Below are 288,358 nucleotides of genomic sequence, written 5' to 3'. Positions count from 1 at the left end.
GAATGCTCTCAATCCGTGAGGCCGGGCTGCGAGCGAGCAGAATAATGACTTCCCCTGACATTTTGTCATCAAATACAAACACATTTATTGGAAATGGATCCTTGCCCCTAAACCATTGTCCCACCAGCTGCTTGGTTTTTGCTGCAGCTGTTGATTTAAATCTATTGTTTACTATGATATGCAATAATAAATTACCCGGTATTATATTATATTACACACAATATCTAGATCATATTTTTTTAAAGATAGTTCTGAATATGTAAATGAACATTGGTATTTCTGCATGTGTATATTGCATGTGTGTATGCTCAATTGCATTTACAGACTTTGGGGTTACACATGCTGTAGACAACAAAGTACAATGTTTGTACTTTTTAAGATACAAGAAAATAAAGTTATCTTTTTGACAGCAGTGAAATAAAATGTCATGACTTCCACCTCTGCCTCCGTGGCTAAAACGGCATTACAGTGTTGTCTGGGAGACCATCTCTCTGCACCTGTGTGGCCAGTCATCCCTCAGCTCCCAATAAACAGAGCCATCTGCTATTCATAGAAATTGCAGCTAATATTCTAATCATCATTGGCTAAACATAACCTACAGAGCTGCAGTGTTCAAATGTCATTACTGTAATTATTTATTCATATTTTATTTGTTTATTGCCCTGCTATAGGTCGCTGAGTTAGTGGTGAAATGTTCGTTAAGGGTGTGTGGTATTAAGTAAATGTCACAAACCATGTAATGTTTCATAGCAGAAAAGTTCATAATGCCATATAATGTAAAAATGATTACACTTACTGAGCCTTCAATATTTATATGGCTGCCATTTTGGGCTACAATGTAGCCCACAAGAGACAAAGTAAACATAATTTCAGGTTTTGATGCTAACGAAAGCATCAAACACACTCCAACACACTTGCAACATGCTACCCCTCCAAGAAATGTTGCATACACAGTTGCACACACTCTACCTTCAACCGCTCACTCTCCCGTAAAACATTCCACAGAGAAAATCAACATTTTCAGCCGAATGTGGACAAAGATGCTGCTGCTTTACTGCTCACAATTAATGTAAATCCAAATAAAGTATTTCAAAGCCACAAAATAACACATTTGAACTGACTGATGGAGGCAAATTGCTCTATGGACTTTAACACAGAAAGTGGGAAACTGAGTAGCATCACAAACTACAGTTTCCACTTGGAAAAGCCTGTCTAACAGAGAAGGGATACATGACAAAAACTTTCTCATCATTCTCTTTATCAAAGCGTTTTGTTGAACAGCCAAAACCTGTTTTTGGAACCTGCGTCCATGGCATTATTTTCTTCTTGCAACTGGCTAACACAGTATTCATCTGACACGAATACTATATAGGATATACAGTGCAATGTTGAGGCTTTAGGCTTCAATTCTTCAACCGGGGGCAGTGACAGAGTTGACAACTGCCTGGGGCCCTGACATGAGGGGGGCCCCTGAGAACAGCCGATGAAATTGGTCCACAGCAATGACAATTTTGTGAAACCCTATGGACAAGAGAGAACAATAACATTACAGTTGGAAAGGCCCTAAAGAGACTTAGTGGCAGCTACACATAAGTCCCACATAACCTTTTTTGCTTTTGGCCCCCAAAGACTTATGATATGTCCCCAGCTGGGAGAACGTCTGAGGTACTGTTGAGAACAATTCATTCCCACGCCAATGTTTAATTAGAGAAGTGTGGCTATCAGTCTGGACAGAACTCCCTATCAGAACTAGTCCAGAGACAATCTGTCACATGTGTTACCCAATGATTGGATAACCTTGCTATTTTTTTTTTTGCAGTGCAGAAAAATGTTAGAAAATAAAATGAAAGGTAGCAGCCAGTGGCTGCAGTGGACAAAACAGACAAATAGAGACAGACGAGCGCAGGCAGGGTCTCACACTGTGTCACCTCATTACTCTGATGGCTCTGATGCCGGAAAATCCCGCGCTACATCGTTCACCTTGGACACAGTGATCATCTCCATTTATTAACACACTGGCGAAAACACAGGATGAGAAAACAATGTGGAAAAACAACTGATTTTCTGTCGATATGGATCAAAACACTTTAGTTTCTTCCCAAACTCTTGGCAAGTAACCAAATAGTATGGCCCCTGTCCTTGGATTCTATACAGTTCATACTTTAATGCAATTTACTATACCTATTTACTTCAACCAAGGATTTGTGTCGTGTGCGTGTTTGTGTGTGTGTGTGTACGCGAGCTACTGAGGTAGTATATCTTGAAAAAATGATGACAACAGATTGAACTAATCATTTTCCAGTGTTACGTTATGTTAGTTTGTTGGCCCGTGAGATCAAGCACTGCATCTGTGAATGTCTGTAAATGACCAACTGAGCGACAATGTTGTTGACAATCGTTTGGCTGACCAATGGTTGGACTTCTTCCACTGGCGTTTCAAATGATTTGTTGCAAACTGTGTGACTTGTTTTTTTCACTGTCTGCTGCATTCCTCAGCGCTCATGTATGTGATGTTTTGCCAAGTTTGGCTTGCCTGACAATTGCGAGCACACTGTGGAAATATTCACAGCTCAACTGAAAATACCAGTGTTATTCTGAGTGGGAGAGACTCTGTACAACTGCTGTAGGTGTTATGACCACAATTTGAACGTCATTATGTGAACATAAATGGACGCATCTGTCAAATTGTCAACTTTTTCCTCACCTACTTGCTCATGGAAAAAAACTGATTGTATCTCCAAAAGTTGGAACGAATGACTTCCTCTCACCAAGTTATCTTAAAGTTGAGTTGCACTTAAAAACTTAAGCCCAATGCATTCTGTAATATTGGGAATTTCTGGAAAATGATGACTGATTATGATGATTAAACATTTATTGTTCTGTTTCTCTCTTGTTGGGATCTTGGCTTTGTTGATCTGGCCAAAAAGGGGTTGGAGGATAGTGATGCACTGCCAAAACTTCATTGATCAAATTCAGTGTTTCTCGGCACATGGTAGCAAAGTCGGTGAACGGAAGTCATAGTGGAAACCTCTACTGAAGTGTGAACATGGAGCCCTCGGGCACTTTTATATGAGAAACCATCATGGGCTTCGGATTACTAAAGAATATCATTGTCACTGAACACAGTCTGCGTCAAGAAATGCAAGCTCAAACCATATTACACACAAAGAGGAAGCCATATATCAAATTTGTTCAGAAGCTTCACTGGGTTCTCTGGGTGCCAACTTATCTGAGATGAGATGAAAGACATGGAAATGAGTTCTGTCGTCAGGTTTAACATCAGATTCTATGAGCCAAAGATGAAAATAACCATCCAGACTTTAATCAATGTGAAGGTATGGGGGTGCGTTAGCGCCCACAGCATGGCTGATCTGCATATATTATGTGACGGTACCATTGCTGCAGATGCTGTAGTTCCTCCAAAACATTTATTTCTTTCATCACAACTGTTAATTTAAGCAGGACAAGGCCAGGCTTCGTTCTGCACAAGTTATAAAACTGTGGCTTTGTAGTCATGACATGCATTTGCTTGACAGATCTGCCTGCAGGGGAACCAGACGACAACAATCACAGCCTTTTGAGCAGCTCAGGTCTCAGGTACACAATAAGAACCTACAAAGCTACAACAAGTTTAATCCCCAAATGACTAAACAGTAATTAAAATTAAAAGATAATGTGACCCAGTGGTACAATTGCCTCTGCTTGAGTGTGTTGCAGGCATCAGTTTCTAAAATTCTGCATCTTTAGAACGTGTCCCAACTTTTCTGGAAATGGGTTTTTTTTTTTGTAAGCAAGTCAGTAAAATTTTCCTTTTTGTGTGTCCTGAGGTGAGCCAGAGGTGAGGCAGATAATGGGAGTTTCTCGGGGGCAGGAAGTGGAGTCAGGGGGTGAGCAAGGAGGCAGTGATTGCTATGAGTAAATCTAGGTGGTAAACAGGAGGACTGACAGCGAGAGCACAGGATGTCAAAGCCAGCTTGGCTCGGGAGAGCATCAACACAGCTGGGGTAGCACAGACTGATCATTACTGTCATTACTCTGCTGTCAGACCTGGTGTGTGCTGTTGTAAACACAGCCCTCACTATGTGTTTCCCTTATGAATATATATGTATTCACAAAGTATATAAAACTTTACATGGAAGAATAAAACTTTACTTCACCTTTATGGCCTTCAGGGTTCTCCATAGTCTGTGCATTTCCTTTTTGCAGAGAGAGAGAGATGTTTGTGTTCTGGACAAGTGATGGAGCATCTGGATCAGTTACCCATTCCACACCTGATCCAATATATTGTCGAAAATGGGGCGTGTGCAATGGATGCCTATGGTCCATGCGGTCGCAGCATGAGCCATTGCAGACACGGGTGAATGATGACGAAATCATTCTGGACACAGAGGCGTGAACTATTGGTCTGCCTCTGTGGGTTTGATAAAGGGTTCAAAAGAAATCTTACAGTGATCGTTCAGGCTTTTTGATACCAACACAAAGTCAGCACTACAAAAAACATGGGGCCAATTCCAATTCCTATCTTAACCCTCAAGCTCAACCCTTAATCTTAACTGGCCCTCAAAACCAAGTGGTGAGGGTTATTTTGTCACTTAGAAATGGGACACGCCTTAAATGCAGATACGTCTTCAGACTGTAGGGGGCAGAATAACGCGAAAGCTGCCACTAATACCACAACCACGGACATATTCAGCTGACAGTTACCACACACCACGACTTATTGAAAAGTAAACCACACCGGCCGGCTATTGACAAACGATCGTAAAATAAAAATAAATGTTACACAACAATGACGTCAGTAATCCATAATATGGGCCTAAACTAAGATAATACAATGGTTTTCATCATTTTTATATCTCTATTAACAAGGAAAATATTTCATTTGTATCGCACTCGCTTCGCTGCTTTCGACACCATCTTTCTTATGTGAAAACACGCAATGCATTCTGGGTAGCCCTTGCTCCGAAGGGTGGATAATCTCAATATTTAGGGCGATACAGCCCTTAAACTTGGCCCTCAACTTAATTTTTCTGAGAATCGGGACAGCACTTGGACTAGAGGGAGAGCACATTTTTGAGATTGAGGGTTAAGATTGAGGATTAAGCAAGGAATTGGAATTCACCAATGGAAGCTTATTTGGAATGAAAACATGGCTGCCAGCAGGGACATAAGGACAAACAGATGTTTGTTACTTAACATAAGGCTTTAATATAAATGCACCTGAAAGTCTATAATATTTTAATAATGGTTGCAACTTTATCTCACAACCTATTCCAGCCAGAAATTGAATTTTGTGAAGCACACCCTCTCTTGCACCAATGTCCATTGAGAAAATCTGAATGTTTTTTGCCCTGAGGGACATGGTAAGATTGCCAGAGAAGAATCACTCCTGACCGACATAACACTATCGTTCATCCCACTCTTGCTGCCATCGTTCAATAGTGTCAGTATGCATCCACATAATTCCTTGCTATTTTGAGGGCGGTGGAGGTGAAGATAACCTTGACACCTGCATGTCTTTGTAACACTGTTCACAGGGTGCACAGAGCATGATTAGAGCATCGATAAGAAGCTGCAGGCGTACAGACAGACAGAGCTTGCTGTGCGTTACATCACATATAGAATGGGTGTGATCAATGGTGAAGGAGAAGGCAGGCAAACAGAACGATGGCAGAGAGATGGCCTTTGTTGCCTGAGCTCATCTCATGCTGGTGACTGCATGAAAACCAGTGCATGCTGGGTATCCCAAGTTTTATTCTGGTAACTGTTCACATGTATACTACCAGAAATTCATGGAAGTCAGTTTTATAATATTATTTTATTTACTAAGGAACTACTCAGTTCTATTCTTGGCTCCACAGTGCAGCACAGAGTTCTACACAATCTTCCGGCCTACACAATCCAGCGGATACATGTTATATTTGACGGCAATGTGCCTGCTGGAGCCTGCAAATGATCACTTTTCCAAATGCTAACTGCTGTTAGCTCCCAGTAGCCTCTGTGGCTGATGTCATGTCCTGCCCCTTAAGTTTGACTTTTTTTTAAGGTGGACCTAAAGAGATACTACTAAACCGAGCTTTCTCAAAAGGGTTGTTTTGGCCACTGATGTGGTGGTTCATCCTTATGGTATTTTGACAAAAGTATGTCACAGATATGTTTATTAGGAAACCAGGGATCTTGGTTAACTTGGAGAAATAGGGTATAATATTCCCCTTTAACAGATTAACTGCATTTCTGCACTCGACTTGTAGTTTTACCAGTGAACATTGTAACCAGACTATTGACAGTTAATTTGATAACTGTTGTAATTTGGAACCATACAAATAAAATTGTGTAATGTGTCCTTGAGGAATGCCCATCATGGTCGACCTTTGACATGGCTCGACTCTTGGTTTCTCTTTGTTTGGACTTATGTTTCTGTATTGGAAATCAAATGCCTCTTTTTTTGTGTGTGTGTGTGCTTTGTGTGGTTTCCAATTTATTTTGCAATGTATTTTGCTTGACTTTCTTGTGCAGGTTTTACTTTGTACTTTTCTTCCCTTGTGTATCATATTGTGTTTTTCGCAGATGACCCAACATTTGTCTGGTAGCTTTGTTGGTTTTCACTGAACATTCCAGTTTTGCATCAGAGTGTTTTTAATTTTCCTCGTGTATGACCCCAAACCTAATTTGCGTTTTAGGCTTTTGTCGGTTGCTATGTGCAGCCTATGCCTGGTTACTGACTCCTGAGGGCTGAGTTTCTGCTTCTGGATCTTTTTTGTGGAGTTACAATAACACTGATTTTCTTTCATTGATTTCAGTAGCTGTAAACTTTCTTGATGAAAACTTGCCTCCATTCTTAGCTTACACTATTGATAAATAGCACTTATCCAGTTATTTAGTGCTGCAGTTAGCAGGTGATGAAAGTCATTAGTAATATTAAAGCAGGTCTCCAACAGCGTATCATCTTACAGTTTCCCAATGAATATTCCCAATAAAATGAACATATACACAGTGTGACAAAAAATAGTATACAAAGTATTAGTTTCAGCAATTGTCAAAATTCAGGAAGTTATTGACTTCTGATTCCATTGGAGTTATTAAAAAGAAAAGAAAAAAAAACCCGGAGGCTTCTGGAAGCATTTCCTTACTAATCCTCTGTTTTTAGAGCAGGCCAAGCAGAACCGTTATTATTGGATTTGGGAGGAAAACAAGGAAATCAATAGCACTCAGGCTGCATTTTACCCTGCTAACACAGAAAACAAAATCCAGAGAACTGAAAGTAGAGTTTTTTGCAGGAAAAAGTAGAAACATTGTTTAAATGCATAATGAATTGTCTTGTAAATTGTCTTCTTTTCCTTTTTAGCTTTGCTTAGTGAACTTGCAAGCACTGATACAGATCAAGGATTACATTCTTTTACTCTGTACTTTTCTTGTTATTGTTAATAATAAAAGTGCTCTTGTCAGCTACACAATGTATGTGCATGTGACTCCTTTTGTCCGTGTGCAACCAGTGGTGTCACACACTCTGGGTTACATCAAATACTATCAAGAAGCAAGGGCCAGGCTTTGGAATAGATCTCCATTTAATATCTGATACGATAACACAGATCAAAACCTCCCATCAAACACAGGTGAACAGATGCTATGATAGATGTAACCAAAAAAGTGTCAAAGAAAATATGAAGAGATAAGGATGCTAATAGCACAAAACATCTTCCCTGGCATATTACAAAAGGAAGAGATAAGGATGTTGTGGACAAGGCACCCACAAAAAATGGACAAATGAGAAGCATTCGGTCCCTCATGCTTGTCAGTTAAATGCTAAACAAAGGTTGGGTTATAATAATGATACTTTAAATAAATTACACACATAATTATGAAATTGCTATATAATATATACAATGTCTCAGCGCTACTGAGAAATGTATTTAAACTTCCAATGTGATTATTTATAATGATGCGATATTATTATTTGCTAAATACTTAAACGTGCATTATGTAATAAATCATAAAATCCTCCTAATATGTCACAGAGACTCAGGAATAATGTTCATATAACAAACTGAACTCACCAACAACAACAGTACAGACAAAATATTTGCATTAAAAAATATATTTTGCAGACTGCAAATCATGTTTATGTTTTGAAATCATGTTTTGGCGTCATGTGGCGCCACCTACCGCCGTCTACCAATCATTGCAGTCAGTAGAGTCTCAACTGCCGAGCAACCACGGCTTGCCAGTTACGTCAGAAAACGAAACCGAAAAGACCTCGGTATTTTGAATTTGAATGTAGTAACCGTTTTTGGCCGCAGAAACATGGTGGCACAAGTTGGCAGCCATGCAAGGGTCTTGCATTTTAAAGGCTGACAGGCTGAAGTACATGTAAAAGGGTTATTCTATAGCTATAAACAAAACTGTACCTAAGAGATGTCAACCTCACACTGTATTAACCGTTTTCAATGAGAGATGCTGAGGACATGCAAGGACAACTACAGGAGGAAGCTGGAGCCCAAACTCCATCAGAACAATGTGAGGGATGTGAGGACAGGAATGAAGCACATCACGGGGATGAAGGGGTACGTCAAGCAGACATTGGGGAGCCTGGATGGAGCAAACCAGTCTAACCACACACCGACACCCCCAATTGCAGCAAGATCTACCGTCTACTTATATTTTGAAAAGAACAACCACAAACAGCTGTGAATTGATCACCTGTACGTGCACCTGAGATACATGACTGTACCTATGCCCTGCAGAGAAAAAAAAAACCAGTACAGTCTAAACTAAACTTCATTTGAAGGGATTGCCGACCCACAGCACCGATCACATCAGAGAGAGCAGGGCCTCTGTCCAAAAGCAACACGCTCTAATGCCCCTTGGCTCCGGTTCAAGAGCAGCGCAGCTCCCAGTAATGACTACTGGCTGCGAATGGAGTGAACTAGCTACAGCTTCATGTCCACTGGCTTTGTTACAGCTGCTCCAAAGCCAATCACACAGGTGCTGATGCGCAACCTAGGTGCGACTCGTGCTGGGCACATATGTGCTTCTCTTCCTCCAGTATCCACAGCTCATATATATATATATATATATATATATGGAAACATTTGTAGAGGCAGTTGTTGTGTTGTTGAGTTTGGGCGACTTAGATGACTTCCACTGTGAGCTATATGTAACTATAATTGGTGCAGTCAACAGGGAAGGCGACCAAAAACTTTTAGCTCATTAGTACAACTCTCAACCACTCACTGCTCTGGCTCAGCTTACTGACAATGATAAAGTCAGAATGTTAATGAAGTCCGAGCCCTCTAATTGTCTCACTGCCGACCCTGAGGTCCATTCAGATGTGTGAGACAAATGCTAAATCGTCTTGCGCCTTGTTTTAAAGACGTGTAAGAACACATACTGATGGAAGACTGTATTTATGTTCTTCTTTTTTTCCCCTGAATGTGCTGGTACATTTCTCCCCAAAAAGTAGAAATGACTTTACTTTATTTAATATATTGTATAATGGTTACCATTTACTACATGAGTGGTCATAACAAAGTATGCCATTTTTGCATCACCATGTTTATTCAGCAGGACAGACTAACAAAGCACGTCTTTCATGTTTTGAAGCTCAAACAAACCGTTTACGTTTGGCTCCTCTCACATAAACCTAATGAACAACTCAACAAAGAAGGTGGAATCTAGTGATGTAAAAAAAAAACTGTTCTTTTCGGTGTACTGAATCATAAGAAAAGATTTTTTTCCCCCGAATCGTTCAGTACTTCCTGCATGACCGGAGCGCAGACTCCATCTGACACAGTTACTGGATTGAAACACAGCTGAACGTGTCGGCAGCGACGTCACTAAATACACCAGACTCACTCTGACTTATTCTCTGCCGCTTTATCCTCCACATGAGGGTCGGCGCGCTGGCACCAATCTCAGCTTCACTCTCACATCTATGGTCAGTTTAGAGTGTCCAATTGACCTAATCCCTATATTGCATGTTTTTGGACTTCGGAGAACCTGAAGAAAACCCACACACACACGCGGGGAGAACATGCAATCTCCATGCAGAAAGGCCCTTGTTATGACCGAGTCGTGAATCGAGTCTAGTTGCTGTTAAGGTAAGAGTGCTAACCACTACACCTGTGTGGTGGCCCTACATCAGAATCCTCAGTTAAATATTGAGATTTTATAAATGTCCTTGCTAAATGTTGGAGATTAACGCATGTTTTGAAGAAGTCTTTTTAACCGATCTAACCGACGAAGGAGCAGCCGCTCACAGTGGCAAACGTTCGTGCTGTGTTTCCCAGAGGAACAGACTCACTCGGCTCGTTGGAGGCTTTAGGTGGAGACAGCGTCTCGTTTGGAGAAGATGAGACGGACGGAGAAGTGAAGCGGCAGCCTCCGCTGGAGAAGAAAAGACACCAGACGAGATGGCGGAAGGCGAAAGTGATCCTTGGAGACGGTGGAATCCACTGGAGCCCCGTGTCTCTCGAATGGCAGGAGACGCGGTGACCGGCGGAGGTGAAACAACGGACTGACGCTGGTGAGAGGGGCGATTCCCGCCTTAAGAGTCCTCCTGATCACTGATCACGAGCAGGTGAGGGTGGAGCCGTGCAGGTGGAGTCAATCACAAGCGTCCTCTGGAGGTAGGTCAACCACGCCTCCTGCCGAGAATGGGAAAACAACAGAATAGCTTGTGGAATGTGAAGTGAGAGTGTGGATCGTGACATGATCTACAGTTCGACATTGTTCTTGGATTTGCTTCGGCTGATTTCGACACTGTTTAAGCAGCTGAACATCACTCAGGACGTACACGTTCAGTGTACTCTCAAGCAGCTCTAGCTGATTCATGAACAGTGACAGTGAACACATCACTTAATGTACCAGCATACGTATCAGTCCCTCGCAGTGAGAGGACCTGAGAGGTCAGAGTGCAGCACTTTTAAACAATTCAATCTTGCAATGATAAATAATCACTTAAACGTTTGCCTTTACTACATTTATGTCTTACTTTCCTGCCCTAGTGTTGTTTTAAAGTGCCCGTTCTCCTCCTCCTCTAATCACAGTGGCATTGGTGAGTCTCTACACTCTCATTATAGCCAGCCTCGCGTTTTGTTTGTGCTTAGCCGGGAAAAGTTTGTTAAAACAACAGGGAACTTGACTGTGTGCGTTTATATATGTTCCCGCTTTGTGTAAGTGTAAACATCGTGCACTAACGACCGACTACATTAGCCGTTAGCTCAGGGGACACACAGAGATTCCCTCACTGAGTGACTGACTTGTTTGCATTGAATAAACCACGTTTTGCTCCACCCCCCACTGTCTCACCCGAGTCCCAACAGAGCTCAGCTGAGCTGTGAGATGAACGAATCATTCCAGTAAGTGAAAGAAAGTGTTTGTTTTTTTTTTATTTACTGACTGACACAACACTCGTGGAATAAAGCAGAGAGAGTAGAAGAGTGGAGACACGAGAGCCGTCTCATTTCAGGGTCTAGATCCTGTGACGTGTGGATTTGTTCATCTGGATGTTGTAAAAATGCATCACATCGTCGACTTCTTATCAAGCCACATTTTGAAGGATACATCGTGTATTCTTCACAGCGGAAGACTTAGCTGGAGCGTTAATCATGATTTAATTAGATATCATTTTGTAGTTGTTTTTTTTTAGCAATTTCTGCTGATTTTTTTATATTATTTAATTATTATTATTTTGTGGATTAAAGAAAAGAGTTAACAGGCTTATCCAGGTTCATTTGACCTGGTCAAACCTGTGTTTGTTCGAATGTTTAATGTCCAAAATTATCTGCTGTGAATAACCAATAATTATAGAGTCAAATCATAAACCGTGAATCATATTTCAGGTTAACAACATTGAAGGAAAACAATTTGTCTTGTCCGTGTTTGGCTCCAAGTATGAGACACATCACATTTACTCTAGTAAAAGTAATATTAACTTAATCACAAAACTGTAAGTACAACACAAAAAAAAAATCAATAAAATGCTACTACTATTACATCAGATATGTGTAAATACACCAGAATTTTAGGATGTTTTAGATGGTTAGAACTTAGACCAACAGACTTGGAGGGGCAGGAGAACTGTAATTAAGGACTTTTAAGTGTAACGGGCAGTGTTTAACCTCTTGGTGTACAACCTGACGGATTAGAAAGAAAAAGGAGAAGTAAAGAAAGGAAACCTGTGCTTTATGTGGGTTAGACCGTCTCATTTCATAGATTATCACTTCCATCTCCTCCTGAGTGAGCAGCCGACAAAGTCATCTCCTCCCTCGGCTGCACACTTCACAGGATCCAGACCCTGAAATGATACGCGGCTTCTTAGCGTTCCAACGTCTTTTATGGTATGCAAAGGCCACCATACTTCTTTCCTCACCGTTTCCTGAGGAAACACGTTAGTTGCCATCTGCTAGCGCACCAATAGATATAAGGGCAGTGTAGGCTATAATTCCTTTTTTTTACCTCTCACATATACACAATTTAACCTCTCACATTAAAGGTTTTTACCTCACACATTAAATGTTTTTACACATTACATGTGAGAGGTAAAACAATTGTATGTGAGAGGTAAAATTGTGAATGTGTGAGGTAAAATATTTTGAACTCATACATTTTTCGTTGGCGTCAGATAATTTATAACATAATGGTGATGAACACTGGTTGGAAGGAAGGGCCCCCTGGGAATTTTTGCTTAGGGCCCCTCCAGACTCTAGAATCGCCTCTGCCCGGCTGGTTCTCACTGGATGATGGCGCTCACACTTACATGTGTAAAGAAAATAAGCCATCTCCACGGTAACCAATTTGAGCGTACAGTATTCACTATGTGTCAGTACCTCATACAAAGAGGCTTGTAAAAATGCAACTCGATAAAACATGTCATTGCATTTACATATACAAGCCTTATTTTGATTCATCTAATTGAAATAAATCATGGATTACATTTAAATCGCTGAGTTTCCAGACTGTTTGGACAATGAGAAAGACATTTGGAATTAGGATCTTATTAATCTCCATAAAAAACAGGCAACAGACTCACACTGGTGCTTAGATTAGCCGACCATCGATATTAATTCTAAAGCTCGAAATATACTGAACTAATCTGTGAAAGTCACAGCCATGATGACATCACGCCAGCAGACAGACTGTGTCTGGGGAAAATGTTGACAGGAATGAAAACATACAGACGCTGAAATCCAGTGATTGACAGGACCACATAAAATCCTTCATTTGTTGTGTTGGCAGTTTGATGTTTTTTTTTGCTGCATGATGACGTTTGGAGGCATTTCTCTGAAAGAAAAAATGGTTTCTGTTTCGGCGGTTTTTCTTCTTCACATCAGCTGCTGCTGTCATCCTTGAGTGATCTGTCTCCGTGTATGCGTTTGAAACGTTTGGAACATTTGAACAAGTTTTGGCTCTATTTTTCAAAAGAGCAGGGGGAAGAACAATAGCAGTCAAACATGGCTCCTGTCCTTGCTCGGGCAAGGATGAGCTTTAACACATGAGAGAGACTTAAAGGAAAGTTTGGAAGCAAATAAATAAAATACTGAAAATCGAAGCTGTAGTTTGTATACTTCAAATATAAACATGCTTTATCCTCCATATGGGAGTCATGGGGAGCTGGCACATGTATCACTTTCATACTGAAGCATATTGCATTCACTTAAAAAAAAAAAAGAAAAAGCTCCTGTTTTTTTTCAGTAATGAATTTTCGGTTTGATTTTTTAAATATTTTTTTTTTCTGTTTTTCTGACAATTTTTTTTTCCTGATTTTCTGAGTAATTATTTTCCTGTTTTTCCTGTTTTTTTTGTACACCAAGAGGTTTTCAAACTCTCGCGAGAACCTTCAACCTGCAAGTGACTCCCATACATCTATGGTGACTCCTTGCCGCACATACATGCCTCATACATTATCCACCGTAGCGGGTCAATTAAGGTGAGGCGTGTAATTAGTTACACACATGGCTATGATACTCTAGTTAGTTATGTTTTGGACTTACTAATGATAATACCATCTATCTGACTTAAAGACAGGACTATCTCCCAGTGTCTTAAACCCAGATCAAAGTAAAACTTGATTAAACTAAACAAGCCATTCCATGTTGTTATAAATATAAACTCTCAATAAAGGAGTAAATGTGTTTATTATTTCAAATGCTCTCTAAGTTCAGAAAAAAATGACTCTGAAAAACTTGAAAAATTTGCATGAATAACAGAAAAAAAAATTATTCAAAAAATCAAACCGAAATTTAATTACTGAGAAGAACAGGAGTTTTTTTGTTTTTTTTTCAAGTAAATGCAATATGCTTCCGTACATTCACAAGGCTATAAAAATGGAGAAAACAACAGTTCTGCACTTCACCAACAGCTCACACTATGTCAAAGGCCAAGTAGAAGAAGTGCGTCTTAAGACGAGCTTTGAAAACAGGAGGTGAAGCGGTCTGGTTTTTTCAGCCTGGTTTTTTTTGGTACATTCACAAGCAGCTGATCAGCAAATCTGAGAGACCGTGATTGGAGCGCAGCACTAAAGCAAGTCAGAGAGGCCGTGTAGACCGTGTAAAAGCAAACAAAAATATTTTGAAATTGATCCTGTAATACACTGAGAGCCGGGAGACCAGTGAAGTGGGCAAGAATGAGTGTAATGTGCTCGTGTCTGTGAGCTTCAGTCGACAGGCAAAGCAGCAGCGTTCAGAGGAGAGTGAAGCCTGGCCAACCCTCAGCAACATAAAACATTGCTGTAATCAAGGCGAGTTGTGATCAGCGCATGAATCACTCTCTCAAAATCAATTGGAAGAAACTCGTCTTCACAACAGAGCTGATCTGTTTGTACATTTTAACGTCAAAATCTATTTTCACACCAAGCTTTGTTATGATGCTTTTGTTAAGCGGTGTCAAAGAACCCAGGTAAAGCTCTGTCTTTTTCGTCATTGAAGTTCAGAAAACGTAATGCCATACATGCTTTGTTGTTGCTAAGATATTCTAAAAGTGGCTTCACGGAGAATGCACATTTTTATTTATTTATTTATTTATTGCATAGCAATGGAAACACATGCCATTCCATATCCATCCTGAGAACGGAACCAAGTGGAAGCATATACAAAGAAAAGAGGGCCCAGAACTGAACCCTGTGACACTCCACGAGAGAGGTGCTGAAAAGGACACAAAACCATCATGGCCCACACAAAAGGGAAAAAAATATATCACTCTGCAATTGTGTGTATATCTATGTGTGAGTGGAGAGGGAGAGGGGAGAAAATCAGAATCTCGTGACAGCGGTCGGCGAGGTGGGCGCCAGATGACAGACAGGAAGCTCGGCTAATTGTTTTATTCGGTCCGAATTTTTTAATTGCTCATACGTTTATCATAATTATATGATAATTAAATGAGTTTCAAAACCTGGTGGGTTTATCTCACGTTATAGTGTGCCATACACTAGCAATGAATATTACAAAAGAAAAGTGTAAAAATGCAAGAAAGGTAAGTATAGCTTTAAAGCTCACATAGAGTAACTTGTTTTTATGGTCAAAAACCTCCTAGTTGCTGTAAACGAGCCGATAGAAATCTGTCTTTTCTGACGCTGTTTCCCAGCCGCGATATTTCAGACTCAACTCTCACCCCCAGAAGACAGACTGTCTTGCGATTGGCCAATACCCGGATGTGACATATTCAGCACACCAGCTCTCAGAAGCACAGCTCCCCCCTCTGGAACGGTGGATGCACTGCTACCCATTATCAAAACATTGTTTTAACAATGTTTAAAAATAGCTTCTTCACGACTCCCAGCCGCATTCCCTTTGACGACCTTTGACCCGGAGTCAGACCCAGAGTCAGAAGACACTGTCGCTCGTGAAACACCTCCACAACGGACCTTATTCTTCTTCTGCGGTTCAATGTACGCAACCGGATGTGCCCAGAGTAGTGCCCGAAGCAGGAGAATCTGCTGTTCAGGAGAACCAGTGTTTACGTAACCGGACCAGGTTTTTTCAGAGATCTCACTGAGCCCGAGATTACAATAAAACACAGCGTTCTAAGCAGTGGCTGAACTGTTTGTTTTGAACCTTCAGGGCTTCATAAACAAGGTAATGACGCAGATGCACACTAAAAAGCAGCGTTAATTTGAACTTCCGGTCTAGGTCCGCTTTAAAAGGCATGTTCTAAGGCTACGGAAAACAAGGTTTTTACTCTAAAACAATTATGCACCAATAAATCTGTAAACCTTAAAATCTGGATTATGTCAGTATTCTCAAAGCAAAGCAAATTAGAGAGAAGCCAAAAGTTTGAAATAGCAACTGCAAAAAAATAAAAAATATAATCTAAAGCTGTAGGAGCTCAGCTGAAAGTAAAGCCAGTCGATATGTGACAACATACTGTATGACGCCTGCAGCTTCTGCCTCATGAGGTGACACGAGGTGGTCCATCACTCCCTCTGGAGCAATAATCGTAATAGAATCTTTTAGTGTGCGAAGTGTCATTATGTTCAAATCTCGGAGAGTGTTTGTGTTTGAGAGTGATGCAACCCGAATTTAAAATCCGCGAAGACTTTAAAGCTCCTGTAGTTTGGAGATAGTTTTACTGAAAAGTGTGTTTTAAAGGTTACGTTTGTACGACTTAGCGACATTTAATTGTGACACAGCAGATTGTAAAGAAAAAGTGTGCCCTTACGCTCACCCCCTTTTCCAAATGTGTCGAGAAACTACCACAGAGGATTCTGTCAACAGCATACGTATTGAGGTCACATCTGATTAGGATTTCCATAGAAACGAAATTATTTTGGAATAAAATGTATTATCAATAATAAAGTCATAGTCGTGTAGTATTGGCTTACACTTACAAAAAAAAACTCTGACTGGTTTGTTCATTTGAGCACCTACATTAAACCTTTCACACCTAACCCAATGTCCAAAATGCTTTTCGTCACATGACCGGAAGGCCTTCCGCTCACACATTCACTGTTTTGGACCGCTCACATTCCTTTTCTTTGTACCGCACACATTCACATAAAACGCTTCACACACGCGTGTATGCAAGAGGTGTTTTTTTGCGTATGTGCAAAGTAAAATAGAGTATGTGAGAGGTAAAAAAAAAATGTATGTGAGAGGTAAAATTGTGTATGTGCAAAGTAAAAGAGATTATGTGAGAAGTAAAAAAAAAAATGTTATGTCAGAGGTAAAATTGTGTATGTGAGAGGTAAAATTGTGTATGTAAGAGGTAAAAGAGATTATGTGAGAGGTAAAAAAAAATGTTATGTGAGAGGTAAAATTGTGTATGTGAGAGGTAAAATTGTGTATGTGCAAAGTAAAAGAGATTATGAGAGGTAAAAAAAATGTTATGTGAGAGGTAAATTGTGTATGTGAGAGGTAAAATTGTGTATGTGAGATGTAAAATTGTGTATGTGAGAGGCAAAATTGTGTATGTGAGAGGCAAAATTGTGTATGTGAGAGGTAAAAAAAGGAATTATGGCCTACACGTACCCCCATAGAAAACCACAGCATTTTCATTGTTAAGCATTTATACTTGTATACAAACAAACCTTTGTGAATTGCATACTGTTTTTGCCCATAACACCCGTAAGGCAGAGTGGAGAAGAAACAGGAGCAAGGAACGTACATGAGATCAAGGACCCATGCATCATAATCTGTGTTTGTTTATGGTCCTCATTTGAACCCTGGAAATAAAGACGCTCAATTTATTTAAATAAATAGTAATAATAATAATAAAAAAAAAACATACACCACAGTCCCAGTCCCTATCATTTTCTCTGTCTCTCAGCATGACTTCCAGCAGAGAGGGAATTAAAATGTTTGCAAATGGATTCCTTTTCCCCTCACAGCTGTTACACATGACAGCACCATTCAATGGCAATGCTCCCGGTTGCTAACCCAACAGTCCTCCTGCTTAGATTAGGGTAGGTGGTATTTTTCTTTATTCCATTTCATATTTCACATGATATCCTCATTGCATTATCAGGCTCCCAGCACCCAGCTGTGGAAATATTACCATAATCCTGCGTCATTATAACTTTTTTTTAAGGTACTGTTTTGCCTTGGGTTTCACTTTAGGCTTTAGTGTGTAAAGCTAATTAAACCATCTCCACGGTAACCAATTTGAAGTTGAGCTTCCAGCATCTGCGTCTTTGAGGTATCAAACGCAGGTTATTTAACTGAAGAATACAATCATCAGAATTCATGGAGGCAAATTATATTTGTAGGACATGGATTTGCACAGAACCGGCTCTCAGCTCATGGTGGAATAAATCTCAATAACGGAGTGGAGTATTGTGTTAACCCAGCGTGCAGGACAGTCAGGCCTCCATGAAGGTGATGACTTTCTTTACTTCTGATCTTCTGACGTCCTTTAACATCTGTTTGTATGAAATTAACCTAATTAATCAGCTTAATTGCACGTGGGCTATCGCCAATCCACTGGTGATTCAAGGGCATTCAATGTGTTTGGGGCAGTGGTTACAAGCCTGTGGCCAAGGACAAGTCAAGCTGCGGAACATCATCACCAAAGGAAAACGTCGTGGAAACATTTGTTTTTTTTCTCTGAACATAATCAAAAACACTTGTAATCATGACTCTAATCAAAAACACATTTCTGTCTAATCATAATCTGTGTTGAAACTGCTTAACAAGGCCCTCTTTAGTTCACCGCTGAGGCATTAAGATGTAAGTAATCATTGAAAAGCAGTAATTTAAAGTACAATAAGCTCTGAAACCCTTTAGTTATCTTCCGAAGATGAATATGCCCCTGGGATTTGTGAATATGCAATGCTCTGGACAGGGGATATTTAATTTAATAACAAAAAAGAAAGTAGTGCATATCAAAAGCAAAGACGAAAGTAAGATATTCTTATTTGTTCTCGCACTTGAATGAAGACAACTCAAGTCTTTTCCAACACCGTGACTGTGAACAGCCATAGTTATGCTGCATATGCAATGCCAGTTTTTTTAAACAGCCTAGCATTCATTGTCAAAAAAATACATGCATAATACAACAGCAGCTGCTGGTTTTGCATAATATCCCAGAACGAAAGTCGAAAATCACAGTAACAAGCATGTTACTAATATTTGATGAACTTTTTCTGAAACAACCTAATCAGGCAAAGGCAGATGGAAATATGCTCTCTCTCTCTCTCTCTCTCTCTCTCTCTCTCATTGTAAGTGTTTAGTTTCATCCACAGCAGAGGACGTGGCATTCTTACATTTCTTGTATCCTCTCATGGACAAAATCAGTCATTCCCCAACACTTCCTCACAGGAAATATCTTTTGGTTCCCCCATATCTCAAAGGTTGAGATATGACCCATCTCACTCACTCATTTCTGGCCACTCTCCATTGGCTGCCTGTTTGAAACCAGAGCCGACTTCATGGTGCTGTTACTTACCTATAAAATAGTAAATGGGATGGCACCTTCTTATTTGTGTGATCTGGTGAAGACACAAAGTTTGACAGTGAGTGAATTGAATTGTTGTTCCTGGATTTCTCAGTTTTTCTTGCGTCTTATTGGTTTCCAATTTTATTCTGTAGTTCTTCCGAGTGTTAATCTTGTCCCAGTTGTAGTTTTTGGTTCTGTTCTCCCTCTGTACGATAGTCTTCCCCGCTCAGATGTTTCTAATTAGTGTGTCATTTATCCCTTCCTCCCTGGTCCATTTCGTCTGTGTGTGTGTGCACCAGTCTCATTGTTGCATTTTTGTGTCTACTGTCATGCTAATCTGGCAACCCACTGGCAATAGTCCCAATGACCAGTCTTACCATAAACTAGGGGAAGAACCGTCCAAAAACAGCTGTCACTGATAAGTACCTCATTAAGACATATTTGAAAAAGGAACAATAGTAAAAGAAGAATCAATTCACCACATTTCCTCATTCATCTAAATGGTGGCCACTGGGGAAGTGTAATAATAGACTAATCAAGCTTTCCCAATCACTGGTCTGGTGATTGTGGGACAGTGAGAAACATGAATCGAATGTTTCAACAACAGCCGTCACAACAATGTGAACAATTACTTCAGGACAAAGCATTCACTTCAATGAGTCATATTGAATTTGCTTTTCTCCCCGCTTACGTTGTATTGTTCCGTGAAAACATCGTAATTACGTTTTGATTATTAAATAATAAAGAAAATTGTGATGATAATTAACATTTTCCACATCCTGCACAAAAGACCCAAACACCCAGGATAAAAAAAGTGAACATTCAATTTTGGCAAACGAATACAACTGCAAACATTTTAGTGAATGCCTGGGAGTCTTCTTTTCTCTCTGGTGGCCTCAGCCAAGAAGATACACATTCCTTATATAAAGCTGTAACTTTAGAAGAAGTTCAGCTGATGAACTTCAGACTGAGGAGCAACAACAAGCCCTCAGGTCCTCATGGTGCAACCCACAATATTGGTATCTGTCCCGTAATTTAGAGAGTGAAGTTTAAGAATTGACTCTGTGATGCAAACTCTGCTGCAATGCGATTAAAGATTAAACAACCTCACAGTGACTCATGAGCAACTGAAACAAGGTATTTACCTCATGTCTGTTGACATGAGGTAAATACCTTGTTGGCTTCCTCCCACAGTCCGAAAAAACATGCAATGTGGGTATTAGGTGAATTGGTCACTCTAAATTGACCGTAGGTGTGAGAGTGTGAGTGAATGGTTGTTTGTCTCTATATGTGGCCCTGTGATGGACTGGGGAACTGTCCAGGGTGTACCCCGCCTATCGCCCTATGTCAGCTGAGATAGGCACAGCACCCCCTGCGACCCTCCAGTGGAGGGTACAGCGGTAGATAATGGATGGATGGATGGATGAACCAAAAGTCCATAGAGAAAATCAGCATTATTAGCTCACAGAGGCATAGACGGTGTTATTCTATTGCTCCATTCTTTGGTAGGTTTGTTTCACTAAGGTTATTTTGATCAAATTATTTTACATATGGGCACAAAATAACACATTTGAATTCATTGATGGAGCCAAGAGTGGACGAACAACTCCTAAATGTTCTCTGGTGGGTGAGAACAGTTCAAGGAAGTGCTCTGTCTGTTGCCAGTGTGTAACATTCCAAAACTGTAGAAATAGTTTTTAGACTCTTCAACTCGTTTACATCTTTGCCATAATTTTATGCTAATGAAAGTGTGGGTGTTTGTGTGCATACTGTATATCCAGTATGATACTTGTGGGATTTGATCCTAACTTTTTGTAAGGTACAAACACAGCTCACAAAACAACACCATGAGCCTCAGTTTCACTCTTGTTTCCGTCTCATAACCACAGCAGCAGCAGCAACATTTCAACTCACGAAAATTCAAGAATACAGTCCATGTTTTAACAGAAGGTAGAACCTGCACACTGACTCCTTGACACGACAAACTTTATTTAAGGACATTCATCCCTGCTTACACATGAATACCGAACATAAAACCAAGAGAACACATTTTGTGTCAAAGTTGACAACAACGAAATGTCACTATAAACATTTAATCTCGTTTTCCTCACAGTCGTTTTCCTCCCACTTCACATAAAGTCTGTATTTTTTTGCATAATCCTGCTGAAATGAGCAAACTGAAACCTCCCAAAAACCTTGACATTTCATTTGTCGCATTGGAAAAATGAGGACACAAAAAGACTCTTTTTGATAAAACTAAAAAATAAAAACTGTTTATTCAACAGTTAAACATTAAAGAACAATACAAAATGTGAACTGAGGCCAGAGGGAACCAAACAGGACTCTGGGGAGACTCAATACACGAGGGAGGTGGGAATAATTGAACACAGGTGAAAGTCATTTGACACAAGGTGAAATCCCATCAGGGCAGAGCAGACAATCAGAGGAGGGAAAACAGGGCAGGGAGTAAAAGGAAACATGGTGCACACACTAGGATGAACTATACAGGAAACTAACAAGACACAAGGAAAACAGAAATCCAGAAGCAAAGACCTAAAAACCTTAGGTTTAAGGAAAAAAAAATATGAGAGGACAACACACAGCAAAACAACAAGACATCCAAACCAATTAATGTCCAGCAAAAACATCCTTGGAGTAGCCAGGGGTCATGACAAGACTGTGCCAAACAAAGTTTGTGTTAGATCTACTACTGAGACAGATCTGAAAGAAAAAAAAAAAAAAAAAGAGTTTACAATCTATCTTAAAATCAGCTCAAACATGCTGCCAAATAGGAAATAGACTTGACAGAAGATGATGAAGGTCACTGTTGGTAGCATCATTGCAAGGTCGGCATATTCCATTATTTTATTCAAATGTTATTTCAGTGTTGAAAATGTGGACAGTAGTGAAAGTGTCTTGTAGCTACAGGCGGATTTCCATCTGCAGTCCCTTGGCAGGTGGATGTAACACATTAAAACATAAATATACACAGTAATACACGCATAGTAATACACAGTGACACTTGTATGAATGATTATCAGGTTATATATTGTTGAAAAATTTGCACACAAAAACATCTTGGACTAGACGGCTGAAGAAAACAACAACCGAAAACGACAACACTTTCTGTATTAAATGTGAAATGAATCAGGCATAATCCAGAATTTATGCTGCTTTTCACAACGTGCAAAACGCACACGGACACCCCCTCACATCACCAGTGATCACCAGTGGGAGATCATTTTGATATGTGAGCTGCCGAGTGGAGATAACCTAACCTCTGACGTTTCAAGGTGGTGGAGAGGATCATCGATGCTAATCCAGGTTTTCACCATTTTCACCAGTGTTGCCAACTCCTCAGTAAGGAAAGTAGCAATTGGCCGTCCTAAAAGTTGCCAGAATGCCGCTAAATGATGCTATGCTCTGTATCCTCCTCCTCCTTTTTTTTTTTTTTTTTTTCTATTTTGCTTTAACAACAAAAGGCACTTGAACGTAACGCACCTGTAGTTCCAATTTCACAAATAGCTCGTGAAGGCAGCACAGGTGTCTCTGTTAATCAGGAGTAAATGGGTGCAACTGTGATTCTCCCACAGCTGAGGACAATCAGCCTGAGTGGGAGGTTTTATATATATATATATATACATATAAATATATATATATACATATATATATATGTATATATATGCAGGCGTGTGGTTTGTGTCTCCAGAGGGTTGACACCTTCACTTGACTTTTCTTGTTTGGTTTTAAATGAAAATCCAAGTCAGTTGTGTTTTTCTCTTTCTGGTCATTCATTTCATTTAAACACCTATAGTTTTGTGTCCAATTTGCTTTGGTCATCTATCATTTTTGATAGATTTAGTGGGTGGCTGGGGCACATTTCATTCCCACTGGCATATTTTAGAAAAACCCAACAGCCCATTGTTTGCAGTGTTGTGATATATTGTTTCACACCCATCACTTTCTTTTGTTTTTTTTTAGGATAAAGTCAATTTAAACACTGTCTGAGTTATTTTATACCACAGCTATCTTCATGGATGTGGCGCTCTTCAAGGCACCTAACATGGGACTTAAAAATGTACTAAATTCAATTCATTCTTTTCATTCTTCATAGCAAAACTCCCTCAACTTGAGGACTCGATCTGCAAATGATTCACACGTTGAACACAAAGAACAGTGGATAAAGAGTGGCAGGAACAGTTGGATGAACAAAAAGTGCTTTGTCAAATGAAACTATGAAATAAGCCTCATTTGCATGTAAATGCACAAACACTTTGCTGACTCCATTATTTTGTCTCTTCAATACCACGGGACCTTTCAGTTGAGCCACTTATCACATAATAGCTTTCAAGTCGAGATCTTAAGTTATGGATAACTTAATTATTTCTGTCAACAGACACACACTGTGTTTTTATTATTTTAATAACTTTTTCAAGGACTCCTCAATCCCCTGAAGCTTGTCACAGAAATGTTCTCTGACACAGACAGGTCACGTTCCGGTGAAGAATTGAAAACCTTCTCTTTGTGCTTCTGGGATTGTATATTCATTAGAAGGATGTGTAGTCGCTGTGGACACCTCACCTGAATGAAGTCAGTACCTTAAGCATGCAACGTGCTCCTGAGGCTCAAATATTATTACAGAAATAAAAGTCCTGCAGAGGCTTAGCATGAAACCCCCAAGGCCTTGACAGTCAAACAGATACATTTTAATTTCCATGGTGTCCCTGAAGTTTCAGCTGCATGACTTGTCATCTGGCTTGACTCTCATTGGGTTCTAATGTTGCACCGAAACCAACAATCAAACCATTGACTGGTCAGATAAAGCTTATCGTTCATGCAACAGGACTTTTAACCAGATAATCCGGTCGGAAAATACCACGGAAATATGCACGGAGCAACATTTATAAATTCTGCTAAAATATAAGCTCCTTCACTTTCGGTCAGTTGTCTTTAAGGAGAAACTTGGACTCGTTTAAGGTAACATTGGGGATTCAAATCCCTGATATTGACCATTTACATTGTATTTTAGTGTTTTCTTTTAGTATAGGCCTGATGGATTCAAACTGGCCTGTATTGTGAGGGGACAAAAGTGGGGGTACTGTCAGGATGTTTTTTTGTTCCTGTTTTATTTTGGTGACACTTCCCCGCTTCCTTTTCCTGGTCTTAAGTATAGTTTAGTTTAGATTTAAGATCTAACCCTGACCACACCCACGCCCCATCCCTGCTCTTTTCACCAGGCCAACCTGCAGACATATATATATATATATATATATATATATATATTATACATCAGTACTGACCCAGGACCTATTGCATGAAAGTAGGCCCTATCCCTCCCCTAACCCTACATTTTGTGCGTTCTTGTGTAGGGTGGAGCAAAAGGAAATGTGATTTTCTCCTTATAATCAACCCTCAAAATGTAGTGAGCTCTGATGCGGGCTTAAAAAGAAGTGGAAGATGAAATTACCCATGATGCTTTGCGAATTCAGCGAGCCGGCTGATATTTTTCAAAAAAGATGGCAGCCACATCTGCCGAGGAACATTTTCGTTGTAATATATTTTCGCTGTGTGTTGGAATATGTTGGTTTGATATAAATCCAAAGGACCGTTGAGCTTTGAACACTAATGTCAGAAAATAACTGACGATTCATGACGGACAAACGCTCTCGAAGCAACCGGCAAACAGCCGCCAGCTAGCTCTGCTACATCTGGGTAGTTTTGTCAGTGTGTGGATGTGTGTAGCGGCGTTCACTTGTACACAAATACCATGGACTTGTCAGATTTCAATCACATTTGCGATATAGCGTTTACGAGGACGGAGAAAAAACGGCGTTGACGGAGAAAAACTTGATCTGATGTGTGTGAGGATTGAAAAACTGATTGGAAAAAAAAATCTGATCCGCCGGCATTTTTCCTGAATGAAAATAGTAGCACGCTCCACCGGTAGAATTGTCAACATGTGACGCAGGTTAGCACATTACGTTCACTACGCTAATTTGCATGTAGTGATGTCCCAATACCACTTCCCTCAACAAGGGGATGGACGAACCAATCGATGAGCAGGCGCCATAAGCCAGGATAAGTAACTTAACTTGCTTTAATCCCTTATCCTAGTTTCATGCAACAGGCCCCATATGTCTTTGTCAGATTGTCATTGTTTCGATTGTGTGCATTTGGCAAGACTTTGCTGTGTCTTAACCTGCCCATTTGAAGTTAAAGTGTTTGGACGTTGGATTGGACTTTTGTTGTTTGTTCTGTCTCCCGTTGTATGTGACCCTATCTATCTATCGTGGAAAAATCCATAATGCTCAGTGAAGTAATGAAAGAGTGACAGATTATACAGAGGCTAACTGGCCAGCTAATTAAAAAAGTAATTGCCTTGCTAATGTAGGTCTGTCAACACCACTGTCCACCACTTTTCTCAATCATCAGTCCCCAGCAATCAGTGAATATGTTCATACCAGCTTTTAGTCTGGAATCCTCAGCAGAGCAGGGGATTGTGGTCAGATGAGCATCACGAGCAGTAGCAGGTTTGCACTTTCATGTCTGTCTTTTCAGTTTGTCTTTTTTTTTTTTCTTCAAGTGCTTTGACTTTCATCGATTAGTGGCTGTTTCTCAAAGTCGAGGGAGGATGAACGGCTAACATTTCAAGCAAATTACATCATCGGACTGCACAAAAGTGCTGTTCCAATGGGCAGGATGTTTCGTTTTCTGCCAAGGACTGAGTCATTCCCACAGAGGTTTCACAAGGATGCGCTTGTGGTGTATCCACAGCTCACAAGTCGTCATGTCTAGAAACGCATTACATAAGCAAGGCACATCAGAGGCAATTCTGTTTTGGAGCAGAATGTAAATGTCAAGGTAAACAAAGCCTTAATGCATGAATTTATTAATTTGATATGATAAATCAAAGATATGCTGATGGTGCTTAAATGTTACAACCTTAATAAATATTCAATGTAGCTGACTGATGGGGAGCGGAATTAAATAAACCAAGAAGATCTATGAGGTGTCACAGTGCAGATTCACACAGACTCACTATTTAGCGAGCAACAAAACAGGCGTTGACCTTTTTTATCACACGGTGTATCATGTTTTCAAAGTGTTGAAAATATTATATTCAACCAGTTATCAATCCTATATATGAGAAGTCATATATAGCAATAGCAATAATGCTGTTTGAATATTCAATGGTATTATTCGTCAAATATTCTAAACTTCAGTGCATGAGAGCTAGTGAGAGTAACGCAGGATTCACTGCATGTTGAGCTAGCAGGATCAGCTCTAAAGACCCTGGTGAATTTCATCACCTCTGTAGGGATGAGTATAGCGTGTCAAACTAAGGGGAGTCAAGAAATCTCTTCCATGTCCATGTCCATGACCATTCTTACTGGCATATATTTATAACCATTAATAAATGCTCTCTAGTAGTGTAGTGATATTCTCAGTTGTAATGACACGTAATGACTATTATGTGATAAAATGTGGTGATAAATCACTGTGAGTGTACCTTGGGTGCCTTAAGCAAAGCAATTGAATCCCTGTTATAGACAGAAACACTACATTACATGCTGGTTATAAGTAATTCTATGCATTCATTGTTTGCTTGAAGTAATCAACAACTCCTGTGTGCCTCAATATAAATTCGCTGATTTTCTCTGTGGACTTTGCTGTGGGGGGAGTGAGCGGTCCGTCAAGCGAGACAAACTTCCTTGTCAAATGTTTCCTGTCGCGAGAGGCAGACTCATGGTGAGATAAAGCTGCAAACACATTCTTAAAGCTTAGATGTTGTTATGTGAGCCTTTCATTAAAGTGCCTCGGTTGTATTTTTCTTTTCTTGTGTCCTCACCGGCAGCTGCATTTTTACTGAGAAGTGATCCTTGGTGTCAAAAGGCTGGTTCCCAGCGCCGGTGGCACACATTTGTGACACGCATAAGCTATTCCTTTATGTAAAAGACTGGAAAAATCCAGCAAATGTATTTTGCCACACCACCTAAATTCTGTTTATCACTGCTGTCTTTTATATGTTGAAGCAGCATATTAGCATTATCCCTCTCACACACATTTGCAACGATAATGCTCGTGTGTTGGATTTTTATATGCAGATAGCTGCACTGTTGTCCTTTGAAAAATGACACCGCATCATATCTGAAGTCTTTATGACACGTTAGATTCAGACCAGCAGGCGAATCGGGCGCATTACTCTAAGACCAAGGCTCAGGCTGTTCTATGTAAATGGAAATGAGTTGCCATTGTAAGTTTCTATCAACATTATAAAAACACAATATGCTTTTTCAAACAAAAGCAAGAGACAAATCTAACTGTAAAAAAAAAATTATTGCTTTGCCAGCAGTTACAGCATAGTAACTGCAGAATACTTTGAGTTCTTCAAGTCTCGTTCATCCTCACACATATTTGCAGCAGGAGGAGCTGCAGCATGTGCTCGGCAGCAACATAAACTTGTTTTTTTTAGGTTTGAAATAATGAACTAATAGATGTTAAACAGTCTGCAACATTTTCTGTAACTAAACCTGAAGCACACATGGAAATACTTCAGTACTGTAGAGCTTCCCAAAGGTTAGAGGTGCAATTCTTCCCATACCCATGCCCATATTTATACATTATAATACTATTAATTAATCCTCTTAATATGTTAACCCTATTACCTACAAATAATCCTAAATCATTACATAACTAATGGAAATATCAATCCAAAAGATGATGATTACCATTTTGGCCATAACCGACAAGCAAACAAACAAATATATCATTACTATGTGAGTAAAAGAAAATGAGAAATCAGACTTTTTTTTAATATTCTTTAATTTCCCCCAACTGTTTGAGGTCAACCTTAAATCCATATGTTAGTTATGGAGGTCTACTTACATACATTAACTGGTTTTTATGGTCAAAAACCTCCTAGTTGCTGTAAAAGAGCCGATAGAAATCCTCTTTTCTGACGGTGTTTTTGATTTGAGAGTCAACTCTCTCACCCAGAAGACAGAGTCTTGTATATAGTGGTCACTATATTCAGCACACCCGCTCTCAGAAGCGCAGCTCCCCCCTCTGGAACGGCGGATGCACTGCTCCTCATTATCAAAACATTGTTTTAACAGTGTTTAAAAAATAGCTTCTTCACGACTCCCCGCCGCAGTCCCTTTGACGAGTCAGACCCAGAGTCAGAAGACACTGTCGCTCGTGAAACACCTCCACAACGGACGTCATTCATCTTCTGCGTTTCAATGTACGCAACCGGATGTGCCCAGAGCAGGAGGATCTGCTGTTCCGCAGAACCGTGTTTACGTAACCGGTTCTCAGCAGTGGCTGAACTGTTTGTTTTGAACCTTCAGGGCTTCGTAAACAAGGTAATGACGCAGATACAGACTAAAAAACAGCCTTAATTGGAACTTCAGGTCTAGGTCCGCTTTAAAGAAGGAAGGTCCGGTAAACTAGCTCACCTCACATGAGATAGTTCGGCTAACTGAAGCTCCAAATTGTTCTTAATGTCCATCCTCAAACTAGTTTACCTCACAGGTGCTAACTTCAACCTTTTTAATGAGCCAAGCATCCATTTCTTGTGATGAGCTGCTGAATTGTGGATTATTATGCCATAAACTGTGGCTGTGGTCCCCTTTACCTGCCAATAAAATGCATGTTCCTTGATCGGATTGCAATCAGATATCGATCAGACGTTGATGTGGACAGTGGAGATTCATTTTAATACCATTTGTAACATGTATTTAATACGATTCTGAGATGTTTTTCATCCCTATATTTAAGTTCCCGCACTTTGCTCAGTTACATAGATTTATTTTAAGGGTTTACTTGAATAAGTTTACTCACTGTACTGTCAAAATACACATGTACTTATTGTGTAGCACACTTTTTTATCCTCTATTTGAAATGCTTGTCTGGCTCTCCATGGTCAGTGTGTCTTGTAAATGTCACGCACCTTTCCCCAGGGGCTACCTGACCAGCTGTAAACACCAACGTAGCCATGGCAACAAAGGCCTAACATCCACTGTATCGATTTGTGCTTAACCTGCCGCTACATGTAACATGTTGTTTGGTGATACAGATGCATCACAAGGCCTTTCAGACTCAAGATGAGCATTGTGCTCTGTTGCAGAGGACTCGGTTTACTGCATGAATGTGAAACACGGCAGAACAAAAAGCATCCATCAAAAAGCTACATGACTCACAAGGAACAGGTAAAATACTCAGGTTCTAATATTTAGAGCATAGTTCACAGATTTCATATGATATTCAAGTCTATCAACCATACACACACAATGTAACACACTAGGATTGTATTATTTCATAACATATCTGCTCTAAATATACAAATTCAGTACTCCTGCATTGAAATGATGGGGAATGTGGAGGTGTACCAACACAAAATTGATTATTTGCTGTTACTAATTAAAGCTGGCATAGGTAACACATGTTTGATGATCAGTAATTCCATAATAGCCTTTCAGCATTGGTGAGCTGAGTAGGAAATTGAGAAACTTTCTGCAGCTTGAAATCTCGAGTTTCCAAAAATTATGAAAAAAAGAAAAATTCAATTTTATTTTTATTCATAATTTTTTTTTTAAATCTCAAGTTTCAAAGTCGAGATCTCAAGTGTCCCAAAAAAATTGAAATAAAATTGAGATTTTTTTAAAAAATTGTTTGGGAAACTCGAGATTTCAATTTTTTTTATTTTGTCGTTTTTTTCCTTTTTTTGTCTCGTCACTTCGGGGGGCTTCGTAGTCAAACAATCCGGCCGAAGATGAAATTGTGTGCAAACAAGTGTTTGATCCAAGATGATCCACTACAATTATGTAGTTACACATACAGTAATTCCTAATTTGTCCCCTGGGGTCACATCTTTATTAGCTCCCACTCTAGTTTCAGGAATACTGCATAGATGTGTAGAAAAATAATGCCTCATGATTTCACATGTTCTAATGTGAAATAAACAAATGTTTTATTCCAGATGCCTGTGACTAAATGCTTTGTAGATCCACTGTGATCTGTAAGTTGCAATGCACATGTGTAATGGTAAACTCACGCCTAACATTTACTATTACTATATATATATATATACATACTATTGAATAACCTGGGAATTAACAACTTTTTTCCAGTACCTACTGCAGCGTTCAGATATGACAGAAAAGTCTAACAAACAATATAATGTAAATCACGTCTACTGTAGATAATCTGCACTTTAGTCATATATTAATGTCTTGCTCTCACCCATGTAATAAGAATAATCTTGAGCTATTATTTATACTGCGATACAAATGTTACGGGAACAAGACATCCGTGGAGAAAAAGGTAACGGCACAGAAGATGCATTAGTCTTTTCACAAGAGACCTTTATGTTGTTTGTGAAATAAGAAAAATTGCCGTTTTTCAGTTAAGCGTGAGAGAGCTGAAAGTAAAGTACACTTTGTTTCCTTTGCACCTTGACAGTGGGCCATTTTTCATTTAAATATTGAAGAGGAATATGTTTATTTTTAAAGTAAATAAACCGGTGTATTCAGTATGCCTTGATCGTGTACATATATGCAAATATAAAAACACACATGCACTTTTATGAATGCATATTTTGGCTGGACACCTCAGAAATGTGAGATTAAAAAGTGCACTGTGGTGCCACTGCTGGGTTTGTGATGAATCTTGTGAAGAGTTCATCCTCTAAACCAATTCAAGACATTGGCAGCTGGTCAAGGTTTAGGAAATCCATGTCCCAGAGTGACAATGAGTTGAGCTTTTTCCGCAAAGGTGGTTTTTAATATTTCAGAATATTAGAACATAGAATAGAGATGTGTTAGTTCAAAGAGTCTAATTTTAAAGCTCGACAACACTGACGTTAAGCTTTAAAGCTGCAGGTTGCAGCAAACAAAGGACTCCTTCTCGTCTTTACATACAAGAAAGTATGTCCACAGTCCTATGCCACTGTCTTCCCTCTTCCACTCTTTCTACCATTTCCTCTTTCATCTTTGTTGGTTTATGCAACATGTTTATGTGTGCAGGGCCATTCATCTTCATCTGCATAGTAAGGCATTGCTTCAAAATGTAAAACACACGCTCCGGCTGGTTTGTCTATCTATCTATAAATACAAAGGTTACAACACAATCTCTACTTGTAATGAGTTAAAACTTGACTGAATTAAGCCCAATTAATACTCCGTATACTGCGTAAAGGGCTGTCGGATAGTCTCTGCGTAGTGTTACGACCGGCAAAAACATGGTAGCACCACCCTCAGGCAGGGAGGAACAACAGCAGAACAGAAATAACAACAGAACAGAAATAACAACAGAACAGGCAAACTCAAATACATTATGACCCAGGGTCATAACAGTAGTCTCAGACTGCACAAAATAATTTTAAGTGTCCGTCACTCCGTCAAGGGACAACGGAGACGGCAAGAGCTGCGATTGGTCCTCAGGACAGGCCGAGCGAAGCTGCTCTGTGCCGGCTCACAGTGTGCAGCGAGCGTCCACAGACGCGGAGCTGATCACCGCCGACAACGTCGCTGCCAAACTATAAATACGTCATATCTTAACACACACAGCACATGTTTAGACTCTAAATGGCCAATTTCTCACCTCGAATTATCTTAAAACTGCGTTCCGTCACACAGAAAAGTGAGAAACGGCCACTGTTTCAACAACAACAGTCTTTCTCTCCCGGACGCCATTGCTCACTGTAGCCAAAAGCACAACAACCTTGCGCGGCGACCCCCTACTGAACGAGTGGGAAATTGCAGCGCGTATCCGTCCACGACGCAGAAGTATGAAGGCTCGAGGGGTCTCCGTGGTTACGCAGTCGGATAACGCATTATGCAGCCGGAGAAGTATAATGTGGCCTTTAGGGTGGGGCACATCATCAGAACCAAAAACTCAAGTCAAGCTTATAATGAGAACTCTGATGCTCAAAGTCAAAGATAACTCACAGAGAAGACCATTACATATTAAAGGGAACATCATTAAATACATTCAGTAATAAAATGTATTATCTTCACGGCCCTCGTTCCCTTCGTGTGCATCTTATTTGTACACGACAAGCTCCTTTCACACTCTTCTTGCTTACTCACGCGTCCATGTTGGGCTGTCAATCACCCGCCGCTGACAAAGCCTCTGCGAGGGGCTGCCAAATGTCACCGTCGGTACCACACAGCGAGTCTAAACACTGCCCTTTTCATTTCAATCACCGTAGCTCACCACAATGATGTGGATGACAAAACACAGGGGGCTTGTTGGAGTGACAAAGAGCTCCATAATAGATTCCGCCGCAGCGAGGCTGTGAGCGCACCGGGATAAATACAGCCCGGCCTAACGGAATCAGCGGGGTATAGTTCACCCCCGCTCAGTGGAAATTGCGCACCTAGAAATGACACACGTCGCACACCTGGAACCGTGGAACGTCTAATGAAATGAGGACAGACAATACGTGCAATCAGTGGCGAGGCGAGGATGATGTATGTTTGTGAATTGTATGGGAAACATGTGCGTACAGGCCTCTCATAGGGTAATGTGATGCTGCAGTGCCATACAAAGACATCATTGCGTTTCTTCTCTCCCTCGAACTGAGCAGGTCGTAATGGAGAGCGACGATGCACATGTGTGTTTCCATCATAGCTGCCTGATTCTTTTCAGATGTTCACTTTTTTTCTCCCGTCACATGATATGAACCTCAAAAATGAACATAATATCTATTTAAACTGACTTCTGGCCACTCAGTGTTAGATTTTGGCAATTATTTCATTGTTTGGATCCGTTTTCTGTATTTCTATGTTTATGTGCGCATTAGAGTGAGTTAAGCTCATTTTCAGATTTTCCATTTTTTTCTCCTGCCACATGAAATAAACCTTAAACATTAACATAACATCTATACAATGTTACTTCTGGACACTCACAAGAAAAATGGCTACGCTAACTAATCAAAGTATTATAATCCCAGGGCTGAAAAGAGAGCGTATATAAAGCTCCAGTGTGTAACATATTATGCGAGTTTATAAACCAGAAATTAAATATATTCTGTCTTCAAATAATGTTCCACCATCAGCCTTGACAGATGAGACGACGAAAACTCGAGGCGTCAATAAGTTTTGACTTCTTTAATCAGTTGTCTTACATTCCAGCTTCCTTGTCTCATTACGTACTTGTCTTTTGTCATCCAGAGACAAGATATGAAAATAAATTGTAGTTGTGTGGTTATTTTCTCACAGCTACAAAGACGAACAATAACTTCAGCGTGTCTCTTAACTCAACAGCAAGCAAGACACCAGCTCTTTCAAACACAGTTAAAGCGGACCTAGACCGGAAGTTCCAATTAACGATGTTTTTTTTTGTGTGCATCTGCGTCATTACCTTGTTTAAGAAGCCCTGAAAAAGAGATCTCTGAAAAAACCCGGTCCAGTTACGTAAACACCGGTTCTCCTGAACAGCAGATCGTCCTGCTCCGGGCACTAGTCCGGGCACATCCGGTTGCGTACATTGAACCGCAGAAGAAGAATAACGTCCGTTGTGGAGGTGTTTCACGAGCGACAGTGTCTTCTGACTCTGGGTCTGACTCCGGGTCAAAGGTCGTCAAAGGGACTGCGGCGCGGAGTCGTGAAGAAGCTATTTTTAAACACTGTTAAAACAATGTTTTGATAATGAGTAGCAGTGCACCCACCGTTCCAGAGGGGGGCGCTGCGCTTCTGGGAACGGATGTGCTGGATAGTACTGGCCAATCACAGGACTATGTCTTCTGTGGGTGAGAGTTCACTCTGAAATCTCGCAGCAGAAAAACAGCGTCAGAAAAGAGGATTTCTATCGGCTCGTTTACAGCAACTGGGAGGTTTTTGAGCATAAAAACAAGTTAATGTATGTAAGTAGACCTCCATAACTCACAGGACCACTCTAGGTCCGCCGTTAAAGCTTTGCAGAGACAACTAAAAAGTATATACTTCATCCAACTGTGAGTAGTACAAAAAGTTACTGGCATATTATGTTCCAAATCTGAAGAAAAGTGTTGGTGAATTGCTCACCAGATTAACCACATGGCAATCAATGAGAGTGGTTGTTTCATAGATTGTGTGGTCTCCTGAGGTGGGTGTTTATTTTCACACCTAATAGTCCACTAGACTCAGTACAACTTGGGACTCGGTTCAGTTGAGGGTTGCAACATTTAGCCGGTCTGAGGTTGCTTTAGTGAAACCAACTGAACCTTTTGAATAACATAGTCCCCTCATCGTCTGAGGCAGCGCTGCATCAAGAATTACTCATGTACTTTCGACCATATTTCAATCAGAGCTTTTACCTCGTTCTCAGTCCATATCTGACCACGAACTATTTCTCCCGGTTATCGTTATACTCCTGTGTATGTTTTAGTTGCGTTAACCCACAATGCCCTGCACCTCCTGCATTTGGTTCACTTGAAGCGAACCAAGACCTAGATTTTTAGGCATCAGCACATTCACACCTCTCAAAACAAACTCAAGTTTCCCAGCAAACGAACCAGGGTTTCGATTAAGAAGGACTGCTTATTTGAAGTTTTTTATTTTGTATTTTTCCCCTTTAAAGGTTTCAGTTTGTTTTTTCGATTGCATTGTACTGGTTATAGGTCACATTAAAGGTGGAAAAAGTTGTGAAATGATTTGTATTGCTGTCATTTTTTACATCACGAAAAACCTGGCATTTGAACAGGGGGTGTGTCGACTATAGGATATACTCTATGGGAGCTTTAAGAAGCCACAGGGAGAAGCTCTCACTACTGCTGAAGGTGAGACAGTGAGTCAGCACAGAGCACTGGAGACTCAGGCTATATGAACACTCCTCACACCTGAGCTTAATCAATGTCAATCAGTGCCACACACACACCTTGAGTGCCCTCGCATAATATTATTATATTATATATTATTAAATCCTGATCCACCACCGATTGTAATAGTTGCGCATGCTAAAATGAACAGCAACTTTCTGCCACATTTAGCAAAAAAAAACATACATGACATGTTTTTTTGCTAAATGTGGCAAAAAGTTGTTTTTTTAAACTTTAACTTTACAATCAGCGCCCCATACGACATACGTCTGGGTGATCTTGCACCACCCGCAACCCCTTCACTTGCTAGAAGAATTTATCCAGTCAGACAAACGTCCAGGTTTTTCAGCAGGAGAATTTACTTCTGAAACCTTTTGGAAGCTTGGCATTTTCAACCATACTCTCACCTGTTGCGGCCATCTTGCTTTACTAGCACTATGTCACTATTGTTAAGCCCAATTTATACTCCTGCGTAAAGTGCTCTGCGTAGCTACGCAGAGTCCTCTGCGTCGACGCAGAACCTGTCGAAGAGCCTCTGCGTCGTCTCCGGGTGCACGGAATATTTTTTAAGTGTCCGTCACTCCGTCAAGGGACAACGGAGACGGCAAGAGCTGCGATTGGTCCTCAGGACAGGCCGAGCGAAGCTGCTCTGTGCCGGCTCACAGTGAGCACCGAGCGCTACAGAGGGCGGAGCTGATCCCCGCCGACTTCGTCGCTGCCGAACTATAAATACGTCATATCTTAACACACACAGCACATGTTTAGACTCTAAATGGCCAATTTCTCGCCTCAAATTATCTTAAAACTGCGTTCCGGGACACAGAAAAGTGAGAAACGTCCGCTGTTTCAACAACAACAGTCTTTCTCCCACGGACGCCATTGCTCACTGTAGCCAAAAGCACAACAACCTTGCGCAGCGACCCCTACTGATCGGGCGGGAAATTGCAGCGCCTATCCGTCACCACGACGCAGAAGTATAAAGGCTCGAGTGGTCTACGTGGTGACGCAGACGGATAACGCATTACGCAGTCGGAGAAGTATAATGTGGCCTTTAATGTAAAACAAATCAGTTCCTGTGCACAGCATGGAATCACTGCCAGGTGACACGAGAACAAAACATTGCTAAAGTGAGAAATACAGAAAGCTGTGAGAAGCTGAGACGCTAAACCAATGCTGAACGTATTCATGAATGGCTGCAACGCAACAGGCATTCCTTTATATTTTAAAGTTACTCACTATACTGCTTTAATAAAGCTCTGACATGAATCTACGAAAGCAGTAATAGCATCATTTAAAGTGGTATTAATGCCATTTCATCCAGTATTTCACAGCACAGTCAAAGCAGAGTGTGCACCATTGTGGGAATAATTAACAGATATAACAGCACAGCCTGTGTCAAAGTGGAAAGGGAAGTTGACTTGGGGGGTTGCCAGGTTCGAGTCAAATGGGCTGAGGTACCTCTGAGCAAGCTACCCAATCCCCGTTGCTCCCCAGGTGCTGCTCAGTGGCTGCCCGCTGCTGCTCAAGTTTCTGGTCGAGGATGGGTTAAAGGGACTGATAATGGACGTGTTTTTTTTATTTAATTAATTAATAATGATTCTTTTTTTGTGTGTGTTAACATTGAACCAAAGCAGCAGGAGCCTTTGTGACCCACTCTGTGTCCCATGGTAACGCTCAAGACTGAAAAGCTCTCTTCCCATGCTCCCCTGCTCCTGACGACCAGGAAGCATCCAATCCATACTCATCCTTCTCATCAGCCTCGCTGCTGTGCTGACAGCAAAGTCTGGCATCAGTGTGGCTGGATTACTGGATTGGGCAAACATTGTAATGGCAGAACTGGGGATACCAGAAGTTAAACAGCTTCATCTTAGACAGGCATATTCCCATCAGCATTGGCCCAAAAATATTACATCACCATGATTTTACCAGTGAGTTCTTAAATCTGAGGTGATGATTGACACTTAAAGGTGCCATATGTAAGAATGTGGCCAAAAACAGTTACTACATTCAAATTCAAAATACTGAGGTCTTTTAGGTTTCGTTTTTTGACGTAACTGGCAACCTGTGGTTGCTCGACAGCTGAGACTCTACTGACCGCAATGCTTGGTAGACGGCGGTAGGTGGCGCCACATGACGCCAAAACATGATTTCAAAACATAAACATGATTTGCAGTCTGCAAAATATATTTTTTTTAATGCAAATAGTTTGTCTGTACTGTTGTTGTTGGTGAGTTCAGTTTGTTATATGAACATTATACCTGAGTCTCTGTGACAGATTAGGAGGATTTTATGATTTATTACATAATGCACCTTTAACATGTGACTGTGGGAGGAAACCAGAATACCAGTAAAAACAAGATAGGCCACTACACCCTTAAAAAAACTCTAAAACTACAGAAAATAGTAAACTCTTGGAAATGGGGCCATTGAAAAACCAAAAGCCACGGAATGGTATTGTGTTTAAAACTATGGCAAATAGTTGAGGCATCACCTTCAATATACTTTGGTTTAATTTATAAATGTTCATGACTGCATGCTACTTTCTCTTCAATGCAGTGTTATTCACCTGTTGCAGCATTTTCTGGCAAACACCAGCGACAAAACCACGTCCAGATTTATGTCTCTCGTCCTTCAGCTGCCCAGTCGCTCCCATCAGTCACAGCATTTTCTCAAGACAGTCTTGATTAAGTTTAGCACCAAAAAGCTACACTCACATCAACTGTCAAAAAACATTGCAGTCAAGCCAGCTGCTGTATATGTTCCTTTCTGGAGGCAAAAAATGTATTTTTTGGTCAAAAACATTTGACGATAAACATTATGGAATTTGAATAAAACCCTTTAACATCCAAGCCTCAACACGTCTGTCTGGACTTTTGGACTTATTTTAGAGTCTTTGTCTCAATGTCCAAAAAACAGACCAAACATTTAAACTATGTACTATTTTTCCAACTCTGTAACAATTGCTGTTACAACCACACGTGTGGTCTGCGTTTTGCTCGGTGTTAAAAGGTTAAAATGGATTCCAGAGAGCTTAACAGTGATAGTATGTGATCTACTTTAATCGGTAGGTCGTAGACTGGGCTACAGAACTGATAACTTTGTCCACGAGCTGATTCAAACTTTTGCAAAAAATATAATTGAAAGTTTGTCACAGCTGGAATTTAAAGGCAGCCTCCCAATTACATAAAAACAACTGAATTCAGCTCACTCGGGTACCTGATGGGAGAAGTTGTGGCGTTGGTTTCAAATCCTGCTGTTGGTGAACAGAGGAGTGCAGCTCGCTCTGCAGTGCTGCATTGTTGCTCCTCACATATTGACAGGAAAGCAGATAACTGAGCAACCAAAGCTCCATCCATCAAACCGATCGCCTCATTAATCTGCGGCTGACACTGCTCCACTTCAGTGGGGATGAGGCGATTCCCTGCACTGCGATACCTGTAGAGCCGACCCTCACCGTGATTAAAGGTCCAGTGTGTGAGAGTCAGTGACGTCGAATGGTGAGACTGCAGTTTTGTGTGGTCTGAAATTATGTGCCACCAGAAACTGAATTTGCATCGTTTATTTATTTGAATTTGAATTGCTAAACTTGAATAGTTGCATTAAAAAACTGAATTTGAATCACATCATTTGTATTGTTTAATTTGAATTATTGCATTGAAAAACTGAACCTGAATAGTATAATTTGAAATTGACTTTTTTCAAATTCAACACTCCATATCTTTCACATTCCTTCATCCTTGAACTACCCGGATGTCTGTCACAGTAATTTGAATCTGAATTTTGAGAACTGAATGTGAAAGATATGGAGTGTTGAATTTAAAAAATTCAATTTCAAATTATACTATTCCGATTCAGTTTTTCAATGCAATAATTCAAATTAAACAATACAAATTCAAATTATGTGATTTAAATTCAGTTTTTTAATGCAACTATTCAAGTTTAGCAATTCAAATTCAAATATAAACGATGCAAATTCAGTTTCTGGTGACACATATTTCAGCCCATAGTATTATCGGCACAATATTGGCTTTAAAATGAATTATCAGATATCAACAAAAACTCCAAGATCCCCTGATATGACTACAACTTTGATTTTTTTACACTTGTCGGCGTGCTCTTTGCAACTATTTTTGTTTAAGTTTATTTGCTTTGCATGATGATTTATATATACACACACTACCACACAAAACAATGGTAATAAAACTGCATGCAATATAAACGGGCACCTACAATTTGTTGCATAAATCAATGTAATGGCGACAATTTGCAAGGGAAAACACACCAGAGATACACTAAAAATAATATTTATAAAAAATAAATAAATAAAGGAATCCATAAAATAAATCACCAGCCCTGCACTGGGAGTTTGAAGGCCGGAGATTTAGAACACCTTATTGCAAGTGCAATAGAAGAGAGACTCTTTTTTTATTCCCTGCAATAATAAACTAAGCTATATTTGCACATTTTATTGTAGCATATTATGTTTTATAATTTTGGTAAACCAAGATGGTGTTGCTCTGTGCTTAGTGTGTGTGTGTTTGTGCATCTGACTGTTTCCCACTGGAATAACAGTAATAATAAATGTCAGTGTTGCCGTGGTTGCTCTTTGTGTTCTGTGATTGAATGTTGACCCTATCTACACAGTGTCTCTCCTTAATGACCTGCACAACCAGCTTACTGCGTATTTGTTCTGTTGTTGGCTATCAAGCACTAATGACTAAGACCATAAAATGAAGTTTGTTTTCAAGTTGTCCAGACTGTTTGGTTAAAGCCTGAGAGGATGTTTTCCTCAGTTAGTGGGGAAATGTAAGTTGGTCAGTGGTGGCACAGGGCCATGGAAACGTCCAGCAAAAAAAAGATGATCAAGCCTGATACAGCTCTTGGTCCAACATGGAAACCTTGTCTTTTGCCGAACAACTGAGGCAGACCAATCACTTTGCAGATTCGTCATAAACCCTTTCTCAATCCAGCCCTTTTTCCATCACCTGTTCTCTTAAATGTAGATGTAGGTATAGGTTGGGCCTATCCACCTGACAGATGTTGCTCTGGGAAGTGGTGTAGTACTCAAGTCCAGGACTTGAACTTGAGCTTTACTCAAGTCCTGTGAGTTATCCTGTGAGCTGTCAACTCCACTTAGACCTTTCAATGGAGACTTGAGTCAGACTTCAGCACACGACTTGCCTACAGTACTGACTCAAGGATGGAAGGATCCAAATATGCATCAAATTCTATCCAAATATGCTATAGAAATTAGGTATGGCATATTTTGATACAGCTTTAAATAGGACAACTAAGGCACAGTGCTGTGACACAGTGATGGGATCGGCAGTTCATTTGAGTGTACTGAATCACTTGAATCAGTTCATTAAAATGATTCGTTCAAAAGATTTGTTCACCGAATTGTTCAGTGCTTAGCAGGAGCCCAGTGCCCTGCTACGTGAGTCATTGAGTGAGTGACAGCACGGACGAGATTCATGTCCTCAGCCACAGTTCTCCAGTTCTCATGTGTGTCAGCTCGTTCGCGAATCATGAGTGAGTCAGTGACTGACAGTGCGAACGAATCACAGCAGCACGGCAGACAACCCTCTTCTTACTAGTCATTCCCTTCCGAAAGATTCACGAGTGAGTGACGGCTTCGGCGAACGACTTCACGAGTGATTCGCAGAACGCGGCAGTTCCACTTCCGGCCGCCACGATCGCCGCTGAGCTCAACTGAACTGAGAAAGGAACGAATCAGTTCATGAAGTGATCCCAGTCAGTTCGTTCACTCATGACCGACACAACACTACTGTGACACAATGAGGCTGCTCCTGAATTGAAACTCGGCTATTAGATAAGCTATTAGAGTTAGATCAGTCAGAATTTGTGCATGAGGGCTGTGTCCTTTCTAAGACTGTAGTGCTACATTTGACATTTTCAATCTCAAATGCAGCACCACCATCTGGCCAGTCAGGCTGAAATTTCATGTTCCTTAATTCTGCTAATGGCTGTTTGAGTTGCAGCGGTCGGCAACAAATGCAAAAATGGCAACAGGGTTCTTTTTGACAACTAGTGCCATGCTCCAGGATTTAACACTTGAACAAACTGTTACATACGGCCCCTTTAAGACACTAAGCTTAGGTTTTTTCTCCAAACTTATTCTCTCAAAGGTTAATTGTGTATAATGTAGGGCTATCATACACAGACTTACAGTATGGGGAGTATATTAAATTTCTGCCAATAAATCCTGCTCTTAAAAAAAAAATCACTTTTTATTTTATCGCAGAGAATCAGCCTTGCAGGCTGAGGTCAAGAAAGACGTGATGGCCAGTGGGAGAGCTAGAAGGAAAACACTTCTCACGTCTAACCTGAGGCTAACTCCCGCCAAATTAACCCAGCACTACCTGTCACATCCCATAATATCTGATCAATTTTCCCTGCACTGGATGCTGGTTGAAACCCAGTGGAGGTATATTTGTGTTTAGTTAAAAGAAGCACAGAGCACATCTGGTTGTCTGGGTTCCCCTGAGTGCTGTCCTGTTCTCGCACACAAGGCCAGTGACCAGAATAGATTCCTCCCTGCCTTGTTTATTCTGCATTGAGTGTCAGGGCAGCTGCTCCCCATACCCAATCATAAAGTGTGTTATTGAAGCAGAGCAGTCGCTGCAGGAGAAATTACACAGACAGTCCTGTTTAATTTCATACAGTCAGTGCTGCATCTGCTCAGTGGAACCCAGCTGCCAACGGGGCCTCCTGCTGAGAACAGTACACACTTGCCAGGACCGTGGAATAGAGGAAAATAAGAAAATGATCAGTGTTGCAGAAACGTAGACTTATTTGTGTTTATTTACAGATATGAGTCCACATTTGCTCTTGTTTCTTGTCTTCACAGCTCAGTGCAACTGTCTGGTTTTTTTGGATTCAAAGTAGGACACATAGTGAATAGTGATGCAAGGGTCGAAACGACAACCTAAGGGGCCTGGCAGATTTGGATGGATTCAAAGGGAAATTAACACTTAGTGGCCACGAAGCAATAATTGAGCAGAAGTCTCAAAATAGACAATTTTTCCTTTTCTTTTTTGTCCTTAAAAACAAGCCTGTGACGTACTTCCAAATTTTACAAATTCAATCTGATTTGAAACATTTTGAATACCTTTTGCTCAGAAAATTAGAAAATTACATTTTCTTTCATCAGATTGTCGAGGTTATGCTGAAAAAAATGGTATAAGACATTCTATGGTGCAGATTTGTATACCCCCTGTGTATACTGTATGTTTAAACATTATGGAAAAAAGCAGCCAAAACACTGTGTGTTCTAAGCAGGATATCCGCGGGGTCTTAAAAAGTCTTAAAAAGTCTTGAATCCAATCATTTGAGTTTAAGGCCTTAAAGGTGAAGTAAGTAGTTTATAGTGCCATCTAGAGGAGAGGCTGAAATTTACAACAAAGAACTGCTCCTCTGCTCACCCCCTCCCTTCCCAGAGCGCTACGGTATCCTCAGCCGGTCAAATGTCGTCCTCGTCGTCTTTCTCCGTGTCAGCAGATGAGGTTCGTGAGGAGAGGGAGAGGGCGGAGCTACCGCGGCCGTAGCAGACGAATCGGAGAGAGTGGAGGCGGGACTTCCGCTACAAGTAAAGAGACGCTTGATTTGTTCTCTCGCGTTTGTCCTTACAGGCTCCCGTAGAAACATGGCGTCGTGGCAATGCAGTAGCGGCCCGCGACCATGTTATTTTACATGACTTTTTGAAACATTACGAAAATGAAACAAATAATATTATACAGCGACTAGACAATGCAGGAGCACATAATATGTATAAAAAAGGGGATTTTGGGTCATATAAACCCATAAATACTACGCAGTGTCCCTTTAAAATGTCTTAAATTCTCCTAAAATCTCATAAAAGGTCTTAAATAGAATTTTGAAAGGTCTTAAAAATCTATTAACGTGACTTTTATTTAAAACATGCATAAACTTCAGTCTCGCTTTGAATTTTTTTCTATATTTGAGGATGCGATAACATAACTACAACATGGAACTAAAGAAGGCCACCTGTGCTGCCCAGTGAGAATTGATCGTGCACCACTAGCTAGTGTGCTGTGCACGCGCTGCAGTGTGTTACAGCTTAGCATAGCAGCGGAGAAAACTTCATGAAAGCCCACAGCTAAGCTTTTGTACTTTTTTGCCAGTATGGATTTGAAATGGGTCTTAAATTATATTCATTGTGGTCTTAAAAAAGTCTTAAAAAGTCTTAAATTTGACTTGTTGAAACCTGCAGAGACCCTGTCTAAGGGTTAAATGGGTTTAGGCTCGTTGGTCAAAGAAAGATGTTGAACACGCCAATGATTAACAGCTCAGTCTGTAAGACTTTGCTTTCACCACCTTTTCTGACAAATCTCTCACTCACTCACACATGTACAGCTTTCTTAGTGAGTCCACTCATAGAAATAATGTGTTCCCTCGACATTTACCATAACCTATAACCAGGTTTTTTTCTAAACTGGTAACAGGCGCACTGCTCGTCTTACTTTTCTCGTGGGCCTGCTTACCAAAATGCAGATGCTATTCATTATCTTACTTCCCACTACATAGATCCACACTGAATTAGGAAGGCATTTCAATATGTTTTTCCTTTTTTTGTGTGTGTGTGTCTAAGGTTCCAGTAAACAATCTTCCGGTGTGCCAGAAAAAAAGCACAATGACTAAAAATAGGACAGATAGACGGCTTAAACAACTTTGAATTCACTCCGCCATCCCAGTGTTGTGCTACACGTAAAACATGACCTGCAGTCATTCATTACAGAACAACTTTATCGAAGAAGGTCATCAACTTTTAAGACCTTTAAAACGTGACAATGGGTAATACACACTCGCTCCACATCACTGCTGTCCCCATACTCTATTTTCTTTTTTAGAAAAAACTCCTGCTTAGTCAACACAACATACCAAACAATGTTATAATAGTTAATGAAAACTAAAATTTGAAAATTGTTTAAAAAAATAAATAAAAAAATAACGCTAAATAAATGAAATTGTAGTGAAAATGTACCTCATTGTAAATTAATGTCATATAATGCTATAATCCTTTTGGGTTCATATGAAGAATTTATATTTTCTCTGCTGGCAATATTTTCAAAGGTTGTATTTTCATATATAATAAAATGTTTTTGATATGTTTTTGTTTAACATTGTGGGAGATAAGGCTATGCATGTTAAATAAAATATTGGGTTGAGTTAGTTCATCTAAGTGAAATAAACCTCTAGTCTTTAAATGGATTAATTCCTTGTTAAAAAGAACTAAATAAAAACTGAAACTAATGAAAAATCCAAAACTATTATAACCTTCATGCCTAACCCTTTCCGTAAATCCAAGTCAAATAGGTAGAGACACAAATACACACACACAGTGAATTAGGTTTCATGCCGCGAGGAGAAGACACCGCAAGTTCCCCAAACTTATTAACGATGAATAAATTACATATCAGATCAACACATTATACGTGCACATGGATTCAATCGATTCTGACTTGGTGAAGATGATGGAAACCGCTCAATTTTTAATGCGAGAGCGTTCATTGAAAAGACGGAGAATGTTCAAGGAATAAATCCATGCTTAGCCCAGCCTGAGCCTGATGAAGTGCAGCAATACCTCATGACTAACTTTGCTGTTCATGACTCCTGATGCCTGGAGGAAATACTCTGTGATGTTAGCCTCAAGCGAGTGTCCCTGTATCTAGCCCACGACCGGATTAAATCCTGGAACTGTAGACTATATATTCAGATTTTGTGCAGTGAAGAGAAACCCAAGGCATTGACCAAAGGAGATTGTGAAGAGTGTTATTGTTCACAAAACACATAGTTTGGAAAAACTTTATGAACCTCTTCTCACACCTGTGTGTAAGCAAGAAAGCGCACACCGACACCGTTTAAACCCGTGTCAGATTCAGCACCATGGAGAGCGCTCAGGCAGAATCAATGTGGTACTATATGTTTTCATTAGTGCTGTCAAACGATTAAAACATTTTTATCTATTCTAAATGTCCCTTGATTTCTTTTTGTACCATTATTTTTCCTCATTTTAATACTCTTATCAACATAGAAAAGTGGATTGGCTTGCTTTTTGTAAATGTTATTTGCATATTTTGGCATATACTGTAGTGTAGGGCTGAACAACTAATCAAAATTGATCTAAATTGCAATACAGCTTACTGCAATTTCAAGACACAATATTTATAATATAATATTTGTTCAAGCCAAAATCTAATTTTAGATGAATTATTACACATCTTATTCTACAGACTGAACCGTTAACATCGTGTTAACGTGTTAATTAACACGTTTAACTGACAGCACTAGTTTTCATTAAAGTTGAAATAAAAAAATAAAATGAGGTGCAATCCTTATGAATTACTGATTTAAGAATAAAGTGTATTATTATTACTTAAACAGTAGGACCATTTGAATAACAGAAGATACTGTTTCCTTGTCTACTGAATTTCCACCTGCTACTTTTAGTATTAACATTATTCGCATGTAAATGACAAAATGACAAAATGTAAATGATTTTATTTGTAATTTTGTATTTTAATGTTTTAATGAATTGCTTTCCAAATGGCGCTGTGGAAAAGGCCCATACATGCCCACATCTGACAGGGAGGATAGCCAATACTGCAGGGTGGCACCTGGGATGATGAAACAGTATTGCACAACAAATGTGAGATGGGACCCCCGATTATTAATGGATATTTCAGACACTGCATTAGACCAAACAGTCTTGTAGGATGTTAGTAAAAATCTGTTTTCTCTTCCGCTTTATTCACCTCAGATTTCACAGAGATGGAAATGCAAAATGGGGTCAGAGGAGGACACAGCAGTCACAGAGGGTTGAGTGTGATAAAAGAGACTCAGGGTGTCCGGTTCTTTCTGTTGCTTTATGAGATGGGGTTAATAGGGGAAGTGACACGGAATAACAACAGGCTTTCTTCTTAGTATACGCTGGTTAAATTGATCTTCTCATACAACATTACACTGTAATAGAAAGGAGGTTACGCAAAGCCGTCTCATGCAAGTCCAGCTCCCCCACTGCTTGAATGTTAATGAAATGTGAGAGGTCCATTCGTTGATAGATGTAATTGAAATTTACTTTAAAGAAATATGTCCACTTAACAAACTAAGTGTCAAATACACACCCAGTATACCATCAACTTTAAGTTTATTAACATCATGTTCAGTTGAAGTTACAGTAAGAGAGGAGTATTTGGACTTTTTAAAATGTTAAGGCCGCATGTGGTTAGTATGCAAATCTTGGATTGTATTAGCTGTCAATCACATTGTCTTTATGCCCCAATGTGAGCAGAGTCTAGCTACGGCTGTAATTGTGATTTTAAAATCAAAATTGTAATTAAAACCCAATTAGCAATTGTTTGCTTTTTTTGGTAGTTCATTTCTGATGGTTATAACGAAGTAACATCATGACATTTTTTTAATATGATGGAAATGGGAACAGTGTTGTTTTTTTTGTTCTACTTTGTCGTTTTTCTTCTTTGTGTGCTTTCTGCCAATTTAACTGCCTAAACCTTTGTGTCTTTCTAATTACCCACACCTGTTTACATTATTGTTTTCACCAGAGCCACATTCTCTCCCCTCCCTTCGGTGTGGAGTCACTGTTTCCTTTTATTTTCCAGGTAATTCATCTTGTCAGTTCCCTGTATGCAGTCTCGCTGTGTCCTTTGTATAATTTTATTTTTATAATTGTTCATTTTTGTATTAAACTCTCAGTGTATAGCATTTCTTAGATACTGTCGCACCTGAGTCGAGCCCTGCATTTGGTGCATAGTTTATAAGTTATTATATAGAGAGAGGTAAGGCTAAGTTGCATATTGGTTGTACGTGTGGATAAAAAAAAATGCTGATAAGATACAAAACTTTTGCAGATTGTTTTCTAAACGTTGTTCCTCAGTGATTGAGGATCTTGTACTTTTTAAAATTGCACATATTATTTGTGTTCTGATTTCTAGTAAATGTGGTCATATTTAGGTAAAAACTAACACAGGGCCGTTTATACTTACAAAGTAAAATGTTCTGACAAAGTGGTGGACCAAGATGAGCCACATAGCTGCAGTTTTGAAAATCAAAAAACACTTTGCAATGGGAAGGATTTCATGTTTAACGATCACAATCATCCCTTTTATTGCTGAGTTTAATGATGCTGATGCCTCTTATCCATATTGCCAAAAATGGTAATGAAACTACCCACATTTATTTTGACTATGAAATGTCCCGAAAATGCTTTATTATAAGTAAAATACTTTACAGTTAATTATTCACTCACAAACAAATACATCTACAAATGATGTTTAATAAAAAATTCTACTGGAACTGTTGGGAGACTCATGGGAGAAGTCATCAGCAGTGAACGTCAGCGGCTCTTGAAGTGAGATCTAAGAGCTTCTTGAGTCAGAATGGAGGATAAAACAACACCTGTCAAAGTGAGAGGTGAACGCCCTCAATGAGATTCAACGACCTTCATTTATATTTATATCTGACATTTTGGAAATTCATTTGCCTGGACATGTTCTTCTCCAGCTGATGAAATGTTTTATGTGACTCAGGAGCTTCTTATTCTGCTGAATGCTACAACAAATAAATCCACCAAATTCACCCAACAGAGAACTCTGCCGTGCATTCATTCTGGCGGCTTTGGAGCAGTCCTGGTGATGAGATGCTGGCACTAGCATGAATTTATCATATTTAAGTTTATTTAAAGCTCACAGAGTGTTCCTGTTGCACATATATGTTAGTTATGGAGGTCTACTTACATACACATTAAGTTGTTTTTATGGTCAAAAACCTCCTAATTGCTGTAAACGAGCCGATAGAAATCCTCTTTTCTGACGGTGTTTCCCAGCTGCGAGACTTGAGACTCAAATCTCTCAACCCGGAAGTGACATATTCAGCACACCCGCTCTCAGAAGCACAGCTCCCCCCTCTGGAACGGTGGATGCACTGCTACTCATTATCAAAACATTGATTTAACAATGTTTAAAAATAGCTTCTTCACGACTCCCCGCCGCAGTCCCTTTGACGACCTTTGACCCGGAGTCACCTCCACAACGGACATTATTCTTCTTCTGCGGTTCAATGTACGCAACCGGATGTGCCCGGGCTAGTGCCCGGAGCAGGAGGATCTGCTGTTCAGGAGAACCGCTGTTTACGTAACCGGACCAGGTTTTTTCAGAGATCTCGCTGAGCCCGAGATTACAATAAAACACAGCGTTCTCAGCAGTGGCTGAACTGTTTGTTTTGAACCTTCAGGGCTTCATAAACAAGGTAATGACGCAGATACACACTAAAAAACAGCGTTAATTGGAACTTCCGGTCTAGGTCCGCTTTAATCAGCCAATATATTGGGAAGCACTACAGGTTGCGGCCCCAGATACAGTAAAATTGTCCAACCAATCACGTAAATTAAAATGTTGAGATGAAGACACTACGAAGGAGTCAGAATGGACTGACTGAATGAATAAAAGCCCATTTGTGCATGCTTTTAACTGTGCTTGACAGTTTAATTATTTCGTTGAATTCCCAAAGAGGCAAATTTAAAAAAAATGAAAAAGCAAAGAAAGGAAACAGAAACCTTAACGTGCCAACTCCTTACTCAAACGAACCCATGCTTTTCTGGCCGAGCTTTATGTATCTTTGGCCACACTCAACCAACCAATTAGTTTGTTGTTGTTACTGCATCAAATGAAACTCTTGAATCAACTATTCTTTTTCCTCCTCCAACCATTGCTCCTGAAAGAATAATTGGACTTTGTGGAATTTAGGCAGCAAATGTGTGGCAAATCACAGAATTCAGAGGCATCCTCAGTTTTTCTCGGGGCCCGTTCCAACTCAGGCCCTAAGCAAATGCAGATGCCTTGACAACCCTGTTGCTACTAATTCCCTTGGAATGGAATGGAAATGGAATGGTGGAATTGCTGTGGACAGTGCTGGTGAAAATACTGAAAGCATTTCAAAATGGGACTTCACAGACCAGTCAGTCGTCGAGTCATGGTGGGTTGAATGATAGTTTGGAGTAACTTGTAATTCTGCTGCATCCTCAGTATGTGCAACTCTTTCATCTCCATTCATCTCTGTTTTATCAGGGTCAGAGGCTTTCACAGCAGAAAGAGAATGTCCAGAGCATTCAGGTGGGAGTCATCAAGACGGCAGTTTATTGAATGTTATCCAAAGGTTTCATTGGGGAGTTTTCAGGAGAACTTTTGAAGTCTAGAGAGTTTTTCTTGAGAGCAAAACTCAGTGGTAGAGTAGGGTCCAATCCCATGATCCACTACCCTACATGCTCGCCATGTCCCTGGACAGGTGACTTAACCCCAAATTGCTTCCGATTGTGTGTGAATCAGTTTGACATAATAGATAGAAAAGGGTGAACAGCAAAAGCACTGTGAATGAAAAGAGCTACATAAATACAGACCAATACAATGCAGCCCAAATCTTGAATTGCAAGTCTCACAACAGGAGAACAGGTTTACATGGCTTTGATTTGAAGAGCACAGTGTCCATAATCATAATCATGATTGCTGATTTATACAGACACACCGTTCTGTGGATCAATAATTGACATGACAAGTCAGATTATGATCATAAACCTGCCCCATCTGTGGCGTAGGTAGTTTATGTCACACAGATTTATACTCCACAGTGAGACCGGCAGAGTGCTGTGCTTGATTAGTCCCACTCTGCTGTGCTGATTCTCCAATGGTTGGATGACGGTTTTATGTTTTTTAAAGGTAGAGCAGCTGGCAAAGCTTCCCCCTTCATTTGGCAAAAACCCAAACGCATCGCACTACAAACTATTAGAAATGGGGGCCTCCAGAAGTGGGCCAGTTGCTCAAGCAGTGTCGTCACATGAGTGCGTATCATGTATATAGTCAAAATGTTTTACCTTTAACTGCATTGCTTTGAGAAGCTTATTTATTCACTCAATCCACAGTTGCATTGATTTTTCACCAAGAGTGGGGTGACTATCCAAATGTGAAAATGACGACTCGTGGTCCGCGAAAACATCCTAGCATCATGCAAGTTCAACAAACTGACCAACTGAAGCAAACCCAGATCATGTAATCTGTAAAGTAGGGACAAATTCAACAAGTGCTGATAGAAGCAAAAATCTAAAGTACTACTGCCCAATCAGAGGAGAGATAGACAAAATGTCACTGCTATTTCCAGAAGCCAAACAACAATGGCACAATGGAGAATTGAGCTATTCCTGAATATAGTAGGATACAATTTGCTGGAAAAGTTGTTCATAGTTGTTTAGTTATAGTTACTAGATATATTGATACTAGGCAAGGCAAGGCAATTTTATTTATATAGCACATTTCATACCAATGGCAACCCAAAGTGCTTTACACAAATACAATGAAGTGTTTAACACAATAAAAAGACAGAATATAAAAATATAAAATCAGATAAAATACATAAATAAAATGAGTAAAATTAAAAGATTACGAAGAAACACATTACTGTAGATTGTATCATTGCAAGGCTTATTATAGAAGCAGAACAGTAAAACACAGATGTTTTAGATCCTTTGATATACATATATTGTACATTCTTGCCTTTTATCTCAATGAGGGAAAAGTAATTGAGTCTGAAAAAGCTAACTTAGAATTTGCTGTGCTCGCCATCACCACATTTGTCTCTTGGTTGTTTCTGTGTGCGACTGTGCATGCGTGTTTGTGTGTGAACGCCCATGTCCAACGATGCCCTTGATTGGTTTTACTAGGAAATTTTACTCGACCTTAGCCAATCATAATTTTTTATGTGGTTGTCCCGCCACCCTCAAAGAAAAGTAAAGAGGTAAAAACCTCAAAAATCAACTGCAAAGGTCAGCAGCTCTTGTTAAAAAGTCTAATTGCAGCAGGAACAATGACCTCCTAAATCTCTCTGTGGAGCAAGTGGGTAATAAGACCCATTGACTCCTACTACTTCTTACAAATACGCTGTACAAGGGGTGGTCTTTGCATGACAGGACACAGCTCAGCTTCCTCAAGGTTCTCTGCTCCATAACAGCCTCAAGAGATCGAGGACTGAGACCAATAATTGAACCTTCCATTTTACGAGTTTGTTGGTCCTGTTCCTGTCCTCCACAGTCAAGCTACCAGCCCAGCAAACAACAGCATAAAAATGGGTACAGTACGTCCTAAAATACCACGATAATGTGTGCAAAACTGACTTGCTGATATCAAATGACCCAAGTTTCCACTTACACTGGAATGCAAAGTTAACTAAACACAAAGGTTGAGTGGGAGTCCTGCCAGTCCAAAGAACACTAACATCCTCAGACTTTTTCATGTTGCATCAGTGGTGGTTGGAAGGGGGTCATGTGACACGAATCATGAATCAGTGAAGGCAGCGAATAACAACCAATCAGGAAATGAATGGGTTTAACTGTGTCATCATTTTCCAAAGGTCTCAGGTTCTGCCCATTCATAGTAAAACGGGGCCAGCAGCATCTTTATAAATTGCCAGTGTAGTGTGATAAGTTGTGTATAGGCATATTATGCCTGGGTAAGCAACTCACTGTATTTTTAGTTTGTAAAAGTCACAGTGATGATGATAAAAATGTAGCAGTTAAAAATAAAGGCATCTGAGGCACTCTGTTGTAGAAAAATACTAAATAAAAAGAGTATTGATTCCATACTCACATATAAAAAGAAATGCATAGTAGTGCAGGATTAGAGCCCCAAACGCAGACACACAAACACTCAAAAGGTTCAAATAAAAGAGTCTTTAATAATCCAAAATAGTAACACAAGAAGGCCGGTCAACAAAAACCAATAGCAAGGCTGGGTAAAAAAAAACAACAAGTACTCAAAAAGAAGGAGTGCGACAGAATGGATGGAGACAACGGCAACATCAGACAATGCTGGCAGGACAAAAAAAAACAACAAGGTCGAGAAAATTAGCCGAGTGTTACATTTATGATGACAAACAATCTGACAAAGACGGGTGGGATGATCCGGGAAGGAATAGGTTAAACTGTGGCAGGTGAATTGGTGGTGGCAGGGAAACAGACAATGGAATCTCTCCGCCCAGTCTGCAGGGGAAAAGACAACAGACACTCCCTCACAAACACCCACTCACACTGACAGGGAAACCAGACAGACAGCCAGAGAACTAGAGGAGTATAGAAAACAGGAGAGAAGACAGGTCTGTAGCAGATCCTTACATAAATAGACTAAACACGTGATTAAAAAGGGGCATATTATGCAAAATCAACTTTATAATCATTTTAATATGTTTGGATTTTTGGAATTTGGGACTCTGGAGGCCCTATGAGTCGGCAAAGTGTCAAAAGATGACTCACTCATGTTTTTGTGGTCCTCCTCAGTCTAAGTACAGGAGATAAAAACCGATTTGTCCCTAAACGCGAGAGTTCAGGCGCCGGCAATAGTATACGGAAGAGTAGAAGTCTGTGAAGTGTTCTATTCTTAGCTGCACAGCGCAGCACAGAGTTCTACACAAACTTCCAGCCTCAGAGGATTTACATTTTCTATACGGCGGCAATGTGCCGGCTAGAATCGGCACAATGATAGGGTATAATAGTCTCCTTTAAATCACATGCTGGATCAAAACAAAACAAAATAATATAAAATATTTTATTCATAAATCATAATCACGTAATACACACAAAGAAATGTGCAACATTCCAAAATGGTTTTGTTGTTGTATGGCTCACTCCTTTGTTCTGAAACATTAGACCGTGATGTGCTTGTATTTGAAAGCAGCTCGTTTATGCCGTGTTGTTTTTATACGGCTCAGTAAGTGGCAATTCATTGTGTTTATGGAGGCAGTGTGATAGGATCGCTGATATATCAGTTGTGGGTTTGAAATGTACTTATCAGAGAGCCCCTCATGACTCCCCAGTCGTGGTCTGTGCCACGATGAGACTCGAAAATCAACCATTTCTGGCGACCCTGCCTTCTGCAGCTTTAAGAAAATGATTTGTGAAGAAAGTGAACGGTGTAAAGAACCTTGAATCTGTTCCTCTCCCGTTTCACTCTGTACTCAAAAAAATTATTTCCCAAACTCTTTGTAAGTCCCCCGGCTGAACTTAGCAAAATAAAGGCAGCGATTGTGTTAGAAGTGGTGATGGAGTCAGACAGTCTGTGGAGTGTATACCTCTAAGTGCCTCTCTGGGTTTTTCTGAGAGCTCATTCATCATTTGGTGTTTTTCAGTGAATTCTCAGACAGAGAAGAAGTTTTAATTCGGGGCAAGAGATATTTGGTAGAACTTAAACTCAGTGTCACAAAAATAAGTATTTAGAGGAAGTTAAACTTATTTCACTGTTCATTTCTTTTCTTTTTTAAATGAACACACCTTCCTTCTACACTGGTATGAAATCATCCATGGCTGCCGACTGCCACACAGAGAAAATATGACATGATCGACACCACTTGCCTTTTCCCGTGCCAACGTATCATCCGTCGGCTTCCTCCTCCTCCTTTTATCTGATGTTACCAAGCTCTAAATGATAAAAACCTAAATTAACTGTACTTTGTTCTGCAAAAAAAATAATGCCGATAACAAACGAGAGGGAGAAAGAATGGTTTCTATGACGATGCTGGAGACGATTCCATCATCAGACATGAATAATAGCACTTCTCTGAGTCTGTTTCAGGCTTTAAGAGATGTTAACTGGTCACTAAGCTCGTGATGTAAAGTGACAAAGTAATTAGCCTGCGTGAACCCAGGCGAGTCTGCCAGTGATATGATTTCACTCTGCAGACTGTGTCTGGCAAGGATGTAGTTTTGGCCAAAAAGGGGACCAATCCTAAACTCTTGGCAAGCTAGAGGCAGAGTTTAACTCATCTAGCAGCGTTTGTGTATATCCAACATGGTGGCAACTGAGGAGCAGCTGTCTTTGGATTTGGCTGTTGCTTCCATTTCAAGTGACTTGCTCCACGGAAGTCATTAAACGGCATCGCTAGAGAGCCGTCGCTCCTAGAAAACTATCTGACCAACGTGTCAACAAACTCATCTATTTGCGTACATTTTCATCTACATCCATTAAGCCACATGAAAGTGGGACGTGACTAGACACCCTTTCCAGAGAGACAAGCATTAGCCAGACTACAGAGTAATAACACTTGTTTACTCATTTTTCAGAAGGGTTTGTACTTGCTGGTTGAAATTTTGAAGAACGTCCTTCAAATTTCACTTTTAGGGCCAATTCCAATTCCCTCAAGCTCAACCCTTAATCTTAACTGGCCTCAAAACCAAGTGTTGAGGGTTATTTTGTCACTTAGAAATAGGACACCCCTTAAATGCAGATATGTCTTCAGACTGTAGGGGGCAGAATAACGCCAAAGCTGCGTCCAGTCTGTCAACTCCAAAAAAGAAGAAGAAGAAGAACACATTTACGTCAGGATTATTTATTACGATCCGTTTGTCAGTCAAGTTATTAGGTTGTCAGTTAGTTATAAGATGATACTCATACAAATATTCAGCTGACAGTTACCACACACCACGACTTATTGAAAAGTAAACCGCACCGGCCGACTATTGACAAAATTTCGTAAAATAAAAATAAATGTTAGGCAACAATGACGTCAGTAATCCATAATATGGGCCTAAACTAAGATCATTTTTATATCTCTATTAACAAAGAAAATACTTCATTTGTATCGCACTCGCTTCGCTGCTTTCGACGCCATCTTTGTTATGTGAAAACACGCAATGCATTCTGGGTATCCCTTGCTCCCAAGGGTGGTATCGGAAAATCTCAATATTGAGGGTGATACAGCCCTTAAACTTGGCCTCAACTTAATTTTTCTGAGAATCCGGACAGCACTTGGACTTGCACTAATCAATAACTAAATTAATCTGCAAATATTTTGATAATCGATAATCGGTTTGAAGCTTTTTTCATGATTAAACCAGATTTCTGATTGTTTTAGCTTCTTAAATGTGATTATTTTCTTGGTTTCTTTGCTGCACATAAAGAAAAATCATTCAAACTGAATCATTTGGTTTGTGGACAAAAACAAAAACATTCGAGAACATCATCATTTCCAGGTTTAACATACACTGATCGAAGTTTTTTAACATTTTATGGACCAAACGATTCATCGATTAATCGAGAAAATAATCGACAGATGAATCGATTACGAAAATAATCGTTAGTTGCAGCTCTACTTGCACTAGAGGGAGAGCATTTTTGAGATTGAGGGTTAAGCAAGGAATTGGAATTCACCCTTACTCCTTCACTATTCCCTAACTCTACTAGCATACCCCAATACATTACCGTTATGTATATTTCTAATGATGTTAGCAGTGTTTTAATGGAAAATGGCTTTGTCTCACACAGGTGCAGATGACAGGTCTTGGTCTTTGTTGCTGTCCAACCGTTTGGGGTCGTTGTGACCCGACCTTAGACAAAATGATCATCTCCATTTATCAGCAGCAGTGTAGGGTCTTTTCATTTGTATTGCATCACAGCAACAGCCTCATGTATTATGGCACCACATGTGGCCTGATTGCGCACACAAAAACCAAATGAAATAATGATAACTGCACATTAAATACTCAATACCCCTGATAATCACTGCCATATTAATAATAATCAGTGTAAAAGTGAATGATGTGGCTGTGGTGTTGTAATGGGTTTTGTGGATTGATTTCAAAGACAGCGGGGAAAAACGATGTGATAATTCCTCCTCAGCATTCAATTTCTGCTCTGAATTCCATTCAACACTGCTGTCAACACTGCAGTAATTAATACAAGTGAGTGCCGGACATGTTTTTCCCGCCAGTCCATGTGCACTGATGGCAGCTCCGCCTCATTCTGCGTCTGTCTGTTCACCGACTCCTCCACGGTAAGCGATGCATTCATCAATGACCACCTCCCACGCAGCTGGCACAAATCAAATTATGACCTGCCAGCTCTCCGCTGCTTTGGTCTTAAATGAATCGTCCTTTTGCGATGAAAAATCACATGCAGAGAAGACGATCGGCCCGTCTGTCGCTGTGAATTTGTTTACGGGCGTCGTCTGAGAGGTCTTCACTGTGGTGGGGTGAAGAGTTTAAAGGCTCACGTGCACATTTAAATGTGTTTTCTCCGCTGTGAACATGTTAACGCTGGTTTTAAAACCCCCGTTCATTACTAAATTATAGAAATCTGCTTAAAGCGTGAATGTCTACATGAAATAACCCATTTATGAACTCCTCTTCCATTAAAAGCGATGCATGTCTGCACCTTGATGATGACAGAATTGCAGAAGCACTTTTACTTTGCACTTTAGCAGATACTTTGTCTGTTTGTTTTGACTTTTAAAGCTGCACTCTCTGAACTGCCTCATATTTGGTCAAAGGTTCCACCGTGGGGTCAATTATTAAAATAAAAATTCTCCCCAATGTACCTTTATCAGATTGTTACTTTGCAGATTGTTGCAGAAGTTGTTTCATTTGTTGTGTGTTGAGAGGTTTTGGGGGAGGGGTCAGATGTTTGGGTGATCAACTATCAACCATGCACCTGACACAATGCACCTTAAATGGTATAGTGCGTAGGAAGTGCAAGTGTCTTTTTTTTGTATACGTCACTGGTTAGGACCAAGCACTGTATGACAAATACTTCAAACTGTAAGAATTAGCGCCATTTAATGGTGAGACTGCAGATTGAAACAAACCGAGTTCTCCCCCTGCCTCCTGCCGATGTATCAGAGAACTACGGTGGCCTTCGCATATCAGAAAACGTTTCTGTCGGCTGATGAGATGTCCCACAAATACAGACGTTGCAAAGCATTATTCGTTTAGTTTGTAAAAGTTAAGGTCAAAATAATGTCAGGTACATTTTGTGGGTGGAGCTGTTCAATGTGTTCTGGCTGGTTTTTCATGAAAGCACCACCCTTGCCTAAAGTAAATATGTAATACATAAAATGAAACTTGATATGTATCTATATGTGCATAATAATACAAATATTCTGCAGATTCTTGCCCACTTTTCCTGTCCGATCTTCCAACCTTACACTGTTTGAATTTATATTGCAGCTGTTTTGCTCTGATATAGCAAGAACATTTACCCCCCTTTTTTTTTCCCTGTACACACCTTCTTTTTTGGTAATTTGCATAATTTACCGACCTTCATTTCTGCATAAAAGTCTGATTTTAAAGCATTTAGAAACAATTGTGCTTGAATGTGCGTTTTGGTTGATTTGGTGTCTTAATAAAACAGAGAAAAAAAATTTAATTAAAGAAATGTGCATACTTATGGGTTGTGTATTTGATTTCTGCAAATAAACCCTTGTAAATGTTACACTGTGTACCTTACGTGTCATTGCGACATCTTACTGCGGTTACTTTTATGTATAGTTTTAGTATAATATCAAGTTAAACAAACACGATGCCCGACTCAACAAACTACTTTGTTGTTTTCATGAAGTCTCATGAGGAAGATCAATGTCAGTTTCCCTTTAGCTATGTGTACAATCTTTATTGATGTGAATCAGGCTGCTGTTGCCCGAACATGGCCATGCCGGTGGCCGGTCAGGACACACTGACATGAATCACTTTGAAAAAAACTGACAAACGCATTTCGGAGGACACTGACAAACGATGTCCAGTCGGGGCATCAGAGCATGTACACCCACACAGGTTGTTTTTGTAAGAAAAGGACAAATGACTTCGTAATAAGACAGGTGAGGACAACACATAATATTGTTTGGCAAAGCTTGAAGGTACAGACAAAAACACACACTAAACAAATGAATACGGGATTAAAGCTGTAGTGCATTTTAGCAATTAACAAATGTCAACGTCAGTTAACAAAAAGGCAAAGTTAAGAAATTGGCACAGTGTTTGTCTTTATTGTTCAGCTGCCAAGGCTTTTTTTTTTCAAACGTTTCAAACTCTAAATCTGCCAAGCAGCAACTTGAAAACTTATGAATAATAGTAATATTGACTCTTGAAAGAATCCCTCAGCAAAAGACGAAATAACACACATGTTCCAAAAATATTGTGAATGTTGTAACATTTTGCTGGAGGTGTAATTGGAAGTTTGGAAGACTGACATTGTACAAGCCACATGTTTTTATAGGATTTTGGCAAAGCTATTTACAATTGACTAAATTATCGAGTTTAACACAGTGCAATCCTGAAGGCAATTTGGATAAAACTGTAGTACGGAACTGTTAATTATATAAAAACATTTCCATTACATTTAGTTTTCTGATTAACTCTATCAGCTCCTGCTCCACACAGGATAAAACCCTTGAACAAAAAAAATCCCATTAGATTTAATTTAACCTAAAAATCCAAAATACGGACAAAGTCTGGCTGATAGAAAACAACCTTGTGAGAGTAAAGTGAATAACTTGTAGGGCAATGTCTTTTTCAGTTTATTGGGAAATACACCAGTTTGTGCATTTTAGCACCCAGACAGCACAGACCTCTGCCGAGGCTGAAACACCAGTGGTACCCAAGCTTCCTCTGGTGGTACTGGGAGAACAATCAGAAATAATGTTCTCCTCTTCATACCAGGGCACACTCTTGGAAATAAAAGTGCAAAGTAGAACCATATAAGGTTCTTCTGCTTGTCCTCATAGGAGAACCCTTTTTGGCTCCAGGTAGAACCTTTTTAACAAGGTTGCAGCTGGAACCCTTTTGGAGGGTTCCACCAAGAACCCTTTTAAAACCCTTTATTCTGGAAAGGGCTTTTAAAGGGTTCTCTGGATTAAAATGGTTCTTACTGGAACCATTAGTGTTACCAAGAACCCTTGAAAAACATAGATAAAAGATAATCTTTTGAGGATAATAGTGTTGCTTAGTTAAACGTTTGATAACCACTGGTATAAAACTTAACCTGCTTATAGCTATTACAGTTTTCCCCATTATTTTTTTTCCCCCTCACATAAGAAATAACAATTGTGACAATAAGTAAATAAATAAAAAATGTAGGCAGGATGTTGCTAACAGTGGGAGGACTGTAATACAATTGCATTTAAAAGCATTAAACTCAAACACTTACTCTGTGTCTTTGTAGTGGCACGTATATGTCAGGGATGGGAACGTGTGCTTGTGGTTAGAAATCAATACTCATCACCAACCCTAATACCTGACTATTATTTACTGTTACTGTTTCTCCTTTATTAAGTGTTGGATTGACGTTATTCTGTGTGGCTTCGGCTTGATGCACATCCACATGAAAAGTAAAGGACACAGATGATTAGAAATGAGATTAGGAAAAAGGAAAGACTCCGAGTGCTTTCTATCCCACCAACATGATTTAGTATGTGTTGTGACTGAATCAGGAGCTGTGCCCTCTTAATGGTGGCTTGAACACAACATGGCCATCAGAATCTATGCCCCAGTGCATTGTGGTGTATCATTTATAGACCTGTGGCTGAATCTGTGCCCTGGTGTTGCATGCACGCACACACACAATATCAATCTACAAAGACAAAGAAAAATTGACTATGATTCAATGACTTATTGATTATGCTTCCTGCGTTTGATTGAATGAGTGAGTGTCCTTTGCTCTCTGTGGCAAAACACATTGAGCAGCATCTAAATCACAAGGTCTTGTAAAGTATATCTGATTTCCAGCGAAAATTAAGTGGCAGCTCTGACTGTGTATATGTGTGAAGGTGAGATGCCAAGTGTTTCCTCTGGATGAGTGCTATGTATTGTTATTATTTAAAGGTGCCCATATGTAGGAATGTGGCCAAAAACGGTTACTACATTTAAATTCAAAATACCGAGGTCTTTTAGGTTTCGTTTTCTGACGTAACTGGCAACCCGTAGTTGCTCGGCAGCTGAGACTCTACTGACTGCAATGATTGGTAGACGTCGGTAGGTGGCGCCACATGACGCCAGAACATGATTTGCAGTCTGCAAAATATATTTTTTTTAATGCAAATATTTTGTCTGTACTGTTGTTGTTGGGGAGTTAAGTTTGTTATATGAACATTATTCCTGAGTCTCTGTGACATATTAGGAGGACTTTATGACCAGATGCTTGTGGGGTGTCTCAAAGTTATTCCAATAGTGATGAATTGGAAAGGGGAAAAAAAAACTATGAAACTGTATAGAGCCACTACAGGCTTCCTTGATGAAATAAAGCACTCAAATGATCAACTAAACCACCGCTGCCAAGCAACTGACTCAAAACCAGAATTGTCCAGGAGACCCAGAAAACACGAAATATTAAGCAAAGGCTGCCAAAAGGCTGAAATCTCTAAAAACTCTGCAGCACCACAAGTTATACACAGGCAATTGACATCACACACACACTAACTCTAAGTTGGTGTTTATCCATACACTGGAAACTTAAGACACCACAGGGAGAAGCTCTCACTACCTCTGAAGGTGAGACAGTGAGTCAGCACAGAGCACTGGAGACTCAGGGTATATGAACACTCCTCACACCTGGGCTTCATCAACGCCAAATCAGTGCCACACACACCTGATTGCAGTGAGATGATTCTCCTGGCTCTCTCACTGAGCCAGAAGATTGAGTGAACCTCACAAACAAAGTGAGTTATATCAGTGTTTGTTAAATAAGTGAGAGCATGTGCTGCAAAAACAGCCCTTATAGAAACCAAATATTCCTAAATTGATATTTTCTTGTTTTGAGAAAGAGAATCTGACAACGGGATAAGCAAATGTTGCTTGGATGGAATATTGTAAACTAGCTTGTGAATCTAGTCACAAAACTGGTCAAAAAGAAGGTTGTACTTATCATAAGCTGCGAAATTCTGTCGTGTAAGAAATGCTTTCTTAAAATAAGTCTTTAAACTGACTTTCAGTATTCACAGCAAACAATTTATTATATTTACATCTGTATTTAACACATCCTTACTATATACTATTAATTAAAGCTTCAAGTAATCTGTCGTATCTTATTAAGACAATGTTATGATATTTTTTCTTAGAAATAGTGCAAAAGAACAGTTAAATGATTCTGTACAACTGCCTTGTTTTTTTTTACCGTTGTCCGAAGCTCATTCACAAAGAAACGTTTTAATATTTTATTTTTTAATACAAAGGGACTTATTTATTATGGTCAGGTGATAAACTGTGAACTCATTGCACAGAAAGACCAAGAGGATCAGTCACTTAATCAGGAAGTGGGCTGAAGCTCACAATCCTACACTTGTTGTTTTTTTTGGTTGAGAGGACCTGAGTGGAAGACATTTAAAAACAATAACACGGCTGCTCTTTGTTTACCTCCTTCATGACAAATAATGACACAAGAAGCCAGTTTGAGCCTCTACAACCACACTTATTAAAGATTGGTTTGAAGAATACTGGAGATTTGGGCAGAATATTCCACTTTTAAGTTGTCAGATGGATCCAGGTTATGATAAAGGACAATATTAGTTGTTGGAAAATAACAAAAACAAACAACAAGTGAGAAGCTGCCTTGTACTTGAATCATTTCACATCTAACAATTTATAGTAAAAGTCCACTTATGCCAGAGAGCAATTCAAGACAAAGTAAAAAATAAAAGAAAGTATAGTAAATGTACTGTATAGAAAATATGCTTATGACAGATTATGACAAATGGTTCTACCATTTTGCAGGTAAATTGTGTTTATGCCCAATTTGAAAAATGGGGAAGAGTAAAAGGGACTTTGGAAAACTATTATATGGTCAAATGTGTTCTTCCAGTGATGTTCAGATATATTTTATACATACTGTATGTGTAGTTTGTGCCATGGTGAAACTCTGCCATCTAGCTGATAATGGATAAATGCCTCAGTTAATAAACTCATTCATCATGTGGTACATCACTGCAGAACACATTGTATTGTCTTTAGCATTATTGAACCATCCATGTATCCATATGATCAAGTTCAGACACTCACTGCTTAAAGGGAAAAATATTACTACTACTAGTAGGACTAAAACAAATCAAATAAGACAAGGTGCAGAATCTGAAATAAACAGAACAGAAACACAAATACTATACAGGATGTGTTGTCAAATCTATGGAATATATGTGCCAACATACAGTATATATTTTTGTAACTTGAAAAATTCCTTACAGATCTTACATTTCCCATAATAATGGACTGGAGAATAGGTCTGAAGCGTCTCCTAGCCCGGCGTCATCGACATCGGGTAGCTCCTCCGGCAGCACAGCTGTATAGCGGAGCGATAACAGCTGATCCGTACTGTAAACAATAGAGCCGTGGCTCCACACAGGGTCCCCAGACATGGCCGAAAAGTGTAAAAAACAGCAACAGGGCCACAACAAGCACGATGTACTTGGTGCCCATGATGCCCGTCATTAAATATTTTAGCACCCAAAAAAGAAAGTTGGAAAAACTTAAAAAATACAAGTTTTAAGAGTAAAAGAGCTAAAAAGTACACTCTGATAGATATGAAAATGATATTTGATTCATTCATTCACACACACCTGGATCACAAACACAATGAAGTGTTGGGAGCTCATTGTTATTCACTGTCCTCATGGATGTCAAGAGGATCTGCTCTTCTCATGATTGCTTTGTAATTTAGTGTTTGGTTCAGCAAAGTCTGAAGTAATAAATCATGCACGTGTGTGTGTGTGTGTGTGTGTGTGTGCAATGAGTTCATAAACACAGAGGTTCACAGTTTATCACCTGACCATTTGTCTATAAATAAGCCTTTGCAGAGGCGGGCAACAAAACAATACTAATGATGTTTTTCAAAGTTTATATGAGTGGAGATGCTCTGCTGTGAATACTGAACACCCTGCTCAGCTTGGCTTAGCGCTAATGTTCTGCTGTGCTGTGGGTGTGCATTGCATTGCACATTCATTTCCCGGCTATTATGTACAATGAGACTGGCAGATGGTGTTTTCACCATTTTTTTTTTTTTTTTGAGGTGCGTTTGTGGCCCAGAGCTGCAGAGGAAGCAGATGTATTTCCTGTTTTCAGTCAATACATCATCTTCTCTCCCCTGACCCATGTCTGCATTCACCTTATCCATGGAGGCAGCTGCAGCCCCACCCTTCCAACTACACACACGAACACACACTACCTGCCTGTTTCACCTGCTTCCTATTTGTTTGATGTATTTTCATGCAATTACAGGGAACAGCCTCCCACTAATTTGTACTAATCCTTTCAATCAGAATGCCATCTGGTCTTAGCCGCTCTTGCACAGCCTGCATTACTGGCTGTGTCACATGTCACAACTGGCTGAGCCCAGATAACCAGGTTATATTTAGTATGAACATGAGTAGACTGTCATCAGTGTCCCATTCCAAACTGTTGCCAAAATCTGATTGTATTTATTTTTTTGCATGGTCTTTCAAAAGTGACTCATATCTGAAATATGCACTGGTTAATACTTGGAGAGGTATAATGAATAGTGGGCTTAGCTACTGAACTGGAAATTACGGTGGCCCAGAGGTGTCAGGTCAAATACAAACGCCACAACACAAATACAAAAGCCACAACACAAATACAACACAAACACAAAAGCCACAACACAAATACAAAAGCCACAACACAAACACAAAAGCCACAACACAAATACAAAAGCCACAACACACTCACAAAAGCCACAACACAAATACAAAAGCCACAACACAAATACAAAAGCCACAACACAAACACAAAATCCACAACACAAATACAATAGCCACAACACAAATACAAAAGCCACAACACAAACACAAAATCCAAAACACAAATACAAAAGCCACAACACACTCATAAAAGCCACAACACAAATACAAAAGCCACAACACAAATACGAAAGCCACAACACAAACACAAAATCCACAACACAAATACAAAAGCCACAACACACTCATAAAAGCCACAACACAAATACAAAAGCCACAACACAAATACAAAATCCACAACACAAATACAAAAGCCACAACACACTCATAAAAGCCACAACACAAATACAAAAGCCACAACACAAACACAAAAGCCACAACACAAATACAAATGCCACAACACAAATACAAAAGCCACAACACAAACACAAACGCCACAACACAAATACAAAAGCCACAACACAAACACAAAAATGATGAGATAATGAGAGATGGGTGACATGAATTGGAGCATCTCTCAACATGCTCCATCCATCCATCCATTTTACCGTGCAGTGTGCTTTTATTTGTGGTGATGCAAAAAAACTGTGGTTAACATCATATCCAGGTTGCCCCACATTTACACAGATATGGGAGGGTGATTTATAAATTACATAAGGTGCCAAGGTAATACTAATCCTGTGGATTTTAAGGGAATACCTGATTTATCCGCTTACATGGCAGAAGAAAATGCATATTATAGTGAATTCACATAATGATATCTGAATCCATGTGCTGAATCCTAATTACACCTTTGGCCATTTGTGATTTGAGCAACAAAAAACATAAACATATGATATAGGTGCAACTAAAGCAAACAAAATTGACCTAATTTTCTCTTGAAAAACACCTGAAATTAGTGATTGAGACCATTAACAACTCAACATTCAAACACATTTGAATGTTGAACAGATTCTCACTTCCTGATTGACTTCACCAAGGAAACATTTTCTATACGGTCTATGGTGTCCCTGCTGGCAGCAGGGTTGCCTGTGTGGCCTAAACCACAGATGGGGACTGTGTGACTCATTTATTTATTCATTCAACATACTCCAAATAGATCCTTTACCTCCAGAGCATGAATGGGAAAACAGTTTATTACTATGCAAATGTAATTTCCTGGAGAAAGCGTTGAATAATGACTGCTGTAAAGTGACCGCCGTGCTTGATGAGAAGCTGAAATCCATACATACAGTGCACACTTTACTGTGACTGGCCAAAGTGGCACACTATATAAATATGTAAAATACATATAGAGACATTTATCTAGCTACAGGAAAGATTCTGGCTGCCTCTACTGTGAGATTTTAGCAACATTCATTCAAGGCAAATATGAGAGGGAAAAAAGGGCAAAACCAATTTAGCTCCTAATTAAACCTAAAACATCAACCATCATGTTGACGTTTGCTACATTGATCACAGCGATACTGAACAAATTAGGTCATTAGACTGTGATTAATGGGATTACACAACAGCAAGCAGAGGCCAAAACATGCTTTGGCATGCAAATTAGAATACTAACACACAGGAATGAAATCCAGAATATTCTCTGCAGTGCCGCACATATTCATCAGGGAGAGTAAGTATGCACTGAGAAATGGGCAAGTGGTGGAGCAGAACTTCTGTAGGAAATTATTTGGCAGCAAGTTCTGGTTGTAAACACAATTTTTTTTTTCTCCACAGTCATTTATTCAGTTCCAAACTTTATGTGAACTCTATCCGCCGAATCCATTTTATTTTTCAAAATGAAAAAATAATAATTATCCATGTTAAGGTTGATGTAGGTCTTGTCGAGTTCTTTTTTGCGTTGGTCCTTATTTGCTTTAATACGATTGAGCAAGTATTTGTCCAAAACTTGGCCCAACTCATTAAGTCCCATTTTGTTGGATGGCCACACTCTGGTCAGGACGAACTTTAAGATGTCTGCCGGATAGTTTGAGGATTTTAAATTGGAAAAAAACTCTGGTGTAAAGCATCCACAAAAAGGGGCACAAAAACAAAAACAGTGGCGGAGACGATGTACAGTATATGTTGTGAAAGGGAATCAGGACAGAGATCCTCGGTTCAAATTATTTTAGTGACCTGTGGATGACACCCAACAATCAACAACTTTTTTGCGACCCTGTCTAGTGCACCTTTATGAGTGGAACAGTGAATGTTCTTGTTATCTATTGTGACACAAGTCCAGCAAAAAAGGACATGGGGGGAGGCAGATTTTCAGGGGATCCACTCAGAGAAGACTAATATCTCTAATATCTCAAATTAAAGCATCTTTTGTTGTCAGGATGAAGAGGAAGAGGAAAGCTTTGGGGAACTGTCTGTGTCTAAACACTCATTCTCATTCCACTTTTCAAACTGCATTACCTAATTGATTGCATTACACGGACAATTTCACTTTTCGTGCATGAATGCTTGTAAGGAGATTGCCAGCGAAGTAGAAACCAAACAAACCGCAAAAAGTAAAATGCTGTGGGTACAAATCGGTGATTTATTGCTATAAAGGCTGACCATTAAAGTGCAGGAATAACCATTAATTTCTCTCCACAACAGCACCTTTTGGATGTTGCTGGTGTAAACAAAGTATGTGGATTAAAAACCCCATGTGTGAAGAACGTCATGGTTTCTCCATGCAGCAATTAGAATAAAGTGTGGTGTTTGAGAGGCAGCAGGATGATGTGCCCTGTGTGCTCTGAATCTCAACTCATGGACGACGACAAAGTGTGCGTAATGGAGTATCCGATTGCGAGTGAGACGAGACGAGGAGAATTTGTGGCAGTGATTCTCTGCAGAAGTCGTGTAGAGTTTGCCCTCATTTTTCAAGCAGTGATGAAGGAGTGCGAGCAGAACATGCAAGCATCAATTCAATTTGCACAAAGACAGACGAAGGTGTTCACTGGTCCACCTGAGCCATTAAACACCAGAGACATGACCTGTGACCACTCCGTTTTTTTTTTTTTTGGACCAGTGGAAATGTCTTTGATTGGTACTCACTCCTTGTTCAGTTGTTATTGGCTTTGGCTCCAATTGGCATTAGTGGGAATGCAATATTAGAGTGAACATGTCAATGTCTTCATCTGCTTCCATCTGTTTCCCATATGAATCTGAACTCCCATCTTGCAATCTGAAGTTCAGAGGCATCATCCACAATGAACAACCATATGTGCCATATTTTGTCATCTATAGTCTTAAAAAAGTTAAAAAGTTTTCATCAATAGGATCAAATAAAAGATCGACTAAAATAGTGACTGCACTAAAAGATATAAAAACTGTAACACTGTCACTCAGCTCCATGGTGTTGCTGTTTTCTTCTTCCTGCAACTTTTTTAGAAGGTTTATCGGGGTTCAGAAGTCCCAGCGATACCGACTAATTTTAATGTGGAAGAGGTTTTAGTGACATCTAATGGTGAGATTGCAGATAGCAGCAGAGGACTCCTTTGCTCGCTCCTCCATTTCCCAAGTACAACAGGGAACTACGCTTGCTTTTGCGTCCTCGATTTCTCAACCCTCACCACTTACCCGATGTCCCCACATGAGATGTAGCACATAAATCCACATGTAGCTCATCTCTAACTGATTTTTAATCTCTTACAGTTCTGCTGACACCAGTGAACGACATGAGGTCAGGACAGGAAAGAGGACTCCGTTATCCCCAAGTCTGACCACAACAGCCTTCACTACAGGCTGTGACAGATGGATCCTGTCATTTAAAGACTTTTTACTTGATATTCTTTGTCATTGTGTATTGTATGTTTTGGGTAACATCTACTGCACGTCTGTCCGTCCAGGGAGTGGATCCCTCACCTGTGGTTCTGCCTAAGGTTTCTACCTTTTTTCCCTGTTACAAGGGCTTTTTCCCTGGTAGTTTTTCCTTACCCTGGTCGAAGGTCTAAGGACAGAGGATGTTACTAACCCTGTGAAGTCTGTGAGACAAACTATGTTTTGTAAACTGTGGGCTATACAAATAAAGATTTATTGATTGATTGTTTGATTTGCATACTAGAAATCATGTCATTGTTCGTTGGCTTGGTAAGCTTTCATTTAAAAAAAAAAACAAAATGCATGCTCTGGGTGCATTTTGAGTAGAGTGGACTGAGTGGACTTGAAACGTTCCAACCCCAGCTGTGGCAGACAGCACGGAGTAGAGGTCAAACTCATCTGGAGAGTGTATGTGACATTAGCAGCAGGGCAGCAAACAAGTTTGTGAAAGGGCAAGAAGTCCAAACGTGCTTCATTACCCTGTAACACATTTACAGAACTTGTCTCATGAAAAGCTTTACTGTTTCCCATAATGTTACAAACTCGGCTCAGATAATGTCTCTGGTTGTGTTTATGATTCTACACAGAGGCAATTACTATGTGTTCCACATCTGATAAGATTCAATGAATAAGCCTATCAGCTCCACGCAGCTCTCTCTGTATAGCAGTATATAAGACTTCTCTCACCCAATGACATTCACACGCTCAACTGCTATGTTGCGCTAGTAAAGTGAGACAGGAGCAAATATTTATAGTTTGACAGAATACACAAACAAGCGTCCATGAAAAGTTTCAAAAGTGAAATGTGCATCTCAACAAACCTGATTGCTCAGCTCTTTCATGGAATAAATGCAAAATTGTTTCTGTTCATGAAGGTCAGAGGCAGAATAACAACATCAAAAAGTTACACACTTCAACGTTAAGTTTTGACACAGTTTGTAGTATTTAAAGGGATTTTACTGTCACTTTGAAATGTATTGCTGAACACCACTTGTTACAGACTTGTAAACAAGTCATATTAAAATAGACAGCTTGTAAGACCACATTTCTGCATTTCCATGATGCAAACGCTTCATCCTACCCCAAATGTATTCTTCTGCCATCACCCAAAGCTGTCAGGCCCGTCTATCTTTCTTATTGTTAGAGGTAATGAGCAGTGCAGCCAGCTAGGGCTTTAGATTTTAGTCTTGTTCACTCTTCGACTGTCATTTTCAACAAGCTGACTCATTATCTCATGACCTGCATTTGCATCAGGAAAAACGAACAACCATATCAAATCCTGTCAAAACCATCTTTGACTGGCTCCCTGTTTTTTCACATGCAAGTCTTCTCCAATGTGTGGACTGCGTATTCCCTCCCCTCACGTTTATTTTTAGAAGGCAAAACCAGCATCGGTATTGATATTCTGAGTCTGAAGCTTCACTGCAGTGACATGTTTTAAATTGCTCGGAGACGAGTGACAAAACGACCGAAAATAAGACGTGAGACGGAAAACAGACAAAAGAAAAATGGCATGTTTGACACGCCTGGGTGGAGAGGGGTTTTAAATTGACACAGTGTTAGCCTGTCTGCATCCACAATCTGCCAAGAAGAACAATGTGTGGACTTCACTTGAAACCATGAATTAGGAAAAAGATCCTAATTAAAGGATCATACCAATTCAAAGACGAAGTAGGCAAAATAGTGTTGTAATTATTGGTCAATAATTCCATCAGAAACTTTTATAATAATCTCAAGCAAGTGACTTGAGAGAAAACTATAGAGAAGTAGAATTATAGCCTTATAATTCTGCCATTAGATGGCAGATCAGAGAGAAACTGGGTGCTCCTATTGGTTGCTCCACTATGTACATCAACAAACTGCCTACTTTGCAAAGAAACCTCAAAATATAAAACAATACTCCATGGCTGTAATGCCAAAAAATGTGTGTTTTTTTCAATAATATACTGTACCTACAGTATAAGTAACACAGCACATTAAGGTAAACAATTATGAGGATCAGCTTCAGTTATCACAGCAATCACCTTTTTTTCCAGGATATAATTCTGCGACCCTCATGTGGATGATAAAGCAGGATAAAACAGTAGATGGTGGAAGTTGACAACAGCAGATATCGGTGACATATAAACAGAGGGTTTAAGCCTGGTTTATGCGCGCCGTGGTGTGGTTTATACTCGCCGTAATGTGCCGGGCGCGTGCCAAAAAATATGTCACATCCTTTTCGCGCCGGGAGCGTAAGCTCCAAAAAGTGTTTTGCTATGCTTGGGTGCGCACCTCTGAATTTCTCTAACTTTTTTAGGCTGCGGTGCGCGCCAACTCTTATTATCAATGGAAGGCTGGCCGAGCAGGTCAGCTTGTATATACTCAACAAAAACATAAACGCACAAACTTGAAATGGTGAACAAAAATAGAATGTCATGACATTTGCTCAGATTCTTGATGCATTTGTTTATGGAATGATTTGTTTTGCTCAAAACCCAGTAGTCCAGCGTCACTTGGCCACTCCTGTTGATGACAATCTCAGATTGAGTATTTCAACTCACGAGAGTCATGGAGCATGGCAGAGTGGTGGTCAATATGTGTGGCCAGTACACAGAACCTCCTTATGGTCTGGTCAATAAAAGGGCACACCAAAATGTGGACTTTTGTCAATATGCCACAGATATCACAAATCATGATGGAGCGTGCCATTGGCTCATGCTGAGTGCTGGGCTGAGCGTTACAGCTGTGGCAACACAACTGAATGCGCATAATTCCACTGTCTGCCGCCTGTGGACTCGTTTCAGAGAGACTGGAACGAACATGCCCCCCCGCTCAGGACCGGTACATGTGGCTCCAGCACCTCCGTGATCGGTTCCGCCCAGCGACCAGAACTGCCAGTGAGACTGTTGGTCTGCACAACAGGCAGATTTCAGCGCAGACAGTCAGGAACCGCCTGCGGAACTTGGATCATTGACTGCCATTGGGTTCTTTCTGACATTACTGCAGGACTTTTGTTTTGAAATTGATCCTAATGCTCGCAAATTAAAGCCACTTTATTGATAAAGTTGTACTGTTATTTTTGGATTGTTACTCTGTTTTGTCACATAACAATAATTACACGTTTTTCTTCATGCATTTAGATTTTTGTTGAGTGTACAAGCATTTGCATTTGACTCTTCTGTCCGAGAGAACCGAGACAGTCACATGACCTCAAATTCATGGAAGGAGATTGTTATAACGTTACAAAAAGACGATGGTTTTTGCCATAGTACGTGAACAAAAAAAGAGAGGGATCGCTTTGTGAAGGGCGAAAGATAAGATTCCCGGTGATTCTGGGGGAGCTGGGATGTTTGTCCCAATATGTGAAACACCGAGAGACGGACAGTTATTTAAAACCAATGTAAGCGATATGCGGAAAGTTGTTCTTTACTACTGTTGCTAGGCAGCAGACGAATACTGCAATGAACAATGCAGAGTATAAACGCCTGCATATATACAAGTATAAACAAGGCTTTAGCCTTGCTTGATTATGCAGGAGGCAGAATGCTCACCCACTTTTTTGCTGTAAAATACTCAGAGCTTCTGCTACTGTATTAACACATGGGCTCAGTTGGACAATATCTGGAGATCTGACTAGACAGCTGAAATGAGCAACTTTTGCAGAAATGTACATTCTCCCATACAGTTACCTTTAATGGACTTTGCGAGGGGGAACCAAACTGACAACCAAATGAAATCTGAGCTTTTGGGAGCAAGCTGGTAACGTGGGCCTCTTTTGTAGGTTTCAGACTGTGGTGTTGTATTAAATCTAAAGTCACCTTTATTGTAATTTGAACTAGAGAAATTGTTTTATTCTGTGAATCCAGCAACATAAGACACGCGAGGAGAGGAATAATAGAACAGTGAAGGATTCAAATCACTGGAACTGGAAGGGAATTGGAACAGGAGGATTGGTGGTTAGAATCCCCAACAGGTCAAGGGATGCCTGTGAGCAAGGTATGCGATCCCAATTGCTCATTGTCAATTGGGCCCACTAAATTGACCCGAGCCATTTACTCCAAGTGCTGGTCCTAAGCCCTGATTAATGGGAGGATTGTGTCAGGAAGGTCATCTGGCATAAATCAAGCAGTTCAACTTCTGTGGCATTCCCCAAGAGAGGGAGAAGCCAAAAACAATGTTGTTTCCCACTTTGACTGACTGGGGTTTACTGTTCAAAACCCAGCTGCAGAGAGTAGGTAGCACATCTTTAGAGGAAAACCCAGTTAGAGAATGTGCTAACCCTACCTCAGCAGTTACCCAGTAGCAACACATACTCATTTGCTCACCTTGACAGCTTGAATAAAATGTTGACAATTGTCAGTTCAGTTGTATACTGCTGTATAGTTGTTTCTTCGTCTATGCCAGGTCAAATATGTTAAATCCATCAGTATCTGCTGCCAAAGCCATGTGCTGACTCTTCCTTGTTACTCTGAAAGTGTTTTGTTCAGAGTGTTGTGTGCAGAATGAGTAAATGTGGCGAGTAAATCCAGGCATGGCTCTGTGACTGCTGACCTCGGAGCTCATTATTCACTGTGTATCAGCACAGTGCGATCTGCAGAGCCGGTCGGCAGCTGATAGAGACTTTCCCACTGACTTTCAACATCTAATTAGATTAAGATTCACTGTGCCTCCCCTTTTCACCTCTCCTCACCAACTGTCTGTGGGAGACAGCAGATAAATGGCCAGTGGCTGAACAGTCCGGCTCCAAAAAGGAAGCATAAAGCCCCCCCGTCTGTCTGCTTGATCTATGGAGCTCTCTGCTTCAGCTTTGCCCGGACCCATTGGAGATCTCTGCTGAATACTAGCCTTTCTGAAGATCAATACATCCTTGAACAGTGAACAGGGAAAGTTCATTAAGCATGCAAAGACATGTCATGATGAAGACATCTGAGAACAAATGCCTCTATTGATTTCTAGGGGGGGAGTGACAGTACTTTGAGGGCTGCCTCGGGGGAATTTGCTTGTACACAACATTTGGGTTATGGCTATCTTTAGCAGGCAAAACTCAAAGTGCTGAACAAGCCAGTGTCCTTTAATGAACTCGTCCACCACAAGACAAAGTGAAGCAAAATAAGAGTTTTGTTGTCCTTGGAAAGAGCACATACAAGATCTCAGTTCATGATCGACATAGTGGAACTTTGAAGCTGCCTTCTCACATGCACTGGAGTTCACACATAATATGTCTGTTCTGTGTGAATGCCAGAGTCAAATCTAGAGATAATGTGAGTCCATGTGTATGGAGCCCCCGAAGTGACATGAGAAAAATGTTGTTGTTTTTTTGGAAACTCCCCCCAGAATATTTCTGAACCAATTCAGAATTCAAATCCAGACATTTGTGAGGGCTGAAAAGGGCTCTTAAATTTTTTTTTGATCATTTTTTTTTAATCCAGGAGGGAAAGGTATTTAAGTAAACCTGCTGTCACCTTCAGCTTGTTAATTTGCATTATGTGTTATCTTTTAGTTTTTTACTTGTTTGAGGAAGTCTTCTGGTTGCAAAATTAACTCCAGTTTTAAGGCCAAGAAGTTTGGCACCATGTCAATTTCGGAAACTGGAAGTAGAAAATCCCAGGGAAAGACAGCACATTAAAGAGCCCATATTATACCCTATTACCCCAAGTTAAACTAGTTCCTGATGCCCTAATGAACTACTCTGTGTCATGCAGTAACCTGCCAAAACAGCCCTTTTCAGAATTCTCGGTTTTGTGCCTGGTCATTTACATGTGAATGAGACCCAGGTAAACACACACCCATAGCTTCCAGGAGAGTGTCGATGCCGGCACTCTCCTGCAGCAGCACGTAACTGGTGGGTTCAAGGTGTTTTTCTAGCATAGGAATTTACATACACGATCAACAACAAAGGGCTTGTGAAGCTAACCACATTTAGCCTTAGCTGCCGTTACACGAACAATGACAAAGTAAACATACCTTTTTAGAAGTTATTACTGTTTTTTAGGCTGGAGGCCACATCTCTGCTTGTGCTAGCAGCGGAGCATACAAACATGATACTTGATAAGTATACGAACCTAAAGCCAATTTCCCCAAGCACAAAAACACACCACAGTACATGCTGCTGTGCAGCCACTCTTCCTCCCTCGCCTGCACTCTCATATTTCACAGGGACAAGGAGGAGCTACGGTGGAGCTCTGAAGTACTCTGCCTGGCAGGGTGACAAAACCTCTTAAAGCTCACATAGAGTGGTCCTGTTGCACATATGTTAGTTATGGATAACTTGTTTTTATGGACAAAAACCTCCTAGTTGCTGTTAACGAGCCGATAGAAATCCTCTTTTCTGACACTGTTCCCCAGCCGCGATATTTCAGACTCAACTCTCAGTTCCAGAAGACAGAGTGTATTGTTATTGGCCAGCCAGCGTAGAGCCTTCCCAACTGTCTTGTGATTGGCCAGTACCCGGAAGTGACATATTCAGCACATCCACTCTCAGAAGCGCAGCTCCCCCGTCTGGAACGGTGGATTCATCACGACTCCCCGCCGCAGTCCCTTTGACGACCTTTGACCCAGAGTCAGACCCAGAGTCAGAAGACACTGTCGCTCGTGAAACACCTCCACAACGGACGTTATTCTTCTTCTGCGGTTCAAAGTACGAAACCGGATGTGCCCGGACTAGTGCCCGGAGCAGGAGGATCTGCTGTTCAGGAGAACCGCTGTTTACGTAACTATTACGGGATTTTCAGAGATCTCGCTGAGCCCCGAGATTACAATAAAACCCAGCGTTCTCAGCAGTGGCTGAACTGTTTGTTTAGAACCTTCAGGGCTTCTTAAACAAGGTAATGATGCAGATACACACTAAAAATCAGCGTTAATTGGAACTTCCGGTCTAGGTCTGCTTTAATGATTTACTATATGCACCAAAGTCATATGGTCAACACTGAGTTTGATATGCTCACAATGTCTGTCACTACTATAAGCACATGGCTCTGATGGGTTTGAGGAATAAATTGGCTGTGATCATAAGATAATCATATCCTCAAAGGCAGGGTCCAATCACTCCCATCAGTTCTTATACAATAGCTATGCCTGCTGTTTGGTGTAGGATGTTCAGCATAAGAAACACAAGGTAGTTACGGCTGACCTGGAGAGAAGCATATGAGACTGTGTTTTTCTTGCTGTGAGACTCCTCTCCGACCAGTCTGTACCTGTTTTCTGTTTGACAGCTTGGAAAAAGCAATTAATGACTGACTCCCAGGGCGAGGGAGTGGGCATATTGATTATGTTCTTAATGCAAAGTAATGTAGCTGAAATGAGGACAGTCTGGAGACTGAGAAAAGAGTGGAAACCTTTCTCCGGGAGGCCAACAGAAGCAATTATCACTTAAAAAAACATGTAAATGTGTTAGTCCAACTGAAAGCAAAGTTCTCAAAGTTGGACTAAGGCTCCGTCCCAATACCTCCCCCTTAATATTTCCCCAAACATCCAAACACTGACAAAACCATCCAGATGTAGCAGAGCTGGCTGGTGGCTGTTTGCCGGGTGCTTCGAGAGTGTTTGCCCGTCATGCAGCTCTGCGTGGCGGGGCACTCGGCGGGTAGCCGCTTGCTAGCTAGTTAGCTAGCTGCTTTCATAAATTATCACTTATTTTCTGACATTAGTGTTCAAAGCTCAACGGTAATTTGGATGTGTTTCAAACCAACATATTCCAAAAAAATATATATATATATTACAACAAAAATGTTCCTAAGGTAGATGTGCCCGCCATCTTTGTTGAAAAATATCAGCCAGATCGCTGAATCCGCAAAGCATCATGGGTAATTTAATATTCCACTTCTTTTTAAGCCCGCACCAGAGCTCACTACATTTTGAGGGTTGATTATAAGGAGAAAATCACATTTCCCCTTGCTCCACCCTACACGTGAACACGCAAAATGTAGGGATAGGGGAAACATTTAGGGTTAGGGGAGGTATTGGGACAGGGCCTAACACCCCAAAAATAATGCAGTTGAGCGTTTAGGTTAAAGAGGACTCCAAACTACAATCAACGCTCTGAGCATAGTCTGTGAAGATGAAGTTATCCAGGTCATGGTAGTCTTTAAGTGCCAACAAGGGATTAAAAACATCAGAACTGAAGAAGCCTTTTGGATGAGAGGCGAAACAGAAGTCCAGTTGCCTTCGGTTCTAGCGCTTACAGACACTCAGAGCATGTTTTCCACAGGACGTTGGCACACAGAAGAAGAAATCATAGTGAAATCTAGATCAGTGCTTTTTTGGATTGACTATGAGACTGAAGTTCTGCATTTTACATAATTAAAGATTTTGAAGTTAATGGACGGCAGAAAGACACAGAAATGCTCAGTCTGTGGCTGTTTGTCTCAACAAGACATTAAGCTTTGTCATTGGGTCATTGATTCACCATCAATGCTTGTATCGTGACTGTTTTTGGAAGCATACTGAATGACATGTTTGTTTCCACAACCTTTTGTTTGCCACATCTAACCACACACAAACTGATTCCCATACAGTATGTATGTCCTGCGGAAGTTCTAGTCGATTGTGATTGTTGGTCCCTCTACGACTCATAACTTTGTGGTGGTCAGTTTTTGAATGTGTAAAAGGAACGACTCCCCAGGTTCCAACAAGACTCACACCTCCATCACAACAATCGAATCAAAACACTTACATATAGGCAACCTTTATGTTTCTATACTCCAGGTTTGGTCACTGTCAGAAAGAAATTGCAGTAGATGCCATTAAAGATACAGGTACTTTTCTGCAGAACCAATGCTGTGCCATAACAATACTCTTAGCACCCCTAAACTACCTAAAGCACCCCAATATCACCTTCATTGAAGGCTGCAGTGCACCGCTGTTGGTGACTTTTTTGTTGTTTGTTGTGATCATTGCGCCTGTGTTTCTAGGCTTTGTCAACCAATACTACCAGATCTGACTGAGGAAGTGTTTGTGTGTATACAGCAGCATTGACAGGATAAGAAGCATTATCCTGTCAAACTGCTTAAGGACTGAGTTTTTCTTGAGGGGTATAATTTACACAAGCTTGCGTTTTCAGTTATGTTGCAACCTGTTGCCTCTGTCTGTCTTGACATAAAACAAAATTGCGTCCTTTTTGCAGAGCGTGAATGTCGCCTGGAGACACAAAATGTAAACCCAGCTAAATTGAGAAACACAGATTTGTGTAGAGATAAAAGGGTAAAACATATTTTATGGTCCTTTTATAAATAACCATTACAAACTACTTATAAGAGTTTATTAAGTGTTATCATTGTTAACATGTTAATGTGTATATTATTATGTATACAATCTGTTATAATTGCAGTATAAGGCAAAGCTTATACAAGACACTTATAATCAATTGTATCCTTGACTGGGTTAATCAATTATGTGCAAACTCACAGTGGTTTCAAGCCTCACTGTCACAGTCACCGATCTGCTGCTGACACAACTGAATTTGCCCTCAAACACAGCGGCTTTGCCCTGTATTCTTCTTAGCGCAATCACTCACTGAATTATTAAGTCTTTAATTAAAAGACATGGAACAATTGCATCTTTCTTCTCAAAAGTATTACATGCAGCAGCCTCCCAGGGGTCTAAAAGCCACTAATGGCGAAAAAAACTAAATGCACAACGAAACCAACACAAACTTCACTCCAATTTAATGGTTACTATGGAAACAAAGCAAAGTTCTAGATATTCAGCTGTTCATGCAAGGTCACATTATTTAAGAACTAAGTAAGGGGTACGTGTTTTACACATTTGGCTTAATGATTCTAATCTGCGTTTATACCACATTGCGTGCCAGCAGCAGCAGCTGCTTTGTTTTTCTGGTTCTTTCTCACGGGGAAGTAGCTCTCAAAGGGAATATCAGTTTGGTGAAGTGACCATTTCCACTATTGTTCCATCCTTTTACAATCCTCAAAAAATAAAGCCTGATCCACTGACTTTACCTAAGGTGAAATTATTGTTTTTCACAAATAAAACTGTGTGGCCTACCACGGCTGAAGGGTGCACAATTCAGCCCAGCGCAAACCGTTGAATATAAATGGATAAGGAAAAACCGCAGAAGAGGTAAATTGTGGCTGTACTTCTTAAACAAGACAGACACAGATCTCACTTCTGCTTTGTGAGTGGACTCGTTAGCATTTTAAGCTAGCGATCTTTATGCTAACATATTAGCATAAACGTTAGCAGACTTCATCGTTGCAAAAACAACAAACAGATGGATTTTAAAGAGAGCAGGACAGACACAGTATTTTTCTGAGATGATGATGTGACGCCAGCACCCCAAACCTCTGATTAACCTTCTATCTTCTCATGGGGTGAGTTTTCATTAACGTGGTTAATCTAGTGTTCATTCGAAATCATATACAGGGATTAAAACACATTTTGTCTTTTAATAATCCACTGTGCGTTTCAGAACGTTATGTGGCTGCATTGTTATTCACTAGCTCCACATGTGCTGATGTGCTTGAATCATGTGTGATTGACACAGCTTTGTGTATGAAGTATTGACTGTGATGCTAATGACTTAGCAACTAGCTGAGAGTAAGCACATCGTCACCTCATTCAGGAACATACTGATCCATCCACACTACATCACAGAGACTGGCTGGTCACAATATACTGACATTTCCACCTGGCTCAGGTGTATTTAGCAGATATTAGTATTACATGCTAAACTAAGATGGTAAACATGGTAAGCAGAGTACTGCCGTTAATAGTGGGGCCTGTTAAAAGGGATAGTAAAGGTATTTTAAAGTGTGATTGGGGTATTGACAAATGTTCAGCACTGACTTTGTAGCCAGTGGAGATACAATTAAAACCTTAGTTTTAGCCACTGCGCAAAATGCTCTTATAATGAAACAGTTTATGGCTTTAAAATCTAAAGAAATGGCTGCCACTTAATCTCACACTTTCACTAATCTCACTAGACAGCCTTGGAAACTGGTTTTAAGTTTGTAAAGCTGTGTTTTCATCCAGTGGAACAGTTTGGTTTGGAACAGTATACGTACCAAAATAACCATACATTTCCAGTTTTGGGAAATCCTTGCCTTGGGGTAAAATGGTATGGTAAGGTCAGTGTGGACTCCCCTTGCAACTAAATATCCCATGTAAGACTAGCACTAAGAAGAACAAAGAGAAGACGGAAAAAAGAAGAAGAAAAAGTCACAACATACGCTACATATCTCGTATCTAAGTAAAGGCTGATCGAAGGCTTTACCGTTCCAAATGGTACCATACGGTACCAAACTGAACCATGATGCAAACACTGCATTTACCACTCACTCTCCTATATCAAATACTGTAAAGAAAATCCACATTTAGCTCACAGGGACAATGGAACTGCTGGTGTACAGCTACCTCATTTGGTAGGATAGTGTTAATGGACAACTCCTGTGCGCCCTGATCGCAGATTTTCACCATTGGGTTTTAGTGCAGTAGTGAACAGTTTACAAAGTCAGCGCTGATGGTCTGTGATGGTGGACACTGAGAAAACACACCGTGTCCATCTAGAATGTAGATGTTTCTTGGCTGCACCTGTGTTCTCCCACAGCTGAGGACACTCAACCTGGCGAGGATGTTGTGTAAGTCTGTTGGAGATTCTCTGCTCTGTACTTTCTGTTTGCTTCTAGAGAGTCAACAACTCTCTTGTGTTCTCTGTTTTGAGTGGAAATATGTGTTGTGTGTGTTTACTCTTTTGGTATTTTAGTCTGTGTATTATTATTATTATGATTCTGATGGAATCAGTGGGTGGTGGTGTGGACTTTTATTCCCACCGCCGCCTTTGAGAAACCCAGGGGCCCCTTTTTGTTTGTTTGTTTTATGACCTTTTTGTGTCAGGGTAGTGATGTGTTCGTTCCCCAAAATGAATTCTGCAATAGAAGAATAGGAATATATGGCGTGGTGGAAGAGCTCTGGTTTTATATGTGGTCCAGCTATTTAAAGTTATAGTTTTTTCATCTAAAATGAAAGAACGTTTGGTCATTTTCTTTTACTAACCTTTCACCATAAATGGAATATTTATATAAAATGATTTTGTCCTGTTCCAAAAGCTGGGACAAATGGTACCTCAGTAAAAATCAGGCTTCCATTGGTATAAAGAAAGAGAAGCAAAAAATAAAAGGATCCCTGTTCAGTGGAAAGGTGGTTCAGGCATTTGTATTATCTCAAAAATCACTAAAATATACATTTATGGTAGCGTAACGCATTAATGTAAGTGTTTATCATACTCTAAAAGAGTACAGTAACAATGAAAAACCTCACTCTAATATGACTTGAAATAGACATATTAATGAGTGAATGAGTGAACAATGCCTTTATCCCATGGATTCCTCAGGTTCACTCAGCCCAATTAGAAAAGAGCTATATAGCAGATCACATGACCAATCAAAACTATCAAAATTAAAAATCATCCATCCAAAAACATATATATTTACATATGTACCAAACATGGACCGAGTGCATTAATAGTTATTTAGTTATAGTTATTTAGTTATAGTTATACTTATTTGTATTTAAATAAAAAGGAACATTCCAAGAAATTGTTCTACTCGATATATGTATTAAATATATGGTATTTATTTAAGTTATACATGTTTTGTGTGGTGTTTTGTCTAAATGTGTCATATTGTGAAGTGTATTATATGGGACACCCTCTAAAACAGGAAAGCACATCTCCAGTGATTATTCCCTAATAAATAATAAAGTACTTTATCTAAAAAGTATATAAAATAATCAAGTACGAGATGTGAAGTAAAAGGCAGGGAGGGGGGGGGGGGCAGAGTCCATGGTGGTACTCGGGTCAGTACCAAGCAAGCTGGAATGACTGGAGTCCAGACATGGGGAAAGGGATGGGACAGCTATAAAAGGCTGTGACTCGATATCAGGAACTGAGCGGTAGACAATTTGGCAGTGAATGAGTGAAACCAGGAAACGCTGAATGAGAAAATGAATGAGAATGTGGGGAAATGATGAAAAGGTGAGCGTGGGAAATCATTAAAGAGCATCGGGGAAGATCCATAGTGACTGCACACAGCAGGTTTAGACTGGAACAGAACAGGAGAATCTTTGGATGTGACAAAAAAAAAAGTGAATGAAAGAGCAGAAATAAAGGAGTAAAAACTCATTATATTTGACCTGTATGACTCACATATGTTCCCGTATGGAAATGTATGAGTTGAATATGGAACATCTGACCACGCGCTCATCATTCAGCAGCACTGCTGTTGCAGCAGATGTCCACATTATGTCTTGTACTAAGTTTCCACTGACCGTATTAATTACACGGCTAATATCAGACCCAACATTAAAGAGGCAGCGACAGAATGTTTACTGGCTCTAAGTGTGGATAATTCAAATGGATAATTCACATCTTTTTTTTTTAAAAGAGTGGTAATATGAGGTTATTGTCATTCACACCCCACTGCCACTGGTCACAACTAGTTTAAACCCGGGTTTGAATGGGAACACAAGACCCTAATAGTCACATCCTTCATGTTTCCTTCAAATTTGCACACGCTGTGGCCCTTCCCTTTAAACTTTACACTTATTATAATATTTTATGTACTTACCTTCTTATATAGCTGACTATATATTATCTAATGATATATTTTTATTTGTCTATCATGCATATTTTGCTTTTATCTCATATTTTTCTATTACTTATATTTAAGAGTTGTAAAGTGCCCAAACACGATAATTTCCCTGTTTTTTTGGGATCAATGAAGTACATCTATCTATTTCCATCCATCCATTATCTACCGCTTTATCCTCCACCAGAGGGTCACGGGGGGTGCTGTGCCTATCTCAGCAGACATTGGGCGATAGGCGGGGTACACCCTGGACAGTTCGCCAGTCCATCACAGGGCCACATATAGACAAACAACCATTCACTCACACTCTCACACCTACGGTCAATTTAGAGTGATCAATTCACCTAATCCCCATATCGCATGTTTTTGGACTGTGGGAGGAAGCCGGAGAACCCGGAGAAAACCCACGCACACACGGGGAGAACATGCAAACTCCTTGCAGAAAGGCCCTTGTTCCGGAGTTGTTCCAAACGGGGCTCGAACCCAGGAACCCGGGTCTTCTTGCTGCAAAGGCAAGAGTGCTAACCACTACACCAACCGTGGGCCCATCTATCTATTTGTCAATCAAATATTTTTTTGCACAATGGAAAATCTGTGCAACCCCCAATGCACATAGATTTTCCAGCCCTTGTGTTTTGTCGTCCTCGTGTCACAGTTCACGGGCTAAAAACCCCCAACCATAGAACTACTTGCACTATCCCTTTAATGGTGTTGAGTTGTATCTTTAAAATGACAATACAATTTTAAGAAATAATCCCTGACCCAAGACAAGATGAATAGCACATTAACCAAGTCTTTGCTCGCTACTTCAATTTATTTGCTTCATTGAAGTGATAATTTAAAAAAAAAATCTCTTTAAACGTTCATAGACCACATCATGGAAAATAATTTATATATAGAAGGTCAGTGTTCGAATAATTCTTCTTTAAAACTGTGAAGGATCTTCTTCACAATGTTGGCTTTTTGCCTTATGATGATAACTGGGCCGAGGCTGTGCATTAACTTTGTCATTTTTTATCACAGCTCACTGCCTCGAGGCAAAAGGAACTGATATAAAATGCAAGAAATAGATGTGAATCAAACTGTGAATTGTATATCATTGCCTGTGAGGCAGCCACGGTTCAAATGCATGCTGTAACTTTCACTGCATCGTCATCGCGTTTTAAACAACATTTAACCGCCAACCCTTTTCCCTCAATCACCTCTTTTATTCTGCTTTTATGTTCAGTGGTGTCACACTTTTTCTTTTGTAGAAAGTAGAAATAGAAATAGAAAAAAAGAGGCTAATCGTCATCGCATAAAGACACATTATATAAAGTCTTTAACATTGGCAGCACCTGGAGCAGCTAAAAGAATGAAATGCCGACTGATGCATCAATGTTAAAATGCCAAAATTATACTCAAAAACTATATAAAAACTACCATTTTCAAACTGTAGCAGGTCATCTTGTTCATGTCTACAAACCTAAATACGCTGGGTCACTGTCATGTGATTGGCTGATTAGATATAAGCTTTAAAGCTCACATAGAGTGGTCCTGTTGCACATATATGTTAGTTATGGAGGTCTACTTACATATATTAACTTGTTTTTATGCTCAAAAACCTCCCAGTTGCTTTAAACGAGCCGATTGAAATCTGTCTTTTCTGACGCTGTTCCTGTTCTCACCCCCAGAAGACAGAGTCTTGTGATTGGCCATTATCCGGAAGTGACATATTCAGCACACCAGCTCTCAGAAGCACAGCTCCCCCCTCTGGAAAGGTGGATGCACTGCTACTCATTATCAAAACATTGTTGCCGCAGTCCCTTTGACGACCTTTGACCCGGAGTCAGAAGATACTGTCGCTTGTGAAACACCTCCACAACGGACGTTATTCTTCTTCTGCGGTTCAATGTACGCAACCGGATGTGCCCGGACTAGTGCCCGGAGCAGGAGGATCTGCTGTTCAAGAGAACCGCTGTTTGCGTAAACCGACCGGGTTTTTTCAGAGATCTCGCTGAGCCCGAGATTACAATAAAACACAGCGTTCTCAGCAGTGGCTGAACTGTTTGTTTAGAACCTTCAGAGCTTCATAAACAAGGTAATGACGCAGATACACACTAAAAAACAGCATTAATTAGAACTTCTGGTCTAGATCCGCTTTAATTTTCATGTGACGGGCCACATGAAATTGATTTGGATGGATACCTGTGAGTTTGAAACCTCAGCGTTACCGGTTGTAACTGCCTTGTGTCTTGTGTCTCAAGTCCTGCCTACAATGCAATGTTCTTTTCATATACAGTATTTTAGTTCAGGTGCAAAATTACATATTTTTTCCATTCTATTCTATGTTCTATATTCAGTGAATTATATGTACTTTGCAGGCTGTTTGTTGTCTCTGTCATGCTGTTTATTGTTCTCCAGCTGTTCTAGCATTTTTACTCGAGAGAAAATTTCCCTGTGGAGACGGTAAAGTATATTTTATTTGATGTGATTTGATTTGAGAACTGCGGCGCACTCGGTGCTTTATTCCTTTATGTGGATCATTCTCTGTAAACTCTAGAGGTGTTTGTGTGGGAAAATCATCCGAGTATATCAGCAGTTTGTTAAATCCTCAGACCAACAACCACGATGCGTTCAAAGTCACTTAAATCACCTTTCTTTTCTCATTCTTACGCTCAGTTTGAATTTCAGCAGGTCATCTAGTTCATTTCTACAAACCCAAATATGCTGGGTCGCTGCCACGTGATTGGCTGATAAGATATAACTTCAAAAATCACATGAACAGGTGTACCTAATATAATGGCTCAGTAGTGTAGGTTCAAAAAATATTAGTGAGTGAATAAATCAGGGGTGTCGAACTCAAATGACATGTGGGCCAATGAGAATCTGTTCTGATCAAATAATATAAAAAATGTATTTTTTTCAAAGTAAAAGCTTGTTTTGATGCATCCTTCCCAATAAAAGCTTTATAAAAACATTTATAATGCAAAATAAATCAAATCTCAAAAAATGTTGAACCGAACACCTTTAATAACATTATAATTATAGCTGAATATAATATAAAACTATGGCTAACAAATATTTAGTAGGGTATTTTTATCAAGGGCCGCATAAACTCGATTGGGGGGGGGGGGGGCACATTTGGAATGCAAAGTCTTTTAGTCTGAAAATAATTTTAAAAAGCAGCAGGAAAGAAAAGCCCAACATAGTTCTTTGACCAACCCCATCCATTTTAATGCAATATGGTCAAAAAGGCAAAAGGACAGACAAATGTGAGCAAATGAAGGACGGCGTATAACAAAGTACAGAAAATGTCATTTACACCCGAGACTCAAAGATGAAACGCCGTTTCTCATCTTCAAATATTACAAATTAGAATTGTGTGAAGTGACAGAATCAGCTCAGCGGCTGCGACAGTGAGAGTAAACACTGAGCTGGATAAATGGGAGGTGTGTGTGTGTGTGGGGGGGGGGGGGGGGGGTATGTAAACGTGAGTGCACAGGAGCAGCAGGAACACCTCCTTCCTTCCTTCCTTCCTTCCTTCCTTGAAGAGATTTCCACACGTTCACACTCGAGCAGTTTAATTCATATCTCCACAGAGACGGAAAGAACAAAATTAAACGTCTGTCACTCTGTTCAGACACTGCAGCGTTAGCTGAGGTGAGGTGCAGATGCATGTCGGGGGGTTTAACTGTACCAGTGAGGACCGAATGATGAGACTCTCAGTTTTTTATTACAGAGTTAAAGCTGGGCTCTGGAAATCATATATGCTTTTTATCATGTTTTTAGTAGACATCAACCCTTCTCCAGAGCAGGATTTCACTCTTTGTGGTCTAATGTGATTTTAACTGCATACACAGAAACCACAAATCATTACTACATTCACAATGTCTGGCTGCCTTTTTGCCTTTTTTTACTGACACCAACGGGAACATCCATCCATCTATTGTGCGTTGTTTTCAGGTCAACACAATGTCCAATCCAGTTTTTCCTGCTTCTTGCCATCTGAAACATCGGTCTGATGTGTACTCGTGTGGACCTGGACCACCCATTTACTCGTTTCCTACGACGACATTTTTCTCTGATGCATTTTCTGCCATGATAAACTTCTGAAATAATGCTATCACTGCCTTGATCATAGCTGGTACATGGCCAGTGTTATGAAGTGCTGTGAAGCACTTTGTGTTTCTAACGAGACCCAAGACTTTGCAGGATTTGGACGAATCTGGGTCGCCAGCCCTGATCTTGCAAGGCCGAGTTTTCTGCTAACAGACAATGGGGAGAGAAAAACACATGTAACCATCACATTGACTCCGAAGCTTTTAAATTAAGGCACAAATCTTGCAAAGTAATGCTTGAATACATGTCTGAATTAATGCATGGAGTCTAGTAGGCTAAGTTTCATCATCAGAGCCACATACTGTATGATGTCCTGCCCTCTCCAACCAACCTACATCTTTGGTATGGAGAGGACCCAGCCTGTCTCCAGTGCGCAGCCCCAGCAAACCTCAAACACATCTTGGTGGGTTGTAAGACCAGTCTTACTCAAGGAAGATACACCTGGTGCCACAACCAGGTGCTAAAGTGCTTGGCTGCCGTAATTGAGAACAAGAGGGCATGCCTCTGGATGCCCGGGGTGCCTTCTCACGGGGGACGGCCTTCGTCATGGAAGGGGAGAAACGGACGACCAAGTCATCAACTCCAGACTCAGGCCCACTGAGAGTAGCCCGGGATTGGGAAATGGTCTGCAGAGGCTTGGTAGCCAGCTCCACCATAAGGCTTCTGAAGGAAGTAGGGATCACGGGTCAGGCCCAACGGAAGGCAGTCAAAGAACTTTCCAATGCGGCAGAACAGAACTGTGTAAAAATGTAGGGATCTTTAATAACCAGTCCTAATAAGAGTCCCTTTAAAAACGATACAAAATACTAATTTGTTCCTAGCAGCAGAAAATGGCACCTTCCCAAAAACTGCTGTAAAAATATTACATATGAATATTTTGTACTGTACTGTATATGAGTGGACACCAGTGCAACTGACAACTGGTATTATCCAGCTGGTGACTTTTTTTGAATTTCTGATGACAAACACCTCAGCATGGTCAACAAAAGTACTTGCCTGAATAAACCACAGTAAAGTTGCTGATCTGCAATTGTATTTGTTCAGATACTTAGTGTGGGGGATATGATGAGGTCTTGGGGCAATAAGATGATGAATTATATCTATGCCTGTTGTAAAAGGGGTCATATTTCCACCACACACCGGGGGATAGTTAATAAATCTGTCTGGACGATATAAAAACGCATTATGTTTGTTGTGTTTATTCATAAAAGCTGCTTTATGCTGCAGTTTTGCCCATTCACCCACTCATAGAACACATCATCCTTGCACTGCCAGCACCTGTGTCAGTCAGGAGCAATGTGGGGTTAAGTGTCTTGCTCAAGGAGACATCCTTTTTGGTATGTGAAGGCCACCGTAGTTCCAAACATGCTAGGGAAAGGGAGGGCTGAGTGTAGGAGTCAATTCTTACAGACTTGAATTGAATTCATATGGTGGTCATTTTGATCCATTTGAGCTGAGCAGACGCACAAATATGTTTGTTTGTTGTTCACAGTTTACAACGTTCAGGTTTCAGTCATCTATTACACGGCTCCTGGCTTTTAAAGCAGCTGGAGAAATTGGAAATGCATTGCTGTTGTTGTTTTTCTTGCGTTCAAAAGGAATCCCAAAAAATGGGAGGGTCATTTGAGGAGAATTTGTCTGGGAGCTATGTATTGGGGGAGTTTAATCAGAAATAGTAGATGTATTTTTAAAGAATGAGAAATGATTTGTATGTGGCTGTATGTGATGAAGAGCAGAGATAACACCGTGACAGTAAATACTGCAGCGTAAGATCATCCACTGTTGACCGATTCATTTACAGTATTGAAAATACTAAATTGTGTCCACCATGCCACATATTTTTATCAAAATCTGAATTACTCATCATACTTTCTAATAAAATATTTGCTGTGAAGGTCAGTGAATATTTTACATTCTCAAAATGTGAAATACACATTAAATGTGTCACCTTTCAAAGTCCCATGACCTTATTTTCCCATTTATTCTGAGTACAGTAATCCTGTTTGCCAAACAGAGCAAAGTAGGTCAATATAGAGTTGAATGAATACAATTTACAACCCAGGACTCAGAAATAAATGCATAATAACATAGAATGTATGTTTTTTTTTACGTATTTATTGCAGTTTTAATTGGTTTCACAGGGACATTTTACAGCCGTAATGTGCTGAGTGGGAGACTTTAATGCACAGTGTTTTATAGACATAACATAGGAGGTTGTATTTCTGAATTTCAGAAAATTACCATTCACATTAAAGGGATAGTTCAGGGTTTGTTGAAATATGGTTGTATTGGAGAATCACAAACAAAAGAAAAATATTTTAAATATTTAACAGAAGGTTAAAATCTACACCAGCAAGTGTTTGCCACTTTATTTTGCCATTCAACTGTGCCTTTGCAGCTGGAAAATGAAGTTTGTAGAGAAAATAGAGCATGAAAATCAGCATTTTTAGCTCTCATTTGATAACTTTATGTAATTAAGGTAAATCCAAACGAAGGATTTAAAACACTGAAGTTGCAGTGGATTCATAACTCCAGTGTGCCTTGGTTTTAAATAGCTGATTTTCTCTATAGACTTTTGTGCAGTAGAATGAATGGTTTACAAAAAGGGACACAAACTTAATTTTCCCATCAGAACAGGCTGTCTAACAATGAGATAAAGCAGCCAACACAGGCGCAGGCTGCATGTTCTGCTCGTCTACCTTATCATACTGCTCTAAAACCTTGGTTGCTAAGGCAACTGCCATTGGGTATTGAGGAAGTTAAATTCTATTAAACATCCAAAGACACATAATGCATCATTCTTTTAGTAAGTGATCTGTGAGCGATCTTCTTCAAAGCTACAGAGGAAAAACAGGTGGTTCAAATGAATAAACTCAAATGTCTTGAGAATTACCGTGTCAGAGAAACAGAGAACGGAGATTCAATTGTCCGTGAAAGGAACGAAAACCAGCTTATTTTTAATAGTGCCAGTAAATCATGGTTTGAAACGTAATATTTAGTGACACAGTTTAGTCAAAAACCTTTTTACTGGTTTTGCTGAAGGACACAACATGTATTCATTCCTGACACAGTTCATAAAATACAATAAAATAGATGAATGAAGTGACACATATTATGTGTATTGCAGTTCATAATTAATTTGTCAAATTTAACAGTATTTACTTATTTCAAAGGAATTCCTCTCCGTGTTGATGCTTCAGTGCAGCTCAGAACAACACGGTAAAAAAAAAAAAAAAAAAAAAAGAGTCACACCTTGATCAATATTCCTCATTATTAGAAATGATTCTCTCTGCAGCACAAACTGCCTGACGGCCAGTCAACCGTTTCCATTATAGCTTGTTCTCAGTTTGTTTTCTTTTCCGAGTTTAACTTTAGAATAACTTAAATTATGAAAACTTATGAGTTTGACACAACACAAGGTTGAATGAACCAGCAGTTAACAAGCTTCATACGCACCAAAAAGAAATGCCGGTTGATTTTAAACGACACAAACGTCGGTCATTAGTTTACAGAGCCCATAAAGGGACATGTTTCACATGCTCACCAGATACTTCCGCGTGCTCACCAGATACTGTTAGAGGCTAAGCTAAGCTAACCAACTATGGGCCTGATTAACTAAAGCTTTGCGCGCGCAAAAATGTGCGCAAACTGGATTGCACACGCAAATTTGCGTTGATGCCGATCTACTGACAGGGCGCAACGAGGAGCGCGTCCCTCAGACTGTCATGGTGTCGCAGGAAACGGGACCCAAAAAATGTAACTCAGACAGCCAGGTACAGTCGGAACAAAAGGGATTTATTTCCCACACCAGAGGTGTTAAACAAAAATGAGATAAACAGGCTTTAAAAAGACTAGAGAATAATTCCTATAGGGAGCAAACAAAGTGACGCATTCTCTCTCTCTGCACAAACAACAATCTGACACAGTCTGCGGTAACAGGTGCACTTAAATAGTGGTGGCTTCATTAACAAAATAAGGTGCAGCTGTGCAGGTGGATCAGAGCTGCTGCAGCTGCCACTCCCACGCCCTCAGTCACAACACAGACGGCCAAAATAGCACTCGCAACCCATTTAGCGCTCTTGCCTTAATGCACATGCGATGTGGGGCGTTTACACGCAATTTTGCGTGTGCTGGGAGGAGAACATTTAGTACGCGCAAAGTGATTTATCAAACCTGAATCAGATTGCCGGTGCTTATTTGTGCGTCTATAAATAGCACGTTTGAAAGGCAGGTCTTTCACAGCCGTGCGCACACATGGCTGCGGTCGTTGTTGCAGGGAGGCGGCGCAGACAAAACGAAAGGCGACGGAGAGAACGCATCTTTTCGGTTCGTGTCAGCTTTTTTGGGATGACAGAAGAAAAAAATAATTGAGACTTATGGGTTATCCAGCAATGCAATTGTGGAGCTTCTCTGCGAACTAAGAGCTGATTTGGAACCAGTCACAAGGAGGAGTCATGCAGTACCTGGCATCTGGCATCTCCCAGACCTGTTTTTCCAGTGTGCTGTCTCAGGTGTTAAATGCCATGTCACGAAGGACAAATAAAATGAGAGAAAAAAAATCATCGTAAAAAATCATTCCTCACGTTATGACAAATGTGATAGTGGTTCATATTCTATTTTAAGGTGATAGTGCGTACCCCCTGCATCCCTTCCTCTTGACACACGTAATCAACCCGACCACTCCAGGCGAACACCGCTACAATCAGGCCCACATCAGAAACACGAAACATCGTGGAGCGCACATTCGGCGGGGGGATAAAAAGCTGGTTCCGCTGTTTGGATCGGACCGGAAGAGCACTTCTCTACAGCCCACAAAAGGTGGCCCATATCACAGTTGTCTGCTGCATGTTGCATAACATTGAAAAACACCACAGGATGGAGCATGATGCCATGGATGTGGTGGAGGAGTGTTACCATCGGCCAAATGCGGGACAACCTAATGCTGCGGGACTGCAGGTAAATAAGTAAAATAATAAATAACCCCCAACTTAATTAATATCCACCGAATTTGAACGAAAATATTGAAATATTGAAAACAAATATTGAAAAATGTCAATGTCTCATTTTCTTTTCTTTTTTGACAAATGGGTTTCTTTTTGGGGGGGGGTTTCCTTTTTCGCAGGCTGCTGTACCCCAATGCAACCCGCTTGTCCTCCGGTGCTCTCGCCTCCCTCTTCATTTCCCAGCAGAGAGAGACCACTGGGGTTGGACGGCCTCTCGAGTGTCTGAACTCCTTCTTCAACCCCCCCCCCCATTGCCAGAGCATTGATGGCCATACTCAGGCCTGAAACTGCACTGACCAGCTGCCTGGTGTGCGCAGCAATGGCACGGGTGTCTCGTCACTGTCGCGCCACTGAGGACACAGCTCTCACCTCCTGTGAAATTGACTGCAGGCCATCTTGAAGAGCAGCAGACTGCTTTTTCTGCTCCTGCAGTAACTCCTGGTCTATATAATCATGTGCCGAACGACTTCGGGGCTCTAGAAAGCAGGCTGTTGCTCTGGGTCAACTCGAGGTTTTCCAAAAATGTTTTAAATAACAATAAAAACATGTATATAAATGTTGCTTCATCATGTCAATGGTTTCTTTTCCAGAGCATTTTCAACTACGCGTTCACAGATGACGCACATTAATTTCTTATTGGGTATATCTGAATAAATTAAATATAGATATCCATACGAGAAAAGCGTGTTGGTGCTGGTATGGACTTACCTTCGTCTGCAGTTTGTGGTTCAAGGAGGGGTCGTATCCCTCGATCCCAGCAATCTAAGTAGATCACCCGCAAACCGCAAACCAGCAGCAGGCACAACCTGTTGTTAACAGTACTTTCTCGTGCTCATCAGAAAGTAATTGATGCACTTTATTTCATTACTGCAGGGTGATGCACAGCCTCTCTGGGTACAATGAGATTCTCTCGTAACCAAGCGACAGTATGAAGCGTGACAGTCTCTCGCTGCGACTCTCCAACATTAACAACAACACGGCGCGCACACACACTTCCTGTTTCACTCATTGACGCCACACGCACGCACACACATAGTTGGTTAGCTTAGCTTAGCCTCTGACAGTATCTGGCGAGCACGCGAAACGTTTCTTTTTTTTTATCTCCATGTCCCTTTAGGGCCTCCGTATTAGTTGGACCCAACATTGGGTTGAACATAGCGGATGAAATGGGTCAGAGATATGACTCATCATACTTTGCTGTCGGCCATTTTCATGCAAACATTGACCAGGTCTGACCTTCAACCCTTGCCTCAGCATGTTATAGAAAATAGAATATAACTGTAAAAGTACAATGAAACTGTAGCTTAATATAGTTAGCTTAGTTAATTCAACCTTCACACATTAGCTTTAGCTAATTAGCACACGTTAAAGTTTTAGTATAAGTGTGTGTGGTGCAACATTATGCAAAATAAATACATCAATTGGCCATGTACAGCCTTGGTTATAGAGCTAGCAAGCTAGCAGTAATGAACTCTTTGACTAAAAGCATAATTGTGAAATTCCATTCTTATGTGCAAAATGTTTCCTATAGCTCATATTACCCTCACAGAATGTGGTACTGAAAATGTTCCTAAAATTCCTAAAATGGAGAAATATGTGAGGGAGGAGGAGGAGGTGGGTATTCGATTGCCCACGCAATAGATGTTACTCTGCGGGATTTGTACCCAAATGTAACAGCTTCAGAGTCATCGTGATGGTTAAATTGTTGTTGTAGGGAGATCGGGGGCCTTTTCCACTCCCCCCACTGTCTGTTAGTGGAAAACCAGCCTTGCAAAATCAGGGCCACCAACCCACAGTCTTCAGAATCAGGTGGTCTCGGGTCTCAAGTAAACGTCAGACACAGAGGTAAGCCTGCTGAGCCTGTCCACAGAACATGGGGCAGTTTATATACTGTATAAAACACCTTGACTTGAACAAAATGAAGTAGAAACAGTCACTGCTGCTGGGCCTCCATATCTAAAAAAAACTATTTGTGGTTAGAGGATCGTCTAACCATTGTCTACTGACAATACAGGACACACGCTGTCCATTTATATCTGTCAGGAAGTACAGAGGACCCCAGCGCAGGCAGCATTTCAGAGTTAAAAAAGGCAGGATTTATTCAACAGGATGGTCAAACAAAACCAAAAGTCAGGACACAGGCAGGCAGACAGGTCGCTGAGCAAAAAAGGCAGTCAGGGAAAAACAGACAGATGAGCACACAGGAAGTGAGACACAGACTCCATTGACATTCTGACAAGGACACATTGGGAAGGGCAGGCTTAAGTAGGACGCAAGGTGAGTGGAGAACAGAAATCAGGTGTGGCAAATCAGTCTCAGGTGAACAGGATGAGGCTCATCAAGAGACTAAGACTTTTCTGTTGTCAATAAAACGTGCATAAAATGGAAACTTGCCTTTGCCAGTGGCATAAAGACACACAAGAAACACACATCAGACAACACTATGCACAATAAATAGATAAACATAATATATCAGTAAAAAAAAAAAAAAAAATTCAGTCCAGTTGACCAAGAGATGAGTTAAAAGATGTAAATAAATAAATAAATAATGGGTGAACATACATAAAGTGCCTAACTGCATGCATTTATCTGACATTGGTCAGTTTTTTGTTTAGAATGGTCACGGCTGATGGAATAAATGATTGCTTGTAACCAAGAGGGAAGGGAGGGGCAGAGACAGCAGTGGCCTGTTGCACAAAACTCGCATAAGGGATTAAGCCAGGATATCTTTGTTATCCTGGCTTAATTTATCCGTGATCCAGTCGAGTATGACATAAGTTACCATGGAGATTTATCATGTGGAGTTAGCCTGCTCCAGACCAGGCTAAGTTCCAGGATTTATTAAATCTCACCCCTCATCTCAGCCAGCAGTCACCACGAATGGAAACCAATAGTTATTCACAATGTTTTCACATTCAACTATACCCACTGTCATTATCTAAACATTTGTGATCATCGATTACAATACTTTCACAGAAAATGTATATTTATACACACCATATACATATAAAAACACACAAGTACACACAATAGTAACACGATGTTGCTTTATTGAATAAGGATAAATCAAAGCAAGTAAATCAGCTGCTTTGAAACTGATCTCTGTCTCTACAAAGACAGGAAGCACAAATTCAAAGATCATATTATAGAACATAAGAATAAATGCACATTCAAATGTCTGTATATAATACATACCCACATGCAAACTTGTATGCTTACAGTATACAACACAAACATCATAAGAGGCCAAATATTAATGCATATTGAATATTAACTGAAATTATTTAACACATAATATGTGACCAATATTATTGGTTCCTGAGCAGCTGACTGTGGTCATCAGGGAACATGTCAGGATTGTCCCAGTCCATGTGTGATGGCACCCTCGGCACAGGACACACTGTGAAGGACAGGACAGATAATGTGTTTGTAGGCATCATGTAGGTCAAATAATGTGTGATTGTGCATTGTTAAAGTTGCCATATGTAAGAGTGTGGCCAAAAAACGGTTACTACGTTCAAATTCAAAACACCGAGGTCTTTTAGGTTTCGTTTGCTGCCGTAACTGGCAACCCGTGGTTTGCTCGGCAGCTGAGACTCTACTAACTGCAATGAATGGTAGACGGTGGTAGGTGGCGCCACATGACACCACCTACCACCAAAATGTTTTTTTTAAAGGGGAAATAAGTAGTTTATAGTGCCATCTAGAGGAGAGGCTGAAATTTACAACAAATTTCTGCTCTGCTCACCCCCTCCCTTCCCTGAGCGCTACGGTATCCGCAGCTGGTCAAATGTCGTTCTCGTTGTCTTTCTCCGTGTCAGCAGATGAGGTTCGTGAGGCGAGGGAGAGGGCGAGCTACCGCGGCCGTAGCAGACGAAGCGGAGAGAGAGGAGGCGGGACTTCCGCTACATGTAAAGAGACGCTTGATTTGTTCTCTCGCGTTTGTCCTTACAGGCTCCGGTAGAAACATGGCGTCTCGCTACTAACAGTGGCTATGCAACCGCGGTCCGTGGTCATGTTATTTAACATGACTTTTTGAAACACTACGAAAATGAAACAAAAACTATTATACAGCGACTAGACAATGCAGGAGCACATAATATGTATAAAAAAGTGGATTTTGGGTCATATAAACCCATAAATACTACATATTGTACCTTTAATGCAAATATTTTGTCTGTACTCTTGTTGTTGGTGAGTTCAGTTTGTTATATGAACATTATTCCTGAGTCTGTGACATATTAGGAGGATTTTATGATTTATTACATAATGCACCTTTAAGTATAAGTCAGGGCACTTGTGAACAAGTGCTACAACACTCAAACGATGCATCCGTTTTGTCCAATGTAGTTGTGATGTCCACATCAAGTACAATTAAAAAAAAGCAGGATGTTTAAGTGTATTTTGACTTGGTGCCATGTCCGCTTTGGCCCAATCATGTTTAATATACACACACACACACACAATAAGTGTATTTTACAATCTGATGAAGTGACATTTACACATTTTCACTCACAATTTCAACCCATTATCAGAGTACAACTATGTTTTCGTAGATGTCACTTTTTGGATTGTAAATGTGATGGTTTCGGTGGAGGAATTAATGTGTATTTCCGCACTACTTACGCATTCAGGCGGTCGGCAATGCTTTGCCATGCTTTTTTGTGGTTGGTTTATTATTGTGGCCGTGTTAATTTCTTTCTGATTTGGTCTTTCACTTCCTCGTACGCCTCCATGAGGATTTCAAAAAAAGAACGCCGCTCTAGTTGTCACGGTGAATCTGAGAATCTGCGATCAACAGTGAGGTCTATTTGAGGAAGCCGCGTGCACGCACTGATCAGGATAGATAGATAGACAGACAGACAGACAGACAGACAGACAGACAGACAGACAGACAGACAGATAGACAGATAGATAGATAGATAGATAGATAGATAGATAGATAGATAGATAGATAGATAGATAGATAGACAGATATTGTTCTTCGTTTTTTTTAGCTGTATGCACTTTCAAGGTGAAGTCAAGTAAATCTCGTTGTACAACTTGTACAATGACAATAAAGGCATTCTATTCTATTCTATTATAGATAGATAGATAGATAGATAGATAGATAGATAGATAGATAGATAGATAGATAGATAGATAGATAGATAGATAGATAGATAGATAGATAGATAGATAGATAGATAGATAGATCCTTGTTGACATTGTATCTCAACTTTTTCAACAAAAATTGTTGAAATTTATATAAAATTCCCACAGGCATAACCTCTGTTGAAAATGGTTTCACAATAAGATCAATGACTAATGAGCAGTAACAGGATTTTCCAAATAGTGAGATAGCACCGCTGTGTGAAAAGTGTTAAAACTTGACTATAATTGTTTATTCATAACTGTGAACCAAATGTATAACCTGACTATAAATCCTTAATAAGAGTAGTCTTATTGTAGTGTGTGTGTGTGTGTGTGTGTGTGTGTGTGTGTGTGTGTGTGTGTGAGATGCCGTGAGCCTTCAAAGACGCCTGAAAACACGATAAATCACGCAGGGGCAGCAAACGCCTGAGGGCCTTTCCAGCAAGTTATGCTCTGTGGAAGGAATAGCTGATAGAGGATGGAGAGATGCTGGTGTATTAATAAAAATGTGGAGAAACCAAAGAGGTGGAGAGGTGACCAGAGGACATGTTGGGATTTACTGCAGGACTAACAAAAGGACTGAGGGAATGTGTTTACTCCTCTGGAGAGTAGAGCGAACGTGATGTGATGAATACACGACTTGCTATGCAGCTGCAGTACCTGTTTTCTACAGTGAACAAACCAGCCAGAACCTTACAATGTCCTTATGGTATGAGATGGCAACTGTTGTTATGTGATGCTTTTTTAGGTATAGAGCGCATGAGTCCTCCATTTGTTGCAATCTCTACACTACTTTTTTACACTTTGAACCTTGATGAAAGTTGATAAAAAAGATTTTCAATCCATATAAGGAAGAGTGGGGGCGGAACTTGACCTTGCATGTCCACTTTCAAAAATCACAAACACAAATCAAAAAACACAAACACAAATCAAAAAACACAAACGCAAATCAGACATCACAAATGCAAATCAAAAAACACAAACGCAAATCAAAATCACAAAGGCAAATCAGACATCACAAATGCAAATCAAAAATCACAAACGCAAATCAAAAATCACAAACGCAAATCAAAAAACACAAACGCAAATCAAAAAAAACAAACGCAAATCAAAAACACAAAAACATTAACTCACAACGCAAACACAAATCACACAACGCAAACACAGAAGCAGAAAACAAAAATATTAACTCACAACGCAAACACAAATCACACAACGCAAACACAGAAGCAGAAAACACAAAAACATTAACTCACTTGGTAGAGCTGCCGTTTCATGTAGAAGTACACACGCCAGATGTTGTGTTGTGTGCTTTTTTTGTTTGCGTTTTGCGTTTCCGTTGTGAGATAATGTTGTTGTGTTAAATGCTTTTGTGTTTGTGTTTTCTGCTTGGGTATGTTTGACTCTAAATGGGACCATCATTTACAAAACGCACATCATGCTGTATTGGGGGGGTGATGGTGGATCAGTGGTAGAGACATGAAGTCATACTTCAACTTGAAGGTGGGTGATTTCTGGCTCCACTAGTCAACATGACAATGTGTCCTCGGGAAAGACGCCCCAATTTAGAATTAAACACCAAATAATGATAGTAAATTTGACCTCCCATCCTTTTTACACACTAGTAATGAACACACAGAGCAGTGAGCAGCACTTGACCTGTGCCCAGGCAGCAATAGTGGTTGGGTGCCTTGCTCAGGGGCACCCCAGCCCTTGACCTATCTCTGGATTTGAACTGGCAACCCTCCAGTTAGTCCATTGCCCTTTCACTTAGCCATGGACTGCCCAATAAATGAATTAATTCATCGCTTACGGCCTTTTCCTCTTCATGAGGGTCGCGTCTCCAGCGTCCATGTTTCAACAGTATTAATAACGCTGTACATCGAGGGCTATAAACTACAGAGTTATCATCTAATTATTACAAATCATGAGAAGGAATAAGAATGTATAGAAGCAGTAGTGTAAAATGTGTGTGTGGGTGGTTGTTAAAGTTTAAAAGGAAATACCCCCAACATTGCTTTGTCCTCAGGGGAAAGACACAGGGTCTTTAAGTTTACTACTATCTCATTTCCTCAGCTCTCACTGCAGAATCATCAAATGACTAAGTGGCTTCCCAATTCTGCATCAGCACTTTATGAATGTAGCACACTGAGGTATACTCAATGGTGTTGTATTTTACTGTATTATGGCCATATTCTAGTGTGTATTGCCCCATATATTAGAAATATATATATAATGTTATTACATAACAACGGGTCACTGCTGCTGTTGAGTTCAGTGTATCTGTCCCCACATGGTGAGAGCACAGATTGGAAATGTTCCACAAAATTCATTTAACTCAGCATCCATCGGTTAATTTTGCCACTTCGACAGTTTGCCAGATCAAAGAGGGTTGAGTCTCCAGATTCCTTCTCTGACAGAAACCTACACAAAGTTGCTGATGAGGCTGAGGTTTAGTGAGACAATAGGTGGTATCCACTGTGAGCGAAATACAGGGGGGTCTGGGGGGGTTAGACCCCCCTGATTAACATTCAAGACCCCCTGAAAGCCTCAAAAGCAAAATTTGAGGGGGCTCTAAACCTGTTACAGTGTAATTGGAAAACATACACTTTGCATTCTTTCTTATCCTTTTTAACCAGAGAAAATGTACATTATTTTATTTCTAATTGTGTATTTTTAATGTTTTAATAATTGCTTTCCAAATGGCACTGTGGAAAAAGCCCACACAAGCCCACATCTGAAAGGGAAGATAGCCGATACTGCAGCGTGGCACCTGGGGTGGTGAAACAGTATTGCGCAACAAATGGGTTTAATGGGTATTTCGCACACTGGTGGTATCACACATCAAGTTTTCAGTATGTGTGTTAAAGCAGAGTTTGACCACATCTTTGGCTCTTTCCTAGTACGAAGATGAGTTCAGTCTTCTTTAATTCAGACAGCGAATTGTCAGGATTTGTTTAAGGAGTTGGACCCGGAAGTAGACGGAGATGGTAAGTATATTTCAAAATAAAACAATATTTATTTAAGGAACGATAAACACAAAACGACTTCCAAAACAAGTGGAAGTGATAGTATGTGAATGTGGATAGATAGAGAGAAGAGAGATTGCAGCTGCTACAGGGACGGCTCGGCAGAATGGCGGCGTTCCAGCACGGAACAAACTCACTGGTTTGGAGTTAACAGATGAGATTCCCAGGAGCGTAGGGAAACAGGAAACGACCAGTAAGTTCACGGAAGTGCAGGAGACGTGGCGACCTGGAGCGAGGAAAGGCGAGTGAGTATCCACAGCAGGTAAGTTCAAGAAGCAAACGATTGACATGTCTTTACCCACGGAGCGTGAAAAACGATCTGACGCCGGTGAAGAGAAGCGGCTCCGCTTATAAGTCCTGCTGATTGCTCATCAGGAGCAGGTGAGGCGGAGCCACGCAGGTGTTAGAGAATCACCGGCGTCTGAGAGAATGTAGGTCAGCCACGCCCCCTGCAGAGTCAGAGGAAAGAAGGAGCAGCAGCAGCAATACACACAATAATAATAATAAAAGAATGTGAGGAAGGTGCAGGTGGAATCGTGACACGAATAAAGCTAATGCAGTCCTGCCACCCAACAGCTCCAGGTCTGCAAGCTGGGAATGTCCTACTATCTCATGATATAATACATATCACAATACAGATACAATACATATTACCATACAGTTATTTTGAATGCTCACACGTGAATACTTAAACTCAGGCCCTTAGAGTTAATGAGCCAGTTTGAGGTGCTTCATGAATCTGATCAGGTTGCCGCCCAGATGGCTCCTGCTGGAGGTTTTTCAGGCATGACCAGCTGGGAGAAGACCTCAGGGCAGACCCAGAACCTGCTGAAGAGATTACATATCCCACCTGGACAGGGAACACGTCAGAGTCTCTCAATGGAAGCTTGGAAAGCCTTGGAGGGAGAAAAGGATGTCTGGAACACCCTGGTCAGCCTTTTACCACTGTGACCGACCTCAGACAAGTGGAAGAAAATGGATTTTTGGACAGACAGACAGAAAAATGGATGCGAAGTCACTTAATCCAGCAGGTTTTCACCACTGTCATGTCCCTCAGTGTGGGTTTACTGACCATAGGGTACCCTTCCGTGTCTGAAAGAGAGGCACCGGGAGGCACATTTAGACGCTCAGAGCAGATGTGAGTGTCCATCCACAGTTTAATGTTGCTGTGAGCATCAAACTGGTACTACTTACCTATACACTATTATTCATATATATATATATATATTCATGATTTATTATTAGCTATGGAAATGCTGATGATAAAAGTGTGAGAGTGTGAGCCAACAGTGAATATCCACAAAGCCTAACCTGGATATTGATCCTAACACTAAACTCAGTCCTTTTCTTGGCTCTAACCTGAACATCATACTCTTATTTCACCGCTGCTCTAGCATCTAAATAGGTGGGTTTACACTGGAGTCAATGGAAAGCCCAATGTGTCTCTTTCAGACTCAGAAGGTTACAATGTGCAGGTGATGCCAAGCAGCAGTATATGACACTCTCCAGATGGGAACGGGTTGCATAATCACTGGCTATTGATTGCAAATGTATCAATAAAAATAAAACCTTAAAGGGGACATATTATGCAAAATCAACTTTTTAATCATTTAAATCCTTATATCTGGGACTCTGGAGGCCCTATCAGTTGGCAAAGTGTGAAAAAGATGACTCACTCATGGGACGTCACAATGCGCTAAATTCCTGGAATTGTTGTCTCATGGAGCTCCGCTTTGTCCGTAAAACACGCGAGAGTGCTGCCGAGGGCAACGGTATCCGAAAACCGGAAGTCCGCAAAGTTGTTGTATTCTTGACTCCACAGTGCATCACAGAGTTCTACACAAACGTCCAGCCTCAGAGGAGTTACCTGTCCAGTGGATGCATTTTATATATGATGGCAATTGATCACTTTTCCAAATGCTAACTGCTGTTAGCTCCCAGTAGCCTCTGTGGCTGATGTAGTTTCCTGGGGGTCGTACCTATGTTCCCCGGGTCCTATGTTCCCCGATCGGGGAGCATCAGACCTTTTTTCAAAAAAAGGGTCCTATGTTTGTGGAAGCCTGGGTGTGGAGCTCCAGGGTAAAGGGTTAGGGTTAGGGTCCTATGTTCCCCGGGTCCTTTTGGGTGAACAGCGGGGAACATAGAACCCTTTTTTAGAGAAAGGGTCCTATGTTCCCCGGTCTCATACAAAGCGGGGAACATAGGACCCGGGGAACAGAGATACGGTCCCCCCGTTTCCTGTCCCTTAAGTTTCAGACACGTATCATGGCTGCTATATGTATCCTGCCATCCTTCACACAAGTTAGATGTTTACTCCTCCACAAAGTTGAACATGTGACATGAACTGTGATTGGATATCACTCCAGCACATTTATGTGTGAGTATTTTAAAATGCTTTTGTGCCTTTGTGCAGACACTAAAATTCTACTGTCAAATACCTGGAGTCATGGTCTCTACAAACCAAAGACTAAGTCCATAACCTTGGTGTGCTGATTGAATCACATCTGACCTTCAGCAGTCAAATCAATAACCAAAACAAATAAAGCTGCCTCGCCTTGCCTTAAAAAAATATTTTCAAGACTTTCACACAATATTACAGAATTTTCAAGGTCTGAAAAACAGCATTTCAAAATTCCATACATACAAGACCTGTGCAAACACCCAGTAAAAGAAGGTGTCTCAACACTCTCTAAAAAAACAGTAAACTGTATGAGGAAGGATGGAAGTCAGCCATATTTGTTTGTATATGTAGTGGTGCACAGCATCACACTCTGCCCTGACTTCTATCTACATTATCTAGCAGCATTCAGGCTGTCTACGCCTCTGAAATATGATATTGCACGACATTAAACATATTTACAACCCGTCATAAAAACCCAGAGACTGCTTGTCTCTCATATCATATTCCCCATTCATCACTGCTGCGGTTACATTGTGGATACCTTTATTTATATGGCAGTGTGTAATAGCTATAAGATCCTAATCCTCCCACACAGTGCAGCAATATGAAACATCTGTCAGGCAAGAATATATGGAAAGGGGGAGGGCGAATGAATCACCCTCTGCCCCCCCAATCCTCATCTCCACTGGAGGTGCCCTTGTATGATGTGGTGACTCCCCAGCTGCAACTCATACTCCAGCAGTGAATGGTTCCTGGTGCGACTGCGTGGGGGTTGAACGAATGTGCGGCACGGCGATGCAGGAAGAGAACTCATTTAGCTTCCTTTGGAAAATGTATGGTTCTGAGGATCATTGCCACACACCAACAGACATTTGCCTCTTTATATTACTGTTGGACAGCCTTTTCTTTGCTTTTTGATTTACTGAGAACTCCCTCCGCCGTCCCCAAATTCCACAGAGAAAATTAGTATTACTGAATTTACTACTCTGTGACTTCTGCATCTGAAATCCTATGTTACCGAACAGGGCAACGGTACACTAGCAACGATCATGTCTCTGCGAGCAAAAAATGGGTTTCATGTTTCTCTGTGGACTTTGGTGCAGGAGAGTGATTGGTTTACAAATTAAGAAAATTAAGCTTCCAGGGAGGAAAAAAAAGATCTGATTGTGAGATTTAGCAGCAGAAATGCTCACTTATTTGTTATGTGTCAGTGCTTTATACAACCTGAACTATCCATTTAAAGCGGAACTAGACCGGAAGTTCCTATTAACGCTGTTTTTTTTGGTGTGTATCTGCGTCATTACCTTGTTTATGAAGCCCTGACGGTTCGAAACAAACAGTTCAGCCCTTGCTGAGAACGTTGTGTTTTATTGTAATCTCGGGGCTCAACGAGATCACTGAAAATCCCGTAATAGTTACGTAAGCAGCGGTTCTCCTGAACAACCGATCGTCCTGCTCCGGGCACTAGTCCGGGCACATCCGGTTGCGTACATTGAACCGCAGAAGAAGAATAACGTCCGTTGTGGAGGTATTTCACGAGCGACAGTGTCTTCTGACTCTGTGTCTGACTCCGGGTCAAAGGTCGTCAAAGGGACTGCGGCGGGGAGTCGTGAAGAAGCTATTTTTAAACACTGTTAAAACAATGTTTTGATAGCAGTGCACCCACCGTTCCAGAGGGGGGCGCTGCGCTTCTAAGAACGGATGTGCTGGATAGTACTGGCAAATCACAAGACTCCGTCTTCTGTGGGTGAGAGTTCACTCTGAAATCTCGCAGCAGAAAAACACCGTCAGAAAAGAGCATTTCTATCGGCTCGTTTACAGCAACTAGGAGGTTTTTGAGCATAAAAACAAGTTAATATATGTAAGTAGACCTCCATAGCTAACATATATGTGCAACAGGACCACTCTATGTCACCTTTAAGTGGTATGTTGAAGGTGGGTTGGAAATCTTCGAAAAAACTGTTGGAGCAGGCTACATTTTTGAATTCAAAAGTCCAAATCCGAACTCACCTCTGAAAGCTACGCCTCCAGAGCACAGGGAACGAACACGGAGCGCCGCACATCATCGGTAAATTCTGGTACTTTTCGTTTTTTTGGATACTTTCAATTGACATTGTGATGATGACAAACAACAAAGTAAAGCTCGCAGTCAAGTAGAAACAGAGCCACCATGGCATCATTTTGCAGCCCTTTCTGGGCTTTCAGATGTCAACACTGTTCAAATTTATTAATCAGCGCCGATCCAATGTATTACGGACCGTTTGGCCTGTCTGTTATGTTATGTTATGTCAAATGCAGACAGGACACGAGAGTGAAGCTGGTGGGAAAATGTGCGAGTGAAAAGCGAACTGCACCTGGGCGACGAAGGAGCAGCCGCTCCACAGTGGCAAGAGTTCGTGCAGCGGTTCACAGAGGAACGGACTCACTCGGCTTGGTGGAGACTTTAGGAGGAGACATCGTCTCGGCAGGAGAAGACGAGACGGAAGGAGAAGTGAGACGAGGAGGACACCAGACGAGAAGGCGGAAGTGATCCCAGGAGACGGCGGAATCCACTGGAGCCCCGTGTCTCTCGAATGGCAGGAGACGTGGTGGACCTGGAGAAGCGTAAGGTAAGTATCTTGCAGGAGTCAAAGAGTTTCTAGTAGCGAGGTGAGTTACGTCTTTACCGGCTGAGGTGAAACAACGGACTGACGCTGGTGAGAGGGGCGAGTCCTCCTTAAGAGGACCCACCAGGAGCAGGTGAGGGTGGAGCCGCGCAGGTGGAGTCGATCACCAGCGTCCTCTGGAAGTAGGTCAACCCACGCCTCCTGCAGAGAAGGAGATAACATGGAGCAGCAGGGAGAACACACAGAAGCAATACAGTAAAAAAAGAGAGTAGCTCACGTCTCAGCACCTCACACCTGATTGTAAGCTATTGATTGTTTGCGGCCTCGTTAAATTGATGCTGGTGTGACACTGCCAATTATACAGCAGTAACATGAATAATCACGTTAGCGCTAATCATTTACCTAATTGACCTTATGCACATCACATCCACAGTGTAAATATATCAGCAGATAAACAGACACTCTCATTGTAAGCACTCTGCATAATACACATATTTTATATAAAAAGTATTTATTATACAGTGCACTATCACGTCATTTATTCATGTATTCATTTGCATGCCACAGTGTTTGCAACCAGCATTTTAATATAATATGAAATTATTTACATCCTCCACAGGTTTGTGGAAGCCCGGGAGACGCAGTGCATTACAGATGAAGAGGAAGACGATGGCAAACCTGGAAATCATTTCATGGTAAATTATTGTGTGAGGATAGGCATTTTCATACTCTCCCAAGGAAACATATGGAGATGTAAAAGTGCATTAAAAAACCAAGGGATGACTCTGCTGGTTGCAAAAAGAAGTCAGTTTGAATGAATCAGTCTAATTCTTGATTTACACCAATAAACATTTTACTGAGGAGTTAATGGTCTTCTTCAATAGCACCTGATGTTAATTTAGTAAATTATGTTCCCATTTAGGGATAAATGCATGATTGACAGTTGCTCAGGTCCAAGTCTGTTTGCAGGTGACACCTCTGACCTTCCGTTTGCAAAATGTCAACATGGCATCAGCCACATTCTGGAGGATTCTGCAAAATCTGATACTAAACGGTGATATTACAATTTTTGCCACTTGTGTGCTGCTTAGGACCTTTGCAATGTGTCCATTGATTCAGATGATACTGAATTGATACGGCAGCCAATGCTGTGATGGTAGTCTTGAGACATAAACATCAAGGTGCATTGGTGAATAAAGTCATTGGTCAACAAATGTCCGTCCATGTCCCACTCCATTCACGTTACTTGAACTCCTCCATGTGTGGGGTGGTACAATTACATTTTTTTTTTGTATTTAAAAAAAAATAAAATAAAAAAAAAAAGATTTGTGGTGTACGGGCTATGTACACACATAGCAGGGTATCTGGCATAAAAATCGCTTTTGCATTACATTCCCATGAAAATTCAGTTTAAAGGCACTGAAAACTTGTCATTTGTTGAATTTTTTTTAACGATTCTGATTAGCTAGCATGGCTATAGGTTCCGTTACACTGCCACCTATAGGCTTGTCATGGTCATGATTTGTGCTCCATGGCATTTTTAAGCAAACCTTGTCAAGTCTGTTTGCTTTTTTCTCTACACAGCTCCCCCTATAGTTTACACCACTGTAAACATTTATCCTCACTGTTGTAAAAACTCACTGCTGATGTGTATTTGTTTTCAACCCAGCCAGCGAATACAAGCCGTGGAGAATATGTCAGTCGGCATCCGTGTTTTTCGATTCTCGCCATTTGAAAAAAAAAAAAAAGCCAGTCTGATGTTTACCTATGTGACCGCTCACTCGGTCAGACAGTCATTTCCTCTTCCTCGCATCCTCTGCTTCTTTTTTGCCGGCTCTGTCATGATGAATGTCTAAAATAACACTGCTGCTACCTGGATAGGTGTGTGTGTGTGTGTGTGTGTGTGTGTGTGTGTGTGTGTGTGTGTGTGTGTGTGTGTGTGTTCTTGTACTTGTGGCATACTGAGGACCAGTGAGGGTTTTTAACCAACAAAGTGAGGTCATTTTTACGGAGTGAGGACATTTGCGCCGGTCTTCACTTTGTTTTCATTGAAATCACTTCCTCAGGTTGCTATAACATGCTATACTCAATTTTTTGCTTCAAATTTTTTTTTCCAAATTTTTTTTCAACTTTTGGATGACATAGTATAGCATGACGTTTTTGTCAAATTTTGGACCAAAAATTTTGGGTTATTTTTTTTTTTACAAATTTTGGACGACATGGTATATAGTATGACGTTTTTGTCAAATTTTGGACCAAAAATGTTGGGTAAAATATATATTTTTTTAATTTTGAACGACATAGTATAGTATGACGTTTTTGTCAAATTTTGGACCAAAAATTAAAAAAATAAATAAATAAACTAAAAAGTTTTCCAGCCCTTTTTGCTCTGGGGCTCCACCTGCAGACATTTTGCGGTACTGCAACCAGGAGTTCTTTGTAGATGTCATTCATGAAGTAGATATTTGTAATTGTGTTGATTTATGAAGTGGAAATGCTGGTCCTCACTTTGTCAGCAACCCAGTCCTCAGTATGCAGCAAGTACAAGAGTGTGTGTGTGTGTGTGTGTGTGTGTGTGTGTGTGTAGAACCGTGAAGCAATTAGTTTTCCTCCGGTGAGGCTTTGCAAGACCTCCTGATTCTGAGATTCCAGGTCGACGGCCCTGATCTGGTCCCTTATCTACCTGTAACAAGCCACACAATGACAATGACAATGTTCAATTAGGGTACAAATCCTGTGTAGTTCTGCTTTAAAACCTCAGTCGATACATTTTTAAATAAAAAAAACAATATTTTTGTAAATGACTGTTTTTATATGCGTTTAAATAAATGGGTGATAAATACGACAGTGAATGTGAACCAGTCTCCATTGATATTTTACACTCGTCATCCCTCCATAACCACTACCTTTATTCCTGTTAACACACTTCAGTGATTCGTTTGAAAAACACAACAAAACGACGCCTCTGAACATAAGCGAGTCGTAACGTTCACACTTTTGTTTCGTTCTCCCGTGGGAAAACATATTTGCTGCAGCAGTTTAGCGAAATCTAAACTTAATTTCTAGGAGGACAGGGTTGAGCGTGTTTATCTGCTAAGCTGCTTATCTGCTACGCCGCATGACTGACTGTGTGTGTGTGTGTGTGTGTGTGTGTGTGTGTGTGTGTGTGTGTGTGTGTGTGTGTGTGTGTGTGTGTGTGTGTGTGTGTGTGTGTGTGTGTGTGTGTGTGTGTGAGAGAGAGATCCCGACACAGCCACTGATGAACTCACCTAAGTAATAACTTCTGTTTGACAGGTATTTAATGCAGGTGAATGAATTTGAGATGATGTGGAATTCATTTTTTTTCCTGGATCACAGTTTCACTCACAAGCCAAGTTTTCCGAGTTATAGGATAAGTGTTTGTGTCTGTGTGTGTGTTCTTGTACTTGCGGCATACTGAGGACCAGTGAGGGTTTTTAACCAACAAAGTGAGGTCATTTTCACGAAGTGAGGACATTTTGGCCTGTCCTTCCTTGGGTTGTAAACATGCTTTACTCTGTTTTTAACAGAGGTCCTCAGAGGTACAAAAACCCATTTTCCAGCCCTGGTGTTTCATACACTATTTTGCTCTGGGGCTCCACCTGCAGAGATTTTATGGTACTGCAGCCAGTAGTTCTTTATAGATGTCATTCATGAAGTAGATATTTGTAATTGTGTTGATTTATAAAGTGGAAATGCTGGTCCTCACTTTGTCAGGACTTTTACCCGGTCCTCAGGATGCAGCAAGTACAAGAATGTGTGTGTGTGTGTGTGTGTGTTCACAGTCACTCAAACTTGGACTGCAGCTCCTTGGTGACTCCTGCAGCATCAGTGAAGAACTGCTTTCACATTATGCTCTGGATAATTAAAAAATGTTTTTTTTCCTGTGTCTTATTGCTCAAACTTTCTGGGTAAGATAATAATTCTTAAAATAAATCTTAAAATCTTATCTTATCCCAATAATAAAATAAGTTAAGATAAGCATTTGAAAGCACTTGACATTAGAAAAAAAAATAAAAATAAGCAGATGCAGTGTTTACTTGTGCATGGCCCCTCGCAATAAAACATTATTTCTACACACTAACGATAGCTTACCTACAATATGTTACTCGACTATTGACAGCAGATAATTTTTGGACATGAAATATGAGAACAAACACAAGTTTGACCAGGTCAAATAAACTGGTTAAGCTTCTTAACGGACCACAAATCCACACTTCACAGGAGGATCTAGACCATTAGTTCTCAAAGTGCGGCCCGGGGGCCAATGGCGGCCCGCAGAAACATTTCTGGCAGCCCGCAATGAATTAAAGTTGATAGTTTTAATCCAGGAGCGACTAAGCTTGTTCAATGTTTATTGGACATTACTGGATACAGACCAATAAGTGCAAACAAAAATACTGGGTATTTACCTGGTTTCTATATGGTTAATTTGAGTGTATTATTGGGTTATAAGCTGGTAATAAGCAGGTAGCTACAGCCCCCAATTAGCTATTTACCCAGTAAATATATGGTAACAGAAATGTGTTACTTAACAATTATTAATTAATAATTAATGCTTAAATTACATTATATTAACGCTTACATTATTTAACGCTAAACTGCAGAACTGCAATCTGGTCATTAAAATGATTACAAATGGGATTTCTTTCTGTTTTTTTTTTCTTTTGTTTTCCTTTGGGTTCCTAAATTGGCCCTCAGGTATCAAAACTTTGAGAACCCCTGATCTAGACCATGAAATGAGACACAGCTGATGACTCTGAAGCTGTTAAATTAAAGGGTAAAAATCCAACAAAGTTTCACTTTAAACAGGTTTGTGTATGAAATGTGGTGTTCGATGTTATTATTCAAAAAGTTGAGCAGAAAGTGTTTGTTTCTACACGTGTCCATGGCCTCAGAAAGAACGATCTCTGCAATTGCAATGTACATAGTGCCTGATAAAGTTCTTTAATCCTGGTGAAAGTTCTTGCAGTAGAAACATAGTTATTGATATTTAATTGCTCCAGGCAATATTCTGCTTAGCTTGTCCTGTTGGGTCTCTGAGCAAAGCTAGCTGCTGCTAAAACAGCCGTGGATCTGATCCCAACATGTCTACCTACCTGATTCTTTGGGCCTCTGCAATAACTCATAATAATAATAATAAGTTCATAGGCGTAACACATTCCACCATTAACTGTGGTACCTGTGTTAACCTTCCAACATAATAAGCTGAACCAGTGCTTCTCCTGATATAATCGGAAAAAAAAAATAAAAATAAAAGAGTCAATTAATCAGATTCATTCGGGAGCCATTAATATAAGGTTTCTGAATTTCACATTTGCGTGTTCAGCTGGGTTACATCAGCAATTAATTTCAACTAATTAACAGAGAGTGTACAGATTAAAGTCCACTTTTTCACCCCCCCGTCTTAAATTCAATACACAAGTGTACGTATCTTTCCAGGAAATAATAAGACCATTAAATAAAGTGTTAGTGTTATGCAGCGATGGAGTGCATCATTAAAAACAAAGCTTTTATGGAGCCCTGAGAAGAGTTTGATTTGATCCTCCTTTGCACCACCAACACTTCACAAACTAGTCAAATTAGTTTTTCAAGCTATTGACCTAATATTGCATGTTTATGATTACCAATGACACCGCAATTGCTGTCAAGTGCTCTTGGGAGCAAAAGCATCCGCTTTGTTGGTTTAATGCAGTCGACCGAGTCTGTGTGCACACAAACTGCTGATCAAACATCATCAACAGACACTAATGTTCCATTATGAATGACACAAAGGAAATAGATTTGATTAAATATAATGATAAATAGTCCCATAAAGATGTCAGGAATTAATCAATACGACAAAATAAGAGGTTATATTTATGGTGTTTTGATTGCTCTGTCTTAATCCCTTGCCTATTCCCCTGTTAGTTTTGTCTGTATTACCCACCCCATGTAATGTGTGCGCTGCTCACCTCCACTTAATAGGATAAATTGAAAAAAACAATATGAAAAATATGGTCACAATAATGCAAAATATAAGGGAGGAATAATATTAAAGGTGCATTATGTAATAAATCATAAAATCCTCCTAATATGTCACAGAGACTCTGGAATAATGTTCATATAACAAACTGAACTCACCAACGACAACAGTACAGACAAAATATTTGCATTAAAAAAAAATAATAATAATAATATATACAAATCATGTTTATGTTTTGAAATCATGTTTTGGCGTCATGTGGCACCACCTACCACCGTCTACCAATCATTGCAGTCAGTAGAGTCTCAACTGCCCGGCAACCACGGGTTGCCAGTTACGTCTGAGCTACAATGGCGGTGAAAACGAAACCGAAAAGACCTCGGTATTTTGAATTTGAGTGTAGTAACCGTTTTTTTGGCCACATTCTTACATATGGCGCCTTTAAGCGTTAACAGTCTAATGATAAACTGTAGATTAAAAATGAACACAATAAATATAGAAGGCAAACATATAGAAACACACACAGTGTGTACCAGTAAGCTGCAGTATCAAAACCATTGAGGAGTTTATTGTCTCTATATATACTATCTATTTTTCTGTACCCTTCACTTGGGCTACCAGAGTAATGTTCGTATGGGTGTAGCTACACCGGCTACAACAACGATACCCTGTGACCGGTGTTTCTTCCACCGCCAAAGATACACAGTGAGTATGAAAAAGAGCTACTGGATGTTTGCACACCTCGCCTACCAAGTAAAGGTACTGTTCTCAGTCAAAAACACAAGCCTGACCCAGGGCTTTTCCGTTTCAAAGTGTAACTGTACCAAACCGAATCGTACCATAACGGAAACACAGCTAATCACTAATTCCAGGTCTTTGTAAATGATTCTACTATTTGTAGTCAAAGGCCCAGTCACAATGCTCCCCCAAACCCTTAGATCTCAGTGTGAAAGTCTGCAAGGGATCAAAAATAATAAATGGGAATGATATCATTAACTTTGATGGTGCCAAAAATGTTCCTTAATTTAGCGAGCTTGGGACATTTTTAATGTTGACTTAGGAATTATTTAAAAGACCAAATGAAAGTACAAATGAATTATTCTTTTGGGTTAAAAAAAAAAAGGCTGCTAAATTAATAGCATTTTCTTATCTTCATCTAATTTCATTAAGTGTTTCACTTTTTTCTCGGTCTGCAAAGATGCCAACTTGCAAAGTGTCCAGAAAGTGCTCAAAATGGCCACTAGAGGGCCCTCAAACATTTAAGAACATCATAATGGGACCTTGTCCAATTGGTGCATGGTTGCAGGTGTAGGTGGATGTGGAGTGGACAAACTGTTCAGCTCCGCCCCTACTTTTACAAATATGGTTACTTCTGGTTTCAAACACTGTGGCACAGCACTAGGGCTTTATTTTATATCAAAATGTATCTAATGTACCTATTTAGATAAAATATGAAGATTCCCTTACATTCATGTAGCGTGCATCAAATTTAACCAAGTGTTTCTGCAGTTTTTGCTCATTAAATTCCAACTCCAATTCCAACACAAACCTCTTGTTTACATTGAACTATGTATCAACTGCATATGCAATAGGTTTCTGCTGAACTCCTAGCAGCAGACGATACATTACTGCAGCAGGTGCTGCCACTGTGTGGAGCAAGGCACAACTGCATGACTCCACAATACAAACGACACATAAACCTGGCTTCGGTTTTCATGCACTTCTTTAATATATCAGTTTTTCCATATTCACAACAAATACATTAAGCTTTTTTTTTTTTCTTCTTATGATACAGCCTTAAATAGTTTTTACACCCAACCCTTTGTCTCAGAAGTCTGCCTATCAAAAAATGTCTTAATCTTTGGGTCTTTATTTTAAACAGTTTTATCATTTTTGTTACATTTGTAGTCTCCATGCCTCCTAGCAAACTTGACAGTATTTCCTTTATACAACTATTTACACGTGAAACGAAAGAAAACGGAACAAAAACATCTCCTTAAAGTCTGTGTGTTGTTTTTTCATGATAGTTCTCAGTTATTGGGGTTTAAGGTGCAGGCAAGGTGGAGAAGAAGAAGCGGAGGAGGAGGAGTGTGGAATGTTTGAGGAGAAAAGAAGGGGAATGAAATCGAGTAGAAGGTGAAGAGAACGCTGTGCATTAAGGGGAGCAGAGGGCGTGTGTGTGTGTGTGGGTGGGTTCGGGGCTTCAGCGTTTACTACTGCAGACCCTCTGAAAGCTCAGCGGCGATACGGATGTCTATAGAAAGTTGTTGCGGCAAGCATTGATGTCTACATGTCCAGGTCCCATCACATTAACAACGAGCAATCGGAAAAAATGGTGAAAAAGCTAATAGCAGTGCAGCAAACGACCTCTCAAATCTGATAACACAGGTCTTTGAAGGACTCTACCGACCCCCGTGGAACAGGACCGAGACCGTTCTTAATCTGGGACGAGACGATTAGAACGTATAAAATATAAAGTTTAGTTCCTGAAGAATTTAGATTCTTCCGAGGACGTCATTTGGCGAGTCGTAGCTTGCAATCGTCACACATCAACCGCACATTCTTGCCATAGTCCACAGACTCTGAACTGCCCATGTATTGAAAGAAACTGCTCTTATCATTATCAGGAAGGAGGTTACTGAAAATGTGGACACTTTGATGCGTGTCTATGAACGAGTCTACACTTGAACAAATGGCGCTATATAAAGTAGTATTGTTTGCAAAAAAAAACGTATGCATTCATTTACAGCGAGGGGGGAAGAAGTGATCACAAATGGTCCAGGCACGTTTTAATGCCAGGTGTGAAAAAGTCAACACTGGATCTCTCAGGACAGCCGTTAACACCAGGTCTGAACAGAACCATAAACTAGCCTCGTTTACAACTGTGAATATCCGGCTACACACATATATGGTTTTGGTGAGTCATCTTTTCTTCGTCTTTTGTCGTCTATCTTAAAACTGGGTTCATGTGATAGTGACTTGTGCGAAAAACTTGCACAGGTATGCACGATCATCAATATGCTTCATTTTTTTAACATCTCATCAGCTGCTCAGTGACTAAAAAATATCCAAATCCGAGAAAGGTTTAGATCCAGGATGGTAACGATCATCCATCCACCTCCGTCTTTGTGCTAAGGTAAGCTAAACTCGTCTCAGTCCTATCTCCATGAAACATGTGATGGATCTGTAGGACACCTCCGTGAAAAGGTAGCACGGGTGGGAGGTTGTCAGGATTTTTGTTTGTTTGTTTGTTTATGATGGAAAGACGATGTGGTCCATGATAAATATGAGGAACCAGATCGTCCAAACTTGATGGACGATTCAAAAACGTACAACCATCAAAGCCAGCAGTCTCATCTTCTCAACTCTCCTCACACTAGGTCCTCAGCTCCGGAAGTCTTTATCAAAACACAGTCGACTCCAGCAGAGGATTCACACGACAGCCCCTGCATGTGACTCAGGTGGATTTTGGAGTTATCAGCGCTGCGTGTCACTATTTATTTCTTCAATAATAATAATAATAATAATAATAATGATAATTATTATATTAAAAAAGTCAAGGCAAGTCGCTCGTTTGCTTCGATCGATCTCTACAAAGTGCAAGTACACAAGTCACAAAGACTAAAACAAGACTGAGAGCATCAAAAAAAAAAAAGCAGTTCTGAAAAATGAATCCGTAAAACTAAAAAAAGATTCACATAAATAATAAGAAGTAAATATCTGCAGGCCTGCCTGTACAGAAAAAAAAAGGACAATGACGAGAACCATAACGCCTACGACGCGCTGGAATGGAAAGAGTACATGTGCACATGTGGAGAGAAGGTTCGAACGAAATGGGACGGAACAAACGGAAACGCTCCAGAAGATCATGTGTCCTGTCAGCAGCAGGTCACGCTGCAGCAACATATATATAAGTATTGTATTGTAAGCAAGAGTGCAATATTTTAGCCAAAAAAAAAGAAAAGGACATGCAAATGTTGACACAAAAGAAATTTGAGGTGCGAAAGCGTCAGAAATTAAAAATGAAAAATAAATGAAAAGTTTAGTTGGGGAGATGCTGTACAAAAACTTCCTGTACACAATCCTTAGGGGCCGATCACACGGTGCGTGGCATTGTTAATCAAAACCAATTTTCCTGTGTAGGGTTGCAACTAATGATTATTTTCAGAATCGATTAATATAAAAGTTGAAATTAACCTTGCAATAACGACCTTCTTAAATGTCTTGTTTTGTCCACAAACCAAAATTATTTACTTTTAATGATGTATTTGGTATGTGGAGGAAAATCAAATATCAGAGAGACTGGTCTTGCTTTTTATGGACTTTTCCCCTTCTTAAAAAAAACCAAACAAAACAACTTAAGTATCAGCTAGTTGTCAACTTAAATCCATTTCCACCGCCATCTTTTACACAGCCAAAGGAGCACTTTTTTTTCGGCGTTTTTCCGTGGTTTGTATCCGTGTGATCGGCCGATGAGCTCAGCATAAGCCCTGAGCAGCAGCTCGACTTAGGCTACATCCACACTACTCAATGTTCAATTTAAAAAAAAAGCATCAGCTCTGCTACAGATACGTCAGTCATCCACACTCACCAGATTTTTTTTTTGTTTTGTTTTGAGCACTGAAAGTTTAAAAACACCTGATGCTGCATTTCAGTCTGGACGGGCAGAAACAGAAACCTTTGAATATAACGAAGCACTCGGCTTCGTGCAACAAATGGAGGACTCCTTCAATCACCCTTCCCCTTTCCAAGAATATTGGGGGAACTATGATGGTCTCTGTATACCAGAAAGAACTTAACATAACGAGTGCCAGCTGATGAGATCATGCATCAGTTTTTGTTTGATTTTGCTTGAAAACATGAGCACTAATACTGCAGAAACATGACGATGCAGGACAGTGACCCGCATATATTAGCGCATATAAAAAGGTGTTTTCTAAGGCTACAAAACTAACTATTTTGACTTTAAAGCAATTACACAGTTATAAAAACACAGTTGCGGTTAGTAAATTCAGTTTAAGCTAATACACCCTTCAAAACTTGAGCTCATTTTCTGAAAGAAAACTGTTGCTCTGACTTTGTTGTTATACAACTGTTAACACCTGAACGGTCATGTGATATATGATTTAAAATTAATTAATATAGAGGCAGATTACTTCTGATACGGAGCTGAAACTCATGTCTGTTTGAAAACTTTGTTCTCAAATGAAGGTGCACTAGTATGGATGTAGCCTTTGACTACGCTGGACAAAACTTAATGTTTACCTTCCATCGTCACACCTCCCTCAACATCACACTCCAAAACTTAAATTAAAAAAATGGAAATCTACAGAAAGATCTGCTTCTCTTGCTTTCACATAAATACAAAGTCCCTTGAAAACGTAGGAATATCCATCACTTCTAAAGCTTCCATGAAATGACACCAGACCAGGTTCTTTAAAGGGAGTAAGAAATCCCTCTCACGACGCCATCGATCATCTCATCTCCGCACACTTGGAGAGCAGCAGAGGTGAAACAGTGCAGGCTCCATAAACTTTTTCCACTGCAAACCTATTTCTCCTGCTTTTGCGTACAAAGATCTTTGCAGAGATAAAGAGCTGCAACCTTTTCATTACTGGTGTTGTAGGCAAACAAGAAGGTAAAGCACAGTATTTTGCAGAATTTGGTCAGCATTTAGCCCACACAAAAAGAAAAGAAGGACTGTGCTGCATGACCTGGAGGAAAGTTAACTTTTAATTTAAAAAAACAAAAACAAAAAAAAACTAATTCCTAGCTACCGCTAGTTAACGTGAGAAACTAAAGAAAAAATTAAAAATAGATTTATCTTTCAAGTCATCGCTGTTCAGGTGGGTGGTTAAACCCTCGCTGAGTGACCTCCAGCTCCTGCTGGGAACAGGCCTGAACTTCCGTTTCAACGCGTCAGACGGAGGGACCAGCGTCTCCTTCCACAGGCCGCATTCTGCTGCCATCCATTTAAAATGCAGCCGAGCGGCCCGTCTGAAGAACCAAACTCCCTGGTCGACGTGGCATGAACAACACACGAAGCCTCAACTTCTCCTGACGTCGCCATCTCCCCTTCCTTTTCCCTCAAAGCAGGCAGGAAAATGGTTTAGGTATGGATTTTTTTTTTCATTTTCTTCATTCCAGTTGCTTTTAGGGTAGAGTTTTTTTTGCTGTCTGTTGCTGTGGCTGTGTGCCTGCTGGACAGCTTGTGGTTTTTCCTTCTTCACGTTGATATAGGAAGGAAACAGCCCGTTCTCTGAGACTAATTTTTCTTTTCTTTTTTTTTTGGGTGATGAATGAATCCACCGCATGGACACAAGACTTTGAAAAGTGACAAGGAATGGAGTGGTGGGATCTGCAGCACTTACTTAAAGGCCGTAAACTCCCCTGAAAAAGAAGAAAGACAGGGAAACGATGAGTAAGTGTGTAAACACTGACGGTCAATTATCAGGTCAAGCTCTTTTTCTCACCTTTAAACATGTCCTGTAAATCATGGCCAAAAAGAGATATGACATTTATCCAGACTTGACATTTTTTATTGTCACACTTTGCGAGATAAAGGAGTTTACTAACACTGAGCAACCTTGGGAGGTTTACATGGTCATGGTCTGACTGCTTTCTCTAGTTTTTTTTCTTTTTTAAATGGTTTGAAACAAGTATGACTTGGAATAAGCGGATAGAACAACCAATAAAATAATTACCCAGCTACACATTAGTATTGAAACAACTTATATTATGACAGGATGATGATTATTAATAATAAAGTGAATATACTTGTTCCTACACATGACTACAGACCGTATGGTGCCGATGTGATCATTTGAGGATTTCTTTAAAGGTCCAATTTGTAGCATTTTATCAGAGTATACTGGCAGAGTTTGATTGATTAATTATGAATAATGTCATCATGATTTTTGGAACAACAAACAAAGTAACAGCTCTAATACTTGAATTGAATACCTTTTACGGCCTGATTTTAGCTGCTAAGACATAAGTACTTGTGTATGAGCTTACCATAGCCCCCGGCCTGGATGGGGGTCTTGGGTGAAGCGCAGGCGTACAAGCTGAAGTCCTCCGTCTGGAAGCCGGCTCGGTTTAACGAAGGCTCCGAGGCGCTGCGGTGGATTTTGGGTAACGAGCGAGCCAGCAGCTCAATGGACGCCAAGATCTGACCAAATACAGAAATGCAGTCGCAGAAACCATCATTCACTAATACAAGCAACCACACAAAGGCAGGACACATGTTGTGAGCTGGATTTGAGTCACATGCTCCAGACGGTGGAATCAGTTGTGAAGTGCATTCAGATCAACATTTGAAATTGAAAAGAAAAGAAAGAAGCCTTCTGTGCACGGTGTTAATAAGAGGGTTTAAATATGAAACTGTTCACCAACAATAGCTTCATCCATCGAAATTTAGCGCACACACATTTCTCACATAGAAAAGCCTGAGTAGATAATTAAGAATGGAAATCACACACAAAGGGAGCAGAGGAAACATTATTTCAGTTTGCAAATGAGGAGAAACCAGTTGTAGAGTAATAAATGTGTAAATAAATAAAAAAAAGTACAAGTACTAATTAAATCGAAGTAATAATAATTATGAATTGTACAGAAGTGTATGCTATTACGGCAAGCTCTCGGGAAGGAAATAGTGTCCAAATTACATGCATCTGTTGCCTTGTGTTTATTTCTGACCTGTGGGAAAAGAGGTCGTTCCTCCCTCTTCTTCTTCAAGCAGTCGGCCATCAGCCTCTTCATAGCCTTTGGACAGTTGCTGCGTACTTTACTGAGGTCGGGAAATAAGTAACCTCGACCCACCATGAATATGATCTGTGTCAGGAGGAGACACACAACACCAACAGTGCTTACATCCATCATCGTGAAGTGAATTGATGTTATATTACATTCTAACATATTGCATATGAAATGTATCAACTTGCACAAACATCATTTTCACTTCTTGTAAAATGAAAAAAGAACATTTTAAAATTAAAAGGGAGGCAAACGTAGAAGTCAATGAACAGTAATATTGTTTAATAAGCAAAAAGAGACCTGTTGTAGATTATATGGTACTTATAATTCTTTGGAGGTAAATCTGTTCTCACCTGGTCTCTGTTGTTGATGTTGGAGTAGGGCAGCGCTCCGGACATCAGCTCGTACAGCACGACGCCGAAGGCGTAGACGTCTGACTGGAAGCTGTAGGGATTCTTGTCCTGCAGCCGGATCACCTCTGGAGCCTGAGCAAGACCAAAAACAAGCTTTTGTCCTGTGACCCACAAGAAACGACCAATAGAAACATCTAGCTGCCAACTCAGGTGCACCGAGCCTGCCTGTCTTATGCAAGTTTCAGGTGCACAGTGCAATCTATGTATATGTCTATTTACCTGTTACAATCTGAACTTTCCCTTTAAGGTGTTCCGAGATGCTATATTCACTAGATGGGACACATAATGTGGCAAAAGATATCTGCAAAAGATTTTTTTAACGAGATAACGATTTCCTCATGTCATTAATGTTTCTAGAAGCTCAGAGTCATTACATTTTTGCAGATATTATTTAAAAAATGGCAGAGAATGTATGTATTTTTTAAGGAAAAACGGAAGAGGCGTTTTAACCGAGGACCTTGTGGGGTCATGCTTCTCTCATGTCCGTTTGTTGCTAAGCAACAACACCTGGGAGCTGCTGAGAGATGAAGTTGCTGCAGCCTCACTGGACGGATACGCGCTGGCTGATCAGTATGGGGTTGCTGTGCAAGTTTGTTGTCCTTTTGGCTACAGTGAGCAATGGCGTCGGAGAGAGAAAGACTGTTGTTGTTGAAACAGTGGCCGTTTCTCACATTTCTGTGAGAGGCGATAATTTGAGGCGAGAAATTGGCCATTTAGAGTCTAAACATGTGCTGTGTGTATTAAGATGTGACGTATTTATAGTTTGGCAGCGACGTTGCTGGCGGTGATCAGCTCCGCCTCTGTGGACGCTCGGTGCGCACTTTGAGCCGGCACAGAGCAGCTTAGCTCGGCCTGTCCTGAGGACCAATCACAGCTCTTGCCGTCTTCGTTGTCCCTTGACGGAGTGACGGACACTTAAAAAATATTTTGTGCAGTCGGAGACGACGCAGAGGCTCTCTGACAGGCTCTGTGTAACCTACGCAGAGCACTTAACGCAGGAGTATACATTGGGCTTGAGTATCAAAAGCAGGGTTTCTCATTCCTGGTCCTGGGGAGCCATTGTCCTGAACTAAAGACAGCCTAAAAAGTGCTCGCCGCGTTCCAACAACAATCTGTGTGATGTGAACGCGCGTGAGGACGATGGATGAGTTTCTCAATGTTGTCGTCCTACTTTTTCCCTCTATATTCTTTCAATTCTCACATGTTGGCTGGCATTAACAGTCTTAAGACTTTAAAACCTAAATTTAGAAACTGCCCTTGACATGAAAATTATTCCCATTTGAAAACCCCAAAACATAATATGTCAATCTACGGCCGTTGGTGGAATGAGGGTATATCAATTGTTTACATTATGATATGAAAAAGTAAAACGCAAACCACAGTACAACTGACAAACAGGAGAAATGTAAACTGACCATCCACAGTATAGAGCCAGACAGTTGTTCAAACTGGTGAGAGCCGCTCCAACGTGACTTCACTGTAGCCAGGCCAAAGTCACCGATCTTCACCGTTAGATCCTCATGGAGGAAAATATCTGGGAGGAGAGGTCGTCATGGAAACACAAGCCTTTGCACTGAAAGAACATCTCTAAACTTTTATGAACATGGGATGGGACAGCAGAGAAGAGGCCTAAAGATTACGTTGACTTGGTGAAATATTTCCAAAAGGATACTGTTACTCTTCAGATCTCTGTGGATGATTGATTTTGCGTGTAGGTAGCTGAGGAGGGAGAGAAAAGAGATTAGAACAGACCAACACATTGTGGTTTTGATGCCGCTGCTTCATTTTTTTTGTAGGCCTCATTCTCAAACGTTACACACACACAAATCTGTGTTCAATTGTTCATGCTTGTTGAAAGGACAAATTGGGGGTTAAGATTTATAGTATGTTCACACCTATACACGATATGGATACTTATGGAATGAGATTGCAAACAAAATCATGCAGAGACACAACTTAAATTACTTTAATTGAGAAAAATGCAAAGCAGGTATCAAAAAAGCACAAGGTACCAGGTACTATCCCTAATGGAAAAAAGTAAATCAGCTTTAGAAAATGTTGGAAAAAGGAACCACTACCCTCTACTGTTTTCTGAGAGAGTAAGTATTTTCATCCACTTATGTCTGTAAGGCTCAGCATGGACGTCCACGCACAGCCCTAAATGTACCCAGGGATTCCCCCAGAAAACCGGCTAAGCCCGGTGGTATCTCTCGGGACCACCGGCGGCCCACGGCGTTATTGTAAAAAAAAAAATTATAATTAAAAGTTCACTGGAAATTATTAATTTTGTGTTTTTTTTGACTATTATGTGTTATGGCACATATATAAACATAAAAGAGGTAGTGCCCCCTCATCTGCCTCATCTGGTGCAGACAAACGGCCCTTTTATTTCTGCGCACCGCCCCTGTTCTCTCCTCCCTCTCCTGCGCCGTTCGTCGCTCTGCGCTTCTGCGTCTCGGAGCGGTCTCTTCCAAAGCAGACTGGATCATTTCTCCACGTGTTTTATCCCCACATAAAAATAATGATCTATATGACGAGGATGGAGTACAGTCGCGATAAAGTACAGGTAATCCGAGTAGATCTGAGTAAAACGCCGGTGAGACACTTTTCATCGTTTTCACTCCGTGGTCTTAATCTTTGTGAAAGAAGACGCTTTAGCGCTGTAATTAAGGGAATAACAGATGCATCAGATGAGCTGATCTTTTTAGTCAACTGCTCAAAGACAGAGAATGTTCTCTTGTGCCAATTGAATATCGCGGGGAGTTCAAAATCTGTGCCGCACGCAGCCAAGTTTCGCTTTTGCGCAGAGACTTTCCAGCGTTTAACAAGTGCTGTTCCACCATGTTGTAGCTGTGTTTCGACCGCCGAATTATTGGCGCATCCCTAAATATAACATCTTTATTGACAAGAACGATGTAACTGTAATAATGACGCACTTGATAGTGTGACTTGGGTTTCAATTGGCACCTGGACAAGCGTGCGCTGCGCTGATTACTTGGGGGCGCATGCGCTCTTGTTCCCCGGTATAGAAAAATCTGTGGTGTATAAAAAAATCTATTTAAATAAATAAACAAGCAACGCTAAGCCTGTCGGGGGGGCAAGTATAATATACTGGGGGAAACCCTGTGTACCACAATGTGAACTTTCCCACCTTGACTGCACAAGGTCCAGTCAAGAAAAAATATCAGAATGGAATTCAATTAGACGAGGGGACCCTCAGTTTTACTATGAATGAACCATGGGCATGGGTAAGAGTTTTGTGTCTATAAAACAACACGAGGCTGTGCTGTGTATGTGTATTTGGACTCACTCCATGCCCTGAGCAGTCTGCCGGGCAATGTCGATCAGCTTGATCATCTCAAACTTGGTCTCGATGATGTGTAGGTGGTGGTACAGACTGGAGCCTTCACACCACTGGGTCACTATGGCCAGCTGAGGCTTGGTTGTGTAGCCCATAAACAGCAAGATGTTCACGTGACGCGTTTTCCTTGGGTGAGAAAAACACACAGTTTAATAAAACTATACATTGGTATACATATGTTATTTGTGTGTGTTTTGGATTTTGTCCTGATTTTAGCGCAGGCAGGCAGAAGTTACCTGAGGACTCCGACTTCATTCTTGAAGGCCTGAAGCTGCTGTGGTGTTGGTGCAGTGACGTTCAACATCTTCACAGCCACGTCACCTGACGGGAGTAGAGGAAATGTTTTCTAGTATCAATAGTCTGTATCAAGTGTGTATAATCGTGCACTGGTGTAAGATGGGACTGTGGGTTCCATTATGCATGTACTGTATTGCCTGTTTTACGGTCAGAAAGAGAAAAAAACAGCTTAATTGCTTGATTTATATAGTGAATCGTCAAGATCTGCAATTTGACCACCTGGATAACAGTTTTTAAAAAAGGAAACTCACAAACATCGCCTGCAACCAGTCACATTGGACAATACCAGCTGTCAATCTAATAGTGTCCACAGGAAATTGTTTAGCGACATGATAAATTGAGTCAGAATTAGCTAATTTCTCATCAGACTTTTCAAAACACGCTACGCCCAGTTTTAAATGCAGTCTGAGATCCTGACTGCTCTGATTTCTTTTCTATCCTCTTTTAAGTCGAGCAGAATAAGCAGGTGAGTTGCTGCCTCCTTTTGGTTAAATACAATACTTAATTTGATCACTGAGGACGTTCACACTGATGATATGATGCCCGCAGAGTGTAAACATTAGAATCCTTACAGCGATAAGTGGCTGGAAATCTGACATTAGGTGGCGCTGTTGCTCTTACCGTGCCATTTCCCTTTGTAGACGGTTCCAAACGATCCAGAGCCTATCCTCTGACCCAGAGTGATCTGACCTTCTGGGATTTCCCAGTCGTCACTTGAGTCCCTTCTGCCCAAGGTTTTCTGTTTCACAGTGAACACAGTAAGCACATATACACACACATTTAACTGCACAGTTAAACACTGCATCAATCCCTTACCATCTTATTGCGGTCCTCAGATGAGGACGACGACTTGCGCTCCCTCTGTTGGCATGGCGACTTCTGTGGAACCTTGACGTTGGTCAGGGAGCCGGGCAAGGAGGCGGGTGGCGTGGCCGACAGCCCCGTGGTGGAGCCTGGAGTGGGATCACGGGGGTGACAGAGAGAAGAGAGCAAGAGAGAGATAGGAGAGAGTGAGAAAAAACGCACAAGGTGGAAGTGAAGAGGAGGTAAAGCAGAGGAGGAGAGGACAGGGACTGAGGCATCTGTATCAGTTGTGCGCGTGTTTGTGTGAGTCTGGTCACATGCACAGTGAGTGGGGGGGTGCTTTGCTGGATGGTGGTTAATGGACTCGTACTCCTGACGTCACGGACAAATCACCGTTACTAACAACACCTTTCAGAGGAAGTCATGTGACTTAATTTAAAACTAGAATAGACAACTTGTTGGCTTTAACTCATTATTATAAAACTAAAACTGATTGCACAGCATGACCCTGGATTTCCACTGGACGTGGAACGGCCGCGGAACGGCAGCAGCGCGGTCGCCGTTGCAAAATCGCTTCCATTCTAATCAATGAGAGCATTTCCACAAGACGCGATGTGGAGCGTCTCAGCAGCGGCTCGCCGCGCCGCAGCGCTATCGATAGGAATCAGTTCTATTTTTTCCGTTGCCGCTGCTGAACCTCGTAAATTTCAACGAAGCTGTTCGCACCAGACAGGAAAAGCGACACAGGATCAAAGTAAAACATTTCCGCCCCACTTTCAAAATAAAACACAATACGCAGGTCATACAGCCTGTCACAACTTCACATCAACGTTACGTTGTGACAGGTGCTGCCAGGTAAACAGTCAATTAATCAGAGCGTCTCGGAGAGTCATAATGTACGACGAATGACAAGTTCTTCCACATCAGAGAATGAAAGAAGCTGTGTTGTTGTTGTTTCCTTTAAACAAACAGTCTATCACTGGATCTCGCAAACTCGCGTCCGTTCGAGATTATTGCGCGATCTTCCGTGAATACCGCTGGCTCCCAAGGCTCCGCGCCGCTGCCGTAACACGCCCGGAGGGGATTTACGCCGGGCAGAGGACAAAGCAGAACCGCGCCGCCGCCGTTCTGCGGCCGTTCCGCATCCAGTGGAAATCCAGGGTGATAGTGATAGAAGACACTAATACAGTTTCCCAAACTTCCTATGTGGGGACCCACTTTATAAAAATGGCCAAGTTTGGTGGCCCAAATCATGATATAAATGGCCACAAGAGCAAATTTGAGCAAAAAGACGTTTGGCAAATAAATTACAACTTAATTTTATGGATAGTATTCAAAGCATAATACACACAAATATTGAATAAAAGCTTGGGGAAATGCTGTAGTTTGAGGACCCAAACGAAGTCTCCCGCGACCCACCTGAGGTTCTCGACCCAGTCTTTGATAATCACTGCTCCAATAAATAATTGAAAAACTATATTAGTCAATGCTTTAAAATGTGAAGAACTGTATCACTTAAAGATTCTTTGAAATCCTACTTATCTCTTTACTTTATTCTTCAATTTACTTTGCCAAACAACAAGATTTACGGCAAAGGAAGGGAAGTAGTGTTTACACAAATGGACACAATGAAAACTCCTCCAACTCCTCCACATTAACTTTTAGGGGCATTTGTATTCTTCACTTAGACACATATAATATATAGGTATATGATTGTCTTGAAATATATATGTGTGGTAATTATTGTGGGCCATGTAACATGTATATTTGCATTAAAATAATTGTTAGTTGCAGCCTGCACAAACGTGAAGTCGGTCTTTAATGTACTGATAAAGACTTCACTGAAGCTGAAGAAAAACCTTTTTAGCAAATAAACCACCATCCATAGTATCATATATTTTGTTTCCGCTACACAGTTCTAGCTCTACTTAATTCTACTTGTTTTTTTTTGCTTTTCCATTAGGGATAGAACCTGCACTGGCAAAGGTTCCAAGCAAACCGGGTCGATACTAAAATGTGATGTCAGCAGACTGCCAGCCACTTATTGTCACTAAAAGAGTCGAGTGCATAGCGCCGAACTGTAGATCAGTTAAAAAGACTTAAAAATCCCGAAACTTGCTTCCAACATTAAGCAAGGAAATTTCTAAAATCTCAATATTTAACTGAGCAGTCTGGTGTATTTAGCATATTTCAGTCCAGACGAGTCTGCGCTCCGGTCATGCAGGAAGTAATGAACGATTTGATGAACAAATTAGTAGTTTAGTGCAGCCGTACTATGACGACCCATTCACGTCGACTATGAAGTAACGGAAAACAACATGCCTGATACCAAACCGAGTAGAGTCTAGTAGAGTAGAGCTGAGTTGTGCTAGAACTGTATAATGGAAAATCACCAAAAATGTCTCATCGGGTGAGAGTGCAAGTTTCTGTGTACACCTTGTGGTGTCTGGTGTGTGGTAGAGAGAGCAAGTGTGGACATAAAGAGGTGGAAAAGAAAAGAAAGAGGAGGGGGGCAGGGCACACACAGAGGATGTTGTGGATGTGACACAGGGCTGGGTGTTGGTGTGTGGGGGAAGTATGGGAGGGGAAGGTTGGGAGTTGGATGGGTGAAGGACACAAGTAACACGCAGAGGCCTAACTACCTCGGTAAACAGGCTCAGGCTCAAAATCAAACACTATGTCATTGGGGTAGGAGTATAGGAGGGGGCTTGAGGTCCGTGTTCGGTGCTTCCTCAAGCAGCGGGCGGGGTGGGTCAGGGGGGCTGCAGGGCAAAGAGAGACAGACAGACCATCACTGCTACTCACCCGGCCCCTCTCGCCTCTGACTAACTGTCCATGGACACAGCAGAGCTCCTGGCTGGGGGAGCCTCCCTTCTAAACGCACTACACTGTTAGCACGCTAGCTTAACTCACGTTTGTCAGGGTATCTGCAGGTGTTAGCATGCTGGCTTAGCTCCGTTTGTCAGGGCTTACACACAGGTGTTAACATGCTAGCTTAGCTCTGTTTGTCAGGGTATATATAGGTGTTAACATGCTAGCTTAGCTCCGTTTGTCAGGGTATATACACAGGTATTAACATGCTAGCTTAGCCCTGTTTGTCAGGGTATCTGCAGGTGTTAACATGATAGCTTAGCTCTGTCAGGGTATCTGCAGGCGTTAACATGCTAGCTTAGCCCTGTCTGTTAGGGTGTCTGCAGGTGTTAACATGCTAGCTTAGCTCTGTTTGACAGGGTATCTGCAACATACATGCAGCCCAAGGTGTTATTATTATTATGTTTAATAGTTTTTAACATTACGGGTACAACTTTGAAATGGATGTTAGTCCATGTCTGTTATAGTGATAGGAATAGAGGAAGGAAATGGTTACTGACAATGTCCCCCACATTTCCATTAAAACTTTTGTAATTATTATGGATTAGCTATATGCTTTCCACCTGACCTGGCAGAGCAACTCTTACGCTGGTCTGCACAAGTGAAGTTTTTTGGTGCCTTCAATTGGGATCATGTTTACTGTGATAAACGAGGAGCCCATTCAAATGTTTGGCCCTTCTACGGTGTATTCACAAAATCAGTTTTAACTCAAAGGCAAATGTATGATAGCTCAGGCATTTTAACTAAAATAGTGTGGACCAAATGAAACACTGAACATATAATATATTGTTATTGTAGTAATAATAATAACAAATACATTGGACAAATTAAAATACTAGTCAGAGGTGGAAAGTAATGAAATACATTTACTCAAGTTACTGTATTGAATACTTTTTTTGTGTATTTTGTATTTTTTAAGTACAATTTAAAATCAGGATTTTGTATTTTACTTGAGTACGTATTGAGTCAAGTATTGTACTTAGTTACTTTATAAATCCTATCCGTTACAGAGTAAAAATAAAAGTTCAGCACAATGAAGAGCTACAGGGGGAAAATATACAGCAGAACCAGACGGATGATGATGTGATTAGCACCAGCACTGGCGCGTGAACATAGAGGGCGAGCGCCAAAAGTGACGTCATATCCTGTGTCGTGAGCTCCAAAATAGTTTTGGATTTCTGACCCCTTGTCATATTTCTACTACCCTCACACCACACGCAAAGTAACTTTTACTTTAAGTACATTTCAAATGAACTACTTTTTACTTCTACTTGAGTACATTTTCAGATGACTACTTTTACTTCTACTTGAGTAACATTTCATCAAAGTATTGGTACAATATTATAGTACTTTTTCCACCTCTGATAACAGTATATCTATTCTGCTTGAGCACAATGTAACTACATACAGTATCTGCAACTTCATTATCACTACACTTCCAGTTTTAGAATGCTTTAGATATTTTCAATAAAAATTCTTACAATTCAAAATGAAAGTAAAACTACCCAGGGAGGGTTTCAGCACTTGAGCTGCTGAGCGCAACCTAATTTTCGTTTTAAAAGGTTTAGAATTATGTACTCTCTCTTTATTATTTTTATCACGAAGCATGTCATTTTCAAAACTTCCCATGTCCCACTTGAAGGCACCATATGTCCTTTCCAAATGCCCTGATCCACAGATCTGCAAATTTTTCAAAAATATTTTTACTCTTAATGACAGGCTGCAGGACCAAACAGAAATCTACTCCTAAGCTCTAAACTTACACACAAGCATGCATTTACAAACACACACACAGGCACACACACTCACACACACGCACACACACACACAAAAGACTAAGACGCAGGATGGTGGGAACAGAAGCCACAGAAGTCTGCTTCTTTTAACCGTACCTCCATCTGACCTTGGTAAACTCTGATCTCGAATCAGGTCCTGAAATGAAGGCAGAAACAATGCATCATAAGTAAATGTATCAATGGCTGTTTTTGTTATACTTGGATTAATGTTAAATCTTGATAGGAAGTAATGTATTGGAAGTAAAAGTGTTGTAATGACATTTTTAAGTTCTTCTTGTATCACTTGTATCATTACTCAACAAGTGCTAAAATGTAGGTCCATGTACTTGGCCTGAAAAAAAAGTGACACTGGTGCATTCATAGTATTTCAATAACTACATTTTAATGCAGCTGTAAACAGAACAAACATTTATCCGCATCATTCTAGCAGTAGGTTAAGTAGACTTACATCAATGTTGACAGGCTCAATGGTGTTGATATGGACATTGGGGGCAGAGGATGAACGGTCCCGCTGGCCAAACTGGTTGCGGTGGTCCTCCTCATTGGGCCGGAAACTGGGTGGGATGGGTATGGACTTGGACGGCGATACAGTGGTGTGGCACATAGACCTTGAGAGAACATGACAAATTATCAGGGCGGCAATACTGTACATCGTATGCTGCTAAATAGATTTCCCACTTATTTGACTCACCCACATCACATCCTACACTTTACCATTTTAGGATCATTATGGAGCATTATGTATTTTTCTGTTGTACAGATATCATGATGTATCATTATGTGAGTTTAGTCTTATGTATCTTGTACCAATTGCGCCAGAATTGCTCCATCATGATATTATCTCATGCCATGGACCACTAAGCGCACCAAGTTACCCTGTGATTCCCACCCCTAGTTTAGAGTCCTCATAAAAACAATAGTGATTAAGGCTTACCCCTGTCCCACAACGGAGGACTTTCATATCCGACTTGATTTTTAAAACATGGGAGACCTCAGACAACAAAACTTTGTAACCGATTTAGAACAGACATGAGAGTGGACTGTCGGTGTCATCAGTTAATAGCTGTTGTGTGTGACTTCATCCAACAAACTGGCGCTGCACCCCCATGTAACCGGCGAGCGTCCCCTTGTCCAGGTGCCTATTGAAACCCAAGTCAAAATTTCCAAGTCTTCTACACAAAGATTGAGGCTACGGAGTGAAAACAATCAAAGGTGTGCTCTGCTCCTAAGAATCTGGCACAACTTTTTACTAAGATCGACTTGGATCCTCTGCACTTCATTGCGACTTTACTCGATCCTCGTCATAAATATCATCATTTGTATATATATGCACATAGAGAAATAATCCAGTCTGCATTGGATATGGAGATCCCGCTTGGAGACGGAGAAGCGCATGGCGCAGGAGCGTCTCACAATGCAGGAGAGGGAGAAACGAACAGCGCAGGGACGGTGTAAAGCTTATTTTACTTTAAAATGTGACCAGAATTGCATGGCTTGTTTTAATATTCATTGGCCGATTACTTAATTAGGATTTAACTTATGTGAAAACAATTAATATTATTTATTTTAATTTCAAGAGTGTGGCATTTTTCACAAAAACACAACGCCTGTGGGCTGCCCGAGTGGCCCTACCACAAGGCTTAGCAGGTTTTCTGGGGGAAACCCTGCCCCTCACACTAACAATCAGTCTAAAATCTGAAGGTACACACGATAGTCGGAAGGGCCAAATCAGGACCGAAATCTATCCAATTATCATCTCGTGTGGGGCAGGCATGAGTGGAATGAAAAGCAGTGCAAGTGTGGACAACTCACCCCATGGAGTCAGATGGAGGGAGTGATAGACAGACCTCGGACACTGGGGTGGTTCCCTCTGAAGAAACCTCTTCCTGGGTGAATGGGTGGTGCTCAAAGAACTTGGATACTAACAATAAGCTGTGGGACACACAGGTTCAGATTTCTTTAATGCAGTCTGGTTTCACACACCTTCCCCAACGTGTGAACCCTTTGGTTCATTTATAGGAATATAAACATACTCAACTTGATTATTTCACTGTTTATCACAAGAGATAGTGCTATGCTATAAACTACCAAAATTATATTTTTTTTCCTCACACGTCCAGGTCCAGGAAGAGTGGCTTTCATTAAGAGACGACCCGACATGTACATTTAGCTCTTATCACACCAGAAATGATGTTATTCCAAGCAACTGAACACATTTCCCCCAAAATTCAAGTACTTTAAATCCTTAAAAAACAAGACTAAATGCAAGTATTTTGGAATTAAGCCCTGTGCAAACCCCATGGAATAGCCAACTTAAGAAACAGGCTAGCTGTGATAGAGCAGATTAAGCAGTAAGGCTTGTTCTTGGTCACTTTATTTACAATATGGAAAAAGGTTAGATGCAGAGATGCACATTGTGGCTTATGAAAGCAGGACAGAGTTCTATTTTAGTTTCAAGATCACAAAAGACATTCTCCTGTTGCCATTTTCCAGAAGGACCAACCCAAACTGGTTGCAGCCTCAAACCTGGCTCATACTTTCCACATTCACATGTCCAGTGAGGTCTGTTAGGGTCCATGTGACTAAAATTTCACAATTTCTGCAGTGGTCTGTGCGGACCAAATGCAGACAAATGCAAGCATATCTGCATTTTGAGCCTGCAAGGAAACTGCAAACTTGGCGCCCAAAGAAGACACAAAACATTCAAAAGAAGGCAAACTCCTGGTGAACGGCCGTCATGGTTGACTTACTCTAACTGGTCGTAGTTAACACACATGAGAGGAACCTCAGTGCTGCAGCGCTGGTGGAACTTGTAGCCGCAGGTCTGACAGCGGAAACCCTGGAAGAGCAGCTTTCTGCAGAAGTCACAGAAGGCCAGAGTAAAGAATGTCTTCCTCACCTGTCAATCAAACACACACTCAGAGTCAGAACCAGACAAGGCTTGGCATTGGAGTCAGTCAGCATGCCAAGTCCTGATAAGAGAGACACACTCACAAAGTTGTGTGTGGTGAGTGGAACATTCTCCAACACTTCTACATGTAACTCCTCTCCCGTCAGCCACGAGATGTCCGTGTCCCAGCCAATGGGCTTCTTCTCCCTGAAATATGAAGTTCATGTTACTGTGATTATTTACATTTAGTTATTTTGCAGCATTCTGATGAAGCAAAGCAAAGCAAATAAAACCAAAAAGTCCAGAACCTTAAATTACAACCTGAAAATTGATCAAATTCACTCTGCAATAGATCTCAACTAAACATCATAACAATATGTGACCCGCCACGGACCAAGCGGGAACAAGTCGGCAAAGCGCAAAACGAGAAAAAACAGGAAAAAGTTTTTTTTTTCAAAATGAGGGATTTCTGTTTTTTCAAAATTACACAAGTTGAAGTTTTGAAGAAGCCACTACATGCTTCAAATCACAGTATTGTGGGTCTTAAAACCATAAACTTTGTGTTTGAATTAAGGTTCTTTTATCGCTGTGAATCACTCCTAGTTTGGGCGTGGCGATCTCACATTCCAGAGCCTTTGTTGCTTTCTCAGCCAATCAGCTGACGATCATGGAGAAAACACATGGCTAATTAATATGCACGCACACACAGAGAGAGAGAGGGAGGGGAGGGGGAGAGATGGAGTGTCTGGGCTTTACGTATGTGTGCAGTGTGTGTGTGTGTGCTGGACACATATGCTAGTTCTGTGGAAAATTATAAGATATTTACAAGTATTAGGATAAGAGTGTGTGTCTTCTTAATTCAAGTTACATTGTCTGTACATTTATACATTGTGATGGATGGGATTTGGGGACAAAAAATGTAATACAAAACACCGTTGGAAAAAATACTAATCATCACTTAGTCAGGAATTGAAATACACAAATAAGCAGTCAGTAAGGAACAGTAAATAAAGACATGGAGGTACACTATTATATTTTCAGTGATAAACTGATTTGAATCACTCAAAAATAGGAATAAATAAAAAAAACTATACCAACCGTATATCATCATTGATAAAATACCGCCGTATTTTGCTGTGAGAAACCATTTTCAAGTGAGAACTGAAGTTTGTAAACCAATAACTCCTCTGCACCAAAGTCCATAGAGAAAATCTGTATTTTTAGCTCTTTGGGACACAGTAGCTGCTGCCCTAATGCTGTCTTGTTTGATAAGTTTGAGTCACATAGTCAAATCAGAACAAAGGCTTTCAAACACCAGTCACAAAATAACACATTTTAACTTAGTGATGGAGGCAGCAGCGGATCAACAACTCCTGTGTGCTGTGATGTAAAATCACTGATTTCCTCTATTGGACTTTGGTGTGGGAGAGTGGGAGGTTTCAAAGATACTAGGGGTGGGTCAAAATCATATATCATCATCCTTCAATACAATACAATAATTGATGATGAATTTGTCTTTTTTTATACATTTATTTATTTTTATTTTTTAAATCGTAATTGTCTTGCAATATATTGATTATCACGGAATCGTGTTTTACATTATTGGCATCATAGACCATGTATCACGTATTGTATAATGAGATACCCTGTAATTTCCACCCCTACAGTGTACACTACGTGTTATTATCACACACACTTACCCATCCTGTATCCTGTACACTGCACAGCACTCTGGGATAAGGCCCCTCATCATCAGAGCTTTCTTCAGCGAGTCTCTCACAGTCATCCCACAGCGGGCTGGAACCTGAATGCAGCACCACACACACACAAAGTCCTCACTGAAGTGACATCATACAGCAGAGTGGCCCTAATGCAGACTGTCAACTAATCTCCCAACTCACATTATGGATGTAAAGATATAGACAAATTAATTATAAATTAATTATACTGCGATACCAAAAGTCGTTACCTAATGAGATCAGTGGTTTCAGAGCTTGGTTCTTACTGGAAGCTAAAAAGCCAGGATGTTGCAACCTCTTCAGCATCTATAGCATTTCTCAACCTGTCTGTTGTGTCACTGATCACCATGAACCATTCATGGCCTACTGGAAGCTCATAATTAGGGCTGATGCTAACAATTTTGATCATTGCTGAATTCTACAATCATAATTTTGACCTAATGGTTGGTTATTTGGTCTAAAGAAATGGTGAAACTATTTGATTAAATGTTCTCCAAACCTCCAAACTTTAAATTATAGTTTCACAATGTTATTGGCACAATATGCAGTGATTAACAAATATATTAGAACACCACCAAAAGTCACAGCTGCCCTAAATTAAACAGCAACTGAAGTCCCATGTGTACCCAGCATGCTTTGTGTTCCACTCTTGGATTTGTGGATTCTTGCTGTATTTGCATCAATGTGCTCAAACCCTATATAGTAAGCAAGGCTGTGTGTCACTTGATTGAAGACATCGATCACATTCTTGTTAACAGGTGGTTGGCTGTAGGTTATAGGCTTGTCACTTTTTGGTTGAAATTTATATTCAAACATGGGATGAAAATACCGTTTTCAAACTGATATCGCGTGTTAGAATGCCATAATATAAAGGACACACTTATGGTTTCCTACCATATAAAGTGACAGTGTCAGCTGCTGGACACGAGGAAGACCAAGCTCTTTCCTCTCTCCACAGACATATACAGTCATGTTTATCGTCACCGTCATTGTGAATTTTCTAAATCCCAGATAAAACATGGTTGTATCTTCATGCAAGTCACATTAATGAACAAACACAGTGTCCTAGAATGAAAGATAGATTTTCAGAGAATTTTTGACCATATTGTATAAATAATTCAAACTGTGAAACTGAAGGTTGGAAAAAGTAAGAGAACCAATCATGACTCAATCAGTGTTGCCAACTCCTCAGTAAGGAAAGTCGCTATTGGCTGTGCTAAAAGTTGCTATGTGACGTCTAAATGACGTCATCGTCTAATTTGCATAATTGGGAATTTCTCTGATGTTGTGTCTGATATGTGTCAAATGCAGTCATTTATTTTTGTGTGAGACTGAGTGAGGAAACATTTTCATTTACACCCGCTTTGTAAGCCAGGGCTGGAATGGCGGCAGCCTAGACGCTCTCCTCTCTGCTCTGACTGCAGGCTGGGACTGCTGCGGAGGCGACTGCGAGAGTGACCGTCTTTGACTGCTTTGGGAGGGGGAGGCGATCCCACCCTGTGAAACTGATGCAGCACCCGGTGCTTGTTGAGCACAGTAACTGAGTGATACATGCTTTCACGCGAGTCTCCAAATACCACAAAAGTCGATAACACCATAAAAAGTCGCTAGATTTGTCGCTAGGAGGGGTTGGAAAGTTGCATGATTTTTTTTTAATGAAAATTAGAATAATGATTAAAAATGTCCATTCCCTCTGATTTCATGAATCATAATGCAATCTCAATTCCTAAAAAAACAAGATTTTGACAAGAAGCAAATCCATATGAGAATCAACTGTCTGAAGATCTATAATCAAGAATTGTTCATTCACATGACGCTGTAAAGGGTTACAAAGATACTGTCAACGAGTGTAGATGTTCATCAATCTATTAGACAAGTTGTCTATAAATAGAGACAATTTGATATTGTGGCTACTCTGCCTAGAAGTCAGCTCAGCTCGCTTGGAACCTAACCAGAGCGATTAGAGAAAAGTTCCAGGTACCAGGTACTATCACTAATGGCAAAGCAAAAAATAAAGTAGAGAAAGAAGTGTGATAAAAAAATGGTACCATTGGAATCTGTGGATTCACTGTCCAGCCAACACATTTTTTTGTTTACATAATCACGCTGACGCTCAGTGCCTCTTTTCAATGTGTGTGCTCTAAGGTTTATTTCCGCTCCTGCTGGTTTGATCAATTGGTGTTTTAACTGTGTTCCGTGAACATAAGAATGGTTTATATGCGCTTTTGACCTTTCTGTGGGTATGCAGCATGTCTGTGTTTATAAAAGTTATTGTTCAAAATAAACATTGCAAATTAATATAACGTGTTTTGGTTATTTTGTTAACCAAGAGAGGGGATGTCAAACGTACCACTGTTCTCTGTTTGTTGGGCAGGAAGACCCTGACGATTGGTTTCTGTGGCGAGCGAGGGTTAGCTCGGCTGGAGTCTGTGGGGGTCTGCAGGACGGCCAGGGTGTTGGGGGCTGAAGGAAAGGCCTGGGCTCCACCACCGGCGCAGCAACCTCCCATCTTGACCTCCAGAAGGGCTGGCGTGGTGTTGGGCGAGCAGGAGAAGTCTGTGCCATTCCCCATTGCCTCCAGCAGCTGCTGCTCCCTCTGTTGCAGGGCATCTAGCTTACTGGTGTACTCCTCATAGGCCTGATAGGGTGACACCAGAGGGACGTGACTTAGCAGCTTCAAAAGATCTTGTCAGCAAAGCTACAATATATTCACAAAAGCCACAGCACTCTTACCTCTAGATATATGGAAGGAGGATTGTGTTCTCCTCCAAACTTGTCTAGTAGAGCCTCTAGGTGTTCTTGTGTCAACTTTATCATCTGTTTTATGTTCCAGATCTGTGGGGAGAACACAATACAACAATGGCAAGACGTCAGTATCATCCAGTGAGTAAACGCCTAGAGTCGGACCATACATCCACAACACTACATCCATCCATATTCTACTGCTTTAGTGGGGGGACTGGAGCCAATCCTATCTGAAATGCGTGAAATGCAGCGTACACCCTTGACAGGTCACCAGTGCATCACAGCGCAAACATATAGAGACGAGACATTCAATATTACACTTTTTGAACTGTGAGAGGACGATATTCTTGATTAAAAAACAAAAAAACAATTCCAAACAATTGCAAGTTCTAGCTCCCTAACAGAAGTAAGCTGTGTCCATAGTAAAGCAGCTCGAATCACATGTCACATGAAGTCACAGGCTGGAGGTAGATTTTCGAACTCGACAGTTGTTCGCTTAGTTTCAAATGGTATTTCTAAGAAGAAACAACAATGGGAAACAGAGAACAGATTGGTAATAAACATTAGCTAGGTTTATTGTCATTCACTACAGTGCAGTCCATGGCTTAAATATATACGAGTCTGGCCTCTGGTGGTGAAGTAAGGACACTTCATCTTCTCAAACAGCTCACCATCACCATCACCATCACCTACATCTGTGTTCAGATTAGATAAGAGGTGGACCTAATTTTTCAGTATTTGTATAAATCGGCCTATTATTACTCATTTATTCTCATTTGGTGTACTAAAACCGTAATATTTTGAGTTGTTAAGGTGTGCATGTGTAAACCCAAGTGTAAAACCATTACTGGCTTAAAGGGATAGTTCGGAATTTTGGACATAAAGGCCACATTATACTTCTCCGACTGCGTATGCGTTATCCGTCTGCGTCACCACGGAGACGCCTCGAGCATTTATACTTCTGCGTCGTGGTGACGGACACTCGCTGCAATTTCCCGCCCGATCAGTAGGGGTCGCTGCGCAAGGTTGTTGTGCTTCTGGCTACAGTGAGCAATGGCGTCCGAGAAAGAAAGAGAGAGAAAGACTGTTGTTGTTGAAACAGTGGCCGTTTCTCACTTTTCTGTGTCACGGAACGCAGTTTTAAGATAATTTCAGGCGAGAAATTGGCCATTTAGAGTCTAAACATGTGCTGTGTGTGTTAAGATATGACGTATTTATAGTTCGGCAGCGGCGTTATCGGCGGGGATCAGCTCCGCCTCTGTCAGGACGCCCGGAGCGCACTGAGAGCCGGCACAGAGCAGCTTAGCTCGGCCTGTCCTGAGGACCAATCGCAGCTCTTGCCGTCTCCGTAGTCCCTTGACGGAGTGACGGACACTTAAAAAATATTTCGTGCAGACGTTGACTACGCAGAGGCTCTTCGACAGTCTCTGCGTCGACGCAGAGTCTCTACGTAGCCTACGCAGAGCACTTTACGCAGAAGTATAAATTGGGCTTAAGACCTATTTTCCAACTCAACCGGTGTGATGGAGACGTCTGGAGACGTTTTCAAGAAATTTCATTCAGTTCTTCTAGTTGCCGAGTTCGCTGGTGCTATGGCTAGCGCATTGGAAACATTCATACCGACTCCACAGTGCACCCGAGGCAAATCAATTGTAACGGCAGACTATCGATGAACTATCACTTTAATGCAAACTGCTTTTACATCACTGACAGGTCTAACTCTCCCACTGTCACCTTGTCCTCATGTCAGCAGCCCAGCAAACAACCTTTGTTATGTTGCCAAATAAAGAGTGTCACAGGGCGGTGACTGCTCTTCATGGACTCGTGACAAAACATTACTGGAGTTTGTAAGGCAAAGGGGGGTATCAATATCTTGTGTATGATGTTTTTATTGCTAAAGATAAACATTTGAAATTGAGAAAATATTGACTTATTTTTCCAAATTCAAGGTGAACAGTAGCATTCCTCATCTTTTCCTAACTTTTGCTGGTACCTGCTGTGCGCCTATAATAATAAGTTTGAATTGTACATTGCAAAACGTACTGCAACAACCCAAAACACATGCAGAAGGAGAAACCAGAACCATCAGCATGTGATTTTCATTTTGTAATTCACATTCATTACATTGCAGCCAGTTACCAGATGATATTTTATCCAGAAATACTTACAATAAGTGCATTTAGATGAATAAGAAAACGGCAAGTTGGAAATCATACATAGGGCCTATGTTTACCGAATAAACAAGCATCCAAAGAGCATATCCAGTGCTGAAATCCTAGAATAAATACTTAAAATACAGTGCAATATATTGTAAGAGGGGGAATCAGTGTAGTATACATATTCTGGGTGTCAATGAATATTGTACATTTGAATTTATTCAAATAAAAAAAAAATTATAATAAATAAATAAATATATAAATAATAATAATAATAATAATAATATATAAAAAAAAAATCCGTTACGATATACATTTTTAATATACCGCCATACCGGTGTACTTGATTACACAACATCCGCGCAGCCGCAGCGCTGCTGTCTGCTTTGCGAGTGGGCGCTCTGCATGTAAACATTTCATTAATGTTTATATATTTGTTTCAATCACTGAACGAAGCCTGTCATATTTGGGACAAGAGTCGGGACCTTAAATCACTAGCGCAAAACTTTCGACCAGCACTCGGCATTTGTTTGTTTGTCATTTACACCAGTATGAGCAGAGAGCGCGAGGCATTGTTGGCACGGGGCGGGAGAGAGCGAGTGCGAGAGAGTGAGGTCTGCGCTCTTGGTCATCAGTTCATTTACTTATTTTTGTGTGGGTATGTTGTGAAATATGTTTAAAATTAAATAAACTACATCTACAGGTAGTTATGTCTCGTTGTATTAGTGTGTCCTGTTATTGATGTCATGCTGTCATCGCCTGACAGTCTGGCTGATTGAAAGCCCCCAGATGCAGCGGATGCAAATACTATGAGAATATATTAGAATATCTGTGTTTTTTTAAGAGGGAATATTCGAATATCATTTTTTGAGCAATTTTGACTGCCCTAGTAAGCATATAAGAATATCAAGAATGCATGAAGTTAAGGTCAGCAGCCTCCACATCAGCAGGTAACGCGGGGAATTTTTATAAAAGATGTTGATTTGCACAGTCAAAGTTCTGTATTTTGACTGTAATTGTCTTTGCATTCCGATTCCTCACTTCTTGAGAATCATGAGTAGCTCTTCTTTGTAAATAGCATCATTTTCTGGGGCCATGTGAACCTGTACTAGTGTGGAGTTATTCTACAGTATTCATGTCAGTAAAATAGACCATCCTAAGTTAATCTACTGCAGTAATTCTGTTCTCTACCAGTAGAAAATACTGTGAACACCTGATTATGCATGAAAAAAAAAAAAACGTTATATACCGTGAAACCGTTTGAATTTTGAAAAATACCGTGATATATATTTTTGGTCATACCGCCCAGCCCTAACGCTGATCATAAAAACTGCGGGGCTGCAGGAGGGGAGTCCACAGGGTCGTAAGGGCTGGTCGTCGAGCAGCACGACAGCACCCCCACAGTCCCGGAGCACTTCCGTTATTGAATATACAGGTGTTTTCTCTCATGCAGTTGTTTTGGGATTTATGTGCTTTTGGTTTTGCATCAACGTTTCTTACTTCGCATTTGTTTTTGCTTGTTCTTTTGAATCTGCATCGTTAATTTCCTTCTGCAGGTGTTTTGGGTCGTGTTGGGATGTTGCAAACTGGGGATCACAAAAAAACGGTGACATTTGTCGTTACCTAATGAGATCAGTGGTTTCAGAGCTTGGTTCTTACTGGAAGCTAAAAAGCCAGGATGTTGCAACCTCTTCAGCATCTGTAGCATTTCTCAACCTGTCTGTTGTGTCACTGATCACCATGAACCATTCATGGCCTACTGGAAGCTCATAATTAGGGCTGATGCTAACAATTTTGATCATTGCTGAATTCTACAATCATAATTTTGACCTAATGGTTGGTTATTTGGTCTAAAGAAATGGTGAAACTATTTGATTAAATGTTCTCCAAACCTCCAAACTTTAAATTATAGTTTCACAATGTTATTGGCACAATATGCAGTGATTAACAAATATATTAGAACACCACCAAAAGTCACAGCTGCCCTAAATTAAACAGCAAAGGTAATTATTAAAATATTTTTGTATGTTTCAGTCATGGTTAATAGACCAGTATGGAGAAGCTCTTTAACCGAAATCATGTTTTTAATTCTAAAATAGAATCATTATTGCTATCATGAACCCTTTTCTGCGCAAAAAGATTGGGCTTTTAACATTCAACTACTTAAAACTAGTCTGCTGGCTCAAATTTGGGTACAAAAAGGTGAATTCAATTTATTTGCCAAATGAATAACATTTTTCAAAAATGTTTGAAATTATATTTTTATGACGTGGTCTAATACATTTGTTAAGCACTGTATATCGGTATCATATCCGTTATCGCACCCTATCTATCTATCCCTATTTATTGCCATATTGGAGATCGCCAAAAAGTCCAATATTGTGCATCCTCACTTTAAATGTCTTATTTTGTTCACCAAGATTTTCAGTTTACTGCCGTAGAGTAACGGATAAACCTAAACATTCCCAATCAATACGCTGAAATAGTTTTTTTTTGTATTTTTAAACACAGTAATTCAGTGGTAGAGCGAGTCGTCTTTCTACTCGAAGGTGGTGGGTTCGATTCCCAGCTAGTTTACATGGCGATGTGTCCTTAGGCGTGTGAGTGGTATGGAAGATGAGTGATAGGAAATGTGCTGTATGGAATTGTGAGAGAATGGGTGTGAATGATTGAATGGCAAAACTGTAGCGTAAAGCAGCTTTGAGTAGTCATCAAGACTAGAAAAGTGCTATATAAATACAAACCTTTTAAATTAATAACTTTTGGTTCAGGATACGCATAAAATGTAATTGAGAATTAAATATGTCCGTGTGGGAACTAATTCTAGAGGTTAGGTACTGTCTATACAGTACATGCCTGTTGATATGGACTTCTTTATATATTTGATTACATTTTAAACATGTGAAGCAAAAATGACTGTGTGTATGAATCGATGCGTGTAGCATGTCTTGTCTTGGTCTAGCCACACACATAGAGGAGTGACAGAGATCTCCATTCGGGGTAAGCAAACCCTCTGTGGTGACAAATTGCTTGTTTCGTGATCTTGACTTTGCCTGAAAAAATGAGCCCATGTTTACAGTTCCAAGACCGCAAGATCGCTTCCATTGTCTTGAACGAGTGATGACAGTGAGAGTCCCGAGATGTTAATAATGACAGACGAGGAGGCTAAAAGTAGTTTGGGGTTTTAAAACTGGGCCTGTAGGCCACAGGAGTCACAGAGGGATACGTAACATTTTGATTTCAGTGCACAATATTAGATTACATGTCAGTCTGCTTGGATGTGATTTCAGTACTGACATTGTAAATTTTACAAAGCAGGCGAGTGTGAGTGGAAGCGTCCTGCAGCAGTGGCCTCTGTTCTGTAGCCCGAAAACTGGGCTGCATGTCCACTGTGTTTCAAAAGGGCCAATGTGCAATACTTGTACTTGAGCGCCACCACTAGTTCTGACAGTTGAGCAAGTATGACAGAAAAAACAAAAGCCAGTGGATGGATGGATGAAAACTGTGAAAACAGATATGTTAAAATCCATGCAAGCCTCTTAGGAGTAGGGCTGGGCAATTTACACTACTCCCAAAAAGTTAGGGATGTTTGGCTTTTGGATTCAATTTTAGAATGCACCTAAAATGCACTATAACTTTTACAGGTGAACTTAATTTCACCTTCTCTAAACTTTTGAATGCACTTGTCCAATTGTTCAACGTTCAGTACTTATTGAATAACATGCTGTTCTCCAACAAGGTGATTAACCGCAAAAATCACAACTGATGTAGTGGCTCAATAACAATTGAACCACCACATCAGTTGTGGTTCAACAACAACTACTAATTGTTATTGAACCACTAAAAGTTCTGGTTCAATGACAATTTGGCCTCTTCATCATGATGTTCAAATTTTGACATCATGAGACCAAGAGAACACTTTAAAACTGATCAAGTTATTGAGATTTTTTTTTTATCTTTCGTTGGAGATAAAGAAATTACCATTACATCCTTCTACTTAAATGCCCTGCTTTCTAGGGCTGTAAAGTCCAAGTCGACTGGTCGATTAATTAGTCGACACGTTCTGGCTCGACCAAGATTGTGATTGGTAGAATCATTTTTTTATTATTATTCTTTTATGGTGAATTTCATTAGGAGGAACGTAACAAGTGCTAATGGGGGTGTTTTAGAGCACACGTAACAGTGCGACAATGAACTTGTCATATATCCCTAACTTTTTGTGAGTAGTGTATAATTTACAGTATATTGTGACATGAGACAAGATATGGATATAAGATATGGTGCTTTTAAATGCTGATGCATTGATAATCATATTTCTGAATTTAATATTATACATATGAATTAAAATACATGGATTTTACAAAACGTATGCATTTATTTTATTCATTTATTTATTTTTAATAGATTTTTAAAAGTCACTTAACGCTTTAATGTTAAGCCTCATTATTTGTGTTATAGGACCATATTTAGTCATTTCATTGTTCTAACACACGGAAATATCCTTCATTTAACTAGTATAAGTATTGTCTGAAATTATCTCTTAAAACAAAAACAAAAAAAAACCCTTTAGCCTTACTTTTTAGCACAATTAATTGTTTTGTGCAGCTTACCTGGCCCCAGGGTTTATACTTTAAGGTCGTTTTCAGCTGAAAGCTATGAAATATTTTATGCCACTACCAAGCAGCTTGTGAAAATCATGACATACGAATCTTTTACATAAACTGACATAGTCTTAGGGTTGCCAAACGAAATCCTGCGATTTAACCGGTGCTGCAATGTCACTTTTTTGACTTTTTTTGCAACAGGGCAAAAAAAACAAAAAAACCGATGATACACGCAGTCACACAGTGTTAACTAATATATGATGTGTTTTATTGTCTATTATGTGTCTATTTTCCTCTAAGTGCAAACATGACATCATCATCTGCTATTGAAAAAGACCTGAAACTCGTGTTTGAGATGATCGAATCCTAAGGAAAAACGTTGACTCACATTCAAATGAAGTGAGAGTATTTTCCCACAGACTTCCACTCAAATTGAGTTCTTTTTGCAACCATCAGAGTCGCCCACTAATAGCCAACTTCTACTTCAGGCATTTCTTCCTGGGCTTCGCTATTCAGACCAAAGATTACATCCATTATTTGTATACCGTCTGTGTACACACTTGAAGCTTTCAGTTCATGTGACAAATGACAAGGGAACGTGTTCAAATGGACTCGTTAGCATGATAAACAAACCTTTTTGGAATGGATGCAGCATATTTTCATACGGGGTGTAACATTTCCTGCGGTACTCAAATGCAACTGTCGGACCAGCTACCAGGACAAACGCCCCAATAAAACACAAACAGAAGGCATGTGACATCCCTGTCTGCTCAAGATATTTGTTTCCTGTCATCTTATGAGGCAAAATGCTGCACAATGCGACTTTAAAAAGGACCAGTTTGTAAAAAAGAAATGTGACATCTAATGGTGCATTTGCAACTATCAATTATAGTCTCCATTAAACGATTAAAAAACATATAAACAAATGAATAAAATGAACAAAAATGATCTGAATAGTTTTAGCTTAGTATTTAGTATAATTTCATCTTTAAAATGTTGTGGCCTTACAAAAAAAGAGAAGTGACATTGCTCTAATCACTTCACCCCACGGAGTGAGAGTGAAATATTGTTTTTACTGGCTCCGTGTCTGTTTGTGCTTCCACACTTTCAACACTTGCCAACATCACCAACAGAGGGCACCAGAGGCTTGTTGCATTAATGGGGTGAAGTCTGCCATCTTCGATTGCCTTTAGAGCTGAAACGATTAATCGATTACTAAATGAATCGCCAACTATTTTGATAATCGATAATCGGCTTGAAGCTTTTTTTCATGATTAAAACAAGATTTCTGATTGCTTTAGCTTCTTAAATGTGAATTTTTTTTAGTCTTTGCTCCACATAACAAAGAAATCATTAAAACTGAATCATTTTGGTTTGTGGACAAAACAGGACATTCGAGAACATCGTCATTTCCAGGTTTGACAAAAACTGATCAATGTTTCTTTTTAACATTTTCTGACATTTTATGGACTAAGCGATTCATCGATTAATCGAGAAAATAATCGACAGATTAATCGATTACGAAAATAATAGTTAGTTGCAGCTCTAATTGCCTTGTCCGTCTATTATTTTCTCGATTGTTTGGTCCGTAAAATGTTGATCTGTTTCGCAAACTTGAAAAATAAAGATTTTGTCCACAAACCAAAATGCTTACATTTGAATGGAGCAAAGAAAATATTATGGAAATATTCACATTTAAGAAACTGAAAAATTTAGAAAATCAAAGTCTTTATCACCATCATCAAAATAGCTGACGATTCATTTAGTTATCGATTAATGATCGACTGACCGAATAATCATTGCAGCCCTATGCGGCCACATTGGATTGCAAAAATAATTGCATTAGTACAGCAGAGTAATTGTGTGTCTTTGTTGTGTCAACAACAGTGTGTGTGTCTGTGCGTGCGTGTGTGTGTATGCGCGCTGTGTTGGCGCACCAGGCTGCAGCTGCAGCGGAGCCTGGGAAACGAAGCCAGGAGCGAATGGAATAAAGCAGGCCCGAAATAAACAAGAGGCTCGGTCGAACGAAGCCTTCCCCTCCTGCTCCCTCGGCTCTGTCGCAGTACCGTGTCCGCTATGAGCCCACGGGCAGCGGAGACCACCAGCACCCGGGTGGCTAGCTCACATTTAGCCCACCGTATTCCCCCACCCCCCACCCCCCCTGCACTGCAGCCCCCGCGGTCCATGTTAACAGCCGGTGTTTCCTGAACATTTACATCCAATTACCAGCGCTCAGAGCCCGTGTCCCCTGCCTAGCCTCCACCCGCTAACGCACCGCCGTAGCAGCTTACCTCCTCGTCCTGCGGACCTCCGGGCATCCCTGGCGAGCAGGACGCGTCCAGCCCGGGGCCCAGCTCCTCCAGGCCCCGCTCCCTGCCCGGCTCCCTGTCCACGGTGTCTCCGTTAAAGACGGGCGGTGGGGACTCGGCGCTGCTCAACGCCGCCATTTTGAACTGCGAGAAAGTGAGTGGAAAATAATCGAGGGAAACGCAGGCTGGTGCTGAGGCCAGCAGGGGGCGACAGAGACGCAGGAGCACACGACTGCTCTGGCAGCGGCAACAACACTGCTGTTGGTGAGCTGCCATAAAAATATGTAATCACTGTTATTATTATTATTATGATATCATTTTTATGGCCCGGGTAATTATAGGCTTCTGAAATGCACTCCCTCTGTGTAATCTCCATTGCATAGCGGAAACGTGAACATCATTAGCTGAGGTTAAAAATACTCACTTAAAATAAACCATGTGATGCTATTTTAAAAAAATAAATAAATAAATAAGGAGATTGAATATGAACAGACTTTTCTTTTTCTTTAGAGTTCTGGTTGTCAATTTATTTCTCAGCCAGAAATGACCATTACCATGGTTCTCAAACTGGTACATGAGTTTCCTCTGGTGGTACTTTAAAGGGCACTGCGTAGTATTTATGGGTTTATATGACCCAAAATCCACTTTTTTTATACATATTATGTGCTCCTGCATTGTCTAGTCGCTGTATAATAGTTTTTGTCATTTTCGTAGTGTTTCAAAAAGTCATGTAAAATCATGACTAGCCACTAGTCATGATTAAACCACTGCTCTACAAGACTTTGCTACAATAACTATGTTTGTTAAAAGCACTATTTAACAAAGTCACAAAATCACATGCGCTAATTACCACAAATGGAAACTTTTTGGATTTTTAAAACTTGATGCAACAGTTTACTAGTGCAGACATTTTGATGATGTTTTAATTATATTAAAAAAAAACGATTAATGGAATAATCGTTGCAGCCCAAGAAGAAACACCAAAAGTGTAACAAGTGAATTCTTATTTTAAAAAATAAAAAAATAAAATAAAACGGTCCCTCAAATAAGGGATAAATGCTGCAGATGTTTACACCTAAACGACCCCTCAGTCATGTCTGATAGTCTGGTCACTGATCCATTTTGTAGAAACAACAGCTTATATAACCTGACTTCTAATTAATACACTGGTTTCAGAAATGGCTCATATGAAAGCTAAAACCCTCCCAAATTATGTTTAATAGACTAAAGTTTTGTCACCTACAGAGAGTAATGTCAAAATTAAACAAATAATTTACTTCAGTGAATGAAGGAGTGGTGCTGTGAGATCCATATTTAATATCTTGTATGACTTCCATGAGCTTTAAGGACTGCATCCATGCGGTTCGACAATGATTCATACAATTTATTGATGGTCATCAGTCATCGTCTTCCATGCCTCCCAGAGTTCGTCAAGATTCTTTGGTTTGGTCTTCCGTGCCTCCTCTTTCATTCTACCCCAGACATGCTCAGTGATGTTCGTGTCTGGTGACTGGGCTGGCCAGTCCTGGAGCACCGTCATCTTCTTCACCTTGAGGAATTCTGATGTAGAGATGGAAGTATGTGATGGAGCACCATCCTGCTGCAAACTTTGACCCCTTTTATAGTTGGGAATGTAAGAGGTAGCTAATACTTCTTGATATTTTAGGCTATTGATATTGCCTTTTTCACCATGCAAATCTCTTGCACACCACCATACTGGATGTAACCGCAGACCGTTATTTTTCCACCACCAAACTTGAATGGTACATTGTTTTTTGTTCATGAAGACAAAACGGGGGCATGACGTACTAAGGGCACCAGCGTTGTCTGGATTACAAATGCAAGATATATTGGTGGAAATGCAATGGGTGTATTGCTAAAAGAGCCCCTTCTGCCCCTTTTCACATTAAAATACTAAAGAAAGAGGCATTTATTGAACATGTACCGTGGTAGTTTGAATAAAAGATTTTTGTAACACCATATTTTATTGTTTTGTTTTGTTTACAAAATTGAGATCATATTATTTTGAAAAAGACCCGAAACCTGCTATTGTGTCCATTAATTCCTCAGGAAGCTTATTGCCCCTTAGACTCCCAATCAAACCGACTTCTCTTTGCAACCAGCAGAGTCATCACCTGGTGGCATTTCAGTGCATGTTCACCGCCTGAATGACTTAAATGAAGAAACTGGAAGACTCCATTCATTTATCATGTCGTCTATGCTTCCCTATTAAAAAATAATTTTCACACTATTATCATGTTGTTACTCCATGGTTAACTGTTATTAATTGTTCTTTCGAGCACAGAGGCTCAAATTACTAATTACTATTATTATGTGAAATGCAATACAAAACCTGTCCAAGGTTATTTTATTTATTTTTGTGTGTTTTGTTTTATGGCATTACTTTCACCAATGTTTCATGTGTTTTAACTTTAGATGTTATTTATTGTCGTGTGTGAGCTTTTATGTATTTGACATATTTTACTTATTATTCTGTACAGCACTTGGGTCCACTGTTACTGTTTTAAGGTGCTTTACAAATACAGTTGGATTGGATTAGTTGGATAACTTAAGATCAGTTGCACTCTTAGTAGCTTATAATTAAGATAATGCACCAGGCTTCATGCAAATAAAAGGTGACAGTATCCTCAAAATCTATGCCTATTCCTAGAATCACTATAAATGATGCATGCACAACCCATGCTTTTGGTCTCGGGCTGCACAGTTGTTGCAATTTGTAAACTTGACAGACACCGCAGTTATTTGATAAAGACAATGTGTGTGGGTTCGTGTGTACTGCATACACTGCATTGCTCTTTGAATTAGAATATGTATATATTGTTCGTTGACAATATTCTATTAATGATTTTGATATATTTTTCACAAAAATGGCAGGTGCAAAGATATAAATATTTAAAAAAAAGTCATCGAGTTGCATACAAGATATTTGACCAAAAAACAAGTGATATCATATAAAATATACAACAATGTGAATTTATTGAACAGGAGTCTGAATGAGCTTCGTAACAATATTTGTCACCGTGGTTTTATTCTGAAAACCTCTTTACATTGTTTTCCATCCTTTCCTTTGACAGTCAAACTAATAACTTAGTTAAGTATGATACCTGCCTGCATTAAAATAACATGTCCTCCACAAGTCAACTGGTGATCAGCATGTTTTCACTGCATCCACCTTCATCACTAACAATATAAGAAAATGCAATATTCGGTTGATATAATGGTTATACACTGTGCAAACCCACTGAGATGTAACACACACAAGCGTTTGACTTTTTCTGTCAGAAAAAAACACATCAGTTTTTTTTTCTTTTACTTGGGAGCAAACATCGCTTTACTGGCCACATCGCCCAGCTCTGATGCATGTTTAAGAATAAAAGGATATTATTCAGGTTGGTACAGTCGATAAAGGTGAGAATGTTTTGTGTGCTTAAAGTACTCATGGAAAATAAAGGACAGGATGGTGTATGCAGTCTGCTGGTGTCCTGGCATCTCCAGACAAAAAAACTAAAAGTCCTGCACAAAGATGCTCATTTCTTCTTGCCTGCTCTCTTTCCCTCCCCTTTCTTCGGTGTCCCTTTCCCTCTTAGTTTCCTCAGACGATGCATTTCGTCTTTAAAGTCTGCATGCTCATCTCTGAGGAGACAAGAGATGACAAGTTACTAAAAACATCTTTATTTTTACTCAAGATAACATCCACATTCTCATTTCTAATGTGCCTTATTTTTAAAGCTGCTATCTGATAGCTGATATTGTGTGTTGCTTTTGCCCAACTATTTAACTGTTGCTATTGTTAGCCTTCCCGTCCCTTATGCTGCATTCACACCAGAGTTTGCAAACAAAATCAATGCACAGACGCGAAATTCATATTGGCTGAGCCACGTGCGACACATTATTCTCGATTTTGGCAAAGCTTTGAGATTCTCTGGAGCTCTGACACAAGTTGTAGCAGGACAAAAACAAAACGGTGAGCTTGGCAAATAGTCAGCAAAGAAGTTGATGACGCCGGCGGTTTGGGCTCGGGCCGACCTGCTGTTGAAGCCGATAACGCCAGCAGCTCGGGACAATCGGCTGATGATGTTGCACAAAAATTAGCATTTGGTGTGAACACAGCATTATTCCTACATATTCGGCAGCTTTACGGACTTAAATAAATTCACAATTTAATTCTTCAAAGGAAAAATATTGTCAAAGTTCAAGCCACAAGTCATCACTCGTGTCGGGAGTTTCCACCTTACCTGAACAGCCCCATATAGCGGAGTTTCTGGGTCATGGCGTAGTAGATGTTGTGTTTTGGGTACCAGTCATACACCTCCTTTCTCTTGGCCAAGGGAGGTTCCTGGAACAGCTTGACCACCTTCATCGACTTGGAGTCTGTTGGCCGGACAACTTCACTGAAGATCTGTGCGCTCAGTCTGGCCATGCGGACGGCGTAATTGGAAAGACCGGCCATGGCTGCAGAAAAGGACAGGGAAGCCGTTTCATCAGGAAATTACTGAATTGATTCAACAAGATGAAACACTTGGGTCCAAACAATGACAAGTAAAAAAAATCTAAAAAGTCAAATACATTTCTGCACATTGCAGGTAGACACACATTACAGTGAGTCATGAAGATCGACTAGGACTGGGTTGATGTGACAGTGTCTGTTAAAAGTAATAATGGAGACACTTTCAAAATGGCCATTATTTTTCACCATATATGTAGTCTGCCAACATAAGCTGTTTTAATATGTCTGTCTACTTCGAGAGGCTCTGGATAATTTGCAGCCAGTGAGGGTGCTTATGTCCTGGCTCTTCCATGCTCACACCAGCTATGCCCCACTGCTGCTTCAACTGATACTACCCAGACAATCCCCATTGACTCTCGTTTTGTCTTTTTGGTGCAAAACAATGACAGCAACCATGATGGTTTCTGGAAGGGAAGCATAGCCATACATACATACATACATGTGCAATAATGACAAAAAAAAAATACTGACATAACGTTGAATGACATTACATTACTAATAGTTCAACCGCGTTGTTTCGCTAATGTATCTATCTTGTAAACGAATAAAACACGTGGTATGGTAAAATAAACACATATGTAGGAGCCATGCCACAAATAAATGAGGGGTGTCCGTGTTTTAGTTGTCACATTTTAGCTAGATGTTGACAGCGTGTCTCCTAAACAGTAACAACATGACGCCTTACCTGAGTCTGTAGTCACCGAGGGATGACGTAAACCGTGTGTGCCCGCTACTAAACTGTACTCAACCCTTCTAAACCGACAAATGTACCTCCATTAAGTTTAATGTATAAACTACAATCTGTTTAGTAACCTTCACACCGTACGAGATCGGGCTCCAATGCGCATGCCTCTTTTTCCGTGGTGCTGATTGGTTAGGTCCTTCCACTTCCTGTGTATTTATATTTTATTTTTGTCTATACAAGTTGAATAAAATTCACTTAGGCGTGAAAATGCTCTCCCCAAACTTAAAAACTACATTTAATACGGACATACGGCTATTTAAGGTGTCGTGTAATGTTATTTTATGCAAAAACAGACCGGAAGTAGAAGTCCGTGGCTCAGAGAGCCGTGCGAACACAGAGAAGCATCGCAAACGTTCCGCTAGAAATTACAACTTGTTTTTCTTTGCACTATTTCGCCCTTCAGTTCATTTGTTGTCAAATATACATAATTTATTCAGTTCAATCAAACCCAAACGCTCTTAAAGGAAAGTGAGTAAAAAATGTTTTCAGAAGTTCAGCTTTTTAAATGAAAAAAGTAAAAGCACGCATTTTATTATAGCATTAAATGATTGTTCATTTCATATTTATTGTTCATGCTAAAAATATTGTCGAGTTTTATTTTCATTTTATTTCATTTTGTTAATCTCAAAATGTATTTAATGATTTGGTGTCATCTGTATCTTTTTTTTACCCTAGTGCAGACTGGAGATGATGTGTGCTTGATGCACCTTGGCCTACATATAGATGTCATGGCAACGGCAACATTAAAGTGCTTTACATAATTGGTATCTGTGATAAAATACTGTTCAAAACCTATATTGTAGTTTAATGTGTATTGTTTGTTATACCCTATTTGTATTACTATTAGTATTATTATTATTATTATTATTGTTATTATTATTATTATTTCCTTTGTATCATTCTTTAAGAAAACCAGCTTTTGTTTAACACATTTTCCACGTTGTAATGAATTGCTGAAAGTTACAGGTGTGTGTACTTCTATTGTGTCTTTACAATTTATAAACATAAGAGGGCGCCAGATATAACAAAACAGCAGCCGCTGACTCTCAATGGATGTTGGCATAGCTGAGTGACCCAGTCTGAGACAGCATCTGGTGGGAATAAGCGGGCCATGAACACAGACTCCAGTGGGGACATGCAAACATGGAATAAAGGACACTTCTGCCATGAGCAGGTTTGGAATTCAGAGTTCATTCCTGCAGTTAAAGGCTCAGTCTGTAACATGTGGGATGGTTCATATGGCAGAAGTGACATTTGGAAGGGCAGATGAAATTTAAAGGGCACCTACTGCAGAAAATTAAAAGGGCACCCGCTGTGCACCAGTGGGGAAGGCACCACTAGTATGCTTAAGACAGGCTTTTCCAAGTGCAACATGCAGGCGAAGGCAGCCTGGCCCTGGGGACTGAACTTCATGTGGACCTCTACATGGACCTCCACACATTTTAGTTCAATTAAGCAAGTTCAAGTTGCGTTTTGTAGCAACTTTTTAAAGTGCTGTGTCTTGAAGATATGCCAGAAAGTTTTGGTATGTTATTGGTTATTGATATCCAAAATGAATGAATGAATTCTTAAGGTCTAAAATGTCACTGAAAATAAAAGTGTAACTCTATTGTAGGTCAATGTTATTTTGTTATATTTGTTTACCTGAACACTAATTTTCCCATTGTGGGACGAATAAGGGAATATCTTATCTTATCTAAAACTATTGGATCCCATATTGGAAAAAGACAAAAAAAAAAGAGTTTTGGATCTTGTGCTACATTGTGCAAGTTATGAGTGATTCAGGGATGGGCAGTATTTCACAACTAAATATTATTTTCTAATGTGTTCTTTTGAGATGATGGGAATGCCTTCATGTTGTGCTATGAACAGAAGTGTGTCTTGCACATTAAAAATGAGAGCTTAACATAATTATTGGCTTCCAAGTAGCTTAAATGGTTAGAAAAAATATTGCATTGGACAGCAATATTTAAATAATTTAAGTATTATTTAATGTGTAAGAACTGCTGTATGATTTGTGTGTTGCATTTATTTTAAGTTACAATTTTGCACACGCCAACTACATTTTCAAATGTAGTCTAAATTATGCAGATGTACTGTGACATTTCTGTACTACATATTTGGAAAGTAAATAAAGATACTTTAGGAAGATTATTATTATTATTATTTTTAAAGAGATCTAGATACCTTTTGATATCTAATGGCGCTTTTCCACTACAGAGTTCCAGCACCACTCAGCACGGCTTGACTCTACTCGTTTTTTATGTTTTTCCTTTAGCGATAGTACCTGGTACGTGAGTGTCGTCACTGGAGGAGTCATGAAGGCGACGTCCGAACAATGCCAAACTGTAGATCAGTTAAAAAGACTTACAAATCCTGAAGACATGCCTTAAAGGTGCATTATGTAATAAATCTAAAGCAACTGGCCATAAAATCCTCCTCATATGTCACAGAGACTCAGGAATAATGTTCATATAACAAACTGAACTCACCACCAACAACAGTACAGACAAAATATTTGCATTAAAAAAATATTTTGCAGACTGCAAATCATGTTGATGTTTTGAAATCATGTTTTGGCGCCATGCCGCCCCAGCCTCGTCTCGGCGCTCGATTTGTTCTCTCGGATTTGTCTATACAGGCTCCCGAAGAAACATGGCGTCGTGGCAATGCAACAGCGGCCCGCGACCATGTTATTTTACATTACTTTTTGAAACACTACGATAATGAAACAAAAACTATTATACAGCGACTTGATGCAATGCAGGAGCACATAATATGTATACAAAAGTGGATTTTGGGTCATATAAACCCATAAATAATACGCAGTGTCCCTTTAAAATACAAAAACACAGTATTTTTTTGATAAATAGTGTGGCTGCTCTGTTTTGCATCAGTTAGGTATTTAGTATTTTATATTAGAATTATATTCTTTTTGGTAATGTATGCTTGGTGTGAGTGATTCTCATATTATAGAGAAGCGGCACACCCATTAATAATCATGTTCATTGTAAGCAGTGGTGGTCAATAAGTGCTGACCGCAGCTGAATGAATGTGGAGGAGACACCGTTGGAATGTCATATATGATATTTCCGCTCCTGCACACGCGCAGGCTGCAGCTGATTGGTCCATGGACAGGCCCGTAGCAGCTGCCGTCATCCGGCCAGACGCGGTGTGTGTGTATGCTGCTCTCTCTCCCCCTCTCTCTCTCTCTCTGCTGGACCGCAGTCTGCATCTGTTTCCAGGTACAACATTTATTTAAACTATCCATCAATCATTTGCTCGGAGGGGGGGCGTCACTGCGGTGCTTCATGTTTAGCGTGACGCAATTTTGCCTTCAGTTTCAATAATCTATACAGTGTTTTGGGTATAATGTTTTTCTTCTTTTTTTTTTTGCTCAGACAGATGGATTTGGATCCGGTGCTGAGATGATGAGATAAGCCTCCTTCGTCTCTCTCATCCCCGCCGAGCTGCTGCAGCGTCGCACACGCACACACGCACGGGGGAACGACGTGGTCACGCTGTGGTGGGAAACCACTGGAATATACTGGGCTCCGTTTTTCAATCAGCCGCCTCGCCAGTGACGATGATGTCGATGGTCCCGACGCTTCTCTTCTCCAGAGGTGATGCGAGCTGAAGCCGCTCGCTGAGCTCCGGGAGGAGTGGAGGAGGAGGCGGAGTGGTGGAGGAGGAGGAGGAGGAGGGGGGGAGCCGCAGAGGAGCTGTCCGTCTTCTGAGGTGCTGATGCGGCTGTGACAAGCGAGCATGGCTGCCGGGAAGTTGCTGCTCTACGCCGGGCTCTCGCTTTCTCTCTGCGCCCTGGCCATGCTGGCCGTGGCGATGTGCTCCGACCACTGGTACGAGACCGATGCCCGGAGGTACAAGGAGCGGTGCCGAAGCTTTTCCAGCCGCCGCAAAGACCCGGGCTTCATCTACATCCCCAACAACAGCCTGCCGCTGCGGGCCAGCCGGAGCAGCGCGCCCCGCTGGGAAGAGAAGCTGCTCCTAGCCCGGAACCGGCGGCAGCTGTTTGCCATGAGCGCCGCGGATGAGTGCAGCAGACAGTACAACTCCACCAACATGGGGCTGTGGAGGAAGTGCCACCGACTTGGCTTCGACCAGGAAATCGAAGATCGCATCCGGAAAGGTAAGACTCAGAGACCCAGAGAGAGGGTCTGCTGGTGTGCATTGAAGACGCATGACATTATATGTCATTTATCATGAGAATAGGGGAAAACAAATCAATTCAAGGCTACTCTGCATGATTGTCCATTTGACCAAAGGGCGAACAAGGGCATCCAGCTGTGTTGCTGTCATGTCAGAAGACACACATTCATCCATATGTGCATGTATTGACGGCCTGTGGCTGCTTGTTATCACGCAGTTTTGCAAAATATAGGACACTGAACAGCAGTATAGGCTTGGTGTTTTTCTCTGAGACTGTCAGACAGAGGAAGCATCCGCTCAGTTTTCAAATCTGTATGTGTGCAGACTGGATATGTGTGGCTAGATTCACCTATAGAGTGACAGTGACCTCACGCAGGAGGCAAATATACAAACATTTCAGCTTTTACAACACTCAGTCACACACACCCCAGGAGGGTGAAGAAAACAAGGGGGGCCCCTCAACAAAAAATGGATGCAAGCAATATTGTTTCAAGGGGCAAGTTGGTCTACTGAACAGTACAACATTTGTCTTTTACAGACATGGTTGGCATTCCATTAGCATCACTTTAGCAATATTAGCAACTTTTAATGCTTAGTTAGCCATGACAGACACTGTTCTGCTAAGCTCCTTTAGGTACCCCCGAGCATTAAGCACCAGATAAATGGGCAGCAAGACAAGACAAGATACAAACAAGTCAACACGACTATCATAAAAAACGAAAACAAAATATAACATTTTAAACCAGATAATAATTTACAATAACAAAAAAATAGGTAACTGGTTGCAGAAGAACCACAACATGTCACAGAGGTAAAGGAACATAAAATTAACTTTAAACAATGTCTGATTGAAATGAATAGTGAATAATTAGACACACAATCACAAATTCAGGTAATTCAAACGAAAGTTGTGTGATATTGTCTTCCAATAACTTTGTTACTTTTGGTAGCTTCATTCATTTGAGTGATTATGTGATTATGAAAGTGCGAGTCATGGCTCATATACCTTCATACGCTGAAATTGTGAAGTTTTGGTATAGGAAGCAAGTGGCATTCAGTGTCTGCAGAGAGACACTTCAGAGTTCCCCATTCACGTACATGCTTGTGGTTCTGTTCATAAATAAACAACGGTATGCATCAGTCAAGCATTTCACGCGTGCAAACTCGCGTTCTATTTTAGTCACGGTAATTTCTCACCAGGAAATTGTCCTCATTTTGGTTTCCATGTGTTCTTTACACACTGAGTAGTACGTGTGTGCACACCAGTGGACTTCCTCATACACAGTAACCTCACAAGCAGATCAAATTGAATAGTACAGCGCCAAATCATAACATAGAAACCATTTCACACAATAAGCAAGCACTTGGCGTTAGTTGGAAGCAAAAAAAACAACTACATTTAACAGGAATAAGTTTCTTGCAGAAACAGACAGAGGGAAAATAAGGAAGTTATTTGTTGTCTCTGCCTGCCCCTGCTCTACTGGTGTATACACACAAACACTCCCTTCGTCAGGACTGATAGTATTACTTGACAGAGCCTGTTCTGAGATGAAGGACACCAAGTCATGTCTGTACACAAAGACCAAACGGAGGCAGAATAACATATAATAAACATCAGAAATCCACAAAAGTTACACACTGCAGCTCTAAATCGGCTTCAGATAAAAGTCAAATAGAAGTTTCCACTGATGCACTCGCAGTTATTTATACAGCACAGGCTGGCTGTGTGTTCAAAGGCTGATGGAAGTCACTGCTCTGAGTCTAAGCTGGAAGACAAGGCAGTGTGTGTGTGCCCTGTGCATGTGTGTGTGTCTGTGTGCGCTGCAGCTGTGCCTCCCTTTGAGAGTGCCTCAATGGCCTCTTTCTGAAACGATGGGCAAGCCCTCAGTGAGTGTGTTCAGTGATAAGATGAATGCCTCCATAGAACCCATCTGATTTGCTTTCCATGCCTTGTCATCCCAGCTCGTCGAACAATAACATCACATACATTGGTCAATAAGGATTAGCACCTGTTATCTCTCTCTGTCCTCACATGTGCAGTCATGTGATCTGCTATCAGGAATTAGAGCTAATGCTCAGCTGCTCATACATGACAGTTACCCACCCAACAGCTACCGACCTAACTACCTACCTGCTCCTGCTGCCTCTGCAGAAAAAGTGAGCTGCATGGATTTGAGGAGGTAATAGGTCAGAGAAGTGGCAAACACATACTGTTGATTGTAATTGTAATTGTAATATCCTAAATGTAATCACAGACACACAAGTGGGAAGATTGTGGCCTATTATCCTGACATGAAGTTGCCACTTGTACAATTATGACAGGGTTCATCCAGTTATGAGCAACTCGCTGGAATTAAAGTCATGTATCGGCTATTTGAACAACAGTTTACAATATATTTTATTTGTTTATTTCGGGCATGTCAGTTAGATGATTCATCATCTTAGTTTAATTCATACACATGGCCGAAAGGGAAAGCGGGAGAAGCAAAAGCTTATCTAGTCGCGCCCCCGTTACCCACAGAATACATTATTATCATCATACTGATTTTTCCTATGACAGTTTGACATAACATGTTTCAGCAGCAGAGAGCAATCAGAGCTGCAGTCTCGCTCTAGCCAGTCAAACAGACTACGTGTATGTCCGTACATGTGTCCATATTAGTCGACTTGTTGCCTGGCATGTCACAACGTCACAAAGTCGTCCAATCGACAGAGATCATTTCAGTAGTGTGATTATTAACTTGGATGGTGTGAGAGCTCGTTTCCGCCGGTTCTTTATTCATCCATCTCTTCTGCAGCTTTCGCCGCGCTTCGCTTCGCCATGTCCTCGATTAGCTACGTCCGCTCGCATTCTTGCCACGTACTCGGGGCGATCTTTCTCAGTCTCCGATGTTGCGTGAACATTCCACATCCCAAGGAGAGCATTCCAATTGTCATGAACGTGAATATGTACACATCCTCAACATCCTCAACATCCTCTATATCCAGTGCGGCAAGGGACACGGCTCTCCATTTTTCCCATCCATCCATGATGTAGCCAGCCAGGAAGGTCCCATCCGGGCATGTGGGTTCACTCGAACCCGCACGCCTTGTTGAGAACAGTCTGTCAATCGCATTCAGTGGCCAGCTTAGCAATTCCATCATGGAACAATTGGTTCTCCGTAGTGTCTCGATTTACAGGAGTCAGCTATAGGGCTGGGCGATATATTGAAATTTGATCGTTATCGAAATTTACGATGATAATCGACGTCATTTTGCCGTTATCGATATATTCGAAAAAAAAAAAAACACAAAACAAAACAAAAGTCATTTTTGGCTGTGTGCGTAGGTAGGCAGGCTACTGGTATGTTCATGTTCCCTTTAAGACACTCGGACGTGTACAGCATGTGTAGTCATTAGGGCTGTAACGATACACAAACTCACGATTCGATTTGTATCACGATTTTTGACCCACGGTTCGATCATTTTTTTAATTTTTGCATTTTTTTTACTTATATAACAACTTAATGTAACATTTAATAACAAATATTTTGGAACACTGTGAACAGATTACAGAACTCTTTTCTATAACACAAATAATACTGTTGAAAAATAAATGATCGATCAGACTGGGATTTGTCCCCAAAGCATGCTGGGAAGTGTAGTTCTTCATGAGAAGCAGTTTTGTTCCGGTGGAAATAACTTGTTTTGATAAACAGCAAAGGTAAGACAACATTTCCACTTGTATTTCTCGAAAGTCAGTTGTTGTTTTGCTCTTATTTTGGGGCTGGATCCGTGAGTCTTGTTCGCAGAGTGATAAAAATGGTACCGTTAGATCGTTAATCTGTGAATTCTCCACTGTTCGTAGACTGGTTTGTGGCTCTAAATATCTGTAACGATTAAAAGTCATATCTACATACTTCTTTTTGAATAAATCTCCTCATCTAGATTATTCCACTGTCTGACACCCGTGACCGGGTGTTGTTGTGTCAGAAATCAACCATAAACCCAAAGCACATCCCATGTGTCTGTATATACAGTAGATCCGTTTCAATTCACCTTCCCATATATATTCAAAGTGAAGGATCCTGGAGAGTAATTTCTCCGAGCTCGCCCATTTTTCTGACGTGCGCTCAGTATTTGGCCGGATCAGCATAACCCATTCATCTCCTCATCTCAGAGGCTTCTCACATAATCACACACTGCATCCTCATGCAGATTATAGGAGGAGTTAGGGAGAGAAGCAGCGGAAACAGGTCAACACACCCCCCCCCCCACCACCACCACCAAATCCTCCATTTTATTGATTTAAATGTTGAAGTTTCATGTACCATATGATTTTAATCCTGTGAAGATCAATCTAAAAGAGCTTCATTATGGATGTCCATTTGCCAAACAAAAACCCTCACAACCCACACAACTCTCTGTGTTTCAGAGTGTTTTTGTTTTCCTGTCTGTGGTGACTTTCCCCCACTGTGTATGTGTGTGTCATATTACTGAGAATATTCTTTCAAGGTTTAATTTCTCTTTTTTTTAACAGTTTTAATTTAAATTAAAAAAAAGAAAGAAAAAGGTTTTAATCCCAATCGAAACCCTTTCCTGCTGTGTTGTCTCTGCTCTGCTCTTTGACATCACTTCACTGCATGAAATGTGCCGTAAAAATACAAGTGCCTTGTCGACCCTTGCCTAGGGACATTGCACATTAATGAACATCAACACGACGTGTAAATATGCCAGATTACTGCCATCTGTAGTCCCTCGGCGGGGTGGTGGAATAAGACAACATGACAGCATGTCTTATGTTCCATTTAATAAAGATTACTAAGAAAAGAAAATATGTGTTGTAGCAAGTATGTAGGGACCATTATGGCATGTTTCCACCGGCTCTAGTTGCCTCGCCTCGGCACAGCATGGTTAAGTTGCGTTTCCACTAGCATAGTACCTGGTACCAGGTACTTTTTTAGTATCTGCTCTGGTTAGTTTCCTGAGTAAATACTATGTGTGGCGTCACCAGACTGCTGGCCACTGTTGGCCAGAGTGGTGTCACGGAAAGAGACGTCTGACACAAAAATCAAGCTGAACTGTAGATCAGTTAAAAAGACTTAACAATCCTAAAGACGTCAGTTAATCTCCAACAACTACCAGGGAAATGTCTGTGATCGGTCATGGAGGAAGTGATTTTATTCAGTTACACTGAAAACAACTGCTTTACAATTCACTAGCCACTCGTTTGTGTGTGTCGCGTGTAAAACGAAGTCACCGCAGTTTCATGCAGCGATGACTCCGTCAACGTTGAGTAGGTACTTTTTTTTTTGTAGTGGAGATGCAACCTAAACCATAGACCATAGTGGAAAAGGGCCATTAGTTTCAAGGTGGTTGAGGGACCAACACGTGACTGGTGCTGAAGTGCTTATTTCACATACATTCTAAAGCATTTGGAATAAATTGCTTTTATTTTATTTTACACATATACTGTACTTGCATAAATGCACATTACCCTTTTGTATGAAGTTCCAGAATTCACAATTCACAATATTCATTTACCATACAACCAGAGGCTGATATTTCAAACAGGTGGTCTATGTAAGCTTGGTGTCAGATATCACAAGTGGGCCTTCTACGTATATTCGACCTCCTGCTGTCGGGACAGCGTCCTCTTTCATTCTATGAAAAAAAAATAAAAGTCCACAGGCCTCACCAGGTGCAAAACAAAGTATATATGGAGGATGAGAAGTCAAAGAGCCAAGGATGTCAGGAAAGGATTACAGAGAGGAGACAGGAGCTCCTCATCTTGCACCATCCGTTGTAGCTCTATGGGTAGAAAAATAACCTTTGGGCTCTGATCAAGACATCACGGTTCCATCTCGGCAGAGAGGACAGGGATAGGCCCTGGATTGGATTACCTTGCCCCTCAGGGGTCCTTTGTTGTGAGGAGGGCTAAATTAGACACCACAGGAGGTTAAAGGTGCCTCGCAGATTCTTTGCAAATGAACCTGCTGGCAAAGCTGCTCATCTAACGAGCACATGGAAGAAGGTTCTATATTTACCTGCTGCTGGATGACTGTTAAGGCCACATTATACTTCTCCGAACTGCGTAACCACGGAGACCACTCGAGCCTTCATAGTTCTCCGTCGTGGTGACGGATACGCACTGCAATTTCCCGCCCGATCAGTAGAGGTCGCCACGCAAGGCTGTTGTGCTTCTGGCTACAGAGAGCAATTGAGTCCGAGAGAGAAATACTGTTGTTGTTGTTGCAGGGGAATAACATTTAAACAGTGGCTATTTTTCACTTTTCTGTGTCACGGAACGTAGTTTTAAGATAATTTGAGGTGAGAAATTAGCCATTTAGAGTCTAAACATGTGCTGTGAGTATTAAGATACAACATATTTATAGTTTGGCAGCGACGTTGTCGGCGGTGATCAGCTCCGCCTCTGTGGACGCTCGGTGCGCACTGTGGTCGGCATAGAGCAACTTCGCTCGGCCTGTCCTGAGGACCAATCGCAGCTCTTGCCATCTCCGTTGTCCCTTGACGGAGTGACGGACACTTAAAATGTATTATGTGCAGCCGGAGACGACGCAGAGAGGAGTATAAATTGGGCTTTAGGCCTGTTTCCCGGTGGATGCGTCTGTGGTGCATCTCTCTTTTCATTTAGGCACATGTTTCATCTTCAACTTTCGACGTTCGATCCCCAGCTCCACTAGTCTAACATGTTGATGTGTCCTTGGGCAAGACACTTAACCCCACGTTGCTCCTAACAGCTGTGGCAGCAGCATATCATCTTTCAATGGTATGGAAGATGTGCAATAGAAAATGCACTGCACATAGATGCTGTGCATTTCCGTGAATGTTAAGAGTCCTAGCGTTACACCACAGACTCAGCTAAGGTCAGTTTAACAGAGTTAATCCTTTATTGAGAATTGGAGAGGGCATGACATTTGAACAATTTGATAAACAAACTACATGCATGGACACATTAAAATGAGGATAGTATTATGCAAGCTTCCAATAATATAATTGTACCACATATAATGCTCTCTGAGGACCAACTTTTAATGCTGGGCCAATGGAATTGGAATTGTAAGCCAAAGTGAGGTCATATGTACATGTTTTTTTTTTTCTTCCTGTGGCCACAGCAACAGACATTGAGGTTCTCACCTCTTCCTGGAAACATTGTAAATTATTCAGACACATATGGCAGCACTCCTTGTTCATTAGTGCCACTGCAGCCTGCAGCCCAGGCGAGGAGACTGACTGACTGCCTGTTTGCTACGTATTATGCTAATGAAACAAAAATGCAATGCAACTCTGACTGTATTGACACTCAGGGTTGATATGATAGGAAATATTCCAAGGTTTCTCAAAATGCAGTTCTTAGGTTGTCATATAATGACGTTGGGGAAATGCAATTTGAAGGCAATTCTCACATACTTTGTGTCACCTGGAATGAAACAACCAACATTTAATGCAAACTACACTGCCTGCATATATTGGGGCTTGGTGATTGGGGATAGTTTCTCTGTTCTACAACATTGTTTACAAAAAAAAGAGGCTAGCTGACTAGCTAAATTTACTGAATGACTAGGCACATCCAACGTGACAATGCAAGGATTCATCAGGCACAAATTGTGAAGTAGTTCAGGAAGCATGAGTCATTTTTTTTTTTACTCGTAGATTGGCCAGTGTCTAGACCTTAACCACACTGAGTATGCATGGGGAGTCCAAGACTTCCAAAAATACATCTAGGCAAATATTAATCCAAGTGACGATCCTCTCTGCACATTTGGGATTACTTGGTTTACTTGGATATTCATGCTGCGGAGTATGATATGGTCGTTTGATAATAAAATAAAGAGAGTCAAGTCATTGTGCACTTTGTAAATGTGGGTAAACTATACGTCTGTTACACATTTATTTATGTGCGTATCTGGAAAAAGGACCAGAGTCAGAGTAGCTCTTCTTTGGAGAATGGATGGAGTCACGGAAACGAGGACGAGGAAGCACGATGTTAGTCCCTACAGCCAACATCAATTTTTGATGAATCTCTTCCAACAGACCAACCATAGCAATAGGCACACACACTCACACACACACGCCCACACTGAATAATATGCAGCCGCGGGGTGACCACCTTTTATTGTTTTTGCATGTACACAAAAAAGCATAATACCTACTCGAGCGTGGTTTATCTAACATAAATAATGAATGATGCACTCAAGGCTCCTCTTCCAACGTTGTCTCCTGAATGCGACCGCATATGTTACATACACAGAAATGAGGAAAAAGCTGCTGTTCACTTTTTGAGTAGGGTAAGAAAACCAAAACCCTTCAGGATTCTGCACACTTGTGACAGCACACTGATTATGTGTCAGTATGTGTGACAACCACCCTTGAACTGCACATTTAACATCAAAGATATTACATGACAACATCATTTTAAATAGTTGTGCTTAAGCAAATTAGAAAGTGCAGACATCTATGTAAAATACTAAGGTACTCTTATCTTGTCAGCCTTAAAATACTGGAATTTTTTTTTCCTCCAGCCCTACCTTCAGTATGTGTTTATTGTCCTGCAACTTGTGTATGGGAAAGGCTGCTTTAGGCTATGTCCTTATACAGTATATACACATATAAATAAATCAACTTAAATTAACACTCACGGCTGTAACGCTTGGTGGTGGTTGGGAGTTTTGATACCTGAGGGCCAATTTAGGAACCCAACACTGGACTGAGGGCCGCCAAAGAAAAAAAAAACAAAAAAAAACTTAGCGTTAAGTAATATAAGCATTAACATAATTTAATCTAAGTGTTAATATAATAACGCCTTATAATTTAATGGGTAATTACCCAGTATTTTGGCCATTGTTCTTACCTTCTAATTACAGGTTAATACCAAGTAACACATTTCTGTTACCATATATTTACTGGGCAAATGGCTAGTAATTGGGGGCTGCAGCTACCTGCTTATTACCAGCTTATAACCCAATAATACAGTAAAATTCACCATATAGAAACCAGGTAAATACCCAGAATTGTTGTTTACACTTATTGGTCTGTATCCAGTAATGTCCAATAAACATTTAACAAGCTTAGTGGCTCCTGGATTAAAACTATCAACTGTAATTCACTGCGGGCCGCCAGAAATGTTTCTGCGGGCCGCCATTGGCCCCTGGGCCGCACTTTGAGAACCAATGGCCTAATGCTTGTTGTTAGAAGTAGCAATGGTGCTCTTTGTCATGGTGAACTATGTAGCAGGAATTGCTAATGTTGCCTAAGTAATGTTGGGTGCACCTTGGCCAACAAAAAAACATAAACAATGAGAATAACAACCTTTTCTAAGAGCTCTGTTTGGGATGTGTGTTGTTTGAGTTTGATACTTGCACTGCTGCTTGGAAAGTTGAACATTTCCTAAATTCGGACCCACGCAACGTGAGCGAGTCAGACTGAATGAAGTTGTGATTCTTCTCACTCAGCCAAAAACTGTTCTTTGACTGTTGTTTGCAGCGTGTCAAACAGGTTGTCCTCCACCAGTAGACGGCTCTTTTTTAACAGTCGACACTCGCCGAGCTCCACTGGTAGACTACTCAGCAAGTTCTCTCTCAGCTCCAACTCAGTCAACATGGTGAGCTCTTTGATGCTTGATGGAAGCGTCTGCAAACGGTTGTTTCCCACATTCAGAGTATGCAGCTTTTTACACTCGAAGAGCTCTGGAGGCAAAGTCTCAATCTGAAATGGAGAGGACAAGAATCATGACAGTGAGTGGTAGTGAGTTACTAGTTAAATGCTAATTCTATGTCTTAGCCATATGCCATGATCAGATAAGGCAGGGATCAGAGGTGTAAAGAACATTCACAAAAAGAGGTAGCTGTTTACATTGTGTTGACTTGAGTACGTTTAGTAGTTACCTGATGGAACAAAGCACAATCCAGACATTAGCAAATCACATACAACTAAAGGTCACATTATACTTCTCCGACTGCGTATGCGTTATCCGTCTGCGTCACCACGTAGACCACTCGAGCCTTTATACTTCTGCGTCGTGGTGACGGATAGGCGCTGCAATTTCCCGCCCGATCAGTAGGGGTCGCTGCGCAAGGTTGTTGTGCTTTTGGCTACAGTGAGCAATGGCGTCCGAGGGAGAAAGACTGTTGTTGTTGAAACAGCGGCCGTTTGTCACTTTTCTGTGTCCCGGAACTCAGTTTTAAGATAATTTGAGGCGAGAAATTGGCCATTTAGAGTCTAAACATGTGCTGTGTGTGTTAAGATATGACGTATTTATAGTTTGGCACCGACGAAGTCGGCGGGGATCAGCTCCGCCCTCTGTATCGCTCGGTGTTCACTGTGAGCCGGCAAAGAGCAGCTTAGCTCGGCCTGTCCTGAGGACCAATCGCAGCTCTTGCCGTCTCCGTTAAAAAATATTCCGTGCACCCGGAGACGACGCAGAGGCTCTTCGACAGGTTCTGCGTCGACGCAGAGGACTCTGCGTAGCTACGCAGAGCACTTTACGCAGGAGTATAAATTGGGCTTAAGACTGGGCTTATTCACACATGATAAAGAGCTACTGTGGAACAGGAAATTAGATAAACTCGCTAAAACAACAGTGAACAAAGGCAGTGTTTTTAATGCTTACCCAGTTTGCTGTCACAGCAAAGTACTGCAGTTTGTGGAGCTGACCCACATTAGCACTGATGCTGGTCAGCTTGTTGTGGCTCAGGTCTAAATAGCGCAGGTTTTGGCAGTCAAAAAGTTCCTTGGGGACATTTTCAATGTTATTGTTGTTAAGATACAGCCTCTGCAGTCTGGCAAGTTTTCGCATCTGAAGTGGGATGTGGGTGATGTTGTTGTACCACACTTTCAGGCACACGAGCCATTTTGGGTACTTGTTGATGAGGATTGCCTCGATTGAGGTCAGATTGTTGTCCTTCAGGTCAAGCTCTTGCAGATAGCGCAAAGTGAAGATGATGGAAGGAATGTGTTTAAGGTTGCATGCAACAAGCTCAAGCTCCCTCAGATTTGTAAAAATTGGTTTCCCGAAGCTTAAGTCCAGCTTGGTACCACTGTTATTGATGGAGAGCTTCTGGAGGTGGGGGGTCACATCTAACACTGTATATGGCAGCTTGGTTAGACTGTTCCTTAGATATAGTGCTTTGAGCATTTTGAGGTCTTTAAGCATTTCAGTGGCTGAAATGAAAGTAGCGCCAATGGTACAAGTTAGGTGCAGCTCAATCAGGGTCTTCAGGCTGCAGATCCACCTGGGACACTCTGTGATGTCAGTGAAGCTAACATGTAGGGTTTTCAGGTTTTCACTCAGGAAAGCCAGAGCTGGAGGATCAATTTTAGCAGATGTGTGGAAAAGCCACATCTCTGTCAGGTTGGAAAGCTGAGTGATATTTGGTGGAATATGTAAGTTGAGCATATGTTCCAGCTTGAGCACTTCAAGCTCTTTCAGCTCAAATATTGCATTAGGGATCCCACTGAGACTGAACAGATGCAGCTCCAACTTCTCTTGGGTGTCTTTGGTGATGTGCTGACTTAGCTTCTCCAGTGTCCACTCATTGTCCAGGTTTACCTGTTTCAGTTTTTTCTCGCTAACCTCTGACAGAAAAACAGCGAAGCGCTCGGTGTATAGAGGGTTATACTGTTCTGTCAGGTGTAGCATCAGCGCAAAGTCTTTCACCATGTCAGGGATGTCACTATATCTGCTCTCCTCTCGCATTGATTCAAAGGAGTATGTTTTCAGGGACCGGGTGCACATCCAACACACAGTATAAAAGCAAATCAAAGTACAAAATACTCCCAAGATGATGAATACCCAGACATACATCCTGTAAGGTTTTGCTGAAGTGTAAATGCAAGAGAATGTGCTGTGCCCGCCTATAAACACCTCACACACTATATTGAAGTCTATAAAGTTTATATAGTAGAATGGGTAGGTCATTATTAGTAAAACATTGATTATTTTTATGATTGTCTGACCTATGTAGACACGGTAGATTATATCACCTTTTTCTACTTTGATTCGAAACTTCTTCACCTTCTCAAAAAGAGCCTTCGCCTGCTCCCCATCTTTTTTACTTAGAGCGGTGTCAATTCTGGACTTGGTTATTTTAGACGTGGGATCAGTCTCCCCCACTACAGTCTCAGACAGCGCCCTTGTTGTCCACGGGGAGTCATCACACTTGAGCAGGATGGAGACAAAGTTCTCCAGTTTTGAGCTTGTGGAGAGAATGGTGAACAAGAATTTGCTGCAGGCCATGAAGATGATGGTGTGGACACACATCAGATAGGGGAAATACTTGGCAAACCAATGCACGTTGTTCTCGTAGCAGAAGTTGCTGATGTATCTGCTTCTTGAAATGCCACGCACGGGCTGCAAATCTGTGGTCTCGTTTAAGAGGTTAACATTTTTGCATTGCTTGTTGTTGTCCACCCAGTTGCATGGTAGGCAGGTCACGGTTTCCCGTGTGATTTGCAGATAAATGCTGAACACTGCAATTATCATCATGAAGACTGAGATATAGTCCGTGAAAATATCCCACCATGGCTTCAGGATATGTTTCTCTGGCTTTGTGTCAATTGCCGGAAGCATGGTTTATCTAAAAAAAACAAAAAAACAAGCACAAACCAAAACTAATAGTTAGCTAATTAGTGGTGTTAAACGGAAGTTGCTATTCATAATAAACATAATCATGGAAATTAGTTGAAGAGGGCAGTTGAAAGGCAGCTCGAGCACACATCAAAGACAATAGCATTGGCGCTCACCACTGAATGTAATACTTGGGGGTGTGGGTCAAGGGAGCTGGGAGGTTAAACTGAGTGGTGCTGAAGAACTTTGAATTGTGCTGAAATTAGATTGTAAAATATGTTATAAAGACATTCAAACTCCTCATTAATACATTTGAATTTGATTAAGAACTGTGAACTGCAACATTACACCTCTCATTTTACACAACCTGCAATAAATTATTCCCAGAAGAGGTACCAAATGCATGCATCTTATCAGGTGTTTTGGAGCAGGGAAACATCTAAAACATGCAGGGCAGTGGGTCCCTAGGATCAAGATTAATAAAAACTGCCCTCAATGAGAAAGCTATAAACGATCTGCGTACTTGGCTTAGCTCCACCCAAATGAAGCAGCATAAGAGGCATCAAATATGAGAAGGCTCAGCCACACTGATCTGTGCAATTATAAATGGTGTTGTCACATGTATGTGTGCCAATGGGGAGTGGGTAATATCTCCTATAAGTATAGTAATACTCGTTTGAACGTTTCTTTTTTTTGATAACGTGACAGCCCTTAAATGCTGTTATTCACCCACTGCCTTTTCTGCCAACCCAAAAAAACATTAATAATACATCAAAGCATGCTGTTTGCACAGGAACAGCAGACAGGGCCGTTTTTCTATCCCTCTCTCCAAACATTATGAGTAACCATGGCAGAAGAAATAGTGAAATGGTTTAAAAAGGCACCTTTGTTTTTGTTCCCATTCTCCATGCATTGAATCAAAATTTGTAAGATTTTCCATATGCAAAGAAATGTGTTACAATTTGTTTTAGTGAGCACTACACCTTTACTGAAGTGATCAGGTGGCATGTGAGCCCACTATACAGCTCCAGCACGACTCGGCTCAGAGTCATCATAGCACGGTTATGAAACTGTCGTCACATTGTTTTATACACACAAACTAGTAACTAGTGAGATTTTAGAAATGGCCTTGCTAATTGTTGGAGATTAACGCAACCACAAAAACTCTCAGGCTAGCTTTACACGGAAAAACGATCTGAACACAAAGCGCAAAAGTGGCGTTGCGTTCACACTTTTTCGTTTTTTACCCTTTAGACGGGAACGCGGCGGTGGAGCGTTTTTAAGATTTCCACTCTGGAGGGTGGGTTTGTTTTTTCACGTTTTTAAGCCCCAAAAGTGCCGTCGCTGTCTAAACGAAAGGCACATTTGATAAAATATTTTGTTGGTTTTACCTGGGAGCGTTGTCGTGTAAAGCCAGCCTCAGTACTTAAAAGAAAAACAATGCACTGGATGTGTTTTTATCTTAATGCATTTGAATTAAAATGTTGTTCTTCTATGGAGTTTAACGATGTCATCAAATCAGTCTTTCATCTGTAATTCACATGAGTTAATAATGTAAGATAATTTGAACTTCTAATACCTCTCATGTCCGCAGATGTTGAACAGCTGCTACTTCTGCAGTTTAGACTCATTCCATCTTGGATTTTGAATCTGCAATGTTGGTTTGTTGTTGTTTTACAGTAGTTAGCATCAGAAATGTTGCATTATTGCTTCATCTCTTTGCTTTCTCTTCCCCTGCCTTTCTTCTTCCCCTTTCATGGTGTCTGCGATGTCAAAGTCATCATCAAAGTCAGCATTCATGCTAATTGCAACAACAAATTAGCAGCGATGCAACATAATGGATGCAAGCTGATGTTAAATCCCAAAGAAGAAGAGGGGAAATGCATCTACTCTAGTTGTCTGATTGCTTGATGTTTAGTTAAACCATGCTTCCTTCTATCGACACTAAGCCAGAGAAACATATCCTGAAGCCATGGTGGGACGTTTTGACAGACTACATCTCACTCTTCTTGATGATAATTCCAATGTTTGGTATTTATCTGCAAATTACACGGGACAATATGACCTGCCTGCCTTGCAAGTGGGTGGACAACAATCAATGCAAAACCATTCCCCTCAAAAACACGACCACACGACCTCAGAATGAGGGCGTTTTGTCTTGGGAAAGCTATGCCAGTCCCTTCTGCTACGAGGAAACGTTGCATTGGTTTGCCAAATATGCCCCTTATGTACTGTTTTTCCACACCCTCATCTTCATGGCTTGCAGCAAATTCTTGTTCACGATTCCTTGCACAAGCTCAAACCTGGACAAGTTTGTTTCCATCCTCCTTGAGTGTGTTGACTCCCCATGGACAACAAAGGCTTTGTCCGAGACTGTGGTGGCAGAAAGTGGCCCCACATCTTCAGAAAATATGACCGTTTTGATGAATGACGAAGTAGGCGTGAACTGGCATCACCGAACAACATCTAAAATTGCAACTAAGATTTTAGGTAAAAAAGATGGGGAAAAAGCAAAGGCTCTTTTTGAGAAAGTGAAGAAGTTCAGAGTCAAAGTAGAGAAAGGTAAAGTTATCTACTTTGTCTATATAAGCCAGACAATCATCAAAATAATCAATGTTGTACTCGTAATTATTTACCCAGTCATCAATTTAAGGTTCATTGAGTTTGATGTAGTGTGCACTTTGAGTGTCGTAGGATACAACTCATTGTCTTGCATCAACACGTTAGCAAAACCTTATGGGATTTTGGTTGTGGCCTACATCATCTTGGGAGTGATGTATGGTTTGAGCTGCATATATACTTTAATTTGGATGTGCACCCGATCCCTCAAAACATACTCTTTTGAATCAATCCGGGAGGAGAGCTGCTATAGTGACATCCCTGACATGGTGAATGACTTTGCTTTCATGCTACACCTAACTGATCAGTATGACTCTCTGTACACAGAGCGTTTCGCTGTTTTTCTGTCAGAGGCGAGTGAGAAAAGGCTGAGGCAGGTGAACCTGGACAATGAGTGGAAGTTGGAGAGGCTTAGTCAACACATTACCAAAAACTCCAAAGGGAGGCTCGGGCTGCAACTGTTCAAGCTTGGTGGGATCCCAAACACAGTTTTTGAACTGAAAGAGCTTGAAGTGCTCAAGCTGGTGCTTAGCCCTGACTTAATTATACCACCAAAGATCTCCCAGCTTTCCAACCTGACAGAGATGTGGCTTTGCCACACACCAGCTGAAATAGATGTCCAAGCCCTTGATTTCCTGAGTGAGAACTTGAGAACTCTCCATGTTACATTCATTGACAATAAGGAGATCCCGAGATGGATCTGCAGCCTGAAAAACTTAAGTGAGCTGCATCTAACTGGTAACTTGGGTTCCACTGAGTTCAGAGATCTCAACATGCTCAAAGTGCTGTATCTAAAAAACAATCTGACGACACTGCCACAGGCAGTCATCAACATGGGGGAGCATCTCTATCGGCTTTGCATCCAAAACAATGGTACCAAGCTGGAAAATGTGAGCGGCCTGAAGAAAATGGTCAACCTGATGTGGCTTGAGCTTGTTGCCTGTAACCTTGATCCCATCCCTTCCTCCATTTCCAGTTTGCACAAGCTGCAGGAGCTTGATCTTAAGGACAACAATTTGACCTCGATAGAGGCAATCATCAGCTTCCAGAACCTAAAGTACTTAGTGTGTTTAAAACTGTGGCACAACAATATTGCCCACATCCCTGTTCAGGTTGGATCACTTGTCAGACTGCAGAGGCTGTATCTTAACAACAACAAAATTGAGGAAATGTCCCAAAGTCTTTTCTGCTGTCAAAACCTGCGCTTGTTAGACCTTAGTCACAACAAACTGACGAGCATTGATGCTAACATAGGTGACCTCAAGCATCTGCGGCACTTTGCCGTGACAGCTAACATGGTGAGAATCAAACATATTTCCTTTGTTTTCTCATTAAAGGTAACTACGTGAGTGTGACTGTCAAAATATTTTACTGTGAAAACATTTGAGAAACTTTTGTCCCTAGCCATTCGCTCTTATTTTGTTGTATTTTACTAGGGTCATTTTTTTTGTTAATCAAGAATTGTATTCTTCCATATAAAATCACATTTTTATGAAAGTCCTCTTCACCTATTTCAGATTCCTGCCTTATCTGATCATGGCATATTGATTATATATGTAAAATTAGCATTTTACTTGTAACATCACTATTTTTCCACTTCAGATTGAGACTTTGCCTCCAGAGCTATTCAAGTGTAAAAAGCTGCATACTCTGAATCTTGGAAACAACCTCCTGGAGACGCTGCCATCAAGCATCAAAGAGCTTACCGCGTTGTGCAAGCTGGAGCTGAGAGAGAACTTGCTGAGTAGTCTACCAGTGGAGCTCGGCGAGTGTCATCAGTTGAAAAGGAGTGGCCTAGTGGTGGAGAACAACCTGTTTGACACACTGGAAACATCTGTTAAAGAGCAGTTTTTGAATCGCTGTACAGCTCATTAAGGACCTTGTGCAAATGCAAAGACTCGTGGCTTAAAGAGGTGTATTTATTCAAATGAACAGGTTCATTTGTGTGAATTTAATGTCATCAAGTGCCCATTTTATCTTGGCCCTGGATGTCAAACATCGCTTTAACAGAGAAAAGGTGTGACCTGAAGTGGACACTCCAGCTACACTTCTGTTAATGTGTTTGTAATAAACATATTTTGAATGCTTTAAAAGGGTTTGAGATTTAATACCAAATTTGACTTGTGACTTGAGACTGTGGAGACGCTCTAGCCTTTAAGAGGCAGAGCTTTCTTTCCAGCCTCATCTTCCTCTGGCCCATTTAATCAATGGCTTATCAAGCCAAGATAATACCAAGAGGGAGGGAGAGCAGATGAAGGGAGCTCTGTGGCCACAGCTGCCTGCCTCACAAGGAAATGCCTTTTCACTGCTCAGCACTACTGAACAATACAGGAATTATGTCCAGTAAAAGGACAGTTGTTGTGCATGTGGAGCATCCAGGATGCATGTTAAGAAAAAGGCATATAACCTATATATCATCATCTCACCATATTTCCACTGGAAGTTCCAAAACCTGTGCACAAATGGGCTTTTGACAGTGATGCAAATTCCTGCATTTCTAACACCGACAGCTCAAACTAGCAGGAGCGAAAAAAACGTTACAGCGCACATGTTGAAAAGTGGCACCGGAGCATCAGCATGATTATGCAAACAAAAAAAAACGTGTCGACTGGACAGCGGAGAATCTACAGATTCCAACTGTATCATTTTTATCACTCTACGACCAAGATTCACGGATCCAGCCCCAAAACAAGAGCAAAACAACAACTGACTTTGAAGAAATACAAGCGGAAATGTTGTCTTACCTTTGCTGTTTATCAAAACGGGTTATTTCCAACGGAACAAAACCACTTCTAATGAAGAACTGCACTTCCCAGCATGCTTTGAGAACAAATCCCGGTCTGATTGATCATTACAGAGCGACATTAGATCGTTCTGATTAGAGAAGGGCAAATGTCGGCACAAATGCGTCATATGTATTTATGTCCTTTTGAATTTGCTAATGAAGTGATTCACACGCATTTTGGGACCGGGGTCTGATTCTACCGGTTTAGAGGTTTAAAACGAGCTGCCAATCACCCTAATTGACCAAGGTAAGCCATAGCTATGGTGCTGCGTAACTAAAGACGCTGCAGAGTCACAGAGTTGTTATTACGCACCGCACAGGAAGCATCCATTTACAGCGAGTTATCTTTTTTTTTTTTTTTTATCAAAAAAAGTTCTGTTTAGATCTGTAGTGGCATATAAATACAATTAAATGTTTTTTTTTCATAATTTGGTACCTAAGAAATCTCAAATGGCACAGATGGTGCCAAGCTGTGCCAAAAGAGAGAACGCCTAGACATCTCTTTACTGAAACCTCTGTAATTTCACCCTGCTTCATTTCAGCAGCATCAGACTTTGCACAGCTCATGTCCACATGTTGTTACATGACCCCCATGTGTTTTTAAGCTCCTACTGCATATTTTAAAGGTGATATTTGCTTTAAAATGCCTAAAAAATCTTTTTTAGGCGAGAGAAAAAAATCCGTCGGTTATGCTGTGTTCCATGTACATTTACTCTGACACAGTGGCATTTACACTAAAACTTGCACCTCTGATGGAATCTCACAAGTGCTATCTGTATTTTGATACCAAGATAATCCACATAGAGCTTGTAATTGCAGAGATTTACTCTATTTAGTTTGGGCATGTCATTTTCAAGCATGTACTCCAAAATGAGGGTCAGGGAAGAAGTGGTTAATCATCTGGTTCAGGGTATACATACTTGGTCACGAAACGGTAGTCGTAAATCACCATCATCTGCTCCTTAGCAGTCAAGAAACATCCAAATCATTATCCTAGTTTTCATATGGATGTCATGAGCTGACAAGGCGTGGGTGGAGATGAGGAGGCGGCCAGTTTCACTCTGTATGTCAGATGATTGGACATCAGAGCTTCCGGATCTGGATGATGACAGGTGTGAAAAGAGTGGCCAGGTTACCACGGTAACATCTTTACTGTTTCTAGCCTTCCACACCTCCACTGCCTTGGTGTGTTCTGCGTGTGTCATCAGAAAGGAAAGAAGGGCTGCATGACCATTATGCCACGTCCACATTGGAAGCCTGTGCAGTGCATAATGGCAGCACGGCTGTGTGTCGGGCACATCTTTATTATTTGCTTTATTCAGTTATAAACATACCAAATACTTCTCTGTGCTCAACTCAAGGCTCTTCAGTGTAAAGCTGCGTATGTGTTGGTCCTGCAAATATGTCACAATAAAGCTTTACTGAAATCGATTCAGGGAATGGAAAAAAAATAGAATCATTTGGCTTCAAAACAGGAATAGAAAGTGTTGTGTTTGTGGTATGTAGATATAGATGCTTAAACTACAGTTGCAGGAAATTTCACAATTTGTTGCTGTGGGGGCAGCAAAATGTTTTCAACATACGATATCAGCTGTCAGTCACACTGGTGTCCACTCATATGTCTATATTCCTCTAAATGGGAACTTACTTTCCAATTTGACATCATATGCTATTGAAGAAAACCCGGGACAAGTGATTGAGTCCCTTAACTCCTAAGAAATAATGTATGCTTTCCATAGTTATACATTAAAGTAAGAGATAGGCTAATTTTCCCATTGACTCCATTAAAATTCTGATATTTTTGCAACCAGAGTTGTCAATTTGAGGATATTCAATATATTTGTATACATTGGCAAGACTATATCCTCTTTTTAAATGGTCAGGGGGTTACTGGCCAATAAATGAGGCTTTTAAATAATTCAAACTCTCATTATTCTATTGGCCTGTTAAAGCCCATTATTGGTCAACCTTCAGATCACTTAGTCACTGTGGTCTTTTTCAGCCTTGCTATGAGGCTGTTTGCCTGCTATTTCCATAGCGTGGACACATTCAAACATGTAACGACCTGATTCATGCAGCCTCCGAGATGCTTTTAATTAAAAGCCCTGACGTGTGACTGAATCTCAGTAGGCTGATGGAATGACTCTAACATTTGACTGACATCCATCTCCAGCTGAATAATTGGCTGAGGCCTGTCGGCTGACAGACATCGTGCTCCAGGATTCTGCCGCTGCTCTGCACCACGATTTCCAGCAAGATGCAGAAAACATTCTGCTCCACAGCAGATAGAGTGCTTAACTAGTCACCTCATGAATCATGCTGCACTGCTTTGTTTTCCTTATCTGCCTCACTCCATTGTATCTGATTATTGAATTACTTTTGCTCTTTTGTTTGTTTTGAGGCAATTTTACATCAGCATAGTTGCAGACATGGTGTATTTCTGTATCTCTCTACCACACAGTGTTCTTGAAGCCTAAATGGAATGTGCAAAGTGACAGAATAGCTTTTGGATGTGGAGAGAACCCTGGGCCATACTTTCCACGTGTACGTGTACGGAAAAAAGGCCCAGGTTTCGTCATCCACAAATTTCTACAGTTGTCAAAGCAGACCCTACTCATAAGCATACCTCTAGTTTGAGTCCATGTGGTTTGTATGCTATACATCAAAATCCACTACATTTGGCATTATCTGTATTTGTATGCTCACTGGAGGTGGTGAGGAGGCCACATTGGTTTTCAATTCACTATACTGCCAGGTATTGTTAGAACCATCTCATAATGAACATTGGCCGTTTCTCAATATCCATACTTGTGCGTACTTGCCCGTACTTGCGTACCCCCGTACTTGTGAAAACGTCATCAGCCTCAGTCCAAGTTCTGTTCCATTTCTCAAGAACGCGAGCAGCGAGTACGGTTCTCATACGGTTCAGCAAGTGTTCTCGCTCCGCCCATTTTACCAAGTATGCATCGGGTGGTGACTTGAGCTTACTTGGGAAAGCCATATATCCCAGAATGCATTTCGGCGGAATATAGCAGGATAAAATACAAATATAATCCTGAAAATAAATATTTTTCTTTGAATTATAGATTTATATTAAAGTCGCACTGTCATTGTATATGTATTTTCATATAATGGACACTATTTTATAGTGTATAAAATATTTAAAATGTGAAAATAACAACAATATATGTATTTATTAAAAGTATTTTATATGTTCATTCATCAACACTGTAGGTGGCAGTAATGAGGCTTAAGTGCTTTGCGCCACCCGCCATTCAAACAGTAGAACAAGGAAGCACGCTGCTGTTCCAATTGAAGAATTGTGCTCGTGTTCTCCCGTGCTTGGCAAGTATGTTCTTCAGTCGTACTTCTCAAAGAATGTACTGTACAAGTAAGCAAGTACATACTGGCATACTTGGGTATTGAGAAACGGCCACTGCTTTGTGTAACATTGGAATTGTCCAGGGACAAACACAAACTCTCAAGAGCTCTATTGTCTTGCATTGGACATCGAGAGTGACTCATTCAAGCTTTAAAAAAGTATTCAGGCCAGTAAGCAAAAATGTCTCAAACTTTTTTCGATTCTATTTATTTCCACTTCTTCACAGTTTTCTCCTCTATTTGCCTCCCTGTCTTTGAAAACTTATACTCCTTATACAGTTTCTTCATTGTCAGATTAGATTAAGAAAGCTATATTGTGAGGTCGTGGGGAAATGCAGCTGTCTTGCTGTGACTGCTCCAGCTTCCATAATCTTTTTTATCACTGCAGAGGCCTGTGGCTCCGAGTGATTCAGTCAGGTGTGTAGGGTGAGATAAAGGAAGGGGAGATTGTAATCCACTTTTTTTTTTTAAAGCTAGAATACAAGCATCAAGGTTAGCCCAGCAAAGAAAATACAGGAAATATTAGGGATCAAGGTGATAACACTATAGCACAATAATCCACTAAATTGGCTAAACAACCATTGGATGAAAATGTTTTTTCAAGCAATTGGGAGTTAAATATGCAATATAGAGGTTAAAAAAAGTCAATTCCAGCATCCATTGGGGGAGTCACCCAAGAAGTCACACTTTTGGAGTGTGGTTGTATAAGGTACTGACAGTGAGTGCCTACTTTGCCGAGCATCCGCATGAACCAACCTGGGACATGGTGACTCACTCTTGCAGAAAACTTGGCTGCCAGAGAGAACACAGTAAAAAAAAAAATGTTTTGCCTCTTAATAAACTGCTCACCTAATAAAATCTATGCCAGCTTTAGGCTGCAATATCTGAAATATATGTCCACTGCTGTATCTCACCATTAGTCAGCCCTTTCCAACAAGACACTGACGTGTGTGTCAGTTTTTAAAAATGGTCACTCCTTATGCCAAAGTTCATAGAGAGAATAAGAGATTTTACCTCCCAGCACACGAATTGCTGATCTGTGCTGCTGGTTTGAATGTGTTGTTGAAATCTTTTGTTCATATTTATCTCAGTGACACAAACTTGCCAAACTAAGGAGCAGTAGACCAAAATGACCATTTTCTTCATGGAGTTGGGTGTGTGAGAGTGAGCGCACACCTTAAGCTGATAGAGTTTATTTGATGAGCCTTTTGTGAAGTGGCTAAAATCTGTTGTAACCCCACTGGCAGCCATGCGGTTTGTGTGTAATGATGAGAAAAACCACATTAGCCTGCTCAACTTGGTGTACACATTACTACAGTAAGATATTATTGTTTGGGGCTCTTTATTTTACGTTACCATATTGTCTCATATCGTCTCAACTTATGCCATAATGGGAACCATTAAGTTGGTCACCTTAGCTGTTGAGACATGTCGTTTTCCCCTAACGATGTTCAGTCCAGACCTAGCCCTGGGGACATACATTGCCCATGTGTGGCCTCATATAGACATGAATAAAATCACTTGTGTTCAGTCAGTTAATGGCTTAATGTTTAATAGAGTAATGTCAGATTAAATTGTGCTAATACTTTCTAATTCTCAATCAATGATATAGCTTTCTGGAAAACTGCACCTCCACCAGATGTTTAGCATCCAACTCCTCTGTTTGAAATGCTGCACTTCACACACGTATGCAGTTAACCGGAAAGGTTAAGGTAAGAATGACTTCCTCTCCCCACGATTCAGCTCGTGCTGAAGGAATAATAGCTTGCTCGTGGGAATAAGAAGCTCTCCATTACTCCATTGGCCTTGATGGAAAATCAACAAGAGGTCATAAGAGCCACTGGAGGTTGTGGCTCTGGGAAGAGCTTTTAATGGGTAATTGTCTGATGAGATTTGATCTTAAGAGCACATTGTTGGCTATAGAGGATTGTGCTGCTGAACCGACATCAACATGCAGCAACTAAATCTGTCATAAGTGTCCAAACACTGCCTATTCACCTTCATCCAAGGGGGTGGGGGCGACTGGGAATGATTTCTCTTACGCACACACACACAAAGAACAGCAGTGTGAGTGTGAGTCGCTGGGAATTTGACTTAGCGGTGTCAGTGCCAAGTGGTGTCAGTGCCTCGGTGTCCGGGTCGGCTCGCGGGTCTCGTTACACGCGCCATGTTGCGCTCAGGGTGGCTTCCTCATCACACATCCTGCGCTGTGACAACAAGGTGAGACAGATGGGAGCAAACACTGGCTTCCCTGATACACTGTGTCGCACAACCACAGCCATGTGACCGCACGATTGGAAAAATATGAAGCTGCCGCACAGCTTTGACTGTGGGGTCACAACACAGGTGCAAGCATATTACGTCAAACAAGTTTACAATTAGGCTCGTCACAATCATAACATAATTGTCTGATTGCAAATATGTGTTCTAACTCTTCAGAAAAACAGCTGGATGAAGGAGAAATGTCGTATTTTTATCACTTGCTCACTTCGCAGAGGCTGCCATCCTGATCCGACATGTTTCTACAGCGGCCTCAAGGGATTTTTGTTTCACATTTTTAAAGCAGGATCTCACTACTCAAACGATGGTGAACTGCTTTGTGCACGTAAAAGTGAGGAAGACGAAGCAGGAAACAGCAGAAACAGTGAGCGAGCGAAGCCCTGTGAAAGATTATGTACATCCTTTTTCTATAGCTTGCTATTTCCTACCTATTGGACCTGTAATGAAAAATGCATAGTAATTTAACCAAATACCTTTGAACCTGTGAAAGCCTTGCTTTATAGTCTACAAGCTGCCACCTTATCTCCCCAGAAAAAGACATTAAACATCACAATGGCTATAAAAAAATAATAGTTCTGGATTAACATGGCCTTTCCTAATCCGGTGAAGGGTTGAAAGACAGTTGTTGGGAGTCTAGTTGCATATCATTTCCTGTGGCACAGCTGAGCCAGGAAGAACATTTCTTCCTGACTATTTGTCCACATATAGCTGATTGCTATTAAATAATTTAAAAGTTGCACAGAGCTTCATTGTGATAATACTGTGGGCATTGTTCAGTGTGATGTTCAGTGTGACTGTGATGTTTACATACACCATGTGTTTCATGTAGACACCACCTGCTATTGTGGATTATTGTAATCATTTAAGGTGCCACCTCAAGAGAGGAAAGATATTAATCCATCAGTTTAATATCAGAAGCCATGAATCTCTGGTTTCATAGATTTCCGATTGATTTCTGTGACAAAACAGCCGACACGTGCATTGTTTGTCTTGGGATTGGCCAGTACCCGGAAGTGACATATTCAGCACACCCGCTCTCAGAAGCGCAGCTCCCCCCTCTGGAACGGTGGATGCACTGCTCCTCATTATCAAAACATTGTTTTAACAATGTTTAAAAATAGTTTCTTCACAGTCCCTTTGACAACCTTTGACCCAGAGTCAGACCCAGAGTCAGAAGACACCTCCACAACGGACGTTATTCTTCTTCTGCGGTTCAATGTACGCAACCGGATGTACCCGGACTAGTGCCCGGAGCAGGAGAATCTGCTGTTCAGGAGAACCGCTGTTTATGTAACCGGACCGGGTTTTTTCAGAGGTCTCGCTGAGCCCGAGATTACAATAAAACACAGCGTTCTCAGCAGTGGCTGAACTGTTTGTTTAGAACCTTCAGGGCTTCGTAAACAAGGTAAGAACGCAGATACACACTAAAAAACTGCGTTAATTGGAACTTCCGGTCTAGGTCCGCTTTAATGATTTAAAAACAGACCTACCTGGTTCTGAGATTGGTATACGGTTTTGTAGAACATCCCACATTGCTTGACAGCCCACTGAGGTTTGCAGCGATCTGCCATTTTAGGAGGCTCCTCTATACCACTGCAGCTGGCATCACAATGCCTGGCAGGAGATGTATGACTGCCACTGTAGGCTCAAATCCTTGCTTAGATACCAGCAGCCTCATATCCTCTTTCCCTTTTGTGAAGCCCAGGGCTTGTGGAGACAAAAGGGACAAATTGAGGCCAAAGTGAGTTAAATAGCAAGAGTTGTATGCTCCACAAAAGCCCATCATTAAACATAAAGGACACATATTCCTCCCCTCCTTTCACATCCCAGAGGAGCAACACAGATAGAAGCAACAGGGTTGATGGCAGTGGTAATTAAATGCATTAAGAGCCTTGTTTTCAGCCATAATTTCAGGAGGTTTGGTTGAAAGAAGCAGGCAGACATTCCTACTTTGACCAGTCCCATTTTAGCTTTGGCTTCGATTCATGTGGAGAGTAACAGAGGTAGAGCACACTGACCAAAATAGATTGGCTATTGGCTTTTTAATTTATTTGCATTCATATACCGATTGATGTTAATAGAGATTAGACAAACCTTGTCAGGCGGAAAAAAAAAATCTGACCCTGGAGTTTGTCTCTCAAAAATGGAACTCTTGGCCTGGATATCAGCTATTTCCACAGAGTTAAACAGTAACCAGTATTTTAATATTCATAAACATTGAAAGTTGCCTCTAGGTGTTTATCTGTTGCTAGATGATGTAGCTGATAGGTTCCAAGATTGGGGCAGATCTGGTTTCTTCCCCCTTTCCTTCCCTTCAAGTACACAACTACATTATCTTCTCTTGTCATTGTACAAAAAAGTGGTTTTGTTCTGCACCAGAGTTTGACTGCACTGGTAGCAGGCTATTTATATTTGTGCTGGTTGGCTGCATTTCTATATTTTCTCAGTATAAAAACTGGCTATTGCCAGATTAGATTGTCTGGCTGTGGAATGAAGCACTTGGGTGGGTCTTGGTTCAGAGTATTGACTTAGGTCATTTTAAGGCCAGTGTAGAATTCTAGATGAAAACGACATATATATAGAAAAACTGGTTTTAGGAAAAGAGTAAATTCAAAGTCTAGTTATTGAAAAGTCTTTGCAGATGATATTTTTTTAGGTTATGTGTCCTGGGAGAGAGCTCCTGTAACTAGGTTTCTGAAGCCCATCACTGCTAGAGCAATGTGACTAATTTAATAGGCTCCACCTGTCGGTGTTTTCTGAGCGCCTCAGGGAGCTACATGCTGTGCGGAGCTACTCTCTTACCAGGATGGCCTGCTGTGACAACATTGGGCTCAATACGGTAGGCACTCAAGCCGTGAGCTGAATCGATCCCAGCCGACACAGGGCGAAAGATGGGGTACACCTTAGACAGGACACCCGTCAATTGCAGGGCCAACACACTGTGGCAGAAAACCAGAGTACCCGGAGTAAACCATAAGTAGGATTGGATCACAAATTAGCATTCCGCTTGTCATGCCATTACATCCCTCAGTTTGTGACTGTCCTTGGCTTATAATCACCAGTGAGAGGGCGCACGTGTCCGAAATAACGTCCTCTCCACCACTATGTGTTGACGTATGGATCCAAGGGAAAATTGGCTGACTACATTTGTGCTCATCTCTATTCCACGACCCGCTGTGGTGACCCCTAAATGGACAAAACAAAAGAAGAAGAAGAGGATATGGCATAAAGAAGATTGCACGGTTTAGGAGTCTCAGAGAGTAATTTTTATTTTTGTTTTAGTAACACAGGGAAGAAGTCTGTCTGGAAACTTCACACCTCTATAATACTTTACTGTAGCTTGTTAGATGTGCGAAAACAAAAGTGTAAATGTGTGAATAAGAGAGGCTTACAAAAATTGTAAAAAAGCGCTTCACTTCTCTGTACTAATGAAACCACTATGTGCATCGTTAGACATTATCTCTTTGACTTCCTGTTTATTTAGATTTATTTGCGCCTAACAGTTTGGAGTGTATTGAAACTTTGCATTCAAACCATAATGTCTCTATACTGCACCTCTGAGATGTGGATACCTGACCCAAGCCCAATAAGTCCCAATTAACTAGATTCTTACAAATCAGATTCAGAAATCCTGCACAGTATTTGGGTTTCGTGCAATCTTGGCTATTTTTTTTTTTTATGTAAAATGCATTTTATTTTATCAGTGTGCATTGTGACGATCACTACATTGCACTTGTCTGCAATCAAGTAGTTAGAAACATTAGGGACAAGTACCACAAACTACACTGCCTCAGGCTTGGGTCAATTTTGCACAAAAGATAAAACTTTTGCCTTTTCAGCTCGTACTTTCTCAGGCTTAACTACAATCGTTCACTAACTGAAACAGTTGTGGATGACGTAAAGGTCCAGTGTATAAAAATGAGTGACATCTAATGATGAATCTCTTTTCCTATAAGCGTGTCAAATAAAGGAAGTGGCCTTCACTTATCATAAAGGATGGAAAGATGGAACATGGAGGCACAAGATGGCAGTCTTTGTAAAGCAAGGGCCTTGCCTAAAACAAAGGCTATGAAATGTGTTCGATCGTTTCCAATTTGAACCAACAAAACCTCTTAAAAATACTGACAAATGGCGTGGATTTTATGGTCATTTGTCCTACTTTCCACACTGCTATCTTAAGACATTCGGACATAAACGCTATGTTAGATGCAAAAATTAATCCTGGCATTGTACATTAATAAAATACCAATTAGTTAAGCAAATAGCATTATCTGGCAACATAATAATCATTCAACTAGAATAACAGTACTACATCTCATTATAATACATAGACATCAAGGTTATGTTTATGGTCTTGTAAGACATTGTTTACTGTGATTACTGTTGTTCATGTTAGATGTGAAATATTGTTATAATATCATGATAATAGCTTCAGGGCACAGAAGATACACAAACACAGAACCTTGTTTTTTTTATATCTTAGTGAGGACTTATCATAGACATAATGCATTCCCCTTACCTGTCCCTTAATCATCACAACAAAATACCTAACCCTAACCTTAACCTTAACAAAATGTTCCCACAAGGTCAAAATATCCTCACAAGGGTTGTATGCTTCTTGGACTTTACACATATATAAATAGGCACACACACACACACACACACACATTCTTGTACTTGCTGCATACTGAGGACTGGGTTGCTGACAAAGTGAGGACCAGCATTTCCCCTTTATAAATCAACACAATTACAAATATCTACTTCATGAATGACATCTACAAAGAACTACTGGTTGCAGTACCATAAAATGTCTGCAGGTGAAGCCCCAGAGCAAAAAGGGCTGGAAAACTTTTTCGATGTTTCTTTTTTATTTTGTAATTTTTGGTCCAAAATTTGACAAAAACGTCATATTATACTATGTCGTCCAAAATTTGAAAAAATCTTTGACAAAACATTTTTGGTCCAAAATTTGACAAAAACGTCATACTATACTATGTCGTCCAAAATTTGAAAAAAAAAGTCATACTATACTATGTTGTCCAAAATTATTATTATTATTTTTGACAAATTGAGTATAGCATGTTATAGCAACCTAAGGAAATGATTTCCATGAAAACAAAGTGAGGACCGGCCAAAATGTCCTCACTCCGTAAAAAATGACCTCACTTCAGGTCCTCGGTATGCCGCAAGTACAAGAACACACACACACACACACACACACACACACACACACACATTTTATATGTAAATTGCATATACTTGCAGGAACATTTGCTCACTCAAATGTTCTTACCACTCTGCGCTCCATGATAGTGACTATGTGTCAGCGTCTGCCAGCAGCCTCCAGGATCCGCTCCTCCTCCTGCACTTTGAACACTGCATGCTGGGGACTTAAAGGACAAATATTAGTGCCAGGCTGAGACTCACTACTCGTACAGATCTATCACTCGTTTTTTACAAGTCAAATTGAAAGGGCAGAAAGCGAGGAGGGGAGAACAGAGGAGACAGGAGTGAGTGGAAAAGGGAAAGGTTTGACAGAAAGAGAGAGGGGGTTTGGGGAGGGGAGTGCAGCCTGCAGCTATGTGTGAAGAATGCTGTCATCATTATTCAAATTTGATGCAAATTCCGTCCTTCCAACTGATGCCACATTTTGCTTGAAATGGGACTTTGAATCAAGACAGGGACAATATGAGGGAGGCGAGTAAGTAGAAAGCATCAGAAGAAGATGAATCCAATCAAAACAGAGCCAGTGATACAGAGAAGCCGTTATCTTAGGCACAGGCGCAGAACCCTTTTCCTGCTGATTGAATCACTTTTACTTCAAACTCCCACCCTTCCCTTCTCGTGCAATGTCGATTTGCCATACCAAAGGGCACCGTAATTTGACTTGACCATTGAGGCCTGAAAATCAGTTTCATCAATATGTGGGAAAAAAAGAAAGAAAACCCTTCCCATCTTCTCTCTGTGGTTTAGTTATTAACCGCCATTTTCATTCCTCTGACTGCAGGGAAGCATACTAACACTTCAATGGCAGCATGCAGGGATAGCACATATGTAAGAACTGTGGGATTGTTGTTAATCAGTTGTATGATATCCACGTTTTACCTATACCTTTTCACACATTTGTGTCCAATTGGTACTTTAACAACCGCAGCTAATTATTAGTTCATTTATCTTCGTTTAAGGCTTTCACGTTTCCAAAAATCGAATTCAAATGAATTTAATGTGACATGCATGCCCACACAGACAAATATAAAGTCATTATTTATTACTGCTCTTACCATTGCTCATGCGAGGTTGAACACTTGTTGTCCCATTTGTGATATTTAACAGCGGTTTCTGGTGTATTTAGCGAAAGCCGGCGATCGTGAGTCGAATCACGACCCTTTCAGCCATATTTCAATTCACTGATTGTGTGAGATCTGTACTCGGTCATGTAGGAAGTACTGAATGATTGGGTGAACAAATCTTTTTAATTACCTGATTCTAATGATTCAGTACACACAAGTACATAGGGCTGGGAGAGTTTATCAATTCTGCGATATATATCGATTTTCCCAGAAAGTATTGATTTTCAGCCGCGAGTATCGATACATTACGTCCCAGTCAAATCCCCTGTGTTCCAGAAAATCACTTTGTCCCATTTAAACATTTCAGAAAATGATGTAAGAATATCCAATTATATCGAATTGTATCGAATCGTATCGTTGGCTGAATATCGTGATATATATCGTATCGTGAGCTGATTATCGTGTATCGTAGAGTATAGCTACAGCCCTACAAGTACAGTCGAATTGAGTAGAGCCGAGTCGTGGAAAGGACCTTTGTTGTCATTATACAACTAAAATTGCAAGGCCAGATGGAAGGTTGATCGGAGCCACTGCGACTGAGGGGACCAACCTGACTGAGTGTGTCAAACATTCATACATGTTTTGATGGTGGGCGGAAACCCACACTGACATAAGGAGAAAGGGAGAAGATCACTCACAGCACGCACTGAGGTAGTCGTGGCCACAGCCTTTTATCAGACTCAATGTGACATTTACACGTTTTAGCTTTTGCATGTGTAACAACGTCATAGCAATACGTCTAATGCCAGGCGTGAAGTGGCATACATATGGTTGCCCATGAGTCACCAGACCGCCAGATAGACATATTAATACCGGGACTGGATGGGGCCCAATTGGTAGAAATAGGTTTCCACACAAAGCATTTTTAATGACACAAGCGAGTGCTTTTCTAAATGGCTTTGCCATGGCAACAGCTAAGAAGACTTATTCGTATCACACTGTTTGACAGCCACAGGGGAAATATCTATCTATCTATCTATCTATCTATCTATCTATCTATCTATCTATCTATCTATCTATCTATCTATCTATCTATCTATCTATCTATCTATCTATCTACAGTACAGTACGTCACTATTGCTTGTATCCTGAGTGGTCACCAGCCGATTACAGGACCAAGATTCTGGCGCACATGGGCAAAACCACACAGAGAGAGAAGGTTCCACAGAGCTTCCAGTGCTAACCACTGCATACCATACCTTGTTAGAATATTAATATCTTTATGTATTATTCAAAAGACTTGCATACCTTCGGGTTTACAAGTTCACTTACAATATGTGTCTGTAATATCCTGTGCCTGGCATGGACATTTGTATTTATTTCATGGTTTCCCAAAAGTAAAAGTTAGCCATGCAATAACTCAAGGCTGCTGAAACTCTGACATTTCATCTTAAAAGCTTCATGTTCAGAGACTGTGCTTCCCCGAGCACAAAGCGGCTCGATGAAAGCTCCCTATACATTTGTCTCAGAGGTGTGACTCGTCTTTTAAATTTCTCTGAAAAATTGTTGAAGCGTGCCTCGTCATCAGCATATTAAAGGTCACATAAAGTGGTCCTGCTGCACATGTTAGTTATGGAGGTCTACTTACATACATTGAGTTGTTTTTATGGTCAAAAACCTCCTAGTTGCTGTAAACGAGCCGATAAATCCTCTTTTCTGACGGTGTTTCCCAGCCGCGAGACTTTAGACTCGAATCTCTCAACCCGGAAGTGACATATTCAGCACACCCGCTCTCAGAAGCACAGCTCCCCCCTCTGGAACGGTGGATGCACTGCTACTCATTATCAAAACATTGTTTTAACAATGTTTAAAAATAGCTTCTTCACGACTCCCTGCCGCAGTCCCTTTTATGACTTTCACCCGGAGTCAGACCCAGAGTCAGAAGACATTGTCGCTCGTGAAACACGTCCACAACGGACGTTATTCCTCTTCTGCGGTTCAATGTACGCAACCGGATGTGCCCGGACTAGTTCCCAGAGTAGGAAGATCGGCTGTTCCGGAGAACCACTGTTTACGCAACTATAACGGGATTTTCAGAGATCTCGCTGAGCCCGAGATTACAATAAAACACAGCGTTCTCAGCAGTGGCTGAACTGTTTGTTTCGAAACTTCAGGGCTTCATAAACAAGGTAATGACGCAGATATACACTAAAAAACAGCGTTATTTGGAACTTCCGGTCTAGGTCCGCTTTAATAAACAACTTTGGACAAGAAACCATCTTAAAGAGCAAACACAGATTTACCATCTGCAAATTTATCACCACCTCTTCTTCTTCCTGCTGTGTTTAATGACTAACCTCCAGAGACCCTCCAAGGAAGGTGCTGACAGCAACTGAGGTGTCAGTCACTTTAAAGGATTGGACAAAGGGCCCATGAGCACCAGGTATTCTACAAAGGGCTTTAAAAAAATCTGTCACAGCCTCGCAGCTCTGCAAGGAGCAGCAATCAAAATGAACCAAAACAATGGAGAACGTCAGCTACTCCTGGAGAGTAGTTGAGGCAACTTAAAAGCTGAACTAGGCAAGTTTTTTTTCTTCCTTTGTGAATCCTCCCAGCTGTCTTTGACTTAAACACAGAGAAGCAATGCGTCTCTACTGACTGTCAGAAGGTAGATTCACTCTATTAATCCAAATTAAATTCTGCTGAGATGCCGCCTCTGCTGCCAAATCTACTCTTCGGCTCAGAGGTAAAAAAATAAATACCTGGAGTTAGATGCCTGTCACCTCATTAGCAGCCAGGCAGCTGCATTTACCGTCTTTGACTCCCCAAATCTTTATTTTCTTTGCTTATCTTTAGTGAACAACATCACTGACTGACCCTGTAGTGCTGGATGGAAGAAAATACATTTTTATATTTAAGAAAAGATCACTATTAGATGTAAAATAAGCTAGTTAGCTGTTGCTAAAAGAGGCGTCGTGAAAAAAAAGTCAGCTGTGTCCGAGATTCATTGCTTGCCTGCCTCCATCCACCTTGACCTTGCAGCTTTAAAGTTCAGTGGCCCTATAACAACGTAACACAGCAACGTTGTTAATAATTCACACATTGTTATATGTTACACTTTGACACTGGAACAAGTGGGCTGACCTGTTGACATGGACAAATAACCCTTGAGCCTCAAGAAAAATGGATGCAATTGATGCTGGCAATGTGTAGAATTGATGTTGCTATATTTGTCACATTTTAGTATTTGCAGCTTTGCCAACAGTACAACTAACAGGTCATGTACTACAGAGGTGTCTCAGCCTCCTCTGTGAGGTAAGAGAGATGGTGGACTTCAATCTTTGTCAGGGTCACAAGGGTGTTCAGGGAGGAGGAGGAGGGAATTGCAATTCTGCAATCAATCCATCATTAGTCTCCTTTAATAACACCTCAGAAGATATTCGGGACCCCCATTACACATGGCTGACTTGTGATTTGTTATAGGGCAGAGGGCTCCCATGCACATCTAATGAAAAATGCCCAAGACCTTCAGATGAAATGATAGCAGGCTGTGTGAGTGCAAGGTGTCAACATTGACCTCACTGTAAACCAGCAAAGATGCCATCACCAGCCTCAGTGTTATTTTTCAGAACTGTAGAAGATCCTCTAGTGCAGAGTTCTTCATTATAGCCTGCATTGGGAAATGAATGTGCCTGAACTATGAATCACTCTTCTGGTTGTGTTACTGACTTGGAAATGCAACTGTAGAGGAGCATCAGCAGATTCTTGCAACTGTCATGGATGTTGATGGTAATCCAAAGACATAGAAGAAGAAAAACAAATTGAACCTTCACCTTAGAGCAGACCGAGACCGGAAGTTCCAATAAACGCTGTTTTTTAGTGTGTATCTGCGTCATGACCTTGTTTAAGAAGCCCTGAAGGTTCAAAACAAACAGTTCAGCCACTGCTGAGAACGCTGTGTTTTATTGTGATCTCGGGCTCAGCGAGATCTCTGAAAAAACCCGGTTACGTAAACAGCGGTTGTCCTGAACACCAGATCGTCATCTGGTTGCGTACATTGAACCACAGAAGAAGAATAAAGTCCGTTGTGGAGGTGTTTCATGAGCGACAGTGTCTTCTGACTCTGGGTCTGACTCCGGGTCAAAGGTCGTCAAAGGGACGGCGGCGGGGAGTCGTGAAGAAGCTATTTTTAAACATTGTTAAAACAATGTTTTGATAATGAGTAGCAGTGCATCCTCCGTTCCAGAGGGGGGAGCTGTGCTTCTGAGAGTGGGTGTGCTGATTATTTCACTTCTGGGTATTGGCCAATCACAAGACAGTTGGGATGGCTCTACGCTGGCTGGCCAATCACAACACACTCTGTCTTCTGAGTGTGAGGTTTAGTCGCGGCTGAGGACAGCTCTGAAAAGAGAGCTTTCTATCGGCTCGTTTACAGCAAATAGGAGGTTTTTGAGCGTAAAAACAAGTAAATGTATGTAAGTAGACCTCCATAACTAACATATATGTGCAACAGGACCACTCTATGTGAGCTGAGTGTTCACACCAAATTAGATTATAATGAGTTATGGGACCAAAATGACATACTCGATGCAAAGATGCATCACACGCATCACTAACATTTGGTGGCGTGACGGACATGATGCATGCCATACAATAGATGTGTTGTTGCATCAAATGCACTGTTGCGTGCAAGTTGGAATATTTGAACTCGTGCAGCTAAATCGTGTGAAGCCATAACCAATCAGCATCCCGGTTTTACTGACATCAGGAGGACAACATTGTAACGGTGGTGGTATGTCTTCTCACGGAGCACCTTGCCACTTGTACTTCCACTTATATTCTGAGTAAATTTAGTCTTCTCTGAATTCATCTGTGCATTTCCAGTTGAAAATCCCAACGTGGCACTAGCCACATCATGAATCTTGAGGATTCAAAAAGCTTCACAGTTCAGATTCTTATGGGTGATGTCAAGACTGGTCGCCAGTTGGTCTGAACATGAGGTTGTGAAGGTGTTACATTGTTGCAGTGACCTCAACAGACCTAACTTGCCCACACACACGGATACTGAAAGATAAAAAAAATGATAAAATAAAACAATGTAGATACTGAAAGAGTTAAAATGACAGACAGCTGGTGCTAGTGAATACAACTCCCCCTCCCCAACCTGCTTGAAGCTCTCAGCCCCCATCTGCCTCAGCGTCATCCCAGCTGGGTGGATGCAGCTTTAGGACGGCTGTGCTGCCTCCCTGCCTGCTCTCCATTCTAATCCCATTGGGTGGGGGTGTGAGAGCAGGGAAGAGGGCCGGAGGGAGCGATAAAGTGGGTCACAAAAAAATGAGGCCATGTCGAGCTTGAACTGTAACAGGACCTCCCATCTGGTGGTGAGCCATCCAACTTATAGTATCTGCCATGGGCACAAATGAAACAGGCTGAGGCTGCTGGCTCAGGTTTCCCCTGGGGATGTTCTCCAATCTGAGTACAGTATTTACCAAAGTGCAAATGACGGATTAGATTACAAATATTTGCTTTCTTCAGCCGAAGAAGTGACCAACCTTCCTGAATACTCATTCTAAATTATTTAGTATTGTTTTAAGGTTTTATATTTTTACATATGCTTTTTTTTTTTTTTCAACCCCCCCCCCCTCATTTTTCCACTCACTCACAAGCTACAGTTTTAGCTTGACTGCGCCACTTAATTAGACTGCTGTCCTTGGCGCAGTATGTAATGAGGTGTGTCATGTGTGTTGGTACAAAGTCTTCCAACCAGCCATTAACTTTAAAATATTAATTTTCTTTAAGCTGCCAGAGCATAAACACAGTCTTCTTCGGATTTTCTTACAGTGTTCTTGTTGTACCAGCTTCTTCTGTTATTTCTAAGTCAGAGCCAGGGAACAGAAACTGTGGAGCTAGTGCTGAGCACTGGCCAGTTTGGATCTCAGTGAACATAAACATGCAAAAGTAATACCTACTCCAAATCATATTATCTTTGTGTAGTCGTCTGAATATCAGAAATGTGGTAATTTTGTCAAATGTCATATGAACGTGTCAGTACAGCATTTTCATCCAACATGGAGGCCACCAAAGATCAGCTGTCTTTCAGTTCAGTGACTTCCTCCATGGAGCTCACCCAGGCAAAACTCATTAGACACCATTGCTATATCAACATCGCTCCTAGAAAACTACAATGAGCAAACACCACTCTGCATTCACCATCTGGATTGGTCTGATTGGTTGTCGGTCTATCCAATTGTGTACAGAGGTGTTTCCATCTATGTCCGTTGGGTCATGCCTCTTGAAATTGGCAGGAGTAGTAGTCAGACTAACACCATAACTTTCTAACATCATGCAAATGTACTGTCTGTGGAAAATCATTATTTGCAGCCTTTATTCTAATATTAGCTTCCTCCTTCGTGATTCTTGACTCAATCAGCCATTAAATTAAAATCTTCATCTCCAACACAATCCTTCATCTTTAATATTAAGACAGCCTAGAGCTAAATACACATTTAGAATTAAGCCTTAACCAAAGGTCACGCACCATTGCTCAAGGACGGATTTAGACTGAAGTCCTTTGTGCTGCCCAGTCATTTGAAAGCTTCAAAAAATAGTTCAAAAATCCACACGGGCAAGAAAAACACACCAATGGTACATAAACTCACCATCAGAAGGGACGCCGTACGCACATCTACTCCATCAGTACAATCACTTTCCCTTACAAACACTAACAAATGGTGTCTGGCTCAGGGAAGTTTGCAGAACCCTGAAGGGCAATTTAGCTAAAATGAGTTAGATATCCATTTGGGAGAGTGAGAGAAGTATGCCCCAGTCTTCCTGTGAATAACACCTCGTTTCTGGGCACAGTGATGTCTGTGCTCAGCTTTGCTACTTCCTGGCTATATCCTACCTGGTCTGTGAAAACAGCAGTATTCACTCAAAGTTCACTTTCCAGTTGTAAAAAGGCTGTCTAACACCGGGAAAAAAGCACTCACAGTCAGTTGATGGCGGCGAAAGTCCATTAACAGTTATAATCGTTAATGGGGAAATGTTGACTGAGTGACTTGAAACTGCTGTCTCGTTCGCCAACATAATGGTATGGCTTAATATTGCTTTTCCATGGCTCATACCTGATACAGATATCACAGCCTTCAGTATGTTTCGATGCAGATACAAATCGGATTTGCCTAAGAAAAAAACATTCTGGTCACATGAGGTTACTGAATATTGTTTCTGACTCATCCCCACACATCATACAATCCTAATGCCACAAGGGTAGTCTTGTTCTTTTTGGTGTTCACCAAAGATATAGTATTTTTTTTCTGTTCACATATCGTAATCGTAATGGTATTTTGCAATTATTTCAGTCAGAATAATCTTCCTGTGCTATCTTCAGTATAATCTATGGTGTTCTCATATGGGTTGGGATGTCAGACTCTCCTTTCTGTGGCCACTTTCCCATGAGATCATGGCCCCTGATTGTAATCCACTAACACAGAGGACAGCCAACACCTATGATTAGAACTGCACATGTTTGCTCCATAGCGAACAAGTCATTCATTCATCATCCACTGCTCTGACCTCCACGTGAGGATCGCGGGAAGCTGCAGCCAATAGGTCTAAATGTGGGGTACAACCTGGACAGGTCACCAGTCCAACGCAGGGGAAACATACAAACAGACAACCATTCACTCTCACATTCGCACGTGTCAAATTAACCTCTGCTTGTTTTTGAACTGTGGGAGGAAATTGGAGTGCCCAGAGAGAACCTATGCACATATCAGGGGACATGCAAACGCCATAGAGAAAGGCACTCGGTCATCTATCAAAGCATTTATTAGGGATGCACGATATAATCAGTGTGTATCAGACGATAGTGGCTTTATGATATGACTAAAACAGTAAACTCAATAGGCTGCTACCTTGGCTTCTATGCTTGAGCACAGGGTTTTTGGGTACAACCACCATATCGTCATATCTAATATCGGCAGAAAAGTCCAATATCGTGCATCTTGAGCAAATTCATATTCAATTCAGTATTGAAACCTTGCAGAGGCTCAACACTCTTGTTGAGCCTCTGCCCAGAGGATTATAACTCTCATCAGCTGTCCCACATTTTCTGGCCACAGTGGAGGCCATTCTGCAGTGTTTATAGGAAGAATTTTGTATGTTGCCTGGTGTGCACTGGGCTGCTCTCTTCGTTTTAACTTCAAATGATAATAGCTGGGTCCTCCTTTTTATATAATATACCATCCAGACAGCCTGAATGGATCATTTTAAGTGAATTTACTCTAATCTTCAGCCTCCCAAATGTGTCATTGCTAATGTTTACTGTATTTAGTATTACAGATTAAATACCACACTAACAAAACCATGAGTATACTAACCCAACACCTGGGGCCTCATGTATAAACTGTGCGTACGCACAAAAAGACGGCGTACTCTTGCGTTCACGCACACGACGGCATGTATAAAAATGTACTTGGCGTGGAACTTTGCGGAGAGCTGTTGTCAGGTGGAGACGCTGCAATATTAAGCTCTAAAACTTATCACAGTGTTTTAATAATATCATTAATCATACATGAATTTGCTATTTTTCAGTATGAAAGCTGAGCACTCTTTTATACATGAGGCTCCAGGACTTTTAGGGACTGGAGCCAAGTCAAGATATAGTTCAAGGCAAAGCACAACAGACTTGTCTTGGTCTTGACTTGGTCTCACCCTGCCTTGATCTTTGTCTTGGTAAGTCTGGCCTTGGGTCTTGTTTGTGTGGCCTTGCTCTTGTGCAGTAACATGTAAGAAGAATGAATTGGGATTGAAAGGATTTTTGGAGATAAAATGCACACTTAGATAAAGTGACCCCTGATATGATTAAAGTGGCTAAAGAAAAATCTGTACACGCCTTCAAAAAGCAGCACATGACCTAAGCGTTTAAACTTTGCATATTTTTTGTAGATTTATTTGTTCCATTTGTATTACTTATTAATCATGTATGCACTGAAGCAAGGTAGGCCTAATGCTGTGTCATGTATATACTATTGTACCAACACATGCTGAGGGTTCGGGATCTGCAGAGTGAACCAGCAGAGAAGTGAAAGTATCACTTGCAAGTCAAGACATCAAAGTTAAAAGCAATGCTGCTTCAGGCCAATGGTGATTGATTCTCGATAATGGATGTATCTCAAAGGCTGGCATCAGATTACTCCTCATCCTCCTTCTTTACCCTTATATCACAGTGTGTGTTATCAAATATATCAATTTGGGATACAATTACTTCTACTACTGCTATGCTATTTGGTTAATGGGATGTGGTTTGTCGGACGGATATGGGCACTGTGAAAAGTTTAATCCTGAATATGAACTCTCAGAAAATTACCATTTAGCAGTTAAAATGAGTGTAGTCTTCTCAACATGAATATTCAGAGGTCGTCAGTCGGCAGAGAGAATGCTACATTTGACGTTTTTACGTTTGTTTTTTTTTTCTTTAAGAGCCTTATCACTTTATAAATATTTAAAGAGGGAAACTGGACGAACTGAGCCATTATTACCGAAGAGAAAAAAAAAGTGATGTTCATTCAGGATTGTTGCTTTATTGGATTATTTCAGACAACAAGCACTTTTTCACATTTTCTGATATTACTAATAATAATAGCTTGCGAGTGTATATGTCTTTGGTTGCAAATCTATGAAAACGTCTGTCACTGAACATCTCTCACAGTACAACAAAAATGGATTTCAATTACAATTATGAGGAATGAGAAGGAAGTTTCTTAATGTGGATCTCCTTCACCACCCAGTGGTTGTATCACTCTGACCAATGCAGGTTCTGTGTACACATTTTTTTCCCCCCAACATGTGCCTGCTGACCTAAAATAAATGTCCAAGAGACGAATACCATGTCACTGAGACCTTTAACGGTTAATCTGCGAGTCCAAGTGAACATTTTCTGCCAAATTTGAAATAATTTTCTTCAGGTATTCCTGAGAAATCACCTTGACAAGGCCTCATAGAGTGTTTGTACCGAAGTTGAAAGGATTCCTTTAAGCCCGTGTGAGATGTTGCATTTAAAAACTGCAACTGTATCATTTCAGAATATGAATCATGGCAGAATAAGAGCTGTAGAAATTGACATCATGCTAAATTTATCAAGGTAACTTGGAATGAAGCACGTGGTTTTTCAAAAGAGAACACAACAACTCATTGTCATCATGTCGTGCAAGCCTTTTAAAACAACATGGGGCTTAATGGCAAGTGCTAAAAAGAACACCCATAAAAGCTGCGCAAATTGTGTTTGATACACAATAAGTTTTCACCATATAATCTCAGTGTTAAGATTGACAAAGCTGCCTGTGGATGTCCACATCTTTTGCAGCGGCTCTCCAGATGATTGATCTGCAAAAATACCTAATCAATACTGAAATCACTTATGAGATGTTTCCTGCCGGCCCATCTCAGATCATCTCTTGTCAGACAAGCTATTGGCAGATCCTCTTCTTGGCACAACACACACATATAGATGTATCCCTGCTATCTGACACCCAGCTTTCTCTTTGAGAAGGCAGGGGGGAGGGAGGATAAGCCCAGCAGCAGGAAGTTCCACTCAGCTGGTTGTGTCATGAATTTAGCCTGTTTCATCACAGACAAACTGTACAATAAGTCAATGTAGGCACATAATCACTGACTCCTAGAGGGAACCACCTAGAGGGAACCACAGGTTCATAGTTGTTTGTGTAGTCACGCAACAGTGTACCTTTCTTGGGAGGCATTGGTATGTGGGGAATACTGCACATTTGGTTGTGTGGCATGTAGAGTTTATTCTACACTCCTGCTGTGGTACAGTGTATACAACTGTTGTTGTAGTCACTCAGTGTTACATATATATTATGCCTGTGTACAAAATACCTGGATAGTCCAATATCCATAGCATTTTCAGGTTGACAATTTCTGCCCGATTCTAGACACAATATCTAAACAAGTAATCGTTTTGCAGAACATTTCACTTAGACTCCAGGATAAACTGGTTATATTTTGCTGGTGTAACATCTCTGTAACCTCAAATATCACATGTATGCCTTGTGGATGTGATAGTTCAGGAACGCCATGAATATTGTGGTGGTCACTGCACTTGTACTAACCAGGGTAAACTGGTTAGCTTTCGGGAAGTCAAAGGACAAGTTGATCTGGCAAAAATTATATTGACATTGTGAATGCAACATCTTAATAACTGTGCGGAAACACTTCATGCAAAAGTCAAAGATTTGATCTAGACACTTGAGGTAACAAGTTAGATGTTGGTGGTGGGGTGAATAATCGGTAAACACTGCTGTTAGAGCTCTGTAGATGCTAGACACGTCTTTTCTCATAAAATATCCAGTATAACTGGTGTTGACAAGTTTACTACCCATTGGGAGAGTTTCCACACTGTGACATCCCTACTGGGTTCTTCTGATAAGTGATACTATGAATTCCCAGGTAAAAAAAGAGAAAGAGTATGAAAGTGTGTCCTTGTGATAGAGGAGTCTCCGTCCCACTGGCGAGCTTAATGCTTACTCACTGATCGCACTGACGTGACAGCAAAATACATGAAGGTGACTTCACGTCACATTGCATGAATAATTTGTGCTTAGCACTTTTACAGTTGTGTGGTGTCTTTCATGAAGTTTTAGAGCATCGTAACTGTAACTGCAGTGTAGTGAGTTTTAAGCTACTGAAACATTCAGTCATAGTCTTGCAGTTCGGTCATTCATTTGCGTAGAAAACTACCTTGAGTGTCATTGTTCCCATGCTAGTATAATGCATGTTTTTGGAGTGTTCCACTAGGGGGCACACCATAGCAATCACGCTGCATATAACTACATACTTTTACAGGAAGTAGTGCATTTATTTCCCCTTTTAAAGTACATTTAGTGGAAAAGCCTTAGCTACCTATTTAGCATAACCCTAACTTGTAACCATAACCTTAACCCCTTACTTGAACTACAACTCCTAAGTAGGCTGTAAAGCCCTGTGCTGTTTTGACTTTCAGCCATCTTCTCTACCAAAAGACAACCTCAACATTAGTCTTTAATTGATCAGGAGCACACCAGGAAAGGCGATTGCAGCACCATTGTGGGCAGTTCTTGAGGACCTTAAAACAATGATATTATTTCTTGCTCTGCCAAGAAATTAGGGACAAGGAACATCCTACCACTGATGGGAGCATTGCAAATTGACAGTGTATCCCAATCGTTTCTGAGGATGAGTATCACCAATGTACCAAACAGACACAGTGTAGCTAGTCAGCCATGATGCATTTAACAGAATGTTTATCTCTAGCCATTTTATGTATTGGAGTAATGGACATAAGATTGCCAGTTAAAGCTCCCATAGAACGAACCAATTAACACTGTTTTTTTGGTGTGTATCTGCGCCATTACCTCGTTTATGAAGCCCTGAAGGTTCGAAACAAACAGTTCAGCCACTGCTGAGAACACGGTGTTGTATTGTAATCTCTGGCTCAGCGAGATCTCTGAAAAAACCCAGGTCAAAGGCGTAAAAAGGGACTGTGGGGGGGGGGAGTCATGACGAAGCTATTTTTAAACATTGTTAAAACAATGTTTTGATAATGAGTAGCAGTGCATTCACCGTTCCAGAGGGGGGAGCTGCGCTTCTCAGAGCTGGTGTGCTAATTATGTCACTTCCAGGTATTGGCCAGTCTGAAACTGAAGAGAGCTTCAGTGAGGAGAGATTTCTATCGGCTCATTTACAGCAACTAGGAGGTTTTTGACCATAAAAACAAGTTATTGTAAGTAGACCTCCATAACTCACATATATGAGCGATAGGACCCCTCTATGGGAGCTTTAAATTAAATAATTTATGTATTACAGGTACCTAAGACTAATGACTCTTTGTTTGTGTCTGTAAAAGACCTGAACTATTTGTTTGTTTGTTTGTTTTCTGACAGATATTGCAATTATGATTTCAATCTATTCAATATTCACTGTGTAATAAGTTTAAGATGTAAAGCAGGGGTCTTACATGCGGCCCCCCACTTAATATCATGTTATAATGAAAACATAGACGCCTCACCGTCTTTTAAACACAGTGTGTAGCAGAGGCACAGCGGCCAGTGAGGTGATAGAATATAATACAGGTTTGCTAGCAATGTTTATTATAACAGTAAAAATAAGACATTTGGTCATAATTATCCCATTATTCAGTTACATATATAAATACACTTGTTAGGGCAGTGGCCGGAACGGCTCATAGTACGAATTTTGAATTACAGTTGTCCACACTATTATTTATGTCATTTAAAATAAATGTCTGTTTTTGATATTAATACATTAATTATTCATCATAAATAGTATTATTAAGTATACGTGTGATATCATGATGCAATATTGCGAACAGTTGTTTTTTCCCCCCACTTTTCGTTCTCTATGCCGACCACAATAGATGCACATTGGTCATTTGAGTTTGAGACCCCTGATGTAAAGCAACACCAACAAATATGAAACTGGAGAGATGTTAATTGTAAATTGTTAACTTGTTTGTATTACTTTTTTTCTTTTGGACAATCAACAAGAAGCATTGAAGTGCAGCCTTTTTACGATAGCACAATGTTTGCAATGATTTTAAATTGAGAAAAAAAAACACCTGTGCTAAAGGTGTGTTAATGATGTGTGACAGCCAAAAACCCTGTACATACTCAGTGCTGCATGGATGTGTGTGAATGAGTGAATGGGACTCATACAGTAAAGCCCTTTGAGTGGCTGTTAAGCCTACAGAAGCACTATATAAATGGAGTCCATTAAGCATTTACCATTGGTAGCAGTCTTTCATTACAGTGTGCATCGGTTTGATCTAGAGAAAGAAAACCCGACATCTTTTTGGCAGGACAGCCATTAAATCCCTAAAGTAGGTCCCCGAAGGACTGTTCAGAGGGAAATTTGGTGACCTCATGTACTTAAGGCCAAAATTTCCACTTAGTCGTAAGTGTCACTAAATCAAACAAGCATATCACTGTCAGTTTTACTGCTGCCACCTGCTTCTTCAGTCTTCATTAAGGTGCCTATTCTATTAAGCTTGTATGCAGGACAATGAAAGTGTACCTTGCTGTGATATGGATTGATTTTATGATACCGCTTACACACACTCCACCAAAGAAAAAAAAGACAGCACTGCATAGTTTGAAATGGCTTTGACATTTGCAGAGGACAAAACCTTCCAAGGGATTTAACTTGTTTTCATCCTCCACCAAACAATTTGGAGCAAGAATGAACTGATGGGACAACCTTTGTTTGTGTTTTCCTGAGAAGTGACATCTTGCAATACTGTAATTTAGACATATCCTCTATCAAAAGCAAAGGCCTGGTCAAAAAGGGTCTAACTGTAAAAGCAAAATATTGATTCTTGTCCCTGCCAACTTTTAAAGCTAGAATTGGTGTTTGTGATACAGTTTACTTTAATTGATAAAAAATAGGTATTGATTCTGATTAATGCTGGTACTGCTTATACCTGTGGTACTCTTGATACCAAAGAAGAAGTGTGTACTTCTTCCCCACCACCAGAGGGCAGGGTCAGGGGACAAAAGTGAAAGGCTGTAAATCCTTTAAAATAAACTTGACAATCGCTGTGGCGATCAGCAGGTTTGTCCATCACCCTTATTTGGACTGACTTCTGCTTTACTAAGATTGTCGCTGGAATGATTTAGCACATGAAGTGGATGCTATGAGAAATGTTAGCTTTGCAACACGCTTATAAGTATTTTGTGAGGTTTCACGTGCTTTCACAGAGGGGCCCTGAACTTTTAGGTGCTCATACGCCACGATGCTGGAACTCGAAGTCATATGGTATTGCTTAACAATAGCACCTTTGTCATCAATAAAAGAGGGGAGGAGAAACGCAAGCAAAGTGTGATATGATTCGTCCAGATTCTCACTGATACTTTGGTGCTAACAAATAGCAACTGGTACCAATCTAACATCTCAATTCTCACCCGTTGTACTGATACTGCATCAATAAATACACATCTTTCAAAGTCTTTCAGTCAAACATCTTTTAGCCAATTACCCCATGTGGGTTGGATGTATCAGTTGCATTTTGTTAAAGACTAGCCTGCTGTTGCTAGCTTTTCCAAACCTGCTGCCCCAAGCTTAATCATTGGTTTCTTTTCTCCTTTGAAATAACTTTTCCTCTACTTATACATGAACATAAAGGATAAGTCAGGATAAGACAAGAAGACTTATGCCGTCTGCCGGAGTTCAGAGAGGAAACTGAATGTATGAAATATCTTTGGTCCTCGGAATTGCAATACCAAATAATGATAATGATAAATTGGGTTTTTAATTATTTCTTGGGGGGAATTTTGGTAGGATTCTTGCACATCTTTTTGAGCCTCTGACAAGATAACATGTTTAGTTTTTTCTCTGCATTAATTTTCACAAAGCCTCTTCACTTAACCCATTGATGCCGGGAAAGCATTGCCACATTTCTATCATTTACGCCGGGAACGCGGATACATCAATTTTCGGGGGTTATAAGGGTTCCTTTTTTTGAAATTTCTTCACGCAAACATGGAAGACTTTGATAGCAAAGGGATTTCTGAAGGCAGTGATTTTGAGGAGTTTCTCGGCTTCGATGACATCAAACGTGCTGAACCAATCGACCGGGATTTATGGTTACGACATAATTATGTTTGAAGACGATGAGTTTTGAAGGATTTTTTTTATGATTGTGTATCTAAATAAACTCAATTTCCCATTAAAGCCACAGGTGTAAGGTCTCAAATACTTTTTGAATTGTGTTCCTATATCTGCTACAGAGGCTGAGAAATCAATCATTTAGTATGCACTGAACCTCAGGTTTTAGAGGTCCTTTCTGAAATCACCCATAGGTTTGACAGGCATTTTTTCCAGGTTGTCTCAGGCCTTAATCGGTTAATGGATTCTGACCACGTGTCAGGCCCTCATTCCTCACTTCCCATTCTAAATCCAAGTACATCTTTATCCAAACACAATCAACCCAGCATGTAATAGGATGGCAATTCCCGCATAACAGCCCAAGCTGTATTGATTACCTGAATGTAAATGTTTATGAGAACGAGCACTAATTACACCCCGTTCCTGGGTGTCAGTGCTGTATTCCTGTCTACATTGCAGCAGCTGAAAGAACCCAGAACTGCACATAATTTGTGCTGAGCTCTCTAGTGCTAACCCATGTTCAAATGAGTTGGTTGGCCATTATTGCTGTGATGAGCCTCTTTCCAGGGTCATCAGTTGAATTCGCCTATTTGAAATCCCTCCAGGTATCAGAGGCTCTTTTTCAAACATAAGGAAAATCCATACAAGCCCCAGGACTCTACTGCCCAAGACAGATCACTACCTCTCCGTTGATGCTGTAGCACTGACAGAAATTGGTGTTCTAAAGCCAGCCATGCACAGTTTGGACCAACTTCAAGCAGCTCCAGCAGGAGACTGAGCATTCACTGAGTGCACAAATTACACAACACGAGTATCACTCATTCATCAGGGCTGCTTTATGATGCCTCACAAGGGACAATGGGGTAAGGTTAGGCCATTCAGTGGATTTGACTCCTGATTGCGCCTTCCTGGAAGAAGAACTGAATGAAAATGTTCACCACGGAATTTCCAGATGGAGTTACCATCCAATAAAGGTCTGGACAAACAAAGCATTAAAGATTATGGAGCTTTCAGTTTGGAAATCACATTTCCAATTATACATCTGCTGTAGCACTGGCAATATAATATTAATGTTTCAGAGGGCATTTTATTTTTTTGTTGCTGTGCAGTAAGAGCAAGTTCCAACGTTTGTAAGCCATATTCTGAGTAATTTTTTTTCGTACAATTTTTTTTTCGTGCAAATTCCACAATTCAACACCAACAAACCCATGTTTTTCCATAAAAAAACATAAAACCCCCAGGATTAGATCATGTATGTAGAGATTATTTACAAAATGGCATCTGTTAATATCAATGCCCCTCCATCCCCCAGGCCCAGTCTGTCAGGCAAAGATAATTGACTGATAATGGATATCACTTTTATTAAAATCCATATGCCCTCAGAATTATAGGCTTTTACTGTAAAATTTTGAACAACATCCATGCCTTTCCCTGGTCTGTTATGTTTTACCACGCCTTTCGCCTCAGCCAGTGACGGAATAGTGGGATTACAAGCCTGTGAGTCAGCCATAGCAACATCTCCCTAGCAGCTAATGCTTGCTTGAAGCCTCTGCGTGAGACGAGTGGTCGACGAGAAGCATGATTACGTACATGCACCCACTGACAGTTATGGCTTCTCTTACTGGCTGGACAGGAGAGGGGGTATCTCTGCACCAAAATGAGTGTTGCTCACTTAAACAATTACATTTTTAAAGAAGCATTACAAAAAATGCATGCAAAAGGCATCGTTTTGGATGTACACTGCTCATGCACCATGGTTTCATCAAAACTGCCAAGTCTCTGTGTGTGAGCGAGTGGGTGCACAGCAGGTAAAGAGATAGTCATGAATGGGTGATTATCATTGTCAGCAGTTGTGGTCTTCGGGGGTTGTGTGTGTGTGTGTGTGTGTTTTGTTTTTGTTGTTGTGTGAGTGTGGGAATGGCTGCAGGACAGAGGAAAGGCAGTGTCGAGGCTTCACGGTTGTCTCCGTCTGTGCAGTTCAAACCAGTTGGGACGACAGTAATGCAATTTTCAGCGGTTCACGCAGGCTTGCCAGAAATAATTAGAGTGGACACGTAGTGTAATGTAATGGTGTCATGAGGATACAGCGTTTTCTCTCCCTCCACTAGCCAGAAAATTACAGCCACGATATGAAGCTATAGTATTTGCAGCTACCGAGCAGAGACACAAACACAAGACATAGGTCAAGGAGAAGTTAATGGTAAAAATGGTGTACAATGGTGATTGTTTTGCCTCTGATAAAATAAAGAATGAAGATTCAGTTAATAAAAAAAAAAGGTGAAGTAAGTCTTCTTGCTAGGGTCACACAGCGGTGTAGTGGCTAGGCACTGTTGCTTCACAGCAAGAAGGTCACAGGTTTGAATTCCACTTTGACCGAGGGCCTTTCCGTGTGGAGTTTGCATTCTCCCCATGTGTGCGTCTGTGACCGTGCACATAATTGGATGGTACAGGTTGTCAACAAGGCTATTATAGCTAACAAAATAACGAAAAACTTAAATAAAAAAAAAACATTTCTGTTAACGGAAATAAAAATTGAAACTAGAGTTTAAAAAACAACAACAGATACTTGAAACTGAATTGTGTGTTTATAAAACAAACTAAAATTGTAGCAAAAATGTGCTTAGTTTTCGCCCCCTGATGGCCACTGGAGAGAATACAGGTGCATTTGCTTTTCACCCGTCAACATGGTCTACATCCAGAGGAGAGAATGTGTCACCATTGATTGTTAACTTCTGTTTTATTGCTGTTAGATGCTTTTCAGTAGTGGTGCTCCATAAGCAGCGACATCATGGCTGTAGCTAATTGCACAGATGTCGTTGAGCTCATTCGGGACTTAGGTTGAGTATAAGGTGAATGGCAAAAAATGTAATGTCAACATTTTGAGTAGTCAAGTACGAGACTAGAAAAGCACAACATAAAATGCACTTTGAACATGTTGCTGACCTCAGCAAGTAGTTCAAAGCGTTGCCGTCTGAGTCACTGCAGTTATAGTGGGAATAAAAAACAGAACTGACAAAAAGGAAATGGGAAATATCCCCAGAATAAAGGGATACATTTCTTGCTGTGTTTCCAACAAAAACATTCTCACTAGCCACTTTATTAGGTTCAAAGGAGACCTAATAAGGTGACAGGAGTGGTACCCGGTGTGGGCTTCTGCTAATTGACGTGTTGTTCATTTAGAGATGTCTTCATGGGAGTCTTCATCAAGGCATTTTCTCCCACTGTATTTCTTTTCTCTCTTTTTTTTGATCATTCTCTGTAAACCCCAGAGATAGTTGTGTGTGAAAATAAGACCAGGAGATTCTGAAATACTGAGACCAGCTGGTCTGACACCAACAACCAATGTGTTAAAAGTCACTTCAATCATTTTTCTCCCTCATTCTGATGCTTGATTTGAACTTCAGCAAGTTGTCTTGACCATGTCTACGTGATTGTCTAATTATATATTTGCGCATATAATCACTTAGAAATAAAAATTGTGTTTTATTGTTTTGTTGCTGTGCAGTAAGAGCAAGTTCCTTGCTTTACATAGGCATCTCAGGATGCCATGTTTCTACAGCAGCCCTAACAGACAAACATTCCAGATTCCATCACCCCAACGCAGCAACCTCTGCTGTATCATCCTTGGCTAAAACAGACCTATCACGGTACCTTACCACAAAGCTTAGTGAGCCCTTTCCCTGATGTACTGAACAGAAGAGTTCTCCTATAATCTATCCATCCATTCATCCATCCATCTTCTACCGCTTATCAGGGGCCGGGTCGCGGGGGCAGCAGTCTGAGAAGGGATGCCCAGACCTCCCTCTTACAGGACACTTCCTCGAGCTCTTCTGGGGCGACCCCTAGGCGATCCCAGGCCAGCCGAGCCACGTAGTCACTCCAGCGTGTCCTGGGCCTTCCTCTGGGTCTCCTCCCGGTGGGACATGCCCGGAACACCTCCCGAGGGAGGCGTCCAGGGGGCATCCGATACAGATGCCCGAGCCACCTCAGCTGGCTCCTCTCGATGTGAAGGAGCAGCGGCTCTACTCCGAGCTCCTCCCGGGTGACAGAGCTCCTCACCCTATCTCTAAGGGAGCGCTCCGCCACCCTGCGGAGAAAACTCATTTCAGCCGCTTGTATCCGGGATCTTGTTCTTTCGGTCATAACCCTGGTGAGAGTAGGAATGTAGATTGACCTGTAAATCAAGAGCTTTGCCTTTGGCTCAGCTCCTTCTTCACCACAACAGACCGATACAACAACCGCATTGTATAATCTACAATCTCACCATTAGATGTCACTCATTCTTACCACCTGGACATTTTAAGAGGCAGGGTTCCTTTATTCACACAGCCACAAGAGGAAACTTATCATGAGAAACAGTAAATGCTGACATTTCAAACATGTTTTAAAAAAAAAAAAAATACCTTGCTCCATTTTCCAGCTATTTATGGCTTACTTGTTTGGCTTTTTTCCATTAATTCAGACACGTCCCTGGCTGTCAGTCCACGTTGTCAATGAAAGAATGTGGACTGACAGCCAGCGACGCTGCTTTTTCTTTTAGAAACTCCACGCACATTACCAAGCCAAGGGACTAGCACAGACATTTAGAATTACACACTGAATGGTTCCCTTGACTGATTAGTTAATAGCTTCTGAAGAACCCATTGTTTGTCTGACAGCCATTGTGCCAGAGTTGTAGATAATATAAATGTATGTTGGAAATGTTCCATCAGCGTTGACACAATGGAGCCTAATGCAACAGCAGATTGCCATTGTTTTAAGGGAAGATGAGCGATTCTCGAAGTGTTGGGTTACTTTATTAATAATTGCAGACGTGGCCTCGCCAGCTGAATCATGCCCCTGTGGAACAATGTTATCTGCTCTGTGTCGTCAGCGTTGGACTTATGTAATAACCTGTGAGTCAATATTGTCTCTGTATTAGATAATTTGATTGTTTTTTCTTTTTTTCCCCTGTTTTTCAGGTTCCATTGCCAGGTGCTCCTACATCAAATATCACTACTCCTCAGCTACGATACCCAAAAATCTCTCATACAACATCACCAAGACGATAAGGCAGGATGAGTGGCACGCCCTCCGTAAGTCCGCTACGCTCTCTTCTCCCTTTTAAACAACACCACTTTATAAGCGCTGTCATATTTGTCTGTGTATGTTACTCTTTCGTAAGTAAAAAGACTGATTTGGATGAAATTATTCACGGATATAGGTCATGATTCAAGAGAGAAATTATTGGATTTTGGTTGGATGGAGCCATATGTAGATCTGGATACAGGATTATACAGTATATTAAATAACTGTTGAGGTTTTGAGCTGCAAATGGTGAATGTAGCATAATGTGGCCATCTTTTATTAATTTCATTTTTTTGTTTGTTTTTTGTATTTATTGCACAGTCCTGGGACTGTGAAACAACAAACAATAATCTTCCTCAAATCTTCAGACTGTCTGACAGACATCCTCTCCTTCTCTTGAAGCAGCGAGATGATACATCTTAAGCTCCTGATCTAAACAAGCTCCCCTCTCTGCTTTATTTTGACCTTATCCAGGTTTTTCTTTGTCTTTTTTCTTTTTATTGAGTTAAATGGTGAGCACTAGCTCATCATTGCCAGACGCTGACTCAACCTGTGTCTTCCTGTGATGCAAGTTTCTTATTCGCCTACGTTGGATTGAAACATACTCTGAATGGAGCAGGTGCCACCTAAATAACTTTACTGTGGGCTTCACTTTGGACACGGTGCATGTGGCAGAAGTAGAAGTAAATGTTTACCATCTCCGAGCATCAGCTCGAATATTAGCTAATCTAATTTGCGTTATGCAAATATCACTATAATGAAATCACACTAAACCTTTACGCTCAAACACTGGAATACTGTATTTTAAGTACAATTTAAAATCAGGATTTTGTATTTTACTTGAGTACTTATTGACTCAAGTATTGTACTTAGTTACTTTATAAATCCTATCCGTTATTGAGTAAAACTAAAAATTCAGCACAATGAAGAACTACAGGGGAAAATATACATCAGAACCAGACGAATGATGATGTGATTATACGAATCTGAACATAGAGGGTGCGCCAAAAGTGACGTAATATGCTGTGTCGCACCGGACGCGTGAGCTCCAAAATAGTTTTGGATTTCTGACATTGTCATACTTCTACTACCCTCACACCCCACGCAAAGTAACTAAGTAACTTTTACTTAAAGTACATTTCAAATGAACTACTTTTTACTTCTACTTGAGTACATTTTCAGATTACTACTTTTACTTCTACTTGAGTAATATTTCATCAAAGTATTGGTACTTTTACTTGAGTACAATATTTTAGTACTTTTCCCACCTCTGCCTGTTAGATTATATCAGCATGGGTATGAGTGCTTTCAGAGGACTCAAGATCTACTTTTAGGATGCAATTCGTGAGCTGTTCCTCTGGACATGCTGCAATTCTCCTGTCGCCCGGCCACTGAGCTGAGTGGATACACACTCTGACCTCAAACTGTCACTGACTAGTCCTCTGCTGTCAGGTGACAAACTCGGGAAGAGCTCCTCTTCCGCTCTAAACTGCAGATGACTGCTGTTTTCCACTGACGTCTTCCTACTACACGGTTTGTCCTGAGCGGAGGAGGAAAATATTTATATATCAGGGCTATGTAAGACCGCATGCAGGGCAAAGGAGGATGCTGTTTATTTTTACCTGCTCTGGGCGTCTGAATGCGCCACCAGTGGGTTTACAGCCCGGTGCCTCTCTTTCAGATACGGAAGGGTACCTTGTGTGTCTGTCAGGTGATGCCAAGGGACATGACAGAGTGACCGTATATAACACTCTCAGGAGGAGAAGGAGTTGTCTCAGCAACTCATGCTTGCTGTTGCCTAAACAATGCTGCAACACCAAACACTTTTTTCAATTAAAAAACAACTTGTTTGCTAACTATCAAGAGAGCATGGATGAAGTACATATTTGTACATTTGTAGGAAAGTAGAGAGGACAAAAGGGAAAGCTATCAGAACAGTGTTCAGTGAAAGTGCTGAGGAGCTGCAGCACGACACAACAATGCACCATGTCGCATGCCTGCTCAAAAATTGATTTATTAAGAAACAGAACATCATAGATTTGAGATTGGACCCGTTTTAGCTTACCGCATTACCGCATACAAGTGTTTTTTATTGAGCCTATTTTTGGACTTCATGCAGTTACATTTTTTAGCCAAATTCCACTTATGGGATTATCTTGATATGTTTTGTGTTTATAATTTTGCAGTTCAGGGAGGTATTGATTGAAAGTCTACAATGAAGTGGGAATGAATCGTTAAAACTTTTGGTTTATCAGCCCAATCCAGTAAATGGACTAACTTCATGGTTGGGTACTGCAGTGAAACTCAAACATGCATCGACGCACTCAGACGCACACGCTCTTTTGTTAGTCTTGCACTCATACACACACATATTTTACACCATAAAAGGCAGTGTGAGAAATACCCATTAATAATCGGGGGGTCCCATCGCTCATTTGTTGCGCAATACTGTTCCACCACCCCAGGTGCCACCCTGCAGTATTGGCTATCTTCCCTGTCAGATGTGGGCATGTATGGACCTTTTCCACAGCGCCATTTGCAAAGCAATAGACCGGAAGTTCCAATTAATGCTGCTTTTTAGTGTGTATCTGCGTCATTACATTGTTTACGAAGCCCTGAAGGTTCAAAACAAACAGTTCAGCCACTGCTGAGAACGCTGTGTTTTATTGTAATCTCTGGCTCAGCGAGAGCCTAGATCCAAGCTCCCTTCTGGTTACGTAAACACCGGTTCTCCTGAACAGCAGATCCTCCTGCTCCGGGCACTAGTCCGGGTACATCCGATTGCGTACATTGAACCGCAGAAGAAGAATAACGTCCGTTGTGGAGGTGTTTCACGAGCGACAGTGTCTTCTGACTCTGGGTCTGACTCCGGGTCAAAGTCATAAAAGTGACTGTGGCGGGGAGTCGTGAAGATGCTATTTTTAAACACTGTTAAAACAATGTTTTGATAATGAGTAGCAGTGCATCCACCGTTCCAGAGGGGGGAGCTGTGCTTCTGAGAGCGGATGTGCTGATTATGTCACTTCCGGGTACTGGCCAATCACAAGACAGTTTGGAAGGCTCTACGCTGGCTGGCCAATCACAACACACTCTGTCTTCTGGGTGTGAGATTTCAGTCTGAAATATCGCGGCTGAGGAGAGCGTCAGTAAGAAGAGATTTCTATCGGCTCGTTTACAGCAACTAGGAGGTTTTTGACCATAAAAACAAGTTAATGTATCTAAGTAGACCTCCATAACTCACATATATGTGCAACAGGACCACTCTATGGGAGCTTTAAAACTTAAAACACATAAAATGAAAAGATAAGAAAGCATGTAAAGTGTATTATGTATGTAGATCATACATGTAAAACTAAAATATTTAGGAAAAACATGTTTTCCAATTAATTAAATATTAATCAGGGGTCTAGCCCCCCAGGCCCCCCTGTATTTTGCACAGTGCTTTAAGGTAAAGGGGTTGAATCTTGCACTGTTTCAGGTTTGGTAGCCTTTGCTTATTGCTTATAGCTGCAATTTCTGTACACAAGCAAGTGCATACATCACGTTTACTATCTACTAAGACAGATATGCCAAAGCCAAAATCATTGTTGTGTGACTAGTGATGAGAAATGCAATATTTCTGCACGCAACAGCATATCTGTAATATATATTGCTGTTTTTTTTTGTAGTCTAAATGTGCTAAATCTGTAAATTGGATCTGTCCGTCTGACAGTTTATTACTTTCCATTAAGCACATTCAGCTCTGACTAGTTTTCCCAAGACAAGATCATTAACCCCAAATAAGCTTTTTGCTATTTTCCTTTTGGGATTTAAAACAAAATATCCTTTGACTTTTAATTATAGCATAATAATAATGGTGATGACATGTATGATTATAGTAGTATCCTTGAAACTGAGCCCCATTTGGAACAACTTCGGAACAAGGGTCTTTCTGCAAGGAGTTTGCATGTTCTCCCCGTGTGTGCGTGGGTTTTCTCCGGGTTCTCCGGCTTCCTCCCACAGTCCAAAAACATGCGATATGGGGATTAGGTGAATTGGTCACTCTAAATTGACCGTAGGTGTGAGAGTGTGAGTTAAAGGTTGTTTGTCTCTATATGTGGCCCTGCGATGGACTGGCGAACTGTCCAGGGTGTACCCCGCCTATCGCCCAACGTCAGCTAAGATAGGCACAGCACCCCTCGGGACCCTCTGGTGGAGCGGTGAAACTGGATCTGGATCCTGCAACTTGCAAGAGGAGGACACACCGAGAGAGAGAAAAAAGGAAGGAAAGACACAAACTAGGGAGAGAAAGAACATGTTAATGACATAATAAAGTTATATTCATACCCTGAGTGTGAGAAAGTGAGTGTATCACAGGAATTCTAGGATTCTAAGATAAGAATTTTGATTTTTATGACTCTAACCACAGGAAGTGATCGACTTTTTATGATTTTTATAATCAAGCAAACAATCAAATACTCAATCCCATTCCTAATATGTTCTAAGTATTTCATAAAGTGGCAGGAAAAACAAAGTTCTCTATAAATTGACCATAAAATGTCCATAATAATATATGTCCTTGTGAACATAACAACTTGCACAGCAATGTTCTAAAGTTAATGCCCAGATAAATGGGAGGGTTGTGTCATGAAGGGCAATACAACGTAAAATTTCCTCCGAATCAAATATGCAGACAGAGGCTCTGTTGTGGCGACCCATAAAATGGGGAGAAGCTGAAAACGAGGAAAACTTGAAGTAATCTCTAATTTGAAATAAAAAAAAGAATTATTTTTTTTGCTAATTAACATTAGCTCTATTACCAATTATACTGTTTTCTAAGTATTGTCCTAGAAATGCCATTCAAAATTATATGGAATCACGACAGTATTCTCTTTTACACAAGTACTGCCTTATTAGCATCATACTATTACCATACTGAACTATAATGTAGTCCATTGGGGGTTTTCTATACATTATGTTCTCCATATCTGCAAATAGTTGTGTATGCATTCTGCTCACAAATGTGCAACACAACATAATTCAGCAGGAGAAACTGTTCTTCCTCCTCCTCCCGAGTGCCTCCTTTCCTCTCCTGGATTCTCCAGAGATTCCCCCACTGTTGAGAATGCAACTCAGCCAGACAACCTCCCACTGTGTCCGTCATGTGTGAACAGCCAGTAACAGCTGGACTCTATCTGGAGTGTCTTGAATGTTCCTTGAGTGGAGAAGAGATCAAATGTCTTGAGAAATAGCTGCATAATTGGTTTGTCTGAAGATAAAATGAAGGTAAACCGTTTATATCGGTCACTGTCTAGCCAATAGGTCTATGAGATGATGTTATTCTGAGACCAGCTGACCCCTAAATGTCAGCAAGAAAGCTTTTCCTGAATGTAAATGAATGTACTCCATCATGAAGTTTGGACTCCGCCAACAATAAAGAGCATACGCTTCTTGGAAGGACTGATTCATTTACACTTTTTCAAAGAGAGACAAACTCTATACTCAACTCTCAGCCAAGTCTTTGTCGAACCATCACTTGAAAGTGGTGGATTAAAGTTCTACTTTTCACAGACTTACAGGCTCATTTCAGCATTTTGAGGCTGTCTGGTCAGCAGGCAGAGTTTAATAGTTTGCTGTTCAACTTCAGAAATGCTTTGGACTAAATCCACCCACACTGCCTCGAGTCTTGTACGCATTAAGTAAGACTGACAACCTATTTCGGGGACTTTCGTGAAGTGTGTTAAATTGTGCTTTCCGAGGGCCTGGCAATTTCTCCCACTCCCGTTGCTTTGGTTTGTGAAAGCAGTGGGGGTGACATTGAGTGACTTCAAAGTCGGAGAGACGAACATGATACTCATTTGTTTCTGTCAATCAACAAGCAGACAAACAAACAAACCAAAAAAACAAGCTGCAACGAAATGCAGCAGCAGCCATGAAGCTGGGAACTAAAACCCCATTTTTCTATTACTGCTGAACATCAAAGCAGACAGCACATAGATATCCCCTCTCCCACCCCCACCCTCGGTCACAGATGTAGATCTCAGCGAAGGCGCATACATTTGGATTTGAGAGAGGACAGGATGGAAGGAGGTTTTCTCGTACACTTCAGCTTAGGGATTTTGGGACTTCAAAAGGAACCGTGAATTGTGAGCCAGGGAAAATCTGTCAGTGAGCGACGGTCTAATCCAAAGGTAGCGACTAAATGTTGCGGCTGCAGCTAATTGTCCCAGAAGCAGCCACACCTACTCAATCTCATCACACTGCTACATTTGGTAGATTGTGCACCTGCATTAAGATGACAGGGATCTGTGAAAGCTTTGTAGGGTCACTGGTTTCATCTTGTCACGATAATAAGGTAGAACCTTTGCCTGTCACCCTTTTGCCGTCGCTTTCATTCTCCCACACAAACAAATAGAATGTGATCCATCTAAAGGTCCATGAACTCACATGTACAAGTCTGCCGCACAAAGGGAAAAAAACAGACCATCGATCACAGACAAGCCCTAAGATGGACTGGCGACCTGTCCAGGGTTATTTACAAGCCCAGGATGAGGAGTACTTTCCTTGGAAATGAAATGTGAGAGTTTCCATCGGCTGGACACTTTGAATTGTTTTCTTACTCTCTGTGTCACAAGCTGCTTTTTTACTCTGACATGGCAGGTTGTGGCTAGCACTTTTGCCTCGCAGATAGAAGATCCGGGTTTGCGGCCCGGTCTGACGGAGGGCCTTTCTTTGTGGAGTTTGCATGTTCTTGCGTGGCTTTACAAATCAATTCCATCGTTTCCCCTAGTAAGCACTGAAAACAGATGAATAAATAAATAAATAATACCCTTATTAGGTTAAATCATCCACCTACTCAGCACATTATTTACTAGTTCTCGTAGTTCATATGCCAATCATGTTGTCACCATTCACTCGTAAGATGAATTAATTACTTAATTAATCAACCAAGCAACTAATCAGTTATTTCATTCATTATCCATTCAGTCCATCTAGACTTACTTTCCTCTTTCTGCCTTCCCATATCTCTTGCTTCATTTAACAATATTTCTATATCCGAGATCTAACTGCTGTTTCTCCTATTCTCATCAATCATGACATTTCGTACTTAGAACCCAATCACATTCACTTTCACAGCCCCTTTGTAAGATTTCAGAAAACTTGGCATTAATGGGTTGTGACTATGCCTGGACTGAGTTCAAATGTGCTCATCACTGCCCTGCAGGTCTCCCTGCTCCAGCAAACCTGATTCAAATGAATGGGTTGTTACCAGGTTTCTGCAGTGCTTGTTGACCATGTAAATCAGGTGTGTTGGTGCAGAGAATCTAAAACATGCAGGACCAGGTTCGTGAATCACTGTGTTAAACATGGACGGGCCTGAGGCAAATCCTCCGGCCACAGCCCTGCTGTGATTTCTTGTCACCTGACATGAATGGTACATTCATTTCTTAGTTTATTGAATACATTGACCAATCACATCAAGACAAAAACACTCAACGCTCAACCTTGCCAATAGCAATGTTTAAGGTCCAAGACCACACTCTGCTGTCAGCACTTAAGTGGTCTAACCAACAACCATATGAATGCACAATACACATGTATTGTTTATTTTCCCAAGAGTATTTTTTTTTTCCATTTGAAGCAGTATTGTGAGATTGTACAATAATCCATCCACCTGTAATTTTTACATTATGTGTCCACAGAAACTGCATTTAGTTCATGCCATATACTACATTCCACGCATGCTTTTCTGATCGATTCCCTTCCACTCCTCTCTTAGAAATAAAAGTGCTAAGTAGAACCAGGTTCTTCGGCTTGTCCTCATAGGAGAACTCTTTTTGGCTCCAGGTAGAACCTTTTTTTATAAAAGTTCCTGGTGGAACCCCTTTAAAACCCTTTATTCAGGAAAGGGGTTTTAAAAGGTTCTCTGGATCAAAATGGTTCTTACTGGAACCATTAGTGTTACCAAGAACCCTTGAAAAACCCCTTCTTCAGGAAAGGGTTTTTCAGAAGCAAATGGTTCCAGGTAGAACCCCAGTCCTTGTAGAAGGACCCTTGTGGAACTCTTATTTCTAAGAGTGTATATTTGTTAGGGAGGCAGAACACAGCTGGACCCAAATGCTCGAGACTGGAGGCACGCTGGAATGTTTTAAGAGTCTTTATTTATGTCTCTTGAATTCTACCACTAAGGCTAGATAAATAACAAAAAGCGGCGCACTATGGCTAGAAGATATTTGACAGACTTGACTTGACGGGCGTTCGGTTGGCAACATAAAAATGTACTGACACTGAGTGAGGGAACTGGGGACATTATATAGGCGAGAGGAATCAAGGGCAGCTGTGAGTGATTGCATAAAAATGACCAGGTGAAGTGCATGAGGGACTTAGGGTAGATGTGTCAAGGAGGACGTGGTGACAACGAAACAGGAAGACATGAACATTACCAAAATAAAAGGGGAAGTGAAAATCAAACCCAACACCAAAAAAGGTGACATGAACTTAACGTCACTCTAAACCAACTAATAAACAGACTGCACAAACAAAAAACACTAGCATAACTGACGCCAGTTACTGACCAGGTACATAACTTAGACAAGAGAAGAGTACAGTAACACATTTTGGGCTGCATGCTGTGTAGGGTCTGCACATCCCATCACAGGCACGAGTGGATGATGACATTTACATCACGCAGACCTCAGCAGACTCATTACATTTCCATGCACAGTTCTACCTCGACTATGCCATTTAATTGGATGACGATCCTTGTCCCAGCATACAAGCATTTGGGGGAATCGATTGACTGAATGAAGTGTGGCAGCCTCTGTTCTGCTATATTCCCTCCTTCAGCTTGTTAGTGTTAGGTGATTTGTGGTTGACCTATTATGCCACAATAGGTCAACCATCCATTAACTCAAAAGCATTTTACTCTTTATGCTGACAGAGCATAAATTCAGGCTCGTCATCAGTCCAATAACACACTGCTCTTGATTTTGACATGTCTTCTTCTTCTGTGTACCATCTAATAGAAGTCTATTATTTCTGGGTCAAAACTTTGAAACTGGAACATGTGCCAAGAGCCTAGGCCAGTTTGGGGCCAACGGAATGTATTAAACTCCCAAGAGCATTATCTGGGTGTGTTAGTGAAAACTATAACAATTAATCGTACAATGTAAGTTGTTCTAACAAAGTGTTTCTCAAACTTTTTATACCAAGTACTACCTGAGAAAATATTGAGCTTTTGAAGTAACCCTGTTATCACCAACCACTCACCACTGACATACCGAAACCACCACTTACCACATGGGGTCTAACATGTTTACAAAAGTGCTGCTTAAGTTGGATGAGCACAATTATTAGATTTTGTTTTTGTTGAACATACTGACTAATCTCCCTTATCCAAATTATTGCAATTATTTAAGAAAAGAAACCCAAAAATGTCAAACAACATATAGTGCAACGGTAAAGGAAGATAACCGGGGAAAAAGTCTGTATCCACAACTTTAATTGGATGCATTCTTAAAAGCTCACCATGGGGTAATTTATCCACACACCTACATCTAACATCATGGCATTAGTATGACATCTACTCAGCTCCTCACACCACTGCTGTTACCATGGTTACCCCACCGCTCCTCAAAGGGTCACAAAACAGTCCAAAACAACATACATTAGGAAACCTTCACTGTATGCTGATCCCATGCCACATGAGCTTTGCTGAATTATATCTATATAATGTTTGACACTTTGGCTAGAAATTTCGTTCACTAAACCAGCTAAAAGTTCAAAACATCATTGGAACATCGTCGATCACATATAAGCACATATAAGCCTCCTCTTTAGTCTACACCATTGCAATCACCTTGTATGATTGTCAGGGACAGATGTTTGAGATTAAAAAAAAGTTTCCTGCCTGTTCTCATCCTGTCTGACGTCAATTTAAAGAAAATATGCTAAGTAGCAGGTAATCATGGTGATAATAATTAGCTGAGAAATCGTTTGCTTCCATATTTAGACACGGCAGAGAGGCTGCTTATTTACGTGACAAGCATTTTTGCTCAGTGTCTCTCACATTATATCAAAAGCATGAACTAGAGGTGTAGTGTGCGGACGATGCGGTAGAACGCACTGAATTGGATTAATTTCCTCTTGTTGTGAATGACTGATGGGAAGTACAATCAGGCCTAATTGAAGGGGTGGAAACACTGCAGAGGCACATAGCTGGCAGTCCAGGATGCACCTCATTACATTGACCTGCTGCAGGCACTCTGCATTAAAGGAAATTAGTTGTGTCCAACCATGTAACCTCAGCACCCCGAGGCCCACTGATTCATCACTCTTCATCCCATTCAAGGCTGTGGTCCAGAAGTAAGAGCTGTGAACTGTCGCCTTCCAGCAGGACAACCACTGGAGCTCAAACAGAACGCTGAGGAGTAGGCGAGCTCCATGCTGTCATTTGTCAAATCATGAGATACTATGCCTGTTACTATGTGCTTTATTTGGTCATCCTGATCGAGTGGATGTGGGTACATTGGGCCCTCTGGCCCTGGGATGTCAAACTCATTGTAAGTCAGGGGCCACATACAGAGCAGTCTGATCTCAAGTAAGATCTCAAAATAATAGCATACTAGCACAAGAAACAACAAGAACTCCAATGTTTTCCCTTTGTTTTACATTTACTGATACTGATGACATATGAACCACAGCTTACAGATCACAGTGAATCTACAAAGGTACAAAACATTTAGTCACAGTTATCTAGAACAAAACAAAAGTCTAGTATTTCACATATGATGAGAACATGTCAAGAGCTAGAAATTATTTCTACTACACATGTATGTAGTGTTCTTGAAACTGAAGTGGGAGCTAATAAATATGCAACCCAAGGGGACTAATTAGGAATTACTGTATGTATAACTACATATTTGTAGTTGATTATCTTCAATGTAGTGTCAACTCTCCTGTTCTGCTTCTGGACAGTGGTCGGGGAAGCACAGGGGAGATATAACCTCTAGGGCTGGATCTGTGCCTTTTCCAGGTTATTTCTACAGATAGAGGATGAACAGGCAGACACTCAGGTGACGAGTCTGAGTGTTTAGTTCTCTCAACGGTCTTGGAACACAACCCTTATTTACCCCACTTCAGAGTGACGAATGCTAACTCTGCCCATACGCCGGCTTCTCTCTCTTCACTCTCTTCTCGCTCACGCTCTCTCTCTGTCTCGCTGCACGTACATTTGTTGCATTCTTACAACAGTAGTTTACTCAAATGCATCTTGATTGAAACTTCTGTTGGGTCGGTTCTGGCCCTCAGACCGTACATTAGTACCAAAACCCCACTTGTCAGTTAACAGTCGATGTTATAAAGGGGTCGATCAGTCTTTCTCAGGGAGATATGTGGAGTAGTGGTTAGTGGTAGGCTCTTGCCTTGCAGCAAAAACACCTGGGTTTGTGACCCGGTTGGACCAAGGGTTTTTCTGCATTAACTTTGCATATTCTCCCTGTGTGTGCATGGGTGTTGTCCGGGTTCTCCGGTTTCTTCCCACAGTCCACACTGCAGAGATAAATTGGACACTTGGCCCTGTGATGGACTGGCGACTTGTCGAGGGTGTATCCCACTTTTCACCCCATGTCAGCTGGAGCCAATACTAGGGCTGAATGAATTAATGGTTTCATCCATGCATCCATTATCTATAGCTTTGAGGGGTGTGGAGGGGGGAGCTGGAGTCAGTCCCAGCTGAAACTGCTGACATCGTGCGATCACGTTGGCCTGGACCAAATGATTTAGATATTATATCTGTACAAATGAATATCATACCAATTGCACAACGCACGCCAACTGCAGTTAATTGGGGGACTGTACTTTTTTTAATGTTTAAAACATAATCTGCCTTTATTGCTTCAGCTCAGAACCAGGATCACTTACATAGCCTTAAAACACGAATGGCCTGTTTCACTACAGCGATTTACATATGACCTGTAAGTGGCACTTTTCCCCGCTGGTGCAAATTTATATTATTTTTTTCTGCGACTACATGAGACAGGTACTAAATGTACTGAATTCATTTTCAGCTCTGTTCTCCAAGGTGTTCTATTTTCATCAAACAAAGGTATCAAATGTGTTACTCATTCTGCAGCATGTCTGTAGAGTCTCCAAGGCTACATTCAGGTTACTCGCCACATTGTTTGAATCTGATTTAAACATGATTCAGTAAGTTTCTTGCATGTGAATACAATTTCCCTCTCCTAAAGGAAGTCAGGTTAAAAGTGGTAGAAGCGGATGGTGACGAGACGTGCACACACAGTCTTACACAGTGTGCAGCTACGATACAAATACGGTAGGTGTTGAGTTACATGTAGCATCAGCACTATTGTGTGATACAATTATTATGCTGGTTATCTTTTGATTCTCAACCGAAGCAGTAGTAGAACAGTTTACCAGAAAAATAAATTTTTTGATAAGATGATATAGGATGAAGTTCGGAAACAGAAGATGTTGCTTCCAAATTGTGAGTTAGATTTTCCCCTAGAGAACAACACTCTCCTCCATTGTTGTTTGACTTTACTGTGACCCTTAAAAGTTGTTTTGTCCTAAGATGGCCATCATGGTTTTTTTTTAATTTTTGTAATGCATGTTGCATTAAAAGGCTCTGTACTTGGCCCCATCCTGTTCATCATCTATCTCCTCCCCCTTGGTCAGATCTTCCACAAATTCAATATCCACTTCCACTGTTATGCAGACGACACCCAGCTCTACCTTTCTTCCAAACCCAACTCCACCTTCCCGCCCTCCTCCCTCCATAACTGTCTACAAGAAATCAAACCTGGTTCTCTTCCAATTTCCTCCTCCCCAATTTCAACAGTAACAAAACCGAAGTTCTCCTCATAGGTTCCAAATCCACTCTCGCCAACACTCCAAGTTTCACCATCCCCATCGATAACTCCTCTGTTTGCCCCTCCCTACAGGTTGAGTCTGGGTGTTGTCCTTGACGTCTCATTCCAAACCCACATCAATAACACCACTCGGTCAGCCTATTACCATCTCCGCAGCTTAACCGTCTCCACTCCACTGCTATACTGGTCCACTCCCTGGTCACATCCCGCCTTGACTATTGTAACTCCCTTCTTATTGGTCTTCCCCACAAGTCCATCTATAAACTCCAATTGGCCGCCCGCATCATCACCAGGATCTCATCTATCAATCACATCACACCTGTTCTGCAACAGGTTCACTGGCTTCTGGTTAAATTCCACATCGATTTCAAAATTCTGCTCCTCACCTTGAAGGCCATCCATAACCTCTCTCCCCCATACCTCTCTGATCTCCTTCACATCAACACCCCTTTTCGGACACTCAGATCTGGCTCATCTATCAGCCTCATTGCTCCTCCTGCCCGTCTGACCACCATGGGGGCCAGAGCCTTCAGCCGCTCTGCCCCCTGCCTCTGGAACTCCCTCCCCCCGGCATCAGGACCATTGTCTCATTCCCCATCTTCAAATCCCATCTGAAAACTCACATTTTTGAACAGGCCTACTCCCTCTTACTCTATTATTTGTTGTTATTATTATTCTGTTGTTGTACGGCGACCTTGAGTGTCTTGAAAGGCGCCTTCGAATATAATGCATTATTATTATTATTATTATTTTTTGAATATAAATATTTCAAAAGCCTTAACAGCACTGGCTATAATTTATCTGACAAATACAATGAATGTCAAAGTCTACTTTGACATTCATCAAGCTCAAAAGTAGCTCCACTCCTTGTATAATTGTGACAGCAAAGGTTGGTAAACCTGCAGCTCTTACACTCCTGATAACGCCGTTGAGTGTTAGAGTTTTCGTTTAAGTGAACATGAATGACTTGCGTAGTTGGGAAATTTCCACAGAAAGTAAAAGCTCTTGTCATTTCTTCTGGCACTGATCTCACAGTCTTTTTCATGCGGAGTTCATGATGATCGCCGCTGTGGTGAAATGAAATCCAGTAATTTAACGTGAACTTGGTGAAAATGAGAATGTAAATCACACAGTCGGATGCTGGTTTTCTTTTGGCGAAAAAGAGCTGTGAAGCATCATCGTCATACCTACAACAGATAAAACAGCAGAAACGATGTGTTTCCACATGTGTGACAATTTCATTCCTGTGGCCACAGTGAGGAGACAACCTTTCTCTGGAAGGTCACAGTGAGCCACATACACAACCACTGATTTTCTCCGAGATCTCTGTATCATTTGCATGAACAAAATTACATCCCTGCTGCACATTTGTCATCCAGCTGGCCTACACAGCGTCCCTGCCCCCTTTTCTCTTTCTGTTTCGGTTTGCTCTCATTCTGTCCTTGTCGAAGAGCTCATTTGGTTCTGACTGACAGCTTGGCCTTAACCTTCACATTCTGGTCGGCTGCAGCAGTCCTCCATGTCTGTGTGAGCCGAGACAAATACTCAGCTGATTTTTAAAACGATACGTAATCTCTTCTCCGGCTGCACCTCTGGATCAGACCGTTGCTCTGTTTTGCAGACTCATTGTCCTACATTTTTCTTCCAAGACCTCAATATCAGTTGCGACTGATGTGATCACCTCTGTCTTTTTTGGAACGTAAAGGCACCAGTGTACACTGTGTTCAATATACCCTTTGCACAGCAGCCATTTTGTCTGGTCACAGTAGGAAATTAATCACATTAATGACGGCCAAGTTCCATTTAGCATCCTCAGACTCAGCGTGCATGCTGGCTCACAATGTCCTGACTCACATGAACTAAACAGAGCCACCATTAAAGAATTAGTAACATGTAAAAATGGCTGCTATGCAAAAATTAGCAAAACCTTTATTCTGTATGTCCTACTTTTGTATGTCTCACTCGATTACTTGCGGCCCTCCACTATTTTATAATGAAAACTTGGCTCTTCCTTGGCAACACATTGTGTGGTCAATAATGAGAGAATATAATGCTGAATATGTTTGTTAGCAATACTAAAGTTCTAATTATATATGCTTTTTTAGCGTTTTAGAGTTTAGAGGCCCTTCCTTTTATTGCCAACCTATGGTTAAGGTTCTCAAAAATAGTCAAATAGTATGGCCATCTCTTGGGGGTATTCTCTCTCTGACCTCTTGTTAAACTACCTAAACCTGTCGCCGCAGATGTTTCCAGTAAAAATGACCTGTATCTGACCTGAGACTGAATGGGAACAAGACACAGTATGTTTTGGGGAGTAAACATTATACATATACGTTTTTGTACAATTGTCTTGATTAAGCTATGAATTTGTATAGTCGGTCGAAATGTTAAAGCTCCCGTAGACCGGAAGTTCCATTTAACACTGTTTTTTGGTGTGTATCTGCGCCATTTCCTCGTTTATGAAGCCCTAAAGTTTGGAAACAAACAGTTCAGCCACTGCTGAGAACGCTGGGTTTAATTGAATTCTCTGGCTCTGCAAGCACTCGGAAAAAGCCTGGAATTGTGACGGTAGGATCACTTTTCCTGAACAGTAGATCCTCCTGCTCCGGACACATCCGGTTGCGTACATTGAGCTGCAGGAGAAGAAGAACGTTAGGTTTGTTCATATTGATGATGTCATTTCTTTCTCCATTCGTCTCCATTAGCCTTAATAGACATTATTTAAGTGGCAACCACCATCTTGGATTTTAAAACCAGAGGAGAACATATTTAGATGAAAAGGTAAAAGGAAAGGACTTGCAGACAAACGTACCTTGCTTTATGATCCACTTATTACTTAAAGGTGCCATATGTAAGAATGTGGCCAAAAACAGTTACTACATTCAAATTCAAAATTCAGAGGTCTTTTAGGTTTCGTTTTCTGACGTAACTGGCAACCCGTAGTTGCTCGGCAGCTGAGACTCTATTGACTGCAATGATTGGTAGACGGCGGTAGGTGGCGCCACATGCCAAAACATGATTTCAAAACATAAACATGATTTGCAGTCTGCAAAATATTTTTTTTAATGCAAACATTTTGTCTGTACTGTTGTTGTTGGTGAGTTCAGTTTGTTATATGAACATTATTCCTGAGTCTCTGTGACATTAGGAGGATTTTATGGTCAGTTGATTTATATTTATTACATAATGCACCTTTAATGGACATGGTCCTGATTGAAAAAGACCTGAAACTAGTGATTTAGACCATAAACGCTACAGGACAATCTTCTGATGGCCCCCGATGGCCATTCAAATGTCGCATTTATGGCATCTCCACTTTCCAGACCCTGAAAGCACGTTCATTATTTATACGACAATGCTTCTCAAAGTGTGGATGTATTGCCGGTGGGTTTCATGGTGGGCTATTAACAATCCTCACATTTACATTCTTTGTACTGGGGAAAAATATCTCATAAAATATGATGTCTCCTTTTATTATGGGGGTTCACATTTATTCGGGTGAATTATGGGTCATTATAATTATATTAGTTGTTTTGTTTTTTTAATGACAGCCCAATATACATAAGTGTGGTTCAATCACTTTGAACCTGCAAATACCTGCATATTAGCATTTGTGTGAATATACTGCCTGTACCATTACAATTGGCGAAGCCAGTATTCAAGTTATAATTTGTCTTAATCTCTGATGAATTATTATGACTCAATATAATAAATGTCTTACTTTTAGTTACAGAAGTGCTGGTCTATAGTATTCATCGGCACATCTCTAAATTGTGAGCTCACACCCTTTAATGGCAATTGAAGAATAATTCAATGATGGGCTTGTTTTGGATAATTTGTGGATATGACAATTCCCTAAAATATAAATACATTTGTTATATACATTGCTATTTTGGACGACCTGAAATTATGGTTTTCCCCCTTATGTGTTTTGTATGAGGTAATGTCTTGTCGTTTACCAGGCCTTCTAGAATCAACCATCTCTAAATGCAACGAAATGCACATCTTTAACATATTCAAGACAAAGATTAATTGTGTTAATATAACACAATTAGTTAATTACATCTTCCTTTTGGCCTCACAGCATTTGTCATCAGTGTCTAAAAACCTAGAAAAAAAAACATTTGTTGGATAGAAGTTGTGTTAAAGTTTAAGATGACGTTCTCTAATTACAGGAAGCAGAATGTCGTCACTGTCACCTCAGGGGTTAACATCGTTGCTGTTGTGACCAAAATTAAGGCTTTTAAGGATGTTGGCCAACATGCATGTAGTAAATATATATCTGACTTTTGTTTGTTTTTCGGACTTTTTAAGTGGCATGCAGGTGGATTATTTCTGCACAGCAGTGACTGTGTCGTGAGGAAACAGGCAGTCGGCTTCATCCAGCTCAGTTTAGCACAGCTCTGTCCCTCTCTGAACCTGGATGGATGATCTGACGTCATCACAGTAGGGGAAAGGAGAGGAGAGAGTCTTGTTACTACCAGCAGCTTTATCCTCCAAGACAGCTGTGTTTTATAAAACGTACTCCTCTACAGCCTAAGCTTAGAAATTCTTTGAGCGCTCCAGTGGGGGATATTAGCAGCCTGCACTGTAGCCCTCATGGATAAATGTGGAGTAAATAGAAGAAGATGATTTACCAAAATAAACTTTTTGAAGTTTTGACACTGTTGTGATTTAAAAATAGGAAAGAATCAGCAATTCACCTACTCACTCCTTGTCTACCACGGTATCCTCAACATGAGGGTTGTGGGGGGGTTGGTGTCAATCTCAGCTAACAGGGCGAAAGGGGGAGTACACCTTGTGTCCTTATCACCAAACTGCACGTTTTTGGACTGTGTAGGAAGCCAGAGTAACCCACGCACACACAGGGAGAACATGCAGACTCCATACAGAAAGGCTCTTGGTCAAACTGGGATTCAGAGTGACCTTCTTACTGCGAGGCAACAATCCAGACCACTGTCAGTATATGTAACCCATCAGCAAATCAGTGTTTTACAAAAGTGACAGAAGGATTACATTTTCACTTGTAGAAAATATTAAAGTGGACCAAGAGTTCCAATTAGCGTTGTTTTTTAGTGTGTATCTGCGTCATTACCTTGTTTAAGAAGCCCTGAAGGTTCAAAACAAACAGTTCAGCCACTGCTGAGAACGCTGTGTTTTATTGTTAACTCGGGTTCAGCGAGATCTCTGAAAAAACCTGGTCCGGTTTGGTAAACAATGGTTCTCCGGAACAGCAGATCCTCCTGCTCCGGGCACTAGTCCGGGCACATCCGGTTGCGTACATTGAACCGCAGAAGAAGAAGAATAACGTCCGTTGTGGAGGTGTTTCACGAGCGACAGTGTCTTCTGACTCTGGGTCTGACTCCGGGTCAAAGGTCGTCAAAGGGACTGCGGCGGGAAGCTATTTTTAAACATTGTTAAAACAATGTTTTGATAATGAGTAGCAGTGCATCCACTGTTCCAGAGGGGGGAGCTGCGCTTCTCAGAGCGGATGTGCTGAATAGTACTGGCCAATCACAACACACTCTGTCTTCTGGGGGTGAGAGTTCACGCTGAAATATTGCGGCTCAGGAACAGCGTCAGAAAAGAGGATTTCAATCGTTTACAGCAACTAGGAGGTTTTTGACAATAAAAACAAGTTAATGTATGTAAGTAGACCTCCATAACTAACGTATATGTGCAACAGGACCACTCTATGTGAGCTTTAATGTATGGAATCACCTGAAACAAAGCAGGTTGTCATCAATAATAGGGCTCTTCCTCCACCTGTCACTCACTTGCAATCTTTCATTTATACGGGGTTTATACGTTGGTTTTGCAACATTGCAGGCACTTGTGTGCTTAGGTGTGAGATAACGTATATTAGAGATTCCCACACAAAGTCACACAAAATTAATGTCCATCCATCCATGCTGTTCGCCTGTCCATCACAGGGCAGAAACAAACAACCATTCACTCTCACACACACCTACGGTCAATTTAGAGCAGGGGTGTCAAACATACAGCCCGTGGGCCAGAACTGGCCCGCCAGGGGGTCTGATCTGGCCCGCAGGATTAGTTTGTTGTTGAAATACTATACTAAACTACCTGTGTGTTGTGTAAATGGTACATTTAGGGATAATATTATTGAAATAGCAAACAAAAGGGAAAATATTCAGAGTTCTTGTTGTTCATATGTTATTATGCTATTATTTTATTGGTCCGGCCCATTTGAGATCAAAGTGCACTGCATGTGGCGCCTGAACAAAAATGAGGAGTTTGACACCTCTGATTTAGAGTGTCCAATTAACCTAATCCCCATATTGCATGTTTTTGCACTGCGGGAGGAAACCAGGAGAACCTGGAGAAAACCCAAGCACACATGCGGAGAACATGCAAACTACGTGCACAAAGTCCCTTTTTCTGATCAGGTCTCAAAATAAATGTATATAATAATAATAATAATAATGAAAAAAATCCACAAGAAAAAGGCTAGTGTTTGGTGGTGTTGAGCTGATGAGTAAACACAGTGTATGCTTTATTGCTTTTATTTTCCATGTATCATGTTATTTCTAATACTGTATGCTGTATGCAGGTACTGCATTTAGAATCCATAGTGGTTGTGTTAATCCACTCTTGGCTGTGCTATACTTGTCCATGCAGATAATCCTTTTCTGCACGTGAGCTCACTGCATCCTCCTTCTTCCCACTCTCATCAAAAATAGTAACTGGAGGAATTGTGCTCCATCTCCAGCACACAATGCTCATGTGCATACATCATTGTAGCACCTGGATTAGTGTGGTTGGAGAGTTTTTTTTTTTCTCTGTGAAAAGAACACTTTACTCTGTGATAAAAGCTATGCTGATGCATGAAGTGTGTTTTCTTTAGAGCATAGGAAGAAAACCGTGACTGAGAAGAACTGCTTTAGATTCAGAGTCACTTCAGCCTGGTTTGTGAACCTAGTCTAATTGATGACATAGTCCTGGTATTATGAGTTAGAACTTGGTGGTGAATATGTTTTCCTGCTGCAGAAGACTGTGTAAAGACTGAATGTGTAAAATCAATGCATAAAATACAGTATATATTACATTACATCGTATTCTTTTTATAGATTCCACACTAGCTACCGGAGCTTGACGCACGTCTTGATTTTTCTTCATAGTAGGACCCTCGTGTCATGGTAGATACAGCACTGCAACAGCAGTTAAGGCACTCATGCCTGAAAGCACATGGAAATATGACGTGCACAATCTGACATATAACATATGTTATGTAACAGGCCATGTAGCATGTAAAGAAAACTGGCAGGCCGGGCATGGCAGCCCCTCATTTGCAGCACAGTAATGACATAAGTTGCCAACCGAGTGAGTCTAGTTTCCCCATATTTGCACTGAGCCATGAGTAATTGGGAGCGGAAAGCTCCATCTCATGGTTGTCTGCAGCAGCACTCAGACTTCAAAGCACCACACTGCCTCGCTAAGAGAGAGGGAGGGAGAGAGAGACACCACTTCTCCTTGTCTCTGCTCGGCAGCTTCTCTTTGGGACAGAAAGCATCTTCTCTCTCTCTCTCTCTCCACCCCCACTGACCGTGAAGAGCTCCATATTTATCATCAAGCGAAAGGCTTAATATTGCTATCAGTCACATCGTCTGTCCACTGTTTTGATTGTGGAGCATATCCGTGGGTGTTCCGGTTAGTCTGAAGAGTCCACAGCATGTTTTGCTTAATTTTTGCATTCTCATCTTGTCAGGGCCAACCCAAGTCTTTATGGGGCCCTAAGCTGAATTTGATTTAAGCCCCCAATCATCAACAATCCTCTTTCTCAAATCTAGACTGATTTATTTAGTTTTTTTGCATGACGCTTTCTCAAGTGACAACTCAAACACTTACTGAAAAAGTTATACAGAATGTAAATTGGGAAATAGCTAAATAAAAAGGTCAATTCTTAAGGGGGCTAATCATTTTGACCCTGGTAGTTTTTGTTTTTTGTGGAATTTAATTTAAGTCAAATAATGGAAGCATCTAGGCTGTTTGAAAAAGCTGTGTTCAAAATTGTTTGCTCTGCTTAACAGCACATAGGATATACTTTTAAAACAATTACATTTTCAAAGGGGGAGTAATTATTTCGTCCTCAGGTATAATGTCTTTAATGTGTTAACATGTCCGACTCTGCATCTCGGACTTTAGGACTCGTGTTTTTAATACAAAATTGGTTAAGACAGCAACCAATTTATTTCTATGAGTCATTATTGTGACTGAATGGGAAATAAATGTGACAATACAATAAGTACTTAGAACGTTCTGTTGTCTGATATTATTTTTTTTAGGTTTTAAAGCGGACCTACACCGGAAGTTCCAATTAACGCTGTTCTTAGTGTGTATCTGCGTCATTACCTTGTTTATGAAGCCCTGAAGGTTCTAAACAAACATTTCAGCCACTGCTGAGAACGCTGTGCTTTATTGTAATCTCGGGCTCAGTGAGATCTCTGAAAAAACCTGGTCCGGTTACGTAAACAGCGGTTCTCCTGAACAGCAGATTCTCCTGCTCCGGGGCACTAGTCCGGGCACATCCGGTTGCGTACATTGAACCGCAGAAGAAGAATAACGTCCATTGTGGAGGTGTTTCACGAGCGACAGTGTCTTCTGACTCTGGGTCTGACTCTGGGTCAGTCATAAAAGGGACTGCGGCGGGGAGTCGTGAAGAAGCTATTTTAAAACATTGTTAAAACAATGTTTGGATAATGAGTAGCATTGCATTCACCGTTCCAGAGGGGGGAGCTGTGCTTCTGAGACCTGGTGTGCTGAATATGTCACTTCCGGGTACTGGCCAATCACAAGACTCTGTCTTCTGGGGGAGAGTTGAGTCTCAAATATCGCGGCTGGGAAACACCGTCAGAAAAGAGGATTTCTACCGGCTCGTTTACAGCAACTAGGAGGTTTTTGACTGTAAAAACAAGTTAATGTATGTAAGTAGACCTCCATAACTAACATATATGTGCAACAGGACCACTCTAGGTCCGCTTTAAGTAACATAATTCATAAACAGTATCCTATGTAATGATTTATCAATCTTCAATTTCCAGTGCAGTTTCCAGTGTCAGTTTTTCTTCTATTGAACATGATGTCATTTTTTGTGAATTACGGTATGTTCCAGTTCAGGAGAAGAGACTTTTAGTCAGTGGACTTCAGCTTGATTGACAGCTGTATCATCCACAAGGAGCCTGAAGAACTTATATTTGCAAAATGTTGACATGGCACCAGCAAATTTGTGAATCTTACGGTTTTAGATTAGATTTCTATCGGTGGCGTCACGACTGGTTGCCATGTGGTCTACACACACATTGTTTCATTTTGCCAATTTTAAAGCAAAAAGTAGGAGTTTATATGTAGCCCAACATTGGAAAAGAGAGAAACAAAAATCACTTTGGCCATCAAGTACTGTGTATCAGTCTACTGTAGTATTAGCTTTAGTAACTGAACATGATTTGTTGTTCGCTGGTGGTAATAGTTGCAAAGGAAACCTTGACTTTTTCTTTGACCTCACTTTCAAGCCATTTGTGTGGAGGGGCTTTAAGTCTCTGTGTTGCCGCTGCGGTAGAGGATGATGAGTCCACTCTGCATCTTCCTCCCATGAAGTCCAAGCTAAGCGATAATCCTGTTCGTCACATCACAGAGCTTCTGTAGCCACAGGCTCACAAATCCTCAAGTTATTTACACCGAGTGTGGAGGAAAAGAGGAAGAAGAAAAAGAAGAAAGGAGCTTACTTTACTTTGACCAACTGCCACATACGATTTCACAGTACACTGCTGTCCTCCTACTTTCCCGTAATTAGCTCAAAGTTAGCCGCTGTAAGAGCTGCTCTCCTCCTTTGCAACGTCATCATATAGTATTTGCCTGCCAGAATACATTTACGCTGCAAAGGTTTCCACTGCAGAATTCTAGAGATTAAAACAGAAATAAATAAAAAATTGCTCTTTATTTTTCTTGCAATGGAAGCATGTTGACACCCTTTGCCCGATGTTTGGGAGTGGAAGAAAACATCAGTAAAAGGAGCCATGAGACTTATGATTTGATGGATGGAGAAACTAATCAGAGCCTGAGGATTTTTGTTCTTGTCTGATCTATTAACAACAGCCAGTGCTTCTTTGCAGCCATAACCAGGCCTACCTTATTATTAATCTGTCTTGGTGCTTAGTAGCAGTTTGGATCGGATTGTGCTGGTCATTGATTATTTATGCCCACATTTTCTCCCCAAGTCATTCAGGGGAAAAAAAAAAAGAATCATCTTCCCTATTTATTTAAACCTATTCTCTAATTACTACTACTCTTTTAATCTTCATCATTTAACGATAGAAATCCATTATTGGTAAATCCTTATCTGAAGTATAATTAACAGTATAGAAATACTTTATTCCCCAAGGGGAAATTGCTTTTAACAGCGGCAAAATATGATACAATAAAGAATTCAACATAAAATAAAATATAATAAAATGTAGAAATGTACAAGCAATAGTGCAATAAATGACAGAATGACCCATAGGATATCAGGTGCAATGGTATAAGGGAGAGGCTAATGTAGTCTGACTAATAATCTCATGAAGAGACATTGTGCATTTGTGCAAATCAAGCAGAGTCCGTTTTGTACATAGAGTTGTTGTAAATCCTGATGTCTGATGGCAGGAATGACTTCCTGAATCTGTCCTTGTGACAGCGGAGCTGTCTAAATCTTTTGGAGAATGTGCTCTCCTGAGGATGTTTGGGGTTATTCATGATGGAAAGCAGTTTCTTCAGCATCCTCCTCTCCATCACCATTTCCACAGTGTCCTACTTGCAGCCAATGATGGAGCCGGCCTTCTTAATCAGTTTGTGGATTTTGCTTGTTTCTCCAGCTCCAATGCTGCTCCCATAGCACACCACAGTTTAAGAACAGTACGCTGGCCACCACAAACTGGTAAAATAACTCCAACATCTTGCTGCATACATCAAGGGATCGCAGCCTCCTTAGAAAGAAGAGCTTGCAAAGCCCCCTTCCTGTACACAGCACTGGTGTGAGCCTTCCAGTCCAATCCTCCACTATCTCTTTGTCCTCTTCCTCCTGAAGTCCACCACCATCTCCTTGGTCTTGGTCACATTCAGAAGCAGGTGGTTCTCATGGCCCACTTCACAAAGTCAGCTACACCACTGTCCTGTACTCCCCCTCCCGTGCATCCCTTATACCCCCCACCACCGCAGAATCATCAGAGAACTTCCCCACTGTGGAGGAGGCAGCAGGGGCTGTTAGCTGGTTATCCCTCTCGACGATGCCCGCCAAGGGTTTCTCCTTCACTTTGAATCTGGTGATACTGGACCACTCCCTTGTGTCGTTCTGCTGGAGTTTGAACTCCTTTGAGCTTCCTCATCAAGGTTTTCTCTGCTCTGCCTCAGCACCTCCTCCTCGTCCCCATGTTTCAAGGCCTCTTTCTTTTTGTTGAGGAGGGTCTTCAGATCCCCGGTGATCCAAGGTTTGTTGTTGGGATAGCAATGGACAGTCCGGGGCAGGGAGAACCGTGTGTTGACAGAACCTGATATATTCTGTGACGCAGTATGTCATGGAGTTGCAGAGTGCATCCCACTCTGTAGTCTCAAAGCAGTCCTGCAGAGCCAGTTCCTGAAAACTCCTAATGCAAAAATATTAAATTAAGAAAAGGTGCTTAAATTGAAAGAAAACACTGTATCAAGCTGCCGCTAGCACGGCGCCATCTTGGATAACACCTAATCAGTAAGTCATGTGCAGGCATACTCACTTTGAAAGGAAATGTCATATCAGTTCGGAACTACATCTCCATTGCCTCTATATTTATTTTAGTCAAACACATACATTAATATACTATACTATGTACAACATTCCCTTAATTATACAAAGTATACAACATAACTTTATAAATCAAGTGAGAAATAGGTTCTTGTTCTCACATTTGCATTGTGACTTCTATTTGCAAACAGAAAAATCAGCCCCCATTTAAGAACATACAGCGTTCAGATACTTCCACATTGGCTTCAATCACCAGACCAGGAGATTATGTCAGTTTTCAGTGAACACTAAATAAAACCAAAATGTCTGATGCCAGGAATCTCCTCACTTCGGTCTCCTCTCTTCTGTCAAGGTGGTGTCTAGACTAGAAAGCTTCCAGTAGTATATTTAATTGGTTCTGTGCACTGTTCATTTGTTTATCTGCATATGCTAATGAGGCTAATGGGGGTGGAAAAGTGCAACATTAACTGCTATGCTCCTGTAATTAAAGCTGCTATAAAATGAGTCTGTATATAGGGCAGATAAGAGGATGTCATGTGCAGGCATAGTCACTTTGAAAGGAAGCGTCACATATGCAGTTGGCACAGTGTTTCTGTATATACAGCTTATATCTGGGTGCTGAGGAACGACTAGAGTGTCCAGCTTTAGAGCTGTGTGGCGTCAGGGTTTGTCAACTTGGCTTCTTAGCACTGCTGCTTATCTCCTTGGCACATATGAGCAGCAGGGCCACTCCACAGTCTGAGAAACCAAGGTCATCTCCCCACTTCCTCTCTCACACATACACTCTCTCTCTCTCTCTGTGGCTCCTGAGAATTCCTCCTCAGACTGTGAAGCATGTGCTGGCAAAGGAAAACCTGGTTTCTGAGTAGGAGAGGAGGAGGGAAAAAGAAGAGGCAGCAAGAGTTGTCAGCAGAGGATGTTCACTTCTTTACCTCAGTTCACCTCAGTAGGAGTTTGATTTACATAAAGAATAAAACAAACAGATCTTTATCATCCTGAAAAAAAAAATTCTATGTATTCTGCACGCAATCTAACTCTATAATAGGCTCTATAGTTTTCTACATTAACTCAGTATCAGATTGAATTGCTTGAGTATTAAGTGTTGACGTTAGGCTGCGGTAGGCATCATATTTTAGTCATTAACGATCAATAATTCCCTAATAAGCATTCATTATAATGTAAATCAAGGTATCAGAGAGCAAAGTAGACTTAAAAATAGTCTAAAATAGAGTTAGACAATAAAGGCAATCGAACATAACGTCATTATGGGAGAGATTGCCTCCAGAGAGTCTCCATCCCAAAATGTTCCTGCAGATGAGACTCAATCACAATCATCTTATCATATTTTTGTTGCAAATCTGCCTAATACACTTTTAATTGGTTGAGTAAATGCAACATATTTAATAAAACACACATTTCAGTGCATTTGTGCAGTGCATTTTGGTCAGTTGTGTATTGTAATGAATAAAAACTACCAAATAACACAAATAATCAGATGTCAAGTGGAAAGTAGGCAGATTGTCCCACAGACTTCCTTTCAAACGGAGTTATTTTTGCATCCCAGACAGTCACCCCCTGGTGCCTATACAATGTATTGCTATTGGGTTGATGTCATGGAGGAAACCAGATATTTCTATACATGGTCAATGAACCTGCCATTACCCACGGCTCCACCACACGTTCGGGCTCAATAACAGGCACCTGAGCTGCAGTCGTAATCCCTGGGCCTTCTATGAATGGCATGGTAGAATCCCTTTAAAAATAAAGGACTTCTCAGGATGCCTGATGATTTCAAACAGGAAATGACAAATGGGTGGGAGTCATTCCATCAGAAGCAGAATGCTTGCTTCCATCTGTTGGTTTAAGCCATCCCTCTGCTATCACTCCTCTCCTCCCACACTTTTACTCTCACTTTCACCCTCTCTGCATTTCGAGAGAGACAGACTATACTTCTGCTGGAGGCCAGCATATCCATCCACTCTGATATTATTCTTGCTTATTATTCTTGATCATGTGCTGGTATGGGGCAATGTGGTGTGTGTCACTTAATGACTAAAATGGTGTAGTGTGAACTAGGCTTAAAGGGATAGTTCGGAATTTTGGACATTAGACCTATTTTCCAACTCAACCGGTGTGATGGAGACGTCTGGAGACGTTTTCAAGAAATTTCATTCAGTTCTTCTAGTTGCCGAGTTTGCTGGTGCTATGGGTAGCGCAAGTCAATGGTACTAGCTAGCATGGCATTAGAAACACTCATACCGACTCCACAGTGCACCCGAGGCATTGTGGAGTCGGTATGAGTGATGTACATAGCTGTGTTGATAGAATAATATTTGAAACAAAACTAACCTTGCATCGCATGAATTTTTGAGGGACTACTTTCTCAGCAGCGGAATCAGTCCGCCGCTGCCATAGCCTAACAGGAAGTATGACGCGCTGCTGCTGAGGCATAAATCCTTCAAATTGCAAAGTTGGTTTTATTTCAAACATTTTATCAACACAGATATGTACATCGATAGTCTGCTGTTACAACTGATTTGCCTCGCGTGCACTGTGGAGTCGGTATGAGTGTTTCTAATGCCATGCTAGCTGATACCATTGACCTGCGCTAGCCATAACACCAGCAAACTCGGCAACTGGAAGAAATGAATGAAATTTCTTGAAAACGTCTCCAGACGCCTCCATCACACCGGCTGAGTTGGAAAGTAGGTCTTATGTCCAAAATTCCAAACTATCCCATAAGTGGCCACACATGATGAGTGGTAAAAGTGTTAACCCTACCATTGGTTTCATGTGCCAAATTCAAATAACTTCAATTTTGACTTTGAGAACCGCTGACCTTTTTTGTGTGTTAATGCACAATTAGTGAATTTGATCTTGCACTAATGAGAAACAATGACAATTGGGTGCTTTGCACAGACACCCGAGTCCTTGACCTGTCCCAGGAGTTTAACCAATATTCCTCCAATTACAAGCACAATTCCTTTCCTCTTCCTTTGAAGTGCAACTAAGAGCAAGTCTAATGTTTCAGTGATGGTTGAATATAATTTTTAACACAATGAGTACTTTTGAAGTCCTTGAACATATCCAGGAAACACACAGTCCCAACCATCACATCATCAATTCATCTTCCCAAAGACTGAGAGGGAAAGTATATTTCCGTTGCCCTCTGTCTCCTTAATCTAGCTCCCACAACTTAGGAAGTAATTACTCTCTCCATCTCCCTCCGCCGCTCTCACCCTCCCAGCGTTTCTCTCCGCTCCTCTTCTCGCTCCAGCTGCCCGTTTATTAAGATAAAGATCACTGAATATTCCCGACAAGCTTCAGTGACAGGATGAGCAGCGGAAATGAAGGCACCTGAGGCTGTGAGCTTCGGGATAGATAGGAACTCGCAATAACTGCAGAATCTATGAATGTAGAATGCAATTTTTGGTGTTCTGCAGTTGTTCAAGGTGACAGCGGGGTTTTCGATTGAAGTTAAGGTCCCAGTTAAGATCAGAAATATGGTTTATTTAAAAGTATTAAAAGTGTAAGTGTTAACCTGGCTTGGTGACATTGGTTATAAAAAAAAAAAATCTCAATGCAAAAATGTTGTGTCGGTCCAATTATTAAACAAATGGAACCGCATTACAGCGTTTCTCCATTGGTTTGGCTCATTTCTTGAAACAGAAATTACATTCTCAAACAAATCTCCAAACCACTCCGCAATTGCACAGAATTGCATTTCTCATTCATTTCATCAAATTGCAATTGTCTTAGTACATCTTTGCAAATGATTAAGTACAGGTAGCACACAGTTAGCACAGTTAGCCTACATTTAGCACAGTTTCCAAGTGATGTTGAGCTAAACTGATTGTCAAAGTCTCAGTCTAATGGTTGTTCTCTGCAAAACATGTCAGCATCATTTCATTGTGTAAGTCATCACTTGCGCAATAGTCTGTTCAATTGTCAAAATTAGTCGAGAACATAATACCATGAATATCATATTTGAATCTCTTTTGATAAATATATCATAATTGATACATATTGTTTGATTGGTCATCTGATATGTGTGAAAGTCCTCCTTTGTTGGCAAAGTTCTATTTTCACCTGATAGGCAATTACACAGAAGCTCCTCATTTTCTTGCACCACCTTCATTCTGATTTGATCCCTGACAATGAGAGGTCTGGTAGGGCCTCACCTACCAAAGTATGCACTTGTGTGGGACAATGTGAATTTCCTCCGTGGCCCGCTCATCAGGGCCTGGTTCACTACTCATCCAAGGATGGTCAAGGTGTTCCTTCCACCTAGCTAGCCTAGATCAGAGGTCCCTGCTCCATGTGATGACATTACAGGAGATCAGTGCAGGGTATGGTTGCGACATGCACACTGTTTCTTCCTGTGCTGAACTGTAAGACTGTTGTGCCAAACGATCTTAAAAATGTTTGAGAATGTAATTTCTGTTTCAAGAAATGAGCCAAACCAATGGAGAAAAACTGTAATGTTAGTTTGTAACTGCAGTGCGCTCCAGGAATTGCTGGGGGCAGTATCACTTCCATCATCTGCCCCGATTGTATCTACTAATGAAGGAGAGCATATGAATGATGGTGTAATGATGAAAAAAGCAAAAATGAAGCACGACACATTCAAAATCATGGGTGAATTTCTAAACAATAATAATAAAACAATTTACAATATTGGGTAGTTTATATGCAAAGATATAGGCTTAGTTTAGCAGAAGGAAATATGTTTTGTCTGATGGTTTGACCCAATATTTAATAGAAGGATAAAATTGACCTGAGGCCAAATTTACCTGCAGACCCCTGGCATACAGCATACTTAATTCCTGACTTTATTAACCACAAGCCTGTCCTTAAAGGGACATATTTGGCCCATAACACTCCTTCAGCTAACATTAGTTAGTCTGTGCGTTGGAGCATATCAATAACAGAGTTGTAATACATATAATTGGTTAAATATTTTAATTTGTCACTTAGCCATAATTAATAGCTTTCTTAGTTAGTTTTGGTCTTTCTCTTAGAGAAGTATTATTTAAAGACGCGCCGGCCTTTAAAAGGTTAAGTAAAAATAGGAAATTAATACTCAACCAATGTGTCAGAGATGCTAACTTTGGGGAGCATGATAAAAAGCATTGAGTTTGATACAAGGGAGTAATTATTGTTATTGGGAAGTATGATTGGGATGACCAAAGGTAAGCAGTAGCATCATCATCGCTACCATCTGACATCGGACTGAAGAGAAGCAGTTCCAGCCATTGCACTAGACAGGAATTATGTATCATTAATAATTTAGCAAGACTTTTAAATTATATTATACCATTTGAAATGGCCCTTGATAGAAAAAAGGTTCCCTACCCAGATGGATATAAATCTGGGTTCCGCCCCAAGTGGTTCCCAACCACAATTAATGCCCCTGTTGTTACAAATAAATATCTCTAGCTCTTTAGTTTTCTTTAGGAAACATTTTAACTTTGGTTTCACCTTTTGCTAAAAAACAATTTTTAATTCAGTATGTAACCAGGTTCAATAATCTCATTTCCTCTTTGTATTCCTCATCCTTGCTAAATGTGCGGCACACTCATTTACATGCTCCAACTGTCGAGAAGTGCAGATGTTAATGTCTAAGAGCTTTTAGTCTCTCTCTCTCTCTCTCTCTCTCAAACATAAATTCTTTTCACTGTTTTCACCACCTCTCCCTCACTCCCGCCCCCTGCTCTGCCTTCGAATCATTCAAAAAGCTTTTTGCTTTGCCCTCCAGGCTGGTTTTTGTCACTCCCTTAACATTTTGGCATTAGTATTGCAAAGATTAGGAAAATCTGAGAAAGAAAATGCTGATTCACACACGCCATGTTTTATCAGCAGTGCCAGTAGAGTGGCTTGTCAAAGGGATGCATAGCAACCATTCAGTCGCTGCCATGCAGAAGCAGTGTCTTAATGATCCTATTCAGTGATTGGCTGTCAGTGACTCTGCTCCATCTGTAGCCTGTCGTCCACCACATAATGGGAAGACAATAATTTGCATATTAGCCTCACAATATGTTATAATGATTGGCAGGAGACGTAAATGGCTTCCTGAAGCACCAGCTGGACAATTTCCTTTTTCCTGTTATTTTTTTTTCTTTCTCTGTTTTACCATCTTTACAGGCTTTGTGAAATTAATTGAGCAGAGGCAGCTGATTTGATCTCTCTTTATCCTTTGATTGGAGTTCCTGACCTTGATGAAGGCTGTTGGATTTAAACTAAAATAAAAATGACCTCTTGGCGGACACAAGCTTAAACGTCCTCCCGAGTTTACAATCACAACTGCTGCTGAGTCTTACTTGCCACACAAGATACTGTACATGTCTTATGTTTATTGATTTGTTCACAAATTATACTCATATGTTTTTTTTTTTCGTCCTTTCTGAAAATAAGTCCACATTGCTCACGTGATCACTGCAGTGGTTGCATTCCTCACTCGTATTCTGGTCACGTGTATGATATTTTTTTATTTGTTTTGGGATATAGGATTTTTAAAGTATAGGATTGTATCCTTTTACATTATCTGATGCAGGTAGTGTGCATATCCATCATTTGTTTATTGTTTAGCAGGATTACAGAAAAAAAAAATATGGTATGGATTTGTTGTGGATCTGGAAAAGAAATTTTTTGGGTCACTTGCCTTTAAAGCTGCAGTGCGTAACCTCTGGGGATTATAGTTGATGTTATTATTCTGCTTCTGTTTGGTATTCATGAACAAAATTGATGTAATATATTTGCATGCTGCTTCTATCCTTCATCTGAAAACAGGCTCTGTCAGGCAATACTATCAGACCTGACTGAGGGAGCATTTGTGTGTATATAGCAGCAGTGCAGGGATGGGCAGTGGCATAAAATTGTTTTTTGAGCAGTAGAATTCACTTTTTGTGGGCACTGTGTTTTCAGTCAGATTCCAACCTGTTTGTAGTCGGCATGCTTTACTAGCGCAATGTTGCTGTTTCCTCCATCAGTCTTGACATAAAACAAATCACTTCCTGTATGTACAGTGTGCTTCAGTTTTAACATGATATGATTTGTTTTTTTATTAAAGCCACGGCATATTTTAGCACCCTACTAAGTGTCATCCTTTTGAGCTGATATAAACCAGAATATTGTCATATCAAAGGTCTATCAGATGTCCATCTCTTGTTGTCATAGAGACATGGCTGGACATCTCATATGATTCCCTTTTTTTTACAACAACAAATGACAGCTAGCCTGTCGCCATATTTGCTCACTACATGCCTCCCTGAGAGAAGTGATTGATAGCTGCTGACCCCTCCAGTGCCAACTGGGGGCTCAGGGTGTCATCTTGTCTCACATCATTCCAGTGTCCAGCTTGCTATCCAGGAAATAGCTGTCAGTTACAATTCCCCATCCGTCCTCTGTTTACCTCCCCTCCTCTGTTTGTGCTTGCATTCCTCCCTCAAGGCTATTCACACTGCCGCTGACTCACACACTATGAAATCACGCACATGAACCCCCCCCACTAGGCAGCGAGGCTTCACTACAGTGCCACAAAAGCCATGGGGCATTTGTGAAGGCTCCCTCAGCAAACAGCACATATGTTTAAAGACTTTAAGTTTGCTCTGGCTGCTGCCAACTCATCTCCATCACACCCACCATCTCACCCCCCGGTCCTGTCATCTCACTTAATTTGATTTTCCCACTCCATTGTTTTCTCCCCAGAGGCACTTGACATGGGGTAATGAAATTAAGCTCAATAACGTGAGCTGCGGTTGCAGGCAGCCTCCGTGACAGGGCCACATGCTTACAGCAGCAAAAAGTTGAGCAAATTGCATCCTCACTGAAACCTCTTCAAACAGTGACTTTTAACAGAAACACTTAATCACAAAGGAACACTTAATGTGTTTAGCCATGCATTGACAATCCAATACTAGGCCTTGAATATCAGGTTAGTCCTATAAGGTCCATTTACCATCTTTATCGACTGCTGTGTTTCCATCATGGTACGGTTGTGGTACAAACAATACCCTACCAAAGACTAGCGTTTCGACCGAGAACAGTAGGCTGAAGCATATCCCTGCTGATTTACGGTAGAAGGCGGGATACACTCTGGACAGATCACCAGTCCATCGCAGCATCCTCAGTTGGGTTGCATGTAGATATCCTCATAGGGTCCATAGTAATGTTTAATGCTGGGAAAAGGATCCAGGGCGTTCCCATACATGCAGTATTTTCATGGATCCAGTATCTTGTGAGCGTCTTCAGTTACTTTTTGATTAGTTCAGAATTATTTTTAAAAATGTCAGGAGATCTAAGTTGGTGCACTGTGGGAAAAGCTCACTAGGTGTGAATTTATGTGTTGGTGGGGTGTGTTGCTAGGTTTTTCTCCTGTGAAGCCCTTTGAGTTGCATTGCTTTGTAGAAAAAGGTGCTATATAAATAAAGTCTGACTGATAGATCGGCAGAAATGATAAAAACCTACCAGTGCCAAGAATAAATAAGTTCCCTGCTGCAAGGTTAAAATTTTGAAAAAGACAGACAGAAAGAGACACGTCATGCTTCTCTGCTTAAATAAAGTGAGGACTGTGTGAGGAGAAGTGTCTTTACTAGCTAATTTTTTGAGTGATGTAAGTGCTGTTGTGAACACTTTTTATTCAAGTGGGCAAAAGTTTTGTATCGTTATGAGAAATGTTGTTTTTGGAAAACAGGTCCCTGAATGAAAATCTCTCAAAATGGTACCCTTGACAACCAATACGTAACTTTGGGAAAACAATGATAGTGATAGTATTCACGAAAACTCTTCTTAGAAGAGAATTGTTTTGGTTTATTCACCTTAATTTTCTTTTCTTTCGTTACTCCCAGAGTTTCTGTGATTGCATGCATTGAGCATGCTTTCTATTTTGTTTAAAGCACTACAGCGCCATATACAGGGTTAGCATATGTACTACAGTGTTGTTTAGGGTTTCATGTGGATGAAGACATTTCTTGAAATTATAAAAAGGTGGTTTAAGGAACATTCTATTTGAGTGTGGCTTTCATGCAACTGTTAAAGCCTAAACTTTTTGGGAAATTGTGTTTGTTGACTAACCCTAGTTATGATAATAAAAGGGCCAATTCCAATTCCTATCTTAACCCTCAATCTTAACCCTCAAGCTCAACCCTTAATCTTAACTTGCCCTCAAAACTAAGTGTTGAGGGTTATTTTGTCACTTAGAAATGGGACACCCCTTAACTGCAGATACGTCTTCAGACTGTAGGGGGCAGAATAACGCAAAAGCCAGTCTGTCAACTCCAAAAAAGAAGAAGAACACATTTATGTCACGATTATTTATTACGATCCGTTTGTCAGTCAAGTTATTAGGTTGTCAGTTAGTTATAAGATGATACTCATACAAATACCACACACCACGGCTTATTGAAAAGTAAACCACACCGGCCAGGTATTGACAAAAGATCGTAAAATAAAAATAAATGTTACTCAACAATGACGTCAGTAATCCATAATATGGGTCTAAACTAAGATAATACAATGGTTTTCATCATTTTTATATCTCTATTAACAAAGAAAATATTTCATTTGTAGCTCACTCGCTTCGCTGCTTTTGATGCCATCTTTCTTATGTGAAAACATAAAGCAATGCATTCTGGGTAGCCCTTGCTCCCAAGGGTGGTCTCAGAAAATCTCAATATTGAGGGCGATACAGCCCTTGAACTTGGCCTCAACTTAATTTTTCTGAGAATCGGGACAGCACTTGCACTAGAGGGAGAGCATTTTTGAGATTGAGGGTTAAGCAAGGAATTGGAATTCACCCCAAGAGTGGCTGCCTACTGCCTAGGTCCTGCTTGACAGCACAGGAGGGAGAGGAACCACAGAGCTTTACCTCACAGCATGAATGTGCCTACATTTTCAAAAAGCTGCCACGGAATATACAAGGAGACCTACTTATTTAGACTTCTGGTGACATCACTGTGTTTGTCTCTGTTCCAGCCAGACTTACTCTGGATGGAATTCTTCTGAATTCTAATCCACCTGCTCTGTTACTTTCCCTGCCTGCAGGCGCTAGTCATGCGCATGCATACATATAAGGCAGATTAGACACCTGGTTGCTCATATGGTAGAGAATTCTGTCTTCTCCTGGAGAAATCTTACAGAGGAGAACGTTTACGTTAATCCTCTGCTCTCATCATGGACACCTGAAATTGTGTAACCAAAATAAAAAAAAAAAGTATGGAATAAGTAATAATACTTTATGTACAAGTCAGCTACCAAAGAATACTAGGAAATACAAATTCCTGGGGAAAAATTTCTGCTACTGCAATACAATATGACATTTAGTATGCACGTGTGGAACACTAGTCTGATACTGACCCTCGTTTACGTATGAACGGAACTGCAACATGCATGTGGAAATGTGAAGCAGCTCTCTGCTTAATATGGTAAGTATCGGGCCCTGAGTAATTATTAAGAAGTAAGAACAAATGAGGAAAATGTGAGCGCTCCAAAAAGTAACTCGCCCCAGGAAACAGACTTCAGATCCACTCCAGAGAGTTCGCTGCCTCATCCGAGGCAGAAAACTGCTGATTAACAGGCAACCCTTTGAGCTGTTACAGACAAGGCATTTTTCCTCTCCATCTTTCTGACTGAGAGAATAACATTTGCACGCAGGCCCCAAAAGCTATTTCCCTTTCATGAAATAACATTTCATTGGGCCATGGTCCTGGAGCGGAGAACATAATTAAAAGGGAATTGCGGCACAGAGCTGAACAATAGAAGCTATTAAGCAGCAGAGAAAGGCAGACAGACACCAGGCTGCCGTACGCTGATACAGTAAACAAATGAGCAGTTTTTGTCCGCAGTTATTCACAGCGTGCCATCAACAATCAAGAGGATTGAACAGTGATTGTTCTGATCGTCTGTGCCTCTTCTTCTACACACATTCTCCCTCCAAGTCTGGGCGTTTATTGTTCTGCTGAACATTTCATTGTTTACTCATTTATGTTTCTCTCAGAAGCACTGAATGGCAACGTCTTCCACAACTTTATTGCAACAACGACAAGGATTTTTACTAAAGGAGCATTAACTGGTCTTTTTATTATCAGTGACAGACAATTTGAGTAAATCTGGCGAAATTGATTGTGCAGCCTTGTCTCCCAGAAAAGATTGCTTCTTTACTTTTCTGCAAATCAATAATAAAAAGTTTAAATGTGACATTTTAATACAAAACTTTACTTTAACTTTGCTCAGTGTAAAAAATATTGTAATTGAGTCAGGCTTCATTTATTATGTTAAATTAGTATGTATGTTCAAAATATTTTATTCATCCCCCAAGTTGTAATTTTAAGCAACCAAGTCTGCAAACAAACACATTAATACAGAACACAGTTCACTACATACTAGTCTAACATTTCTGATATAAAAAATCACAAAGAACAAAAACAACAAAAACAAAAAAAAAAGCATTAAAAAATATGTACTCAAGACTGAATAAGGGAAATATTAAGTTAAACATGTAGGCTATTTTTCAATTTAAAGTTTACACTTGCCTTGGAAATAAAAACCATCCAATCTTTTATACTGTTTGTTTAGTACAAACTCAACTTAAATGACACATATGACACAAGTTTACAGAAAAGTCTTTCTAGGAGAACTGGTTTGGCACAATTTGAAGGTTCAGTGTGTAACTGAATAAATACGAAAAAAATGTGTTTGGTTTTTGTAGCCATAGGATAAGTATTTCATATTTATAAATAATTGTAAATTAATTTTCCTCTCTGTGTGTGTGTTGCCCGGTGATTGACTGGTGACCTGTTCAGGGTATGACACCGATGGGTGTCAGCAGTGATTGGCTCCAGCTTCCTCGAGTCGAGTACAGCTGGTCGAAATGCGTAGTTGCGTAGCGCAGCCAGAACAAGGGGAGCGGTAAATGACGTCACACTCCTGCGCCGCTTTGTACAATGGAACACATTTTACGGGGCGAGCATGAAAACGAAAATGCATTTCTCTGTTTGCTTTGTCTTTAAATTTAGTCGTATATTAAGTCTGGAAGTTAAAAATGCAGATTTGAATATTGATTATTCATTTTATTTATGAGTCAAAAATGCACCTATGACCTTTAAATGAAAAAGCATTTCTGTCAATCCATTTTAATTTTCAAATTGCAATGCGGTACCTTTTATGTGGACGATGTTTTGAAAATTAAATCTTCAAAGTCATTTTCCTTATCAAGTCACAGAATGAGCAGTCTTGAAGTTTAAAATTAAAATACATTTATTATATTTATTATATTTGAAATATTGATTATTCATATTTTAATCTTATATTGCACTTATAGGCCTGCACCGTACTTTTTTGTTGCAATGACAATAAAGAAATCTAATCTAATCTAATTGTATGCAGCTACATTTTGAAAATGAAAAAGCATTTCTGTTAATGCATATTCATTTGGGATTTGGACACATTTGTTTCCATACCTGCGACCCTCATGTGGAGGATAATCCGTAGACAATGAATCAACGAATGAATGCACACATCCATACTGACGACTCTCCAGTACTTTCTCCTCAGGGAATACTAGAACAACCAACAGATGGATGTATGCAGTATAACCCAGGGTTTATCTGTCACTCCTGCTTCTCAAAACTTCCAGTGGAGGTGAAATATAGTTGGATATAGGGGCATGGATGACATGTGACAGCTGTGAGCTCCAGCCAACGCACAGGTCTTTGTGTCTGTCTGAATTCTGACAGCGGAAAGACAGGCGAAGACACGTGTCAAACTGCACAACAGGGTGTCTCAGTAAAGTTTCTGCATCATACATGAAAATGCTCTCTCTCCTGGACACTGGAGATAAACTTCATGCTGACGGAGCAAGTTTACCGTCATATCCGAGTCAGTTGTCTGAAGCTAAGTGTGAATTCGCTGTGACAGACTGAATGTCTGTCTTTCTATTCCTGTACTGCGAGTGATGTAAGCAGCGCAGAGGACAGTGCAGTGTTTGAGGAAGAGGTTGAGCTGAACCGTTTGTCCATCTGCTACCTTGACTTCCATGAACAGAGGCCTATGCACATCAGTGCAGAGAATACATCTGATGCACCCTTACTAGTGAATAGAATTAAAAGGAACTGAAAAAAATATAACAGCAAATCATATTTTATTTTCAGAGTCTTTGTTGAAGCGGAACTTTGCAAGTCAGGACAACTGTTTTGCCTTTTTCTCTATGTACTGTAGCTTCCCCTGCTATTTTGGAGTACATATTCGGAGTACTGAGAGAGAAAATTCAAATCTTTTTCTTAATCTTACTCACCTATCTTATAACCAGAGCTGGTGTCCAATATTAACAGCCATAACTTAGCATAAGACACAAACCTTTCAAGCGGCACCAGATACACTATCTCAAGGCTTACTAACTACAGTATAATCAGACCTGGCATGCTGCTCGACAAAATCTGCGATGACGACTTACTGTTCAGATGTCAAGGATTGTCTCATTTTGACAACTGGAAAAGTGTCGTCGGTGATAGTCCCCCCCGAAACGGCTGACACCCGACAGGCCTTTCACCTGTGAGCTGCTCGAACCAGATGTGTCTGAGGGAGCTGTAGCATCATTGTCTTCTTCTTTGGTAGTAATGCGCCCTATTCTCTGCATCCGGACTTGTACCGCCATCCAATGGTGAAGTGGGATAATACCATGACACGTGAATATACCAGGGTATGTGATAGTCAACATGCAGTGCGATGCACAATGCAGGAAGTATATCATTGCCTTTAGTGTGTGTGTTTGTGTGTGTCTAGTGCCATAAAACTTGTAATACAAGTCTGGCAACAGACAATAGAGGGAGTTTTAAGTGGCAAAAAGTCTTTTTTTCCCTCCTTTTACTGCAAGGTCAATTTTCAGTATTTATACAGCACTTTTCTAGTCTTGATCACCTCAGCTGCTCTACACTACAGTTTTTGCTATTCATACCCATTCACATTCTTATGGCTCTTGTAAGTGCAGCACGTTTTTTTCTATCATGCAAGTTTCATATGCTGCCTTCACAAGCAATGTCAGGTTAAATGTCTTGCTCAAGGTAACATCAGCATGTAGAATAGCGGTTCCAGGAACGCAACCCATGACTGGCTCTGCCACTGAGTCTTGCCCCTAATTTGCATCTACGCTATGTCTCATCATCTGGTTCCTTGAGGATCGTACACTGAAATCCGTGTTGACTTTGTGTCACTACGTTATACATTGATATCAGTAGCAAAATAAATGAAGAGGACATTGCTGTAGAATGTGGGACATTGTTAGCCAGGAGCCACGAGAGTGCACCACAAGGGATTGTACTCCCATGTTGGTAATCTGCAATGCTTCATCTCATGGAGTCCCACAGTGACCTGCAGGGTCTGGCTCTTTTCAGAGAACGCAGATCTGAGCCGACAGAAAGACCGTGCAGCAGGGACAAGGAGAAATAAGGGTAACAACTTCCTCTGACCTACATCGCTGTCAGGTATAGACTTGGGGCCAATTCCAATTCCTATCTTAACCCTCAATCTTAACCCTCAAGCTCAACCCTTAATCTTAACTGGTCTCAAAACCAAGTGTTGAGGGTTATTTTGTCACTTAGAAATGGGACACCCCTTAAATGCAGATACGTCTTCAGACTGTAGGGGGCAGAATAACGCGAAAGCTGCGTCCAGTCTGTCAACTCAAAAAAGAAGAAGAAGAACACGTTTTTACCTCAGGATTATTTATTACGATCCGTTTGTCAGTCAAGTTATTAGGTTGACGGTTAGTTATAGAATGATACTCATACAAATACCACAACCACAGACATATTCAGCTGACAGTTACCACACACCACGACTTATTGAAAAGTAAACCACACCGGCCGGCTATTGACAAAAGATCGTAAAATAAAAATAAATATTACACAACAATGACGTCAGTAATCTGTAATATGGGCCTAAACTAAGATAATACAATTGTTTTCATCATTTTTATATCTCTATTAACAAAGACAATATTTCATTTGTAGCGTACACGTTTCGCTGCTTTGGGCGCCATCTTTGTTATGTCAAAACACGCAATGCATTCTGGGTAGCCCTTGCTCCGAAGGGTGGTCTTGGAAAATCTCAATATTGAGGGCGATACAGACCTTGAACTTGGCCTCAACTTAATTTTTCTGAGAATCGGGACAGCACTTGCACTAGATGGAGCGTGCATTTTTGAGATTGAGGTTAAGATTGAGGATTAAGCCAGGAATTGGAATTCACCCTTGAGCCTTTTAATTGAAACGGGAAACTAAAAGGTTGAATTAATGATTAAGAAACCAGAATATGAAACATGAAATATGAAAAAGAAATGTCTGCTATACTTGATTGAAAGAAAATATATCAGTGTTTACATCTTTATGTTGGTCATTATACTGCAGAGGTCATCTTAGTTTAACAAGAACCACATTCTGATAGACTGCGTCCTATCCCGACCCCCGCAAATATTCCCATAAATCTCTGATAACTGCCTTGTTTTGAAGAGCGATTGAATTTTAACTGGTGCAGCTTTTCTAACCTTTATGGCACCAGAGGTAGAGGAAACGCAGCAGACCAATTACATGTGCTGTTAATCATCATATGACGTCTCCCAGCCAATCATATCAGTGAATTTGGATGAGACGCACTGCAGAAAGACATGAGAGGAGGAAGAATAGACTAATAGAGATAATGTCTTTTGCAGAACAAAATACATTAAAGCTCACATAGAGTGGTCCTGTTGCACATATATGTTAGTTATGGAGGTCTACTTACATACATTAACTTGTTTTTATGGTCAAAAACCTCCTAGTTGCTGTAAACGAGCCGATATAAATCCTCTTATCTGACGGTGTTTCCCAGCCGCAAGATTTGAGACTCAAATCTCTCAACCCGGAAGTGACATATCAGCACACCCGCTCTCAGAAGCACAGCTCCCCCCTCTGGAACGGTGGATGCACTGCTACTCATTATCAAAACATTTTTTAACAATGTTTAAAAATAGCTTCTTCACGACTCCCCGCCACAGTCCCTTTTATGACTTTGACCCGGAGTCAGACCCAGAGTCAGAAGACATCGTCGCTCATGAAACACCTCCACAACGGACGTTATTCTTCTTCTGCGGTTCAATGTACGCAACCGGATGTGCCCGGACTAGTGCCCGGAGCAGGACGATCTGCTGTTCAGGAGAACCACTGTTTACGTAACCATACCGGGATATTCAGAGATCTCGCTGAGCCCGAGATTACAATGAAACACATCGTTCTCAGCAGTGGCTGAACTGTTTGTTTCGAAACTTCAGGGCTTCTTAAACAAGGTAATGACGCAGATACACACTAAAAAACAGCATTAATTGGAACCTCCGGTCTAGGTCCTTTATATTAAAGGGGACATATTATGCAAAAGTTACTTTTTAATGTTTTTAATACATTAAAATCTGGAGGCCCTATGAGTAGGCAAAGTGTGAAAAAAGATGACTCACTCATGTTTTTGTGGTCCGCCTCAGTCTAAGGACAGGAGATAAAACATGTGATATGAACTTCCGCACTCATTATGTCACAATGATACATTCCTGAAAGTGTTGTCTCGCGGAGCTCCGCTTTGTCTCTAAAACGCGAGAGTGCAGGGGAGGGCAATTGTATCTGGAAGAGCGGAAGTCTGCAAAGTGTTCTATTCTTGGCTGCACAGTGCAGCACAGAGTTCTACACAAAATTCCACCCTCAGAGAATTCACGTGTCCAGTGGATACATGTTATATATGACGGCAATGTGCCTGCTCGGGTCAGCAAATGATCGCTTTTCCAGGTTTTTACCAGGGAACTAGGTTTACTTGTAGAAATAGGGTATAATATGTCTCCTTTAGTTCAAACATAACATTAATAGAATGTCCTGTAACTAAGTGCCTTTATCACATTTTCCAGAAATAACTTCCAATATCTGGGAGTTATTTTCGAAAGAAACACTGCAGGTGTAAATGAACAACAGATTTTACATGTTAAATTTGGAAATTGGCACAGTATGAATCATATTGACAATAAGTGAGTCTTTGTCTAAAATTGGAAACTATGTTCTGGTGTTTTTCCCACTCTCTCCTCTCTGGTGACAAAGACGCTGATTCTTCAGCTTCCTGAAAGAGCATTAGTGAAATTACCATAATACACACATTTTGGCTTTGACTTGCAACTTCTCAGCTTTCAGAAACCATTTCAGAATTTTTCCGGAAAAAAAACAAACAACGTTGCATAACTACGGTAATGCAAAGTGTGCTTGTGCCAACGTGTCGCCAGCGATATGCTTGGTGTTAAAGAGTTAATACTGTCCTAATTCAACAATTACATTTGACAACAATCCTAATTCAACATCACATGATATTGCCAGATACAGATGAATGATTTCATTCTTTTAAACTAGTATATTATACTATACATACTTTTCAGAACTTTTGGTTTGTCTTTGCAGATTAAGTTCCTTGTAATCCATCTACCCATCCATCTTCTACACTAATACTCTAATCTCAGCTGACATAGGGCAATCAGCGGGATACACCCTGGACAGCGTTCCTTGTAGTAACAACAATAATAATGATGATGAGAAGAAGTTTGCAAACCAATATGATTTCTGAATATATATATATATATATATATATATATATTCTTTCTTCTACAAAACAGTGTCATATCGAACATTTTTAGAGACATTTCTGAACAGCGTCTTCATTATAGACCCTGATAGCAGTAAAGGTGAATGTCCCCATGTCAACTTCTTCTCCAACACCTTCACTTTTCACATGCAAATGTGAATGTCAAACCACTTCCTGCTTCCTCCCATCTAATGTCTTTGGCAGATCGGAGGACAGATTTGTCCTTAACATGGTCCCAACAGACTGTCTGTGTTCACAGCATTTCTCTCACACTCCTCGTGGTTCTGGCTTCACTGATCGCTGTCATATCTGAAGAAACACAACTGCTCAACAGGTTGTCATCTTGTTGCACTCGTGAAAAGCACATTTTGCACTTTGTTTTACCATAATTCATGGTTCATAAAACTGAATGTACTGAATCACATTTACACATTTAGAGAGGATGTTCTTAGTAAGGGATGTTTCACTGATGCATAATTTTAAAATGTAATGCTTTGTCCCCGTGATAATTACTCAACTATCTCTTTAATAGTTTAACATCTAAATGTCCATATTCTAGCTCCCATTTGCTGACTCATCCTGCAGTCAGGACCATTTACTAGTTCTGGTTTTATATGTCAGTTGAACATTTATGGCATCATTTTGAACGTTTTTTGATCACGGTTGATCAAGTCGGTGGTGAGAATCCCGCTGAAATCATGACTTTCCATGCTGAGCTCATAAACTCCACATAAAATGGATGTCGAAGCTCTGCGTCTGGAGTAAAGCAATGAGAATGTGCCAAAAGAACTATATTCTCTTGAATGGCCAATGGGGGACAACTCCATAAACTCCATCATATACATTTTTGAGTTGTGACAAGTGTAGATGTCTATTTAATTGTTTGGAGACCGTAACATACACACACTCCAAACAATTAAATAAATAAATCAGTGGCTCAAATTGGAGACCTCATCATAAAAGAAGGACACCAGAAAATGGAACATTTTAACATAATTATTATAATTATAACTTTTCCCACAGGGAAATAAACATATTTTACGAAAACTATAAATACCTTACCAAATAAAGAATCGTCAAACCAAAAGAACCTGGAGATGCCAGCCAAACTCAGCAAAATGGAGGGGGGACCAGGCCACCCCCCTATAGTACTCACCTATCTTATAACCAGAGCTGGTGTCCAATATTAACAGCCATAACTTAGCATAAGACACAAACCTTTCAAGCGGCACCAGATACACTATCTCAAGGCTTACTAACTACAGTATAATCAGACCTGGCATGCTGCTCGACAAAATCTGCGATGACGACTTACTGTTCAGATGTCAAGGATTGTCTCATTTTGACAACTGGAAAAGTGTCGTCGGTGATAGTCCCCCCCGAAACGGCTGACACCCGACAGGCCTTTCACCTGTGAGCTGCTCGAACCAGATGTGTCTGAGGGAGCTGTAGCATCATTGTCTTCTTCTTTGGTAGTAATGCGCCCTATTCTCTGCATCCGGACTTGTACCGCCATCCAATGGTGAAGTGGGATAATACCATGACACGTGAATATACCAGGGTATGTGATAGTCAACATGCAGTGCGATGCACAATGCAGGAAGTATATCATTGCCTTTAGTGTGTGTGTTTGTGTGTGTCTAGTGCCATAAAACTTGTAATACAAGTCTGGCAACAGACAATAGAGGGAGTTTTAAGTGGCAAAAAGTCTTTTTTTCCCTCCTTTTACTGCAAGGTCAATTTTCAGTATTTATACAGCACTTTTCTAGTCTTGATCACCTCAGCTGCTCTACACTACAGTTTTTGCTATTCATACCCATTCACATTCTTATGGCTCTTGTAAGTGCAGCACGTTTTTTTCTATCATGCAAGTTTCATATGCTGCCTTCACAAGCAATGTCAGGTTAAATGTCTTGCTCAAGGTAACATCAGCATGTAGAATAGCGGTTCCAGGAACGCAACCCATGACTGGCTCTGCCACTGAGTCTTGCCCCTAATTTGCATCTACGCTATGTCTCATCATCTGGTTCCTTGAGGATCGTACACTGAAATCCGTGTTGACTTTGTGTCACTACGTTATACATTGATATCAGTAGCAAAATAAATGAAGAGGACATTGCTGTAGAATGTGGGACATTGTTAGCCAGGAGCCACGAGAGTGCACCACAAGGGATTGTACTCCCATGTTGGTAATCTGCAATGCTTCATCTCATGGTCCCCATGTCAACTTCTTCTCCAACACCTTCACTTTTCACATGCAAATGTGAATGTCAAACCACTTCCTGCTTCCTCCCATCTAATGTCTTTGGCAGATCGGAGGACAGATTTGTCCTTAACATGGTCCCAACAGACTGTCTGTGTTCACAGCATTTCTCTCACACTCCTCGTGGTTCTGGCTTCACTGATCGCTGTCATATCTGAAGAAACACAACTGCTCAACAGGTTGTCATCTTGTTGCACTCGTGAAAAGCACATTTTGCACTTTGTTTTACCATAATTCATGGTTCATAAAACTGAATGTACTGAATCACATTTACACATTTAGAGAGGATGTTCTTAGTAAGGGATGTTTCACTGATGCATAATTTTAAAATGTAATGCTTTGTCCCCGTGATAATTACTCAACTATCTCTTTAATAGTTTAACATCTAAATGTCCATATTCTAGCTCCCATTTGCTGACTCATCCTGCAGTCAGGACCATTTACTAGTTCTGGTTTTATATGTCAGTTGAACATTTATGGCATCATTTTGAACGTTTTTTGATCACGGTTGATCAAGTCGGTGGTGAGAATCCCGCTGAAATCATGACTTTCCATGCTGAGCTCATAAACTCCACATAAAATGGATGTCGAAGCTCTGCGTCTGGAGTAAAGCAATGAGAATGTGCCAAAAGAACTATATTCTCTTGAATGGCCAATGGGGGACAACTCCATAAACTCCATCATATACATTTTTGAGTTGTGACAAGTGTAGATGTCTATTTAATTGTTTGGAGACCGTAACATACACACACTCCAAACAATTAAATAAATAAATCAGTGGCTCAAATTGGAGACCTCATCATAAAAGAAGGACACCAGAAAATGGAACATTTTAACATAATTATTATAATTATAACTTTTCCCACAGGGAAATAAACATATTTTACGAAAACTATAAATACCTTACCAAATAAAGAATCGTCAAACCAAAAGAACCTGGAGATGCCAGCCAAACTCAGCAAAATGGAGGGGGGACCAGGCCACCCCCTATAGGGACGTCGAAGCTGGTTCCCCCTCCCTCCCTGACAAAACCAAATTATGAACTAAAGCTTAACGAAAAGTAAGACTACCGGCCATCTCCAAGCCAAAGGAAAATAAAAACTAAATTAAATATTACTAAACAGAAAAGTGTTTAACAAATCATACGGTGGGACTAAGGTGTTGCTGGGTCTGAGCCTCGTGAGAAACTGAGCTGCTGGCTTATATAGCAGGCTGGTAACTGGGTGGCAATGATTGTGGATCTGCTGCAGGTGTGTCAGCCTGAGTGAGCCAGCCTGATGAGGAGAGAAAGAACATGCAGCAATTAAAGGACTGTCTGAGTGAGTGAGTGAGTGATGTCATGGCCACACGCAACAGTGTATATGTATGTATATAGTCATACAATACACTTTTTTATTTACAATTGATAATTTCTACCTTTTTAAAGCTCTCTGGAAAGCACACTAATCTCTGCTCCTTTAAAAGTGAAATTTAGTAGAACTGGTTAGGTATTATCTGAAATGACTAGGAATGCATGAAATCATTGTTCCTGATGAGTTTATGGTCTCAGTCAAGAGCTTCAGGTCTTCTCTAATACAATATTGCGTCCATTTTGGTTCCATTTAGAGTCAACTACTCTATAAAGAAGGATATTCTTTTTAGGACATGGCTATGACGTGACTGACAGCAGATTACATCATGAGCAGTAATCTGTGTTGTCCAAGTTGGATCCAACTCCCACTTCTACCCAAACTCTTCAAATTATTCTAATCTCAAATACTAAGATGGTGCTGGGCAAACTCTAAAACTCAAATCAACGGCTGATGTGACAGTGTGTTACTTTTTGGTTGAGCTTCTACTTCCTTCTACTTCAATATGAATATATGAAGAATATATACAGTAAATACACCTATTGTATAACCAAAATTAAAGGCAGGTTGACGGAATATTGCAGAATGCTGCTCCTTAACTTTTGTAGAACTGTTTCATATTGTAAAATAAATATTATTATTTTTCATGTTTACAAGTTTACATATTGCTATAGATTTCGGGATCCACTGGGATTATGTTTCCTCCACTGTGTAAAATGTAAGTAAAGTGATTTTCATTTGGCAGAAATGTGTACAATCATCTAATCGTATGAATTGTTTTTCATTACTAGCAGGTCAATTTGGCATTTATTTAATTGATATGTATGGGAATACTGTATATAATTTTTGAAATCACCAAAATCACCATCATCCCTTTTTTGATCAGAAAATATGTATATAAATGTATAACAAATAGCAACATAGGCTTTTTTCTTGATACTTCAGAAAGTACTCCATATAAATGTACACACTTTAAGTCACACATTCCAGATAAATCGGAACATCTTAAATTGTAATAGTTATATCTGAAAATACTGTACATAATATATAAAATAGTGGTTTTAGTGGATAGTGGATCTTTTGCAGACCGCAAATCATTATTATGTTTTGAAATCATGTTTGGCGTCATGTGGCGCCACCTACCGCCATCTACCAATCATTGCAGTCAGTAGAGTCTCAACTGCCTAGCAACCATGGGTTGCCAGTTACGTCTGAGCTACAATGGCGGTGAAAACTAAACCTAAAAAACCTCTGTATTTTGAATTTGAGTGTAGTTACCGCTTTTGGCCACATTCTTACATATGGCGCCTTTGACAACAACATTTTTGTAATGTCTAGAAAACACGTTTGTGTGTCTTTCAAACAGAGTGATAAAAGTGTAAATGAAATATAATTTGTCAGACACGGACTTACTCGTCATCTGTTCGAGTGTGCGTTGGCGACACTGCTTGCTCGTACTAGGACCGTTAACGTTACCTCTGGCGTCTGTGCTCGCTGCTACATGTTTAGCTGAACATGTAGAAAGTGAAACGTTCCATCTGCTGCGCCAAGCGATGCAGTCTCCTCTGTGTCATCCATCACATTAGCTGCTACTGCCGCTTTCCACATGGAGTTTTGTCGTCTAACGTCACTCAATACATCTGGTGCAACAGACAACATGGAACATTCCTCAAATGTTCCATGTTGTCTGTTGGAGTGTAAAAATAAAGTACAATCAACTGCTTTAATTTTTTTAACATATTTGTTTTTTCTGTAATTAATTAATCGAAATGAATGCATGGTCCTAATAGAAAATCAACACTACTCATTCAATCAATACACCAGAGCAATTGGTCGAAATCTCCTACATGCAGGATGGTGTCAAGCCACCATGGAGTGATTCCATTTGAATTGCAGGAAAACTGAGATTCTCCTTCTCATTTATTATAACATCATTAAATGCGAATTAATAGAAACTTAAAATTAAAGATTTGTGCACAAGATCCAACAATATAGGTAAAATGCATATTTCTTCTATCAGATTTGACTCATGATTCCATATGGTTTCATGTCCCAACAATGATTAAAAGTTGGTCCTCTCCCCATTCATTTAGTTAGTTTGAAATAGCTGTCTGGAGGCGTTTCCAAGATGGCTGCCAAGTGGCGTGAATTCCCTAGAAGGACTTAGGTCTATTTTGTTTTTTTATTTTGGTCACACCCTGATTACACTGGCTGAGACTGATAACACTTGAAGGCCGTGTGGGTGGCTGCATGGTGTGAATGTGTTAACCGCTCACAACATGTCCTCTACAGCATGTTCAACACCAGAGCTGGTTTGTCTTTTTTTTGTTGCTCTTCATTTATGCTCTTGGGCCAAATGTTTTTGACCTTTCTCGCTCCGCCACATGGTGTCCTCTACCCGAGCCTTGTGTCATGCAGCCCCCAGGCCCTGCCACAACCCCCTCCCTCCTCCCACCCTCATTCCTCCGCCTGACAGGGCAGCTCACCCTTTACATTCTAATCTACGTGCGGAAGAAGGGGGTGTGAGGCCTTGCTTGGAGCTCTTCATCCTCACTCCTCCTCCTTGTATATCAGCAGTTCTCCGCAGCTAATCACTGTCACTGTCATTAATCTCCTGCAGAGCACACTGCTGTCCTTGTGGCGGTGTCTGACCTTATCCACACTCTGTTTCCTCCTTCTGTTGTGTTCTCCTTCTGTTTGCCCTCACAGCACCGGCCCAGGCACAGTGGACTACATATAACCAAGTTGTGCAGTGTTAAAGAATTACAGACCCACTCGAGATAACCTTAGAGGAGGCTGGCCCTCGTAAAATCAGTTTGAGTGCACTTTGCCAAATCGCACTTCAGTTTTTAATTATTGTCTGGCTTTAGCTCAGGTGATGGAGCAGGTCCACAAATCATAAGGTCGACAATTCAGTGCCTAGCTCCATGTGCTTCCATGTACTGTAGGTAAGGCTGGATTCACACTTTCTGTATCTATTATCTATGTGTATGGTGGTATGCTAGGACCCTATGTATATTCTTTACCTGGGCCCCCTAGATTCTAGGATCGCCTCTGTATAAGTTGATCTTAACATAGGGCAAAGGCGGGGTACAAGCTAGACAGGTCACCACAACTGGGATCTGGCGATCTTCATGCTGTGACGCAACAATGCTAGCCACTTCACTACCGTCTTATCCACTTTCTCTGATAATATGGAAGAAAACGTTCCCTGATTTGTTGGGGTTTTCCTGGACTGGTAGAAAGGACAATACTCCAAAGTCTTTGCTCCCAGTCCCAAATAAAAAAAACATTAGCATACTGCCATTTATTCTCCTGAATAGAGAAGTGTGTAGTAGTGTAGTAGTGTAGTACTGAAGTAGTCAGGATCTTGCCTGCAAAGTCCATTTGCAATGCCTTTCATCGCACAAAATGATCCGCAGTCACAGCTGTGTTCAAAACAGTAATCTGGTAGAATGCATAATAGGTTCTAAAGGTTCCAAATGTATTAGTTCTGTAACACAACTATTTCAGACCATCTGTACAAACGGCCACAGCATTTTACCCAGCTGTCAGGAAAGCATCCAGAGGTCTCTATATCCTCTCCCATTATCTTGCCAGGCAAGGCATCATTTTATACTTAATTGCTAACTTTTTTGCAGACCCCCAAGCTATGGGTCCCACATTAAGAACCACTCTACTAAAGCACTGTGTTAAACTGGACTGTCAATACAGCTTTCATTAAACCTTCAGAGCAGTGTGTGAGACTATCATTATTGGTCATATGAGAGTGGTGTCACCCTGGAGGAAGTGTAAAAATCTTTATTTCTCTGTTTTATTCTACACTGGTGCCACTTATTCTCTCCACAAGTCTCTTCAGCCTACTCATCTTTCAGGCCGAATGAATTCACATCCTCTCCAGGGGCCTCATGTATAAAAGAGTTCGCATGGCGTACTCACAAAATTTGAGTACGTACGCAAAGAAATGTATAAAACCGTGCGTATACCGAGTCCTGCACACCTTCTCTTTATACATCCCATCAAACGTTTTTTTGGACCACGAAGGAACTAAATGGCTGCGTATTGATAGATCCTATAGGTGTTGTTTTTCTCATGTAACATGTTTGTTGGGACATGATTTATCCATGTGAGCTGAATTTACAGATCATTTCAACTGGGTCGTACCTATGTTCCCCGGGTCCTAGGTTCCCCACTTTGTGGAAGCCTGGGTGTGGAGCTCCAGGGTAAAGGGTTAGGGTTAGGGTAAGGGGTAGGGTCCTATTTTCCCCGGGTCCTTTTGGGTGAACAGCGGAGAACATGGAACCCTTTTTCAGAGAAAGGGTCCTATGTTCCCCGATCTCATACAAAGCGGGGAACATTAGACCCTTTGGGTGAACAGCGGGGAACATCGGACCCTTTTTTAGAGAAAGGGTCCGATGTTCCCCGGTCACATACAAAGTGGGGAACATAGGACCCGGGGAACATAGATAAAGTTCCATTTCAACAATCTATAAATGTGTCAGTGTGACGAGTCATCATCATCCAGTACACACACATTAGTGTCACGCACCTGCATCACCTGTCTCTTCTGATGAAAGGCGCAGCGCTGGTGGAATAACTTTTTTGTAGTTATTTGGTTATCCTATGGATTAAAATTAGGATAAGGAAATATTCTACTCACGTTTACAACAAATTAGTCCTTAACTTTATTTTGGTGCGTTTAAAACATTGTAGACTGACGTGTGTTCACGTCAGCAGCTGTGTGTCTATTTACCTAAAGAAAAGATTCATCCGTGTAAAATCAATGTCAGTCATTTGCTCAAAGTAAGACTTAGAGATAAGTGTGACACACTCGTTTTGTCTTCAGTGTCCTCTCTGATCATATCCACACATACGCACGTGGTGTATCATTTTCATTGTTTGTCACAGAATAATTCCTGTTTGTCACTGTAGACACATTAATAATATTATTTTCAAACACCGTGATAAGCTTCAGAGCTTAATATTGCGGCGTCTCCACCTGACAAGAGTTTGCGGAGCGCTCCGCAAATTCTCACGGCAGCTCGAGAGTTTGCGATGCGGTCCGCAAAGTTCCACGCCAAGTAAATCTTTATACATACCGTCGTGTGTGTGTGAAAGCAAGCGTACACCAACTTTTTGTGCGTACGCACGGTTTATACACGAGGCCCCTGGTCACTGTTCTCATTCTGTTCTTCTCTCTTGCTGTTTCTTCAGACTTGCGGCGAATGACAGCAGGGTTTATGGGCATGGCGGTGGCCATCATCCTGTTTGGTTGGATCGTTGGTGTCCTCGGCTGCTGCTGGGACCGAGGCCTCATGCAGTATGTGGCTGGTCTCCTTTTCCTCATGGGAGGTGAGTCCCACACGACACACACATTATACTCAAACACTGTGACTTGAGAGGACACCACACTGACTTCATGGCGCCTGAGTTTTGATTAACTTTTGGCTAATTTTGTGTTTCAACCTCCCTCCTCCTGATGTCACCTCATGAACTCATTTGGTGAGGGCAGGATAGTTATGGATTGACAAACAACAATGCCGTGTTTACATCACGGTTTGGTGTGGAACAGTATGGCGTGGTTTGGAATGTTAACACCGTGGGTCAGAGATTTAGGACCAATTCCAATTCCTATCTTAACCCTCAAGCTCAACCCTTAATCTTAACTGGCCTCAAAACCAAGTGTTGAGGGTTATTTTGTCACTTAGAAATGGGACACCCCTTAAATGCAGATACGTCTTCAGACTGTAGGGGGCAGAATAACGCCAAAGCTGCGTCCAGTCTGTCAACTCCAAAAAAGAAGAAGAACACATTTACGTCAGGATTATTTATTACGATCCGTTTGTCAGTCAAGTTATTAGGTTGTCAGTTAGTTATACGATGATACTCATACAAATATTCAGCTGACAGTTACCACACACCACGACTTATTGAAAAGTAAACCACAACGGCCGACTTTTGACAAAAGATCGTAAAATAAAAATAAATGTTACGCAACAATGACGTCAGTAATCCATAATATGGGCCTAAACTAAGATAATACAATGGTTTTCATCATTTTTATATCTCTATTAACAAAGAAAATACTTCATTTGTATCGCACTCGTTTCGCTACTTGCGACACCATCTTTGTTAGGGTTAGGAAAACACGCAAAGCATTCTGGGTAGCCCTTGCAGCCCTTAAACTTGTCCCTCAAGTTAATTTTTCTGAGAATCGGGACAGCACTTGGACTAGAGACAGAGCATTTTTGAGATTGAGGATTAAGCAAGGAATTGGAATTCACCCTTAGAACAGTACCTTGGAAGGTGTGGGCTGTGCCCGATGGACTTGTCAGCAAGATACGTAGTGTGACGTCGTACCAGTGCAGCAATGGAGGACATCCAGCAGCTCTTTTCTTTCCCTGCTCTGTTTGTGGCTGCTTGTCTCAACAAGATGTCAAGCGTTGTATCTGTTGTGGGTGGCGCTAGACTGGCTCTACCCACGAGTCAACTGATTACCATTTTACTCTGGTGCACCAAGGGAAGGGTGCCGATGGAAACACACACACACAAAAAAGGTACCATACCGTACCAAAACTATTCTCGCCCCCACTGTTAAGTGTTAATGCAAGGTTAAGAAAAAAGTGTTTTAGAATCAGATTGCAGATCGAGGTTTAAAGTGACAGCAATTAGGCGAAGATTACTCCTATTTTAATGTCTTCCAATTGCACTTCTCATCTAACTTTTCCGGCATTGACATCAGCAGAGTGATGAAAGCAGAGTATATTGAATGTTCATATTTAGCTCCTGCATCACCCAAGCACACACACACACACACACACACACACACACACACACACTGTGTCCCATTGGACAATCAGTCATAACTACACACTGATGTGTTGTGAGCTGCACAGCTCCTAAATTATGATCAGCCTTGGATTAGTGCTGTGCCCTACAGTTGTATAACAAACAGGCAATTTAAAAAGTCAATTATGGCTGCTTGGTAATAAAGGCAAAAAAAACAAAAAAAAAAACTGTCTGGGGCAGTGTGCAGCAGCCAAATCATAGCAGAGCTGCATGCCCACAGGGTCACCGTGCTCCAAAAAATGAGGGCAAATTTAGAATCATCAACAGCCTCTGCTGTAAATGGTAAAAAGAAAGAGATTCATTCAGATGATGATAAAGTGGACAGGATGTTTTTAAAATAAATGTAGAAAAAGGGATTTACAGTACTTTAGTGCTATAACCTTTTTATGATCTGCTGTCTTTTTGCCCTTGGTGGTGGCAAATCAGACTGCAGCCATCGTTAATGGAAAACCATTTCATATCAAGACCATTCAGGAAAAGAGTCACCAGCAAAGAAACAGAGAGATTTTCTCCAGGAGAAATGGACCATGATAAGGGCATGTGGCTGGTGATAATGACACAGGTCATTAGCAGCTCATTACGGTTTACAACAGCCACAAACATCCTGAATTAACACCTTGAGCCACACTTAGTGTGCGCTGATGTCACAACACAGGAAATGGTGGTAAAATTATTTGTTTTAGGGTCAGCAAAACAAACAGTAAAAGGGATCTTTGATCCACAGTTTTGATGTCTGTATGTCCAATATGCATTTTTTTTTTGCAACAGTCTACTGATTTTAAAGTAAAAAAAAAATGCTGTTCTGTTGAACAAATTAATTAATTTTGTTTTACAACGCTATGTTTATCTCTCATTGATCTTAGTGTATTCTCTCTTTTGCTTGCATTTACCAGTTGGTTGGCTCACAAAGAGAGCTTGTACACATGCCGAGTTACGGAGAATTTGCAAAAACGTTGTGTCTTTTTGGCTTTTTATTAGTGGTGGGCATAGATTAATTCTTTTAATCTAGATTTAATCTCACTGTAATCTTGAAATGAATCTAGATTAATCTAGACCACGGTATATGACTGTATTTTTTTCATGCATAATCAGGTATTATTAATATAATGGTGCTAATTTTTTTATCGCGCGATAAGAGTCCCACGTTAACTCAACACCTGAACGCCGATAACGGCCCACCTCTACTTTTTATCCATATGGAACCACTGTTTTAGGAACCATAAAATGTTATTTTTATGTAAAATAGAATACAATACAATAGTCATTTCACATCAGGTATACTACAAAATCGTTGTACTTCTCTCGTCAGTGCAGCAAACAGTGAAATAAGAAAAAAATAAGAAAAAAATAAAAAAAGAAGGTGCTATAGTGTGCAGAGTAATTTTTTTTTGGGGGGGGGGTTGTGTGGATAGAGACATTTCTTGATACAATGTCATGCTTACAGAAAATGTTTTACGAATGAAGTAAAATCAGAAAAATATCACGTGATGGATTAGGCCTGTGTGGATTAGGTCCAAATGTCCAGTGCACTACATTTCTCTCCTTTACCTGTCTTTTTCTGTCATTGCAGGAACTTTCTGCATCATTTCCCTCTGTACCTGTGTTGCCGGCATCAACTTTGAGCTTTCCCGTTTTCCACGGAACCTGTACGGCCTGCCTGACGACATTGGCCACGGCTACGGCTGGTCCATGTTCTGCGCCTGGGGAGGCCTCGGCCTCACCCTCATTGCCGGCTTCTTCTGCACCCTGGCTCCCTCTGTCCAGCCGATACCCCGATCCACCTGCCCCAAGTCCCGACAGGAGAATGGCACCGTCTGCTAAAGATGACAGCCAGATGAGACCGAATTAACAAACAGATCGACAACCAAGAAAGAGAAAAACTGTTCCACGTGTTCATGCATCCACTCATCTCTAGTCTTTCCTGGTTCCAGATTTTTCTTTTCAATGTGTGTGTTTAAAAATGGGTGTCTTGATGAACTTGAAAATAACGGGAGAAAAACAAGAACTGAAAAACATATTATCAAATTTTTTCAAGTTGTGCTTGTTTTGTTGTTGTGCAGCAGACAATTAAAATGGACCATGACCAGGAAAGGTTGTTGAAGTACTTGTTCAAGACTATATTTGTCAGCAAATGGGACGCTACTACTCTGAAGGTGAGAGACAAGTGTGTTCAACCTCTGAACTTCTTATGAGTTATGTATAACTGGTCTACTGTGATGGAGGAGAACTGAATGAATCAGCTGCATCGAGAAGAAACGATCAAAGATCGAGTCAAGATCTTGTGAAAGTTTCTTGGACTTGTGGACCTGTCCACATGGAGTGTCTTGTGGGATGATTCACATCGGACTTGAGCAAACATGAAACTGTGTAACTTGCATCATGTTTAGTGGCCATTTATTCATATTCAGTATTCCAGCTTCTGAGGACCCTCCAGTTAGGGCTGGGAGATCCAGGACCTCCACTCTTGTACATTAATGTACAGAATATTCCAGAGAAGTAACAACCAGGAAATGTTACATCTGACCATTTTCATTCTTGTGTAGGTGCATTCCATTCCAAAAGATGACCCCCATTACCCATTTAGCATTTTATACATGCGTTCCTCTTTTATCCAGAGTGTATTTTCCTTTTTACTGAACCCTTCTTGTTTTGAAGGAACTGTTGACAGAGTGTACTTTCAGGAGCAAATGTTGTGTTAGTTTGATCCCCCCACCCCCCTTGAGTCATAGAGGTGTTGTAAACTTGTGAGTATGAATGTGTGTGTGGATTATTTTTGCAGTGGCTAATGAAAAAAAAGAAGATCATACTGACAAAGTGGAGCTCTGCCTTGAGAGATGTATAAAGGCAGGAGCATTGATGAACAGAGAAATGTTATGGGGAGATGCAGTATCCTGTTTAAAACCTACCGCTTTTGTGGTTTGGTGTCTTGGCAGACAAAGAAAAGTTGATTTAAATGAGGGGCAGCATGATCAACCCTATATGCTGCTGCATTGAGCAACTACAGATGCAAGTCCTTGCTGAAATCGGTATTCTAGTACTAAGCTTTTCTCACTAGTATTATCACTGTTTTACTTTGTTGCTGTGCTGTTGAGATTAAAAAAAAAAAAAAAAAAGATTTCACCATACTCAGTCAAAAGACGTTGAGACTGCAGGTGAAAAAAAATGCATTCTGTGTTTGCAATATTCAAGGAAATCATAATGTAATACATTGGCCATTGGCTCAAATTCATTCAGTCAAGAGTTTGACAGAAGGTACAGCTAAAGACTACAAGTCAGCTCCACTGAAAGATAGGATGATCACAGTCATGGTGATTACCTATTTAAGTCAGTCATTGAAAGCCATAGGGTAGCCAATCCAAAACTTGAACTACCACTTTTGTTCCATTTAATATCATTATGAAGGGGATATTTTTGCAATGTAGTTTTCAATTGGGTCACTTGGTTCATAAACTGTAACATATCCTTGGAAGTCCTTATTGCACGTGTTTGCAGGTATTATATCGGGATGTGATACTTACAGAGTATGGTTTCATTTCAATCAGGATAGAGGATGGTGATAATGAGCTTGATGAAGGATAATTGACAAATGAGGTTGCTTCGTTGCAGTGCTATTGGGACAGATAAGACCAGCTGATGAACATCTGATCGCAACATTTACACTTCAGGACATTTAAACTCGGAATTGAGAGTGTACATGTTTGCGAGTACAGGAAAATGGGAAATGATGATGAATGCATGCAGTAATATACCTAAATTAACTTCCACTGGACCTTCATGTCATGGCCAAAGGATTTTGTCCATCAACCATGACATGAATAAATGGTACAGAATTGGCAACATTTCTGAGGCAAATTTCGGCGTTACCTCACAACTGGCAAAAATTCCACCAAAGTAATGGAAAAGGCAGAACTCCAGTAACTGACATCGTGCAACACTTGCACACAATCAAAAAAAAAGCCATTTCGGCAGGAAGATGTGCTGTTCAAATCCATAGACGCAACATATATACTGTATCACACAATATATCAGGCAACTCATCTTTTTTCTGGCTGTAATCATAAAAAGTGAAGATGTTGGATAGCTGTCCGGTAAAACACTCCCATAGATCAACAAAGATCCTGGGAGACAGCAGAGGTAGTGCTGCACACAGTGATCACATCAGTTACAAAATCCAACTCTCACTGACCCTGATATCTATATTATATTACTATATTTATTTCACATGCTTTTATTGTAATGCCTAAGGGCCCTTTTATACTCCATTTTCGTCTATTATACATCCGTCCTTCCCGACGCTGCAAGTCCTCTCCGGCTGTTTCAATGTTCATGTAAAGCACCATGGCTGCATTTTAAGGGCTAGGTATATTGAGTCTGTCAGGGTCTGGAATATGTTGAAAGTGCAGAGTGGATTCTGATCACTTGAAACAGACAGGTGACATTCATTTTTGCAGGAACTTTTCCTGCCAACACAGACAAACAGAGTCACATGATGACCGGAGCTCTAAGGACCTATCAGCATAGGTTTTTATTTTTATTTGGCATTTCATCCACACATAAATGGCTTTTTTTTTTAAAAGGGTCCCATAGAAGCACCAGCTCTCTGAAATGGTCGACTTCTGTGACATGAGATGACATGATTTACATTATGATGAAATGCTAATCATTTAATTTTAATATTGATCAGTCATGCCAACTTTGCCTTTAAGCAAATATGATCTAGTGTGCAAATAGTTAATAAAAGTTGGAATAATTCTGAATTCAGCTTTAATGAAAGAAAGTTCAAGATCAATTGGCTTATTGAGTGTGCTTGATGTGTCATGGTTACATTCCACAGTGTAGATACCAATCAACATGTCAATCTACTGTAATGGTAGTTCTGGAACTCTAGAATAGTGTGTGAAAATGATGTGGCTGTAAATGTATCTCTCACTCACAAAAGGGTTTTTTAATCTCAAAATTACTTCCTGCTAAAATAAAGGTTATATACATAACTCAGTAATGTCGAGGACCAAAGGAAATGAAGTAGTGCTGTCTTTAAATGAAGTTTACAGTGACTTGGTATGAAATAAATGCAACAGGATGAAGTGGGAAAAAAAAGATCAGTGCAGTGTTTCATGTGACAGCTTTAATGTGATTTAATGCTTTTATCACAGCTTCTTCGACTGCACTTTCAAAGGGTTCAACGGAAACCACTTACCCTTCTGTACCTAGACATACACTACTGGAGACCAGGGTAATAAGGTAGAGTGAGAGCGTTTTATCATAATTCGATTATAATGTTATCTTGAGGCATCAGACATGGTTTTCTGGTGATCTGGACGTCAAATTTCTCATCGCACTGGGTTCATCATGTTCCTCGCAAAATCTGATTTAGCATGAAGTCATTCCCCTGAGAAAATCAGAGCATAAACTGTGTGGGCAGGGCACAGACATACTGCAATCGTATCATACATATAATGACATTAAGAAGTCATCATCATCATCATCAATTAACTGTGTAATTAAACTTCTGAGGTAATGACATAGAAAACCATTATCTCTCATAACAGTTTGGAATATTAAAGATGAGCATCACAGACATTTCAAGATGAAATAGAATTATCCATTTGTAATGGGGAAAGAAAATGATTTATAGAATGTCACAGCTAATTATATAACACATCGATATTATTGTGTTGCGTTGTTGGCCCTGAGTTTTTACTTGCGGTCATGGTATATTATTTTCCAACCGTAGACGTTCCCTTTGACACAAGCTGATAATGCAATTGAGCATGAAATTGCTTCAACTCTGCTGGATGTAAAGAGTCGTGCTGCTCAAACCTGCCACAGCAAAAGGGAACACACACACACAGAGATGAGGACATAGAGGGCAAAAGTGGAGCCAAAGCATAATCACTCGCATAAACTTCTGTCTGACCCAAATCCACACAAATCCACAGAATTTGTGTACTAAAACACAGACTATACCACTAGTATCTAATGAAAGTCCTGTAGAATAATCACATTGTCACCAATTATGTACAGCTAATAATTGGAATTAATCCCCTTCAAGAAGCTGACATCAAAAAGCTAGCTTTTTAGTAAAACTGAAAGAAACTTCCTCTACAACAGTTTTATTCAGCATCAAGTATAATGGAGTTTACACTATATACACAAGGACAAGCTTTTATTACTGCAGTGGCATCTCATTTCTCATTTTAATTTGTGCAAGAGAGAGAGGAGTTGGGTGAATCAATAATCTCGCAAAGTTTTACCATGATATGACATTGGAATCTGAAATGATTCAAATTTTGAATCATTTCAGAAAATGACAAATAAATCATGTGTTAATTAGTGTCAATATTGTGGTGGTGCTACTAATAAGCTAAGCTACTTTGTAAGCATACTTTTAGTTTCAAGTGTAACTTAAAACCCTAAAAAAAAAGGGATTGCATTTGAATTTTGCCATTGCCTTTCTTAGTGTCCTCTTGCGTGACTGGTACGCTCTGTCGTCACGATCTTGTCCAATCAACACAAGTCTTGTTGTGCTAGACCCCGTCCCCATTTATAATTGAGAGACTTGACCGACCCACAATGCTCCCCACTCTCCCTCACTTAGCACTTGGAATTTTTTCATAAGAGGGGGTTAATGGGGCTTTTCCATCAGCACCACTCGGCTTGACTCGACTTTACTCGTTTTTTGGGGTGGGGGGAGTTAGGTGTTTCAATAAGTCAACGCTGCATGACGCAGGAGTTAGGGGAAAGCTATCTGAGTAGCAGCGTGAGCGCCAGCCAATCACATTGCAGTGAAATAATAAAATATTCCAGAACAGGTGCTAGCCAGTCAGACCACATTTGTGTTGAAGTGCGGACGCGACATCACCGTTACTTTAGAGACATTAGCAACTCTTGTTACAAAGGCATAACAGACACAGCTAGTTTCAGGGCTAAAGGTCCAGTGTGTAATAATTAGTGACATCTCATGGTGAGAATGCAGACTGCACCTTGCAAACACCTTGTTTTCCCAAGCACCTCAGGGAACTTGAGTATCTTTTGTAAATTAGATAGGACTCCTTCCATCTGAGTTTGTATCATACTCTTCAGCTACAAAACACACACACTGGCTAGTTTGTCTGTTCAGGCTGCTGTAGAAACATGGTGGTGTAAGATGGTGGATTTAATCTAAGGCAATGAAAACCAAATTGTTATTCACGTGTCGTTTTTTCAATTTCTGCCATGAGCACAACTTTGCATTCATGTAAAAAAAAAATGTGTGCCGTATATGCGTCCCACACTAGTAACCTACATGGTTTGAGTGATCAGATCTGAAGCATTTGGGTGCATTCACACATGAAGAGCTGTCCACTTGATACCTGATAAAATAAATGTGTGTATATATATATAACACTTTATATTTAAGGCTGTGATCAATGTGTAAATAATTCTGGTCAAACTTACAACCATTAAAAATTTGCGCCTAACAAGAGGTGCATTAGCAGGGAGGCACACAGATATACAGATGGCTTATAGTAAGCCAGATTAAGCAGCACAACTATTTTTCACCTAGAAGAACCCATAATAGCTTCCTCACAACAATACAAACCCATCGTTTAACTGTCGGACACAGACGGACTGAAGCTGAAGTGGTTTTGGAACAGAGATACTGCAACTTCCTTGCTTTGTGGACACCAGATATGGACAACAAAAGTGATCTGTCAACCTTTAACATCAGTACTGTGTCTGTTGATTAATCATAAAATAGGAGAAAAAAAAAAATAACAGAGATGTTCAACTGTGGAATGTAAAATCACAACAAAATAAATCTCATCGGTGTGTTTACTAACGCTGCTGCTTGTCATGCCTGTTTATGAATGAAATGTTTTGTGAGTTTTATGTAGGAATGTAAAGCTGTCTCTACACTTTTGTGGGCCTGTGACATGTTAGAGTTTCTGGGCAAAATCTGAATGGAAGGAATTACCATACCCATATATACCATACCACCATAGTAATAAGACTTTAAATTTGTTCCCCCGCAGTTACGCAAAAATAAATCACTCATTCTACTGCACCAAAGTCCACAGAGAAAATCATTGTTTTTAGCATGCATGGGAGATGCTGGTCCTCTGAACACAATTCATGCAGTATTTGAGTTGACTGGGGAAAGCAGAGGAAAGTTGTTGAACACCATACTGTAAAATATAAATACAATACAATCTTTAGTGCATTCCATATTTGAAATACTTAGTGGTTTAACATGGTGCCAGACAGCAACAAAAGCTTATCTGCTGCTTTGTTAAACTGCATTTGCTCACTGGTCCAGTTTTAGGTGTTAGCTTTTTATCCCTATAGCACTTTTGGTAGTTTTACTGAGATCTTATCCTATGTGGACTGGCCATTAATATTACAGATGTAATGTGGTAAAATCCCTAATCCCATTCCAAATATTCAAAAATATTGTGCAAAAGAAAAGAGCTGACAGCATGTTAAAGTTGTGGAAATATTCAAAGTACAATTAGCATGTTACTGAAGTTTGTCACTTGCGCCTCTTATGGGGCAACAACATTCTCTGCTGTTTGTTTTCAAATCTATGCAAAAATCATGGTTCAGTTCTTTTGTTTTTGTCTTGAAAATGGCAGGGTGTCACTGAATAGTGCTTCATACACCCCCGTTTCAAACAAAACTATCCCTTAAAGTTCTACATAATGCAGTGGAGAATGTTGCTGCGTAAATACAAGTATTGCATCTACTCCTGCAAGATAGGGTGGAGCTGTTTTTTTTTTTTAAATCCGGACTATAGCCCTTCAGTGTGAAAATTCAAATGTTATTTTATGTTAAAAAAAAAGAAAAGAAAAACCAGATAAAAAGTGATGCAACAGAACCAGATCTATTGTTTGACAGGTGGTTGTGTTGTGTCAAGCAGAGTCTCAGACTGACTGAACAAGTATATGTTCAGCCATGTGGCAATGCATTACATAAATCAGCTGTGTCTCTCCAAACACACTGGCAGCAACTGACCTTGAGATTCTCCAGCTTCTGATTCTTGTGTGAATATGCTCCTCTTTCCACATCAGTGCATTCCGTCAGTGTCTATACAGAATCCAGCAGCCAAGCTGTAACCAAGACAGGGAGGAGGGAGAAACTAAAGCTGCAGTGCGTAACTTTTGTTGTTGTTCTTCATGAGCAGAAACAATTGATGTCATCAAAATTAAGATACATAACATCATAGAATGCAGGAGAAGACACAAATAAATACATTTCAGGTTAAACACAAAAAGTCATTCCAAAAACATGGAATCAAAGAAAATAATACTAGGGTATTTTTAGCCTACTTATTTTCAGACTGACTAATTATGTTGATGTACTGTTTGATTTCCTTTTTGAGACGGTGAGTACAGAGTATTTGATTAGTGAATTTGTGGTTATGGATATGAGCTGATATGGATATGGCTAAAAATAATATTACCTTTTTCTTAGCCATTCAAAACGGTACAGGGAATATCAGCTTAAATTAGTTTAATGGTCGCTTAACTTGATGTTTGTATGATTTTCCTTAAGCTACACACCAGTGTTTTTGAGATGAACAGCCGAACATCCCCACCCTGGATTCTGCAGTCAATTCTGTCAGAATTAGTAAAAACTTGAAAGTATGTGTGTGATTTTTTTAACTGATATTTTACACACAAAACAAATAATTAATTAAAAAATTATAATTAAACCTACCATTTAACTTGTTGAAAGTTGAAACTAACCAACAGAGGCTCTGTGTAAGAATGACTTCCCACAACTCTTATGTTACTTCCATTGATGCGGTTATCTGATATAGATGTTGAACAATACAGTACATTTTTTCCATTCCATTTTTTCGTTTGGTATTAGTATAGTATTAGTATAAGTATATACTAATAAGTATTAGCATGATTACTTTACTCTTTGGTTAAAACACAATTATTAACAATACCAGACGCAAGCTTCTATTTTGAAAATTATAAAATAAGCGAGGTGGCACGAGACGAGAGGATCCAGACTGCAGCCATACACTTTGGCCTTTACTGAGGCAGGTTAAAGTGTGGCACATAAATCTCATGTTGAACAATACATCTTATACAATTAACCAGCGTCATTTTATGTTTTTGGCTACAGACGAGCGGTTCCCAACGCAATATTTTATTTTGAAAATTGTTTTCCTTGGCGGTGTGGATTCATGACTCGAAACAGGAGGCTCGCAAAGGGAGGGTGCGGTCTGCAGCCATACACTCTTGAGACCATCGCAGAGCCACACATAGAGACAAACAACCATTCACTCTCACATTGACACCTATGGTCAATTTAGAATGACTAATTTACCTAATCCCCAGATTGCATGTTTTTGGACTGTGGGAGGAAGCTGGAGAAAACACACACACGCATGGGGAGATCATGCAAACTCCATGCACAAAGGCCCTTGATCCAACCGGGGCTCGAACCTGGGTCTTCTTGTATCTATGTACTAAATCACAGAATTCCAAAATAAAAGTCTTCTTTAATGCAAAATGAATCTATAAACCTTCTTATTCTGGCTTTCCCCTTTAAGGGTCAACAGAAGATATCTTAATACAAAATTGATGAAAAAATTAATCAAACACATTTTGTAAAGCCTGAATATGTGACCTATTAACACACACACACAACCAGGATGTCCATATAAGGAGTTGTGTAATACTCCCACTGAAATTTAGCAAGGGTATGCCTTGATCTGTGCCACATAAGCACTAAGGGTTAGGGGTGGCTCACATTAAATGAATGGAGCAATGGAGGGGAGCATGTGACACACGGGCTGCGAGTTTGAGACCTCTGGCTTATTCTGTGCAGTTCAAGGTGCATGGCAAACCTATAGTTCATAATGTGTTACTCTTTTTAACCTTATTATCTGAAATCCTTTTCAGTTCTTGATATTGATGAATATAGTTGTTTGGGGAAGAAAACTAAAAGCATCCAGTGTCTGTAGACCTTACAACGACAATCATTTTGTCAAAAGGAAATAGATTGATTTGTTGAGTGGCGTGCCTACCTATTATTGGTAATTCAGACATGATGTATACAGTATCAACAAAGCTGTCCTCACAGCGCTCTGTTCTCTTGCAATAGTCGGGGCAGTGTGAGTTTATGTGTTTTGAGGACAGAGCTTTAATGAGCAGACAAGAAAGGGTGAGATGTATCTGTTGGTATCAGTTGCAGCGTTGTTGCTATTGCAACCAATTTTCCAGACTCCTACCAGACAACTTTATTTATTGATGTCTTTCTGGACGTGAAAAGGATTTTAACTAATAACATTAAAAGCAGCGGCGCAGCAGGTCTGTCTGGGTATGAAGGCTGCTTGGAAACCTGGTGGTGGGTGGTGGGGGGTTGGGTAGTGCTCACAAAGCAGCATCTACTGTATTGGTACTGTCCACACAGTTGCCATCAGATACTGTGAGGTCCTTGTAGAGAACAAGATGAGAGTACACTGATGTCAAGTCCACATGAGGTTTTCCTCATCTTAAAAGAAAAAGATTTTGTCTACTCAAACTCAGACGTCATTCAAGCGTCTCTGTGAACATATTTGGAGAGCAGCTGTGTATGTGTGTACGCGTCTTAAATAAATGTGATGATTGAGACTTGACGTCAAACGGAGACACTGGCGCACACTGTGATAGTACAAGCCAAATACCTCTGTGTTCCCAGTCTATTATACACTGTGAACAGAAATTGTGAAAATTGTAACCCTGGCAGGAGTCTTCTAAAATGTGTGTTTTCAGAGACCGAACCAACATCTTGTGAGTGTATGATAGGCCAAAACTAACTTTTCAAAAACACCCACCCACCATAGAGTGGTCCTGTCGCACATATATGTTAGTTATGGGGGTCTACTTACATACATTAAGTTGTTTTTATGGTCAAAAACCTCCTAGTTGCTGTAAACGAGCCGATAGAAATCCTCTTTTCTGACGGTGTTTCCCAGCCGCGAGATTTGAGACTCAACTCTCTCAAACAGAAGGCAGAGTCTTGTAATTGGCCAGTAGCTCCCCCCCGGAACGGTGGATGCACTGCTACTTATTATCAAAACATTGTTTTAACATTGTTTAAAAATAGCTTCTTCACGACTCCCCGCCGCAGTCCCTTTGACGACCTTTGACCCGGAGTCAGACCCAGAGTCAGAAGACACTGTCGCTCGTGAAACACCTCCACAACAGCCGTTATTCTTCTTCTGCGGTTCAATGTATGCAACCGGATGTGCCCGGACTAGTGCCTGGAACAGGACGATCTGCTGCTCTGGAGAACCGGTGTTTACGTAACCGGACCGGGTTTTTTCATCTCACTGAGCCCGAGATTACAATAAAACACAGCGTTCTCAGCAGTGGCTGAACTGTTTGTTTAGAACCTTCACGGCTTCTTAAACAAGGTAAGGACGCAGATAAACACTAAAAAACAGCGTTAATTGGAACCTCCGGTCTAGGTCCGCTTTAAATTAGGCTTCCCGCAGCCTCTGAAACAGCAATCTGAGGAATTCTCATGGAATCTCGAGGCCCAGAGGCCACAAATTCAAGGCACAGTTTAGGACATTGACCAAGGTGCCTTATTGCTATGCTAAACACTTTTATAATGATGATTATAAGGCTTTGCAGATGAGGATTAATTAGAGAAAGAGTCTTGTAAGTGAGAAAACTTTTCATCTGCATATTATTATATTATATTAGGCCACCAAACGCCGACCGTTGGGCTGACAACAAAAAAAAAATTAAGATTGAGTGTGACACCGATTCATCAGATGAAATTACTTTCCTCACCAGCTGGTGGTGGAAGTCCATAACAAATGAAAAAGCTAAACCAGGACTATGGATGGTAATACACTGTCCGAAGGTTGACCATCAGGTTGTGTGTCCAGGAACCCCCGAGGTGTTTCTTTAATTCTTCATGGTGGACGGGCCTGACACTTGCTGCGAGAGGCAGCCATCAGTGATTAGCAGAGAAGTGTCTGTCACGGATACTTACATAGCAAGAGTTGCTAATGTTGCGAGAGTTACCAAACACAATTTTGTTATGTGCATGCATAATGGCAATAATAAATTATTGAATCTTGAAAGTGATGCTGATGTTATGGCATCACTTTCTCTGACCACAACCATTAGCAAAAAGGGAAAACAATGTTGTCTAAGACCTCTGTTTGGGCATAATTTGATTGGCTGACGTTTGCACAAATGCTTGGAAGCTTGAACATTTCTCAACTTCTGGCGCAACATTTTGGCAGCAGTCCATTCAAAATGATTGAGAGGCTTTTCAGTCGACGTGTTCATGATTGGTTTCCTTTTTTTGGGAGATTCTTTAGTTGGCAAATATGGTATCCTTACCAGACGCTGACTAATCTCTGTTAGCTGCTATCTACATATGAATGTGGATTATTTAAAAAGAAACCTGTTGGAGTATTGTTTTTGCCTCTTTTGCTTTCTGTTTACTGGGGCCAACCACAGCCTGCTCAAAACAGGAACCAGAAACCTTCTTGTCCCCAAATGTTCTCCCATTCCTACAGATCTTCTATATTCACATGTTGAAATTAAACTTAATTGCCAAATACTGTAGATAACTAATCAATAACCCATGAACATAAATTCAATTATTAATTGTGTTTTAACAGTGTCACATTAAGAATTGCCCAAAACGTTCTGTTTTTGTTGCTTTGTCCCCTCATTTGCTTCTCATTCATTCATTTTGTCACTGAGTTGTGTTTTCTATTTCAGCTATCTGTGCTCTCATCTTAAACATGCCCTCTCGGGCTAAATTGCACTTGGCAGTAAGAGTACGTTTGCCTGTTCTCGCTCTCTCTCTCTCTCTCTCTCTCTCTCCACTTTAAGTGCAAATTAGTCTGCCGCAGTCTCGGGGTCACTGACATCATCTATCCGTCTTATTGTCTTTTACTTTCAATTTTTTGAAAACGTCTTTTTTTTTCTCTTACTGTCAGTCTCTCTGTCAGACTACTATCAGTCTGACCTGGGGTGGACATCCAATTCTGACTTGCTTCCTGTGAAACCCAGTCCAGCAGCTGCTGACCTATTGTGTAATCGTTGAATGAGTTTTCTGCAAGTCCATCACCGTCTCGACTGGATCGGCCAACAGGACGTGAAGAGACAGAATAAGAATTGCATAAGCTAGCTAATTTGGACTATTTCCTTTGCATGTATTTGACTGTGATTCTCTTGGTGTAAAGATTTAGAGGCCGACGACCCACAACCAGATTTCTACATTGGTAAAAAGGTAAATACTATAATAGCTGCCTGCCTGATCCCTCACAATCCCCCAGAAAGTAAACATTATTCAAATCTAGACTTTGCTGCTAACTATGGTACATCACCTATCCAACGATGAGCCAAGCCTTGTTTTACACAAATCAGCTAACAAAAAAATGTGCTCATACAGTCCAATATGAAGGTTTAGTTGTTTTTCCCCACACACTGGTTCTCTGTGCCTGCTGTGCTAAACAAAATGGAAACAGGTCAGTATGATGTGGGATCTGATTTGAACACTGGAGACTGAAGAGGCTGCAAGAATAGGAGCCAATTATTAATCTGCTATGTTTTCTCTTGCATCCCAACAGCAGTTAAGCTGTGCTGCATGGGGCTGAGAACTGGAATCATTTTCCAGTTCTGAGTAATGAGACACCACAGTCAGCAGGCCTCATGAGGAACATAGCTTTTCCCATTACCAAGGTTCTACGGACATGCAACACTAATTGGTGAGATGATTGTAAGTCAACATACTCATTAACCTACACAGCTAGCTGTCCATTTATTTTCTGAATAGAGGAGCATATGGAAATGCGATGAAGGTGCATGTGTGCAGGTGTTGTTACCGTCAACCATTAAGATTATATTTTCATATCAAGCTTTAAATACCACCACAAAGTAAACCCGCAAAACATTAGTGATTAAGGAGAAACGGTCCTCCCTTAGTATTCCCCTGTGAACCCTGCTTAGCCTTCACCAAGCCACTTTTTCTCATTTTAATCAGGGCTGTCAGCCACGGAAGCATGACTGGCATTAACATCATCACCTATGTTTGCATTTGCATCCTGAGATAAACAAGTGCCTCCATGTTTAATTCATGAGGCTGCAAGAGAGATGTGCCTTCAAAATCAGTTTTTGCCAAGTAATCCATCTCCACTCATTTAAAGGGAGGAACTATTATTGATTGGCTGTTATCTCTTTTTATGAGGGGAATTATGTCACATTTTTTAACTAGGCTCATTTAATGATCTTTATCTTTATCTTAAACTGTAGTGTAAAGCAGACTGTCGCGGTCATCAAGACCAGAAAGCGCTTTATAAATACAAACCCAAACTGGCATTGGGTGGAGTCAGCTTAAAAACCCGGGGTGGAGTTCCTCTTTAATTAGCTAAAATCACCCATAAGCAGCCATGTTTTTAGTGACGGCAAGTCAGCGTCTGTCCCTTGCTTGACTTTTGAATGGTACAACAATTGCTGTTCTTTTCTGAAATTCTGAAGTAGATATTTTGACAGTCATGTTTTGGCAAATCATTTTATGTGTGCCATATCAACATTTCTTAAGTGCTTTAGTCACCAGAATTGGGTTGGTGGTGATGTGTACCATTGAAAAATAGTCCACCGTGGAGCGTACCAAAGGCACAGGTTGAGGACAGTTTGAGATGAGAAGATGACTTTTCGTGGATTATTGTGGAGTTATGAAAACATTGTCTCTTCCCAGCCTGAACATGGTGGGGGTTTTTTTGTATCTAAACCTAACCACAGATCACCCAAGATGACCATTCATCCTATGAACATGGTCTGTCGACATGTGAATTTTGTGATACAATGGCAACATGCACTCCTGGAAACTTGCTTGGGTTGCCATGTTATGCAGGGGAAGTTTTGACTCGCCATCAAGCCTTTTTGTCTCTTGTCTCAGATTCAAGGACATTACTTGAGTTGGCACTCACAGCAGGAGCTGTTTCACTGTTACGACACTGAGAATCTGTTGTAGTAAGATGCTGTGCTGCCACCAAGTGGACAATAAATCAACATATCTATACCCACAATGCAGTGCACTGAAATGATGTCATATTCTGCAGAGACAGTCCCAGTAAGATGATATAAATGCACTGCACTCCGTGAATCTGTATTCCTCTCCGGTCTGGTAGCACTTAAACATATTAATATCATCAGCAAAGACAAAACTGACACATGTCGTCGAGCATCTCCTTATAAAAATCTGAATAATTCATAACTTAATAGCAATAACAAATTAAGATTACCTAGAAAGTAGGATTAAACAGAATTTGATAAAGCTAAGAGTTAATCTAAAAAGTGCTTATTGGCACACTTCCTGATGTCTTCTTATCTTGTCCTTGAGAGTCGGTTTGTGTGAGACTGATATTGAGAAATTGGCTTGTAACATTTAAAGTGAGTATGGTGGTGGTATGGTGGCCTTCACAGACCAGAAAGGATGTAATCACTCTTTCATAAATCTCTTCATTCTCTCTGTGCTTTCTTCCATCTTGTCTGTTGGCTTATGCATCAAATTTATGTGGGTGGAGCCAGTCATCCTTATTTTCATAGTGAGCTTCTGCATCAGAATGTGAAACACTCTTCCGTTCGTACTGCTGCAGAAACATGGCAGTGCTAAAATGGCAGCGCTAAAATGGCAGCATCTGTAAAGCAAGGTCTTTTAAAAATATTATTCTAAAGCTACAAAAAACATTTTTATGTTAAAGTTATGATTCACTTTCAATTCGCAATAATTAATCCTCCTAAATTTTACTCACTGGACCTTAAAAACACACACATATATATAAACATTTAGTTTGATTATGTATCAATGTTTATTCATGATTGATTTTTTAATGGGAAAAAAGAATGGTCAGTTTGAAACCATTGCTGAACAAAGTGGTTTCTCAAAATTGTATCGTTTTAGTCCCTCCCTTCAGTCAAACCTCAGGTCCACCACTCCAAAACCTCTTAAAGATTTAAGGTCTACTCTCAAGACCAATGCAGCCACCTGGTACATTCCCAACATGTTCCTCAAAGCATTAATACTGTAAATCATGATCAACCTGCTCCATCTTTGTTCGCCAGTCCAGAAACTACTGAGCTGGAGGAGGTGCTGTTACCTGTGTCAGTTTACAACCTGAGGTGAACAGATGGTTCATGTTCAGGCTGATGCTGTGGAGAACAATCTGAGCTCCTCACCTGCTAAAGATGTTCAGGGTTTTGAGAAGCATCACAGTGATGGTATGAACAACATTTTTTGAATTGAAGAGCCTGAGGATGCAGAAGAGAGAGTTCATGAGGAGGTGGAATATCTCACACCATCTGAGACAGAATGGGCTTCTTCTACAAGGTATAACTGTTACTGTAGGTTTTTCCATGACAACTAGAAATAACTTTGGTGAAGTGTGTTGCAGAGATTTGTTTCTTAAGTGAGCCAACCAAGGATGAAGTTTTGAGTCAGAGATGAGTTAAGCTGAAAAGCTTTATTGGAAGCAGCTCAGATCTGACTAGAACTGAAACAATGCTGAACATGTAAAAGTAGATGTTGACAGTTGGGCATCCTCTGTCAATCTGCCTGTGAGTCCCAGAGTTTAGGATACTTAGGGTGCTTTCACAACTACAGTAGACAAATGATTCAAGAACTTTTTATTGTTCCTCTTGCAAAAGCAAACAAAGCCACATGAGCTCATCTTCTTCAAGCTGAAAAATAAAACAAAACTTAATAAACAAAATGAGTGCGACGGACTTGGAGACAATGTTTTCTCTGGCACATGACAGAGGGACTGGGAACACTTTATAGGGAAGAGGCAGGTGCGGGTGATTAAGGATCACCTGAAGTTCATGAGGGAATTAGGGGAGATGTGACAAGACAGATGAAGTGCAGGGGAAGTGAAAATCAAACCCAACACCAAAAAGTGACATGAACTTAACGTGACTTTAAACATAAACTAGCACAACAACTAACTCAAAAAAGCAAAAAAAAATAACAGATCTGGCGCCTCATGCCCGGCTGGCACCATCCTGAGTTGTTTAGGCTTGTGCTTGGGAATGTGAGCTGATTTTAGAGAAGGCCGAATAATAAGTTTTTTCTCTTACAAAGTTGAAATCAATGTTGATGAGGATCCAGTGGATATGATGCTGACCTCTTGAAGACATGGCAGCCAGTGGGAGGAGCTAATAAGTCCAACCAAATGCCATGCTATCTACCAAAATCACGAGTCCATTCACAACTAGACCGAACAGAAACAGAATTTGTCACATTATCACTTCGCTTCATATGCACCTCATGTAGCATTTTCAGAACATCCATCCCCAGAGAACCTTCATATCAGCTGTCCGATTACCACACCAGAACAACTTCAAGCCTTCACTCCTCCACAGAACATCCAACTCTCATCAGCCTTGTCACAATGGTTTGTCCAGTTCTAAGACCTTCAACAACAGCAGAGACACACGGAGCTTCTATCAGCAGCAGAGGAGCTTCGGCAGCAGCCAGATCCTTGACTGGCCTCAACAATACCAGTATCAACAGACGGAACAAACACTGAGCTTCCACAATGGTTTCTCTCCTTCTTAAAGTCTTCATCCTCAGTCTGCTGCATCATCAACAGAGTCCTCAGCTCCTCAAAACTCCCAGTCACAAAATTTTTTAAAATTATTAAGTTGAAGTTTCAAAGAAGCCACCACATGCTTCAAATCACAGTATTGTGGGTCTTAAAACCATAAACCTTGTATTTAAACTAGGGTTGTTTCCTGTTAGGTTGTTGGTCCCTGTGAATCGATTCCTAGTTAGGGTGTGGCGATATCACATTGTGTGTGTGTGTGTGTGTGTGTGCGTGTGTGTGTGTGTGTGTGTGTGTGTGTGTGTGTTCACCGGTGAATGAAGATGGACAAGGAAAAACCACAGAAGAAGTAAACTGTGGCTGTACTTTTTTTTTTTTTCAACATTTAACATTTGCAGTCATACATTACGTCACAGATAAAACTTTTGATGATACAGTAAGGTGCCACGAGTAAGCCCAAAGAAAAGTTAACAGTCCATGGATGTTTTTCATACCAACCATTCTATGCGAGGTTTTGATCACCATCATAGTCACAACACACACAGACAGCATAGGTTCCAAAAAGCAGACGACTATTGTCTAACAGTAAATAAGTAGGCTGTACTTCTTAACAAAGACAGAGACAGACACAGATCTCACTTCTGCTTCTGTTCTTCTGCTCATTAGCATTTTAAGCTAGCGATCTTTATGCTAATGTGTTAGCATAAACATTAGCAGACTTCATCGTCGCAAAAACAACAAACAGATGGATTATTTAGCGGCCGAAAGAGAGCAGGACAGACACAGTAGTTGTCTGAGATGATGACGTGATGCCAGCACCGCTGACCCAGTATCTTCTTATGGGGTGAGTTTTCATTAACGTCTACATAACGTTAGTGTTCAGTCACATACAGGGATTAAAACACGTTTTGTCTTTTGATAATCAACTGTGCATTTCAGAACGTTATGTGGTTGCATTGTTATTCACTAGCATCAGGGCCGGCACAAAAGTGCTGATGTCCTTGAAATATGTGTGAATGATAAAATATTTGAGGTTTTTTTTTTTGATAATCGCTTTGATAAAGACCTCAAAAATAATCTCTTGTTGGCTGTGGTTATTTTATTTTGCAAAACTTAATGAAATGGCCACAAACAAACAGTGGAAGTCTGAGTGGAGCTTTTTTTATTTCTAATTATTCTCTAAGTCTTACACCATCCATTTTTTTCTTTGTATTGTTGCTCATTGGAAAACTTGAGCATTTTCTACAAATGCTATAAAATATTGAAGTTTTTGTTTTTTGTCAGTTTTTTTTTTTAAACCAACTTCCTGTTTGACTCTAAATGACAACCAAGAAAACAACTGCAGCTGAAAATATCACAAACACCCTTAGCACTTTAAACATAATGGGATGTAATTGCTCATGAAATAAGTGTTTAATAGAGCTGAAGAACATAACACCTGTTGCTCTGGGAATAAAATTCCCTTCACTCGTTCCAACCTGCTGCTGCTGCACATTATTAAACTTCATAGATAAATAACAGTCAAAGATACTGAAACAAATCCTCAACAGATCAATGACATCATGCACTTTTATCTGTGAATTTAATCAAATTAAATCAACTTTTATTTTGTTTCTGTGATTTTCATTCACAGACGATATTTTAGATCCTTCTGCCTTTTTCTTCTTTATCCTTAGTTTCGCTTTATTCACACACCTGTGAAATATATGAAAAACCTGATAAAATACTCACACTTTTTACTACAAAACTCATTTGTAGCTTTAAGAAAATCCATAATATAATAATATAAAATCCAAATATAAATCAAAATGTGCAGCTTAATCAAGAGTGGTGGACTAAAAGCATTTTCTCAGCAATTTGAGAAACCACCACTATGTAAATAGTGAAAAATTTAAATAAATAAATCAATAAGAATGATTTGAAAGTCAATAAAATACTAGCCAAACTGTCTCGACATACAGTAACCAGGGTTCCCACAGGTCCTTGAAATCATCAAAAGTTTGTGAATTTGAAAATGTGAAGGTTTCTGAAAGTGCTTGAATGTTGTGCTGTAAATAAGTGAAGTTGATATTTAGGTAAATGTCTCCCTTGTTTGTTTACGACGCCACCTACTGTTTCATACCCTGCGTTGCTTGATGTAGTGAGACGTGAGATTCGGTGCAGAACAATGAGCGAGTCACGTTAAGAAAGAGAGAGAAAATGACGATGTGATGTATGGGAAGGGAAGATTCCAAAGACAAAATGTGTCATTTAATGACAAATATCCAAGACTGCCTTTGACCAAGATCCCAAGGTCAATCACTCCAGATGCAGAGTGTGCTGCAAGTCAATACAAAAAAATTACTAATCAAAATTGTCCCACCATCTTAAGCTGTGTCTTGGTATTATGGACACTGACCTCAGACTCACTGATGTAAAACAGAGAAATGTGGCGTCTCGTTCAAAAATGTTATTGTTTACATGTTATATTTTTGTTCAGTTTGAAGCAGAGAAATTAATTAATTGAGTAATTATTTTTTGTGCACAGAGGAGAAACTTCACATCTTTGACTTTGAAAAACAAATATTGCATTTGCATTGGAATTGTTTATTATTTTGTTTTTTTTAGTAGTTTTTTTTTTTTTACTTTTACCCAGATATTTATGATGATTAGTTTTGCATCAGCCTTTTAGCGCTTGTTTTTAATAACAGTAGTTTTTGCGTCATCACACACACCCACACACACACACACACACACACACACACACACACACTCCAGAGAGCAGCAATTTCATTGTCAACTGCTCGTGTTTGATTCTCTGTTCAAAAACGTTATAAAAACTCAACTCAATACCTCACACAGACACTGAGCAGCTGTGTGCGTCATTGTGTGTCAGTATGTGTGTTTGTCAGGACAGACATTAGTTCCCACACAGATTTTTCCACCTTTACTTTCTTTCTTCTTTGACATTTGTTGAATATTTTCTGTGAGATTTTTCTGAGCTAAGGTCGACGAAGCTTCAGGCGACTCGTGTGCTTTACTTCACTGTTAGAGTGAAGAGAAGGTTGAAATGTCCGGAGCAGCTGCGTCCATGTCCTCTGTGTCCTGGACTGTGTCTCTGCTGCTGCTGCTGCTGTTCAGCAGACTGATGGGTGTGAAGACCGCGCAGGACATCGTCTGCAAACATCTGTCCTCGCAGAACATCAGGAGCCTCCATCAGGATGGAGACGTGATCATTGGTGGACTTTTAAATGTCCATTACATTCCTTCATCTGTGAAGCAGGACTTCACCAAAGCACCACATCTTCAACCTTGCACTGGGTAACTTCATCTACTCTACTTGTATGCTTATTAATTTGTATGTTTTTATTTAAATAAGGGCAATTTAGTTGAACAAAGTTTCAGGACAGAGCATAAAGCTGATGTGCTGCTCACAGTTTATAGCGATTGGTCATTTTAATTATATGTGGGCTCAAGTACAATTAGTAGTATTATAAAAACTTTGAATACATGACAATGCAAATGCAAATGACAGCAAATATACACGCACAACAATTCTAACACATAGTCTAGCTAAAACGTGTCGAGCTCTGATTTGATTTGAACCACAATTTAATCTTCAAAGTTAAGGATTTTATATTTGATTGAATTTTGTAGGGAATTTTATAATAGTCTGATTGACCTGTTTATCCAATCTTAGAGCGACAATGTGACATTTTACAATTGACGTTCACTGTGCTCCTAATTTATTATTCTCTTATTCTCTCGTCTTTGGATACGCTTATGGGTCAAGGTTATTGACATTTTTAAACAGATTCAGTTTCATTTATTTATCATATGCAGGTTATCACACAGTCGACACTGCAATTAAATATTATGGACAAGAAGAACCAAACAACTCACAACACTAAAAATGTGTGCCTGATTAACTTAAAACAATGAAGATATACAAATATTTTATAGTTTTAGAAATCTTCTTCACGTTTATTGAATTTGACTCAATTATCTAAAATCAATCCTAAGTGTTTGTAATCACAGACCTCTTGTTTTCCCCTTATAATATAATCATCTGACACATTGGAGATCTTTGTTTTTTATATTTAACGTCACAAATGACCTCCTTCTCATTGTGTCCTTGGTCTCAGTCTGGATCTGGAGTCAGTGAAACACATGTATGCGATAGCTTTTGCAGTGGAGGAAGTGAATGCAAACGAGGAGCTGCTGCCTGGAGTGAAGCTGGGTTATCGTATCGTTGACAGCTGTGGTCGATATCCATGGTCTCTGCGCGCTGCACTGTCTCTGATCACAGGAAACACAGACACCTGCAACATCACAGCTTCATCTGGAGCTTCTGATCCTCCTGCACAAACAAGTACGTCCTCACTTACAAAACCCCACAACGTAACGTCACATAACAGGTCATTATTTGGCTCTCAGTCTGGTGGTAGATTTAAAAAAAAAAAAAACAGCTCATTATTTGGCAGCCTCTTCGTGGATGTATGAGTAGCTCATTATTTGGCAGTTAGTTTCTTGGTGGATATAGATAACAGCTTGTTGTGTGGCACACATTGTGCTGGTGGATGTATAGAATAGCTCATTATTTGGCAGCCTCTTCGTGGATGTATGAGTAGCTCATTATTTGGCAGTTAGTTTCTTGGTGGATATAGATAACAGCTTGTTGTGCTGGTGGATGTATAGAATAGCTCATTATTTGGCAGCCTCTTCGTGGATGTATGAGTAGCTCATTATTTGGCAGTTAGTTTCTTGGTGGATATAGATAACAGCTTGTTGTGCTGGTGGATGTATAGAATAGCTCATTATTTGGCAGCCTCTTCGTGGATGTATGAGTAGCTCATTATTTGGCAGTTAGTTTCTTGGTGGATATAGATAACAGCTTGTTGTGCTGGTGGATGTATAGAATAGCTCATATTTGGTAGTCAGTGTGAGCAGCAGATTAGGATTAATCTTTCTGTGGATGAAAATTATGGAGATTATAAATTTTGATTTAGATACAGATCCACGTTCAGGTTTAACCTAATTGGACGGAGTTCAACTGACTCAGATTCACTGGATCTTATACAAGGAGTTAAAGCTGTATCACAGAATACATGGATGTTTGTGTACAGCTCCTTTTCTCCAGATTAAATCACAATAATGTTTAGATAATGTTTAATAATAATAATTTAATAATGTTTTACCACAGATGTAACATATTTTGTTACATCTGTGGTAAAAGTAAAGATTCGTCTTTGGTTGGTTTGTCTGATATCAGTGTGTATGTGTTTATTCTAAGGATTGAAAACTGTTTGTTTGTAATGTAAACGATTATCCTGTTGTGTCTGTAGTTACAGTTTTGGTGTAAACAGTTACATAGTTTTCCAGTTGCCAAATGTGATTTGTGGCTCCTCTATTTTTTTTATTTTTTACTTAAACAAATCTGAATTGGATTTATTGCCAGGTCAAACTTATTTTAACACAATATGAGGATTGTGTTAATATGTACCCAATAAAAAACAAGAAGGTAAAACTTACAGTAAAGTAAAAAAAAGTAAAAAAACACAAAAAACAACACCTGAAAGACCTTGGTATTTTGAATTTGACTGTAGTAACCGTTTTTGGCCACATTCTTACATAAGGCACCTTTAAATATAACCAGAAATGTGTGGAGTATGTCTGAGCAAAAGTTAAAAGACTGTAGTTTTTGGTTCAAAAACACTTGAGATTTATAAAAAGACTCAGGTTCATAGGTTCAGTTATTTAATGATTGGTTTTTCAATTGCTATTAACTGACAAGGGTCGCAACTTCTCCTGCAGTCGCAGTTTCCTACTAAACTCGGAATGTAGGGCCTTCTCCATTGTCTGTAAGATCATCTGCAAAACACCCAAATAGAACAATTCCAGCAATCACGTCTATCTGATTCTGCAATTGACTAAAACCAGCACCCTGCTGCTGATACTTTCTGCCGTAACCCGGGAAAGGGTGGCTACCGGGTAGCATAACCTCTATATCTGGAGGCCGTTCCCCTATCCGCAACCTAGGGAGCCGGTGGATGGGAGTTATCATCACCACACCACATCAGTTATTTCATCAGATAAAAACTCAGACATTTGAATGCATTTGAACACTCAGTGAGTTCTTTACATACTTAATGCAGTCATCATCAGTGCACCAAAACCTTACTGGATTTTGAAAAAGACATTTCATTCAGTATAGTTTTCATCAGCGGATTTTCTTTATTGTCATTGTAAATGCAGAACATCAAAACAACTAAGTTTTTGTCAAAGCTCACATAGAGTGGTCCTGTTGCACTTATATGTTAGTTATGGAGGTCTACTTACATACATTAACTTGTTTTTATGGTCAAAAATGTCCTAGTTGCTGTAAACGAGCCGATAGAAATCTCTCCTTACTGACGCTTGTCTCAGCTGCGGTGTTTCAGACTGAAATCGCACACTCAGAAGACAGACTGTGTTGTGATTGGCCAGCCAGTGTAGAGCTTTTCCAACTGTCTTGTGATTGGCCAATACCCAGAAGTGACATAATTAGCACACCAGCTCTCAGAAGCACAGCTCCCCCCTCTGGAACGGTGGATGCACTGCTACTCATTATCAAAACATTGTTTCAACAATGTTTAAAAATAGCTTCTTCACGACTCCCCGCCGCAGTCCCTTTTATGACTTTGACCCGGAGTCAGACCCAGAGTCAGAAGACACTGTCGCTCGTGAAACACCTCCACAACGGACGTTATTCTTCTTCTACGGTTCAATGTATGCAACCGGATGTGCCCAGACTTAGTGCCCGGAGCGGGACGATCTGCTGTTCACGTAACCGGACCGGGTTTTTTCAGAGATCTCGCTGAGCCCGAGATTACAATTTATCAAAGCGTTCTCAGCAGTGGCTGAACTGTTTGTTTCGAACCTTCAGGGCTTCGTAAACAAGGTAATGACGCAGATATACACTAAAAAACAGCGTTAATTGGAATGTCCAGTCTAGGTCCGCGATAAGTTTATCCATTACTGAATCGATCTAGAGGACATCAAATCATTCAATCAATCATTCATTATTTGTGTAGCACACAGTTTACAAAACATAGTTTGTCTCACAGGACTTCACAGGGTTGGTGACATCCTCTGTCCTTAGACCAGGGTAAGAAAAAACTACCAGGGAATAAACCCTTATAACAGGGAAAAAGGGTAGAAACCTTAGGGAGAACCACAGGTGAGGGATCCACTCCCTGGACGGACAGACGTGCAGTAGATGTTACCCAAAACATATAAATGTGTTGAGTATATTATTTCTATGTGTATAAGATGAATATAAATATATGATCCTCAGATTTGCAGCCTGTTCCTTTGCTGATCGGCGCTTCTTCATCAACGACAGGCATCATGTTGTCCAGGATTCTAGGGCCTCTCTCTGTTCCAGTTGTGAGTTTCGTGACTTCAGGAAAGTTTTTTTTCTTTTTTTTTTTTTTAATCATTTTTAAAATGTTTTTCTGTCTTTGCCTCAGATCAGTTATCTGGCCAGCTGTCCGTGTCTCAGCGACAGAAGCAAGTTTCCTAATTTCTTCAGAACTATTCCCAGTGACATTTATCAGGCTCGTGCAATCGCTCGACTCGCAGTTCGTTTCCGCTGGACGTGGGTCGGAGCTGTGATTGCAGACACAAACTATGGACATTTGGCCATTCAGGTGTTTCTGTGATTATACTCTCACACAATGCTTGCTCTTCACTGATAGAACACAACATTAAGTGGTTTTTTTTTTCTGTTCTGACTTCATTATTTCAGGAGTTTCAGGAGGAGATTCGGGGGAAAGGTGTGTGTGTGGAATTCATCGAGACTGTTTACAGATCAACGATCTACAGAGATTCCAGGCGAGCTGCTCTCACAATTCAAGCGTCTACAGCGAGAGTGATTCTGATCTTCTGCTGGTACACTGACGTCCATCAACTGTTTCTGCAACTTACAAAACTCAATGTGAGGATCTGACGGGAGAATTTTTATAGATGGAAGGAGAATCTTTGAAAACAGGTTATTATGTTGATGTCTGTGAAGATGGTGTCCTGTTCCTACAGGTGACGGACAGACAGTTTCTGGCCAGTGAAGCCTGGAGCACCAGTGATGTTCTTCTCCAAGACTCTGATGTCTCAGCGATGGCAGCTGGTGTTGTTGGCGTCGCCATTCGAAGTTCACAAATGCCAGGATTTGAAAACTATCTCAGAGATTTGCACCCAGCCCGTCGTCCTGACGATGACTTCTTAAAAGAATTATGGGAACAGGAATTTGGCTGCCGTGTCGAGGACACAGCGTCTTCATATTCCAGTGCTTCTTCTTCATCGCCTTCCAAAGCCTCAGCTCAGACAGTTTCTCCACCACGTTGCAGTGGCACAGAATCCCTGCAGGGGGTGCTGCATCCCTTCACTGACACCTCTGAGCTCAGAGTGGCTTATAACATCTATCTGTCTGTTTACGCTGCAGCTCATGCTCTTCACAGCCTCCTCTCCTGCTCCTCCAACATCTCAACATGTTCCTCTCCAAGGAGCATCAAACCAAAGGAGGTAAACCTGATTATCACGGTTTCACAACAAAAACTCTTCTTCGTTTGTGGAACCCTCATTTCTTCCATGTGTCTCTTCCAGTTGCTGCAGCACCTAAACAACGTGAACTTCACCTCACCACAAGGGGAGATGTTTTATTTTGAAGGAGCTGACACTCCAGCAAAGTATGACTTGGTGAACTGGCAAAGAACTGCAGATGGCTCAAGACTGAAACTGGTTTTGATTGGTCATGTGGATGGATTTGATCTCCACTTCAACAAATCAGCTGTTCAGTGGAGAACAGGAACCAGTCAGGTCAGATCATCTGTGTCTTCCAGCTTACAAATGTTTCATAAATTATTCTGACCACAGATTATTAGAATATTACGAGAAGATGATTTGTTGTTTTTGTTCAGGTGCCTGTTTCAGTTTGCACTGAGAGCTGTCGTCCAGGAACCAGAGTGGCAACCAGGAAGGGAGAACCAGTCTGCTGCTTTGACTGTATCCCATGTACTGAGGGAGAAATAAGCAACATAACTGGTGATGAGATCATTAAATTAATAGTACAATGAAATCATTTATCCCTTGTGTCCTCTTCTGTTGTCCTTATGTCCTCCTTCACAACATCCACAAACCTTCTGTGGTTTTCTCTCGGTCTCTTCATTGATGAATAGAACAGCTCATTATTTGGCTGTCAGACTCTTGGTGTATATAGAGTATAGCTCATTATCCGTCAAGTTTTCTGACTTAGATCTTGTTCTTCTGTCTTTTTGTGATGATACAGAAACATTTACTTTCTTTCTTCTGTCAGGTTCTCCTCACTGTGAACCTTGTCCACCTGAGTTCTGGTCCAATGCGGAGAGAACCTCCTGTGTCCCTCTACAGTTGGACTTCCTGTCCTTTAACGAAACGTTGGGTATAACTCTGACAACAGCAGCAGTGACTGGTGCCACAGTGACAACAGCTGTGTTACTGGTTTTTCTTTACTACCATCAAACGCCTATGGTAAGAAAACCGCTTAAATCTGCAGTACGTAACTTTCGGTCATTACTGTCATTCTTCAGATAGAATGTAACATGTGTTTGCTTCATGTGAAAACAGACTCTGTCAGGCAAAACTGTACAATCTGACTGAGGGAGCGTTTGCGTGTATACAGCAGCAGAGCAGGAGCTGGCAGAAACAAGAATGTCTGGGGTTTTTTAGGCTGACTTTACTCACACTGTTGATTGTGTCTGTTACTACAACAAACAAATCACTTCCTGAGTACAGCATGGGCATGTTGCCGGGCGACACGAGATCTAAACACTCTTATAGTGACAAACAGAGAGAGAGAGAGAGTGTGTGTAGTGTGTTGCCGATTGACTGAAACACTGTAACAGGCGTTTGTTTATATAATGTAAAGTAACAAATACTTCTATCTTTGTTACTTGTTACTACCAAAAAAAATCAGAAAAATGCTCAATCCTAACTCCTTACTTCATTAATATGACTTAAAAATGAAATTTGATACTTAAGTACAGTAAATGTCATATACTTAAAGACTTTTACATAAGTAATATTATAAAAATGTGACTTCAACTTCTACCAAAGTCAATTTCTGCTCAAATACTTTATACAAGACTGACTGCAGCTTTGATTAACTTTGATTTTACATTTTCATTCTTCTGATGTGAATCACACCCGTAGGTTCGAGCCAACAACTCTGAGCTGAGCTTCCTGCTTCTTCTGTCTCTGAAGCTCTGCTTCCTCTGCTCACTGCTCTTCATCGGTCGTCCGTCAGTCTGGTCTTGTCGTTTCCAGCAGGCAGCGTTTGGCATCAGCTTTGTTCTTTGTGTTTCGTGCCTTCTGGTCAAAACCATGGTGGTTCTGGCCGTTTTCCGCTCGGCTCGTCCTGGAGCTGAGACCTTGATGAAGTGGTTTGGTCCAGGTCAGCAGAGAGGAAGTGTCTGCTTCTTCACCAGTATACAGGTGTGGATTTAACAAACAATTAAGTATGAATCAGGGTTTTACATATACACACATTAATATAAAACAAAAGCATAAATTATTTAACGATTAAATATGAGCCTTTTCTTATTTATTAGTTACTTCTTTCACCTTTTCAGATTAATCTTTTTATTTCTCTCTGAGTGATATTTTTTCCTTTACTTTTGCATTTTAACAGTTCTTAAAGAAAAAGTTAAAAAGAAAATCTTTTCACACATTTTGTGTTTTCAATTGTTCCTGTCTCTGTGTGAAAACAAAACTTTATTTTCTTCATGCATCAAAGTTACACTGTAAATATTCTTCACGCAGGTCATCATCTGTGCCGTGTGGCTCTCTCTCAGCCCACCTGTGCCTCAACATGACCTGGGTTTCCAGGGGTCAAAGGTGACGCTGCGGTGTGCCATGGCCTCAGTACTGGGCTTCTCTCTGGTTCTGGGCTACATCGGCCTCCTCGCCTGCTCCTGCCTCCTCTTGGCTTTTCTCGCTCGGAAACTCCCCGACAACTTCAACGAGGCCAAACTCATCACCTTCAGCATGTTGATCTTCTGTGCAGTCTGGGTGGCGTTTGTTCCCGCCTATGTCAGCTCTCCTGGGAAATATGTAGTTGCAGTGGAGATTTTCGCGATCCTCGCCTCCAGCTCTGGTTTACTACTCTGCATTTTTGCACCAAAATGCTTCATTATTCTTTTAAGGCCTGAAAGAAACACAAAGAAACAATTGATGACAAGATAATTTCCGATGCAGAGACACTGAGTTTAAGTTTGAGTTTAATGATGATTTGATTTATATATATTTTTTAATTCGAGCTGTAACTGAAATGGTTTTGAATATTAATGTTGTGGTATCTTATAGTTGAGCATTGAAAATAATCAATTGTATTTTCATGTTCAACTTTTTTACTTTTGATAATGTCAGAGCTTTATGTTAAAAAAAATGTCTGTTGTTCTTAAGTTAATACTTATTGTTATATTATATTACTTTACACTCATTTTAAAATTTTGTGAAAACTTTTTCATACTTTTTTTTACACTGTGTATATTCATAAATCTAAATAAACACCTAAAACAGACATTAAATCTGCTTTATTTATTCACTCATCACTTTTAAGACAGAGTTATGGCAGAGGTGGATGTTTTGTCTAACTGCCTGTACGCACTTTTGGCCACTAGATGGAGGTATAATACTTCTTAATGATGCTCTGAAGCTTCTTTCTGTGCAGCTGAGCAGAAACATCATCTTCACCAGTTCTTTTAATCTCACATACTGTTACTTTAATAACATTCAGAATTATAATCTTCTTCTCTGGTCCAGTTTCTCTACCAGGTGTGTCCACTCCGGCCCGCGGGCCAATCACTGCCCTCGGTAAGATTTTGGCAGCTTCAGATTTTTAGAATGTATTATTTATGGCCCAAGACTTAATCAAAATGGTCCTGGGTTTGAAATCCATCTGTGACAGACAGATTCATGCATTCACCTCCTGTTTTATCATTATATATATATATATATATATATATATATATATATATATATATATATATATATATATATATATATATATATATATATATATATATATATATTTTGCGACAAAATATAAACGCACAAAGAAAAACTTGTAGTTTACTTGTAGTAAACTTGTAGACAAAACAGAGTAACTATCCAAAAATAACAGTACAACTTTATCAATAAAATGGCTTTAATTTTGCGAGCATTAGGATCAATTTCAAAACAAAAGTCCTGGAGTAATGGAAGGAAGAACACAATGGGGGTCGATGGTCTAAGTTCACAAACTTCAATACGTACAAACAAACACAAATTTAACATTTTAAACATAAACCCAAAAAAACAATATGAAGCAGACACTCTGGGAGACGACCAGAGACACATGAAAACCAAAATCAAAAAAATGATCAACTGATCACTGGAGGATAGAGACTTAATACACTAGTCAGGCAGGGACAATCAAACACAGGTGAGACACATTAGGGTCGATCATGTGTGTCTCACCTCGCAGACAATTAAGAACAGGAAGCGAAACTGTACAAGGAAGAACTTCAAAATAAAACAGGAAGCAAGGAACTGAAAACCAGACAGTACTAAAAAGAAAACAAAACTAACAAAAACACAAAAGTCCAAAGTGAATATTTGTTCCAGAGGTCGAGACAGGATCAGACTCAAACTCCCTTTGTCTTTTTACTATGATTATTATCCGAGCTCCTCCCGGGTGACAGAGCTCCTGACCCTATCTCTAAGGGAGTGCACCCTGCGGAGAAAACTCATTTCAGCCGCTCATTTCTGCCCCGATCCGCCTGTCAATCTCATGCTCCATCCTTCCCTCACTCGTGAACAAAACCCCGAGATACTTAAACTCCTCCACCTGAGGTAGGATCTCTCCACTGACCTGGAGGGGGCAAGCCACCCTTTTTCCGGTCGACAACCATGGCCTCGGACTTAGAGGTGCTGATTCTCATCCCAGCGGCTTCGCACTTGGTTGCAAAACGCCCCAGCGCATTCTGGAGTTCCTGGTTCGAAGGAGCCATCAAGACCACATCATCTGCAAAGAGCAGAAATGAAATCCAGTTGTTCCCGAACCGGACCCCGGCTGCGCCTAGAAATTCTGTCCATAAAAATAATGAACAGAACCAGTGACAAAGGGTAGCCCTGCCGGAGTCCAACATGCACTGGGAACAAGTCTGACTTACTGCCGGCAATGCGAACCAAGCTCCTGCTCCGGTCGTACAGGGACCGCACGGCCGTTAACAAAGGGCCCCCGACCCCATACTCCCGGAGCACCCCCCACAGAATGCCACGAGGGACAGGGTCGAAAGCCTTCACCATGTCCACAAAACACATGTGGACTGGTTGAGCAAACTCCCATGAACCCTCGAGCACCCTGCGAAGGGTATTGAGCTGGTCCAGTCTTCCACGGCCAGGACGAAAACCGCATTGTTCCTTCTGAATCCGAGGTTCGACTATCGGCCGAACTCTCCTCTCCAGGACCCTGGAATAGAATTTCACACCTTCACACTGTCATTGCCCACATGGGAATTGAAGTCTCCCAACAGAACTATGGAGTCCCCGGTTGGAGCACTTTCCAATACTCCTTCCAGAGACTCCAAAAAGGCCGGGTACTCTGCACTGCTGTTCGGCCCGTGGAGAAAACTCCAACAAATGGAGGCTGAGCTGGGGAGCTATAAGCAAGCCCACACCAGCTCGCCGCCTCTCACCTCTCAGTAGAGAGTCCAGCCTCTCTCAAGGAGTTGGGTTCCAGAGCCCAGACTGTGCGTGGAGGTGAGCCTGACTATTTCTAGTCAGTACCGCTCCACCTCCCACACAAGCTCAGGCTCTTTCCCCCCCAGCGAGGTGACATTCCATGT

General features: G+C 40.6%; 6 protein-coding genes across 7 annotated transcripts; 3 read left to right on the top strand and 3 right to left on the bottom strand.

Annotated features, from left to right (window-relative positions):
* Nucleotides 1-115,455: 115,455 nt before the first annotated feature.
* On the bottom strand, nucleotides 115,456-143,236 carry braf (B-Raf proto-oncogene, serine/threonine kinase). Of its 2 annotated transcripts, XM_083907171.1 has the most exons (20): nucleotides 143,066-143,236; nucleotides 134,003-134,104; nucleotides 133,620-133,907; nucleotides 131,231-131,334; nucleotides 129,635-129,737; nucleotides 129,391-129,539; nucleotides 128,453-128,572; nucleotides 127,089-127,248; nucleotides 126,737-126,776; nucleotides 124,616-124,735; nucleotides 121,986-122,122; nucleotides 121,791-121,908; nucleotides 121,109-121,193; nucleotides 120,822-120,998; nucleotides 119,184-119,230; nucleotides 118,927-119,045; nucleotides 117,452-117,583; nucleotides 117,042-117,176; nucleotides 116,361-116,514; nucleotides 115,456-115,733 (listed from the first exon to the last, which is right to left on the bottom strand). In XM_083907171.1, exons 1-20 carry the CDS (start codon nucleotides 143,219-143,221, stop codon nucleotides 115,711-115,713), a joined length of 2,469 nt encoding a protein of 822 aa, XP_083763297.1. In that variant the 5' UTR covers nucleotides 143,222-143,236; the 3' UTR covers nucleotides 115,456-115,710. The 2 variants fall into 2 exon arrangements, with proteins under 2 accessions (XP_083763297.1, XP_083763296.1); XM_083907170.1 differs by lacking the exon at nucleotides 124,616-124,735.
* Nucleotides 143,237-146,111: 2,875 nt separating this feature from the next.
* mrps33 (mitochondrial ribosomal protein S33) lies at nucleotides 146,112-148,425 on the bottom strand. Its single transcript, XM_083907136.1, has 3 exons — nucleotides 148,297-148,425; nucleotides 147,340-147,556; nucleotides 146,112-146,737 (listed from the first exon to the last, which is right to left on the bottom strand). Exons 2-3 carry the CDS (start codon nucleotides 147,552-147,554, stop codon nucleotides 146,632-146,634), a joined length of 321 nt encoding a protein of 106 aa, XP_083763262.1. The 5' UTR covers nucleotides 147,555-147,556; nucleotides 148,297-148,425; the 3' UTR covers nucleotides 146,112-146,631.
* A 3,696-nt stretch (nucleotides 148,426-152,121) lies between these two features.
* On the top strand, nucleotides 152,122-257,743 carry tmem178bb (transmembrane protein 178Bb; the record flags this gene model as incomplete). Its single annotated transcript, XM_083907213.1, has 4 exons — nucleotides 152,122-152,503; nucleotides 203,083-203,196; nucleotides 254,288-254,425; nucleotides 257,493-257,743. The coding sequence occupies 4 exons, from the start codon at nucleotides 152,122-152,124 to the stop codon at nucleotides 257,741-257,743; spliced, it is 885 nt and encodes a 294-aa protein (XP_083763339.1).
* Nucleotides 161,968-165,091, bottom strand: LOC310941490 (volume-regulated anion channel subunit LRRC8A-like; the record flags this gene model as incomplete). Its single annotated transcript, XM_083906677.1, has 2 exons — nucleotides 161,968-162,228; nucleotides 163,133-165,091. The coding sequence occupies 2 exons, from the start codon at nucleotides 165,089-165,091 to the stop codon at nucleotides 161,968-161,970; spliced, it is 2,220 nt and encodes a 739-aa protein (XP_083762803.1).
* LOC310941489 (volume-regulated anion channel subunit LRRC8A-like) lies at nucleotides 167,014-169,582 on the top strand (the record flags this gene model as incomplete). The annotated part of the gene is made up of 2 exons (XM_083906676.1): nucleotides 167,014-169,005; nucleotides 169,310-169,582. The coding sequence occupies 2 exons, from the start codon at nucleotides 167,014-167,016 to the stop codon at nucleotides 169,580-169,582; spliced, it is 2,265 nt and encodes a 754-aa protein (XP_083762802.1).
* Nucleotides 257,744-277,605: 19,862 nt separating the features above from the next.
* On the top strand, nucleotides 277,606-285,713 carry LOC310941863 (extracellular calcium-sensing receptor-like; the record flags this gene model as incomplete). The annotated part of the gene is made up of 11 exons (XM_083907111.1): nucleotides 277,606-277,778; nucleotides 278,603-278,829; nucleotides 281,794-281,885; nucleotides 281,969-282,148; nucleotides 282,247-282,369; nucleotides 282,534-283,016; nucleotides 283,098-283,310; nucleotides 283,412-283,535; nucleotides 283,807-284,000; nucleotides 284,682-284,963; nucleotides 285,291-285,713. 11 exons carry the CDS (start codon nucleotides 277,606-277,608, stop codon nucleotides 285,711-285,713), a joined length of 2,514 nt encoding a protein of 837 aa, XP_083763237.1.
* Nucleotides 285,714-288,358: the final 2,645 nt, after the last annotated feature.

Source organism: Microchirus variegatus, assembly GCF_963457635.1.
Source record: "Microchirus variegatus genome assembly, chromosome: 20".
Classification (NCBI taxonomy): Eukaryota; Metazoa; Chordata; class Actinopteri; order Pleuronectiformes; family Soleidae; genus Microchirus; species Microchirus variegatus.
This window is presented reverse-complemented; position numbering and strand designations above follow the sequence as displayed.

Coding starts and splice junctions, on each gene's coding strand:
- mrps33 (XM_083907136.1), bottom strand. CDS start 147,554: ATGGCCGGTCTTTCCAATTACGCCGTCCGCATGGCCAGACTGAGCGCA. Junction 146,738..147,339: donor CGCTATATGGGGCTGTTCAG/GTAAGGTGGAAA, acceptor TTGTCTCCTCAG/AGATGAGCATGCAGACTTTA.
- braf (XM_083907171.1), bottom strand. CDS start 143,221: ATGGCGGCGTTGAGCAGCGCCGAGTCCCCACCGCCCGTCTTTAACGGA. Junction 128,573..129,390: donor GTTAACTACGACCAGTTAGA/GTAAGTCAACCA, acceptor TGTGTCCCACAG/CTTATTGTTAGTATCCAAGT. Junction 117,177..117,451: donor ACATCAACAACAGAGACCAG/GTGAGAACAGAT, acceptor CTCCTGACACAG/ATCATATTCATGGTGGGTCG.